The following is a 288358-nucleotide window of genomic DNA, read 5'->3' as shown; positions in this document are numbered from 1 at the left end:
GAACTGGCTGCTTTAATGACTTCTCTGTCTAGTGGATACCACCTCAGAGGGAGCCAGTACTCACAGGGTTCAGCAGGCTTGGGAAGACAAATGGATGGAGTCCAGAACAAGAAATGGGGTGAAGCAGAGCCAGGTTGGGAAAGAGATTGCAGTAGGACTAGGTCAGCAAGGTGGGATGCTGCAGGACCAGGTGAGGGGTAGAGATGGGGCAGAGTTGAGTCAGGAGGGAGATGCAGCAGCATCAGTGCAGGAAGAGAATTGCCATGGGATCGAGCTGGGAAGGTGGATGCAGCAGTACTGGGAGAGGGAAAGCTGTGATGCTGGGTAGGGAAGGGTGATGCAGTGAGCCCAGGCTGGGAAGTGACTTCTGGAGGGCCATGCAGGTACCACCTCAGCAGGTGGGCCACTCTGGGTGGGCAGAGCTGGAGGAGGATGCTGCAGGGGATACCTGGCCACAGGTGAATTTCACAACCAGCTAGATGACAGCTCAGCTGCAGGGAACACCCAGCTGGGGCTGGGCTGGAGGTGGTCACCATCACCCAGCTTGGGGCTTTCAAGACAAAAACGCTTTTGAACTCCTCCAAGTAAGTTTACACAGAAGTCTCACAGTGCCTGTTTAAATAAATGTGTCTGAACAGGAAAATCAAACAGACAGGGAGCGACTTCAGTTTCTTCGCTTATACGATGTTTGAAATGATAAGCAAGGATATATTTTCACATAATTGGGCTGTGTCAAGGTACTGGCCGCTTGATCAGATAGGGGCTCTCTATGTAGTCTCACATCAGAGGGCTAGTAAACTACAAATTAAGGCAGGCTTCAGATTTTGTCTGCGAAGTAGCCAAATAAACTGAATTTTATCCTTAAAGGTCATAAGTGGGAGCAGAGAGGAATACACAAAAAGGGCACAATAATGTACCAGGAAAACTGAACTGGAAAGAGTAAGGGAACAAAAGTGTTGCAAAGGGCTCAATCGCTCTTGAAAAATCCATAAATATTGGAAAGATGCCAATTTATAGCTTTGGATCTGACGGGGGCTTTAAGAGCCCACACTTTCATCATTCCAAAAAAGGTCTGCAGGAAAGGCAGAGCTGGGGGAGCAGGGGAAATGTAATGCACTGTGGCTCCATTGAAGGCTTTTGGTTTGCTTTTGTTTTGTTTGTTGGCAGTTTTTCATTTTATTTGGTATTTGCATACTTGCAACAACACTTTGTGGATAACTGGACACACTGTGACACGTCGCACAGGCTGGTGGGATGAGGGCCAGAGAGATCTGACCAATCCTCTCCATCCCTCCATCCCACCCCATTTGCTCTGCCATTTTGCACCTGGGGACAGGCAACCTGCCCTTCATCCTGCTCCCCAGCTGCCCCCCCCAAAGTGGGAGGAAGCTCCCCTGCCCATCCACCGGCACCAGGGGAGAAGCACCAAAGACCTAGGGGCTGCAAACCCCCTTTCCCCTATGGCTGCTGCCTAAATTTCCTGCAAACCCAAGTCTGGTCCCCTCAGCCTTGTGCTCCAGACAGATTCCCAGGCTCCAGACAAAAAAGCCGGGGGGCTCCAGGGGACCCGGCTGGCTCCCAGCCAGCCCTGCTGAAAGGGGACCACAACAAGCCAGATTTACTTCTAAGAACAAAGTTTCCGATTACTTTCCAAAATTCTCATCGTACTCCTTTCTGGTTTTTTTCCTTTTCCTTCCCTCCCTTATTTTTCAAAATCTCAGCTGGAACAGAGGTGTTCCCTGTCACTGCCAGTGAACTTAGTGCTCCCACGCTTGTCAGCTCTGTGTATGATCCTGTGGCTTTTCTTTTTTTGTCCCTGGTTTTAGACATTGTCAGTATTCAGCTACTTGTGTAAGCAAATGAGGAGGACCTGAATTTGTCTGCGAGGCTGCTGTGTATGTTTTTTCCTGTAAACAGCTAATGCTGAATAAAGCAAATGGTGATCTGTGCCTACCTCCCCAGTCCCCCTTATCCCAGACCCAGTGACCACAGTGTCGGAGTCAGGATGCGAAGTGTAGGAGAGTGTGTGTGTGCGTGAATGTCACCTGCTGCCAGGGCTCACAGCTCCAGTAGTAACTAATGAACGGTGGACTCTTATGGGAGATTTCTGTGTAAAAAAGATGAAATGACTTGCAGAAGGCCACCAGCAAACCTACAAGAGAGAATTCTGTGTCCCGAATGTGCTCCTGCTCTCTCTGCCTGTTGTCAGAGCCTCCTCTTTGTGTCTCTTTGTTATTAATGTGGCACCATTAGCTCATTATCTCTCTCAAGTTATTACAGAAAAAAAGAAAGAGGTATGAGCACTTCGTTGGTATTCTTTAAATTGTCTTAGAAGTAAAAATCAAATCGACCTAAATCCAGCCCAAGTGCAATAGGACTTAACAGCAGGGGACAGACTGACTTCGGTGCCATACCCAATCAGTTGAGTTCACACCTGGTGGCAGGATGGCACCCTGCCCCACTGCTGGTGGGAGAGGAGGTGGGGAGCAGCCTGCACACCCGAACTGAGCAACCTGCAGCCACTCAGTCTGGGCTTACCCCTGCAAGGGATGCTCGGTTGTGTGGAGGATGTCGTACCTTCAAGCCGTGGATTGCAGGGAGAAGTCTGATGCTGTTTGAAGAGGTGAAAGAAGTTCTGCTTTGAGTTACAGAAAAAAAACGAACAAACAACAGCTGTTGAAAAGCAAAGTGACCCAACACCAATAAAAAACCCACACTTGCTACACAACTAATGTCAAAACCATGTATGCAGGGAATAACATGAAAGCAGCTCAAGGCAGACCAATGTCTAGAAATGTTATCTCTTCTGTTCCAAAGCTAATCAGCCCAGCAGTGGGCAAGCCAGGAACATTTTAGATTATGTCGATGCTTGTGGTTGATGGAAAGTCTGATGGGAACATAAGCTTTCTAAAAGGAAAATTCAGTTCCCCTACAAAATACTTGGGATTTTTTTTTCTCTCCTCCTCTGGCAATAAAATAGTTTGGTTACATTGATTTATTAGAATGATGTAACTCCCAGTATCATATCTAGCCATCAGCTGCCACTCAGCAAAAGGATGTGGTGAGATCACATCGCCAAAATAATAAGGCAGTGGAGTTCCTAAGCAGGAGGTTACATATCAACAGGACAGTCTCAAATATTTGCGGATGGCTTTGATAGTTGCAAGAGTGTGATGTTGTTTTGTTTTTCAATAGACAGAGTCTGGAAGATACCTGATGCCAGTTACTCTGCTGTTGAACTGCAGTTTCCTTTGAACAGGAAAGTTAAAATCCTTCTATGTGTGTATGCATGAATATACGTTTTTCTGAGTGGCAGGTTTTTGCTTAAGGCAATCACTTTCAAACTGTCTTAACTGAGGAAGAAAAGAAGTATTTGCCCCAGTCCTGTTCCACATGAGTTCAGAGGGATGGTTTTGGGCCCCAGATTTTATAGATGCAAATCAAAGATGGGAGGAAGGGTAGAAATCCTGCCTTGGGAAGCTGTGTGACACCAGCAGGAAGGTCCAAAAAAGGGTGTTGGAAAGAGGAGGCTTGCCAAGTTCAACCCCAGTGCCCATAGGTTGTGCTGCTGTCCACCAGCAGGGCCGTGGCTCCTAGCCCTCCTCCAGCTGTGCATCTGGTGACAGCAGCTGGAGGGGAAACCCTTCTACACAGACACAGCATTGCCATACATAGGGGTTTGCCCTCCCTTGATTTTTCCTTTGATTTTTTTTTTTTCCTCAAGAACTGACTCCCATGTAGCTGAAAGGTATTTCCTTCTGAAAAGCATTGGTGGTGTTCTTTCCTTTTTCCTTCTCTCTCCTCTCCTCTCCTCTCCTCTCCTCTCCTCTCCTCTCCTCTCCTCTCCTCTCCTCTCCTCTCCTCTCCTCTCCTCTCCTCTCCTCTCCTCTCCTCTCCTCTCCTCTCCTCTCCTCTCCTCTCCTTTATTTTCTTTTCCCTAGTGGCATACACCTCTCTATTGGGAACAGATTTAGATCAAGACTCCTGCAGTTTGCAGAGTTTTTTTCAAAATGTGGTGACATGTGTTTCTTCTGCTCTATATATTTTCTTACCATCCTTTCCATCACATATTTTCCAGCAATTTAGAGAGATGTAAGGAATAGCTTTTACACAATAGGCAAAAAAGCATGGGGATTATTCCAATGGTCTTGCAAGTTTAAAGTATTTCATCTTCTTCAAAAAGGGAGGGGGAGAAAAAAGTGTCCTTGTGAGCAAATGATTAGAAGGAGACCGGGAATACAATAATTACCCCAAATGGAAACCCAGACCACAGTCAAACAATACAGCTTTTGTAAACCAGCAGCGCCTGTAAAAAATCTAGGAAATCTCATAACTAGAGCTGGTGAAATCCTTTTCTTATGCAACGATATGTAAAAGGCTCCTGAGAAACGAGGAGTAAACATGGAAATGCTGTAAAATAACATGATCATGAACTTGCTCTGAGCACTGGAGATCGCCTTGGCAGTACCAGCATGGATTCCTTCAACCACAAAGTATTTTCTCATGTTAAGGAATTTGGGACAAATTACATTTCGTTACATCTCGCCAATAAACAAGAACGTGAAGAGAAATAAAGCGGGACTCGCCATAATCTACCTTGATCGTTGCGGAATTCAAATGGACCAAAGGAATTGGGAGTGAGACAGAGCACGGCTTTGAATGAATGTCCTTTATGTGAGAGTGGAGAGAAGATCATTTATATCCTTCATATTTTATAGTTTTGCCTCTAGGAAAGAAAAGACCAGCGGAGTCCCGACTATCATTTACTCATAATGATCGCATTCAATCTAGTGATTCACAGTGAATCATATAATAAGGTTTCCATTTTGCAAATGGGGAGAAGAAGGAGGGGTGGTTAAACTTTGTTTAGTTCGTATTCATGCCCCCGGCCTCCTGTTTCCCTTGAACTGTCCAGTTCAAATGACTAACCCATGGGGCGACGCATTTTTCGTTGTGGGGTTTTTTTGTTTGTTTGTTTATTTGCCTCACCTCTTCTATTACCCCGCCAGCAATAAAAATCCCTGGAAGGAAAGCTTACAGGTTAATTGTACAGTTACTCATTTTCCTACGGCAGCGCTTTATCCAAACGTAGGTTTGCTTTCGCGGTGTCCCGGGGCCGGGCCGGGCCGGGCCGGGCCGCTCCGGTGGTGGCTCTGCTGCCCCAGCATGGCGGGCGGAGACCCTCGGCCTGTCCGGGCCCCGCCGTCCGGCCCGGTGCGGCCCCTCTGCCCGGGGCACGGCCCGTCTGCGGGCGGGGGAGCAGGAGAAGCAGCCCTGAACGTCGGCTTGCAGCGGCAACGGGAAAGAGAGAAAAGTTGCATTTCTGCATTTTGGCCTAAACCCACACTCACTGGCCCCGGGCACGGGGGGACAGCGCGCTCTGCGCACCTCTTCTGCGGCTTTGGGTCAGGAAGAGGGGATTTCGGCACCTGAGACTCTGCTTCCCTTCCAGATGTTGTTGCAGACACACGGGTAGGCACATAAACAACCTCGCCGGCTCGCTGTTAAAGCGGCCGGCAGTCGGATGCTCTCTTTGCTCTCGGGACTTTTGCCATCTGCAAGCGTTTCAGGTAAAAGACGAGGCGAGGACAGGGTGAAGCTTTCGTGGTTTGGAGGAGGCGGCTGGCTCGGCAGGCATGTCTGCGCCGAGGCTGGAAGCCGCATATCGGCCCCATCAACTACTTCTTCTGCAGAGCCGCCTGAGAAATAGTAGTAAACACCCCAAAACGCGAACGAAAGAAAGGTGCCAAGAGGGGTACAGGCTCGGAAAGCACAGGCATCCCGGAGCGAGCAGGCGAGGAGAAGCTGGCCGGTGCTAGCGGGCACGGGCAGAGGTGATGGCACACAGATACCGGCCACAAATGCGCCTGAAGGAGCGGTTCTCTCCTCCAGGAGAACCGGTGCTCTCCTCTAGGAGAACCGGCACCTTTGCAAGAGGTTTTAAAAACCATATAAAATCAAATAGTCGTGTTGTCACTGAAAGGAAACCACTGCCATAGCCATGGGGTTTTCACCAAGACAGCCAAGTTCCCTTTTGGGCAGAGCAGAGTCTCGAAGTCTGCTTGACATCTTGAAGCTTAAATAACCGTAAGGCATTGTTACTCCCTGGCAGCAAAGTGCCTCGTTACGCCTGATTGAGCTAATTGCTTTGAAATAGGATATATTATCTATAATTATAGAGATCTTGGAGGAGACGGCCAGCCTTTTCTTTCATCTTTTCCAAGTGCATCAAAATGTCGCGATCAAATTAATTTGGGCCACTTGAAATAGTGCCTTCCTTTCAGCCCGGCTCCTCCGACCCTCAAAGAGCCGGGGACGCCTCGGCGGCTGGAGTTGGGCCATCCAAATCACAGCTCTTGGTAACCTCCCGAGGACCAGTCCAGGTGCCTGAAGCCTTAGAAGTCGTCTAGTTCATGTTTGATCTGGGCAGAACGGGAAAGGGGAAAATAAAGGGGGCGGAGGGGGGGCAGAAAAAAAGGACGGAGATCTTTTCTTATTATTCAACGCTTAGTGGAGGAGCAGCGACGGGAGCAGGGAGGGTTGAGACTTCAAGGGCTTTGAGGGCTTGTAAAGCCCGCGGGACATTTTTATCACTTGCGATAGATTTCTTTGCCCCCAAGGGCTGAGCCGCTCGAAGCTGGAGCAAGGCTGTCTGAAAGGAGCGCAGACAGGGCGGAGAGAGCGCGGAAGGGGCGCGCAGATGAAGCCCGGAGCGTCAGAGCTTCCGCGGAGTCACCAGTCCCCAAAGCCTCCTGGTATCCTGTGGGGCTGTCTGGTCTCCTAAGAGCTGCTGTCTCGGGGGAAATAAAATAGAAACACGGGAAACAACAACACCCTTCTCCTTTCTGACTTCTGCCTTTAAGTCAAAGATAACGTTTACAAAAGGCAGACAATGCCCTGAATTGGCTTAGAACTGCCTCCTGTCGTCCCTCCCCATCCCCCATGCACTCCTCCCAGCTCTTGTTGTTGTATTCCCACCGAAATAAAATGCTATGGGTAATGGCTTTGCCTAGCACATTCATTATATTGAAACGGGACTGTTTAGGATGCTAATTGCCCAATATTGTTATCTAGCACAAGTGCCTTCAGGGAAGCGCCACGATTCCAAATAAAAACACTGGACTGGAACAAACATCAATAAAGTCACCTATTCCTTCCTCCTCCCCCCCGCCCTTTCACTTCGGTTTTTCTTACAGCACAGGGAGGAAAATGAGAGACACCTAAAAGAAAGTCAGAGTATCAACACAGTGGAACCAATACAAAAAAAAAAAAAAAAAAAAATCCAAAAGTCCAGTGATGTTTTCGTCACCCAGAACGCGGCGAACAAGGCGAGAAGAGTTGGAATAGCAAATTTTCCCGCTAAACAAATAAAGACATCTTGGGGAAGATTTCGTTTTGTAAATTCGATTTCTCCATTCCTAACTTAGAATTTGTGGGTTTAATTAAGAAAGAAAGGAAAAAAGAAAGAAGGACGCAAGAAACGAAAGAAACTTTACTGGCTTCCCGTTTTCAGCCCAGCATGTGAATTTGAATCAAGTCCTTGCTATGGTACAGTGATTAAAATACCACCGAGTATGACAGAAATGTAAACACAAAGCATTCATTGCTGGGAGATAAATAAAGAGCTAATTATCTCATTCTGTCAACTCTCAATGAGAGCGGGATCTCGCTCTCAGTATGGGATGTACACTCATCTCCTCAAACCTCAAAAACATCGCAATGCTAAAATCATTCTGCAAAAGAAATGTGAGGGAAAAAGCCCCCAGCAGCTCTATTTTTGTTTAGCATATTTCTATCAAAACAATGAGATCGAAAGCAGCCTAGGGGCTGTCCGAACGTCTAATAAACACATCACGCTTTCCTTTGCCAGATTACTTTTCGGATCAGGAAAAAAAAAAAAAAAAAAAAGATCCTACCTGTAGGATCGGGTGGAGGGGACACCGTGAAATACAGTGCATCGATATTTGTGAGTGTTTTCTTGATCGGGGGTGGGGTGGGGTGCATCTTCGCGTCAAGCACCGGGCTTTGGGAAAATGTCGTGTGATTGGTAGAGCAAACTAATTTTGTCAGGCTGAATGTGCCGATGTCCCAGGGCTAAGGCGCCTTGCTCCCTTGATGCGGGTTAACGTCCTCAATAGTCCCCCTCCAGCTGAAGCCTTTGATCAGACCGCTGCTGGCGCCTAAAAACAACATCACTTGTCTGCCTATTAGAGGCACTGACTAATCGTGACAGATTGTTTATTCTCGCAATTAGCAATGCAGCCGCTTCTCCGAGCACCCCCTTCCACACCCCCGCCCCGGCGGGGCCCGGCCCGGCCCCCTGGCCCGACGGGGCGCGGCTGCGGGCAGCGCGGGCAGCAGGGGCAGCCGGGCTGGGCGAGGCGGTGGGACCGCTGCTCTCTGCCTCAGAGTAGCGCTCACCAGGGCGGCACGAATCGGGAGGGGAACTGAATGTATGTACTCGAGCTATAGTTCTGCGAGTAGGTCTGTGCGATGTGTGTTCCTCCTAATATATAGGAGAGCACGGGGGTAGGCTGCAAGTCGCCTACAAATCATCTTCACCTACAGGGACTCTATATGAGCACAGCACAGCGTGTGTGAGGCAGGTACGTGCAGGACAGTACCCACAGCAAGCACACCGCCAGAGTGTATGCCCACGCGCGTGGACAATACGTGTGTGTGTAGCTGCGTGCAGGACAATTCATTTAAATCAGGTCCCGTCGCTTATCAGTTAATAAAATGTCTATTATATCAGTTCATTTCATAATCTATATGCTCCTAATCTCTCACCTTTATTGGGTCCAGTTAAAAGGGAATTCGCTGTCCCTCCCCGTTTAGATAATTACCCTTAAATTACTGCAAGAGGCTCTTGTGTTTCGAGGAGATTAGAGCCCTGCAGCTATCAATAAACTTTTCTCAGCGAGCGGCCAATCACGTTTTTAGAGAGAGGCTCCGTTTTACTGCACATCCGTCCTGCGCGCAGGGATAAGGGTCGTAAAACAAATTTACAAAACAAAATAGCCGGGACTTTAATGGGTCTGAAGCTTAGATGTTCCTTTTTATGTGAATGAACATTTCATTATCTGGAGACACGCACACATCTATCCCATGAAACGTAGCACAATTCGAGTTCATGTATGTATGTATGTATATACGTGCAGACATCCGGAGATACGTTGAAGACGCTACAGGGTCGGCCTTCATTTAAAAAATAAAACAAACACACAACCCCCCCAAAACTAATTTTTTTCAAGGAGCAGCCAGGCTGCGGGACAGGCAGGGGCTCCCTCTGCGAGGTCACACTCAGGACAGCACGACATTTGTTGGTTTTCCAGAAGAACACGGCTCGCGCCCGCTCCCTCGCGCTTCGCCACAAAAACTGGCGTTTTATCCTACATTAATACAGTTTTTCCCCGATCTTTGAGCCTCCGCCCGCCAGACCCGTCCCCACCCCCGCCATGTGTCCCTCCTGCGTCGCACGCTGGGCCGCGGAGCGGGGCTAGGGGGCGCGGAGCGGGACTGGAGGGCCGCGGAGCGGGACCGGAGGGCGCCGGGTGCCTCGACGGCGGGTCCGGCTCCAGCTCCAGCCCCCCCGCCTGCTCGCGGGGCCGCCGCAGCCAATCGGGTGTCGCCGCCCCGCCCTCCTCGCGCTGGTTGGGCGGTGCCTTCCCCCGCGCCGCTTTATCAGGCGGTGCCGCGCGCCGCGGGACGGAGCGCGTGCCGACGGTTGGTCGCGCCCCTTCCCCCCTCCCCCCGACACCCCACCCTCTCCCCAGCGCCACCCCCGGCCCCATGAGCCGCGGCGTCCGCTCTCGCCCGGCGCTGCGGTGGCGACGACGGGCCGACTCTGCATGGCCCCGGCTGTGGATATGACCGCCGCGCCCACCGGGGTTCGCAGCGACGAGCTGCCCGCATCCGCCTTCAGCAAGCCCGGCGGCGGCGGCCTTGCCGTCGCGGCGGCGATGGGCGGGGAGGAGGAGAGCGACAAGCCCAAGGTCTCCCCATCCCTTCTGCCGTTCAGCGTGGAGGCGCTCATGGCCGATCACAGGAAGCCGGGGAGCAGGGAGAGCTCCGAGGGCGCCGGGCCCCCGCCGGGCGCCGGGGTGGCCGCCCGCACCAGCCTCAGCCCCCGCCTGGGCACCCTGACGGCGGAGGCGCCGGCATCCCCGTTGCCCCTCGGCGGCCACTTCTCCGTCGGGGGGCTGGTCAAGCTGCCCGAAGACGTCCTCGTCAAGTCGGAAAGCCCCGAGAAGCAGGAGCGGAGCCCCTGGATGCAAAGTCCGCGGTTCTCGCCACCTCCCCCGAGTAAGTAGGGGCCGGGAGCGGGCGGACTCGGAGTCTCCCCGGGGCCGTCTGCGCCCTTCCCGCGGGGCCGGGCAGTGCGGGGGCAACGCTGCGAGGGTGGCCGGGGATTTTCTCTCGATTTCACTCAGGCCGGCCCCTCCTGGCTTGTTTTTCCCTTGCGGTTTGCGCTCTTTGCCAGACTACTTCGGCCACTTCAAAATATTGAACCGGTTCAAGTGCGTGCGAAGCCGGGGCAGAGTCGGAGGGTGGCCGCGAAGGAAGAGCAGTCGCGCCAGGGCGAGATCTTGTGCCAAACGTTAACCCAAGCGGGGGCAGGGAAAGAAAAAGCAGTTCGGCCTTCCTGTTAGCTTAACCTGGGGCTCGATCGGGCCACGCAACCCTGATTCAGCCTCAGCAGTGTTTTTTTTCCGAAAGTGGCTTAATTTCATAAGGACCCGCACAGACCGGGCTCCCAGGCGAGGTGCCTTCGGGCTTTACCTCACCGGCTGCTATCTCAAGTGTTGCATCTCCAAACTCCGAAGAGCTGCAAATACTGATATTTTCCTGCCTAACTACGGATAAATTTAAATAATGAAAATAGCAGAGGAAGGACTGAGATCAGAAAAGCCCGTTAATCCTCTCCTGCGGTTGTGCTGAGCCTGGGCCGCCTGCCTTCGGCTGAATCCCGCTCTCTCCGCGCCCGGGCTCCCGCGGAAAGGGGCGAGTTTGGGGTGCTCTTAGCAGAGCTGCGAACAGAGCTACTTTCTCTCACCCTTGGAAAAAGTCAGGTTTTCCGAAGTGATTTGTAGGGTATCGCAGTAGTTTGAATTATTTAAATTGCAAAGTAAAAGTTGTTCTTACTAAGTAAACCCGAGGCAGACCGAGATTGTGGACCCTTAGAAACGTTAAATAAGAGGAGAGCGGTGAAGAGAGGTAGATAGAGGTTGAGTGTGAATTCAGACCTCGTAACTAATTACATGCTTGATCCGGTTCCCGGGGGCCTAATGGAGAGGGTGTGAGTCTAAGAAGCCAGCCCATTTTGTTTATTTTTTTTTTTTTTCCCCATAATCCAATAAAAAAAGGACAGGATGTATATTTATTTTGGAGGATCACCTGCTTCACTTAGGTCTCCTCTGTATGAGCCGGGAGCTGTGAAGGCAGTCGGTGGAGGTGGTGTGAGTGTCTGGCTCCTGTCCTATGCCGAGTTTTTCCATGGAATCAAAGAGGTTATTACCTTGAAGCACTGCGAGTAACTTTGGTCCCAGGAGCCTTGGAAAGCCTAATTCCTTAGTAAAGCACCCATTTACTTTACTGGAATGGGAGACCTCGATTTTAAGCATGCCCGGACAGCCTTGGAGTTTTTGGGCCATCTCACTTTGCACGGGACCTTATTTTCCCCCTTTTTTTCCACACCAACTGCTGTAGGATGTGGGCTTTGCAGGGTGTGAGGGTTCAGGCGCTGCTAACTGAGGTGTCTCTCTCCCCCTCTCCTCTGACTGCTCCTGGGTGCAGGGCGGCTGAGTCCGCCAGCCTGCACCCTGCGCAAGCACAAGACGAACAGGAAGCCCCGGACGCCCTTCACCACGGCACAGCTGCTGGCTCTGGAGAGGAAGTTTCGGCAGAAGCAGTACCTGTCCATCGCCGAGCGCGCAGAGTTCTCCAGCTCGCTCAGCCTCACTGAGACCCAGGTGAAGATCTGGTTCCAGAATCGCCGTGCCAAGGCCAAGCGGCTCCAGGAGGCCGAACTGGAGAAGCTGAAGATGGCAGCCAAGCCCATGCTCCCGCCCGCTGCTTTTGGCATCTCCTTCCCGCTGGGTGGCCCGGCTGTGGCCGGTGCCTCTCTATATGGTGCCTCCAGCCCTTTCCAGCGGGCAGGGCTGCCTGTGGCTCCTGTTGGACTGTACACAGCGCACGTGGGATACAGCATGTACCACCTCACATAGAGCTGAGCTCATCCCGCTGCCTGTCCGCTCCCGCTGGCCCTCCACACATTCCCTCCCTGCTCCTCGGCTCCTCACTGTGGACTTCTCCACGTACCCTGTGACAGAGTCTTCTCCGGTCTGGCTCTGCCTGGCCTTTGCTTCCCTCTGTGATGCTGGTTCCCTGGTCCAGCCCTGTTTCACTCTCCTTGACAGTTCTGGAAGCTGTTTTGCTCTCTGGCTGGCAGAAACCTGAGGCATTGCCCCAGCTCCTACCTGGCACAGGGTGATGGGTCAGCCCTGCCCCACTTCCCTGGAACCCACTGGCAGCCTGGGAAGAGCCTCTCACCATGGGGGAAGGAACTGTGGAAGAGAAATGGCAAAAAGGGAGCTGAATGATGGGACATTTCTCTTACTTTCTGCAAGGCGAGGTCAAGAGGCATAAGTGTAGAGTAGCCTCACCCATCCCTGTGTAACAGCACTGTCTGTTACCTGTGTTTGTTCTTCCACCAGCTCCTTTGAAAGGGGCTCTGTGTACTATGTAATATACTGTATATTTGAAATTTTATTATCATTTATATTATAGCTATATTTGTTAAATAAATTAATTTTAAGCTACTGTTCAATGCAGTTTATTTGCTTCTTGCCCTGACAGGGGTGAAAGAGAAAACTAAATTTACGTGTGTATCACGGAACAGGAGAGAGGGACTGGCTGTACCAGCTGCTTGTCCTCCTCTTCAGCAGACTTCAGCCTCAGACAGTGAGGCCTCGGCTGGGTTTGTAGCTTGCTGTTTTATTCTAGAGCTGCCCCATCATCACGGCTGTCTGAGGTTTCCTCCTTTTTCCCCCAGCTGCCCCTCGCTGGCAGATCCCATTGCATCCCCTGACCCAAGGGTGTTGGTGCCCACTGCTGCTCCTCCACAATGTTCTCAGGACCGGCATTTACCTGGCTGGGCTTTCCAGCCCCAGGCAGGAGAAATACTGCTCAGCTGCCAGTCTTTTGCCAGGAAGCTCTTGGTCTCAGCTCCCGATGGCTGCCGGAGGCTTCGGGGATGTGGTAACTTGGCCCCCACCTCAGGGCCAAGCCTAAAAAGAGACCAAGGGCTTGTCCTGCAGCTCCCTTCGGCAGCTTGCATTGCTCAGGGAAAGGGAGCATCGGGGGTTTTGGGGTGGAGGGGAAGGGAGTAGAGGGGGCTACCGCTGTCGGGGTGATGCGGGAGAAGAGGAAAAAGTCACTAAAAGTGGAGCAGAGGCAGCGCTGTCCCCGGAGCCGAGGGGTCGTGTGATGAGGACGTAGATGTTAGGGTACGGGGTGGTGACGATGGGGTGTGAAGGACAAGCGTGTTTGGGGACGGGTGTGGGGCCGCGGCAGGCAGCCGGCGGGACCCGCGGGACTAACGCTCGGGACCGCTCGGCGCCGTCTCCTGCCCAACCCCATGGCTCCGGGCGCCCCGCAGCCCTCAGCGGCCGGCTCCGCTGGAAATCCGTCCTGGTCACCACGGACCCGTGGAAACCGCCGGCGACGGCCGAACACCCCGCGGAGGAGGGCGGCGGGCCGCTCCGCCCCGCGCAACACTGCGCCCGCCGACCCCTCCAGCACCGACGCCGCCGCCTCGTCGCGTATCCCCGCCGGCTGTTCCCCCGAGCCCTCCTTAGTGTGCCGCTACACCCGATTTCGTTTTGTGGGTCGCTCGGGTAAGGAAGAGCGTTGGTTTTCCCTTTTTATTTTATTTTTTTCTTGCTTTATCTTTGCACTTCAGGAAAGGGCGCTGGGAAATTTGGGCTCTATATTTTATTTTGTTTTCGTCTTCACCCCCCCCCCCCCCGCTGCTTTTATTTCCAGCAATTTAAAACATTAAGGCTGAAGCAAAGTTAGAAGGAAAATAATTGCTGTAATGAGGCTAGGCAATCTTCTGCAGGCACTGTGGCTCCAGCGAGACTGTAGCTAGGGGCGAGGCGGGACTTTTATCATCTCCTAAGTATCAATGATGCTTTCAATAACTCAACGAAACAACATACCTGAACCCAGGCACTTTCTCCAGAGCTCGCTACTCTAATCCCCCTCTTCTCACATCTCGCTCCGCCCTGGCCGCCCAGTCCTTTCTGGGCTGGGGTGAGTTTTGGCTTTTTGTGATTGTGATTGTGTTTTCGTTTCTTTTTTTTTTTTTTTTTTTTTAGTATGTGTGTGGTGTTTCTTTATTCCACATCTCTTCCCCCCCCCCCTTTTTTTTTTTCTTTTTTTTTTTTTCTTTTTGGTCTGGCTTTCTTTTCCGATCATTTCTTTTCTCTGTGCAAATGACAGTGTCTGTGATCCTGACCCCAGCGCCTAACGCCGGGCTGGACTGGAAGAGCGCGGTGCCGGCTTTTTCCCACGTTGTGTCTCTAGCAGAAAAAGGCTGGAGATAAACTTAGCCTCTGCGCGATTAGACCACGGGTTTGGGGGGAAGATCTAATCGCGCAGAAGGCCAGGTTTATCCTATAAAGAAGCCCTTAAACAAACAAAAAAACCCAACACAACAGCAAAAAAAGATATTTTAAACAGTGAGAACCTCCTTGAGCTGGCTTCCGCAAGCCTCGCTCCCCTGCGCCGGCACCTTTGGGCGCTGCGGTGCCGGGCTCCGGGCAAGCCGGGACCCTTTCATCTCTCCGCTTTGTCTGGTGTTTTTTTTTTTTTTTTTTTTTTTACATTATGTCAACTCGGGATGGATATTCGAAGCGCAGGATTCCTATTGAACATGTCTTTGCTTTAAGTTTTCCCCCTGACCCTTGGGCTAAAGTCCTTGGTTGCTCAATTAAACCCAGATGAGAACAATTAATAACTAAGTAATGACAATAAGTTGGGAATCACACGGATGAACGCTCCATGTGAATAGGAAAAGCTCACACAAAAGAGCAAAAAGGATTTGTCGGCTCTTTTTAAGGGGGAATTGGCTTTTCTTTTTTCTTGCCTCTGGCTTACCAGCAAATAAAACTCACTTTTGTGTCTTTGTCGCCTTAAGGATCTCAGTGGGCAGTTGGAAGTGAGAATGGCTGTTTTCCTTTCAACTTGAGGGTGCTGGCGCCACGCAGCCCCAAGGATAGAGGGTAGCCAAAGCAAAGTTTCCTAATAACTCCTCTCTCCCCCGCCACCCCTCCCCGATCACGCCGATACCCCCCTTCCCGTCCCCCCCCCATGCATATCTACACACACACTCCTAGAGAGCCTCGGCAGACAGACGAGAGAAAGCAGAGGGGCCCCGAGCACATCCACGTACCGCCACGGACAGGGAGACGGGGCGATCCTGCGCCGTGGGAAAGCGATAGCGCCTCGATACGACGCTTTCTACGGAGGGTAGGAAATAAAGCACACAGTAGCCAGAGCACGGGGAGGGAGCAAATACCCACAGAACCACATACAAAAACCAATGGGAAGCCATTTTTCTACTCGTTTCCATAAGCGAGGGGAATGACTCCGTTATCCGCACACCAACGCAGCCTCCAGGCCGCCTTTGCCCGACACCGGCTCCATGCAGACTCCGAGATTCCCGGCTCGGAACCGGCGCCAGATCGGCCCAACCTCGGCTTCAGCACAGCCCAACTCCGGGCCGGGGCAGAGGGCTTGGCAGCTGCTGTCTTGAAAGTTAAAGAGTAAGCGAAGGCTCTTCTCCAGCTTAGCTCCAGAGAAGGCGGCTATTGGGGAAAACCTGCTGCGCAAATCTTTGGTTAAACCGTGTATTTCTGGTGTTTTCTGGGTTTCCTTCTGAATTCGCTGTGTAACTCGAAAGACGAATTCCTGCCCTGTTGAATGCTTTATCTAACGTTTTCCATAGTGCTCAAGTGAATTAGGAGCCCAAAACCTATTTTCAAAAGTGAGGGCAGGCCAAATTCAGCGAGTTAGGCACAGCAGCAGCAGCCTCCTGCTGCTCAGAATTGTGCCTGAGAACACAACCTTCAGAACCAGAAGCAAAGCAGGGAAGCTGCCTAACTTACCCATTGTGAAGGCCAGGCGGAGGGGAGGGGGTGAGCCTGCATCTCAGTAGTAATCGTGTGCTTAAATTCAGGCTCATCATCTTGTGTGAGTCTCCGGAGTCACATCAGACCTTCTTCCTAAAGATCTGGGAAGTGAATGGTCTGTTGAACAAACTGCCTGGACATCTTCGTGGAGAAACGGCATACTTAGCACTGCCTCGATACTGCCTCATTCCAGGTAAACAGCCGAACTCAGGTATTTTGTAGGCAAAGTGAAAATCCCAATCATCAACTTATTAGAGACTCAGAGATGGTTGTTCTTCATCTCTCCTAATAATGCATTTGATTTTATATTACACACAGACATGACCAGAAAAGCATGGCAAGAAAGAGCAGCGGCCAGAACACTCCTCAGGGTTGTAGTGCTGTTCAAATCAAATCCAGTAGAGTGGTGACTGGCAAGTAAGTGTCCCATTGCTTGGGACATAATATACTGTACCCAGTGAGCTGTTGGATGTAATGAGGTGGTTCTCTCTCCCTAGATTTCCACAAAAACAGGCTGATGTGGCTTAGGCATTTAACTGCAAGACAGTTTGTGGCAGAGACACTTTCTCCTTGCCTATCACAGTGCTGAATCCCACTATACGTATATTAAAATACATATTTTTTTTTTCTAAACCGAGGAGTGTGCAGATTCCTGAAGTTTCCTTTCATTAGTTTTTAACTCTCTCCACACCTTGTGTGAAGCACAGTGGTGTCTGTCCCTGGCCCAAGCAATCTGTTCCGCAGCAGGAAGCCTTAAAATGAGGCATTGCGATAATGGGCATTGCAACACATGGCTCCTTGGGGCTGGCCCGAGGCCCCTCTGCAACACGGACCCATTGTCTGTCCAGCTCTGCGGCAAGAGAAGCTGGAGGCAGAACCAGAAGCAACAGCTCTGACTCATTTAACTGCGAGCAGTAAATTGTAACATGCTGCACAAGAGAAGTTTGGTAGTGATTTGCTTACAACAGTAAATCGTTGACATTAACTCTGCTCCATTGTACCTCTTCATCGCACAGATCTTTTATTCCTCCAGGCTGGATCCGGTTCCCACCCTGCAGTGATTAAAGGAAGAGCGGGAGAGGAACTACCTGGATACAGTCTCCCTCGTGTGACCAGGAATGTGCGATAAATCTACCGTGCAAAACTGTCCTTTTCATCTCGGGCAGTGGTTGCAGCTGAGGACCCTGCGGCAGCACGGAGCAAAACTTCGAGGCGGAGGCGAGTGTCTGCAGCCGACTCTGCGCTGCTGCCCGCTCAGCTCTGGTCCTGCTGCCCCATCACCCCTGCGCTGCAGCCCGCTCACCCCTGCACTGCTGCCCGCTCACCCCTTCACTGCTGTCCGATCACCCCTTCACTGCTGCCCGCTCACCTCTGCACTGCTGCACGGCACCGAGTCCCTGCAACCGACAGCTGATTCTCGTGATTGTGTGAACAACAGTCTTAGCATTTCTTCTTGCTTAGGCCTGTGGAAGGGAAACAAACCTCTTGCATACGGTCCCACAACAATCCAAGCTACTCAATTAAATAGTACAGACTCAGGAGTTGTCAGTGAGCTGTAAGACAAACCATGGGAGGGAGTTTTGTAGGAGCAATGGTAAAAATTTGAGTGATTTTGTGTCTATGGCCCACTCTCATTGAAGTTGGGGCAGACAATGGGACAGTAGGGTCAGGGTGATGTGTGTCGGGCAGGACTGAGATGCAGGGACTTAGGCATAAAAAGATGCAGCCCAAATTAAATGCTCTTTCAGCACAACTAGATGCTTTTGTTGTAGGTGTTTTGTATTGGACACACAGAAATGGGAAGGGCAGGATGTGCATTCAATGTACGTTGGAGAAGGAGGTACCATACAATACAGTGACTAACATATTAAAGACAATCTGACCACCACTGCTACTGCCCAATGTGTGGGTAGGAAGGGTACCCAGGGGAGACACTGCTTAGAGGTTTCAATGTCAGTCAGGCTCTGTTTATACACCAGAGAGAGACCAAGCTGCAGTGGGAAGGGAAGAGGTCTGGTAGCAAAGAGTGACGAAATTATGTTAACTGGAAGACTGCAAGTGGTGTGGGGAAGCTCTTAGGAATGGAGGGAAAGAGATTTCCAAAAGACTAGCTGTCGGGAAGGAACAACTTTCTTTTGATGTAATGTTTTGTGTGCATTGGGCATTATTATGCAAATATCAGCTAAAACAAATACAGAACTAAGGATGGGCTGATTGTTTTACGATGTAAATGCATTTAGATGTAAGCCAATGGACCTGTTCCAATTTACATCAGCAAAGGACTGGAAGAGATTTTTCTGGGGCTCTGAGACCTGCCCTCATATTATGCCAAGCTTGTGCGCCTTAGTCCTTGGGAGCATCTGCTCCTCCCGCTCTACTCAGTAAAAGCCATCAATGCTTTTAAAAACCTCATAATGAGCTTTGGACTTACTGCAAAAGCTGCCTCCGTGGTATACCACAAGAAGAGACAGTGGGATGTCATAGATGTTGTCAGTCTGGCCAAAGGTTTTTCTTTCTGTGGTGTTGTTTATCATCTCTTTGGGTAGGAGGCTACAAAATCAATACACAATAAATTATTTTTCAAAAAAATTTGCAAAATGTATGTTCTTTGGGATTGGAACAGGAACAGAAAGAGTATTCAGTGGTTTTCAAATGCTTCAACACTTTAAGAACTAATCGCCTTGAATTAATTGCCACCTCTGGAAACACTTACCTGACCATGTAGAGACTGTAGGCTACTAAGCAGAGATGTTCCTGGTTGCCTCTTAGCCAGGAGCCTGAACTCGAGTATCCTGCAAGACCCACAGCAGATGAGAGCCTGTAGTGACAGAAGGCAGCATGATGTCTCCACAGCAGCGATTGTATCAGATAACAACTGTATCAATATATATAGTAATTCAAATGCAAACTTTTTTCAGTGATTAGCACAGCTAAAAAACTTCAGCCATATCCTTTTTATAGACAGCCTATGTATTAGCTGTGTATCCAATATCTACATTCAGAAAGTTTAGACATAAGCTTTTAACTCAGAATTTCAATTTAAACATTATTCAGAGGCAGACTGACAGCCTCTTTAGTCAAAAGACTCTTTAAGAATAATTTCTTAAAAAGAAAATGTCTTTAGCTGCATTTCTGTCAGCTATGATATCTGATTTAGGATGAACTTAGCAGCCTTATTAGCTCAGAGTTCAAATGCAGATCCTTAGACAGCTGTCCCTTTAATTCAAGAAGCTTGGTGCAGGCATGTTAACTTTACCTCTAAATAATTGTAACTTTCAAGAACAGACTCAAAATCAATCCAAGTCAAAAAACCTGGAAAGAAAATAGAAAGTTGTACAGGGCATATAATAAAATGAGAAAGCTGAGATGGATGTGTAATCTTAAACTATTCTTACTTTCTAAAACACCAGGCTGAATTTCTTTAAATGTGAATTGTTTTCCCTTCCTCAAAGATGGCTTTAATACCAACCAAGTTTGAAGTTTCTAACGACATTTATTTCTGAGCTTTGTATGTATGTATGAGAATTTTACTTTGGATAGTTGGAGACTGTGATCTTTTTCAGGCTTTCATAATGTTTAACATGACGGAATCAATTTTCAAAACAAAGAAATGTGAAAGCATTGAAAAATCGCCAGAAAAAGAATGGGCACTTCCATTCCATAAGGAATTTGTTTGGAAAAACTTATAGAGAGTTATTGGAATTAGAATCTCAGTTTATTTTCAGTTTGCTGGAAGGGAAAGTTGTATTATATGAGACAATTAACCACTGGCTTTGGGTCTGGTCCAAAGCTCAATAAAGTCAGTGTCATCTTTCAACTGGGTAACTAACAGGCTTTGGGTCTGACTCATAAACTGTAGAGCTCCACAGAAGATAATAGTTGTACACTGCTTATGTGAAAGTTAAATATAGCCTGATGTTTGTAAGTGTGTGCATGTATTATGATTAATTTAAAACCCTGGCTAAGATTAGGTTACAGTTTCTATTTAATTCATATGCATGTGTTTGTATTTGTATGCATGTACACGTAAAGACAGACATCTTTGAATGCATAAGCGCATATACAGCCAATGTCATAGAGATGACTGAATCAAGTACATACACATGATGGAAAATATCAGTGTTTACTACAGTAGATATCGCCACTGCAATATATATACTCTGACAGATCTGAACATATACTTTCAAAACCAGCAGCATCTGTTTACACTGAACTGCAATAAAAACTGAAGGAGGCATCAGTTAGTATTAGAATTTTATCTTTTCAATGTCCAGAAACAGTTTCTGTGCCTTTGATGTAGGCTGTCAAGCACTACTGGAAAATCGCATCTCTCTAATTGCTGTATTCAGAGCAGAGGAAAGGGCATGACTGCCTGGCAGCATTTGTCAGTGGGGACCCTGCAGGGACTAGCTTTTTGGGTACTGATAAGCAAAGTTAGCTCACATTCAAAAAACAGTAAAGCAATCCTTGCTTAAAGGGGAAAAAAAAAAAACAAACCACAACACCAAAACAGAAGGGGCAATATTTTGGGTGATCTGATAGAAAGCAATATGGCTCTTCTCTGTTCCAGCTGTGATTAACCCTTATCTCTACTGCCTGCTCCCTTCAGGCTAAGCTTCCTGCATCCTCTGTGAGAGTTTAAGCTGAATATAAACTCAGTAGCACCACGGCTTACACAGATATGTGCATGTTCAGTCAGGTAACAAGCACCTGATGAAACTGTGATAATAGTTGTATTATGTCTGGTGATGTGGCTTCATATTTTGAATCATTTAGAGGTTGTACTGGCTTATCTGTTCCTAATTATTCCCGTTCCTCATTTCTCCCCTTATGTGATAAAAAGCTCTCTTGGCTGTGTGTCCTAAACCATTTTACAGTATTTTTAAACCTAGATCAGTTGCCTGATGAGATTTAGAGATACAGTCTTGCTAATGGTTGTGGTGGCAAAATGGAGGTTGTAAGGGAGGCGCGGTTAGAAAACCACAGTGGACTGAACTTTGTAAGGTGACAATGCCACCAAGAAAAGAGTGTTACTTGTCCTTTTGTGAAACTCTTCATTGATATTAATAGTGTCATTTGTTTTAAGGGATTGCTAAAGCATGTTCATATTCCTTTCCTCCTGTGTAAACAGAAAGCAAGCATTTGTACACTTTAGGTATTACGTACAGGAACAAAAGACCCAGTCATCAGCAATGTGAATCCTGGATGTGCTCCAGGAAGAAAGGCCTGTCAAAATAATTGCACCTTTTGTAATATTCCTACCACACTGTAGTAGCATCCAGAGTAGAAGTACTTGCAGGAGATGAGCAGGATATATGACAGCCAAGCACAGCCAGAGGAGGAAAAATGCAAAGGAAATATAGCCAGCTAGCGTGCAGTGGATTTGAAGTTAGTATATTGTGGCGATCACAACATCTTCCATGTAGAGACTGCCAAAGCACAGGTCAGGGGAAGGAAGGTGAAGAGAAAGAAACATATCCCTAAAGATGCAGTTTGCACTGACCAGCAGAAAGAACACTGCAGAAGACACTGGGTGCATTGTATTGTGCCTGGCAGCAGCATTTATTTCGTATGGACAAAATAAGTGCAAGAACACAAATATTTGCAAACCACCTACTTTACTGGCAATTCGTAAGGAGAACGTAATGCTTCCACAGCCTGGCCCAGGGGAACTGAGGTGTTCGTGCATGTTTTAATAAGGAGGACGAGCCAAAAAGGGAATTATCAAGTCCCTCCCAGCTGCAGGGCTTCAGCATTGTGGGTATGCTGTTGACCACTTGGATTCTGCTTGTCCTGGAGCACAGGTAAACTGCAGGTGTCTAAATCTCAGAGAACAATTTGGCATGCTCTCTGTCATCTAGAGTCAGCTGCTGCTCTAATGTAGGACTGCACCTCCTAAAAGCCAGAAACTAAGCAGCTACATAACTGACTCCCAAGGAGGCTCATCTCCAAGTGAAGGTGTGGAGGCACTCACTCCTCACTCAGTCCCTGGGAAACTTTGAATTCAAGTATCAGGCAGGTCAGTCAGCACCACTCAAAAAAATATGGCTGGAACAGGGCACAGAAGCTCTGCTGAGAGCAAGCGGGTTCCTGTCCATGGTCTCCTGAAGAGTTCAGACCCAATGTACCCACCTCCCAGAACTATGTCCTCTTCCCCTGCTGAAGTCATTGCCCCCCTTCTCACCACAGGAGCTGTGTCCCTCTTCAGTGTGCAGTACACAGCTGTGGGGATCACAGAGAGAACAAGCGATAGGGGAAACCTGGCTTTGCTTTAACGTTATAGCTAGTGGTCATCTGATATTAAAAGTACAGGTAATTTCAGAGTCCTGAGTGTGGTACAAGGCTATTTTAAACTTAATCTTTAGAGGTGCCTACTTCTCACTTGCTGATCACATCTAAGGATCTACCCTAGGTGCTCTAAAACATTTTGAGAGACCAAAGAAGTGCTCTTTAGACAGTATTAACACCTGCATTCAGTGTCCAAAAGGTGGTAGTTACATGCAACCCCCCACCTTTGTTGTTTTTTTTTTTTTTTTGTTTCCATATTTCCTTTCTATATTTCTTGCATCTAAGAAACAACTCAATTAGAGAGAAACTCAGACATGAAGAGAGTTGCACTGTGTTCATTTCACCTCTCCATTTCCTTCTACCTCTCTATTTATTATCTGTCAATTATAGGTAGACCCTGTGCATCTTCAAGCCCATATTTGTGTTCATGCACTTATTATTTAATATATAGTTGTTAGAATATTCAATAATGTGTAATTGCTTTTTACTATGTATTCATTTGCCTTTTCTTCTAGATGGGAATTTGTATATGTGTTATATTTGGCTCCAGTCCTGCAAACAGTTGTGCCCATGAATAACTTTACCGGCATTAGGAGCTCCACGGATCACAGATTCTCTCTCACCCACTGAATTCTATGAAGTTACTCATGCAGTTAAATTGCCCATAAGCATATGTGTTTGCTGGATCGGGGCCTCTCCGTGTAAGTTTGATCTTTATAATTAATTTAAGATATCAATACATATTTTTTTTAAATAAAGGAAGTAAATCCTTGGAAAGTGGTAATAAATTTTTAAAGCTGCACATATTAGTGCAATAAAATGCGCCTTGGTTTATTGATTAATAACTTTTTTAATTTGGCACTCTAAAACCAAAATAGCATGGACATACTACTAAAGCATTTTATAAAAAATATATTTAATAATTTGATACAATACAGAAACTGATAGGATTTCTTTAAACAGCATAACAAGGTAAGAACATTTTCTTAAATGCTATGTCAGCAGAAGCTGCCATTTTCTGCTAGTCTGTCAGCCAACACATAAATACCTCAGGCTTTGATCCTAAAACCTTTGCCAACTGGACATGGTAGTGCCTGTCCACAACCCTGCTAAGTGTCCTGGAACATAACAAGTGGTTGGTTGGATCCAGGCCTTAAATGCATTAGGCTTAAAAGTCCCGGTTTAAAGTAATTTTCTGTTTTCTTTTCCACTATAATTACCTGCAACTCTCTTTGGACAGGATACTAGTTTAAGCATCCATGATAACCTGTGATTGATATGTGATTTGTTTTCTAGAAGGGAACATGTTATCTGCTCAAAAGAGACCTCAGATTATTTTGTTGTAACTGTTACATCATTTTAATGTTGGGCATGAAAACACAAGCCAAACATTTCTTTACATTTCTAGCTATAAGAAGGGGCATAACTGGCAAGATGTAAGCTGTGGAGTTCGAATGGTTCAGCATCCTCACAGAGACAGATGGATGTGAATCACAGCCCACATCCAGGAAGGTAGGATGTCCCTGGTGATCTACCCACTCATGACCTCAACGTTCATTCACACCTCTCCTCTCCCGATCCTTGTGCCTGATCATGCCCTACCCTGCTCCTATCTGCTTTCTCTCCTGCCTGTCTTGGGCATTACACTTGGCTTGGTGGATGTGTTGGTGTGGTTTGGTTCAGTTCTCCTTGAGTGATTTTACTGTTATGAGTGGCCATGGGTGCTGTATCTGGGTCTGTGTCCTCATCTGCAGCTCAGCCCTGGTGGGGTCTCCAGGGGAACATGGCCATGGCACTTGTCCTGCCACTCCCTCTCTGCTCAAGGCACCTGGATCCAGCTTCTCTGCCCATCTGGTCCATCTTACCATGTTCCCGTGCCATGGACAGCAGTCAGAGCTGCAGCCTTGATGGGGTTGCACTTCCTAAAGCTGGTTCATTCCCTGTTGTTTCTCTCCAGATGTCCCTCTTCTCACAATCTTTCTCCTCTGTTATTGGGATGTGTTCACACGCAGGTGGCATTTGTCTCTGTCAACAGGTGCAAGGGCTGTGGTCATGCTGCAGTGATGTGGCCACTGCAACACCAGGCTTGGCTTTCTGTCTACTCCACCTGTTTACCTTCAGATGGGCAACTGCTCAGTTTTACAGCATCCCTCACCATGCCAGACCAGACCTCCCTTAGCCATTTCAGCCCTAGTAATGCCTGCTCCCACCTCAGCTCCATTTCCACTCTTGACTCCTTAAAAGTGCACTTCTGTCCCCAAAACAGACTAGTTTCTTTTTGCTCAGCTGCAAAACTGGTCCTCCTTTGCTGCCAGCATACTGGTGACACCGGCACCCCACACTCTAACACCTGACATGGTTTTCACTGGGGTCTTTTGTGAATAAAGTGGGCCGAGAAACCCTGCAGGAAAATCAGATGAAAACAAATGTTCACAGCTCTCTAGAAATTGGTGTCAGCTCCCTGATACAGAGAGTTTTACTGCTCTATAAATCAGGCTGAAAATGTAACCAGAAGCCCTGTTAGCTTTCTGTTTCTTTTAGCACATCCGTTTCTTGTAAAATTCCGATTAGAGGGACTGGTCTCTGTAGAAATCATTCACTCTGAACCCAACAGGGCTATAAATCAAAGCACTACAAATCACCACAATTTGCAGATTCTGAGTTTCATCATTTTATTGCTTTTGGAGAGGTTATGCAAATGTTTTTGGAGGATATTGATCTCTAAATCCTCCGTCATATCTGGATAAAAATATCTTTCTGAAAAACAGGTATTCATATATCTGCTACTATACTATTTCTCTAAAGGATAAGGTCAAGAGTGCTTTCTCATATGAAGAATCTCACCAAAATCAGTGAGACTACTCCCATAACTTGGGGCTACAGGAACAATTATTCTCTTATGAAAGCAGCAGAAGAGAGAATAATTTTACAAGGGTCTTTGTGAAAAGGCAAAAATGTGATTCAGTGATGATTGTGCTAATAACGCCATTTATGACTCCTCTTGCCCCAGCCTGGCTTTGGCTGTACAAGATGATGATTATCTGCTCCAGCAGGCAAAGATTTAATCACCTCTCATTATGAATGACAAAACTGTTCCCAACAAATTTTGCCCTCTCAGTGACAGTAAATTCAATCTAGGCTTGCAAACTCCAGATAACCCTGAGCTGAGTCACACCAGCCTGCTCGGCAATGCATCAGACCCTGCGGTGGCCACAGCTGCAATTCAGTAAATGATGTGAAAGGGGAATCGCTGGTGGAGTGTTTTTAGACTGGGCTTAGTCACGAGTCAGGTTCTGTGTAACACTTTGATGGCCTCGAAGCACCTCTCACTTTTACCTACATACTTACTGAAATCCAGTGGCATCAGCAGACTTGTAGCATCTTAATGTAACAGATTTCTGTTCAGCATCCAGTTCACCTTGTTAGTCACAAAGTACTGGGAGTTTCTGCAGGTCCCAGAGATCAGGGAAAAAACAACCATACAAGGAAAAATGGCTTTGGATACAGACTGAAAGGATTAAAATATTTCCTTTAGATTTAGTTTCACAACAGCAGCATATCATTTATCAGGGATAAATTTAATACCTATGGATTTTTAATTGTACTACATTGGTATCTGAGAGCTCCAATGGGGACCAGATGCCCACTGCACAAGATATTATACAACACAGAAGAAAATATGGTCCTTTCCCCTCTGAGCTCTTAAGTCTTTGCATTGCCTTCACCAGAACAACTGTAAGTTTAAATTTCCCATTATTATATGAAGATAACACACACTTCAAGGAGGAAATTTTCAAAGGCACAGTTAAGTGTGAGGCATCTGACTCCTCTGACCCTCAGAGGGATTCTTAACTCTTATTTGTTCATGGTGCCTTTGAAAAGGACTGGTCAGGCATCTAAGTGGTATGATCACATTTTTCAAAAGTTCCTTTAAATACTGGAAAATACTCTCAGAAATGGGACCTCTGTCACTGCTTTTGACACAGTAAACTTTTAAATTCAGCCTAATGTTTAAACAGATCCATCATTTTTATTCTGTAGCCTATAAAGCCAATTAAAGTAATTAAATGGAAATTGGAGAGTATTTTAAAGGCTGGTTTAAGATTCCTCTTTGAGCACTGTAGCTTAGTGTTACAGTAGGACACCATCTGCTGTCCAAGTGCAGTCTGACTGCAGCTGGCTCAACAGCACAGTACAATATCCTAGCTACAAAAACATTGTGACTCATATTATCTCAGTAATGCTTTTACAAACTGAATTCCCTGTCAGATTTGTGAGTTTCTGTTGGTTTTTTTTTTTTTTTTTTTAGGACAGGTGATTGAATTTGCTCTTTTTTTGCCCTTACATTGTAGGAATATGTAAAATGAGGATTTCTTCATGAAGCTGATAATTCCTCTTCTCTCTCCCTCTCCCTCTCCTCTCCCCTCTCCTCTCCTCCTCCTCTCCTCTCCTCTCCTCTCCTCTCCTCTCCTCTCCTCTCCTCTCCTCTCCTCTCCTCTCCTCTCCTCTCCTCTCCTCTCCTCTCCTCTCCTCTCCTCTCCTCTCTCCTCTCCTCTCCTCTCCTCTCCCTCTCCTCCCCTCCCCTCCCCTCTCCTCCTCTCCTCCCCTCCCCTCCCCTCCCCTCCCCTCCCCTCCCCTCCCCTCCCCTCCCCTCCCCTCCTCCCCTCCCCTCCCCTCCCCTCCCCCTCCCCCTCCCCTCAATAAAAATGCCATGCAGGTACTCAGGATGTTGAGAAGTTAATGCTGTAAATGGAAATAAATAGTAATACTTCAAACTTTGTATTTGCAAATAAATTGTGCAGACATTACTGTTTACTTTACTGTAAGATCAGCACAGCACAGCCAGCCAGGTGCAAGCTCTGCATCTGCAACCACACATTCAAGGTGCTCTTCCCATCCATGTCTAGCTCTCAGGGAAGCATCCAAGGCCTTGCTGGTGTAGCTGCCAATTACTTTAAATCATATTTCCCCACTGTGGCCACCTCAAAACTGGAAACCGAGCCGAGACCATCCATTTATCTTGCACAGGTCATTGAACTGATTGCCAGGTGGTAATGACTTTGGGTTATTGTCAACATGGAGCATTTCCGAGGTGACCTCTGTGTGAGAAACTCCATACTCCCTGACAGATCTCCTGCTTGTATTTTATTAGTCTCAGGCTTTGAAGGTGGATTGTCAGGCCCAATTATATTACTTGTTGATAACGTATAGAAAATGTTTCATGGCTTACATAATTGGCACATCTGCATTTCTTCTCTCTATTTCTTCCTAGAAAGAGGGGAATTTTCTTTAAAATAGTTTTTGTTTTCCTTTGTTCCAGAATTGTTTATCTGCTGTGCTGCTCAAAATAACAACGTTACTCTAGAATAAAATTGTTGGATCCTAAATACAATGTAGTACAGATATCAGTTCAACTGGTAAGCTGCAGTTTAAGTCAGCATAGTAAAGTTATGGCCAGGAATTGAAACAAGATATGCAGGAAAAAAGTTGTTGGTATCACTGTAGACTGAGGCCCTCAATAGCATCTTTAGATTATATTCTTTAAATTCCTTTCTTAGGCCTGCATATTTAGAGCTTTGGGTTAGCTGAAGTGACAAAGTTAGGAATAAAATTGCATTTAATTCCTCAATTAAGATAATCGACAACTAGTGAGTGATGTCCATGTTACTCTTTGGAGAAGGGTCCTATATTTCTCTGTTGTCTGTGTACGAAACCTCAGTTTGATGATTCAGTTAGCAGGGATCCATCTAGGTCTCAGTGTGCAGTGTATGTAGCCATATCTGACCTCCCAAGTAGCAACAGCCTGTTTTTGAGAATAATCTAGAGATTTTCTATCGATAAAACACTCTTATGGGGCAAAAGGCTTGGCCAATGGCCTAATCACCTCTTCCCTCTTCCATCTTCATACCTGGCTCTAGCAAGAGTGGCATATACAAAACCACACAGGGAGCAATAGTTTATCAGCACTAAGCATTGCCATCACCAGCCTCTTTAGTCATGGTTCTGGGAAAATACACACAGGACAAATACTTAAGACTTTCCTGTATCATTTCTTCATATATTTGGAGCACTTGTAAGAAGAGTTAAATTAAAGAGGTTGAAATTTCTCAAGAAACTACACTAAAGCATGAACAAAAAGAGTTACAAGTGAGGAAGAGAGAATGGGAGATGCTGTAGATGTTTTGCTGTGTTTGTTTTACAAATGCCTGTTAATAAATTTGGTATAATTAATGTCACTGAGCAATTTCCACATTGTTCAGGGATGAGCTGAGATAGATGAGTAATGATCGTAAGGTTCATTAAAGGAATGCCCAGGTATGCTTTTCAGATCAAAACAGATTCCCTTGGTTCAATGCTTACTGCTATTGAAGATTAAATCAATAAACATATCTGTTGGAAAATATACATTAAAACTTGGGTTAAGAAATTACAGTTCATAAACCACTATTCCACTGACAAGAAACAGAGAAATTCTATGAAGTAGATTAAAGTCAATTCTGTAGCACAGAGTTCAATAAAATTTTTGGATTCTTCTCATTTTACTGTTTGCTCGATTTCACCATTAAAACCGTGGTTCTTAGTACCCAAGTAGTAGGTGGCATTTTGCCTGATGGACTATCCTGATGTTATATCTGTGTTACATTTACAGACTTGGATGTGATGGACAAATACAAAAGCTTTCTGCATAATTCGTTTGCCATCTGCCTGCTGTTCCCAGTCTTGAGGAGAAGAGGCTTCTGAAAGACATCCTAGAGGCCTCAAACACATCAAATCTTCCTCAGCAAGGAAGGGGAAAAGTGCTTCTGTGTCTGCTGTGGGTAAAAGCAGAAATGATGAGCTTAAATTACCCAATTTGTGTGGTATATTGAGAAAAAAAAAGCCTAATAGGAAAGACTAAAGAAAGGCAGAAATAAATAGCTATGGAGACTGCAGTATCTAAATTAGAAATTCCTTAAGGACCGGGATGGAAACATCTATCGTAAGTAGATTTTAATACGATCCTACCTTCAAAAGGAGGAGACAAGAATGAACTAAATAACTTTTTAAGCCCCTTTTCATTTTTGGGGATTCTGCAATTCCCCCCCTTCTACCTCCGCCCTGCAGCTCTGGTTATCGCTGTGATTACTACAGCTTCACCCCTGCTCTGGATCTGTTGCTATTCAAGATGCGTTCACAGCTGGCAGACCCAGGGGACTGCCATCCTTCTGCCAAACAGCATCAACTGGTCCTGACCACTACATTGGCATTACTCGAGATGAGTGGAAGGAGGCGGAGGACATGGTGCAGAGGCTTCCCCTTGCTCCTGCCTTTCCGTGGGCCTCCCCACTGGCTCTCTATGCCTCCCAACCATGAGTGCTCCAGATGGAGCATCAAGTTGAGGGCTTGTCATCACGGGAAAACTTCACCAGTTACTGTTGTATCGCAGCTCCAGTGTAGCTGTATCAGTACAGCGCCATCTGCGGATACGCTTGCTCTGTGATAAGAGTCTGTTTCTTTTGGCTTGCTTTAAATGCATTTAGTTTCCAAAGAGACATCAGGTCCCAGTGTCGGTCTGAACATAGGCAGGGGTTTGTACAGGTACAACCGCTGCTATGGGATTTGACTCCCATCACATCTTGAGGCCATCAGCATTTTGCAGTTATTTGCCTTCTCACTCTTGGGTCAAAGGCACTTTTACCACAAGGCCTTGAATTCTCCCTTCAGTTCACACAGCATAAAATGACAGGGTCTACCATGGAAAAAAGAACCTTTTAAAATAAAATGAAATAATACAGTAAAAGATGACATCAGATAATGGTATGGGTTTGAGCTCCTTCCTCAGCTCACGCTATGTTGCTCTCCCCAGCAGCCAGCCCTTGTGTCAGCTCCCTATTTACCTTCCTCCCAGACCTTGCAGGGGCTCTCCTGGGGATCGGCCAAAAGCCCTTGACCACCCCTGGGATCTCCTCTCCAAGAGGGATCATGCAGGATGGCTGCTGCTGAGCCCTGCCTGGCATGCTGTCACTTTGCCCTGCTCTCTGCTTCCTCTTGCCTCCATTCCCATGGCTTCCCTCCTACATTCCCCAGCCTTCAGCTTATTTTGAAGATTTAACTGGTACTTAGGCAGTACATTGACTTCATATTAATCCTCTACGCAGGGTGGAATTTTGTCCAGGTCAGGTGATGAGTTCAAGTGAATTCTGTTTTTCCAGTGTCAGAGAGCAAGAGACTCCACTGACATGGATCTGACCAACATCCCAGCTACGTTCCTTGATGGTAAATCCTGCGGATGAGAGATATGAGTAATAGACAAAGCAGGAGTGGTCACAGAGTTCAGAAGGGTGATTTTTTCTCAGTCCTCAGCGTGCACATATGACCACACAGTGCCTGAGCACACAGCTATGGCCCCCCACCTGGATTTGTTATTATACAATCAACAAGCTCAGAACCAACGTGCTCATTTTCTGCAGCATCCAGCGTAGGTTATGTGAAATATTAAAATATGTAATTTTAAATGCATGCCCTTTATGGCTTTATAACTAAGAAACCAGATCTTTTCCCACTAACTTTCCAAGCAACTTTTCCCTGTTCTCATATCCCATGTGGCTCTTAAGTGCACATAGGCACCAGTATTAAAGTTTATAAGATATTTATATAAATCAGATGCTTGGTGAGTATTAAATCTGATTTTTCTCAATAACCCGAGGGGGAATATTAAAATATTAAAATTGTTTGAATTTTTAAAACAAATGGGCTTTTGAATAGTTTAGGCCAAAGACTTAATTCTTGTACGCAAATACATTCTGGCTGAGGATGGAGTCCTTGAAGTTTTAATCTTGTTATTTACATCTAGCGAGACAAATGGCAGGCTTAGTAGAAAGCCTGTTCTCAAAAATCACAAACAGACTAATATAGGAAAATGAACTCTATCTTCTGTTTTCAGCATATGATTTACATCTTGAGAATGACACATATCTTGTTCTAAATAACCAATGTCATAATGAAGAAATTACTGTTAAAATAATCTCGTGGCATTGCCACCTTTGGAATCATTTTTGCTTTTGTATTTCAGTAGCTTTAATGCATCTGTGAACTCTGAAACCTTACGTGAATTACCCATTTTGAGAAAAATTCTTTTCAGCCTCTTGATACAGCACTCTCCAGGAATTCCTCCTGGTTTCATTTTCTGTCTTTGCTATTGGTCGTGTTGTCAACACAGCATTTACAGCTGTGGGCTGGAACAGTGCTAGTCTCCCAGTTCTTTCTTTAAACACATGAAGAGCATTTGCCTTCGGGAGGCTGCATTATTGCTTCTGAGTTGTGCAAGGGTGTGCGTAGGATAGTTGGAGGAGAGGGAACTGTGTAGGCAAAAGGAATGTTTGCTTTTTGCTTTAGGCTCTGATTAGGTCAATTCCTATGACAGAGTTATTCCCGCAAGCCCACAATTACTGTTAGGCTGTATTTTCTGGAAAAAGGGATTTATTTGCATACTGTTTGACCATCTTGTTGCATGACTGGTGGGTATATGTACATGTAGGCAAGTAAAGCAAACTACAGTAGGAATGTACTCAGATCCTATAGCACTGTTTTTTTCCATAGATGAGAAATCAACCTCTGGCCCAGAGATATGTGCACAGAAATAGAGATACTACTGTGAGAAAGAAATTTGGGGATCAGAAGAAAAAGGAAACAGTATATTGAGAAAGGTGACATTTTTGTTATAGTTGAATGTTTTAATCTTTGTGTTTCAGGCTTCATTTCATACTTCATATCACAAAATGAAAAACAAACATATTTTGGATGAAAGAAGAGAATTGAGTTCTTTGCCTTTTGAGCTGCTACTCAAATAAGTTCCTATTATAGTTTTTAAGAACTACATTTTAGGGAATGTAATGAATCCTAACAAGTAAACAAATACACTTTAGATCAAATCATTGCAATATTATTCCTGATATTTATAATCTCTTGGCCTTAAAGTTTTTTACTAGAACAGCTGCAGGGCTTTTGGGAGGGATGAGTATCTCTTAATTGAATGGCTGAAAAACTCCCGAGAAGTGATTTGTCTTCTTAGACGACAGATTTTTAAAAATAACCCTAGAGCACATGAAAAAAGGTCTAAATGATATTATGATAAAAGCCACTTAAGCTACTGTAATCATCCTATGTATATTTGCACTCCATTTGTTTACATGAGAAACAGATCTAGACATGCTTCCATTACCTTTTCAGTATATTTCTGAATACTGTTAACATTATGAAAAATGTTATATATGTAAATTACAAAAAATCCTCGTGAGAAGGGTATATCCGTCATCATTATTGTTGGTCCTTGTCAAAAACCCATCTCTTTAAGGTAGATAATTGACTTTTTAAAATTAGGGGTGAAAGAATCCTATTAGATCATTTTGTTCACCATGACAAACTGGGCATTCTGCCATTATATATTTGTCTAGAAGGATATACGAATTCTCTGATTCCTAACAGATACCTGTTCTCAGCCTCAAATGGCATTCTCTTCTATTCAGCAATGCTGATGAGTTCTCAGTCTGATTTGATCACCTGGAAGGCGTTCTCAAGACATATTCTTACCACTAATTATTATAGTTCTACGTAGATTACCTTTTAATCAAGATTCTGTTCTTCACACTGATGAAGAAGGAAGATCTTGTACAGAAGTCATTTGGCTCCCAGAGACTTGGATTTAACGCTAGGTTTGGTTTTCAAAGCTCTCAATGTCACTCTGAAGTGCTCATTGAATTTCCCAGTTCTCTAGTGTCACTAATAAATCTTTACTGAGCTTCTCTGAAGAACCAATGGGATTAATTCAGGTGCAGAAAATCTTCATGGAGGCCCTCAGAGATGCCTCTCTGTTGACTACATAGAGATTTCAAGTACTTACTCTACAAAAGCTGGTAAAACCTGCTTCTTAATCCGCAAGACGAAGACACCTACAATTTAAACGTATCTAAACACAAAGTGACTCCTGTCTTGTCTTATCAGACTTGAACCTGCTTTACAAAATTAAAACCAAAAGAACGAATGTAACCCACTTATGTCCTAAAAAATTCATTATATGAAGTCAGCATATAAGTTAGACCCAGGCTGCCAGGCTTTGTTCTTGTTTGCAGCACTGTAAATCTAGATCATCTTCCCAAAGGAAGTATAAGAGTTTGCTGCCTCACAGTGCTTTTAGAAACTCCTATCTAACGCCTTCAAAATATTGAAGTGATGAGATCTGAACTGCAGAGGGTGGAAGCAATCAAGGCAGTTGTAGCTTACTTGAACATTCCCTAATAGGCAGGCATATTTAGATGATAATGCTCTGTGGAAGATTAGATATTTAATTTTGTATTGAAACAAATACTGACTTTTTTCAGTTCAAAGTGTTTGAAATCATACGCTGCAGCCATTATAGAAGTACTTTTGTAGCATGAAGCTGAGGATATGGGTTGCATTCCCACAGAGTGGCTTGAAGAGTGGTTAGGAGGCAAAGTCTGCTGGGATAGCCCTGAGGAGCATTAGAGATGGAAGGAACCTGGTGTATTTCGTCCATAATACTACTAGGAAGAGCCCTGTCTATCCCTCACACTGTGCCTGAGAAGGCACACAGGCACACCAGGGACCATGTTAACACTTAAGTGACATAGACAACCATAGAATCATAGACGAGACCCACAAGGATCATCGAGTCCAAGTCCTGTCCCTGCATATGACAACCCCACAGTTCACACCACGTGTCTGAGGGTATTGTCCAGTCTCTTCTTGAACGCTGTCAGGCTTGGGGCCATGACACCTCCCTGGGGAGCCTGTTCCAGTGCTTCAGCACCCTCTGGGTGAAGAACCTTTTTCTAATGTCCAACCTAAACCTCCTCTGGCATATCTTTCTACCATTCCCTCAGGTTCTGTTGTTGGTCTCTAAAGAGAACAGTTCAGCACCTGCTCCTTGTCCTCCCCTTGTGAGGAAGCTGGAGACAGCGATGATGTCTCCTCTTACTCTCCTACAAACTAGTGACCTTGTTCTGGACTTTACTCCCTTAGCATTACAGAAGCAACTTTTTCAACCAATCTTTAGTGTTGTGTCCATCTGATGAAGACAATGGCTATGTTCTCCTGTTCTTCGCATTCATTTGTAGGCAAATGTATAGACTATTTTTGGCTGAGGTGTTTGGACAAGAGATAATATATGGAGTCCTAGAGTGTTAAGAGAGGAAATGAAGTGTTGGAAATTACAGTGAATCAGGTAGGCTGAAGTTCATATTTTGTCTCTAAAAACCTAGAAAAAAAGTTGTTATAAAACAATGGTGAGTCTTATGCTCACAAAGATTATGATTCTCATTCTTAAGGAGAGAAAATCCTGTCAATAGCATCTTTACATTTGTAAAGAAACCCACATGTGGGCATGTTCTGCGACATCCTTCAGTCTATGCAGGACATTGGACTGGTCATGATGGTTCATTTATCGCCTCTGTGACAAAGAGGTTCTAATTTCAGCTGGAATTGTCTGTCTGTGCAGTAAAGAACATCAGTGGGTTAAGAAGTCAGTTATACACCTTAGTAATGTCTTCTTCAAAAACCTTATTCCTATAACAGCAAACATGAACTCAGCTTAGTTTATTGTATATTATCAAAGATTAACTTATTGCCACCTTTCCAAGATAGACAAGTTGCTATCATTATGAGCACTAAATAGACTCTGGGCATTAATAACTATGGGGATAATTAAAGATGTACTGATTTTTTTTAATCAATTTTCACTGGTGCTACCAGAATCTTCAGAAACTATTTCTGAATAAGGAAGACTCTGAATCATTTTAGGCTTTTCTGCAATTTGGATTGTTTAAATTTTCATTTATGTCAATGTGGCTCTTGGCTTTACTTGAGTATTCTATATTCAACCTTGTCATCATCATCAGAATAAACAAGTGACCCAATTCGGTTTGGTCTTCACCTTTCACCCATGTAAAATTTCAAAAGGAGACTCATTGTTTTTGCATGTGTTGTAACCCCGTAATTATGAAGAAATTCAGTAGCAAATTACTTCCATGGCTTTTCCCCTCCATTCTCAGCAGTTGAAAGCATTCTTCCAAGAGACATTAAATAGCCTCAATTTCCCTGCTCTTCTGAGAATACCATACTAATGAAAATATACACTAAATATTTTCCTGAGAGAGACAAACTGGTAAAGTCAGTGGAAGTAAATCATTGTCCATTATCAGTTACAACTTGACATGCATTCCTTTTATTGCTCAACATCTCATTAATGTTGGAAAAGTACACACTGGGGAACATCTCACAACTTTGAACAACAGTTTTTCTAGGTTGCTAGAGCTGGATGGTCATAGACTGCTGTCACCATCTAAATATGGGGAAATAGTTGGAAAAATAATGGAAGAAATTGCAGAACGTGTCAACATAGGTCCTGTGAAATAAATGATGTGCTTAAAACATAGCAGCTTGATGCCAACTTTTACTGTATGTTATCAACTACCAGAAGAAATTAACATAAACCTAAATTTATAGATTAGGAAATATGATCACTGAGGATGCCCTTTTGCAAGATGTCTGTTTCTACAATATGTGTAGAAAAGACTGTTGTCCAGTCTCCACAACAGCTAAACCACGAAGTGGACTCATGATATTTCTCATCTAGCTGAGCCTCAAGTAGCTGACTTGTGAATGCATAATCAGTATGACATTTTGGAAGGCTGCTTGTATTTACAACATGTTTTCCTATGCTTGCCAGCTCTGAAGACGAAAGACAACTTGACAGTATTTTAAATAATGAGATCTTTGATCTGACAATGTATAAAATAACCTTTTTTTCCCCAACACGTTTCTGGTGAATTTGTCTGAATACCATAAATTGTGTATCTAAGAAACAGGCTTCAAGCAATTCCTTTGAGTTCTTGCTCTGCTAATAGCAATGTACTTTCATTGACAGAGTAGAAGCAAGTTAGCCAAATACTGGGAAGTTCAAATGACAGCTGATCTTCCTCCTTTCATAAATCCATGATTTCAAGCCATTTTACAGTGGGACAGTCAAAATCTAGAGCCTGACATTGTCAGTGATTTGGTTACACCCAGAAATAAGTGGGCTAGAGACTTCGTATTAGGCTTCTCTGTACAAATCTGACATAACTGCTTTGAAGTCAAAGAAATACCATAACACTAGAAGAGAGTAATTGCAAAAACAATGTCTGTTGCACCTTATTTAATAGAATGTGTATCATATTTTGCTAAAAGTTAATTTTACTCTATTTCCCTGTTCTGGTAGACTTTGCATACCTATGGGTTTTATCAAAGCTAGGCTTTGACTTACCTAACATGGCTGAGGTTTAAGATTCTTGTTCTACTTCTGCCAAAAAAGGACTGTTTAGAGTGAGAGATATTTTAAGTAATTGCTTTGTGATGACATAGAATAGTGGAATTATGGAATATTTGTAACTTGGATTCATGCTGAGTTTATATGTGCTGGCTTATTAAAAACAGTCTAATTAAACTCTATATAAAAACAATAATAGTGGAATTATGTGGGTTAATCTATGTTCTCATATCTCTCATTTATTTGCAACTGACTGTATTGTCTGCACATGCTCATGGGGAAAAAAGAATGTAATTACAAGAATTCCAGCTGACCAGTGGCATACCAAAGGCAGATATTCTTCAGCTTCCCAAAGGCAGTAATGGGTTCTTGTCACACCACTGGCAGTACAGAGATCCTCTATCGGAAGGCGTGCTGTTTTGGAAAGCTGTGGAGAAAAAGAGGATGCAAGGAACCTTTCTTTCCTGAGAAATGCTATGCATAATGCTGATGAAGGAGAAAGAAGAAATAAGTGGGAAATGGGCATAAGAACCAGCCCAAGAGTTTAGCATCCAGAACTCTCTTGCTCTGTAGATCTTTCTTTGTGCTACTTGACTTTGGCTCCTGATCTTCAACATAGCTCCTGATTCAATGACCGTGATCCTACTTATAGTGAGGGATTTACGATGCCTCTGTCCATGACATCTTTTTATACAGTTAATATGATGATCATGTATATTATATTGAAATATCATGCAGTTATGCTCAATCCCTACATGACCTTGAGCTCCAGGAGTTGCTCCCACCCTACTGCATGGCACACTGCTGATCTGAGGAACTCTCACATCTGTGCTTTAGTAGTGAGAGAGACAGCAGCAAACCTACATGCATCTGGGTGGTTTTCCTTCCATATCAGGTGTCCTCACTCTTCTCCATTCACTTTATTTGGCAGTGCTCAGATGCATCAAATTCAAATCAGTCACATGTAGCCTTTTAGTATTATGAAGTTGCCTAAGAGAGATGCTAGAATCCAAAAATACATACTTTGGCAAGGGTTAAAACTTAATCTCAAAAGGTACATGCCAATTCAAAGTGTATTTTGTGTGCAGATTTATCTGAGGGTGGCTTGGCACCAAGGGATTTTCCATTGGCGCTAGAAGAGCCCCTGCATGCCAAGAAAGCAAATATCAAACAGAAATGTGCCAGTATTTCCTGCCAGTCTCACATTTTTGAAACTTTTTCCATCCTCCAGGCCATTGATTTCTGATATGCTCCCAGGCTTCCTAGGGAAAGGCTTTTGAGTGTCACCCCAGGATGCTGAAAGTCTTCTAATTTGAATACTAAAAATGTTAAATTAAAAAGGACTCCCTCCCCCCTCCAACGCCCCCAAGTAAAATCCTTGAATCTTTTCCTGTGAAACGCTGGAAAACTTCAAGGGGTTTTCAGCCATCCAGAATACACAACAGATGGAAAGTGACACTGGCTCAGGATGGCAAACATTTCTTCCAACTTTTGTACAAACAAGTCAGTAAAGCCCCTCCATCTCTTTTCGGAGTCTCTTGTGCCATACACTTCTGATCGTACTTCGATATAGATTCTTGTGTCTCAGTTTCCCACAACTAGCTTTCTTATTTTTTTTCTTACTCATTCTACCCTTGGAGCTTTCTGCCTGCTCCTGCCTGCCAAGTTCCACCCTTGAAACTCTGTCCTTTGAATGCTCTTTCTTTCACAAGTGGCCGCTGCTCCATTGACCACTCAGTCCTGTGGCTGAGCTGCATTTTTTCTGCCTATGTTGCATTCTCTGGGGCTCATACCAGGAGTTCCCTGTTAGGCTCCACTCCTGGAAGCAAACTACGTTGATCAGTCTCTCCATCACTAGATTTCTTGCAGGACAGACCTGAGTTGCAATGGGATCTTGTTTAACAATATGGCATGTACCAAACCAGCAGTAATACAAGTATCCAGATTATGCTTTTTAGCCAATTCATTGGAGGAAAACAGGAAATGGTACAACCCACAATTTACTGTATTTTATAAAGCATAGATTATTTTGTTTCTGTTTCTAGTTTGCTTGCTAGGCATAATAACATTTTCCACTAATGCTTATAATGTGTACAAAACTCCTATATTTCTTAGTAACGTACTTGGCTTGGCTAACCTCAGGTTTCAAACATCTGTCAGGTAGATTCAGTATCTCCTAGATTTTGGACATGGTATAACATGGAAAAATGCAGTGAAAATTAAAAAGGCTAATAAGGATTTTTTAAAAGCATCTTCCTTGAATTTGATGCTACTATCAAGTGGTTTTGCCTCTTAAAAATTATTTGGCTGATAACAATTTTCTTATAACAAGCTGAGCCTAAAGATGAGCTTCTGAAAGCAGTTGTGTCATGGCAGTAGTAATGACTGCTACCATCATTCCTGAGGTCCCTTCTCACCTGACTTTCTTGATACTGCAGGGAACATAATCACAGATAACTCAATTCTCCCATGATGGAGGAAATCTAATTTCGAAGTAGCTTTCATGTAAATAAAAAGAGAGAGCTCCAGCTTCTGAAGGCCTGGAGGTGGGCAACTTGGGAACCTCAATGCAAAACGAGTTTGAACAGTGGCTCTGTGTGTGTGCATGTGTCTGCACAACCACATGAACACACATCTGAATTTACCAAGAGAAAGAGACAAGAAAGCTGTTGTTGAATAAGAGCTGATGAGAATTTTTAAAATGAAAAAAAAAAAATCCCAAAGAAATGAAAATAGTATATGCACAAACAATAAAAATCAGATTTAATATGCTGTTTGCATATATGCTTTATAAATTAAAGACAATATTCTGTTCCTGGATCTGAACTGCAGATCTCGATTGCACACTCTTTGCTGGGGTGAGCTCCCACCATGCCAGGGGAAAGGGTTGCACACAGGGGTGGCAGTGGTGGTGGTGGGGGGAATGTCCTGCTGCGTGTGGGAGCAAAATGTTGCCCTAAATGTGATGTTGCAGAGTTCTCAGGTCATGGCACTGAATGGTTCCAAGACAGGGTCAAGCACAATCCGTGTGCTCCTGGTGCTGAAGGTGTTGCTCACATCAGGCCTTGCTACTTAGAGGGGTACATGGCCAGACGCCATGGTTTGGGGCTGTTTGGGGATGCCAAAGTGCATCACTGGGACTTCTAAAGGGCCACAGTCCTTGGCCTCTTTGAGTGCTGGAACACTTGAAGGCTCTGTGCTCAGCAAAGTCTATGAAAATAAGGCAATAAATAAAATAAAATGAAATAAAATAAAATAAACCCCAGTCCACTATTTTTACAAGCTGCTGGAGTGAGAAATGTGGGAAGTCTTTCCACTACAGCAGTCATATCCTTTTAACTCGTACCCCTGGAAAAGGGCAACCTGAAAGAGTCCTTTTACCCCTGTGTTCCTTGATTACTTTTATTTAAAATTTCACCCCAGATGTTATCCAGGTACAAATTAGTGCTGGTGAATTCATTTTTCTTCCTTGACTGTCTCTGCTGGGGACCTCCACCATTAGAAATCAGGCATCATAAAGCTGCTCTAGTTCAAGTGCTTACTGTAAAATTCAAAACCACTGTAAGGTATGTTTTATGTACAGTGATTGCTTAGTCTTGCCCAGAGCTGAGGCAAAGAGCGTCAGTGAAAGGCCAGGTCTCAATAATGACTTTTTTTTTTTTTTTTAGAATTATGTAGTATGGATTAACAGCATGAAAAAATAAAAAAACAAAAAATTAAAAAATAAAAAAAATTTAAAAAACCATCAAAACACAACCTACGTGCACTCCCTGAAAAGAGCTGTGCAGCAAACTCCCTGGTGCAGACAGGGTGGTGACATTGTATCTTCCCCGTGTGAGGAAGCTCTGGAGCTTTGCTACCAGGAAGCCGTTTTTTTCTCCTGTGGCATGCTGTGTTGTCACTATGGGCTTCAGAATGTAGATGAGCCCAAAATGGCAGCTAGTCCAAGTTACATCAGCTCAGGTTTTGTAGCAATCTACCCACATCGAAAGTTAATGCCGCTGACTGCGTCTGTGAAAAAGCGCTTGTGCAAATCTCTTTCCTAAAGGTAGGTCAGAGGAGAAAGCAAAGACAGCTTAATCAATCTATAAGCAATGTGTTCTTTCTTTCCAGTGTGTACAACACACAGATCAGACACAGATCAGGCTTCTCCTCAACAGGAGACTATGGTAAAGGAAAGAAGAAATGTGTTCTCAAAAACAAGTGATATTCGATATAAAAATTGCAGGAAAACAATTATGCTGGTTTATGTTTCGTTGGAATAATTCACTAGTTGCTACCCAGCTTGTTAGTGTAATTGGGCACACTGCAACTTATGGAAGGTCTTTGCTGCCAACCTCTGTTCTGTAATTCATTAGCATCAAGTTGCTGCCGCAACATACAACTCATTAAAATTAGAGATCTTCATAACTTTAACAGAGAAAAAGTTTTCATGCCTGCAAAAAGTAAAAGCTTTGGAAGCCTTTGTTCAATGGACTGAGATGAAGAGAAAGAAGGAGACAATAGAGCAAGGGGCCCCTCAGTCCAGGAAGTATAGGGAACTGCTTCAGAGAGTCCAGTGCAGAGCCACAAAGATGATGAAGGGAGTGGAGCATCTCCCTTATGAAGAAAGGCTGAGGGAGCTGGGTCTCTTTAACTTGGAGGAGACTGAGGAGTGACCTCATTAATGTTTATAAATATGTAAAGGGTGAGTGTCACAAGGATGGAGCCAGGCTCTTCTCAGTGACAACCAATGATAGGACAAGGGGTAATGGGTACAAACTGGAACACAGGAGGTTCCACTTAAATTTGAGAGGAAACTTCTCAGTGAGGGTGACAGTGGAACAGGCTGCCCAGGGGGGTTGTGGAGTCTCCTTCTCTGAAGACATTCAAAACCCTCCTGGATACATTCCTGTGTAATCTCATCTAAGTGTTCCTGCTCTGGCAGGGGGATTGGACTAGATGTTCCTTTGAGGTCTCTTCCAGTCCTTAGCATTCTGTGATTCTGTGACGGGATGGAGATAGGAAGAGAAACCCCATCTTGCCTTGTTAATAGTCTTGGTTGCTGCATGTGCACCAGTATTTTGGTCCCAGCCAATATCTGGGTTCCAGCAACCGTTCAGGTTTTGGTGCTCAAAAAGCCTCAAGCGGTCATATACCACAGTGCTCTTGGGTGTAAATAATTTTCACATCAGAATGATCTCAGTAATACAAACTGCTATAGGTAGCCTCTGCCATGGTTTTCAGCATTTATGTGAGACTCAGGTTAATCCCCTCTTTCAAGTCAAATGATGAAGGGCAGTGTCTGTCTGGAGCACCAGATTGTGTGTTAGGATGGACCTATGAATAACATCATGGAAAGAGATTTTATTCAGACAGGTGCTGAGGAAAGGATATAGTTAATGAGTGGAGTTGAAGGAGCATGTCTCTTCCAAGGCTTCTTTGAACATGGGGCCACCGGCAGCTGTGCTGGCCCGAACATTTTCAGTCCAGTCCATCACTCTGTGCCAATTACTGCTCATTAGCAGATTTTGGCTCCGCTCTCTTCACTGCATCTGGGGGGGGGAAACATGAGGGACAGTGTGCTGCATGGATAGAGCCCTAACCAGGGGGACCTCAGAGAGGGGCCAGCAGGGTAATTTCCATGCTCAGTGTGTGAGACTTCACAGCTCTGCTTATAGACTGTCTACAAGAAGACTGACCTGGTTAAATACAGATTTTCCCTTATTGCAGGCCTGATTTTTCTCCTTTGGGGTCTTGTAAACCTAGAAGTGCTGTTTCTGTTAAGAAATATTGAAGTCAGACACCTTCTTACCAGCACTGACTTGCTGGGAAAGCTGTAGCTTGAGCTAGAAGGAGAGAGCTATCATCAAAACCTGGAAGAAAATGAGAGGGATGCTGGCAGAATGGAGCTGCTACCTTAGCAAAAGAAAGAGCCATAAACCATCAGAGTCTGGGGTCAGAGGCAGACTTTCTTTGCTAACACATTCTAGCTATGTCTTTGCTATGAAATTCAAAGGGGTAATTTTAAATGGTTCCTTAGCAGTTTCTAGTTAAGTATGAGCTAAGGCACTTTGTTTGCTCTCCTGCTCATTAGGTTACTGTGGAAGGGCTATGAACTTGAGTGTTTGACCTTGTATTAACTGGCACTGTGAACTCTCTCAGCTCTGTCCCTGGTGAGTTCGTTTCCACACACTCAGACTAAGAGGCAGAAAGAGGTTCAGTTCAGCCACTGCTCATACAGCGAGGCTTACATGAGCACATCAGGAAGAAGGAGCCTGTGTCTGCCACTTGTTTTCCTGCAGTAGCTGTTTGAAAGACTATGGGAACTCCTGGGCGCCTGAAATGCTGCTCAGCACAAAGCTCAGTAATGGGACATCAGAAGGAGTTATCAGTACCATAGGAGAAGAAAAAATTCACTCACAAATCCACATCGGCACAAAGTCTAGCAACCATGGAAGTGGTTTATCCTACTAGATTTGCCCTAAAATACTCATAGGTACCTTTACACAGTATTGCTTTGACTCTGTTATGTTGGTGGTAAGAAACAGCTGGGATGATGGCAATGCATCAGTCTGCCTGGTCTTGCTCCGTTATTTTCATGAGTAAGTAGGGAAAGATTTGAGTCTCTACTGATTTTCTTGTATATGCCATTTTATGGGAGCAGCTGCTGAAGTGAGATTCTTCACAAGTCAGAAACCTCAGAAACCTGAGATATCAGAGGGATGTTTCATATGGAATCAAGCAGTTATGGAGTCAGAAATCCATACACAAAGAGTTTAAAGTGCTATCCCTATACTGTAGCTATTGAACAGGAGGGCAAGCAGAAGGAGGATCAAACTGAAATCATGCCTATGCTAAGCCAGGCGCCCATAGGAAGCAGTATAAATTTCTCCTCGAATTTCCATAGCAAAAATGTAGTTTTATATTATAAAATAATTATGTATTAAATTACACCACCTTGTGTGGTCATATGGAATATTATTAGTGTGCCTATTATTTTGTGGGTTGTTTCTGTTTAGGTGTATTTGTATTATGGTGAAGATGGGATCCAACTTGGCATTAGGGTCCTACTGAGCAAGGTGGTGTATCAACAAGCAAAATCTCTGTTCCAACTGGATGCATCTTGTTAGCTGAAACAGTACTTGACACATTATTTGCTAACAACACTGCAATCATGCTATCTAGTTCTACTTTAAGTCACTCAGTGAGGTTAGAACATGTTGAAGTCTGTGGACACAGAATCACAATTTAATGTGATAGAGTGAAAAAAGTTAACAAGTGGAAGTTCATCATGGGAGCTGTTGTAGCTCAGCAGTGTTTGGTCGTGTGCTATACCTTGGTGCATGTTGTCTATATTTTTTCTGTGACTGCATCACTTAACACCTTCCTACAGCATATGTTTAAATTCAAGACAGTCCAAGACAAATGCATCCAATTATGCTTGAAGAGGCAAAGCAAGCCAATGTAAATGTATAGAAATGTATAGTGTGCTATGCGTTATGCTTACTCAGTAACTTGCCAATACCTGGATTTGGCCGCTATATTTGTGGCATGTTTGTAAGCCCATACTCTAATTTAGAAGTGTTGATACCTAAAACAAAAATGTCATTGTAATTCCATTGAAAAAGGAGAATTCTAAACATCTTTAGCTGAATGGGCCGAACACATGGAGCTACAGTGACTTGGACCCTTACGAGGAAGAAAAAAAGATAATATCTGATTAATTTGGCAAAAAAGGAAACAATCTAGTACTTTATATCACATTATACTCAAAAAATTGGTCACAAAACTTCAAATAACTTTAAAATATGTGAAATGATTTATTGTGGAAAAGACAGAATGTATTTAGATGTTTTGGGCACTTTGTGTTTGGTCTTTTCTTCAGTAAAACTTTGTTAGCCTTACCCTGTAGAAAACTTGGAACCCAGTCTGTCTCTGCATAATGATCTGTTACAGAGGGTTGCAGAATGCCAACGCTTCTATTTTAGTATTTAATGCAAAGACTTATTTTCCCAGCTAGAAAAGACCTTTGATTTCCTAATGAATGTGTCAGATGATCTGAGAACTAGTGGGTGTGTTTGTAATCACTCGAGTTTACAAGTGGAACAATTCTGTTAGCCAAACTGGATGAAGGGGAGGTGAAAGACCTCCTTAATCCCCTCACACCTATTACCACCAAGGAAAGAGTGAAAAACTAATTTCCTCATCCTCCCCTTGACCCAGCCCTATGAAAAAAGATGAAGATAAAAAGGAAGAGAAAGATCAAAAGTCTCTCAAAAAATATAAGGTGCTGATGATGCTGAAAGCTTTTAAATACCTGGTTCTATGAGTCACACCAGAAATGCATGACCAGGCAGGTAAATGACCTCTGAATCTGTGGTACCCTCGTAAGCTGTAGCTCATTTTTTTATTCCTTATCTCGTAGTACAGGGCAAACCTTCTCCGTTGTCATTTCTATTCTGGCTTTCTTTCCAAATGTCTCATCTCTCAGCATGTCTTTTTGGTTTAAGAAGTCAAAACAACAGGAAAATCCTGCCCTGCTCATTGTTCCTAAGCACTTCCCTTCTGTTCCCATTTTGCCCCCACACCAAGCAAAACGGTGTGTAGGATTAAATTAAATTCGGCAATAGAGGAGTGAAATCTTATCTTTATGAGTGCTTTTTTTTTTTTTTTAAATTGAATATCTCACATTGATCTCTGTTGGCTTAAGAGAATAATAATGCCTTACACTGTCTCAGATTTAGGGCAGCTATCTGCATCTTCCTCTTTTGGGGTATTTATGCTTGGATTGTTAGAAGCATACAAATACTGCTATGAAAACATAAGTTTATCTGCTGACAATATTAATAAAAATGGAAAAAACCCAACTTTTTACATAAGTGTATTTTTTTTTCAACAAGCAACAACAATAAAAAATGAAGTATCTGAGATGAAAACGGAAATACTTCAGTCCATCTAGGACTGCAATTTATTTCTTCCCTCTTACCCTCTTCTCTATGGAGGAATGCTTTGACTCCACCTTCCATCATGCACCTCAGGGCAAGCGCTTGCAGTTTTGCTGTAGTGACCTTTTCTCACAGAGCATCATGAGACACAAAGACCAGAGATTCTGCCTGGTCCGCAGAGGATGGGCACAGTTTGAGACCCAATGGCCACTCTGGAGAAGCACTGTGCCTGTCTCAGGCTGAATTAATGATGTTTCTGTTCATTTGGTTCTTCAATTAAAAAAAACACAACAAAAACCAATTCTCTGACAAAACAACCTCGTTTAGATTTTTAAAATCTAAATCCTCACTTTCAATGACAAAGGTTTTAGAACAGAATATTTTTGTGCCCTATACATTTCGGAATATGCTTGTGATTGCAAGCCAGCTTTTTGCACTGATGAACACTGGATCTGTCCTCCACTAGGATACCCTCTTGAACCTTTGATTTAGGTTGTAGGTCTGTTTTGTTTCTTTCTTTCTTTGTTTCCTGACAAGGTAGACCATGATAATAAATACTCTATTTTGTGTTCTATCTGGGGTGATAGACAACAGATCTCTGATATAAAGTAAATCTTCACCTTTAGTCAACTTGAGGCTTCTGTGCCCCTGAATGGGAAGTCCTGCCTCCCCTCCAGCCATTTATTCCTTCTCCTTCTTTGCTTTGGTTTCCGAGGGGATCAGCTTGTGATTCAGTAAAGAAGGATTCCTTTTTAATCAGAACAGTGACTCTCCCAACACAAAAACATGTGGCTGAAGATAGACACAAGGGTGAAAATTCTGTGTTAACAGTAGCACTGCCTTAAGTGGGCTAAGGACTGTAGTGCTGCATGGCCAGGGCAATACATGCAGATGATGCCTGATCTTCCCGTATGTGAAACGAAGAAATAAACTTAACGGCAGAGTCAATTATACTGTTAAGCGGCATTCTTTATTTTATCAGCACCGGGGAAACACTGGGGATCATCCTCCATAAGTGCTCCAGCAACTGGATGCTCTTGCGTTGCTTATATTAACATAATCATTACATATGCATTACAATTTTTGAAAATTTTGACGTACAATATATCTATACTGAGAAATAATTGATGATGTTAATTATAATTGTTTAGTTTCTTACTTACAATACATCTATTAATTATTAGTTAAATATAAACTAAGCACTTTGCTTCTAAACAATCTATCATTTAATCTTCTGTCTCCCTCTTGTCATGAAGAAGGATCTAAAACTTGAAAAATATCCCCTCGTTCTGCAGGTGGTCAGAAACCATTTATCTCTTGTTGATCGGTTACATTGATTTGGCAGCTTCTCTTCATATGACACCAATATGTCAGTGTTTTGCACCAGTATGTAGTTTTCATATTGTTCAACTCCTTGTCCAACCTTTTTTTCCCTTTTTGAGACTCTGTCCTGCCAACACATATGTGTAGTTTTAATAGGATGAAGTAGGTTTTAAGGGATTTGAACTGGTCTTCTGTGCTCACCTGACGTATTTCCTGACATGTTTCCAAGCTCAGTTCTACTTTACCCACTGCATAGAAGTCTGAACACAAATCCTACATTTCAAATGGTGTGCTACGTCTGGAAAAGGTGAGATACGGCTGCTACAAAAGTTCAAAAATCCAGACGCTGCTTTTGATACACTTTTAAGATTAGAAGTCCAAGAAGAACACATACAAGATTAGAGAACAGTGAAAAATAAATGTAATTTTTACTTTTCAGATTCTAAAAGTGGTTGTAAAATGTTATTTCTTAAGGAAAGAAAAATCGTTAATCATTTCAATATTATACAGACAGAATGTCCTGCACATCTCTGGAAAAGGCAGAGTTTATGTTAAGCCTTGAGTGGGGAGGAGGACTACATGGGCAAGGCTGGTGCTCAGATACTGGGGTCAGTTCAGGAGCTTCCAGTGGGGCTGATAACAGACCAGCGAAGATCAGAAAAGATGTGCTTATCCAAAGTAATTATATCCTAGCTATGCAAGGTAATTATAATTGCACCAGAAGAAAGGTCTCTGACAAAGCAATAATAACTGTCTGGCTGTTCTCGGCTGCCCATGTCCACAAAACAGAGCAGAAAGTGCAAATACCATTGTCCAGTTCATTTCTCTTTGTACGGCCAGCAGGAGAGCAAGAGGCAGGTCCCCACTGAGGAGGGGACAGAAAACAAAAATGTGTGATGTCCGACTGTAGCAAATCAGCCAATGTTATGTCAAAACTGCTGAGTTTTAGCACATTATAGGAAACAACAGATTTTGAGGCTACAGATTCAGGGGTGTGGAGCACTCATACTGCTTAGATGCTTTTACGCTTTTCTTCAGTCATTAAGAGTAGTCATATACTTTTTAAGGAAGGAAAGTTGAAACTCAAGACCACATATTTGTGTCAAGGTATGTCAAATTCCCAGGCCCTCGGAGGACAGGGGGCCTTGCCTGTGTGTTTTAAAATAAGTCCCCAAAATAGTTCTGATGAAATGTGTTGTCTGTAAAACCTAGAAAGATCTTCCAGGAAGCCTGGCTGAAGAATCCCTGGAACACTGCAGGAATTCCTGGCACACTCCTGCATGCTACAAACATTTCTCCACAAAGTGGTCCTGCAGCTTCATGGTAGTCTAAGAGTCGGAATTCTTCTCTTCTGAACTTACAAGGTCCACAACCCTTCTACCTTGTGCTACTTCACAGCCATTAAACAGGACTTCACTGGCTAAAAGTAAATAAATACATTATAACTTAGAGAAAACACAGTTCTTAGCAGCTGCTCCAGAGCTGACTTGTTTTGTCTCCCAAGGACTGGTTCCACCCTGAGAGCCTCCTTCTGCCTCTTCCCCTTCGAAGTCTGGTTTGGGGTGTGCCCTAAAACTGTATAATAAAAATATGTATTATTGCTGGCAAATTCCCTGTGAACGAACAATAATAACAGTGGAGAATTTTAACCGTGCTTTAGCAATGGGAGCAATTAGCAGAATTCAGTAATTGTTAAACTATTCAGGCTGTTTCACTATGTGCTGACCTCAATACGCGTCTTTCCGGGCAATTAAAATTCTGTTGTAGAAATGTTGACTTTCAAGTACCCCACTTTACTGTGATTTTTATTTGACTCGTCATGTATGTAAAGTATAAATGAAACTAGAAATGAAGTCTTTTTATAGCAGCAGCGTTTGTAAAACTATTAAAAATAAATACTGTATAAGATACACAGCTGAATGAATCTTGCAGAGAAGTTATAATTATTTGGATTCATAATACCACATCAGGTTAGCCTGTTTTGCTCTTTGTTGTTTGTTTTCCACTCATGTTAATAATTTCAGTTTCTGGCAATTTGGCAGAAGTAAAAAAAAAATCTTGAAAATTCTTTTATGAATGGATGTTTCTAAGAAGATCTGCAGTGGAGGCACATGATAAAAATCTCTCTGAAGTCTCTGCTCTTGCATATGGTTGCTTAGACATTAATTTTTCCATATGACTTGAGCGGTGTTTCTGATGCTGATGGTAACAGGTATTTTTTCTAACTTACTAAAAACTAACTGAAGGTGTGCTAGAGCTGCATTGCAGCTTGTAGTTTAGAGTGATGAACTAAACTAAGTGGTTAACTCCTGGTCCTCTTGTTCACCAAGATAAACCTGAAGTTCAAAGACCAGCTAAAAACTCTCCATGTTTTTATCTTAAAATCACAGATTAATCCTATTTTTGCTTGGTCTATGAATATTTGAGTGCTTGAGGCTGACAATACAGCCTAAGTGACCAGTTTCTCACCACAGGTATTGAAGAGGGAGTAGCTGGGGGCACAATCTAAGCTAATAATGGTTTGGAAACAAACCGTGGTTTAAGATACAATTACATCAAGGGTTCTGCATATAGTCGCTGCTGAGCTTGGGAAGCATTTTTTTCCCCCTGAGAAGGAATGTCTCCTAGGGTTTCCCTGGGGCAATGTGGCTCAGTAAGCCCTTGAAGATTAGGGTGGAGAGCCGGGGACAGCAGCACTGACTACCTTTCTTTCCTCTGTGGTTTGAACTTGGTCAGTGACTGGAGCATTTCCTTGTCTTCATAATAACAATGAAAGAAATTGTCCCCTTAGTAATTTCTGAAGAATAGAAGACATTTCTGTCTTTTGCTTGTGCATGGCAATATATACATATATATACTCATTTCTAAATATATTCTAATTTGTATTATTATTTTGATTAATGAGTGACAAATAATGGTAGACACGTACTATGGAGATCAATAACATTATTAATAGTTTTTAGAACAATGATGCTTTCGCATTCAAAATAGTTTATTATGTTAACCTGCCATGTTATGTTTTTTTTCACCATTGCCTTCAGCCTTTCTTTATCTTTTAGTCTTTTTCACAACCTGTGGATTGCCCTTAAGTAAGGCTTTGATCTTGCAGATGTGTGCAGTCTATTTACCTACCATGAGTCATCCTCTTACATGCAACAAGACTTATTGCATGCAGAAATACTTGCCTAAGTATTTGCTGATTCATGTTTTAGGTTCGCCTTGGGGACAGGACAGTGTCTCACTATGTGTTACAACATGACCAGTGCAGTTGGATTCAGTTGCTGATTCTGTGCACTAGCTACGTATGCACAAAGTTGAACTAATAATAGTGTACTAATGATAAAATAATTTACCCATCCATTTAGTATTTATTCTGAAGTACAATTTTTTATTATCTTTAATAGCGGTTTTATGTAATTGTGGAATATGCCTGATGTTTGTGTGAACAGTATTAAGTATTAATGTACATCAAATAAATAGTTAAATTGCTATTATAATCGAAGCTATAGATTCTCCTTAGGGACTTCAGATAGGTCTGATTTATTGTGAGTAAACACCCACAGCAGGTTTTCACCACAATTTTCCTTTCCTAGAGAATGTACAAGGTTCTCTTTGCCTCTTTTTCTAAGGTTCACAATTTCAACTGTTGATTGCTCACCTCTGACATACTGTCCCTGAACTCTAGTTCACAGGTTCCCTTATCTTCCTTTTCTCTTTCCATTGCAACTGGTAACACCAGCAGGGGATGACTATTAGCAGCTAGAAGTCTGAGAACGATGTGTATTTGCTTGATGCATTTATGTTGGCTGCCAGAGGAACTGAAATGATGCATGTCCTTTGATGCTTTATCTTTTCCACAGCTCTGAAGAAGAAAAGGTACTCTTTCTGCTACTTGAAGCTATGTGACATATATCGTGTACTTTGAAGGGCAAACTATCTCTGCACATCTATGTTCTCCCCATGCATAAGGTTGCTCGGCTTCTTTGTACTCACACCAGAGGTTTTATAGGCACAGCAAAAACAGATAATGGGGTCACAACTAATCCATAGATAACTAATAGCAACCGAACTTTGGTGCACAGATCCCCCTTTAGTTCTGTAATTAAATGGAAACCAGTCAATCAATCAATCAGTCAGTCAGTCAACCAAACTTGGAGGTGCCTATGAAGATGTCTAAATTTCTGAAGACAATTTTTTTCAGTTTTGCTGCCCTGTGGACTGGGTTGCAGGAGGGAGGGATAAAAATGATCCCAGACACATTTTCCTTATGTTTATTTTGGGTGAGTGTGCTCAGAGGGTGAGCACAGGTGCTGCAGCTAGTGTCCGCTCAGTCAGATCTGGAAATAACCATTGTTATTTGCTTGACTGATGGCAGTGCCTGGCCCTCCCTGTCATGGATTAGCACTCTGTGTTGGCTGCTGCACAAATACCAAGCGAAGAGATGTTCCTTGCCTCAAGAGCTTATCCTGAAAATAATAACAGATAGGTGTCTGTCATCTCTCTTATGATTGAAAGCAGTTCCATCCTTTGCCAGCTCACTCCAGTTACATATTTGATGGGGCCCTCATGAAACTACATACACTAAATATTTTGAAAACTCTCTAAGCATGCAAAGTGGCTAAATAAGTGAATTTATTTGCAGCCTGCTAATCCCGTCTGCAAAAATCATTTTGAAAACATTCACCAAAGCTGCAGACCAAGTGCCGCAAGCAGATACAGGCGCCCAGTTCATCTTCTCTGGGAGCGATGGGGGTGAGCAGCAGCTCGTGGCACTTCCTGAAGAATTTCAAGGGGGAATATAACAAACAGTCCAAGTATTCATACCAAGAGCTTTGTTTTCAGTTTCACTGCAATAACAATTAGCAGCCAGTTGGCTTTTGGCCATTGAAAATTATATAGCCAACTGGCAAAAAGTATAATTTTTTTCCTGGCTTTATGCTTGCAAGCTGGGTGGCATAAGAGGATTTTGTGAGTGTATATAACACTAACCTCTGCAAAATAAAGCACTAACTAGTCAAAAGTCCTTTCTTCACACAGCCAAAGGCTAATTGCCAACCAGCTTCATTGACCTTCATCAACACTGATCTTTGTTAAACAGTGACATTTGCCAGCACTTAGTCTCTGTCTTTCTCTTTTTGTCTCCTTCTGTCATGTTCACTTACTTTCTCTCTTCTAACATTTTTTCATTCCACATATTTGCACAAAACTCTTATTGGTTTCGGAAAAATGTTGCAGATAGCTACAAACCTCCAGCACGACGGCACATTTTAACAGCTGAGTGGGATCTGTTCATGGTACTCATAGATGGGTGCTACGGGAGATACACAGACAACTCACTGGACTCCACAGCAGCCCTATAGTGACTACCCAGACCTAAAAAGTGCCCACAGCGGGATATTTCCACCCCCATGACTACCAGGTCACCAGAGAAGACACTTCAATTGCAGCTTCCTCGTTTTGTAGTTGTACCCGTTTGCCTAGATTTCTCTGCTCCCCAAGGCAAAGCCTCCTCGTTAGCAAGCTGGCAGGTTTCAATCCATCCTTCTCAGTTCCAGCCTGAAAGCTGAAAACATGTAACAAGCAAATAGTGTTTTACGACATTATAATTGCAAATATTTCTTCTTTGTTTTCATCTCAAGGAAGAGAGGTTTGGAATGAAAGGAGAGCAGAGGCTTGCCAATGTGTGAAGTTTTATGGGCTTATGTCCCAAAATTATAGGATCTAAGTCAGTCAGCTGGGAGCTACATCAGTGCTTTGAATTCTGCTTAAAACCAAAGGAATTTGAAAATAGAAAATAATGGGTTTCTTCCATAAATAACTAATACTAGAATAGATAATATAAAAATTGCTGTAATTAACATCCCTGTAAAATTAAGAAGTGACAACAATGGAAATGATATGCTATCCATACCTTAATAGACATGTGACCGTTTGTGTAAGTCTATAAGTGCAGTCAAAGATTTGTTAAATAAAACATCTGAAAATGAAGAAAGTCAGGTTGCCCATGACCTTGTAAAATTTTCTCTAACTTTTTCTGTTCAATTAGCTATAAAGATAACAGCTCAGAACTAGTTTCAGCAGTCCCTGAGGGAGACTGAGTTGTCACCTCCCCTGCTTTTGTCCCAGTCTTCTTTTTTTTTCCTTTGAATTCCTCAGCTCACATCATCAAGCACTGTGGGAGACCTTCATTTTTCCTTTTTTCCCTACTATTGAATATGGACAAAATTTGGGGAGTTTGAACTCAAAAGTGTTAAGAAAACCTTCGAAATGTCCGAGTTCATTATTTCAAAGCACCTTATTTATAAGGCATTTTTTGCAGGCATAGCTTATACCTTATAAGGATTAATATTGCCTTAAACACTAGGAAATGTAGGTACTAAATCCAAAATAGAAGTGCTGATTTTTCACACTGATTCTTCAGTGTGGTGAGAATTTGTAACTTAATTAATTTATAATTAAACCAGTAAGCTTGTAAAGGAGACCTGAAGCTATGTTTTCATTTTAATGGAATACAGGTTGGTATCTTGATATAGCAAGGCACGTTAAATCTGTTTAATACTGAGACTCTTTTAATACCAAGATATCATGATAGCTAACTGGAGAGCACTAATCTTGCAAAAACAGACGCAATATTTGCAGTGAGTGCACGTATGATAAGGTCAAGATGGGAACTCAAATCCCCTGAGGCACTAAACAAGGCCGCTTGCCATCAATTCAGGCTAAAAATTCTATTCTTTTGTCACCAGCCCATGAGATGAAGCTTTGCAAACTGTCAAGTCAAATCTTTCCAAACAAGCAACAGATTAAGTTGGAGGAACAGGAATGATCTGATACCTTCAATAACCTCAGAATAACTGAGCTTGCATTCTGGGATCACTTTTCTGCAGGGGGCAAAGCTGCAAACAATATAAATTAAAAGTGGTAAAAATATTTATTGGCAACCTAAGTTTTTAGGAGCACAATTTTATATGTCTCTGTTTGCATAGCTTCAGCATAAATAGGGTAATATTAATACCACAAGAAGGTCTGTTTACATGCTGCTCCAAGAATTTTCTTGCAAAGGAAAAAAAACCCTTGCCTATGCCATTCTTCTTTACGACCACAAATCCTGGTTAGATTAAAAAAATTAAGTCTCTTTTCATGTTTATATGATTCTATTTTTTGATCATGGAAAGAAAAGATAATTACTTGGAACATCTGACAAAGCTGTTTGTTAGGATAATCACATTACTCTTTTTTTTTTTGCCGATAAAGCACATCCTAGCTGAGCTTGTTTTGCTTTTTTATCATGTCTTACTGTGCTCACAGTGTAGCTTTAGTGGTCCTCTCAGAGGAAAAGAGATGGGGATGTCTCCCTTTTGGACACAAACATCTATGTCTGCAAGCATTCTGACTAGCAAGAAACAGTCTATTTTGCTACTAAATAAGCTCTAAGACCAAAAGAAGTAATTTCTTTGGGTTTCCAGCAGCCCCGGTTCCTTCACTTACACTACAAGTGTTGTGCGCTCAGTTGTGTTCCTGTACAGTTCTTGCCATGTGCAAAGGCCACCCATCCAGTGATCCTTGTTCCACCACAGACACTCTCTGTCTTGTGTCTTTGTCCCAACATCCAGTTGTCCCCAGTGGAGTTCATGTCTCCAGCCAGCCCCATGGCCCAGCAGAGCACAGCACTCATCGTGCCACTGCCACTTCTTACCAAGTCTAACATAGGAATTGCTTGTGCTGAGGCGGTTTCCCATTCCACCTCTTCAGCAACACATGAGTTCAAAGTAAAATGAAAGCAAGGCAGAATCATCTGCAAAACTTTTAGTGAGAGTTTTCCTTTCTGTGCAGGTCCAGAATACAAAAATATATAACAAAGCAGGGCTGCTGGGTCAGGAAACAGGGTTTTCTTCCTTCTGCTTCAGCATCTGTTCAGAAGTTGAAAGGATGGAAGAAGACAATTTAGTGGCTCTTCTAATAGGCATGCTATTATTGCCTCGCACAACTGCTACCCAGTTGCCCCATATAAGGCTCTCTGTACTTAGATGGAAAATAAAAATGGTTTGATTTTGCAAAGTGCTGAGAACCCACTTCTCTCACTGATTCATCTAAACACATTTATTGCAGAGCTTATAATTGAACATAGGCCTGATACACTGACTGTTTTCAAGCTTTTTCTTTGCCCGTTTCACCGACACTGGGAAAAAATCTTTCTTCATCATACACAATCATGCAACTTGAAGATAAAACTATTGAGTTAAAAGAGGTTAGTGCATATTTAGGATAAAAGGTTGTGACAGACCTAGGAGAGAGAAGACAGAGAGAACAACTGAGGACAGGAAGAAAAAATGGGGTGAATGCAGAAAGGAAGAACAGAAGTTTATGTAGCTGGAGAAAATATGGAGTGGAGAGGATACAATGCCACCAGTCGAGAAACATCAGCTGAGAAAGTCTTTGGAGGAAATGCCTTTGAGATCAGGCTTCTTTTGTGTTCATACAGTGTCTACAGTGGGGTTGTACAGCTTCAGCTAGATTGCAGTATCGCCCTTGTGCGGATAGAGGCAGAGAAGTAAAAGATGAGAAACTGGGACTGTATTGTCAGAGCAGATTTGCCATGAAGTCTCACCCAACCCTAAATCCACCACTCCTTGTCCCCGATGTCTTGTGGTGAGCCAGGGAAGAAACACAAATTGCCTAGATACTTTCTTGGCTTTAAGAGTTTCTGGGTTATTGAAATAAGGACAGGGAAAGGGGCGTTAGTTAAGAAACAAAAAGAAAATATTCAGCTGGCTGGAAGCATGTAGGCAATGCTGCTTTTTGGAGGAGATGACATTTACAAATGGCTGAGGTTTCTGAGGATCCTGGGAGTAATTAAGCCTGTGGGTGGAGGGCTGATGCTTTGCTTATGGTCCTCCTTGGCCGTGTCATGGCCAAGAAGTGGGATGCTTGATTTTTGTGAGCAGTGAGGCCAGCACTGCCCAGGGTCGGGCTGATGGAAACAGAGCAATGGCATTTTCTTCACATGTGCAGATGTCTGGAAGGGGAGGTGGTAGGAAGCTGAAGTCTCTGAATCACAGGATGATGAAAAGCCTTAAGCTACATCTGACCTGGCTGCCAGGACCTGTGCTGATGAGAACAGAGCTCGGGTGTTCAAGAAATCCTGCTGTATATCCATCCAGATATTTATGTGCTATAACAGTCATTTAACTTATTCAGTGTTGAGGTTTTTGGTTGTGAGATTGCACAGCAAAGGGTGGCATATGAAAGATTATAGTTTTGACCCAAATAAACCGTGGTATTTTCTGTTGGTCACAAGAAAAGATTTATCTATGATACAGTTAATTCAGGCTTGTCTTAATGTGAACTGTATGGATTTTTCTTAGCATTTAGGAAGAAAAAGTAAAGCTTTGCTTTGGTCAGGATTAATCAATGGCCTCAAAATTTGGAAACAATATATACTCGACCACACAAACTAATAAGGCACCAGTGTTTTAGCAGACATTATAAAACATAAAATTAGATGGAAAATTGCCTTAAGCCCCTGTAAATCAAAATTGCTCTTTTTACAGAAAAAATGAGCTTTATATAGCAACAAACAATTTTGTGATCTTCATTTAACTAGCCAATTTCATATGGCAAACAGTATTTATTCATCCTGCTCCAGTGACCTAACCAACAATTTACAATGTGATGCCTTGCATATTTTCACAGCATTGTAAAAAAATGAGGTTCTGTACATTTATTTGATCCCCATTGAAAAATTATTTTTTTACCTCCTCCTAACCAGTGTAAACTGGAAATTGTTCTTAATGTAATTCTTTTGCTTACCATCCACTCATTAATCAGCAAACTAATTAGAGCCAGTTTGCTTGCTCTAATTTGAAAAAGTGAAAGTAACATATGTTGACAGTTAATTTGGATTTTTTTTTTTGTTTGTTAACAAGCATGAAAGTTTTTATAATGAAATAATATTTGATACTGATACAGAAGAACATGGACTAATAAATTGCAAAAGGCTGGGAAAATGCGGTATGTTAATCACTATGGGAATAATAACATAGATCATTTAGTACTCTAGCTTTTCTGTTGACGATTTTCCATTTTAGCTATTTTTATACGGTATTACAATGACTTGATTTGGAATTTCTCAAACACACGTCAATACAAGTTTTCAGCATTTTGCGAGTTTGTACAGGCCCAATGCGATTTCTGAGACCAAGTTACAAGAAAACTGTTATGCATCTAGGCTCCATTTCAAAAACTTCTGTTGTCTTGGCTTTTAAAAAATGTCAATATGCATAAAAGGGTGTCAGCTGACAGCCTGCAAGGCTCTCAGTTCAAGCTTGATCTGAAGCCCACCCAGATCATTTGCAGTCTTTGCTCTGAGCTGCTTTGTCACTAGGGCAGATCACTGTAAGTGGCAGCAGGAGCATCCCCATCTGAGCCACTTGTGACCTTTCCCCAGCTGGGTGGCAGTTAGGTTGTGGTATGGGTGTCCCAAGATGTGCAGTCTTCAGTCTAGTAAATGCAAGTGACAACCAAGAAAGCAGCAATCCTTCAGGAGATCTCAAGACCTGAATGACACGCTCCATGCACAGCGCCATGCTGTGCTTTAACTGCACCCAGACAGAAAGCAAACCAATACAGTAGGGAAAGAAACATTTAGCTCTTCAAATTGCCTTTTAGTGTAAACTCTGTGTTCCTTATAGCTCCATTTTGAATCGCTATGTTACAATGCCAAGTGGTAGAGAAAAAGCAGAGACACTCTTGACTGCACCAGCTTATCAGTTGGTCTAATAATAATTTCTACCTTTCCCTAAAAGGTGTTGTTTATATCCTCAGACCACTATAGCTGCACCACTGTGCTGTTTGTTGGTATGATTTATTTTGAAGAAGAAAGTGTAAAGATACAAAATCTCTAAGGTTAACCTCTATTTAGAGAAAACATTAAATTGTATTTTCATTTCAGAAGACTATTTTTTCAATGCAGAGGTTGTTCTAGTTATTTACACTGAAGTTGCTTATTTCTGCTGACCTAATGTGAGGAGAGGTCCCATGCTAGAGGCGGACACTGAGCTGAGCTGTCGCCCTCTGTGCTCACTTGGGTTTGGGAGTAGGGTGAATGGAGGCAGGTCCTGTGGTTTGAAGTGCTTCTCCAAGCTGAGCTGGCCTTTGGACTCCTTTAGTTACATCTGTCTTTCTTACTGCAGAGAGACCCATGGCTGGCATTGCTTCTGCAGAACTAAAGTTCTCCACGTAAGTATTTTCCAAGGAACAAGGGAAGTTGTTATGAACAAAACCGTCCCATCTCCAGGAAGAATGCGAGTCCTTTAAGGCTTTGTTTTTAAATGAATGTATGAACAGAGACATCTCAGACACCCCCACATCAAATGTGGGATGGCTAATGTGTTTGTGGCAGTCTCTTCTGCCTGATTTGATGTGAGGAGTAAGAGGAATAAGGCCATGGAGGGGTGACCGCAGGGGATCTCACGCTGTGGGCCTCACACCCAGTGCTGCCCAGCAGGCAGCTGAAGGGGAGTAGGAAAGTGGGAGGTATAAGAGCCACTTTTGGACTGACTTGAGCAAGAGACTAAGCTGTTCCCAAAGTAATAAGGCAATCTGAGGTTCTCCTTCAGCGAAGCAGCCAAGTTGCTGTTCATACTGAGCCCTTCCAGCCCTATCCAGGAGACCTGAGTGGAGTAACAGGCTGGGAATTGGGACAGATCCTTAAAAAGATGTAACTCCCTCTCATTGTATGTTAAAAAAATGGGGCTGTAACCACCTGATAGACTAGACACGGGATAATACATGAAGTGAAGGTAGCAATGCGTTACTAAATTAATTACGAGATTAATTATTCAGTACAAGTACTGAATAGTGCCAGTGTATTGCCAAGTTAAATTACAAAATCATGGTGTGGTTTACATGTTCAGCTTTCAGAAAATGCTTCTTCAGCAGCAGACCTGGCAGGGTGATGTGCTGCTGCATGAGGGGTCTTGATGTTACTACAGGTTCGGTGAGGTAGCTATCAGGAGGAGAGACAGCTAGGCATTGAGGGTCTGTTGAGAACAGTTCATGAAAATCTTTGAGGATACCTGGATTTCTTGCCACACGGTCTTGGCTAGATTTGATACAGGCTTTTTTTCAGCTTTCAAGATTTGGGGAAGAGAGGAAATGCTGTAACTACAAATATTTGTATGCATATACATATTTTTTTCCCCCCACTTTCACTGATATACATATATTTTTTTCAAAGTTTTAATGGAAAAAAATATTACCACCTCCTTATAAAAAAACTCCTAGGCAAACAAATAATATTCATTCTAGCAGCAAAAATTTTGGTTTTTATTGAAAACTACTTTCCAATTACTCAATTTTATGCAATATTTAGTAAGTTTAAACTGTGTAAGCCAAATTTCTATGGAAAATCCAAATTGTTTTGAATGAAATGGAAGTTATTGCTTAAAAACATGTTTTGCAAAAACTGGAAACCTGCACTTAAAATTTGTTTTATAGCAACTGAAAACATTTGAGTTTATTATTTTGTCTTTGTTGCAGAACTCTTGGATACCATCTGAGAAGGCCTGGAAAAGGAAGAGGAATGCGGAAGGAAAAGGAAAATAGCCGCTTCCTAGAGAACGAGAGGAGTAAAAAATCTCTGAATCTGGACTAAGCGCTTCATGAGATTTTTTTTTTTTCCCCGTGGAGTATTTGAACAACTTTAATTTTGACAAACAGCCGCTAGAGGTCAGCTGTGTTTTTAATTTGACAAAATTATTGCTATGTTCCATTCTATTTTATCCTGGTTTTGTGTCTATTTTTTTAGATCAAAATGAAAGTCACAAATAAAATAAATGCTGGACTTCGCTTTTGGAAATAAATCCAAGATTCTACTATATTGTGGAAGCGATAGCAGGAAAATGTAGTAGTCAAACAAGGTACCTCTACAGAAGTAGTTTTCAACATTATAGATGAAAGTCTTTACAGCTGTATGGTACATTGATGTAACTATGTTATCACCTGCAGATATTAGCATAGATCCATTCAGTTAAATGTCAGTATTTCAAACCATAATGTGCAACACTAGTCTATTATCTGCCAAGGATTTAAGTCCATTTGAGAGCAGTCTGAATCTGATAAACCTTCAAATTTCAAATCTTTACATTCTTACTTTAACTATGTTTTACTTTAGATTTGATGTTTTCAATGGCCAGGGCATGTCTGAATTTTTTAAGGCTTTCAGTTCTAATGAGATAAACTAATCCCCTCTCCTGCATTTCAAAGTTCAAATGATTGTTTAACTGTTCCATGGGAATCCACAAACTGCCCACACTTGCCCCCACCCCCCAAAGGCTCTGTTGCTTTCAAAAAGATTTGCGATTCCTCTCTTCCCGAGTAGGGAAATCAGGTCATTATTGGGATACTGGAGTGGTGTCTAGGTGATTTTTTTTCCATTATTTCTTTTAAAGATTTATCCTTTTAACTATCCAATCTGAAATCATTTGGGCAGAGAAGCAATTTAGGAGTTTCTAATGAGCTGACAGTCTTTTCAGAGGGTAGAAATACTGACTCCTCTCTAAAATTTGGGTTTTTACTTTAGTGCGGTATCAGAGTGACCGCTCACTGTACAGTGTAGCACTACTGTAGCTGACAGTAGAATTTGGGCCAAATCCTGTAACTTTTTTTTTTTTTTTGGTATAATGTACTTTAATCCTGAATTGTTTAGTCTTAACCACAGCAAGACAATGACTCAGTGAGGATTTAATGGCTGGTCCCCCTGGGAAAGGCATCCTAGCAGATACTGATTCATTTATATTGGACACTGCTGTGAAACATCTTGCAGACAAAGCTCAGATGAATTACTGTGCTTCATATGTTTTATGTCATTTATTCGTTGCCCAGATGCATTACTCTGAACCTGCTCCCTGGCAGTTTTCCCAGTTAACTGGCATGGTAGTTAGCAGGGTACAGAAAACCACTTTCCTGCTTTTGTGCCTGCTCCAGCCAGAGGATTACCTGCGACTGCTGCCTTCATCCTCTGCTTCCTTGTGCTGAGTGACAAATCCATGCTTTACCGTGTACTTGCTTAATTTAATGACTTGGAAGGATAAGTGTTCAGCAGGACAAATATCTGTAACAGCACAGCAAATGAAGCAATGGCACCAAACGAACTTTCCGATTCAAATTATTCAAGCATGGAATGCTGTGAAGGTTTTGGTCCTCTCAGCTTGTACTACTCTGTATTTGATCGATGCAGATTTTCAATCCATTCTGCTGTGCCAGTAGACCAGTAGTATTTACAGTTTTGCTTCAGCCTCTCTCTAATGTTTTACCATGTTTTCTACTTTCAGTTCTCATTCCTTAGCTAGGCTGGAAACCCAAGAGCATGTACCATGCATTTATGCAGTGCTAGCTCTGAGTACAGACAAAGCTTGTGGCTGCCTTCAATGGAGCCCACCTGAGGAGAGCTTTCCTGAGCTGGGAATGGAGCAGAGGTGAGGAGCTCTTATCCTGCTCCCATCAGCTGTGTAGGATGGCAGGGCTGGCCAGCCCAGGAGACCAAGTCAGCTCCATAGAATATGTGGAGGCAGAGTCACTGACCTGAGATTTTGGAGCAAAGCAAGCTCTCATCTGCCCTTGTACAGTGAAGCAGGACTCTGTGCATATTCTTTTTAGCAGAAATTACTCCAATAACTCACTTGATTTATAGTCCCTTATTTCTTATCCTAATCAAAACTGTTTTTATTTTATTTATGAAGCCACAAATGCTGGCTCAGGGACTGGGAAAGGGAAAACACCAATACAACAATAATGATCATGAAATGAAGTTCATCAGTAGGAACAATCCTGCACCAGTGTTTTGATCAAAATGTTCAATTTAAGAAGTGCTATTAACAGCACAATTGATTTTATGTCTCAAAATCATGAAGGCAGAACAAAAAGAAGAGGCCTGGGAAAGAAGAGGAAAGAAAAGTAATCATTTGAGTTCCTGCCTTCTCTGTGCTCTTGTGTACAATGCTACATCCAAAGGCAGGATACTAGACCAGATCCAAGATCCTTTAGCTCTTTTATGACAGTATTTTTGTCACACAAATTCAGGCCTGATTCTGTGGTGGTGCTTCAAGTATGTACGTAATGTGCTTTCCAGCCACATCCGTGGGATTTGTACAGAGTCTTAAGAAGAAATGTGATTCTGTTCACCCCAGATGTACAGTGAATTGTATGGTAAAATAACATGGTAAATAGTGTGTTATTGTCATACGGTCTGCAGCAGCACCACCTGATAAAACTCGTGGTCAAGGTTATCTCCAGCCTTGGTTAAAGAATGCCTGATTAAAGGTGGCCCAGGACAATCAGGCCGGAACCACTGCAGCAAAGGCTGGAAAGGTGAAAGCTGGACATAAAAGGAAGATACGGATTTTTTCTTTACCTGATAGATTTGGTAGGATCTACAGCATAATTCATTGTAGCAAATTATTTTTTATCAACTCCTGTCTGACCTTTTCTGCCACTTCTTTTCAGTCTTCCAGTAGCTAAGCTTTCCCATGCCAGAACTGCCTCCTACTCTTGCTGTCCCCGCCACTCTCCTGCTCTGTCCTGACCTGCTTTTACATTTCCATCTGACATGGCTGTGATGCAAAGTGAAGGGTGTGTTGATCTACTTGCCTCCAGAACAATCACTCAGATACTCATTATCAAAACAGATGTTCATCCTAGACCTGAAATGTCTTTCTTTTGCTTAATTATATCTCATGGCAGAGCCAGTATTACACAGCAGTTCGCCTTCAGATGCACATTTTCAGCAGACTGATTAAGACACACTACGTTTCTGAACAATTTTCCTACCCAAGTGTTGAAGCAATGCAAAGAAAAACAGTTTGTTTAATTTCCCAGTGCAGCCTGGATTTCTCTCAGTTCACAGCTCTCCTTCTTTTGTTCATTCATTTTTGCATTTTGTTTTGTTTTGAAGAGATAGTAATGAGAGAATTCAAATACCTGGCACACAAAGAGTGGAGTGAGTTTTGTGGAGAAGTTCGGAGAAACTGAAGACATTGAGAGAGAAACAGTTAAGAGAACAGGATTAGACTCCACAAATTCCATTGTTTGATAGAACTCTTTCCAAGCAAAAATTATATTCTCATCATGTACTACTACACAGTGAGAGAAAGAAGAGCTTGTGCCAAACAATGGTTCATGCAGTATATTTAATATCCAAGAAAAAAGCAGAAGTTTGTATTAAGACAGGTTGCAGGATAATGTCTCACTGATGATTAGTGGTTGTTACAGTAATACAGATCAAGAGTCTGAACTCAGGTTTGAGAAATGACAGTGATCTAATTTTTTGACAGATAATTCAATTTAAGATGTCATTTTTCAGTCTGGAGTACTAACTTAGCTCAATTTATGTCTGGTGCTTTTCAGATTATGTATGTGGGATGAGTTGTCCACAGGCAACTTTATTATTCTTTGCAGTGGAATGGAGATGAGGACCTCTGACTGAATTGCTTCCTGATTACAAACCTTTTTTTTCTCTCTGTCTCTGAGCTAGAGCAAAGAAGGGCTGTTCAGACACTCTTGCTGTTGGTAATGATCAGGCCATGCAGTCACACAATAGAAACCATCTCATGTAACATTAACATTTTTTACTGTGAGGGCGACCAAGCACTGGCACATGTTGCCCAGAGAAGCTGTGGATTCCCCATCCTTGGATGTGTTCAAAAGCCAAGAGATGGTCCTGGGTAAATGACTGCAGGTGACCCTGCTTGAGCAGAGGGATTGAACGTGATGATCTCCAGAGGTTGCTTCAACCTCATCCACTCTTTGATTCTTACCCTGTGACACAGGTGACCCATAGTAGCCACAACTTAATAGGAGGCCACTGCACCTTGAAGGAGCAATACCCAAAAGAAGAGAGGTCTGTAAACCCCTTCGACCTTATAACCTTCTCCACCCTTCCTAAGGAAGTTAATTTATCTCTGCAAATTAGCCTCTCATTTCCTCTTCCTTAATCATATGGGGTTAGACTCTCACACTGGGCGAAAGGAACAGATTTCCTTCATGAATAGTAAAATATACGGTATATAAAGTACACGTTGAAATGGGTCTCTTTTCCTAAATATATTATTCTTACCTGTGCTGGCTATTTAAGGGGAATGAATGTTTATAGGACCACAGATTCTGTTGTCACAGCAGACATGTTTAGTGTACAAACCAGCTGCATCTGGTACGATATTTGGTAGCCTTTCATTCCCACCACCAAACATCTGCAGTTTCACCACTAGATAGCAGTATGTAGCAATGAATGCTATTTCCAAAGGTGGCTTGAAATAGCTGGGTAACTCAATGCTTCACAGTCACCCAGACTCGGGGAGCAGACGGAGGAAAAATGGCAGAAGGAGAAAGCAGAGAAAATATTTTATTATTTTTAAATCTCAGCTGCTCTTCTTCTGTCGCAATTCTTGATTCATGACTGTTGAATTACTTGCACTTGCTGAAAAACCAAGCGCTTTCAAAATCAAACCACAAGACAAAGGTAAAATAAGGAGTCCTTTGTTCTCTGCTACATGAGTGTGCACAGAGGCATAGAAAGACTTCTCAGGGTACCTCAGTGCTTGCCCCAAGGGACACAGGAGAGTTAGCGCTAGACACTGTTTCCTACAACAGCTTAGTGAAGGAACAGGTCGATGCTTGAGGTGGGAGAAACTGCAAATGCTGCTGGTATTAATGTTGGCCCCCCGCAGGCTGTGGCCATTGCCAAAATTGCTACTACTACATCATCATGTCCTTACACCTGCTCTGTCCCTGCTTCGCTGTTTCCTGTATGGTAGTCCATTAAAACTTAGTCCTTAGTGGACGTAACTGAGTTGTTTTTTTAGAGAAATGCAGTGATTTGCAGCAGGTGTGCATCTGTCTTAATTTACTGGTGATTAATTAATCTCACCTTGGCTAGGGACCAGGTTAGATTGATTGGTGAAGTTTATTTGTGTAGTGAAAATTGAGCAGGGATTTGAATTCAAAACTAAGTTGGTCCAGCAAAAGTTGCCAGACAGAGTAACAACTAGTAAACACCAGCACTGGTGAGTTGAAAAGCAGGTCATAAATCTAAGGAGAAGGAAAGAAAGTGTGATGCCTGTAAGGTGATTATATGCCGCTCTTTGCAGAGGAAAAAAATTATATGTTTATTTTATGTAATACTCACAGGAAAAAAAATTCAGAACTGTACATGTTCTTTAAGCCCTCTTCCTGAGGATAACCACATACAATATCTGGTATTTTGTCCCTTGATGTTAACTTTAAAAAAAAGATTGGTAAGGTATTTTTTCTTAAATGCTTTTTTTCTCTTCAAACATTTTATGTTTCTACAGACCTCTCTATCCTTTAGGTAAATGTGTTCAGAGAGGTGTTGAAATTAGGAAGGAACAAAAACCATGTAAGAAGTGGAAAGAAGTCGAGTTACAGCACTTCTTTGCAGGTGTGGTGGCACTTTGCAGTGAACATACTCAGATTTCCTGGGAGGGGGCCTTTTCCTCCCCCTCCCTCCCCTGGAGGACCCCCTGTGCTGTTCCCTTGTCCTTCCAGACCACCCTGTGACTGTGGCACGTTCCTGTTCCTCCCTGTTATTGCAGCTGTCCCTGGCAGCCCATGAAGCGGCACGGCTGGATGTGACACAGACCTTGTGTTACAGTTTTACATCTCCTGCTTGTCTGTCAACGTGTCTTGAGATACTTATCACTGTAAGATACCAGAGTGAATAACCCTGCTCGCTTGCAGCACACATGAGCACACTGGTGGTATTTTTTCCCTTGCCACAATGAGGTCATTATGTCCATCACGTTCAGACTGTACAAATACATTACTCCATTCTTTTTAATAAGGTTTTAAATTATGGCTGCAATAAACATTTTCTGCCTTTATCACCTCTCATTTCAAATGAAAAAGCTTTGATAGAAAAGTTGTATGTTTTAGCACTTCCTGCAGGTACTACAGGGTACTCATTGGGTTTTTGGATTCCAACTGTCTTGCCCACATGGATTATATTCCTAATTTCTCTAAGTACCTGAAAACTTGGCAGTGAATTTAATATTTTTCTCAATGGAGATTTTGCAGATTTTTTGAAGAAGCAGACCATTAGGATGCTCTGAGCTGGACTTAGAACCATATCACAGCTTATGCTCTGTATCTTTTTAAGAACATGTCAAAGCTGTTGCTAGGTGCTGTCTTAAAAGATGGCATTAACTGCCCTGGTCCTGGAAAGATTTTGGCTACATATCATGTAAAAGCCTTCCTTGTTGTTGCTTGCTATTTGCAGGGTGAGGGGAGACAAACAAGCTGCTTCCCAAAAGGCACAGTAAGGGTGACTGGTGAAGACTCCAGGTTGCAGTGGGAGTGAGCAGCATAGGTCCTTCTTGTCTGAAGGCCAGCAAAACTTGTACGCTGCAAAAGGCACCTTCTCTTCAAAGTAAGCAGATGGCAGGAGTTGGAGGGAGAGGATGTAAGTCTCCATAGGTAGGCCAGGCTTGCTCTCCTTGTGCCACAGGTAGCATCGCCCATGGTGGGGAAGACCTGATTAACCCTCCTTTTCTTGCATATGTGCTGGCTGTATCATAGGGAACTAGGAACAGTTCTTAGATATGTCATCCCACGTTATCTGCAAACTGTCATCCCACATTATCTGCAGACTCAAGGAGACATCTTGGTACTGCTTATACTTCTACATTTTTACTGGATACTAAGACCTGAGACTTTGCACCCATGTCTGTATTTAACCTTTAAATACAGTTGTATTGCTGTGTTTTCAACCTCATCACAGACATTTGATCCATTTCTAGCTATCCAAGGATGACAGTGGGTCATATTCTAATATTTGAAATTGGATTGAGGGGAAAGAAAATAGGAGCACTTCAAATTCCTGTAGTGCCCTCAGATCTGTGTCCCTTTGACTTCCCAGTCTCGCCATGGCTTGTTGGAGGTGCTTGTTAGCATGAGGAAAGGGTGGTGGCTGATGAGGCAAAGCAGAAGTCAGGTGAGAGATGATATGGTGACACTAGTGTATTAAAAAAACCCCAGGGAATTTCACTTCTGTGGATACAGAAAACTTGAAATCCTTATGGAAAAAAAGATTCTGTCCTCAAAGAGAAAAGGATAAGAATGCTTTTCTGCTTTCTGCACTAGAGTACGACTTGTAAAACAGAGGTACATCTCACTGGTGTGAATCAAAGTAGTTACAAACTCTCCTCTGTCAGTTTGTTTCTGCAAAAGGCAGGAGAAGGATTGCAGGTGTGACAAAGAGGCTTTAAGAAGAAATATTACTTAAAGATACTTCTGTGAGGTAGATTGCTCTCCTACACCATGGAGAAATGGTGCCCCTTTGCTGCAGGCTGCGCTACTTGCCCTGACTCAGCTATATGTTGAAAATCGAGGATAAAGTGCAGGGAGAGACTCACCCAGTCACTACCAGTGGTCACTCTTCTGCCTGGGCAGGGGATGAATGACAGATCTTCTGCTTAGCATGGCCAGGTTCTTGGTAGCTAGAACTTATTTATTTCACTTTATGTCCCTGCATGAGATACCTTTTAACCTTACGTAGTTTTTGCCTCTCACTTACTGTCAGTTTAGGATAAATCTGAATTGCTGTTCCAAAGGTCATTCAATACCAAAAACATAAAATATACTTGCATTTGGAGACAGTAGGACAACTTCATGAATTCAGGTTGCCTTTTCTCAGGAGCATGTCTTCTCAGATTGCAGCTGCCATGATGCATCAAAGAAGAGGAATTTTCCTAACTGAAGGAAAACTCTTTCATTGCTTTATGTAGAACATTCACTGCTTTCAGCTCTGCTGTAGGAACCTGCTAGCTCTGGGTGCAAGGAAATGTGCAGTTAGACTTCCCCCTAAACTCCTGTGCTTAAAAGCAGCAACAAAATCCTGCAACTTTTAATTTATGTCTTTCATGTTTATTTCTCCTTCTAATTCCCGAATCATCCCTAACAATTACAAGGGATTTGCTGTACCACTGCTCCCGGAGCTTGACAGAAGTACATGGTATTGCTGGTACTCCCCAGCCATGTCCTGGGGTGCAGACAGGCTTGTAAATCGTAGAATCATTTTGGTTGGAAGACACCATCAAGATCATCAAGTCCAACCATTAATCTAACACTGTCATTAAGCCATGTCCCTAAGAACCTCATCTACATGTCTTTTAAAGGCTTCCAGGGATGATGACTCCACCACTTCCCTGGGCAGCCTGTTCCAATGCCTGACAACCCTTTTTGTGGAGAAATTTTTCCTAGTATCCAATCTAAACCTCCTCTGGCACATCTTGAGGCCATTTTCTTTCATCCTATCATTTGTTACTTGGGAGAAGAGAACAACACTGCCCACACTACGACCTCCTTTCAGGTAGTTGCAGTGATAAGGTTTTCCCTCAGCCTCCTTTTCTGAAGGCTGAACAGCCTGCTGGGCATGGGAAGAAGAGGGGACCACTTTGCTGCAATAGCTTAAAAGTCATGGAACTTGCATCCTTTGTGCTTGTGTAGACAGCTGTGATGTTCAAACCAAGATTTGAATATTTGGTCAGCTTTGTAGAGGGAAAAGCCTCTTGAGCCAGACTTTTCCTTCTATAGGTGAAGGGATGAACTTAATCCCCAGCAGCCTTTGTGAGCCCCAACCATCTGTTTTATAAGGCCTGACTTCACGTAGTCCCAAGATGGGAGAAGTTTGTATTATCAAATGCAATGCCATTAATGCCAAAGCAGATAAGGGCTTATAGGCACTGGCTCTAAAGCAACAAAAGCCATTTTTTATCCAAGTGTCTGCCACATTGAAATCAACAGGCATTTAAGTGTCAATGGGAGCAACACCAGAGTGTCTGAGCATAAATTGATTGCTTCTGGGTCACAAATCTCTGGAGGTCCCGTCTATTTACAACATTTTGGATGCCAATTCCTCTGAAGCTCAGGGTAAGAATTATTACCAAGCATGAGAGGCTAGGTCAGATGGACTAAAAGTTAAATTCAGTGTTCTAAACATTTTGGTTGAGGTTTGCTAGGAGCGCTAATAAACAGTAGCTATAACAGTGACTCTGTTTCTTAAGCACCGGACATCAGTGTTTAATTTGGGCCTCAAATATGTATCTGATTTTCTAATAACATATTATCCTCAAGCAAATTTGTAGACTTTCTTTGATGAGGTGAATTCCACTTTTCATTGCTGACAGTATGCATGTACTAGACATGGTAGCAAAGCCAATATGTTGGCTGGAATACTCTTTTAAGCAGTTCCATGGGGTTTTTCTCTTGCTTGGTTTGATGAATGAAGCTATTGAGGAGAAAGGAAGTAAAAACCTTGGGTACAGAAAACAGAAATTTGTTTGCCTGCTTAATAGCTTTCAGCTAGAATATTAATGTGAGTTTACAGTTCAGCTGATATGGAATGGAGGAAATCCTTGGGGAAAAATGTAGTCATTGCTATTGGTGTTCAGATGGGCTTCGTGTAGATATCCCATCCACATCTTCTGTGTCCTTTTAAGGACTGTTTAACCCCAAAGTTATCTAAATTCATACCCATTCTAGCCTGATTACTTTAGCCACTTTTTGGAAAGCTTCTTGCATGGAAAAAAAAAACCTGCTCTCAAAACAAAACTCCACTTATGGAAGAGAAGATCAAAACCAAGGAGTCCTCCTAAAAAAGAGGGGACAGACACCTACAATGCTGAGGAGGCAATGCCTCAGCTACTTAAATTACAGTCACTATTTTCCAGCCATTGGGCTCATTTGAAAGAAGGAGAAATGAGGTTCCAAATGCACAATTGTTGAAAATTCCCATGGAAAAGTACATTTCAAAATTACAGTCAAAAAAGATCGGTTGATTTGTTTCCTAAGGGTTCTTATCCAGTTATTATCAAAGGCTTTTACGTCAAGCCTAAGTTTAAAGCTCTGAAAAGCTGGACTATGGACGGTCTGCTTCATGTACCAGAGCGAGCAACTGCTATCCTCTTGGATGATGCTTTCCATTCCTGTAGAGGCAGGAGGAAGGTGAGTGGTTGGTTACTTATTCCTCAGTCTGATGGATTTCTCAGTACAACCCTGATAGGGTCAGTCTTCAGGTCTCATTTTACTCAGAGGTCCTGTGGCCCTCAGAATCAGTCAGGGCAGAATGAATGTGATATCGGTTTGTGTGCCACACTGTCCTCAGTGGGTGTAGTTTATACACATAGGGCTAAGTCACGATAGTGCTTGAAGAGCACAAGATATGCTGCAGAAAGAAGCTATGCTATGGGTATGTATGTCTGCATCAACTTTAGCAGAAAGCATGAGAGTGCTCTGTCAGAGTGGATACATTTGCCCTGACTGCATGTAAGTCATACATCCCCATTAGCTTGACCTCAGTCAAGCCTCATTCTATCCTACCTGTCATCAGGGCTTGCTGCTTCCTCCTAAGTGCAGCTCCACATCTCCTGAATTGAGGCAGCTTCTAAGAGAGGCAAGAACCTGATTTCCCAGCAGCTGATGTCAATCTAAGCTGGTCTCCTCTCCCCACCAGCTGTGTGATTTTGCCTCCTGCCCTGCTACTAACACACAAGCAATTGTGGGCTGAGGTAGTGCAGGAAAGTTGTCTGAAAATGAGCATCTTTTTTGCAAAGGATGGGGTGAGTATATTGGCCTAGGTGGGGAGCAGGAGTGCAGAAACCCCACTAGATCAGGCAAAACTGCCATGAAGCCTCTCACTTGCCTGAAATAGATGGAGGAGATGGCTGCAGGGCATTGCTGTCTGCTCTGGCATGGATGGAGAAGGAGTTGTGTAAACCAACATGTCTGTCACCCCCGTAGCTAAACCTGGGGTGAGGAAGGTGAGGATCATGTCTCTGGGACAGATGTATGAGGTGAGCCAGATGACTTATGTGAGAGCCTGCTCTTTCAATGCTTGACTTACTGCATCAGTCTCTAAAACGTATGATGGGGAGGGGGAAGTGTCTTAGGGAGCCTGGGAGTTGGCTGGTTGCCTAGAGGAGAGCCCTTGAATGAATACAATATGCTTACATTATAGCTTCAGCTTCTTGTTAAACACTGACCAGATGGTTCTAAGTGCTGGCCTGTAAACCCCTTCCCACAACAAAATCCACTGCACATGTGGGTACTTATTTGTAATTTACAAGTCCTGCAGTGCTCAGCTCCTGGACTGGTGGGAAACATCAGAGCTGGGGTATTAAATCTCAGCTGTGGCAGCATTTCACCCACACTGCTGCTACCACTGAACCACGAGTGAAAGAGTTTGCTCCACCTGGTACCAGCAAGTAACCATCTACTAGTCATATTCACCTCATATACACTTGTATTTTAATTGCATGCATCTGTGCTATCACCTTATTCCACATAGTCTGACAAGGAGTTAAATTACTTCACATTGTAAAATAAGGCAAGGCATCATGTCCAAAGTTAATATGCTGTTCTTTCTTTAAGGTCTTGAGGTGGACTCACATTCCTGGGGAGGGACATACTCCATAAATGCTTCTGGAAAGCTTTTTTCAGCTGTGAGGCTTTGGATCAGACTTAGTCTGAGCTTCCTCTGGATAATTCCCAGAGGGTTGCCTTGCATCTGTACTGATGTTTTTGGGAGTGTGATTTGCCCTACTTCACAAACTGGAGCGGTGTAGACTTGAAGCAATGCCTCCGTCCATTCTATTCAGGAAATCCTAATTCCTGAGTTCCTTATCTGAAAGAACAGACAGCTGAGCTTTGTAAAACTGAAAAGCCAGCTGCCCATGAGAGCATGAAAGAGAGATGAGAATCCAAGAAGATGAGAATCTTCTACCTGAAATGATGTATCCATCCTTTCTGACAGCATTCAATCTCCCTTTGTTCCCCACAAAAGGAGGAATAATGAAACTTTCAGTTGCTAAAGCTTTAACAAGCAGGCCTAGTGAGAAAAGAGGAAGGTTCCAGTGTTATTCTGCAAACACTCCCCTTGCACACCAGAATTTTTTTGCTGGGGCAAAACTCAGCAGACCTCCTTGAGGGAGGGAAAGGAGATAACAGAAAGCAAAATAATAGCTGCTTCACTTGCATCTGCTTGCCTGCACTGCAACAAGTTGGAATAGGTCATTGGGTTCAAAGGAAAATGAAAATGTGGTGATTTTGTTTAAGAATATCAATCTTTTAATGATCTATGCTAATGGATAATGTAAAGGGCTTAAGTCCTAATTCCAAAGGAGGAGTATATGACCTCTTTTAATTCACTGATGCCTAAATACCAAATCAACATTCAAGAATACTGGTGAATTACTTTATTGCGAAGACACTGTCTTCTTTGGATACATTTCAAATAGAGCAGCTATGTAGCACTGATCTCCCTTGAATCCTTTTCCAAAGAAAGAAATTAAGGTAAAGCTTAAGTCCTTCCAATTTCAGATGATTTTCTCAATCAATTTATAATTTAAGGTTTAAGAGGAGTGGGAGAAGTAACAAGAACTGACAACTCTGAGCATCTTTGAAGATGGATTCCATAGTATGTATTCATCAAAATAAAAATAAACAGTGGTATGACTGAGGATGACATAGAATTTTTCATTTTTTATATATAATCTGAAGACATCTTAGCAATTTGATAATGCAGAAAGGACTGGATGTTCTTTGCAAGAGCTGGATTAAACCACAAAACCAGGCTGGCTTGTGAATACAACTAAAGCACCTTCTTTCAGATTTAATAGGATTCATTGCTTGTTTCCACATTTCTTTCTGACCTGAATCCATTTTGAGGAAAAGCAGTCTGAAACTGATGATAACAGGAGGATATAAATCTATTTTAATTAAAAATAGAATCACAATCCCCTAAAGCAAGGCAATAAACTATTCTCTTGCACTGAAAATAAGCTGACCAGATTTCTGGATGACAAATCCAGGGTATTGTGGAGCAGGTGCTGTGATATCTTATCAGAGATTTGAGGAAGAATGCTACATTGACAAGAGAAAAAGTTTTATTATGGCTTTACATACAAGTAAGCAGCAGTATCTGAACACAGAATGGCTGTACAGTAAATAATTATGTATCTCAGATTCTGAAATCTAAGGGCAATGCTAAGAAACTCCAGTTTCCACAGATGTCTATCTGAACAGTTTTAGAGACATAGCTCATTTAGAGATCTAATAATATTAATATACTTGATAAATATACCAAATAAAAATCATTGTGTAAGCCACCCATGGTGTTAGGTGATTTGGTGTACTAGGAATGTTTTGACAATGTCTCTCAAGATAGGATCCCTCTGGTCTTAAAACTTTTAACTACGAAAGGATGTGGCCATTGCCAAGTGTGACTGTGCCCAAACCTGAAATAATAACGTTACTTGGGTATGAATTATCCTTCACACAACTTGAAAGCATACATGTCTGTACAGTGAGGATGTTTCTGTGGGATATACTCCTTTCACAAAAGTATTTGTGGGGGAAATGACAGGGAAAAATTGCCAATTCATGTGTTGAATGTGTGTGTGTGTGTGTGTGTAAATAACTGTTTAACATCCTTCCCTGCCTACTTACTGCTTTCATTCTTGATGTTGCCACAAGAGAACAAAGCCACCCTGTGGTTTTGTTCTCCCGCCCACAAACTCTGCCAATGTGTATTGCAGCCACAGCTGCTCCTTGGCTGTCTTCAGCAGCTCATGGAAGTGGTACTTAATCTGTGACAGGATTGTATCTGTGTTTGTCCTGGATGCAGCAGACATTTGCACATGTGCTGAAGTGTGGCTGGTGGGAAATCCCACCAAAGTCAGTTGGATGTATGTGCCTGAAGTCCACCACATACACCAGTGCTCTTCACTGGGACTGATGCCTACTGATAAATGAAATGCATTGATCCCCTTACTGCTCAATATCAGCATACAGAAGATCGCCTCCTGCCATTCTTGGACAACTTCTTGGATAACTTGGATAACTTCTCTGTATGATGTTGTCATCGTCTCTTAAATCACAGTCTCTTCTGCAGCAGTCTGCATGAGCCGTGCTGCCCAGGGCACTGGTGGGAAGAGGAGAAGCATGGGGAGTGGCATGGGGAGGTGTGGGAGACATTGGTGGCTCACCGGACTACAGGGTACTTTTCCCACTATTCTTGGAAAGAGGTGGAAAAAGGGGCCTGGCAAAGGAATTGCTGGAGTCTGAAATAAACAACAAGGAAAGAGATCTAGCTTTGGGAAAGATGAGGGTAGTGGCAGGAAAAGTAAGGGAAATAGAACTGAAGAAAGTGGAGACAAACAGATGTGAAGGAAAGGATCACTTGATGTGGGCTGGAAGGTGACCTGGCAAGAGAGACCATGACAGGAATGACACTGAAGGGAGGGTGAGACAGAAATGAAGGGGATCTGTGTAAGAATTTTGAAGAGGGGTTCATGCTGACACTGCCTGAGGTTTTCTCCTTGGTGCAGAAGAGAGCAGACCTTTGACTTGAGGGACGAGTCACAGGGAGACAGAGACTGGGTAGGACAGCAAAGCAGAATAACTTGCTTCAAGCCATACAAGAGCTGAGTGACAGCTGAATATCCTGAGTGCTTATAAACATGCATGTCCTGCCTCTCCTCTCTGTAGGGGCAGTGGAAGATTTTGATTCTCTCTATCAATAATACTTTGTTTCCTTGGCAGAAAAGGGATAACTAGAAAGGCAGGGAGCAGATGGAGGGTTTTTGTTTCCACCCTGATGGTTCTGAGCTACTAGGAATTTGTAGCTGGAGGTAAAATCAGCTCCAAGGAAGCTTGGAAGGGAAATACTGTTGTGAGCTGTGTCTGTGTGATTTATTCTTTTTTTTTTTTTTTTTTTTTTTTTTAGATTTCATTTAAAATGGATGAGACAGTGCTTTATGGGACCATGGAATTTTTGTGTCTGTTATTGTGAAGCTTTTGTTTTTGCCTACATCCATGCCAGGTGCTTGAGACTAGGAAGAAGTACTGTACAGAACACAGCAACAGGGAGCAGAGCTGATGTATGTGAGGGAGAGAAGAGGTATGAAAACGGAGTGGGGTGGCATTTGGAGGCAGGAAGATCTGCACAGACATGTTTGCCTGGTCCAAGCAGGAGTGACTCCTCAAAGGCTCTTCAGGATCTGGCTGATGTCCACAAGAAAGTTTATCCACAGATCTTGCAGGCCTGAGCACTCTCAGGCACACGAGGAGGACACTGCTGGTCCCATACGTGGAAATGCCTGTAAGGTCATCTTCTTTCTCCACAAACCACAAAGAGAAGGGTTGCAGACCCTTTTCCACCAGAGCCTGGGAGTTTTCTGAACTTAAGACTGTCTTGTCGGACAGATGATTCTTGGAATTTGTTTCCTTCTCTCCTAAACTTTATTTTTAGATAACCCTTCCCCCTTCCCACTCTATAGTTATATCCAAATCATCCATTGCTTAGCACAAGGATGCTGCTAACACAAGCTGCTCTTCTTTGATTTGCCCAGTATTTGGCACCCTGAGCTGGCTATAAATTATACATATTTTCCTTTTCTGTCAGATCAGTGCATGGGCTTGCAAGTCCTGACAAATTTCCTCCAAATTGCTAAAGCAATAATTTCATAAATCAAGATATACAGCAAATTAAGTCCTTAGTAATGTGTATGATTTCAATAATTCAGGACTGTTGTGTTGCACAGGAGTCTGTGAACTGTAATCACTTCAGCTGTTGCAACTTAACCTTTGCAAAGTTTATCTGTAATAATTACATTTGAAGTAGCTTCTAGTCACTCAGTTTTATGGATTACAGGTCAAGGTTTGTTTTGTTTTGTTTTGTTTTTGAAAAATGGAGCCTTTACTTCTGTCCATCTAAATCACACTCTTGCCAAATCCATTGAGAGTTTGACCTTGTCTTACTTTGGAGCTTTGAACATTGATCATACTCAAATGACACAGTAACACTCCAGGCTATATGGGTATAAGCATGATGCCCACAAAATGGCAGCTCTGAAAAAAACTAAAGCAAGAAGAAGCTGGGATCACCTCCTGGCTTTGACTTTTCATAGTTTGATCTGGGCTGCTGTGATTCTGAATAAAGCATGTGTGTTTTTTGTTTGCTGTGATATGACTTTATTTTTCTCTGTGGCCTCTAACTCTGGGATGCCTGACTCACTGAGGTGACTGGATGTTGTGTTTATAGTTGCAGTAACAGTCTGTAAGTTTGGGGAAAAATACTGCTGCTGTTGTTACTACTACTACTATTATTACTACTACTGCTACTACTACTAGTATATACACATATATATGATACACATATGTGTGTATGTACATATGTTCCTTCCAGAAGTTGGGCATTTATCAGCTCCAGTAGACTGAGAGGAGTGTCTGGCATGGGGAAGAGTAAAAGAGGGAGCTGTTGCGCTTGTGTTGTAACAGCATTGAATTATCCTGTTCTTCTGGATGTGGCCATCCAGAGCTAGAATTTCTAATTTTCAGAAATCAAACCTGTCTCAGAAAGCCCTGAATTGGGAGTCAATCCATCCATTATGTTTTTATTAGATATGCTGTTTAGACCACAAGTTAATTTGATAGGCTCAGTGGGACTCTCATCTCTGTTGGTGATTGTAGAAACCAACGAAATAACAGTTCTGCAAATGTCCTATTTCTTGCCTCACATAATTTTTTTAATGCTAGAACACAAAATATTCTCTAAAACTTGTTAAGCTGTTTCCATTCTATTACAGTGGAAATCATTTTTATTCATGCTTTCTAGATAGTTTCTATCACTTGGATCCAATTTTTGAGATGCATGTGCCCAATCTTCAAGGTATTTGAGTGTTTAACCTTTGGAGAGTTTAGTGCTTAGGCGTACTGGATAACTTTTCTGTTCAGAAAAATTGCTTGAATTCAGAGGGACTAATCAACTGGTGTTTTTTATGCCTACATATCTACAAGGTACGGTTCAGTTGCATGATTCCCCTGATGCATTAGTCTGCAAGGTATTGCTAGTACTCATAAAGGTTAATTTATTAATATGTCCCCATATGATTCAAGTTAGTATTTACACACTTGAAGAAACAAGATTTTGACTTCCCTAGATATAAAAAAGATTCATATCCTTCAGGAGAACACTTTATGTAAGCTTGCTGATGTTATTCTCATACTGGAACAGCATGAACCATCGGTTTTAATATGGGGATTCAGTAAAGTAAGTACACTTTACTTGGGTACATTGCCTGTGAACACATTTCCATACAAAACTGTTCTGGAAGATCCACTTAGGAGCTCATTCTGTGGTGTGTGTTTAAATCCATTGCTACTCAGCATAACATTTAACTATAGACTTAATGAATGCCTATCTGTCTGATTTTTTGAACGAAGTCCACAGTCATTAAACAAGGTGGTGACAGGTGACAATAGTTTGTTTGATGGGCCGTCAAACCCTTGTATTCCCTATGGAACCAGGGAATACTTACTCATCATCAAACTGTTCCTCTTAGTGAGGGAAAAGATCCACTGTAGGTTTTAGGAGCTTCAGAAGGCTTTTTCCATCTCTTCACGTGATCCCACACTGTCAAGAGGTGGTGATAGTTGTACTTTCGATATCTCAAATCTCTTCTTTGCAGAGATTCAATTAGGAATTTAATTCAAAAAGGAGACAAAAGGAAATAGCTTGTCTTCCCTAGAGGAATATTCCTAACACTGAGTGTGTGGTCACAGAACAGAAGAGAAAAGAAAGCAACTGAGCATGGGAAGGCAGCAACTGCTGGAACATCTGCCAGGGTACGGGCTGTTCCATACTATCAAGTGCTACTCAGCTCTGTGCCTTGCACAATAGTTGCGGTTTTTTAATTTGTTTTTCCTTTCTCAAGGAAGATGACTTTTCTCCAAATAAAGATATTATTCAGGCTCTCCCTTCTCCCTTCTGTGACAAAAGCAACTGTTTCTGCTGTTGGAAGCTGGACTTAACGGAAAACTATTTTACAAGTGTAAAAATTACCAAAGAGCTCTTGTAAATGGAAAATCCCAGCTGAGCTGCTTAAAAGATTGTCCCTCCTTACTACTGACACTATTCTTCTGACTAAGTTTGTCTTTGATCCTTCTGTCACAGAAACTAATGTTTGGGAGAAAAAGTTGCAAGAAGAAGAACAACGCTATTAGAGTCTGTTATATAGACTAGCTTTTAATAGAGACCTTTCCCTGCTGAGAACCAAATAAACCTTTCAGATAGCGCTAACCTGTATTCCTTGGTGCTGCTCAATAACAATATGTGCCTGCAAGAACACATGGGTGTAATTTCAGAATTAAAGAAAGGTTCAGACTGGGAGAAAGTCTAGTCCACCCTATATGCGCAAAGCCAAATCAGCTAGAGCAAGTTGCTCAGGACCTTGTTCACTTGCATTTCAAGTGCCTGCAAAAATGGAAACTCTTCAACTTCTCTGGGTAACTTGTTCTGGTGTCTGTCCCCCCTCACAGTGAGAGTGAGTGGGGGAAACAGAAGGGAAAGATCACTTCCCTTGAACTACTGGCAGAACTCTTTCTAATGTAGCCCATGACTACGATTTTGCCATCAGGGCACATTGCTGGTTTATGTTCACTTTGGTGTCCACCCGGTCCTCCAGGTCCTTTTCTGCAAAGCTGCTTTCCAGCCTCTTGGGCTCCAGTGTGTACTGGTGCCTGGAGTTACTCCTTTCCAGGTGCAGAACTTGTACAACAGGCCAAAACTATTGGCCCCAGTATGAACCCTTGAGGTACATCATGGGTGACTGACCTCCATTCTGCTGATCACAATTTTTGACACTGGCATTTCATCTAGTTTTCAGTCCAACTCTCTGTTCACTTCTCTGTTCTGTACTTCAGTTTGTCTTTGATGATATTATGGGAAACAGTGTTGAAATCCTTTCTGAAATAGAGTTAAACAACATCCATTGCTCTCCCATCATCCACTATGCTCATCATCTAGTTGTAGAAGTCTATCAGGCAGGTTAAGCATGATTTTCCCCTTCATAAGTCCATTACCAACCACATCAAATCATCTTCTTGTCCTTCATATGTTTGGAAGTGATTTTCAGGAGGACTCACTCAGGGATGGAGGTGAGGCGGACCAGCCTGCAATTCCGCAAATCCTTCTTACACTATTTGAAGATAGGAGTGATCTTTGCATTCTACTAGTGCTTGGGAACCTCCCATAATCACCATGACCTTTCAAAGATAATTGGGAGTGATGTTGCAATGACAGCACTTGTGGGTGAAACCTCTCAGACCCCATGGACTTGCATATGTCCAGGTTGTTTAAATGGTCCTTAAATGATCCTTGTCCACCCAAGGTAAGTTTTCTTTGCTGCAAGACTTTCCTACTAGTCTCTGGGTCTTGGGATTTCTGAAGGCAGTTCTTATCATTAAAGATGGAGGTGAAAAATACAGTGAGTATCTTTGCTGTATCATTTGTTACCAGCTTCCTTTCCCATTTCAGCAGTGAGTCCATGCTGCTGTGGATTGAAGGTCCTGTACAAGCACCCACAGGTGCTTGCCAGATCCAGCTATAGCTTTGGCTTGCATAGCCCTGTCCCAACATACTCAGACAGTGTCTCTGTATTCCTCCTGGATCTTCTGACCCCTATTCTACCTCATGTGAGCTTTCTTCTTACATTTGTATTTTGTCAGGAGCTCCTTGGTCAGCTGTGCAGGCCTTTTGGTCCTCTTGCTTTAGTGCCAGTAGACATCCTCTTTGAGAGACAGGGAGCACAGGGAATGAAATTTCAGAGGGAATGGATTTACCATCTGCAACTTCCATAACGTAATAGGATATTTATAAATTGTGTTTTAGGGGGTTGATTAGTGGGAAATAACTAAAAGGATAAATGAACACAGTTTTTATTAAGTGTACTGCTTTCTGCATGTTTGGGAGAAATTTATCTCCTAGAGTTCATGCATCTTCTAGCAAATATAAATTAAACCTGGCAATAAACTTCTCATACTCTGGACTTACAGAGAAAAAGCTGGTCCTCTTGCCTTCTTGGATTACAGCAGTCTGCCTCTAATTTATCCAAAACTATCTGCAGCATCAAGTAGCATCAAGATGTGTCTGGCTATTGTTAATAATAAACCCTGAGTCAGCTGTAGAGAGGCAGATTTCAAAATCAATGAAGCTAAGTGGAGTGGAGAAGAGAAAAATAGTCCACACAGCAGGTTTCTGACTTTGCAATCGGACTTGGTGAGTAGAAGTCATAAATTTGTGGACAGATGGAAAGCAAAAATGTTGAAATGCCAATAGCTTGACCGTGAAGCTGTTTGAATCAACCAGCACAAAGTCTCTGAAGGGATAGCCTAAGTTTACAAAAACCCTAAGGCAAAAGGTATGAGTTACTGTTGCCAGCTTCACTATTTTCACTTTAAATGTGTTTATGTTGTACTCATCCAGTTTCAAAAGTTGATAACTGTTTTTCTGCTGTTTTTCTTGTGGTCCAGCTCAATGACTCAGATGCTGAGATACAGTATTTGTTTTCCAGTTTGAAGCAGTGAACAAGGGTTACTTATAGCTTAAAAAATCAACTTGTTTCAAATAGCAATAATAAAAGGCTACCTAGGGTTTGTTTATTTATTTATTTATTTATTTATTCATTCATTCTATGACCTATGCAGACTCCATGTGTAGGTTTTAGCATGCTGCCAGCCCGTGCAAGAGTGCGCATGAGGGGAAGTGCAGGATGTTTGTGGGTGTATCTTCTGCTGTGGGTCTCCTTTTGAGTGTAGAGCCCTGTGAGATGGAATGGCCCCCACCACAGCATCATGCTGTGGCTGTTCAGCTTCTCAATAGATCTGTAGCTGGGTATCTGTGATCACTGGAGTCAAGGAACTGACAAGTTGCAGCACAGGAATGCTCCTGGACAGCAGCATGCCCAAAATTGCCTGCATCTTGACTCTGATCACTTCCTATGGACACTGCAGTTTGGCACGAATGAATGTAGTGGATGATTTAAGGAAATTCTGTACTCTGGCACAGTGCAGGAAAGGGTAGGATTTCACCTCTGCTTTGAGGAAATGAAGAGAACCCAGTGTTTATTTTGTCATATCCATGGCAGCAAAGGAAGAAAGCTGGAAGAAAAATATTGTCCTTGCTCACATCAGATAGGTTTTACAACAGAAGGTAGTAGAAATGAAGCACCAGGAATGTCCAATGAGAACAGGCAATGTAAACTGCATGGCATAAAGGTATTTTACAGCACATGACTAGGTACCCAGCCTGGACCTAGGCTGACACATGGACAGTTCAGTGGGGTTCTATTTCCTTTTTCTTTAGTATGTTTATTTTATGAGAGTTCCCCAAAGAATGCATCCTACAATGCATGCAGTAATTGCACTATGGCAGAATATACCATTAACTGCTCTGCATATTTGTGCAAAATGCTGGTATTGACTATTCTATGTAGTTGCATAAAAGGAAATATTACTGCCTGTTAGAGCTTCCCATATACTAGCATCAATTATTTGATCTGATCTCTACCCTGAACTCTTGACAACAAACCATGACAGTCAGTATGAATCCCACTTAAAATACTGGAGTTTATAACACTACAGTTAACACTTTGTGGAAATATTGTTTCCTTTCCTTTTTGGCACTGTCATCAATTTGCTGATCCTAGGCAAGATGTTTATGCTGCAGTGTTCTTATGTAGATCCTCAAAACTGCATTTAAATAAATAAATATGCAGTCTGATTTGGAAGCATCAATGCCTAAAATAAATAATCTCTTTCTGAGTTGCTGGAGGTATTATGAGATGTAATTAATGTACATAAAACACTTCATGATATTTTCTTTACCTGTCTACATCTTTATCCAGATTTTTATGCCATGCTGATGAATGATTCTAAGTTGAAAGTAATTACTGTATTTATGAAGAGATGACTGAGAAAGCCTGATAGCATAATTACCCTTATCAATAGATTTTCTTGAGAGTGACTCTTTGTTGTCCTCCTTTGATGACAGTGATGATTAGAAATTATTTAGTTTGCATAACTTCTCTTCTGAATAAGATTTTTTGTGAGGACTTCGGTGATAAAATGCCATTAAAGGATACTGGAGCAAGTCTGATGCTTTTGCAGCTGATCGAGGAAAACAGTTTTGCAGAAACTGAACGTCTTTCTTTGAACAAGCAAAGGTTCAGGATGCTCTTGCCTGGCCCTTCTTCCTTCCCATCACCACTCTCTTACCTCGGTTCAGTCAAAGCGACTGAGGAACCTTTAGGATCAGCTAAAAACGTTTTTATGTTAGGCAATCAGATAAGCTCATTTTTTCTTATAAGTACTAAGCAGGGAGTTGGGGGGTGGGAGAGGGTTAAGATGTGGCTCTGACATTCTGCCTGCCCTTTGTGGCCATGGTGGAAGTTCACCGAGCCTTTCCTCTCCTACAAACTCTCATGTTGTGTGATTCTTACTTTTTCCTGTATCACTTCATGACTTTTTTTACCTTTGATACAGAGGATTTCAAGGATGGTGTATGTACCCCAGACTGGCTGTAGACTCTCGACTTGTGTCCATACAAGGCCTGGCAAAGCTCAGGTTGAAGGCTCCTAGGACTCCTCCAAGCTTGCACATTTGGATACTTAATAAAAATGAGATGGTAGTGCTTAAAGAGGATGAAAGTGCTGAGTGAAGAAAGGTGCTATGTAAATGCAACTGTCTGTTGTACCCACCAGCTGTGGCTCAGCCCAGCTCTGAACTGCTCTAGTCAGTCACAGGACAGGCCCAGGCTATACAGCCTGGTGCTGTGTAAAGGATGAACAAAAGATACTCATACTTTAGTCTAGAACTGACTTTGTAGATCTTCTTAAAAAGAAAAAAAAAAAAGTCTTGTTATTAAAATTTTAGAGGAGGACACTAAGGCAAGCAATGCACTTCACAGCAATTAAAAGGCAAGCAGAACTGCTTGGGGGCATAAGATGCAAATAGTTCCCAGATGTATAGTTAGTGACTGGGGTTATAAACACAGAAACAGTTCCTATTCATGAGAAGAGGGAAGCTATAGAACAGCCTGAACGTATTTCTTTGCTTCCTTGACCTGACCTCTGTGTCCTGATCAAGGAAAATTTCTTTATAAACAGCCTGCTTTACAAACTCACATCTTCTGCCTGTCCAGTTGTCTTAAGAAAGCAGTAACAGACAAGCACTTATTTGACCTCAGAGAACTCACATTGGAGAAAAATAACTTAAATTCTGGAACTGCAGAGAAAGCTTCCTCTGTATGAAACAGTGGAAAACAAACAAGTGAAAAAAGTTACAATCTCCAAATAACATTATTTCCCTTTCGAGGTCATTATAAGTGTTTCTGTCTGACCTTGGTTTACCAAAAATTACATTCTTGCTTCCCTTTCTCACTCAATAGTAATAACACCTTTCTGGCTCATTTACCTGGTACTTATCTTATGGGAAAGTCATATAGAAACTGGGCAGGTTTGAGGTCTGCTCCCTGGACTACTTCAGGGTCTGTGTTTTAATTCAGTAATGATGTGAAATGTGTTAACAGTCTGCAAAGCACGTCTTTTCTCCCAGGAGAACAACTGAATCACCACATTCCCGAATCAGTCTTTTATTTATTTGCTCAGTGTTAGGAACATTTCCAGGTATTGAAACATCCCTGGCTATACTTGGAAATTCTTATAACAGTTTTGCGTACAGTGTTGACCTGGGGCAGATGCCACTATTCCAAACAAGTTTTAGATGTAGGTATGGACCGGAGACCATTGCCAAAAGGCAACCTGGCCACAGCCACCCTGGTCAGGAGGGCAAGTGTTTAGTAGTTAGGACATGAACTGTTTCATGTCAGAATGTGCCAGAGAAAGGTACAAAGATATTTAATGTAGGGGTCTAAAAGTAACCTTGTATCCTCAGTCCTGCCACATCTTGACACTGGCAGGATTTGACAGCCTGGGAGCTGGGACAGTGTCCTGGGAAGCAGGAGGTGTGGATCACTTTGTGGAGTCCATATGAATTTAAAAAATGTGATTCTTCATTGCACAGAGTATTCAAAAACTGACACTGACTCCAGTAGGCTTTATAACTACCTGTACAGTGAATGGAGATGCCATTGTACTTCAATTGTATTTCAGTATCTGTTGCTTTGTGTTGTTGGTGTGTTTTTTTTGTTTTGTTTTGTTTCCTCTCAAACATTTTCTTCATTATAGAGTAGTGAGGCCAACTTGTAGTTTAGCTTTCTACATTCATCTTAAAATTTAAATTAAGAAGTCTAACAATGTCTCAAGATTCGTGGAGATGATTTTTTATTTGTAATCCACTATTATCAGGACATTATTGATTAATCTTTCTTTCTACACTACTTGACATTGATAAGACCTTAGGTGGATGTCCATATTTAACTTCGAGCACTGTGCTTCAAAAAGGAACCAAGTGGATTGAGCTAGAAGAAAGGCAACAAGAAGGGTCATGTTTTCTAGACCTCTGATCAATGAAGAAAGATTGAGAGAACTGGATTTGTAGAGTGGGGAGAGAGCCAAAAGTCTTCAAATGTACTAACATCTGCTGCAAAGACAAAAAAGAACAATCTAGTCCCCATTTATTTGCTGAAAGCAATGGGCTTAAATTTTGGGAGGGCAAATTGAGTACCATGTAAAACTTTGTTACAAAAGGAGAGTCTGGAATGGATTGATTTGAACTGCTGTGGGCTTTCTAGCATCAACTTTTTCTTAAAATTTTTCAGGTGAACTGCCATCAGGAATGACCTAGGATAGCCAGGCTAGTCTTGGGCTCACAGGATGTATTAGGAGGTCTTGAATTTCTTTCTTGTTCTATGACTCTAGTTTTTTTTCTTCTGTAAGGTTTGAATATTAATGAAGTAATGTCAATATATTTCAATCTATTGCAGAACACCTTTGGAGAGGTTTCTCTGTCATGCCCATGTCTGTTTGGCTTCAAAATACTCTTACCTGTCTGTACACATCCTCTTTACAGACATGTGAACACAAAATAAGATTTCAGGGTATATACGTATGTATTTATCTGTCTTCCAAAGATAGATATTTTAGTTGTTTTTCTGTTCATTGCTATATTATTTGTCTGAGGATACACACTTACCCTATGCTGAGGAAACAGAAACTGTGAAAAATCTTATCATAATGAGATCATGGCCTTCCTTTGGACATTGTTTCTGAATTTTGAGATAGCTACCAACAGCTCCCTTGTGGACTGTTTTTTTTTTTCACTCCGTTAGGTTAATAGTAAAATCTTGAGTGGCACGGGGTTCCTGACCAGAGAAACACTAAAAGAAAAGTATTAATCTAAAAATTTGCACAAATAAAGTTGGTGGAGCTTATCCATTGTAATTTTCACTTGCATTGCTGTACACTCAGAAATATTTTAATATGGAAAAAATTGCTGGTTTATTTACATTGGTTAAACACTTTAAGGTAACTGGACTGAGTACAGTTTCTTAATTATATGCTTTTAGTAATATTCTCCACTAATTAGGCAAGATGCCAGTTGACAGATTACAACAAATATGTCTTTCTTAATCCCTTCACAGGCTCCCTCTTGGCTGGGGCCCTAATGAGCATAGGCGGTCGTGTTGCAGGAATAAATGCTCGGCTGTGTGGATGGCTCCACTCCTTCCTTAAATACCTGATAGAATGGTAAATTATAAAGTTAGTAAACTTACTGTCTTACTGAAAGAAATGAATGATTTCTTGTCAGACAACATGTGGATTTTATATATATATACGGACTATGGCAACCTGGAAAAAGATGCTGTTCATAAAAAGGGTTCATCTAATCACAAATCTCATTAAGATAGTCTGAGTGACAGCAGGTTACTGTGAACTGAAAGAGTATAGCTTAGTTTTCAGCAGACTTTCCATGAAATGTGACAGACAAGATGTGAAGGCAGTTGCAGCATAAACCACAGGGAATACACTCGGTTTAAAATCGCACCAGTGACCAGACAAATCTGATTCTGGGAATAAAATATGCAGCATCTACAAATGGAGGATAGGCTTTTAAAGTCCATTCAAGCATGTACAGTCCCCAAAGCATCTACTTGCTTTTCTCAGCTTCTACAGGAGTAGGATGTAACAGTACCAAACTGAGCTGTTGGTGAGTAACCATGCTAAGAGTGTATTGCAGACAGTGTGTCCTTGTCAGTCATGAAAAGGCTAAAGTTACTAACTAAAAAAATGCAAATAAAGTAATGATTTGTATTCTATTTCCAATTCCAAAGACATCTTGCAACAAATTTTGTCCCAGAGAAATTAGGCTACATGTAGTCAGCCTACAGCAGGAGAAATATATTTAGAAGGTCGTTGAAAGAATGGGAACTTTATGGGAGAAATCTGGACTTAGGATCATGAGTTCTATCAAAATGGTCTAGGGAAGGCTTGTTTACTTCAACAAAGCAGGAGTTATAAGAAGATCCATGCAAAAATCCTCATAAAAAACTCAATTTCAGAAAATGTGTGCCCATGCATCAAGAAAGAAACAGGGCCAGAAGTGCCATGCACTTCTGCACAGTCTGCACAGACTTTAACCAAAGTCCAGTTGTAGGGATGCAGCTGAGTGGGCTTCTGTGGGAAAGAAAATGCATCTTGCTCTGCAGTTTGCTTGCCAAGTCACAAAACAAACTTTACAATGGGTTTGTGTTTAAAACACATGACACCTGGAGATAGAAAAAAGAGCAAAAAATTAACAGGTTCAGCTGCCAGCTTCCAAGCAGGTTCTGGGTTAGCTCTGCAAATGCCATGACCCGTCATGACCATACCATACTTTCTTTTAAGGTACGTCTACAGTTTTCTTTGTATAAAGGTATGAATAGTAGGGGCTGTGGTGTGGTTTTGGTACTTGTATGGAAGTGTTTAGACCTTGATATCATCCCAGTGCTATATGTTTACCAGGTGGTGGCTGAGCCTCTGGTTAGTGGGAGGAAAAACTTGAATGTAGAGTCTGACAGCAAATGGTTCAACTTCACTTGCATTTCTCCTTGAGCCAGGGAGCTACCAGTGCTTACACACTTCCTGTGTGGTTATCAGGCTCCCTGCCAGCATGCTAGTAGGTGCCCTCATTCCAGAATATAGTTGCTGCTGGAGGAGCTGGCCTTGGGTATGTTCAGGTGATGCAGAAAATATAGTACATTTTTTTCCTTTGAATTAATGTTATGATTCACTTACTTCCATAACGGTTGTCAGTCAGTGTGGTTGATACCTTCAGATATTCACTGGAATGGGAGGGTGATAGAGAAACTGTGATTGTCATTTAATCCCGTGATTATAGAAGATGGGTTTTTTATAAAACATGGTGAGACCACTGAACAAGTCACCAGAATTGGCTGTGCTGCAGATGAACAACCAGTGAATACTGTATAGGAGAGGGAGGAGCAACTTGTACAGAGGGAAGGAAGGGACTTCAGGGTAATAGCAGCTACTTCCAAGGATATGGGGAAGATCCTTTCTTTCTCGGCACCAAAGAGCTGCAAGGTGTGAAAGTCTCATGTCCTGCAGATGCTGAAGGGACCAATGACTCTGCAACTATTTTCTGGAAATTTTGTTAATCTCGATAGCTCAGTGTATGGGCTATTTCTTAGGAACACAATAATCTGTCCAAACATTTAATAGGCTTTCTGAGCCACTGCCTCACAGTTTACATTCTCACACCAAAGAAACGGTATTTTTTTAAAATCCACTAATTTTGTCAAAGAAATTCTCCCAGTAGAAACTTATATATTGTCAAATCATGCACACACACAGCAAAGTTTGCATTGCTACGGAAACAAAGCTAAATATGGTTTCTACGGTGAAAACAATCTGCAAGTGTCTGTGAAAAGTAAGTTTGTAAGAATAACACCTTTTGGGTTGATCTTGAAAGACATGATGTAACACAAGCATTTTGGATAAGAAGGTTGTTTTATTTAGTTTTCCACAGAGACAGGTTACTTTCACCTCTGTTCTTATAAGTCTGACATAAAGAACTATCAGCACACATACATGAGCTATGAAGAGAGACATCTGCCAGTACAGAGTTACACTTCTTTCATCAAACACTTCAAGAAAAACCAATGTGTTTCCTTCCAAGCCCATCTAATTAAAGAATAACTGCTAAGTCAGGATGAAATATCGATCATAATGTATTTTCTTTATATGAATCTAGATAGTCACAAAAGAGTAAAAAAAAAAAAAATCTAATATCTAATGTTTAAACAAAACATACTTCATACATACCTTGCCAAATGAAAAAAATGCTCTCTAACCGTAATTTTCCTAGCAGCTCAGTAGGTATGCAAGGCATGCAGTTCATTTCCTGCCACAGCAGAGAAAAATGAGTAGGTCTGAGATAATATTGCTAGTGTGCTTGAAAAAGATCTTAGTTGTTAACATTGTAGTTGACTGTGGATACATATTTTGACTGTTCGTCTCTTTGAAAATTTTCCAGGTACAACTTTTGGGTTGACTCCATTTTAGCTCTCAATGATGGAGGGCTCAATGGGAGGCAGAACAGGATTTTCCAGAGCACTACAGTCATCAGTGAGGAACACCAAGTCCTGGAGAAACAAAGGAGAAGGCTAACAGTTATAAGGAGGAAAGCAGAAGATAGCACCATGTTGAGAATCTGAGGCCCTGATCCAGTTTCACTCATCAGGAGATAGGGTGGAGACAGAGTGGACTAAAAGCAGAGACTATGTCCCTGTTGGTGCATCTTGACCTACCCTTCTGCAGTAGGAGATCATGATGGTGTACAAGCTCCGGGCTTTTTCCTTCAGCTCACTCACTTCAAGCACTCTCTCACATCTGGGGTAAGCCACAAAATCACGGAGTTTTGCCAACACACAGTAATTCTGCAAAGCATGCGAAAGAGGTAAGTGTAACCCTGCACAAACACAGATTTATGTTTCTCGTCCACCACTTACAAAATTCTTACTGCCTCTGTGGGAACCTTGAATTCCTACTTCTATGCATGTGTAATCTATGTAACCTTCAGTTAGGAAAATTCACCATCAGTACTTCATAACGAAGATATTTGGTCCAAATAAGTGCTTGGAAAAGTGCAGAGACAAGTTTTCATTTGCCAGCTTATTTCTTACATGCTTTAGGAAATAGCAGTGCCAATACAATCAAATCTGTTACTCTAGTTGGTGGAGTTACCTACAAAATAGTTGCACTGTTCCTCTGTTCCTATACAATAGGTAATTCTGTGAACACCAGGCAAATTTTTTTTCAGAGTAATTGTTCTGGAGGGTCCTGACTTGCAAGACTTGATGGTGTAGTTGCCTCTGACAAAATGTGTGAGACATCTCTTGGTTTGCGTGATATTTTCTGCTTTTTAGTTACTCAGTTGAGCACTGGGAACAGAAGCAAAATATGTTGGATATCCCAGGGCAGAACACTATGACCTAAACAATGTGTGCAGGAGGCTATTTCATCTTTGCTGGGAGATAACTACTGCTGTCTTTTCTCAGTATCACACTTCCATATCCTCAGGCATACTCTTCCTTTCTGGATTCGACAAGTGGTTATTTAAAACAGGAAAAACCAGCAAGGTATTCCTGTACTTTGTATTAAAACTGCAGTGCCAGAAGCCACTCATGATATAAAATGAAGTAGAATAATAAGTAAAGAAACTTCCTCCTGCATTTCTGCTTTTAAACTATTATTAAACTCTCATTGTACACATCTAACTTCTGAAAAACCTCTGTCACAATAAATTAAATTGTAATCACTTCAAAATATTGATTTCCTCATTTTTGATTTTTTAAATAAGTAAAATCTCAGAAGATCCATAGGGATTTTATTAAGGCTCAAAATAGGATTTGTATCTCTTTCCATTAGCTGCTTTTACTGTAGAGCAGTAAGAAAGAAGTGTGAAAACTTACATGTATGTCCAAGTACAGGCTGGGCAGCATCTCCACACATGAGTCCTGCAGGAAAGAAGAAAGACCCATTGCAATTTTGTTTAGAGATAAACTTTTGTCAAAAGCAAGCAACTTGCAGCATCTTTGCAGGAGCAGTTTTAGGTAGACTCACCACAGCTTTGGATGTCTGTAACTCCTTAAAGGACTCCGTGATTTCTTTGCTCAGAGACAACACCCTCGAATAACAAGTTGGAGGGGCTGCGTTGGCTATCAGGGCAGCAGAGAGCAGAGCAATCAGGCTCAGCAGCATCTTCATTGTGGGGAACTTGCCAAAAGGAGGAGAAAGGGAGGAAAAAAATCAGTTAGTGGTTAGGCAGCTACTGGTGAGCATCAACGAGTAAGTTTGACAAGTCAGCCCCAAAATAAATAGTCTCCTTCATCAATGGGAAAAAAAAAATAAAGTGTAGGGGTGGTCCGAGCAGCAGCTTGCTGCTGTTTTAAATTTCCTGCCAACCTATGAGGCAGAGCTGCTGGCGCTTTCCTGCCCAGGGCAGGGAAAGGAGGGAGTGAGTGTAACAAAAACAAACGCTGCTGGTCCTTTTCATTCCAGAAGGAAAACTACCTGGTGAGCATCTAAAGCAACAGAAATATGTGTAAGAAACAGCACAGGGTTGTCAGAAGGTCATAGACCTGATCCTGTATCTGTTTTGGCACATATGCCTCTTTCTTGAGAACATAATGCACAGCTGTGGGACTGCATAGACTGCAGACAGAGGGGTGTCCTTCCAGGACTGGTGTCATATGTTGGCAGTATTGATCAGACTTGCTTATCACTCTTAGCAGGTATGAAAGATTACCGCTGTAAAGTAAACCTCCCAGGTCCAGAGTAATTTTCTCTTTTCAACTTATGCAGATGCTCATAATTTCTGAATCAAAACAATAGTGCTTATTATGGCTGCTTGGGGACACCTGTGTTTTTACACATTAATGGTCTCAAACAGAATGCATACATCTCTATATGGCTGTCATAAATGTATAAAAACCATTTTGCTTTCTGAGTTGAATTTATGAGACTCTGTTGTTTTATTAGATACCAGACAGAGCTGAGAAAACCAGCTGCTGGGATGCAGGCATGAGGCTGAACATATGCTGTTCTTACATGTTAATTGTTCTGTGTAATAGAGGTACCCTTGAAGGAAGAACTGGTTATTTCACAAGGTATTCCTTCCCCACCAAAAAACCCCTGCACACCACCTTTCAGATTCAGATTGTAGCTAGGTATTAACCAAAATAATAAAGTATCTGATGATGTACTGCAATGTCCTGGCATTGAAATAGGCCAGGAAGGTTCATCTGAAGGTAGGAGAAGGGGAAATCACTGAACACCTATACAAGAAAGTGGCTTCTCCCCAGCCATTTTAGAGAGAAAATCAGAGTCTTGAAAACTAGCTTTGAGGAAAAGGAAGCATTTATGTGTTGCAGAGGACTCTGACTTAAATCCACCAAAACATCTGGAGAAAACAAGGAAAGAGAGCTTCATACTACTTCATACTACTACTTGGAATACAATTATTTGCTTTCATAAAGAATGATTGGTTTAGTAACATTAAGTGCTCCTGAAGATTAAACTGGTAGATGCTTGGACAGGAAAGAAAAGTTGGCAGTCCTGGCTCTGGGGAATTTAGGACTGGCCTTGCAGAATGGGCTGCTGGGTCTTATCTGCAGGAAAGGGAGTTGCCTAGACAAGTGAATTGAAGAGGAAAGGAAACCTTCTGAGATGGCCCCAAGCAGCTGGATCAAAGGTTTAAACACAGCTACCTACTGGCTGTCCAAGGAAAGGATGCTGTGAGCCTTGCCAGTAAAGAAACAGACTCTTAATCACCATCTCATTACTGTAAAGAGTAGCTGTTGGTAGGAGTGAAATATTATCCTTCTATCACAGTCTTGTTTGGCAAACTGCTAAAATGTGGTTACTTTGTCACAAAAGCAGTCTTCTGAACAGCTTAAATGGTTTCCCAGTACAAGAAGTCAGCAATCCAGCTCCTGCTAAGGATGTCTTCAAAATGAAGCTTCTTTTTTTTTAAAATGCAAGCAACATTCTCTTTTTTTGTGTGTGTTTTACCTATATTAAGCCTACAGTAATTTCAATCTGCAAATACTATGGATCATGTTCTAAAAGATAGTTAGATGTCAAAATGGCTGTGACACATGTGACCTCATGGTGACTCTGACATGAAACACCAGCAAAACAATGTCCTGTGTCCTGGCCATATTCAGGCAGCTGAAAGCTATTTAAAAATCTGTCTTTAGGAGAATGTTGAAGGTGTCAACACTGATTTGGAATGACATTATGAACTTTGGTTGCCTAGGGCCAGAGAAGCATGTGTGAAACTTCCTATGGCCTAATGCAATCCCGTCTCCCAGGCCAGGGTGCAAGCCCCATGACACAGGAACCTCACCTGGTGGCATGTTTCAGAGAACCTGGAATAAGTGCTGAATACCACCTATTGCAGTCACAGCCCTCAGCTCTGAGAAGGCATTCAGAAGAGGAAATGCTCAGCACTTGCATAACACTGAGGGCTTATGATCTTTGCCCCAAAATTGGGAGACCTGGAATTAATTTCTTTCCCAGTTTCTGAAGGTGCAGGGTGCTGGGTTGTGTGGCCATGTTCTGAGGTAGTGACAAAGGGAAGGGGGGAGGAAAGGACTGGCACCCGCTGTTCATGTCTCTGCACTTGAAGTCTGCATGACCCCACACTTATATCCTGCAGAACCATGAGTCTTATCTGAAGAGGTGAGATTTGCTCTGTCCCACAAACTTGCAGAGATGTTTTGCCACTGACAGGCAGGGAAATGATCCACACCTCGGGTTTATTCCACAGAACAGGGAAACGCAATGACTTACTGAGCTGCCAAGCTGTTCGTGACCCAGATGGCAAAGCAAGGCAGGATCCAGGCCTCGCCAAACATTTAAACAAATTTTAAAAAAATGTCTCTCTGCTTTGTGAATGGGCAAAATTGCTGAAGTAAATTGCTCTGAAGTTTTTGCTCAGTTGCAGTATTCCTGCCTTGTGGTTTCTCTCTGATTCCATATAAACCAACTCAAGGAAAGCCACCTGTGATGGATGTCTACTCAAATAGTTAAAAAAATGAGCTACTCTCAGAAATGCTCTGCACTTTTTTTTTTCTTGTTTTGGGAAAAAAAAAAAAAAAGGAAGGACCAGAGTTTCATTTCCTCACCTAAATCTCCTCCCTGGGCCAGATTACATGCATAGTTGACTCTGACCCAGATGAATACTACCTCATCAGCACTTCTTCACATCTCAGCATGCAGAGTATACAACTCAGTTCAAAAAAGACAAATACTTTACTCTCGGTTGTTTTCTGTTTGTAGCTCATCAGCAAGATTAGCCTTGAGCTCTGAACACATTCAATGTATGGTTGTGATATGAGCAAATAACTTCTTTTTCTCTGAGAAGCTCACTGGTGACTTCAGGAGAACTTGCTAGTAACACCAGGCACTCAGAGTCCTTCCAGTCTGCGGCAGCTGGCACAACTCTGAACCAGATGCACAGTTACCAAAGCCCTTGAAACCCCAAACTCTCTTTTCACTGGCTGTTTTTGTCCAATGACTTATGCAAAGCCACTTATTAATTCTGGTGCATACCCTGCCTTGGGCAGAGAAGGTCTTTAACAGGGAGAAACAAGCAGTTCTTCACAAAGGCTAATAGCATCTTAGAGGCAATATTCAAAATGGACATGGAAATAGTCTTTAGAACTGGAGGAATGGAAGGGGCAAAGATCAAATTAGTTAAAGTCAAAAGTCGCCTAAGGATTGCCTCTATGGAGAAGCTGCTATTTACAGCCTTTCCAGACTGTGGGACAATGCTCAGGCTAGCATTAGAAGGGAGCACAGCAGAAGTCAATCAATATTACCATATTTGTGATGATCACTGCAACATGGACATCTCCACCACAGACACATCTTTACCATACTCTGCAATTCAGTGAGAATATGACTGGCTCAGAACACATACTCTGAGTTTTGCATCAAATCTTGAAGCTGATGATGTCACTACTGCCCTAAGTGCTATTTATAGTGCATTTATTTACTCTTTTATAAGGAATATTCCACAGCAAAAGCAGACACATGGGCTGAGAAGAAAATAAGAAGATTATCATGACATAACTGTGTATATATATTTAAAAATATTTTTGAGTTATGTTGTCCTTTTGCTTCTAAGTTACTGAAAATTAAAACAATAATATTTTTCTAAAAGTCAAAGGACTCACTATGCAGGCAGAAATTCCTCCCATGTTTGAACAGTCTACTAGGGCCTCCACCAACTTTTGACAAAAGTCCTTTCAAGTTACTGACTTCCTAATACCAAAATCCACTCGTTTAATGAAAATATTTATTTTAAAGTACTTGGGGGCTGCTATGAGACACCTCATGAAATGAGCTTCTGATTATATTGAAAAATAGGAAAAGTGAAATGCACTTTACAGAGAAAGCCCTGTGTATTTAAGACGCAATTCAGCGTCCTGTGAGTCAGCTGACTGTTGTGGCAAAGGTGCTTCTACTTCCTTCAGATTAGAGCTGAACTGCCCTGCAAGCTTCAATTCCAGCACAAAAGAGGTGTTCACAGGCTTTTTGGAAACCTTGGCTTTTTGGTTAAAGTCTTGTCTGGTTGTTTTTCCACATTCTGCAACAGTGAGTGGACTTCGTTGAGCCTTTTTGTAGATATCAGCACTGAATTTTGGGATAGGGTTTGTACAGTCTCACACATTGCCCTGGGTTTTGGAGGAGCTGGTACACAATGCTGCCAGCTGCCCCAGTACAGAAGGGAAACCAGGTACAGCAGCATGGTGTGCCTGCGTTTTAAGATGGGTTAATCCAACATGTCTCCTCTTTCACACTAGCAATACATTTCTGTTGGTGATCTGCACAGCTTGGCCAAGCCATGGACAATAGACAAGGTAGGCATGACCTGTCACAAGCCTGGTGTTGCAATGCTATGTCCTTGTGAGAGTTAAGGAAGAGTACTCTTTGCTTACTCAGTGGTATGGGCTTCTTTTTTTCTACAATGCTGTTGTTATTTTGAAAGATTTACATATATATTGAGGAAACAGATGTTGCTGCTCAAAAGCCTGTCCTTAGATAAAATGGTTATTGAAGCAACTAAGCCATCTGGGTCAGAAAAATTAATGAGATGTTCTGAAATCTGGAGGTCTTGCCAGCACAAACCTGGCACTGGGCACTTTCCCTGTGGGAAAACATGTGGAAATGGGGAATCCTGTGGTCCAGGACAGAGACAGGACAGCCCAGCATGGCTGAGGAACAAGAATAATTTTCTTGTGCTGCCTCAAATCAGTGACTGAATTGTGGACACTTGCTTTGCTTACCAGCCCTCTCCAGCGGTGATGTGCCCAACCTGCCTTTGCAGTGGGACAGCAGGCTTGGGCAGCAGGCTCCTGAGACCCATGGGGTATGTGGGGCTCAGCATGATGGCAGCGTTCAGGTTGGCTCAGAGATGTCCACACGAGTGTCTGTTATTGTGGTGCAGGCGTACACTGACTTGTCTGTGTCCTGGCTGCTGCCAGTATAATGGGGATAATGGCATTTCCCAGGGACACTGTGGGAACGCAGCCATCAACACCAGGGAGACGGGAGATTACGCGGTTTTAGCCCTGTCAGTGACACTCTTTTCAGTGACTGTAAGGCTTATTGATTCAAGTAATGCAGGATTTAGAGTCTTAAGCCTTCACTACCCTGCTAAGAAAAAGGCAATTTTACCTCAGAGTAACTCACAGACCTCTCCAATGAAATAACAGCGAAGCTTTCAGTCTGAATCCCTGGCTGGGCATGGCCTCAAGCAGAGCTGCCTCCTTTCCTCCCAGTAGCACACAAGTGCTTTGTTTGCCTTATGTCTGGGCTTCAAGACCACTCACGTGCGTGAGTTACCTTAAGGTAATACCATTCTTTATTAACACTGAAATCAGGGCCTCAATAGCAGGGTTTTGGGGACAGAGCCTTGTTCAGGTTTAAAGCAGTGCTCAGCGGTAAAAGCAAATTATTTACGCTTTCCTGCCCTCCTCTTGCCCTCCCTCCCCATCTCTCTCTACATGCCCATGCAAATGTTGCTGATAGCTCTAGGTCTTACTATTGCTGGTCAGATTCCCAACCTCCCTAATTACTCTCACGATGAAAAATGACATCAGACAGCAAGGAATGCATCAGAAGTGATACAAGTAAATAAATTCATCTAATAAATTTGTCCCCGATACAAGCCCACTGTGGAATTCAAGGGCTAAAAAAAACCAAGGACTGAGTTACCTCCTCTCAGAGGCTGTCCCTCCAAGGAGCTTGTGTCTATGCTGTGGTTAATCTTCAAGGAGACAGTGACTTAATTTTCTAGGACTGGTATTCCCACACCTTTCAAAAGCATGATATCAGTAAGAGAAAATAAATGCATGATACTGGAAGTGCAGCTCAGTATAACAACCCATTCCAAGCGAAACATCATGTCTCCACAGTTCTACTTTCTTTTCTGTACACTGTTTTTCATGTTTTATATTTACGCATAATGGAAGAAATCCTCTATCACTGAAATCAGTGACAGAAGATCCACAGATTCACATTCTTACTCCAGGTTAAAACTTGTGTTCAGTTCATTTGCCTTAGTAGCACAAAAGCCCCGAAGCCAAAGCAAGAGTGAATCAGATGCATTATTTCTTGTTTCTCAGAGAGACCATTGTCTTTCTGAGTCCTGTCTGTGGGAGACACAACACAGGTTCAAAGCTGTCTTTGCCAGTGCCCTAAAACCAGACCGTGTGACAAATATGTTGTACCAGGTGTAAGTACTCCTCTACAGATCGAAACTGTATAAAATAGAGTGGAATAGTTGATGATCTGCTCTCTTAGGTAAAATCCAGAATTGATTAAGACAAGTGGAGTTTCGTTCTGTTTAAGAAAATAAATAATCTTAATCATTACAGTTTTCTTCTGTCAACTTGCCTTGAGATAAAGAAAAAATAAATATATCTCAGAAACTGGTGTCAATACCAGACTGTGTTTCAGACATAATTGTCATTCAAACTGGAATTTCATTTTTTATTTCAACTTTTCTGTTTTAAGTCCTTTTGATAAAAATAAAAAGGGAAAAATAATCTCCTTCTGCTTCTGAACCACATGTAATGAATTCCCAGATAACCAAGCATCCTTAAAAGTGTGGGTTTAGTTTGTGTTTGTTTAATTCAGGTGACTAAGAAAGGAATTAGTTGAAGATATGTGAAATGTAGCAGCATATGTGCATGGTATAATTGATGTCTCTCTATGGTAGATGGACCACAGCTTGCATCAGGGTCTTGTCTACACCAGGACGTTGCCCTGCTATCCCAGCAGAGGCAGAGCTGAGGCAGTGTTGCCCTCATCCATCTGGCTAGTTGCAGGCAGCTTTCAACAGGTAGTTTTGAGAAGGTCTGCAAGGATGAGGTGCCAAACAGCCCCTCTCCTGCCTGCACGGCTGGTTCTCAGGTGGCTTCCTGGAGAGCACCCAGTGGTGCATTAACCCAGCCCACCTTGGCATGGGGGGCTCAGGGCAGCTGGTGCAAGGCCAGGGATGGGTATTCATGGTCACTGGCTGGATGAAAGGTGAGACAGACCCAAGGTTGGCTTGGGTGACTTTCTCAGCAAGTATGTCTACTTACTCTCATGGTTTTAGAAAGTTTCATTTTACCCTTGTAGAGAAATAATGATACAAAACTGACATAAGATTACAGTTGAGTAATGTACTGAGGAAAGTGCTGAGAGATGGCATGAAGATAAATATTTTGAGTGAAGAATCACCCCAGTTGCTGTGTTATACCTTTCATGTTTAGAACAAGGCAAGGTCTTTAACGTCTATACTTTTAATTTTGGACCATTAAGCTAATTTCCATTAGAAGACTAATCAATTAACATTTATTTTCCTCCTTTCTATTTGGCTGCAGCTTTTCTTGTTTTGTTTTGTTTGTTTGTTTGTTTGATGTTTTAGAAGTGTTGTGGCTGGGGAGGTGAGAACTTGGCTTGATTTAAAATGCAAATGCAATTCTATCAATCTTCGTCTCTGCTACTCGGCTGCCTGGGCATTTTAAGGGCATATAGTGAAAAGGAAACTCTGACTGCTAAAGAAAAGCCAGCCCCCTGCTGTTCCTGTTCATATTTATTTCACAATCAGCCCATTGAAATGGTGTGATTCACACTCTGATGCTGTCGTTGACTAGCTGGCAAAGTCACTGGTGAATTTAAAGAAGTTTCCCAAGCTGAAAACCAGGCAAACCGCATTTGGGGCAAAAAGCAATCTTATCAGCAATGAGAGCTAGTGAGTCACTGTAGTGATCTCTCTTGCTGAGAGCTGAGGCCATCCTTGCAAATGAGCAGCTCTCCTGAAATAAGAAGCCAGCTTCAAAAAACTGTGAGAAGTGTGTTGCTTTTGAAATGTAAAGTGTCTGACTGATATACGTATACAAAGAGTACACAAGAGTAAAGTCATGCTAAAGTTTGCAGAGGCAATTTAAATGTTCTTTGTTAAAACATTGTTCCTCAAACAAATAGCCTCCAAAGGGTAAAAGCATGTGTGAGTGCAAAGGAGTGAAAGAGGCTACCCAATTCCCCAGTAATCTTGGGTAAATAGTAAAGGAAAAGCCCGTATTTTTAGCTTGAGTTATCTGGAGTTACTATATTCATCACCTACTTTATAATGAAGCAGTTTGTCTTAGTTATATGACTTCCTGGTAACACAAAGATGTATAGGGCCAAAGCATTGTTTTTACTATATTCATCAAGATCTATCTTTGTGAGAAGTATTGTCATATACCTTTCCATTGACACAACTTAAAACCAAAAGTTTAGGAGCTATTATCGACATAGAAGTAAGTCAGAATAGCGTAAATCAATAAGTGAACATCATCAGAGACTGGATTAATGGAAATAATTAAATCCAATAGTATTATGTGTTTGGCTATGAGTTTTGCACAGAATTTCTACTGTAATGAGAGAGCTCATGATATGGCAATGACAGAGGATGCAAAAAAATATGCTAAGTTTATTACTACGTATTTTCTGATTAATCATGAGGCAAATACTAGCCACTAGTCAGAATTGCCATGAAAAAGGTGAGTGTAATGTTAGAATGTGCAGAGGAGTTATAGCTAGCAGGGACAAGGAGATACTGACACTGGGCTAAAAGCAGGGATCTGCTAATCTGCAATATTACATACGCATTTGGCCACTCATGGTTGAGGAGGATGAATTCAGACTGCATGGGGTGCAGAAAGAACAGTGAGAATATTCAGTGATTGGGAGACATGCAACAATGTGGGCATTTTTCTCTTTTACCTCCCTTTACTCATCACCCCAGTTACTTTTCCAACATCTGGGTCCTTCTCCTGCTCTCCTGGCAAAGCCAGCTGTTGGGTCTATGGCTCAGGGCACTCCAGCCCCATCACAGCCTGCCTTATTCACAGTCCATTGTCCCGTAGTTGTCACTGGGAAATTCTGTAATAGGGATGGAAAGGGAGGTGATCCTGTAAACAGTCTCCTGATGCTTGTACATCCCAGTTGCTCGAAATAGAGATCCAGGCACACAAGGATCCAGAACCCAGGCAAACTGGGAACTCTGCTTCTGTGCTGCCCTTTGGAATGGGCACTGCCTTGATTGCTGAGCAGTAGCCATCGCTTTGGCTCATATGAGAACTGAAGCTGAAGAAGCATAGGGCAATGGTCCACAGCTGTCTAGGAGAGAGCCCATAGCTGCCTGAAATAGAGGCTGGAGGCCTCAGTGTACAGCCCAGAGAAGGATATGGTAATACACTGGCCAGAGAAATACAGTTTCTCCACTGGACCCTAGTTTGAATCCAGTATTAAAACTGTGTGTAAGCAGTACTACACAGCTATGTGGTGCTCTCAGAAAGGCTGGGTGTGCTCCTGGGGAATGTGCAAAGCACATGTACAGGCAGCACAGCAACTGCCATGCTATGAACTTCACTCAGAACATCAGACTGTTTTATTCATTAATTGTACAGTAACAAAAAAGGTTGGTATCAACTTTGTTCATGTCAAAAAGACATAGTTTCAATTCTTCCTATTGCATAATTTAGGTACATGAGCTTCTGTAATACAACAATGTGCTGGGCAGAGATGATACCATTGTCTACACCATTCTCCCTCTGACACCAAAGAGAAATGAAACAAATAGAGCCAAAAAAACCTGAAAAACATTCAGGAAAGTATCAAAGTGATCAAAGCAGACTCTCTGATTCTGCTTTACACATACTTTTCAAAGAAGAGTTATATTTCCAAACACAGTGCATCAGTTCTTCATGCCAATAAACCAGCTCTGTTTAGCTTTATACTTTGAGAGGAGTAGGAAAAAAAAATTAGTGAGATATATTTTATAAGCCTTTCTATCAAGTGTTGAACTTGCTAGGAAAAGGCTAAATGTATTTGTTGCTCTCTGAGGATCCTGAGTCCTCACTGAGAGAGAACCAGTGTCAGGTCTGAGCAGCCGTGAAGAGGAATCAGCATTTGCAAGTATAAGGAAGAGCACTGAGATGATATTTTTTTTTTTTTCATCTGTATTTAATACACCTCTTAGTTAACAGAGCAAGCCTCAGGGGAAAAGAGCAACTTACAAAGCATGTGGAACACATTTAAAGAGCAGTTTGGGAAAGGTGCCTGGTCATACTTCTTTTATAGCTAGAAAATATTGATTATTTTCATGTATTTGTCTTCCATTATTTTCGCAAAGAGATAGGCAAGGTTTCAGTGCTCCTGATCTAAATGCACTGGAGTAAAATATTATTTTTTTATGTTATAATTTGACCATTAATGATGTCAAGCATGAAGCTTTTCTTATATCCTGGCAAGATGTACTCTATTTCTCTCTCTGTAAAATCTGATTTTCTTTCTGTGTTGCAGCAACTGTAAAGCACAAGCTGCCCCCAGGGAGGTATTTTGTTTAGCTGTGTGGCCACATTCCTCCAGGAAATACTGAAGCCAAACCACACACACAAATACGCACACACAGGAACTGTGTTAGAAGAATTCAAACCTTGAACAGAAAGCAAAACAGTACTGGCTCTGGAGTCTGAACTTCAGTGCATGATAAATTGTGTTTTTCACATTTTTCTGTGTTTTTACCAGCTGAGGCAGTGAACCAATATAGGCACTTTCCAAAGGCAGAGAACACTGCCCAAGGACAGCTCTATATCCTCTGGCCATGGAAAAGCTAAAACTTGTTTTTCTCACATGCGAGGCAGACATGAGCAGTGGCGATTGTTGCCGTGAGTCAGAATTCACTGCAATGTGAACATCCAGCATGTGAGTCTGGAGGAAAATCACATAAGATGGGAGGTAAGAGAAGACATAGACAGATGTTTACCTTTTTTGTGCATTCTTTTATTTTTGCTTACTGAGGTTGGAGCCATGAAAACAGTCAAGATCTATTTTCTTCTGAGATGGAACCAGATTCTGGCACCTTCTTTGGCACCTAGTATTGGGAACAGGACAAGTGATAGAGTAACGTGATTAAAATTATTGAAGTCTTATCCTTGAGCAGGACTTGGCTTCTGCCCTGAAATGGAGCTGTTGTTACACCAGAGCTGCTCTGAAGTTGAATGACATTCTAGTGCTTTCTTTTTTTAGCTTTCTTTATTTAACACATTTATTTATCTATCTGTCTGTCTGTCTGTCTATCTATCTATCTATCTATCTAATCATCTATCTAATCTACCTACCTACCTACCTACCTACCTACCTACCTACCTACCTACCTACCTACCTATCTTCTTTATTTATTGAGCTTTTATTCATTCAGGTTTTTATTTATGTAACTTTATTTATTTTGTGGGTTCTGACCACAAGAAGGAAAGGCAACAGGGAGTTGTGGGCTGGATGCAAACAGCTCGAATAAGCAAACATGAGGCAAAACCATGAGAGATGCTTTTGCAACCAGCCTCAATGATGGGCATCCCACCTCTGCTGCCCAAGCAAAGTCCCTGAGGATCACAGCCCTTCATGCCAGTGAGCGCAAGCACTGTCCGTTTTGGAGCTCTCCCGTTGCCAACTGTCCCAAGGGGCAGCAGAGCAGAGGAAGAGACAGAAGATGGATGGTATTGTCTTAAGTGGACAAAGAGGCGCAGAGGTGCCAGTATTTGATGGTGGAGTGATAGAGAAAAATGGCTGCACTCAGAGATAAAAGCATCACCAGCATTGCAATGGATTTTGTAGCTCATTTTACTGAAAGGCACTGCTGGGTAGAGATCAAGTTTTTGTAAGTATTTTGGGCAGTGTTGAACATACCATAATTTCTTAGAAAATGATTCTAGTAATTAGAACCCAAACACTTAAAAACTGGAATGAGACAAATATAAATGAGGGTGTTTACTTCCCCTTCAGATTGTTTTGCTGCTTAAGCCAACATTAAACAGTAGGTGTGACAATTATATTCTTGGAATATTTTGAATTAACTTTGGATAAGACTGCTGATGGTGATAGATTCTTCATTTAGAACTGCTGAATAAAAACCTTGAATTTCCAGTGCAATCCATGAAGGAGTTTCAGCTGTTCAGAGATTACCATCTCATGGTGACCTTTTTTATAAAGAAAGCACTTGTTAAAAGGAGAAGATGGTATTCTTCTTGGAGAAAAACCCAAGATCCACATCCAGCAGAACATGTGAATTTAGGCATACCATCGAATTCAGTAAGAGCACTCTTCTATTTGAAACTGTGTGTGCATGTGTGCCTACAGCATACATGGTAAGAAAAATGCCCAGAAAAAATTGTGGACAAATACTTCCATGCAGCTAGCTAGTCCAGTGAGCTGTGCTTTGGTTGACTCTCTGTTGGAGTTTTTACTGCATAATTCAGGATCATCTTTAATAAACCATGTGGCCATAGGTCCTTCTGTCTCACAGTTGCCTTAGGGAGTGTAACTGTTTCTTTTTGTGTGTGTGTGTGTGTTTTGTTGTTGTTGTTTATGCATGTGTTATTGTCTTAATTGCTTTTTTATTTTTTCTTTTGGCTCACAGCCTCCAGCAAGGGAACAGAGTCTACTGTTAATGTAACTTACTGGGGGATGTTTGAAGCACAGAATAAGATGACACTAGATGTGATTATCTACTATGCTGCTGAGAGCTGGAGACTAATTTCTATATGACATATGTTATTATCATTGCTATACAGATTACAGCTTCGGGGGCAAAGTCATAGATCAAGGCTCCCACTGAGCTAGAAGCTGTGCAAACATGTGGTGAAAAGATGATCTCTGGGTCACAGAAGTTTGCTATAATCTCTGCATACTTCTACATTCAATCTACTGCCACTTTTCTGCCAAGATTATTTCCTTACAACCATAAATAACATTGTATTTTCCTTGTCTGGCAATTTCACGCCTTGCTTAGTATTTGTTTCATGAAATCAATAAATGAAAAACATCTGTGTTAATATGGTAGATTCCTTGCTGTTTTGTCTAGTGGCATCAATGAGTCATTCCCACCTGAGACAGCAGATCTAGAAGGTAATGAAATTTCTCTCCAAGACACTCTAACGTTTCTGGTGTTAACCAGTCACACAGGCAGAACACACACATACACCTGGAAAAGCATGTATCTGGTTTGGGTACTGTTGCTGACAGGTTTGGGGTTTTTGCATATATGGGATACTCACACTGGCCAGCTTTTCTTCCAACAGTTCTCTTAGAAGTGCAAATCCTACTTACGGAGTTTATTATATCTAGCAATATTTAGGATGAATAGCACGTTCCCTGTGGCAGTCCTTCTGAACAGTTTGGGTCTAAACTTAAAATTGAATATCTCCTTCTTATTACCACTTTGCTCCCCCGTCCAGAGAAGAGAGAGCTGTCACAGCACCCAAGTGCAGAGCTTGGCTGTCTTGCTCCAGCTCGTGTGTTCAGCTTCAGAAGGCTTCAGCTCAGTTCCTGCAGTGGGTGAGCTGTCATGTTAATGTCCATACTTCTTCAATGGAGGCTCATTTGGTGTTGGACAGACAAGTCTTATGCCAGCCAGTGGACTGTGTGTACCACATGCTTGAGAGATGTTATCTGCTCTGTGGCGGCTTCCATCTTGATGACACTGAGGAATAAAGATGAAATATTGTGAGCTGATGCTTTGCCAAGAGTTAAGCTGAAAAGCCTGAGGACATGGGGAAGCGGGAGAGCATGGAATGAACCAGGGGGGAGCAGTCGTGCTGGTCAATGACCAGCAAGTTGTGCACTGACATGAATAAAGCAAGGAAGAACAAGCTGTATGTTCAATACTGCCTGAAGAAAATATGTTGTCTTTTTGGCAAGAAAGTAAATGATTGCACAAAATGCAGGAAGAGAACACACATCCAGATATGTTTTAAGTATGCACAATGCCACTTCATTAGAATTTATCTATTCAGTAACTGGACATACCACAGCTCTTTCGGTTCAGGTAGTATGTAAATTAAAAAAAAAAAAAGGGGTTAATCATTTCACTATATTTTACTGTGATTTTCGTGATTCTGACAATTTTTTTTTTCCTGTCTAATATTCAATTTCAAAAGCAGTTTTTAAATACCTTTGGTAATTGAGTTATATCCAATGCTTTGGTAACAGGTATCTTGGTGGATACAGTCTTCATACCAGGACGGATATTGCTGGAGACTCAGATTTCACTTGGTCAGTGCAGCATAGGAGAAATATTCTGACTCCTCTGGACATATTACCTTCCAAACAGACTCTGTGGTACCCTTCCTAAGAAAACCAGATGCTTTCTGGTGTATTAATTTTTGGCAGAGAAGTGAAACCAAACTGATTTCGAACTAGTTAAAAAGTCTGATTACCTGCCTTTTTGAAAAAGGGGAGATTTTGAATGCCTTTCTGCTGGATTTCGAGAGATGACATTTTCTAGCATAACCGCTTGTATGGTTGTTGTTGGTGTCTATTTATGTCAGACAAGTGTCCAAGGATCTCAGTGAAGTAGGTACTGTGTAGTTAGTAATCTGAAGAGGAAAAGAAGAGGAACAGAAATGTTGAGCAGAAAGTAAGCGTATTTGTTTGTTCCCAAATTACTGCCATGCCTGTGAGCTATAGTACATCAACATGGGCTGGCATGGTTTGGCCCTTCACACACTTGCTACCACCCTGTTCTCAAGAGGTGACTCAGATGGAAACTGCCAGGACTTCTGCAAAATCCTCCTTTGTGAGCACACTCATAATTACTTTCCTCGCCTGGAACGAGCTCTACTGCCTTACGTGAGAAAAGGTCACTGTTGTGCTTGTAGTAGGAACAGTTTATATAAACAACAAGCTTCACCACCAACATAATTTTACCTTAACATTTTCCCTTCTGTGTTTTTTATCTCCCTCCAAGCGCTGTTGGTCGCTCTATTGAAGATTCCCGTAATTTCAGCAGTAAGCCACAGCAGGCTCCTTTCAATCAACAGCAGCAGCGTCACAGCAAGCAACACCAGTAACACATTTCCCTCTGAGCAAGCACACTCTGACTTCATTCAGGCACACAATTGTGCTCCAAATCCCAAATCACCACCTCCCAGCCCAGCAAGACAAAGGCTGCAAACTGAGTTGAAACAAAACAGATAAGCAAGTTGAAACTTTTTTTTTTTTTTTCCTGCAGGAAAAGAACCCAGTTATTTGTACTTTGCCTACCTGTGGGAACCTTTCCTTTCCATGATCTTGCTGCAGAGTTTCTCCTCTCTGGGCCGAGAGCCCAAGTCCTTTGGGTGGGAAAGATGATCCTTCTTTGACTTGTAGTTGAAAATTTCCTGTGTTTCTCAGGAGATGTGAAGACACTGCAACTTTTGGGAACCTTGGTACCAAATGAAATAGTTTTGAAAAGCTGTCTTCAGTGGTGTTAATCAGATATCTGCTTCAGCGCAACAGAAGCAGGAACCGTGTTTTCTTCAGCTTTATTTATTTAATTTCCAATTCACTATTTGCATCACAACTTTAGCCTCATTTTCCATCTTGAAGGTACAATGGAACTTTTGTTATAGAAAACACACACATAGGCAGAAGAACAGATGCTGCAGGTGGCAGTCACTACTGAGCATTGGCATTTCTTCAGCAATGAGACCATTTGTAAATCACTACTCATAACTGTTTGCTGATAAGCAGAATCATAGAATCATGGAATAGAATCATAGAATACCAGGTTGTAAGGAACCTCAAGGATCATCTGGTCCAACCTTTCCTGATGAAAGCACAGGAGACAATCACCTTTATATGCACCCAAAATGATCCTACCAAAAACTGGTGCCATTTCTAGAGTTTTAGCAGGATTTATAATTGTCTGTGAATGTCACCATTCTCACAAATGAAGTCTAAAGCTATTTTTAAAAATTATCCTTAAAGGGAGGTAAAAATCACAAAATTCATGTAAATATCACACATTACATTGTGTCAGCAGTTGTAGAAAATACTTTCAAACACAGGGGTGTACTATAAGCACAACTGTGAAAGTTACAGTACATCTGAAAAATGTTAAAATCCTGACAATTTTGTCAGCTGTCTCATTTCTGTATCAGAGAAGGTGAAATTGGGCATGAGCCCATTCTGTGTTGGGTGCCTTTGTCCTCTTCTATCCTGGCTGATTCTCTCCTGAGAATTAGAACAACACCAGATACATAAAATGACGAGTCAATACATTTTTATTTATTTAAAAGCTTAATTGTCTTTTAATTATAAAATTATTTTTTAAAATATTTTAAAATGTTAAAATTAAGATGTTAAACAAAAATTATTTAAATGTGAATTTAAACCATTACAGTAGTTTCCTTCCTAAATTAAAATACATCACCACACAGATTTCTCAAAGGAAAACAGTGCTATATTATTTGCATAAAGGAAACAGCAGAATGATGGGGAAATTCTTCCCATAATAAGGACTTAGTTATGGTAGTGTCAAATCAACAGCATTTACAGGGCCGCAAAAACTAGAGATCACAGAAAAACACAGATGTGATGAACAGAACTGATTTTCCACTTCTGCATTGACTAGTCTGTGTGGAAAGAGCTCCTTCCCTTCCTAACCAAGCATGACTATTCTGAACTGGGTGTCCAATTGTACTCTAATAAGAAAAAAATTGCTGCTGTGAATGCATGTTATCCTGCAGGTTTACCTCTGGGAGTCAGGCTCATTTCTCACAGCTGACTGGTTGCTAAGGACAGCTGATGCATATGGCTATAGTCTGCTTATTGTCTGTACTTATGGACTGTATTGAGGACTTCAATAGGATGCTTCTCCTGCTACTTTTATGTATTTTTCTGTTTGAATCATTGCTTGAATGTAGATTGAGATAAGCTGGAGTGTAATTTAGAGCTGAACGCTGAGGTGTTTGTACGTATGGGACTTTTCGTCACCAACTGCTTTTTCCATAACCTATCTTTTGGGATTTTTTTTTTTTCTTCTGAGAAGGAAGAATGAAAGAACAGGTAAATTCTACAATAAACCTAAGGATATGCTGCTTCTTGTCCGTGATACAATGGCAGAATTTTCAGTGGGGGTCAAAAAAAGCATGAGGCTATAGCCTCTTTAGAGGCCAGGCAGTCAGAAGCCTGGAGACATCTCTGCATCTATATTAGCGATTGGTTCAGTGCCATAGGAGCAGATCTGGAATGGGAAAGAGCTGGTGCTGAAGCTGTAAAGTTCACACAACATCTGTTTTGGGGGTTTCGATCAGACTAGCTCTAGTCTGAGCCTATGGGCTGACTGCCCAACAGCAGTCAGGGTGAATTAGGTGCACTCCTACAGAGCACCTTCTACTTTTGATTCATCCCAAAGGAATCCAGATTATGTTCTGAGACTGCTCCATGATGCAAAGCCCAGCACAATAAATTGACTCAGCTGTGAGATTTACTTACAAGTGCTCTCCTATGTCAAACCAAATCAGTAATGCACATGCAGCTGGTGCTGGGAAAAAAAAAACTGATCATCTAGTCACAGTCCTAGGGGCCGTATTTAGGAGTCTTTGCAGTAGTTTCACTCTAGGGAAATCCTAGAGCTGCAAAGATAAACATACCTTCATGGAAAACTGTATCAGTCTCATTTTTTCCTTGAACTAAGGCATGGTCTGGGAGTAAAGGAGCTTAATTTCTTCATGGAAACATAACTCATAGAGATTGGTGATGGTTTTGGCCATGTAACAAGGTTCTGTCAGATAACTAGGCTCTTGCATTAGTTGCATATGATTCCAGTAAATTCAATACCAATGAGCAGCAGAATGCTTTTCCGTGCTTACCGAACATAAATTACAAGGTGCCAGATACATAACTGCTGCTATTTTTCACAAGGTGCAATTACACGTCTTTAACTTTCCAAAGCCATGTGGCTCTCAAGCACCATTAGGCATCACTCACAGAGCACATTTAAACCTATCCTTCCTACTTTGTCTCTTCAACCATCTTATTCCACTGATTGTGCTCTGATATGCATGTAATAAATATATGTGCAGCAAATCTATTTACAAAGGAAAAGAGAGAATTGATTAAAATTGAAGAACAGCAAAACAAACAAACCAGAGGAAAATATACAGTTATTAGACATCTTTCTTTGGGTTGAACTCTAATTCTTGTAGCTTTTCCAAAGTGTTTTCTACACCCTAAGCAATTAAGGTAGTGGAAAAATTGTAAAATTACTAATTTCAAGAACACTTACACGGCAACCTTCAAACTCTGTCTATTGATTCTGTAAATTCGAATGTGAATGTTGCCTCTTGCTACAAACTTGAACAGTTCATGAACACAATTATCAAGGCTTCATTCTGATAGATTTTAGTTCACAGCTGGAATGGGATATTCAGCAAATAATGTTTTTCCTTATTTTGCAGATCCAATTAATTTTGATAATAGTTCCTTTAGGTGCCACTTCTCTGAACAATTGATTTTTTTTCTTTGATTGCTCAGCTACGTGTGTACCAAATCACCATGGCTCCTTGAACAAAGCACAACTCACATGGGCTTAACTTGTGACCTTCAGCAGATGATTTCAGTTTTCAAACCAGGAGCTTATATTTTCTTATCTCTCAGATGAGAATACATTTCTTGAGCAGTTTTAGTGGTTTATGTCCAAATAAAAAAAACAGAAAGAGAAAGTGTAGCTATACTCCTGAGAAGAAAAGAAACAAGAGAGCTGTAAATCATCCCAGCACCCCAATTTAGTGTTTTGTCTTAATAGCCCAAATGCAATAGCTCTAAAAGAGCAGCCTCTTAACTATACTGTGAAGTAGGGCTCTTCATCACTTGAGCTACTTTACGAGTTCTTGAAAGACACTCTGCAGGCTAGGAAAGATTGGGAAGTCTATAATTTTACATCAATCAATACTACTGATAAATTACCAGTCGCAAGAAAGGACGTGACAAAACACAATAGGACAAGCTATTAACAGAGAATCCCCAGAGCTCCAGATACAGCTACATTACATAAAGAAGAGGAGAAAAAAAAAATCATTAAGCAGTAAAGCTTATTAAACAGCTAACATTGAAGGGAACATAAACCACACAGGGCCAGTACAGGCTGTGAAAGAGAACAGCTGGGCTGTTACACTGCAGGGCAATGGTAACACCTCTGAGCAGCAGAGCACCCAGCACAGGCTGCTTGAGGTCACGCAGATCTAGTCTGACCTGCTTTGGAATATCTGCTGTGGGGAGGGGCAGGAGGTATGTTAGGTTACTGACAGGAACTTGTGGCATTTGTGCTGGGCGAAAAAAACCAATGCAGCTGCTCAGGAGACATCCTGGGGCTGTATCTCCCTTGCCTGCTCTTGCTTGGCCTTGCTCTTCTCCAGCAATGCTTACTCAGACAGCCCTGGTGCTGGAACCAGTTTGTCTCTCTAAAGACAGTGAAGCTACATCATAGGTTTTTATTTGTCCCTTCCTGAAGTTGTAAGAACTCTACTCTGAAAAAAAATACTTTGTACATGAAAACACCTGATGGAAAGACAGAGGAGTGTGCAGTGGTCACAGATCATGAGCAGCAGGAGTGGAAGATGAGAATCCCTGATCTCAGCTTCATGCGCAAGGTGAACATTGCCATGCTCAAGTGCATGATCTTGTGGTAAGATGACCACAACAAAGTCCCATGGCCTCTGAAATCTTTTCATCATGTATGTTTTTGATGCCCTCAACTGGTTTAGAGAGATTCCTGTCTGACATCCTAAGTATAAAACTAAAGCCTGTGACCAAAACCTGTACAGATAGAAGTTTACAGCTTCCTATCAACACAGTGAAGAAGTACATATATATATATTTTTTTTTTTTTTTTAACCTTCACATTGCTAATGGCTTGACTCTGCTTCCATCAGAGCAGTTTCACATCAAAGTACTGCCCTTGACATGAAAGACACATGTAATCTTGCAGAGAGCTGACACTGTAACCATAACCACAACCATTCGGTTTTGCTTTCTCATACATTGGACTTCAAAACTTCAGTCATACCACAGAAAGAACTTACAAAAATCTTTCACAAGTTTTCCATATTATTTCTGTGCTGAGAGAAATACACAATGCATGCCACGTTGAATTCCACAGAAACAAGTAAAAGCTACAAAGGAACAAAATGCTCTGTATTTTGAAGTGATTTCTGCTGCCTACTGCAGTGAAAATCGCTTAGGATTTATCAATCTGAGATTTAGTGTAACAGCGTTAAATCACAAGACAGGCATAATGGACCTGATCAGGCTGTGACTGAAGCCAATTGCAAAAACATGACTCGGTAGCAATATGTCCAAACTGGGACCATAAATTGTGCAGTTCTCATCATTGCTGATCTTGGATCCAGGAACTTCAGGGTATTTTTTGCGCTTCTTGAATAAGTAGAGGAAGCTGACTTCATTTCTACAGACAGTCACATTTTGTGAGGGACTCCAGTGAGTTGCAGACTGTTTCTAGAGCCAGTTCTGTCTGGAATGGTGTTTGCTGTGCACATGGGCAATTTAATCTTTTTTGATTACTTGGGTGATATCACAGTTTTGTGCAGATAAACGATATATGATAAATAAGACTGGAACCTAGCTAGAAGCCCAGACCCAAAGCTATGGTAATTTGGACCACAATGTATTCAGTGTAATGCAGAACCATCTCTCTTCTCTTTATCTGTTTAGGGTTCTATTCAAATAGGTAGTTCTAGTTTCTCTCTAATATATTACTTACACAGGCATCCTTGCTCCTCATGCCTTTTATGTCCAATACCTTTTAAAGATGTTGTGGTAAAGGCTTTCTATGACATACTAAGCTTACCTGAGAACAAACACTTTCTTCCTCTCCTGAATGAAGGCTGAGCATGCAGCACGTCTCTGAGTAAATGGCCACAGTTGTGCTGCATTCACACTGATGCAATGCAAGTGAAGCAACTGATTGGCAGTCGGTTGAATGCTATTGGTCTCCCTGTAAAACGGAGGATGGGAAAAGACTCACTCCCAATCTAACTGTAAGGTTTGATTCTGCACAATGTATCTATGAGTCTGTTCCATACTCCATTCACTTTTTTAATAGGGAGGCTACAGACCCTTTTGTCCTCGCACAAATCTATGCCTGGATGATCCATACTGGGATTAGTTCAAAACTGCATTATGCCCTAAGTTGTTTATGCCTTGGGGACTAGAGACAGGACCACTGCAGCAAAAGCAGTTGGGAGAGCAGATTGGGAAGTGAAACTAACCACTGCCTTCCAGCAAGGTCCCAACCCTGGCAAAGTAAATGAAACTTTAATCTATGTTCAGACCAATTCTTGCACCTGTTACTTGCCTGTGTATGCCAGATGATGCCAATTAGAGTCACTACTGCTCACAGTAAACCTCAATGAACGTCCAGGTTCCCAACATTATCTTGATAGAACCTTAGGAGAAACAGTTTTATCCAAATTCATCCAGGGATGAAATAGGACTCAGTCAATTTGCACAAGCTTTGACCTTTCTTGGGAACAGCAACTACTTCTACCTGAGGAGTGGCTAGAAAACTGTGTTTCAGGTTGTTGTGTTTTGCTGGCTTCTTTAGGAAGTGCTTCCAATGCATAAGTTCTCAAAAATACAAATAAAAAAGGACAGAGAGCATGTTCCAACAATGAACTACGGAAAGAAGAAAGTTTTTTTCTGATTTCAGCATCTTCTGCCTTTTATGGCATCTTACTGATCTGAAGATGGTTGGGGAGGGAGATGATGTGATTTGTAGAGTTTCAGCAGATTTACCACTACCTCAGCTGACACAAGGTAAATAGCCATAGTGAACCTACCGTGATCCAGTGCAAAGTGAAAGAATAGAATAGAATAGAATAGAATAGAATAGAATAGAATAGAATAGAATAGAATAGAATAGAATAGAATAGAATCATTCCAGCTGGAAGGCACTTACAACTGTCATCTTGTCTGACTGCCTAATTTGAAGAGTTGTTTTTAACCACAGAGCCCGTTCTCATGCCTGAACTGAGAACTTGACTCCAACCAAAGGTTTCTAACTCATCCTGCTTGACCTTTCTCCTTTTAACAAATCTGACCACATCACCAGTGAGCACTTCTTGGCAAGTCGGAAAAACAGTAAGAATTGTGTTTCTCTCTTACTGGTGCTCCCTTTGAAAATCCCACTGCCTTTTGATGAACATGGTGTGCCCTACCCTTGTTTCTAATGGCAGGAAGAATACACAGCAGCAAACATGGCTCTTCCCAGGAAAGACACAAGCAGAAGTAACCACCTCCGTGTGGGGACCCTATCAGTTTCCAATGAGAGGACTATTTTTAAACCATCATCTTTCCTTTTAAAGTAGTCATAATGGTAAATATAAGAGATACCATTTTAATATCTTGCTTGTTAACTCCGGAATAGTATTCAAACACAAAAATGTCAGTGTAAACACTATGCAATTTACAAAAATTAGCATATCAACAGAGTATGCTTTGAAATCAAGAACCGTAAGGTCACCCTGTAAGTGTCATCAGAAGCATTTTAATACAAAAGCTGTAATCACAGAATTAGTGGCTTTAAACTACTGAATTTCCTAAGGGAAGTTTGATAATGCAAAGGAGTGTAATCATGTTTGATTTTCTTTATTGCTAACTCTGCATGGAGATCTGAAAAAAATCACTATTAATCTAAGTAAGACAACATAGGCCTTAAATGAAAATGTAAAACAATGTCTTAAAATGATGTTCATGCTGATTGCAGCTTCTCCTTTGCAGGGGAAAAAAACTCTACTAAACTGTCCTTTTCCCCTACAGTGATTTCTGCATGGGCTATGCAGTGCTTAACTGTTAAAAATAAAACATGCTTTTAAAGTTAGTACTGGGTTTATCTCAAGCAAAATCTGATCATCTTTTAGAACAGATAAACATGAGAAGTTGGATTTAGTTCTGGTCTTGCAAGAATTACAAACTCTGACTGCTTGTAGCTTACAAATCTCTGTCCCAAAAGAGTAAATATTTAATTGTTCTGAAAATGCTCAGGCTTCAGAAAGCTTCATTGATATGCACAATGTTCTGATACAGAATTTCAGACTTATTTCTGATTTACAAAAGCAATTGGAAAAACACATGACTAATTGTTCCTGAGGAGTAATTGCTAAATTTGGAGCAGATGCAGTGGAATCCACGTTGTTCCAGGTAGTGTTAAAAGAAAAAAAGATACTAAAGTGTTGTGGTTTAACCTCAGCCAGCAAATAAGCACCACACAGGCATTTGCTCACTTTCCCCTGTAGCAGTATGGGGACAAGAGAACTGGAAGAGTAAAAGTAAGAAAACTTGTGAGTTAAGAACAGTTTAATAACTGAAATAAAATAAAATATAACAACAACAACAACAAAATAATAATAATAAATTGTAGTGAAAAGGAAAATAACAAAGAGAGAGAAATAAACCCCAAGAAAGAAAAGTGATTTAAATGAAAACAGTTGCTCACAACTAACCAATCTATGCCCAGCCAGTCCCCAAGCAGTGGTCCCCTTGCCAGTCTTCCCCCTAGATTTATTGCTGAGCATGACATCACGTGGTGTGGAATACTCCTTTGGTCAGCTGGGGTCAGCTGTCCTGGCTGTGTCCCCTCCAAAATCCTTGTGCTTCCCCAGTCTACTCTCTGGTGCAGTGGTGAGAGAAGCCAAAAAGGCCTTGACTCTGTGTAAGAACTGCTCACCAGTAACTAAAACATCCCTGTGTCATCAACACTGTTTCCAGTACAAATCCAAAACATAGCCCCTTACAAGCTACTCTGAAGAAAACAAACTCTACCTTAGTCAAAACCAGCACATGAAGCTATGTGTCTATTCAGTTTTTAGCATATATTCTGGGTTGCAAAGGACAAAGAGGAGTCCAGGACCATGTGAATAAGTAGCCTATATATTCAAGGCTTGATATTGCTCATACTGAAGATAGGGGAAAATTGTCACTGGTTTCCTTGAATTTTGCTGGACCTTGAGACTTTGTTGGACCTTGAGCACATATCTAGCCTCAATGTCCCCTGTTCCATTGGACACCTCTATGAAAACTGCATTTGATCAAACTGCAGAAATGTTGATGCTCTCAGGAAGCTCGTAAGTGTGGTACAAACAATTATTTCTTCAGAGCAAAGGCACTGGAGCAATGAATATATTGTATTGCCTTCAGAACAGCAAAACTGAAAATTCTTGTCAAATAATCATATATAGAAAATGAATGAAGGATAACGTCTGTCACTATTCAAGTGCAGGAATTATAGAGGAATATAATGTTAAAATAAACAAATCATGAATGAATGGCTCATCAATACATTATTAATGTATGCTATTTTTTCACATCTCACATTAACACAGCATGGAGTTTGTCTTAACCTCCTAATTATGTGGATGTTTAAACATGAGCTGGGAGTTTTCCCAAACCAAGGACAAATGACTTGAAAAGCTGTCCATATAGAAGTTAAAAAGACATGTCAGTCTAGTAGGACAGACTAATTAATGAAAAGAGACAGTTCATTGCTCTCTAAATTGTTAGAACTTCTTTGGTTTGCGGTGGGCTTTATCATATGAAATCATGAAAGACATCTTAGAAGACTCAGACTTCTGGTCTACATGGAGGGATTCAGATGTAAAAAAGAAACAGAGTAATTATTTGAGACAGTTTTGAGTGATTTTTTATGAGTTTGTATTTTTTGCATGCAAAGCCATCCCAAACTGCTCCTGCTCATCCAATGTTTCTATGGATGTGTTTCTTGTGTGTAAAACGATCAACCTGGAGGTTTACTGGCAAGCTAATTCTTCTTCCCATTATTTGGAAGGTCACTTTAAAATACTTTCACTTCAGTTGAAGCAATTGCATTAACATGATATAAGCCCTTAGCTCAGATAGAAGGTAACTCTTATCAGCTGAAATGTGTTAAACTGTTAAGTGCAGTCCTCCTTTGCTAACATAAAAGGAAATGGTTTAACATGAAGCATGATGTTGGTCAGTTCACCCAAAAGAGAGCTGAAAGGCTATGATTTCTATATTACTGTTATTTCTGGCTGAAGGAACATAACTTCAGCGACATTATGTTGTTTCTGCTATTTACTGGATGAGTAAATCTTTGAATGGGTGAGTAATAAACAAAAAAACCCACAACAAACAAAGAGCAAGTGATGCTTTCCAGACTACATTTTAGAGAAGTAGTAATTTTGAAAGCTTCCCTATTTTGCACAGGTAAATAGTGGTAACCCAAATAATTTAAGTAAGGGATATCAGTGGGTGATACAATCTGTCCATGTCTACTTATGGAAAAATATCACTGTATCTGAATTTCTCAGCTCTCTGGATTTGTTTGTGCTGCAAACTCTGAGCTCTCAGCCACACAGCACAGGATCTTACCCACTACATTCAATTCTAATTAACCTTTTCCCAAAAGGGTTCAAAGACAGGTGCTGTTAGTAACTAAGGAAGGTAAAAGAAAGTTATCCTACTTTCGCAGAATTTTTTTCTTTAGCTTTTCTAATCAGCTTTACTGAAAGAAGGGTGGTGGATATACAGGAAAATACATATAGCCTGGCTTTGGGCTCCTATTCCTTCTACTTCTTATCCCCTTGTAACAGTGGAGATGCATTGTCTGTTTTCCATTTTGTTTGTTTGTTTGTTTGTTTTTTAAAGCTCCAGGTTTCCCCTAGAGGAACTGCACTGGCTTTGACTTGGATATGATAATAACGTAGATACATTTTTTTGACCTGTTTCTTTCTGAAACTTTCTGAAAGTTTCACAAGTAAATGTTTCCTTTTCACTTCAAAAGTTGCTAATGGCAGCATGTTTGGGAATGGGACAGCTACTTCTGTGTTTAAATAACAATAGCTATTCTAGACAGACCTCACTGCTTGATGTTTAACAGGTGATTTATGTTCAACCTTAACATTTCTGGTCGTTAGCGCTCCCTAACACACTTTTACAGTGGAGTCACTTCAAGATACAGACACTGATATATATCTATTTGTGCATACATATAGGCAGACACGCAGGCACATATGCTATATAGTTACTGAACATCCAGAGAGACCATCCCAAAGCCCTCCCCTCCCTTCCGCCGGGACCCTCCCGGGGCACATCCCCGTGTGGCCGGCAGGTGGCGGTACCGGGCCGGGCTGGGGGCCCCGCCCGCCCCAGCGGCGCCCCCGCGTCCCCCGCCCCGCCGGCCCAGAGCAGCCCCCTGTTCCCCAGCCGCCGAAGGGAGCCTCGCTGGGCCTGTCTCTCCCAGAGCGCCGGGGTTCAGGGGTGAGGGGGAGGAAAAAAAAAAAAGGGAGGGAATTTCTCTCTTTTTCTTCCTTTTCGCTTTCAGAAACTCAGTGAAGTTCGGTCAACTGACCACGACCCTCCGCACTGCTGGGGGTGAAACCCCAGTCGGGCGACAAAAAAAAAATAATATTTCGACTTAAAGCAGCGCTTACCCCTCCCAGCCCATCACCCCCCCCCGGGTCCCGCGAGTCCTCAGCTGCCGGTGCCGGCCAGTTCCCCCGGCCGGCAGGAGCAGGCCCGTCCTCCCCCATCATGCTGGGGTGGAGGGCAGCGCAGGGCGCGGGTGCCGGCCCCGCTGCCGGGGCAGGAGCAGGGGCTTCGCGCTCCCCAGCGGAGGTCTGGAAGGAGAAAAAGCGGAGGGAGGATCCGCGAGGATCCAGGTAGATCCAGCTTTTACCGCTTACCAAAAGCCATCAGCAGCTGGACCTCCGCCTCTTCCCTCCCTCCATCCTTCCCTCCCTCCTCCCCTAACGGCCGCCCTCCCCTGCCCCTCCGCGATGAGAGTCGGGCCAACTCGGTGCGCGCCAGCCAGCAGCGATCTCTGCCAGGGGCAGACGGATCGCTTTCATGTCGCAGGGTGACTGCTAGCTCTGCGGAGGCTCCCCCGGCCGGGCCGGGCTGGGGCTGGGGAGTCGGCGGCGGGCGGGCAGCTGCCCCGGCGCCGGGGTGCCCGCCGGCGCGCCCCGCGGGATGCTGGCGGCGGGGGATGCGGAGCCGGCCGCGGACTAACATGGGGGGCAGCCACTCCCACAGGGCGCCCGTCTTCGACGAGAACGAGGACGGTGAGTGCGGAGCTGTCCACGGTACCGCGCCCCGCGCGTCGCCGTCGTGTCGCACCTCGGGGCCGCGGGCAACACCCTCTGCCCGGGCAGGTGTCGGCGCCACCGCCCCTCCGCGCTCCCTCCGCGGAGCGGTTTGGAATCGGTCCTGCAGCGGGCTGCCTGCTGTGGGGTGAGGTCCCCCGGGGGAAGAGGAGGGGAAATCCCACCTTTGTTCACAGCCATTGCGTGGGTATTTGCTTTCGGGAGGGCTCACCTGAAGGCTAGCACACCCTCGCGTGGGTTTACGCACATGGCACGTAACTCCATACACACGTTTATGAACGGGCATCATTTTGGAGATGAATGCCCGCTTTTTGGTTGTCGTTTATGTTTGACTCTTTGCCCACGTACCCATTTTAAGTGGTGATGTCTCTCTCAGGCAGTATACTTCTTTCCATCAGCTCTACTTTCTGAAACTTTTTTTTTAGCTTCTTCTATTACTCTGAGATTTTTCTCCCTGCCCAGATAATGTATCATAAGACAATGTATCTTGTAAAATTTTTGGAAGGCAATGGAAAAGTTTACATAAAATACAGTGTTTCTTCACTGTTTATGCATTTCCATGTCATTTTCATATGTAGACCATATTTAACTGAAATTCTGTGACTGCATTTCAGTTACAATAATTTTGGCTTTTGAAGCAAAGAGAGCACTGCACTGTTAAGAAGCAGATACTTGTATATTATCACCTGAAGTGTTTTTAATGTTGCTTATGGGATAGAGGATGTTGCCTGTCTGAACAACTGATGCTTAAGTATATTCCTTTCCCAGTAGTTTCCAAGATATTATAATGTGATTGTGTCTCAATAGACCATCACATTGTTTTGGCTTTCTGAGGTTGATAACAAATACAAAACATGTAGGCTCTTCCCTGTGTGTTCAGAACACACAGAGATACTTGTTCTGTTTTGCTAATAGGGAGGAAATGTATTAAATGCATGTAAAGTGCTTAAAAGGGTGAATGCGCATTTACGTGCATTTAAGACACAGTTATCACTCTGTTCCTTGACAAAGCTTGACGAGGTATTTGATGAAGTTTGGTTTACAAGACTCTATTGTCTGTGTGGAGAATGGGACAGATTATTTACTATTTGTGTATTGTGGTGCAATAGCTATGATTTTCTTGTGCTGATACAAAATTTCAGTCATTTACCATAGGTCATGCTTTGCAAATAAGTGAGAAAGATCACTCCCCCCCCACACACACACACCTCCCCCTCTCCCCCCAGTAAAACCTTGATCATGCACAATTAGTCCTGTAAACCTCAAGAAATACCCAAGAGTGAACACATGGTGTTAATTTTGTCTGGACACCCTAAGCTGAAAAATAGCCATGCCTTTGCCTTTGTAAGACTTTTGATTTGGCTCTCTTGAGTTAGCAGTTTCCATGAGTTATTACAATATTTTTTTCCCCATAAGACAAGGCTGTCAATAGTTCAAAAGTAAATTACTGCAGAGAAGACTTCATGCCACTTAGTTCTTTGTCCCTCACAAAAACATTTCTGTAATGCAGTAAATATTAATATATAATAAAAAAATGCACATGAAGTATTTATGGATTTCTATTAGGTCACTATTTATTGTTTGCCTGATTTTGTTTTGTTTTTCTATTTTTTCCCCATTATGAATGCTCCTAACATCATATTTTTTTCCTCTTAAGATACTATGCTTAGCACAACAATCTAGTTCAGAAGAGTCCATTGCTTTTGAAACAATAACATATTTCTTATTCTACTTACAAATTATTACTCAGGATGGAATTTTCCCAAATAATATAGGAAAACATATCCTATTTGAAAACATATTTTACTAGGTTTAATCCAAATTCAAGCTGTATTTCGTATTCCCACTAGCAGCTACAGGAGTCACTATTTTCCACGATATTGGACTCAATATGAAATTAAAAAAAAAAAAAAAGATAAAGTATAGCAAGAGAAACAACATTTTTTTCTTGAGATAGTATGATTCTGCTCAGGAATGACAATGCCTATCAGTTAAAAGATAACTGGAATAAGTGAGTTGTGTATGACTACGCAGGCATAGTGGAAATTAAGCTATTTAGTGTATTGTGTGTAGTGTCACAGCTGCCTCTTAAAATTAGGAAAAAATGAGAGCAGAAAAAAGTATTGTCATTTAATGTTCGTACATGTTAATGATTGATGTAGAATAAAATACAAATTTTGGAATAAAAGGTTTAAAACACGTCATTGTCACTTTTCAAATCACAGAAAAATTTGCTTATTCAGGTTACAATGTAACAAAGAAAGATACAGAGATAGTAACTGAAGAGCACCCAGGTATTGCCTCACTAGCTTAAAGAGGATCTGCTCTAGAGTTACAACTCCTCCTTTCTGTCTAATGAGAATAGGTGTTGATCCATTGAGTGTATCTAAAAGCTATAAGTTGTATGTAGACTCCTCACTGTGCTTAAGATAACTAAAAATGATGCAGGCAGAAGGCTGGACTGAATGCTGTAAATCTCCAGTTATCACAGACAGCAAAACACATCATTATTACAAACTGGTCTTTTTAAAAGCCATAACACATACCATTCCTAAACTAGTTATATTTGTTCTCTATGCTTTATTTTTGTTGGAAAGATCTCCCACAGCTTCACTCTTTGAATGGTTAGAAGCATCTGTTTTCCTGATTAAATAATTCTTAACTTATTTATAAGATTTCTATTTCTTTCAACTTCTTTGTTAGCTTAAACAGCTCTTCACCTACCATGGTTACTCCAGTGCCTTGATAGATAGAAAAAATGTCCCCTCTCACTCATTGTTTTGTAAGAAAACCTCTTCTAGTTTTATCTTATTTCCACTGATTTTTCATCTCCTGTGCCCCCATCTGCATGCGTCTGAATTTGTCTTGGTTGCACAGAGATAACCCAAATTATACACAGAATTGCAGGTGAGTTTTCACCAGGACCTTTTGCTGGAAAGTATATTTCCTGATTTCTACTAGAAATAATTTTCCTGGTACAGCCTATAACTACCTATGCCCTTTTCATGGACATGTCATGTGAATAGTTCAGTCACCTCATGATGCGAGCCCACCAGTGCTCTGTTCAGTAATTTCCACTGAGGAGCTCCAATCTACAGTAGGAATTATGGTGTTCCTATGTGCATGACCATGCATTTTGCATGCATGAATTTCAGTCTGTTTCTATTATTCATATTCTCAAAGATGATCACCCACTTCTTTCCTTGTGATGCTCTGATTTTCCATTATTTTACCAACATATTGTATTATCACCGCTCTCATCAGCTCCATGCTAGTTATCAAGACCACGGAATATTTTGTGTAAACAATCAGCTGCATCATTTCCAGACTACACCTCCTTTGCTGTCAACCCCCATCAGTCTCATAATTCCAATTTCAAAATAACATTTTTTCCTGTGTTACTCACCTTCCATTTTGCCAGTTAATTCTCACCTTGTTCAGCTTTGCTTATACTTTTTTACATATCACTTCACCGAAACTGAGAAAAATGAAATCTAAGTCAACTCTACCATCTACAAATAAGTTTCTCATCAAGTATCTGGTAACTCTTCTGCAAACAACTTCTGGAAAAATTCATGCTATATTTATCTCATTTTTAGTTCTTAGCCTAGATTGAAGCACAAGAGCTAAGAAAATTCACTGAACACAGTCCTTTGCCTACAGTTTACAGTCTGGCTAAAGAAGCTCAATGGAAAACTTGTTTCATTTCTTGATTTGTATTGCTGTATAAGTTGGATAGACAACTAGAGCTGGTGTAGCAGCATCGCTACCTCTAATCGAAGCTAGATACTTTAATGGCTTAGAACTATAACTTTTTTCAGACCTTTAGAAAGTGTTTTCAAGCTACATACTACACTAATTGTGTAGTCAATTTAGCACACAGAAAAAAGAAAAAAGTTTCATTTTGGCTAATACTGCTGAAGCAAAGGAATGTTGACTCTCTTTACCTTGACTGTTTCCTATTCTCACAACAACTATACTCTCCTGAATATGTGTATCGAGTGGTAATTCCAGGAGAGCAAAGGAGTACATCTTTCCTCATGTTTGGCTCTTTAGAAATAATAATAAGTTTATGAGAATGGCAATAGAAGGACGAGAGGAATATTCAGCATTGGTAAACATTGTTTGCAAATTCTCAGCAAATATCATAAGTAACAAATATGTTACTGATAGCCCGGTGACTGTAAAGAGTATCTTTCATGCTGGATTTGCTTGACCATGCTCCCTTAAAAATTCAATTGTATTTAACAAGTGAAAGTGAAATAGTAGAATAGAGTAATTTAGAAAAGAGCTGACTCAGGAGACATATTACTACTACCAAATATTAATAACATATTTGCCTATATTATGGTGGAAGATATGGAGGAAAGGATAAGAAACAGAAGAGTTAGAGGCTAGAAGCTGGTCCTGTGAACTGATATGGCAGTTGTATTTGGTTATTTGGGGCTTAGAAAGTCAGTTTTGCTACAGTTACTTTTAGAAACAAGTGCACTGAACTTTTTAAGAGCTTGGTTTTATTTTTATAGCACATGGTTTTACATTTAAAGCAAACGGATTTCCAAAGAACATTTCACTGAGCATCCTGAAGCTACAGAGCTTCAACACTCCTTTACGAAGTTCAGTGTGACATGCTGTGCTACAGTACCGTGGTCTTGTATGTGGGAAATGAAGCACAGAAATATGCCACTTCTTATTGCTACATGGCCAGCCTCTGACTCACTGTAGTGCTTTTGGATATACTTAACTCTGAGCAAGTGCTGAAGTCCCACTGCTTTCCCTGAGTTGTAAGGCTTCATTCTCTTGTAGTGTCATTACTACAGAGCTCGATGGAAATCTTTCGTACTCCACAATAAAGCATCCATCCTCTGGAGTTAAACTTTAGATTCTAAGTTGTAATTTAAAATTGATTTCAACCTCTTCTGTTTAGAAAAACCTTCAGCTTAAATGAAAGATTTTCAACTGTTGTCAAGTTGCAGAAAAAGTCATTATTAAACAACCTGCTGCTGAAAAGATCATCTTACACTTAAAGCACAAAAATTAAATATAGATCCTAACAAAAATGTCCTGCAATTAATATGGATCCAAGTAGCTAAATTTGGAGCATAATGGTTGAGTTTATATAAAATGCAGTGGAAGCTGAAGAACTGTGAAAGTGATGTGGGGAAAAATGGCACACATGGCTTTCACTTAGAATCAATTTAAAGCAATGGTTAAATGTCAAAATGAGTCAGATTCAGAATAGATCATGCAGTGTCCAGTTATTGTCATCAATATGATGGTGCTCAACAGCCTGCTGCCACGAAGCTCTAAAGGATAGTATCTGAGGCATTCATATAACAACTGCGAAGAGCTCAAATCATGAGGTGAATAACATATTTTTTTCAAACTAATTGTTTCATAAAATATAGCCCTACAGAACAGTTAAATAAAATGTTCAGAATCTAAATACATTTTGTTAGTAAAGGTAACAAACATAGGGTAGAATTAATGTTTCTGCTGGATTTTTGGTTTGTTCATACAATTTCTATGTCAGGTTATGTAGCATTTTACTTGTTCCTTTGCAAAGATGGATATTCCCTTTTAAAACTGGATTGGGTAGTAATATCACATTGTGAGTTAAAAATGCTCTAAGGCAGTTCTGTGTCAAAAATATGGATAAAACACAGCTGTTGAAGGCATTTTTTTAATGCTGGATATCAAGGTTCTAGATAAATAAGATCCAGACTATTGGATTTTATTGTTTCCTGGATGACCATGTTTAATCACACACGACTTTATTTTCCATTTCTTGAACTTTGGACATGAAGTCATCATTATGTGTAGTGCAATACATTTCAGAAACCCTAATGTTGGTGTCTGTACAAACACAGAACACAACAGTGATCACTGTTGATCTTGCAGTTATAGCATGGTATGAGACAATAGGAGAATATGGACAGAAATTAGAAAACAGAGCAATATGATAATTCCAGGCAGTCACAGAGGTTCCAACTGCCAAACTGTTACTTGGTCTGTGGCAAAGGAGATTCAGAAGGAATATTGCAACCACCGTCAACCACAATCTTCCTGACTCAGTCTTCTTAAATCTTTGATACAAGGTACACAAATAATGTGTATGTCTTCAGACACTGTATGATTATAGGTGAAGTTTAATATTAGATCATAGGGACCTGTGAAGAAATGCAAGATGAATCTGGCACTTCCATCTTAGCTTCTTGCTCCTTGTTCCTTCAAATGAACTTCATGTCCAGTCCCCCATTTGATTGTCTTAAAAATTTTGTGCAATATCTGAATTACCCTAAACTTTTAGGATTAGAACCAACACTCTTTCAACAGACAGCCAAAGTATTGACCAATTTTATTTTATTTTACTATCATTCACATTCAACAAAATTTCTGTCAGCAATGGCTTAGAGATGAATCAGATGAATTTTCAAGATCCTTCCTAAACATATTTTCTACAATTCCAAGATTTATTTTTCTGCTTTGGTGGAAATATCCTTTTCAGGACCTCTGATGCAATGGCATCAATTAAGCCTCTGCTGTTGTTTTTGTAGCGTTCCAGAATTTACACAAGTGGTTGGCACAACACCTACCTCTATGTCAAGTAATTTTTCAGTGGCTTGTTATCTAGAAGTCTAAGTGCTCAGGAGAGGTAACATTTTACCCATATTGCCATGTGTACTGTGCCCGGAGATCAAGATAGGCTTTTTGGGTGACTAAGTATAAATAATTAATGACTAACTAAGCATCAAGCAAGATAAGCTTAGAGAATCCCATCCAAGATCAGGGGAAAATCTGAATGTGAAATAAACGGTGAGGAAACAAGATTGTTGTCTAAATATCTATACCATTGCTTTTGTGATCCTTTACAAATTCATAAATTGTCTCTCATTGCTGCCCGTAGATGCTTCTTACAGTGGAATTTCCAAATGGTGGAAGAAGCAGCACATTGGAGAAGTAAATGCTCGGTTTTTCCATGGAAAAATCTTATTTGAATGTACAGATATATTAAACTGGTTTATATATTATTATTGGTTTCACTTCCAGTACAGTTCAGAAGACAAATCTTCCACTTCTGTCAGGAAGATCACAAGGCTGGCTGCACTCACTCATCTCTGACACCTCCCCATAAAGCAAGGGGGAACAGGTCTGCTCCTCCCTTTGGGCTCCAGTGCGACATTCACTGGGTCATTGGTTCCATTTGGCATGAAAGTGAAAGAATTCCTTGATTCACATGCATGGATGTGTGTTACAAAGCCAGCAGTAATGTGGGAATGTTTTGTTGGTGTTTTTTGTTTGTTTGTTTGTTTGTTTGTTTGTTTGTTTTTTGTGAACTTTGAGTAAGGTGCCATCCAATGAATGGAGAAAGTTGAGCCCAGAATGAAATACTGCACCTAACTGAATTAGAAAATGACTGAGAAAGTATTTGAAAGCAAAAATAATGAGGAATTCTTATCTTACTGATGGATGCTCAAATAAACTAGGTCCTATCCCACCAGGGCTGTCTTTATACAGTCTCTTTTGAATGTGGGCTTAAGAACAAAGCAGACAAGGTTTTTGTTGGCCAAGCATGATACTCTTTTCTTTTCTAGCTTCCTCATTAAATAGCAAAGCTGGGAAAGCAGAAGCACAAACCTTCCTGAAACTAAACCCAGTGAGCAGTGACATCTGGGACCAAGAATTGAAGGGCAGAAAAGAGGATAAGATTATCAAATTCATTTTGGAGGTTTCACAGTATTTTGACTTACTGGAGTGAGCTAATGCTGAGGTGGTGAGAAAGGTGTGGAAAAGAAAAAGTTTCTGCTGAGATCAGTCAATATAAAGCAAAAAATTTCTGAGAGGATATTCAAAGGAAAAGGACAACTTCAAGCTCAGCCTGATAGTGGAGCTTCACAGTATCCTGACATGGTAAAACATGTGAGGGGAAAGGATGAAAAGCAGGGAATTACCTACCAAACTTAGCAGGACAGGCAGGGACTTTCTGGAGGGGGAGGAGCAGCAGTACTAAGCAGTGTGCACATCATGTGACCTGATCTCTCTTGAGCACAGTTCTGCTTAATTTCATGAACTAGTTAAACTGATTACCTTAAACTACATGACTTGCTTCCTAATGCAAGCCTATGTTGAGCTGCTGCTGAATTTGCTGCTATGCTTGTGAACTTTGTATATGTGTGTATATGTAAGCTTCCCTATAGCAGGGAAAAGATTATTATTCTGCAAAGATCGAAACCTTGTGCTAGCAATAAATGAGACATGAGTTACTTCGATTCATTCCACAATTAAAGACATTTTCTTTTTAAATTGAAGGAACACTTCTTAGAAAACATTAGTAGAGTCGGTAGCAGCCTGTTACATAGGTTTTTAAGACTTCAATAGTAACTAAACATAGTTGATGAGTCTGAAATTAATTTCCCACATTTTATATCCCCATAAATATTTTCTTTATGATATCATATCATAATATAAAAGTCTGCATTTTATATTTCTTTAATACTTTCCTAACTTCTTCTGTTTTGAAGATGTTTGTTTTGGATAAATTCATCAAATCTACTCTACAGTGTGGTTATCTGACTAACTGAAATATGTGCTTTTTACCTTCCCACTTCTATCTGGTGACATTTTCTTGCCTTTTAATTTATTTCCACATTCCAATTTTCTCTCTCTCTCTTTTTTTTCTTTTTAATTCCAATTCTTTGAAGTTTAGACACTTTTAGATAAGTTCTACAGCTGATGTACTTTTCTGCTCTGCCATTTTTAGTTTGGTTCCATAGTGAAAAAATAAAGCACTGGCTTTGTCATTGTATTGGTAACACTGTTCTGTGTAAGAAAGACTGTGGTATTAAGCAGGATAAATACACTAAGAGGCAATATACTGCAATGGGCAAAAAAGGTTTTCTTTCTTTTTCCTACTTTTGGTGTGATAAGGGAACACCTGCTGTTCCTTTATTTAAGATCTAAAAATGCAAACTGAGTTAATCCTTCCAGTAGTTTTTATTTCCTTATGATTTTGTTCTGCCTCCCTTGCCGAGCAATGAAAACTGCTCTTAGTCACCTTATTAAAACAGAGATGTGATATAATCACAAAATCACCATTAGCCTCTTGAGTGTCCTTCACACATTTCTGAAACTATCCTCTGCTTCCCCTTGGACTGTTCTGACATTATCTTGTGAAGACGTATTTATGCCTTTTGGGGTTAGTTTTAGATAAATCTTTATCCAACCTGTAAAGCCTGCAAACCCTTTTGGGGCAATATCACATCTTAGGCACTGTGATCTGCTACACAGAGCTTGAAGTCAAAGAACAAAAGTTGTTTAAAAGATCATTTCTGAGAAGCAGGAAATGTTATTAAGTCCAGCTTCATATTTGACTGTTTTAGCCTGTGAAAACTACAGAGATGGCTACACACTCTTGTGTGCAGAGAATTGCTATGAAACAAAGTAAGCCTTTTCTGAGTTTGGTTTGGACATAACAGGAGGAAAAGACCAGCCAGAAGTCTTTTGCAGCTTCATGAGATTCTTGTCAGCTCAGCCTTGGCATGTGATTTTTCAGCAACAGGATGCCAATAATGCCATCATTTCCAACTTTTTTCCAGCCCAGTGCATGTCTTTGAGGTCTTTTGCGTAAGTTTTTAAGCTAAAGTGTTAAACTAGATTGTTATATGGTGCAAATAATAATAGCGGATAAAAATACCTTAGAAAGAGAAATATATTTTTAGTGTGAAATTCTCTGCAAATATCTCAGTGTTGAGAGACGTTCTTGCAGGTTTTATTGATCTTTTGCTAAACAAAAATGTCATCACTAAGTACTGTGAGATTTTGCTGGAGAAGTGTCATAGAGTAGAGAATTTTCCTGGTGATCCAAACTTTCAGCAGGGCAATCCTTGTTCTTTTGGAGTTAGGGAGCTCTCTGCTGATGAACAAGAGAAGAGAGCAGCTGGAGAAAGGCTGCCCGGGCAGTTGTAAACAATTGGCTGTGGGAGGCAGGATGTGCAAGCAGAGCTTGTCTGGTGGCTATGTAAATTCTAGCTTTTGCTAGGATAGCGTCTTCTCTCTGAATGGCTTTTCACAACGCTTTTCTGAGAGTGAGGAGAAGTGACATCTGCTGTTTAGAAAAGATTAAGTAATATGCAGCACTGAAAAAATACTGTGTTTTCAGTGGTTTCGAGCACTTATGCTGAGTGCTGCCATGACTTCAGACCTTTCGTTCTCCTAAGCCAGAAGCCATCAGTCTATTTCACAGGTGTCAGAGGGAGCAGAGGCATGGATTTTAAATGTATTAATAGAAAGTGACCCTTTCAGTGTAGTTGCTGTCCCTTACAGAGAAACGGTACTGTTTGTGACAGTCAGTTTGCCCACTGGTCCTAGTGAGATGCAGTGAATTTTGATTGCTTCCCTGAGCATATAAATGCAAATGACTAACTACAGTCTGGGCTCTCAGATTGCTAACCTTCCTCTTGTAGGTAAATCACACACATCTTTTGATCCACAGACATGTGTGGGTTAATGACATCTTGATGTTTCTGGTGATGTGATATCCTGGATGTTGCAAAAAACCTCCTGCGTCAAGGAAAGACTGCTGACTATTATCATAAATACTATGGTTCTTCTACTCTTTAATGATATTAAGCTGATTTCCCATCATTTTTCCCATCTGTATTTACTGATTAACATAACAACAAAAAAAAATAAGGATAGACCTGGTAGTGGAAAATAATTTTTTTCTTGCTATTTTGAATGTTTTTCCATTCTGTACTGTGAAGCAACAAAGGCTGTTTAATATCCTTTTTGGAAACATCCAGAGGAAGCTCATTTTATCCTAATTGAGAAAACATAGTACAGATACACATATATTTTTAGAGCATAGTTCTCTCTCTCTTTCTTTCTCTCTCTAAATACATAGATATTTTTATACGCATTTTACTCTCGTCAAAACAAATCCAGTATATGTGGTAGGGAACTCTAGAACTGAGTCAATGATATTCATTATTTTAATCTAACATCTATAATTAGACTTATTTGAGATTCTATTTCTGTGATCATTCAGAATTGGCATAAGGGCATTTAATACCATCAAATGTTTCAGGCATTAAGACTAACAAACCTTCTGCTACACTGAGCAATTTTATCCCCTGCAGTTCACTGTATATTTATGCCTTGCAGCTAATAAATTCTCTTGTTAAAATTAGAAGTTATTTTCTTTCCATTACTATCCGTCAGCTGCCCACCCTCTACATCAAACTAGTCTTTTTATTTATTCTTGTTGGGTGGTGTTACAAGGTAAATCTTTGTAAGTTAAATCATGGCTGAGAGTCTACTGTTCATGCCAACCCCCAGCCATAACCTGGGAACTGCGGCTGGTCTGTAGCCCTCCTTGTCCCCTCAGTCACCTCTGTGCCAGCCGACGTAAAAGCCTAGGAATGGAAATGAGGTAGATTTGGTTTGCTTTGTGAGTATATCTATGTTTGCTTTAAATGCTTCATGTTTCGCTCCTAATCTTAGTAGTGGATAGATAAGGCAAAGGTCCAGATTTCCTTATTCATATTTACTGTTTTCGGCAATGTGCGGTCCTATCGGCTTTTGTGTAATTGCTTCTGTTATGTAAATAAGCATACTTTTATCAGACTGAAACTCTTTTTACTTGATCACTGGAAGGATTTCCCAGAGGTAAGTAGTGCACTGATCAATGAATATGTTGTCAGCTCCTGGTGAAAAAACTTCTACAGTTAGGTGACCATTGTATGTACAGTAGTCAACCCATCTTTTTTCAGTCTCAATTCCATCATTAAATATTTATCTATAAACCCTGAGATGAAGAAGTTTGAGTTGCACTGACATTCTGCAAGTTCTTTATGAATTAAATGTGGTTGTTACTATCAGGCCTTTTTTTTTTTTTTTTCCCTTTCTATAGGTCCTGAAGGAAAACAGTCACAAAAAGTGAAATATCAAAATAGAAAGGTGTTTTAATGTTAACTAGTCACTTGGGATATTGCTTCGACTGAAGCTGCGAAAAATCGATCATGTTAGATCAACAAAAGCTTTATTTTGAACATATAGATAAAAAAAAACTTTGCGAGACCTGCTTTTATTCCAAAATGGTAGACAAAGTGAACTGATTTTTATGAAAATAAATAATTCACATAGTGAAACAGTAAGAATTCTAGTTAGAATGAAAAAGAAGCCACTTTTTTTCTCCAAATAACTCAAAACATCAGAACTGCAATGCTAGGTTCAGGTCAGTCCCTCCAGAATCTCAGAGGTTTGGATTTGAGGTTCCCTTCCTAAAATAGATTTTATTTTTTTAGAAGTATAACTTAGTTTTAAAAATTTATGAGACTGGTGGGTGAGATACAACTTGAGTACTGAAGTACATAGTGAAAGTAATTTGATTGTGGAGGATGGATGACTATGAGTGGGCTAAAGGATGGGGTTAATGGAAGAGGTCAGCTCTCCTAAAGTAAGTTCTTTTATCTAACCAGTAGATGGAAGTCTGGCTAGCATAAGAGGCATCTAGCTTTTGCTGGACTCTGAGGTTCTTTGTGGCCAGGCAGTAATGGAATACTTGAAATTGTCTTTAGCTATTCTGTACTGGATCACCGGCACTCAAATGTGCTCATTATGTGTGTTGTGAATTTAATTAAATGCTGTCTTTTTCCATAATGAGAGGCAGCTTTTCCTGTTTCCCACCCCCATACTACCCTCAGCTACTGCTTTTCAACCTTACTACCTGCAGCTGCATCCCACTACTGTAGAGCCCAGACTGTAACTCTGTCCCCAAGTCAGGTGAACAGAGCATGTCAGTGACAGTAAATGCAATCAGCCAAGTGTCCTGAGGGTATGGCCAGGCCTACATGTACCTGCAGTCTAGCTTGGTTGAGGACTGAGAATGGCAGGTCCCCACCAGGCTCCTCATGGCTCTTTCTCATTTTGCAGGGGCCTGATCTGCAATGAGGCTCCTGAGCCCATGAGCATGGTTGTAGTGGAGGGGCAGTGGAAGCTGGTCATGGCCAGCAAGGTCAGTTAGTGCCCTTAGAAACCTGACAGACACAGGTTGTTTTTCGAGTTTCTATTTGTGACTTTTTTTTTCAAGGAAGAGCCATGAGACACAAGTACCTGGACATCTTCAGAAATTATGCTCAAATATTCTTGAAATTCTTGCAGTTTCAATACTGTTTTCAAATCCCAAAAGATAAACCAAACCTGGACAGTCACATGTATAACCTGCAGGTTTGCCTACTTCTTTTGAAAAGTTTTTCCTGAGGGAACATTGCTTCTGTCATACTGATGAGATTTAATATTACAATGACAAATGAAAAATAAGTGTATTGCTCTGCACTTCAGGTGCACTTCTACTGCAAGTTAGAACTGGCATCATTCATTTGAAGCCCATGAGGTTGGTTATGTTTAAAAATGCTGTATGGGAGGCAATCCCAATTGAAGCATGAATCTTTCTGACCCTTTCGTGTCATTATTTTCCTGCAGTGATTCATTTGTAGTTGTGGTTAACAATAGAAGAGATAATTCTTTGAGATGCAGTTTTGAAAACAGACTCCTCATCTTTTGGGATTTGGATTTAGCTACGAAAAAGAGAGGTTTCTAACTGCATGAAGAAAATGAACTCATTCTCAGCCAAACCAGCACATAGTCACAGTCTGAGTTCCTTCTCCACTTCGTGTCTGCACTACACTGTAGTTCTACCACTTTCTGAACTTGTTGATGCCTTTTAGTTTAGGTGATATTCTGGGGCAGGAATTATAAATTGAGTTGGCCTTTTGCAATGTTAGCCTTCATTCATGCTTATCACTACTGTATTTTGTCTCTCTCTCTCTTTTTTTTTTGTTAAGATGTCTCAACCACTGCTATTTTAAATCTTCAGTACCTGTCACGGGAGATTCACATTAGTTATTGCCTACTAGTCGTCGTCAGGATTTCTGAAGGCCTTGCATTATCCGCCCAAAAGACAAGTAAAACATGCCATCCTTTGTGCTAATTTTTGCAGCTCACATTGTCTATGGTGATGTTAAATAGATGATAGTAATTCTTTCTTGTTTTATACTACACTGCCCATGAGGACATGGTATCAACTTGGGTTTGATCCCTACTAGATTGTCCAGCTGATTTTTTGCAAAGGCAATACATTTCACATTCCTCCTGTTTTCTGCCTAGCTCTGTCAGGTCTAGTTGACTTTTTTCCCCTTGTTTATTAATAAGAAACAATGCAAAATTCATTATTTTAAATGAGCAACTTTACCTTCAAATAATAGCCGTTGTACTTCAGATTACGTTAGCTTAAATCTTTCTCACATAGGATGTTTGTTATTATTCCCACCTATTTTCAGTAAGCTAATTGGTTGCCTTCTTGGAATTGCCATCTAAGGCAAAAGACTGGCTTAGCAGATCATTTTAAGTTTGTCTTTACCTTTCTTGCCTATGTTCGCATATATTTGAGAAGGAAATAAAAGTATTAGAGTCAGTATATTTTAGTGGGACAGGGATTAGAGTTTGATCTCTATTTCTGTATAAAACAAACCATTTCTGTAAAATACATCAATTCTAAAAACAATACATCAATTCTAAAAAGTATTATAACTCCCCTGGGAAGGTGAATATCTCATTCTACTGCTCTTGAATTTAGACTTCTAACAGAACTAGCCTTATAGGTTATCATAAGGTGTCATGATTGACTTAATCCAATCTAAGGGTCCATATCTTCACCAAAAGGGGCGCTCCTGCTCTCCTTCCTGTTCCTGCTGCCAGCAGTGTGCCAGAGATCATTTCCATGTGATTACCTCATTTTCTTGTCAGGTTTTCAAAGACCAAATCTTTTACTTGGATGATCATATGCTCTTGTCATCGCATCACTTGACAAGGATGATAAAAAATGGATAAACAGTGCCAGTGAGGTAGTCTTAGAGATAAGTTGGTTGTGTGTGTAAGCCCTAAATGCTCCTGATGTTGGGAAATACAAGTATTTTCTACTTCTCATTATTAGACTGTCCAAAAACAGAAGTCTTTCCCATGAAAAGCTAAAAGCAAAATGAAATGTAATATTTATAGAAATGTACTGATTTAACAAACAAACAAACCAATCAGAAATGCACACACTCTATACATGGACACAGATAGACAAGAATATAAAAATTATCGTTAATCAATAGTGAGGGATTTATAATTTCAGCTGAGATCAGTGAAGACCTTTTGATTTTATAATTCTTTCACTTCCTTCTCCAGTGGAAAAGAAGTAAAATGGAAAGAGGGCACAAAGAAAAAGATGAGGAAACCCCAAGTCTAGATAACTTTCTGTTTGCTTTCATTGGAATTGAAGTCAAAATCTTAATCAAAAGATCAGAACTTTCATATTACTTTTTTATCCTTCAGATTAACATTATTTATTTAAAAGAGTAATTTTTTCCTTCTCACTTCTTCCTACATTTGCTCAAGCAAACCACGGCTGGCTAAGATTTGCTTTTCAATTACTCCCTTTTTTATAGCCACCTCAAAGTATCTGTGTATGCCTCTGAAACAGAGTAACCTGCCTGAGGACTGTAAAGGCAGCACACTAAACTCTCAGATTATTAATTTTTATGGTTACATTTTGGACTAGTTTTAAAGAGGCATAAAGCCGCTAAAATTGACTTTATTTTTTAATCTAATGCTCCCAGGAAGGACCGTGGGAGAGATATGCAGTCATAAGAATTTGTCTGATCAGTACAGCTAACCTATGCTGCTAAACACCTATTAGTGCACAATCCTCCAGAAAGGAATAGCTGATTTCATCAAATCAGTGTTAAAATTTGTGTGGAGAAAAGCAACAGCCAAACATTTCCACACCTTCCGCAGAGCAATAAACTTTTGTTTCTCTGCAGGATAACAGTCACAACCACCCCTGCAGTCCCCACAGCTTCTGGTGAAGCCCTTACTGAGGCCACTGCAAGGGCAACCGTTCAGGAAACTTTTGGCAAAAACTAATGACAGTGTCCGTAGATCAAAATCCTACTGCAATTTACAGCTATAAGACTTTTTGTGCTGACTTCAATGTCTTGTCTCTGCTACCTGTAAATCCCTCACAGCGGCTCACAGAAGATGACAACCACATCCCCCAAAGCAGCAGGGTGACTTTTCTTAGTTTTGTTTTGGTGATGTATCTCAAATTTCTCAGAAGAGGTATTGAGATTGTAGGATGGCACTCAGTAGTTTCAGTTTAAACTTCCCTCAAATAAAAGCTGTAGTGATTTGCAGCTTATTCTACTTTCCCAAGCAACAAACTTAGTTTTACAGGTTTCAGCTTGATATCCTTTTCAGAGTAGATGTATTTAATGACGGTATATTTTATTTTGGCTTATTAGAGACGTAAACAGCTCTGGGGAGAAATTTTAATTTAATCTTGGGTTCAAACAGATTCTTGTTTATGAAGGAGTCAGAGTTTCCTCTGTGATTCTGTGAATTCAGGATCACATCTTCATTTTTTTTTTACAGCTTTTATAGAATAGGATTAGAAAATAAATTATGTTTTTGTAAGAATTAAAAGGAAAGCAAAGTTTTGAGAATCACTCCTATTATATTTTTTTTAAACAGTCTGGTAGTTTTCAAATGTTAGTTTTCTTTGGGATTTTGAATTTATTTCTGGTTGTGGCAACACATGCTTCTTTCTCTAACAGTGGAAATCATTAGCTGATTTGCCAAATTATTTTAATCTGTTTTTATAATTGTTAGATTGGAAATTGTTAGATTTTTGTGTGTACTGATTTTAACTAACATATTCAGAAAATTCCTCATCCCTTTAGGAAAAAAACATATTTTAATGATACAATGTGAGGTAGATTTCACTCAATACAGTGTAGAACCCCATGATGTCGGCACTGTTTTTGATGAACAAATTGTGTGTCATCTAAACATTCTGTGAATTTGATGTGTAGTTAAATTGTATGTGAATCATAGAGTCATTAAAAAAAGAGTACTATCTCGTAGGAGGATTAACATAAGGAAATAAGAATTCCTGTACTGTATCACAGCAGATATTATTTAGCTCACTCTTTTACCTATGGTATCACATATTTACTGATAAAGCAATAAGAGAGGTATGAAATGATACTTTTCCAACACCATAGTACTGAGGTTTTCTCCCCATTTCTGGCAATCTAGGAAGAGGTTGCTTTTACTTCATCGTGTTTGAAAGGTGGCATAGATGCAAGATAAGAAGGAACTCTGTATATATATATATGTGTATATATATGTGTGTATATGTGTGTGTATGTATACACACACATATATACACACATATATATATGTGTGTATATATGTGTGTGTATATATATCTATATATATGTATATATATATATACACACATATATACACACATATATATATACACACATATATATATATGCTTTTTTTTTTTTACAGAACATCGTTGTTAATTTCAGTAAATTTTGTTTATTTTTGGAACAGACTTTTCCTCCAAATAGCTTTTTAATGGGTAATGAAACTTTTTGCCAAATCAAAATGCCATTATTTTCCTTTGCAAAAATTAAGCCTTATGCTGTGAAAACCAGGCTTGTTTTGAAAGTTTGAATGGAATTCAAGTTTGCCTTCTCAAACTGATGTTATTTTTGCGTTAGTTCAAAGCTTGACTGCTTTTCTGTGGTATGACACCAAAGTATTGGAATCTGATACTCCTAGTCACTTCTGTAGATCCAAATCTTGTGCTTGTTCACATATCCCATAATCACCACCACCTCAGAGTGAACAAAGTGTGTATCATGTAAGTGCGTTGGGTAAACCTACATAGTAGGAGACATAGTCCAGCCAACGACCTCATCTTGTAGATGGACATAGCCATCATCATAAGGAAGCACAGTGTAGTACTGAACTACTGTGAAGGGAACCACTTTGGATCAATGAAAATGCCTGAAATGAAAGTCTTTTGATGGTGCAGAAATGTTTCACTTTGACTAAGGAAACTGAAGGATGCATTTCCTTTTATAATATGGACATTATTCTGAAATTGTTCTGGAGTAGCAGCAGGGTGGAAGCTGATTATTGTTGTAATCTGCTTGTGGTATTTTAAAATTAAAAAAATGGTATCAGTTCAAAATGAAATACCCTAGTTCAACTGATAAAGTAGGAAAATTACATTTTTTGAAATCAATAGAATCGATAATCACTTTGCTCCATTAAGAACCTTTTTTTTTTTTTTTTTTTTTTTTAGTGTAAACTAATGCTCAAGTATCAGAACTTCCTAAGAGACAGGAAATATATTTTCCATACATCCAGTCTGCAAACATGATCAGACCAAAAGGCATTCTAAAGTTCAAAACAAAACTAGGTGAATTTTAAATAAAACTGGTTTGGCATACACAGATCTTCAGCTATTTCTAATTGCAAATAAACTTTGGATAATGCTAAAAATTATTAACAGAATAATTAGAAACAGTTTATATTGAGATGAAAACACTCAGCTTGAAGAATTGAGGCATTGTGATGTAATTTAAATGCAAAACCCCTAAATACACTGAAAGAAAACACCATGGTACATCATTAATGTGATAAAACCAGCTCTGAAACTGTTTTTTTTTCTTATAATTTAGTTATGTAACTTTCTAATTAGTAGGTTCCCCAATCAACTAATGTATAGGAATGTCCTATTCCATTCAGAAAGCTAACAAAGCTATGCAGATCTTGTATTCTTTGCTCACCTCAACGACAGGCCTGACTTTATCATTCTGTCAACAAAAATTCATTTCATGCTTAATTTGAACAGTATCTTTCTTCTCAAGTGCACTTGAAAAGCATGATGGAATGTGACTGCTTATGACTACTCTAACTTTTTTTTTGCCCCTTAATGTGATTTTTAAGCACTATTCATGTTTGTCCTGTCTATTTCCATTCCAGCTGGTGACTCCATCATGAGTGCTGAATATATATGACTGTGTCTATTCGGTTATTCATCCTCATGTTTTTGTGTGGAAGTACAGTAGCAATTTTAACAAGCATCGATGGCTGCTGAGACATGGTGAAGTTCTGTCAGCATAGCCTCTTGACATTCTCTGGAAAAAGCTGGAGAATCTGAAAAGCAGACGGACATATAAAGAAGACTACAGAAGTAGTTTGAAATCCTAATAGCAGTGCTGTCCAACAGGGTTCAGGTCAGATCATACAGGCCAAATATAGAAGGAAAATCTGATTTAGTTAGTGCTCTGTTTTTATGATTCACACAGAAACAGGAAAGATTAAAACACCCTGAAACAGACCTGCAACATCTAAGACAGTGCTCAGACCTAAATGAAATTCTATTTGCTTGGCTGATGGTCACATCATATTTCATCGTTTCTGTTTTCTGTTGGGATCAGTGAGAACAAAGTTAAATGTTCTGAAATGCTCATTGTGTTAGAAATATGGCTTTACTGTAGACATCCTAGAGTCTCAGTAGTCATGTTCTGGTTTTGGCTACCACTAGACAGTCCAAATTAATTAGTGGGAATCAGCTGGAGAAGGACAATGTCTGGATTTAACTCTGGATGTTTATCAAGATCTTACTTTTGTTTTTCCTGGAAGGGCCCTAATTTCTCTTCTGTGATGCAAAACATGTGTATGTCTGTCTTTTGACCATGTTGTATTGGATATTTTCTCTTGGAGATACTAAGGTTTTTCAGGTAATGGTTATTGACCGTATTTGGACTAATCACTTATATATGCCATAAATATTCATCAGCTGCAGTAAGAACAACAGATGTCAGCTCTATGTAGAATCCACTCCAGATACATATTGCTCTTGAGCAAGATGTAATTTACACTTGGACAAATGATGGGTAACATGAGAATATTTTAGATCAGCAAAACTACAAATGAAAGAGCAGAAATTTTGTGTTCTTGTGTGATGTAATAATTTAAACATGTAATGAACTGCATCGATGTAACAGTTCATTTGGGGGTTTATTTTGATTCAAATCACTGTACCACTCATGAATAATGCAGCAGAAGTGAATGCATGTAGAATACTTTACTGTCTTAACGTATATCATTATGTACATAAAGCTGGTTCATTTGTGTAAAAAATAATAGGCATTTCCACTAAAACTATCCAGTGTTTTTGCAGTATGATTGTAAAAACTCAGTAGTCTGCGGTGTGCGTATTTTTCCCAAAGTATACTTTATCCATGGGGAGCGGTGGAGCAAGAAATGTTTATTTCATCTTTTGCTAGAAAGCTTTATATCAAATGTTTGCTTTGTCAGTGCATATGCGGTTGGAAAGATGTGACTGAGTATACTGAGTATACTGATATATTTAATGAAGTACCTGTAGCGGCTAGGACCACACTTTTGTCTTTTCAAGGCAAGCAGGGTGTAATCTTTCTGTTAGGTTGTGAATCTTATTACCATAATCCAAGCTTTTATTAGTTTGAGATCAAACTACTGGAAAATGCTCTACATGAGACTACTTCAGAGCCATGAAAATAATCAAAATAAGGTATACTTTCACCTCAAGTTATTAACAGAGTCTTGAAGCTGTGCAATGGAGCTCATTTAACATTTATTTGAGCATGACTAAACTGAAAGAAACAAGATACTTTGATTTATATGCATATATAGCTCATTACTGAAATTAACAGGCATCAGTCACTCTAATACCTAATATTCATGCAACAGATGCCATAAATGCTGATCTATTTTCTCCCTTAGTTAGCCAAATATCTCTTTTATTTCATAATCCTTCTCAGTTTTTAGTTAATAATGGCTATTTTTAGGGATGAAGGTAGGAGATTATAATACTTTTTAATTTTTCCAACTTGATGAAAAACAATGAAACTGAAAGGAAACTCCCTCATACTGTTGTTAATCCTCAGTTTCACTCTGTGAATTTGCCTGCATAAAAAATTAGATGAAGACAATATAAACTAGTTTCGATTTCTGAAAAATGTCTGGACTCCAAGATTCAAATTCAGAGCTGATATCTAAGATCTCCAAAGTATGGTGTAGTAGCAAAATGAAAGAAGTGCTTAAAAAGTTGGAAAGTATTTCTTTTTCTTCTTGAGTAATGGATACCAAGAAAGCTATTTTTGAAAAAGTACTAGTCACATTACCATTACTGAAGAAAGTCTCCATTATCTCAGTGGGATCTTTGCACTGGAAAAATGTCATTAGCTACAACACCAGGCTCCACAAAAGTTAGACACATCATGTTTTAGAGGACAAGAATACAATACTTGTGATATTCTCATTGCACAGAGGAAATGGCAGTGGCTGATCTGATACTTTAAATATTGGAAATGCCAGAGGTCATGGTGAGCTGTTATTCTTCTCAGAATAAGTGGTGACCCTGTGGTGCTGAATTTTCACCAGAAGGGAGAAAAAGCATATACAGAACCTAAAAAAATAAGTGTGATGAGCAAAATAAGCCAAAAGTTTTGAGAGTGTGAGATTAAAAACACCCGAGGAAAACACATGACGAGAATGACTAGGTTAATAATAAGGTGTCAGTGAACTGAGCTTGACCGTTCACTGTTTATCAGGGCTCTGGTGCTAATGTGACTTCTTCATGGCTGATCTGTTGTTGAGGGGACTGTTGCCTAAAGCATATTAGTTTGACTGAGCTGAATTTGGTATTGGTCTCAACTGCAAAAGTCTCCCTTTTATTATCCTTTCCAACATCTCAAGGGAGGAACTTACCAGTTTTTGAATCTACAACGCTGTGTGTTTGAACGATCAAAAGAGACCAAGTTATCATCTCATTTTAGTGAATTAACCACAGTGGCTGCAAGCCTAGCTTATTTCAAATGTGTGTTTGCATACTTCCAGAGTCACAATTATCTTTCTTTCTCTCTTGCACAAAATGTGGTGCAATAATTGTCTCTTGATTTAAGAAAAGGCTTGTGGGACAGAAAACTAGAAGGAAAATACTCTTTTTTCTGAAGACCTGAAAGTGTGGCATCCCACTTTCTATTTATGTTAAATATAAACATTCAGAAAATTTGATCAATTATTGTGGCTGAGTGTTTTAAACACCTATTTGACTTACTAATAATCCATCTTAAATTCCATGGCCTAATACCTCATTTAATCATTTCTTTCTTACAGAAGTTCAATTTACAATTAAATCCAATTTAAAAAAAAAAAAAGTTTTAGTCATTCAGAGCAATAATCACCATTAAAGAAGGAAGTAGAGAGAAACAGAAATTCTATGGACAATAAAAGTGTCGCTCTCGTAGCTAAAAATAGATGCTTAATCTTAGTTTTACAAAAACAAAATAATTCATCAAACTGATGTATTTCAAAATCAGGAAGACTTCAGGACAAGAAAATAGTCCAGTCTTACTGAAATGTAGCTTGACTGAAATTTAGAGAATTACAGACTATATCAATAGTTTTCCAGTTATTTTTGGGAACTGGCCTCAGCTGAAGGACTGCAAGGTAAAGAACAAACTCAAACTAAGCTTTCTTCAAGGAACGTGTTTGTTAAAAAATGGTAAAATAAACAGGAAACATCAGGTTTGAAAACTGATGAGTGACATAGACAACACCTGCATGCTAGAGAGAAAAATTGCTGAGTTTTCCCTATCCAAGAAATGAATGAGGTTAAAAGATTGTTTTGAACCTTTTTCAATGCTGTGTTGAATTCCTACTTTGAATTCAACTTTAAAGATCCCAGTCATTAAGCTTTCTAATCCCCAGGAAGATGTACTTGCAAGGGATGACTTGTGGGAACAAGATTTAAGTTGACGTAAGTTTGAGTGGAAGGTGGTTTTGCTAAACTGACCATCTTGTCCACCACATCAGTACTGATCAGCAGGAATTACATGATGATATCCCACATATAAAATCTGTGGGCAGAGACTCCAGCTGCAGATCATTGATGGACAGTCTTGCTTTTCAACCATATGTGTAACCCTAATGTACATGATTCAGCACAAAATTTGTTTTCCAATTTCCAAGTAGCTTATAAATCCGTTGCAAGATTATGTATTTCCATTTTTGTATTCAAATCCTAAAACTGCTGTATTCGGAACTACCATCTTTGTTTGCTAGTGTCTGCTGCTTTCAGCTCTGTCAGCTCTGGATTTGATTTGGTCTCCAGCAATTAGCAGGAAGGTGGTTGCTATAGCTGCACTAATGAAAGGAGCAACCATGTTTCCTTGAAGACAATGTAAGCAAGCATAAATAAACAACTGCTTAAATAAAAGCAGCATTAATAGTTTAAATGAGATATTTCCACAACAAGGAAAAAAAGGATTTTAGCTCTTTTCAGTGTCTTGATATATATCAACCTTACAACTTCCTAGTCAATGCTTAGCTTAAGCTGACACAACTTTTTGACAGATATTTAAAGTGTTCTTAGTGTTATAAGATTTACTTCTTTATCATGTTGTGAGTCACGTTTTTGTTGTATTTGTTCATGTTACCACATTTTTCCAGTGGCAACCTGTCCCTATAATCTTTTGATAACTGTTATGGCAATAACAGGCGAGATAAATAGAGATGCATGACCAAAGGCAGGAACATAAGAAAGTTTAAATTTAAAAAAGTACCAGTTGAGTCTCACTGAACTTTGTCAACTCTGGTTCACTGAGTTTAGCTTTAAGTGTGATTCTTTTCTGACAAGTGACTGTAAAAACTGCATCACACGTTGTCATGTTTGCGTTTCTGTGGCTCTGTATCAATTTTGTTCAGGATGTTGCTGAATTTTTTTTAAACTCTCAGACCTACCAATGAGCCAGAGATTTTAAGGTCATGCTTTGTTCAGTCTCAGGCAACACCAACAATAATGACATTTCTAAGAAATGAAATCTCTCATTCGCCTTCACAGCAAACCACTTCAGTGTCTAGGGCACAATGTACCTTCAGATTTTCATTAAATATGAGGAAATCCATTCTGCTGCCAACTTAAAATGAAATCTCCAAAACCGACTTACGTTACACCTATGAAACAGTCTTACAATATTAGTGTTATGTATTGTATTAAGGTGGGAAAGTTCAGAGGGGCTGATCTTGCTAGCTCATCATTGGATAAGCTTCCATTGCTGTAACAGAATATAGAATTATCCTGCAGAGTGATTACTGTAACAATACTATCCGTATATTATTACATGTCTGTAAGGAGGCGGTGTTACCTGAATTATTCAGTACCCTTTTAATAGATCTTAATATTTCTGGAAAATGCTGAGCAGCTTTTGCTAATGGCTGCATAATGCTAACTTATTGTCTCGTTACTTGTTTAGGACAGAGATATGTTTCTTTTTGGAGATACTGGACACTGGAAACATCAAGGATGGGTTGATGAATAAAATGAATGGAGTGTATTTTAAAGCAAACCTTCTCCTTGCTAGATATTAAATATGTTTGGTGTTTTAAGACAAAAAGTAAATACCGCGTGATAAAATGGCAGTTGGAAATATTACTTATTTGATTTCCAATTCTGACTTAGCACTCTACAAACTATTTTCCTTTTCTTCTCTCCTTTATTTTGCAGTTAACTTTGACCACTTTCAAATATTGCGGGCTATTGGGAAAGGGAGTTTTGGAAAGGTAAGATTCAATTTATTTTTAGCAGTTAAAAATCCAGTAGAGAATTTCTTTGTGTATTTCTGGTGTGACCTGACTAGGGTAAAGGAACATAGGTTTTGTAGCCTTTTGCTTCTTAAAGACATCTGATCATCTGTATGAACTGACTCTGACTGTTCATTAAATAATTTCTATTACAATGCATTCACTAAAATTAATTGAGTAAAAATTATTATAATAATTACTCTCCTTAATGGAGTTTAGCAGAATTTAAAAAACAGTCCCCCAAACAAAAACAAAGAAAAAAGTAGAAACAGGCTACTTTTTTAGGCAGTTTACTAGAATGATCTCGTTCTTAAATCTCTGGATTTATTTGTGTCTTTAAAATAATTGCAGTATTTTAAAGGCATTTTACATAGATTCAATACACTTGGGACTGTATAAACAGACATACACTGTAATTATGATCATTGAGTAAATGTTTGTTCAATTCAACAGGCTTTTGCTGACAGAGAGAAGATTAATGGTTTGTTTACACATGAGTAGATGACCTTTCTTTCCTATAATAAAGACTACAACAAGGTTTTAAATTTTTATATGGATAAATACAAGGCCATGCAGTCAGGGAAAATCGTATTATAAAAAGATAAGAAACCATTGCTCACAGGAATACATTTGATGATGAAATATAACTTCAGTAACTGACCAAGCAATAACTATGTAGATCTTGATTTCAATAATTCTTGAGTATATGCCTGCTGAGTGCTGGTAAGCTACTTCTGTAGTTATGCATTGAGCCCACACACAGGATTTTGATGGCTCTTGGCCTTCCCTGCAGAAAAATGACTTTCTTTTTACAGAGGCCTGAAATACTTCACATAGAACAGCAAGGTCCTTCATGTCGTGGTCCTTATTTGGTTGAGTAGATTCCAAAATAAATCCTCTTTAAGTTCAGTAGGAGAATACGTTGCTAGTACAGAATGGTGCTCAAGAATCCGTCAAAAATCAGGGCATCTAGAGATCTGTGATTTTTATTATCACAATACAACGTGACAATGATGGACTGTCATGTCAAACTAAACGGAGGTCCAGGAGTACAAGTTAGGTATAGGATAAGCAGTTAAAGATATATCCAAATCATGCTGACCACCACACAGATCATCTGCATTCCTTTCTTCAAAGCTTCTCCATTTACACCTCTACTCTCTTTGCCCTTTCAAAGGGGCTCTCACCCTTCCACATAATGCAGAAAAATAAAACAAGCCTACATGCTTTCCAAAGGTTTGTTGAATCCACTCTTCTCCATAGCATTCAGAAAACTGGTGAATGTTTCTATGACATTTCTAGAAACATTTGATTTTCTTGTAAGTTCATATGGCTGCAGTGTTCCTGTGAACCTGCTTTGGAGATCTGTGTGGGTGACAATAGAGTTTCACAGCCCTGAGAGAACATGTTTAATGCAAGACAGGACTCATACATAAGTCCTCTCTAAACTTAAATCCTTATTTTGCAGCTGTCAAATGCAATGGAAGAGTCCTTGGTGTAACAGGCTTATTTTTCCCAGATGAATGCAAACTTCTGACCAATCACCTTGTTCTTCCTTCCACAGACAGAGAAAGAAAGAAACCCATTTTAAAATGACCGATTATACCATAGCCAAAAGCACAACATGGTAAATCAGTCACCATTTCAAGTGTCTTCCTCTGTGAGTCAGTCTTGCTTTTGCCATTCATTTAGAAGCATTGTTGCTAGTGACTTTTCCTATTACTGTCCTTCTGGAAGTACCTGGCAGCAGAAACAGCAACTAATGATGCAAGACCTCTAATCTCTATTGACTTACTGTTTACTGTTTGGGCTCTATTGTGCTCTATCATCCTGCAACATTTAACACCTTGTTCTGTATCACATCTTTCTTAAACTGTGTTGGGTATCACGCTTTCCTTAAACTGCCTTCTTCCTTTATGGCTGCTCTGTGGCCTTTTCTGCTTTCTGAGAGCAGGAGGATGTTTTAAGATGTGCTCTACTTTTTTATTTTATTGCTGCTGGTACAATTGCTCTCTCTCAATATTTCTTAAATTACTGTGGTTGCTACAGCAACCTTAGGCCTCTGCAGGATGTTGCTGCAGGAGGTATCTGATATGGCAGAGACTCCATGCAGCTCAGCTCACTCTTGTGCACAGAGCTCAAGGTGATTCTCAGCACCTTCTCTCTTCCATTGGGGCCAACCTCAGTAGCTATGCTCTGTCCCTCCCAGCTAGCTTCAGAAAGCAGCTCCCTCTGCCTTTTCCTTGGGCGTTTTGAATTCACAGTACCAATATTTGCTGTTAAAGCAATTCCTAGGCCATTTGGTGTTAAATGCTTTTTATCTCATGAGCTTGTCTTTTCTGGGGAGTGGCCACCTGCTTTAAGTCAGTAGACTCTGTTTCTTAGGGCCATGTTGAGAGCAGGTGCGGTCTTTTATGCATTGTAGCATCTTCCCCAGAAAAAGTGCAAATACATCACAGCAGTTGTGAGTAGGGTAGGAAATGAGTATGGAGGGAAGAGAAACAAAGAGCATGCTCTCGTTTCCAGAAACAACCAGGCTTGCTTCTTTTTTCTACCTTCCTTTGCTAGGTAGATGAAGGGAGCACTTTGCTTATGCTTTGGTGCCCTCATATGTGAAAGGAAACAGTGATTTATATTTTTTAAAGACTTTAAAGCTAGTTATGCTTGGCATGGTCCAGGTATTAGTATTTCCAAATACATTTGAAGCAGGTCAGGTCAGTAATTTTGTCCAACAGGTGTTATTCATGTATTAAGTATTTCCCTTCATATGTCAATTCAGAAGCAGACACTTCAAAATACTCAAACGAAAAATGCCCAACACTACTCTAAATATTTATTTATGCCATATGATATCTTAAAAATGCTCTATCATGTTTAATCTGGCTAATTTTTTACATTTAGCTATATGTAGAGCCATCAAACAAAACATTTAAAAAATTATTTCTATGAGGATCACCCTGTAAGTACAAAAATGACTAGGTGAAATACAGGAATTATTATTTTTTACTGCAACAGTAACCATATAATTGCAGACTTACTGGTGCAAAATAATTTGTATTCAGGTACAACAGCTAGTTTTCAGGGATATTATAATACCAATTTTCTTCAAGTTTTCTGTTCATGAGAGTAGGCATATTGAACAATCTGACCTCCTTAGATTAAATTCAAATTATGATTTCAATGTTCAAACACTTTCTCCTATTTGTCTAACATGCTGAGACACAGGACTTAGTTCTGATTAATTTGTTTGTATAAAACAGTGACTTTCTCTGCTGAAGTAATTGAAATTACCCTGGTGCAAACCAGATGGGACCCCAGAACCACATCTGCACTCATTGAGGGTACTTTACTAAATAATATGCAAAGTATTTCAGAAAAAATATACTGCTATCCTAAAAGCAATGTAATGCACAACTGCAGAATATTGATATTGCTTGACAGTATAAACACCTATTTTTTCTTCTTTTTATCTTGAGTTGATATGAAGCTATACTAAACAGATGCTTAATCCCTGCTCCAGCTGTCATGGTTTGCTCATGAGAATCTGGGAGTGAATCCTCATATTTCAAGGAAATTCCCTAGCAGTCTAAAGCTAAACTTATGACATCCATTCTTCAGCTTCTTTGTGTAAATCTCCAAGTCTGCTTGTAGGCTGAGACTATGGACATTAATTTTTCAGAGTACGTGGGGAAGAACAGACAAGGTAGTAGTATTTCAGGTACGTGCTTCATAACAGGTTTGTCAATTCCCACACTGAGTATGAAACATACAGCTGATTTTTGTCTCATAGTCTCCTACGTCTAGGTGAGTATCTCAGCTCATGCAGTGCCACAGATCCTCTGGTGGGCTGTGATTACTCATGGCATCTATAGGTGCCACATATGATCTTCTGACCTGACATACTTGATGCGTAAGATTGTAACACAGGAGCACAGATGAGGTGTGCACTTCAGCTCTCAACTCTTTACCTAACAGTGACCTTGCACAGAGGAGCTTTCCCTGACTGAAGTTTGTATCTTTTCTTTTTTATGACCTGTCATGAAACCATATCATGAGAAGCCTAAGTACTCATCTAGCAAATTCAGACCAAAATGGCTTTATTGAAACTAAGTGCTCCCACTCCCCGCTGTTCTCATTTGACAAAACACATGGCATTTAGAAGTCATCTGAAGTTGGTGGGAAACAGGAGAAATCTATGTTTTGCAGCAAGTCAAACTTTTCAGCCATCCCCATCTTCTGCTCTGGGAAGAGCTTCTCTGAAGCTACCTATGGCTGCTTAGCCAATGTAGCTGTCTGCAGCAAACCTTTAGCAAATTCTGCCCAGTTTTACTCAGTGGAATTCTCTTGCTTCACTTACCTAGCTCTGAAATAGACCACAAGGCACTTTGTCACCCAAAGCACTCTCAGTGTCTGTGTGAGCCATTAATCTGCAGATCAAACTTGATCTGTAGGTGCTCTATTTTCTGCATGTGAAATCAGAAGAAATCCAAGAAGGTGGATCAGAAGTGGACTATAGCATATGTTGCTCCTGAAAAATGAGGTCAATTAAGTCATAATAATAAATGAAGTAATAATCTATTGGTTTTCTTCCCCTCACTCTGAAAGTGACTCCAAGTCACGCTGTGATCAAATTTGTTTTAATCTGATAGTTTTGAAGACATTTCACTGTTACTTTTTCCCAGATACAAAAAAGATAGTAACAGCCAAGACATGTAGAAAACTTCTCTTTAGAAAAGGAATATTTTCACAAGACACTTTAAAAAATAAGAATCATATAACTCCAAAGAAAATTAATGGGGATTCATATTGCCTGCCTATAAACACGCATAGCACAGGTGCCTACATCCAAGCTAGTCCTCTACAGTCTCTTTAGAGGGGTTTAGTTGAGGAACCATCCCTCTACAAATGGTCCCCTGAACCTGTTTAGACCCATATCATAGGTGGAAATGCATGTGCCTGTCCCTCCCTGCTCGTTGTGAAGCTGGATAGCTGTTGAGTTTGTGACACATATTTGATTTGAAGCATCACCTATAGAGACTGCTGAAGCAGTGATATCAGTATAAGCAGGGCACTGTCTGGGCTTTGGTAAATTATAATCACAGAAAAATTGAAAGAGGATGTTTCAGTAATATGTGCGGGACAGGCGTCCATACTGATATGTGTAAATAAGGCAATTCTGTACAGACTTCCACACTGATGAGTCATCACAGAATTTGTTTGTTGAGTGCCAGAGCACCTGCGTGTTCCTGTTTAAAAATGACTCTTTTGGAAAGAATTTACACCATGAACAACAACAACAACAACAAATTTAACATTTCCCATTAAGACTGCACATGTGAGAAAAGCTTGAGGGCTTTTTCTTTCTTTCTTGCAGTAGTGGAAAAGTTCAGCCCATTCATGTACTGCTCCAAAGCAGAGCGAAAGCCAGCAGCAAAAATGTTGGGAGGATCTTCACTACTATTCAGCACTGCCATAGCAATGTCAGGTGCTTTTCACAATAATATCCATATGGATGCAGCTTGCATTTCCTGATTTTTAGTAGGGAGTAGCTTTAGTATGTTCATTAAAATCCTATTGATTCCGAAACCATGGTAAGAGATGTGCATAGTTACACATTGCTAGAATATGTTTACTATCATTCTGTTCTAAAGCTGTGTGCCAGGCAAGCTTCTACTAGCAACAGAAGGCCTGTTTTGGCTGTGCTGGGTACCCTTGTCTTTACTGGCAGAAGGAGAACTGAGTGCCTTCTGGAGTCACAGCAGTGTTTTAAAACCTTTTTACATTACATGTTTAGGTGCTGCATGTGATCGTAGTTTGCTCCATTGTTCAAATCTGTAATCCTTAGCAGAGTAAAACCACATTGTCTCACCAGTCCCACTAGCCAACAGTTCAATAGAGAGGCTTTTCATGTAATGGAATAGGAGACTGTTCAAACACCTCAGTCTCGGCCAAGATTCATATGAAAATCATGTTGCAAATTCATGTAAGTGAATGAACTTCTGGATTCAGTTTCTGAGCCATAATTAATAAACATACTTTATAATGTGAATCACTAAATTGAAGTGTCCATGTAATCTCAGACAGGATGTGAGGGATTGCCCCTGCAAATTCTGCTTATACTATTGAAGTACATGTGGAAGCTTGAACAATTAATTCCCATCCCTTCATTTCAGTTCAAACCCAGCTGCTCCTCTTCTTCCCCCAAAAGGCCAGCCCCAGTTCCCCATTGTTCAATAGCCTGGGTCCTTTCCATATGAGTTTGAACCTTTAGTTATCTTAAGGGCATCACAACATTCAGACTTTCTGTAAGAGCTCAAGGAGATAGACAAATTATCAGAACTTCAGTGCTCGCCATTATGCAACATTGATGGATTCAAACCAAAACATTGACATCCATATTTTTCTTAATTAGCAGAACATCTCCTGATTTTAAGAAAGGTAATTAGAAACTCTGCTTAATCACACCTTATCCTTATATGTTAAAAGTACTCTATTAACTCCTATCTTTTAAGCAGATTTGAGCTCAAGGACAAACTTCATGGAAGTAGAGTTGCAGAGAAATAAACGTGGCTTGGTTTCCCTGGCCCAGTTCCTCTTAAAGGGACTGGAAAAAGTTAGGGGAATTAAAATATGCTGATGGTACACGCCAGGAGTCTTTCCTCTACAGCTGAGAAATAAGTGACCACACAGTGGATCTTCCTAGGATCCTTACCCTGGTGCTGGTCATTCATGACCAGGTCCAGAATCCAGATGACACCTTGTTAAAGTCAGAGGTTTCAGCTGTGGGAAGTTCCTTAGTTTCTTCAGACTATTTCTGAATTTTGAGCATGCAAGTTCCTCAAAATATGACTAAAAATGTACGGATTTATTTTCAGTTGGCACCATGCTCTAATCTGATCCCTGAGTATATATGTGTATATACTGTTAAATGGGAGTGTGTCTGTTTGTCCATGTATGTGTGCACAACTATACATATAAAATAATAGTGCCCACATCAACTGAATCCTTCAGAATACCCTTTTTTCAGAACATTCCTTTTTTTCAAAGGCACAATTGAAGGGTACTACAGAGTTTTGATATCTAAACCAGATGCTTCCAGTACATAGTCTGTATATATCCCGATGATGAAAGATTCTAATCGGAGCCTATGGCTGTATCAGTAATACAAATGTTGCACCAAAATATTTCCAGCTAGTATTCTCCTGGCTGTGAAGACACACAGACTGTCACTCTAAAAATTAACAGGAAAAACCCTTCAGAACAAAAGTCTGCTGGAGTTATAGTTTTGCTCTATGTGAGGAGGTAGGGCTGTTACAAGGATGAGATTTACACCACCTTTGGAGATGAGTTGTGGAACAATCTTATATTTCAGTGTTACTAGAAATCATATTTAAAATGATGTTTCTCGGATGTGGTGCTAGTGACACTCTCCAACTTCATTCGCAAGTCAAACTACCATAGGCAAAAACTATTCAAGCCTTACACGGGAGTTCTCTTGACTAAGATTTTCTTCCTGCACTTACAAAATTATTTGATGTTTATAAAAAAAAAAAGTTAAAGAAGTTTACTGCCAGAGACTAAATCATTGTAATGGTCTCTTGTGACTTCAAAAGTATTATGATGAATCTCTGTACAAAAATTCATTTTCTTTTCAACAATAATTAAGGGAGCATAATTCTGATATTCAGATGAAATACTGAGCCTTGTGAATGTAGACTATGTTTATGAGGCAGTAATCAAGATGTCTCTATTGACTTGAGGGAATAAGGACAATGATTGTGCATTTTCCTAGGCTGGAGGCAGTACTTTCTGTGACTAATGAGATAGTCTGCGACTTGAGCCATTTGAGTGTGTTCCTCCCAGCTTTACCATGGAACTTCTGATAGTTATGCCACTTTTCTGGGTGCCCATTTCTTCTTACGCAGGAATGGCATGTTCTTTTGTAGATTTGTTCATTACAATCTATTACAAAGAACCCTGCAGAGCTGTAAGGTGAACTTTCTAGAGGTGTTCCTAGGTTGTGGCATTCAGATCTGGATTATTGAAATATTGTAAAAGGTTCCCTTTTTTCAAAGGCACAACTGAATTTCCTTTCCATATGTGTCACACTTCTTGTTTTCCTTTGCTGTCAATTAGGTGTGCATTGTACAGAAGAGAGACACCAAGAAAATGTATGCCATGAAATACATGAATAAACAGAAGTGCATTGAGAGAGATGAAGTTCGAAATGTTTTCCGGGAGCTACAGATAATGCAAGGCCTTGAGCATCCCTTTCTAGTCAATCTATGGTAAGCAAACCTTTAAAATTCTATCGAGGATCTCTTGCTTCCCTCCTTATTGCTGAATCAGTTCAGGCTGTGGAAGGCTGAAGAGCACAAATAAATTTGGTGAACTCTTTTTTTTTTTAAGGTATTTACATTTTTCAGAGGGCTTTATTTTTCATGAATATTTTAAAGGTACCCTTTTGCATCAGAATATTTAAACATCACATTCGTCTTTTCATTTCTGGTTTGGTTTCTCTCCAGATTGTTACAATGGTGTGTGGAAACATGTTGTTCTTTCCAGCTTTATCATTTGTTTTTGACAATACCTGGACTAAACGTCTGCTATAAGGCTGTGGAATATCAAACCCAACAATTTTGTTATTTTTTTTTTTCCTTTACTCAGAGGAAATTCAAAACTCAATTACTCTTAAAAAATCGCTGACATGGAACAGCAGAAAAGTATCCTTCTGTCACCTGGAATTTCACTTATTTTCCCTGTGCTAACCACTGCATGCTTTGGTCACATAGGACTGTGAGAAAATGTTGGTCAAGTAATGACTAGATTCAGCTACACCACCAACTTAAAATATTTGCCGACTTTTATGTAGTGATAGTAGCAATGGGATGCAGACTTTTTCTCCTCTATCTAAAAATGACCTATATAGCCCAAAAAAGGGGACATAAACCATTACGATAAGAAAATTATTTGGTTCATGAGCAGCTGGTTTTCTGTGGATGGCCACAGTGCAAATAGACCTTCTGTTTTTTGAGTTTTAGCTGTCCTACTAGAGGCCAATGCCTAACCTACAGTATTTTACCCATCCTTAAACTCACTCTTGACCTGTACAGGTGAAAAATTTCTTGCTGCCTGTTTAGCACCTTTCATGAATTAAAAGCCAAATTATATTCTGCCTTGAGTGAACACAGCTTTAGGATAATTGCACTCACTTAAACCAGCAAAGGATTTGATACCAAAATTACTTCAAAAAGGACCTAGGATGATCAAACTTGAGCTACCCTAATATCCTCTTGGAGGTTTAAAGAAAAATATACAAACACTGTGACTGTAATACAAAACTCTTCCAGTATATTTTTCCAGCAACCTGTACTCTTGGGATTTTTTCACCAAAGATGTGGTATATCTGTGCTTAAGAGCTTGTAGATTTTTCTTTCCTGCATTTACCTAGTCTCTTTTGAACTCAGACAAACATTTGTTCTTTAACAAGAAGTAGTGAAGATTTCCACTGTGTAACTAAACATTGTGCAGAAACAGTCATAGCTTAACATGATTTACAAGATACTTCAGTAAACATAACAATGTTGAAGGATGAAAGATCAAATATTTATTGTAAAACAAAATTATGCTAAATTCCAATAACTGAATTTTGACCAGCTAGTAAATATTCTTTCTTGTTTTCTTTTTTCAGGTCAAAAATTAAATTCAAAATAAGCAATACCTTAAAGTGTGTTGTGTGTGATGACAATTCTCATTGTAAATAATTAATTTATTCATCTTGTGCTTCTGAAATACTCTCACAAGGTCTTAAGACTAAAATGTCATACTATATGTGTGTATGAGAAATGTAGAAAATGAAAGAGAAATGTAGTATTCTGCAAAACATTTCAGGCAAAAAGGACACTATTTGAAATGTGCCAGTGCACTAACAATGTTCTGTATGCAATGCCTCTAGTGATGCTTATAGTTCATCAGTCTATCTTATTAGAGTAGATGACAAGATTTTTCTTTGAAGAGAAGGCACAGGGGGAGCCTACCCACCCATTAGATCACGTAGTAAATGGCAGGTCATCTCCAATTGATGACACCTGAAATTTCTTGCTTGCATTAAATCTTGTGACCCAGCTCAGCAGACAAGAGTCCTGTCTCCCTGTCACCAAGGTTAGTTTTCAGGTCTATGGTATGAGACAGAAGAACATGGAATAATCTGAACACATATATGGATGTAAAATCAGTGTCCACAGAGATAGTCCTGCAAACACATGCAGTTTGCTTATGCAACCATTCAGCCCCTGGTGCCTTAACACCTTAGTACTTTGCAGTCTGAAACGTTCGTGTATACAACATACTTTACTTCTCCTTAGGGCCAAAACATGAATGTGTGAAGGTAAAACTAGTAGGTAAAAGAGCATCCAGGAACATTCTCGGGTGCTGCCTGATGCAGCTGGACTGGCCCTTGGCACACACCTGTCCCGTCTGAGCCAGCCCCTTCCCAAACAGCTCCTGGGATAGTTCCAGAGTCAGTGTCCCACAGATCAATGTGGTGTGGCCAGCAGCCTTCAGCTGCAAGAACTTTGTTAGGGAACAGACAGACTTCCCAGAAGAGGCATAAGCTGCTCCTTGCCAGCTGGCCTGAATGCTTGGAAATGCTCCCCAGCGTGTTTCATCTACTACGGGAACCGTAGTGGCTAACTGGGAGTAGGACATCCTACTCTAGGGACCTTCATCCTTCCTGTTGAAGGTAGGCAACTACGTAGTCAAACCCCACGTATATGAGACTCTACTGAGATTCAGTGACTTGGACACACACAGCTGAACTGTAGAAAATTTTCCAAAAATAATTTCATTGAAACTTAGTATTTTCAGCTGAAGTCTTCACCTCAAATGTTACACATTCAGATGTCTGGTGATTTGAAGCCCTAATTCCAGATTGAGCTACTGAACTACTGGAGTATCTATATTTCAACCTGGCCTAGCACAGCAAAGTCTTGAACTCAAGCCTGCCCAAAATTAATCTAGACTACCCCAAATAACCTGTTCTTTGTAGCCAGCTCATAATATGTTTCTATAATTAGCCCTGCAGAATCCTAAATGAATTTGAAATAATTTCAGATGTATTTCTGCAGTGTCTATACTTGCAGACTGCACTAGTGTGTTCCAGACTTTTGCATGAATTTCAAGGTGTTGTACACATAGTGTTCAAATAATGACTTCTGTTATTGAACTACAACAAGGGCAAACCAAAAAAACCACAAGTGACTCTTACATAGTGCTCATTTGTTCTATTAACACTAAGGCATATAAAGCTCCTAAACATATTATGTACATGTATTTATTTAATAATTGAAACTACATTTTATTTGTTTAATTACTACCATGAAAAAGGAACACTGCAAGTACAAATGCAATATTCCTTAAACATGTTTTATGTGTTGCCAGCAACAATCCCTTAGAATAACACATTTTCATTGATTGTTGGTGAATTAGCAATCTGTTTAATGTATTTTTACTTGCCATTATATACAATAATAATTTGCATCAAATACATTTGTATTGTAGCTGTAACTCACATTAGATTATTAGCAGAAATCCATGAGATTTCCTCTTATGAGTCAACTCCTGGCATAGTAATGGAAGGGAACAGTTGGAGTTCCATTTCTTCCATAGTAATTACAGCTCGATTTGTGTTTCATTTTTCTGACTTAGTTTTCTTTTCTGTTCATTTCGTTAATCATATTGTAAGTGCACAAATGAGCTGTAACAGGAACTCTACCTTGCTTCAAAAACTGGAATATTATTTAGACAAGAAATAGTTATGTCATGGTGTATGGGCAATAACACAGCTGTAGCTTGTGTAAATGTTGAGGGTTTTTTGGTTTGGTTGTTTTGGACTGATCTGTCTTTCTAGGCTCTATCACACTCCCTAAGGGTGTATATCAGTTTTCAGAAATCCTGCCTAAGGAAAGATTTTGGTGACTAAAACTCAGAAATCCCGTTAGCTTGCTAATTTTAATTGGCATTTTCCTACTTAGCTGGGGTATGTAACTTTGATTTCCCAAGGATATTCAGCAGTAATTATTCTGAGAAGGTAAGTACCAATCTGCCATGTCATTCTCTGCTGCAGCCCCCATGTTGGTAGCCAGACACTGACATTCTGTTCACTTAACTAAAAAATCACTAACCCCTCTAGAGAAAGTCAGAAATTCACTTATAGGCAGGACCCAAACCAAGGTAAATAGCAGTGCACAGGTTTTCCAGAATTGTTTAATTGTCGTGTATGTGTATTTTACATTGGATTGTGATTGGATAAAAACTGAAAACAAACTTTGGATGAGGAACTGTAGTAAAGCATGTTTGCACAAAACACTGTGTGGGGTTGTGGTTAAACAGTTATGTAGTCTGGGAAAAATTGACGATATGGCTGCCCACACTAAGGGAAGCCTAGAGCTCGTGCCTCCTGCATTCCAGATGAGCTGACTCCTAGTTTTTTGCACAAAACATGATGACAGTGCCAACAGTTTTGTTGATACAAATTAATCTGTCTTATTTGCACCTTGCAATCTCAGTGAAAAGTAATTATCTGGCTGGACCAGTCTGGATGACATTTCAAAACTCTTCAGAAAAACCTGCATTTCTCCATTGATTTGAAAGCAAAATTAGGTACTTCTTTTGGTTGCATTGTCCCTTCCCCTAGATTCCTCCCTCACCTAATCCCCAGTTGTAAGAAACAAGATTTAAGCTTAGGAAGGCAGTCTGGATCTGATCCGCTGTACTTTTGTCTGGAAGGGATAAGCACAATGAAAAAGTTAGGGAATTTTATAAGTAAAATACTTGCGTTTTTTTACAAAGTACCATCTTATATAAAAATAACTTAGGTGTTATCAATTTTTTTTGGCTTTTCAATTAAACAAAATATTATGTCTTTTAATTCAATATATTAAATCCCAAATCCATATTGAAAAACATATTTGGAAGAAATTCTACTCATTACAACCTTTTCATGAGTTTGTGAAACTATCCCTGGCCAGAAGTGCTGATTTTCAAATGTTAATTATCTGGACCTTCAAGATATATAAAAAATTAATATAGTGGTAAATCTCCCAACAGTTCCTTGAACCCAAAGGAATACTAACCAAGCACATTAATCTTTCTTTGAGGAATTACATCATGAAAGAGAAAAGTTGGCAACTCAAAAAACAAACATAAGGACTAGAAAGCCCTTTTGTTATACATGATAACTTCACAAAGAAGAAATGAGGTATAGGTAAGCCATCTGTCATCAGTTAAATTCCTGTGGAAAGAAAGAGAAGAGAAAAGAAAGTAAACCTTCTGTAGTGGATAATTCGGCTGTTCTCCATCAGTAACGCTAGCATACACAAGAATACAGAACAGCTAATATAAAACAAGGGTAGCATCTCAACTCCAAAAGATCTATATTAAAAAGCCTTTTGAGGTTCATGCATCTTCTCTGAGCTTTATTAAATTTAGCTTCACAATCTCAACTTATAAATCATATTATTTGAAGTATGAACTGTCTCTCATAACATCTCACAGAAAAGAATCATTCTTCTGTAAATGCTCATAATAGCTTGGAGGATAACAGCATTTTTCAGGAAGGGCTTGGAGTTGATTTATAACCTTCATTTTAGAAATGAAATTGAATAAATGCTTAAAGATATGTGAGCCTTGTAGCCAGTTTTATCACCGTTACAGGCATTTCTGATAATAGCAATTCCTTCTTAAAATGAAAAGCAGTCCTTTTTTTATCAGACCTTTGTATGTCATGTGTCTTTCAAACACAGATGAATGAGCTGTAGAAATGTCAGCTTCTAACATGGTCCCACCTTGAGACTACAACGTGCACCTCTAAGATTCAGCATCCTTGCCCAAATATCTGGGCATCCTCTGGGCAAGAGGAGTAGTGTTCCTGAAAGAATTCAGATTTTAAATATCTTTCTCACAACACACATTAGGGCTGAGCCAAGAGCGATGTTACACCCTATCTACCAGTGTGGCTAGACTTTTCATTACGTGACTTGTCTTCAAATATGAGTAAATCTACTGGCTTCTCTGAAAATAACACAGCTTACCACAGAAGACAGAAGTTTTTGGAAAAAAAAAAAAAATATATATATATATATATAGATATGTGTATATATATATATATATGGAAATGGTTTTCCTGTTGATGTGGAACAGAAAAATCTGAAAAATAATTTGGACCATTCCTCAAAGCTTTTGGAACACTGAAGTGATCTTATTTTTAATAGCCTTGCTTAAAGCTGTTATACCCCTTCCAAATTGTCAGAACAATTTCAAAGGCAACAGAGGGAGAAGGATGAAGATTTACTTTTGTCAGTTTATACGTAATTTTTCTAGTATAGACAGAACTATATGTTTGATATATTTAACAACCCATAAAGAAGTGTTAGCTGCATTCTCGGTGTGGCTTTATATTTTGATGTATTTTTCTTTCTACTCATCAGTCTTTAGAAACTATGTATTTCATAAGACAGACCTACAAAAGTACATTATTGCTACCAACTAGAGTAAGACTAAGTTTCAAATCCAGTGAAAACTGGAACAAGTGAAGAACACACATTGTAGCAAAAATGTTCATGCATTTCTGAATCCACCTAACACCCCAAACTGTCTTCAGGTGGAAGGCCTTGTAAAAAAGAGAATAAACAATGCTGGAGTGAATAAATCATTTGTTCGGTCTCAAGCGTTGGATGGATTGTGTAATGTACACACAGAGAACTGGAAACTATCACTTCTCTGTGAAGCTGCCCTTTCTAGAATAGGCTGGGAGTAACATCACTTTGAACTGCCCCACAGCACAGCTCTGCTCCTCAGACTGGCGTCAGAGATGTGCAGAAACCTACAAACTCAGGGAAGCAAGCACACCTGGCCAAGTGTTGTGCTGCTGAGTGGAGCTGAAAATAACCAGTCGTGGAACATTAATTACTCATCAGAGATACCAAGTGGAGGCAGTTCAGGTTGCTCTTAGGTGAGTTTGCTTAGTGGCTGTGGTGTTGTGACTGTGTAACTCACCTTGACACAGTAGACCTAATCTGGAGTGAAAAATATTTCATAGGGGATGGAAAATTTCTTTTCTGATAGATCATATGACCAGCTTTCTGAGCTTCATGACACTCCGTGCTAAAGGCTGATCTAACAAAAAAATTGCATTATATTTTTGGAAGGGAGCAGAGGACTTGTGGTGCTTCCTGTTAGGACGCAGGTTAGGTGTTTGCCATTAGCCTGACTGCCTCTTCAACAGTAAGGTGTCCTTCCAAAAAGGAAAGTCAGGCTGTAATAATCTTTATTTTAATAGTATGTGGTGGATCCCCAAAAGGTCATGAAACAACAGATCCTGACAAATATTCAGTTTTCCTGGAGAGTGATAAAGAAGCTCAACGTTCTTAGCTCTCTTTGGTTATACCTAGCTGATCTAAGCCTGGCTTATGGGAAGCAAGACTATGATGTTACTCTTTTTGGCTATGTCTATGCTAGTAATTTAAAACTGGATTTTCTTCCTGAACTCTCAAACCCAATCTTTGATGCTGCTAAACATTTTTAGACCTACTGCTAGCCTAGCTGTGGGCTGGGGCATGAGCACCATCCCAGAGAAACTCCAGGAGCAGCCCAATTGCTCTCAGTAGGCAGCTTGCATGCCGTCACCCTGTTTTGAAGCCGACGGTTTAGAAGTCCAGGCATAGACTTTTCTGTGCCATTTGGTCTTGGTGCTTGAGAACAGCTGCTGCTTATTAATAAAATTATCATTTCTTACTTATTTTGTGGATCTAACTGGGGTTGTGAACCCCAGACCATGTAATCCTGGGTCATCCTAGATATCTATTGGGCTCTAAGATTCCTTTCCAGGCAAGAAGAGACACTAAATCGAGGGAGAAAGATATATTTACTGTATATTGAACAGAGCAACTCTTTTTGCTATAGAGGGAGCAAAGGTGGGTACTTTCCTCAAATAGCTAGATCAATTCATCACTGCATTAATGTAAATTTGGAACTGGTAGAGATATAAAAGCTTTATATCTAAGACTGAAACAGACGTCTGTTCTCCTGAGCCTTAGGAGAGATAATGATAGAGGAAAAAGGGCAAGAAAAGGTGATGAGAAAGCAGAAAGGGCAAGACAATTGGAAAAAGAGAATATAGGAAAGATTTGTCTTGAGTTGTAAATATTCAGGATATTATTTCTGAAATTACATTGGACTCAACATTGCCAGTTGGTAACCTCTGGATGCTTGTGCTAAAGGAGTGTTAACTGTAACATCTTCACTGACTGATGAATGCATGATCCAAGAGTTCTTTATTTTTGTGCTGATTTTAATACCTTAAGATACTATTTGCCAGCATTGGAACACAGTCTCAAGTCTGCAGATATTGGATTTTTTTCTGGTGACTAATTGTCTTCTGTGAGAAATTGCTGTCACCTTGAAATATATATCTTTGGACTTTAATGCTTTCTCCATAAAAGCAGAAATTGGCCTTTGGCATAGTTTAAGTTTTGATCTTTTTTGCATTAAAAACTGCTGCAATAGATATTTTACCTCACATATGTCTCATTGCATCTTGGGACCTTAGCAGCCTGTCTTCCACATCATTCTTACTGAAACAGAAACTTTATTTGCTGACCCATAATATACTTTTTTCATACAAAGCTTTCACTGCAGAAGGAATTTTATTATAAACACCAATAAATATCGAACTATTGGGAAAAATAGTCCCTTTTGTTTCGAGAATGTGCAGTTTCAGTCAAGTTCCCCAGGATTGTTGCCTCATTCTGCAGTCACAGGGGGATAGCTGCTATCCAAAGCAGACCAAAATGATCTTGGGGTGAACCTCAGCCATGTCTCAGGCCTGTGGTGTAGTCATAACAATCCTCTGCACATTTGAGGCAGGGATAAGTATTGTTACTTTTAGGACAGAAGCAGAACTCCAATTCTGTGGCAGGGATATGCTCAGGAGAGCTTGCAGGGGAGCAGGGTTTCAGTGCTCTCAGCCCAGTGAGATGGGAAAGAACAAAGAAAAGCCCTTAAACATTGTTTCAGAGTCCTCAATTGCCAATTTAGGCAAGCAGTGGGGTTTTTTTCCTTCTCTTTTTAGTGTTTTTTTTTTTCCCTTTTTCAGCTTTAAAGGTTATGAATGCCAAACATGATAGCTGGAGTGCGTAATTAAACTGATAACCAAGGTCCTGTAGGTAAAGTGGTTCTCAGAATCCATGACAGAGTAATGAGTTCATCATGCAAATCTACTGTTTTCAGGCAGGCATGAGCGATTCTTACCTATGCTATGGAAACTGGGACTGTAATTAGCCTGCACTAAAAGTTCTGCTAAAGGTAAACTATACAAGATGCAGCTCAGCGCTGCCTTAACAAAGCTCAACAACTGTGGGAGAGCCATCAGATTGTAAAACTGCCTTGGATATACTTGTAAAATCATCCATAGACATTCAGACAGTGAATGTAAAGTAGGTGATAATTACAGAATAAAAATAAGTGCTTAAAACTTTCACTGCAAAACTTTGATACTGAACAGATCCTACAAATCTACACCTGGTCCAAAAATGTTAAAGGTATTCTTGGAGACTATTGGTAGTGTAATATGGCTTGGCAATTATTCCTGGTTTTGTATTGTAAGAATTGTATCAAATAGAGTGGATTTAAAATGGCAAATAGTGGGACTGAACCAAAGCAGGAAGTTCTGTAATGCATTATTGTTTTAATATTGCCTGCTTAGGGGACCCTTTGCCTTGGTTCATTAAAATTTATTAAACCTTTTATTATTTTAAAAGTCGACTACAGATTTTTACAGCGTAGGTGTACACTTAATTCCATTTTATTGAACTAAAATGATATTTATTGTATTTGTAAAGTGCAGTGAGAAGCCGATACTAAGACTTCCAAAAATGATTAATGGTATCTTGTTTCTAAATTCATGATGTTTTTGCAGTGTGAAGGTCTAATTAGAAGAGACTAGCTCTCATGTTTCATAAGTACACACCATGCAAAGGAGGATTTAAGGTTCCTTTTCTACTGATGTTGTACTTTTTACCAACTGTGTCCTTACCGAGGGAAGTTCACAGGCTATGAAGAAGACTATTTAAATTCCTCTCCACCCAGTTCAATGCTGAAGAAAACACTGAACTTTTCCATTGAGACTGCTCTGCCATTCAGTTTGTATTTAATTTTCCCTTGAGCCCTTAAATGACTCCAAACTGCACCTATCTCCATTCCTGATCAATCATATTAAGCTGTTTTTTTTGGTCAGCAAGGTCTGTCACTCACTTGTGACATACAGAGAAATGCTTCCTCAGGTGCAGTCTCCTGGGTTTCCTCTCCTGTTCCTCTCAGTCCCATTCATCTCTGGAGTCATCTGACTGGAAATCCATTTTGTTGTATGAAGGCTGTTGATGTCTGTTGAACTCTTTAAAATGGTTTAATTTTGTTTCCTGAAATATGACTGGATAAACTAAGACATTTTTTGATGTCGCTCTCTTTTTTGCCTTTTTTTTTTCTTTCCTTTTTATTTTTTTCTTTCTGTCAATAATTCAAATGTATCTTACAACCTTTCTAACAGTGTTTTGATATACCAGCTTCAGGATGCCCCATCAATAGATACTGAGTTTCCTGTGGCTCCTTCTATTGCTGTCTATTTAGTACAACCAATGCCACATGTACATTAACTGCAAAATTAGTGAGAATGGCTGATACTCCAATTCAGATTAAGCAATATCTTTAATTACTGTTATCAAGTATAGCCTGCTTTCATGACATCCTATATTCATTATTCTGCAACTGTTCTAATGAACATTTCCACTTCACAGTCTAGAAAGTCTTTTTTTGTTTGCTTTTATCTCTCTTACTCAGGAGATATCTGAAGGCTCTTGTACTCTCCTGAGTTGTCTGTGCTCTTTCTGAGTGACAGAAGAAAAATGGGACCCTTAAAATGGTTGTCCAGCCTCTGTTCAGGCAGGGAACCCTGGCTGTACAACACCTCTGGGTACTGTCAGGAGCTTCAGAATAATGGAGCTGCCAAGCATCATCGCACCGGGGAGCAGTGCTGTGCACAGTGTTTTCCAGCCCCATGCACAGATAAGGGCAGGAGTCATGGCCGAGGCTCCTGACCAGACTGAGGGCACAGGGCAGCTGCACTGGGATCTCATCACAACCAGTTTGGTGGTGCATCAGCAGAAATTGATACACTCCCTGCTTAAATGTTTTTTTCCCCCTGTTTAATCAGTTATGTGTGAAGTGATTCAGTTTAACCTTGGGAAGATGCTTTGCTTTATTCATTCATAACTCCCAGAAGTGGAGGATGTATAGTTATATTGAAATTAAATGACAGTGTCCAATAAACATCTCCTTCACTGAAATGTTTTGGGTTTTTTTGCACTCTAGAATTAGTGGGAGAAACAAAATCCTATAAGCATCCATTGATTAACCTTGGAAAAACAGTATTACTTTTAATCTTCTGTTTTACTTACTTGCAGAACTAGATAGATCATAAAAAGAAACATACCGATTAAACTTACAAGACTTTTACCCATTATATCCTCTACCCTCTTCCACATTCTCCATGGATACTGAATTCTTAACGTGAAGCTGCAGCAGGAGCATAAAAACATCATGTGTACCATCGTGCCTTCAGAGTCTTCTTTTAAGGACTAGTCTAGAAAAATAAGGTATGGTGGTTCCTACCTTTTCAAACACCGAGTCTTTGAGGAAAAAGCAGATTTGGAAGTAAAGTACAGAGATATCAGAATACACAGATGAATTAAAGAAGGCAGGTGACAAAGTAGTGTTTAATGATGAGAGATCCTTCTTTTTCAACTATTTCTTTAACATCCCCACATCACTATCTTGGTGTTTCCCCCATCTATCAGTGCTGACACCCCGACATCTCCTCTCAAGGCAAACTGACAGACTTTTGCTTCTAATCCAGGTTGGTTCTTGCTCTTATGGAGAAACTGCCAGGCTTCAAGGACTAAATGAAAGGGCAGTTCAAAATGGCCTTATCTCCTTTAAATCTACCCCTCAAGATATGTGAGCCTGGGGGAAGGGAGAAGAGAGGGAGCCTCTTCTATCCATCTTGTACTTCTGACTTCTTTCTCTTCATACATATTTATAATTTTATATGAATACAATTTTTGTTTTAAGCAGCAATAATTTACCTATACATTTGTAAAGTGTGTTGCAGGTGGTACCAAAATGTAACAAATAACCACACAATACTTCTGCTGTACAGAAGATGCATGGGACATTAATTAGGTTCCATTGTTTCTTTGCCTTTAATTTAATGTAGGTTTCCATGACAGCAAAGAGAGACAAATCAGTCAAAGCCAATAGTTAAAACTGACAATTTGCATTCTGGTCACTAAAAATGTGATGTACATTTAAATAATTAGATTGTCTGTGTTTTTGGTCACGTTACACCACTGTCTCTTCATTTACAGGAGTCTTTTGTAAAAATGTAAAGTATTATGGGATGCAGTTCTGCAATTCTGACTCTTTTCTATTTGCAGAGTAGTCTATTCAAATCAAATAATGGTTTTTATCCTAACTAATTCAGTAACAGTAGTAATAAAAGCAGAGTGGGAGCTGTTATGCTGTAACCTAACAACATATTTATATGGAAGTTGCATATAGAGATGGTCAAAAGTAGTTTTAACAGAATATTTAACAGAAGATGGCATATTGACTAAAATCTCAATTTTGTCTTTCTTCTAAATGTCTTCTACTAGAAAAAATCAGAATATCCAGAAACGTATTGATTCTCTAGCGTTGGTCTCAATCCTGCAAATTATAGTCTGATGTGTTTGCTCACTGTTTCATTCAAGAAGCAGAGATGAGAGGAGTTTAGGCAAACCCAACAACCTAGTTTACATATTTACATACTTTTTTTTAGAGAAAACTTGTTGCTTGCTACAATAAATGCTTTTTTAAAAACATATTTAAATGCATGATTTACATTGCTGTTCTTAATCATTCATGCTGGCCTGTAGCATGGGTATTTAAGATAGTTGTAAGCTTTGCCATGTAAGACTGTAAAGAGGGGAAATAAGAAGTCATTGTAAATTTTCCTAAATGCTGGCAGAGGAGAAATTTGGTTTGAATACTCTCTTGCTCTCAAATGGATCTGTTCTACAAAATATGGTAGCCTTCTCCAAAATGGTCAGCTGACTTTGTACAAACAATGTCTCCCACTTTAAAATACTATTTAAGTTTAGTGTGATGGAAAGCACTGACGTATATTGTTGAAACGCACACGCAGAATACCTCCTCCTATTTTCAGGTACCTTTCTGGAGCATCAGGTCTGTGAGTATATCTCTGAAAATAGCTCCAAATGTATTTAAACATGAGGTGTTGCATCTGTGCCTCATTGGCACAAGCCAGAGAAGTTCCTGTTTTTCCTAAGATAAATTTGAAGCAGCAGAACCTTCAAAATACGAAATCACATTTTATGAAAAACTGGGCAAAAGTGACTAATTCAACTATTCAGCATGCTCAGTTGAAAAATACATGGCAGCAAATGGGGAGAGCTGACTGAATGGTCATTCTTGGTGGTATGCAGAAGTTGATCAGATACTGAAATTTGTGTGCTCCCCTTCCTGCATAAAAGAGAGATCACATTGCAAATGGTAGAAAACTCTGCACACCTTAAAAAAAGCCACTGAACAGCACAAGGATATATATTCCGGAGGGAGCTTAAGTGGTGAAAGGAGGGCTTGCTTGTTTCCTTTGGGCTTTTTAAGGAAAGCGAACACAGGAAACAACTATGATGGAAGACAAGCTCATATCCAGGTCTCTTGAGACAAATGGTCTTGCTGAAAGGTTTAATTGGCATGCATGTTATAAACTTCTACTTAATAAGGAAGAGTGGACTGGAGTAAGTGTCTGTTATTATTACTTGCCTTTAAGGAAAAATGCTGGACAAAAATGCTTTCTTTGAATTCTGCCTTTGACAATTGAAAGGCTCACTTTGTACAATAAAGGTTTGCTTTGGCAAATCTGTTACTTCTGTTAACATTTTACGAAAGCAAAGCATTGGCTGCTGCAGAAAACAAGGCACTTTTAAAGTCTAAGGATGGATGTATGGGTGAGATAGATATGTGAAAAACAAAAACTCCGAAAATGAGTTTGATATGTAAGGATGTGATGAGAGTAAAAAGAACCACAAATGAAAGCCCAGACTTTAACCTACTGATACATGATGTATTGGAGAATTAGGTCATTACAAAAATGGCTGGGTTGAATAGGAGTCTGATTATAGTGGTGACAGCCTACATTTAAACAGAAGGAATTACAGGAAAGTGTTAGAGACTGGTCAACCCTCCCCTTTGGCTTAGTTTATTTTAGAGTCATTCTGCCTCTCCCTCTAATCTGTGTCAAAGAGAAATTTAAAGCAGAAATCATGACAATTAGAATGGTAATGAGGCTTTCTGGAAATAAGTAAGTCTTGGAGATGAAAGATGGATTAACTTTTTGGTTATAAAGGTGTATGGAAAGAGTGTCTGGAACCCTGTTCTGCTGGATCCAGGAGACTTATCTCACAGCAAATATGCTTAAAGGCTCTACAAGATGTGGTAGTCTGGTAAATCTATTGAACTACCACAGAGCACACAAGCCCCTGTAGTCCAACCACTAACTTTCCACAAAATCACAGAATGGTTGCATTTGAAAGGGACCTTTGGAGATCATCTAGTCCATCCCATCTGCTAAAGCAGGTTCACTTAGAGTAGATTGCATAGAAATGTGTCCAGGTTGATTTTGACTGTCCCCAGAGATGGAGACTCCGCAACATCCCTGGGCAGCCTGTTCTAGTGCTCTGTTACTCTCAGAGAAGTTTCTCCTCATATTTAGGTGGAACCTCCTGTGCTTCATTGTGTACCTGTTGCCCCTCATCCTATTGCTGGGCATTACTGAAAGGAGTCTGGTCCATCCTCTTGACACCCACCCTCGAGATACTTATAAACATTGATGAGATCCCCTCTCAGCCTTCTCCAGGCTGAACAAACCCAGCTCTCTCGGTCTTTCCTCATAAGAAAGGTGCTCCAGACTCCTAATCACCTTTGTAGCCCACTGCTGGACTTCCCCCAGTAATTCTTTGTCGTTGTTAAACTGGGGAGCCCAGAACTGGACACAGTACTCCAGATGCAGCCTCACCAGGGCAGAGTAGAGGGGGAGGATAATTTCCCTCCACCTGCTGGTCACTCTTCCTAATGCACCCTAGGATACTGTTGGCCTTCTTGACCAGAAGGGGACATTGTTGACGTATGGTCAACCTATTGTCCATCAGGACTCTCAGGTTGTTCTCTGTAGTGCTGCTTTCCAGCAGATCAACCCCTAACAAAGGAACAAAACCAATGAAAAGGTACAATGGCACAGAAGCTTTTGTGAATAACTAAATACAATTCTAACAACTTTCAAGGCAGACAAATATAGCAGAGACCAAATGGGAGTGCTTCATATTAAAGACAGGAGCGTATTTACTATGAATAGTAAATATGATACAGAAGGAAAAAACACATGCCCAAACAGTTGGGAAGCAGCAGATACTTAACTACTCTGCAAAAGAAGCCCTTTGCCCCTGAAATAGCTGAAGTTTTATGGTAACTTGAGAACAGGAACAATCATAATTCCAATAAGTGGTACCTTCCACTGCAGTAATGCTGTTTTGGCCTTTTGACATAAACTAGTGCAAATATCTCTTAAAGTCTATTTTGTTTCTACTCCCTTCTTGTTTGCCAAAAAGAAGGGAGAAAATAGGACAGCATAAAATGCTATGTGAAATGTACCTAAACCCATAACTTCAATAGCTCCTAATCTTTGCAGAGGCTGCTGGCAAAGAGCACTTCTGCAATCCCCCAGTAACTCCCCCTGTAGTGGAGCAGGCAGCAGATAGGAGAGTTGAGAGAAGAGCTCTTCTGGGGGAAGAAAGAAGTTTCTGGATTAAGCTGATGAGGAGGGAAAGTTGTGTGATAAGGTGAGAAGGGTGTAGCCGAAGTCTAACTCTTTGCTTTCTAAGGTATGTAGACCACCTCAACTTGTATGTCCCTCCTGAGATCTGCCTATCAAAGCACCTCACTAATTCACAGGAAAAGCCGCCTTAGAAAACTGGGCTGGGTTTCAGTTGGGGTAAAATATAGAGAGGACTCCTATTTTAGGTGTAGTGGGTTTTTCGTGTAGTTTTTGGTTTTGTTTGTTTGTTTGTGTTTGTTTTGGATTTGTTTGTTTGTTTGTTTTTCCTGAGAGTTGTTGGGGTTTTTTTGTTTGACGGGAATTTTGTAAAGGTATTTTTGCAAGGCAAAAGATCCTGTTAAGTTACCTTTTCTAGTCTTCTGAATTCTTAGTTTAATAAATACATTATATTCTGCACTCTGGAAAGCAAAGCATTCTACCCAGATTGGCAATGCAAATATCCTTCTGCAGTCATGTAATCATAAATTTCTTTCATGACCCTGAAAAAAACTTAGGTAGCTAGAGTTCTTTCTTCTCTTTTTAGTTTGAAGTTGTCCTCCCATCTGAGTTGCAGTGGATTGTTTTGCATGATCGGCTTTTTTTGAACTGAGAATTGAACTGAAACTATCATCTCTTCCCTAGGAAACTGTGAAGGGAAAAAGTTTCCAGTCCTTGAAACTGCTGGAATAGCATATTTTTAGTACAGAGGCCAAAGATTCAAGGTTTTGGTTTCCTTTAGCTCAGTTAGTCTCCCAGAAATCACGGGCTCGTTAGTTCAGATCAGTTTTGTTGGAGAATGAACTGAAATGACCCAAACTGGAATGTTTTGGTCCTTATTACAGAAATGTAAAGTGTTCATGAACAGTGGGTAAAAAGTAAATGAACTTGTCCATAGCACAGGAAGTAAATGCCAGCCGTTTTCAGAGAAAAAGGAAAAAACTGAGCAACCAACAGCCAATAACAAAGAGACAGCTAAAACATGTGACTGCATTTTGTTAAGTTCTCTAAGCCTTTGCCTTTATTAGCAAGGAGCACACTGCTTACCCTCTAGGAATGTGTTTCTAGAGTAATGCCGTTGCTGAGGTTTAAGATCCATGCAATGTTCGTTTCAGGGTGCTTTGCTTCAGACTAAACCTAGTTTGGGCCTGTGAGCTCAGCCCCTGGTGGTTGCACTAGGTACATCTCTAAAGCCCATCTTCCAGTTCCTTCCAAAATTCATTGGCTTTGAGACTGCTCTGGAAAGCGTATTGGACCAGAGTAACTGGGGCTGTGTGGAAAATTGCTGCAGAAGTATGCTAGAGAGTTAATTTAGACATATTTTGTGATATCTACTGAACATCAGTAGTTCTCAATACAATTACTGAACTTCAGGCTTATGCCACCTAGGAGGCACTCAAAAGCACGTATGTAACACCTTGCTTAGACACTGAAATCAACAGCCTATCATAAGAAATGGAAATAGCAGAGGTCTTCCAGATGACAGTTCAATATCCAAAGGAACACCAATATGTTGCACAAAAAGTTGATATAGACTTGTAGGCACAAAGCTTTGCTAGCAGGGTCCATAACTGAAGCCATACATTGACTTCAAATTTACTGGAGAGAGCAGGGGTGTGAGAGGTGAGAGCGTGGAAAGAAAAAGGAGAAGAAAAATAGGGAAAGGGGAAAAAACTCAGTAGCGGTCAACAAGGAGAAGTTATAGGACTCCTCATGAGCACATTTACCAGTTCAGAGATGTTTCCCAACACTGTTCTGTGGGAATTTCATAGCTTTTGTCAGGACTTCCTCAAACTCCCTGTCAGTTGCTCTTGTTTACAATGGCGTAAGCACCCATTGCAGCACACTTCTTCAGGTGCATGCCTTGTGTGCTGACTGGCTGCTAAGCTCTGTACATCCATACTGTTAGTTAATATTTTGGGGTATGTAAATTATGTACTGTGTTGTCTCTGGGGATGTAAAGTTAAGAAATAGAAGCTGCAAGGGGAATGTAGAGGTTACAGACTAAAAGCTATAAGACCAATCCACAAACACAGAGCTATAAAACCTGGCAATGCAGTTCCATGAAGGCAAAGGCACTGGGGATGATTTCCCTTGGGGTGAGGGCACTGCCACAGTGCCTTGGGGGTGTGAAAGTGAAAGGTTGTAAGTGAAGAGTGGGCAGCATAACTAGAAATGAAAGGTCCTTCCTCAGTAATACAGTAGTTAAAACACCTAATGCACGCTGTAACAAATATTTTGGAATCAGTCTCCAAGGAACTGGTTCAGAGCAGTGAAAACCTTTAACCCTCATTAAATAAGCACCCTACAGTTCATACCATAAATAACTCTATCTTTGTCCTTTCAGACATACACTACAGATGTAAATGTCATTATGTTCAGAAAAATCTCCTGCTAATTGCTAGTCTTAAACATCTGCATTATACTACTGTGTGTAAAATTATTTGATCAATATTTTATGGTGGTGGCTTCTTTAGAGGCAGAACCATTGATTCTAATAGCTTGAATCAAAGATAGAGGACTGTCATAATTCAACAACAATAATTACCTCATTATAACAAGAGTTAGGTGCTTAGTAATAAGAAATAATGGTAGAATACAAAAGTGATAACTGGAGGCTTTTATAATTAAAATTACTAATGATGAGTCACAAACAGCAGCTGAAAGGGAAGAAATGAAAGAAGTGTCCATGTGGCGCTTTCAACAGCCAGACCTGTTTCTGCTACAACAGGAAGCAGTCAGGTTATCAGAACAGTGTCTACATTTCATAGAAATAAGAAGCCAGAGAATGTAGAATGAACTGGTACATGTCCTTCCTCCAGTGAAACGTGTCTATCTGATGAAGCCGACTGTGCTTTCCATTCACTTAAGTTCTTACCATAGAAGAAAAGAGAAGATAGATCTGTAATGCCAAAATCATTTATCCCTGGTGTAAATAAAAGATCAGGAGCTGACTGTGAAGAAAATAACTTTTACTTGCCCTTCTTCTAGACTTTCCCCTATCCTTGAATTTCTTGAGTTTCAGGAGTCCATAGGCAAGTGCTATCACATGCACTGTCTGTGCATCAGGGGTGTTTGCCTTTCTTCTAGATATATCCTCTTTGCTGGGAACATCACACTTTTCCCCAGCCTTCTGAAGAGTATTCCAAGGAAAGCATACCCTAAGGGTTATTTAGTCTCAGTTCCCACAACACCAAAAGTTACACATATATGCAACAAATATGAAAATTTCTACCACTTCAGGAAGAGCTTCTTGAGATCCCATTAATCTAGTACTAGCTGTTTAGTGACTGTAATTTTTGTCTTGTACTTAAAGTTGTGAAGAGTACAGAATTAATTAAATATGACAGACTTTTTTTGGCCGAAGTCTCTGCTGTTTCAAGTTTCATGTACATTTCCATAGAGGATGGACGTGAAATGCTTTCATTCAGTTGTGATAGCACTTCTGCAGTAATTAGCAACATTCTTGCCTTCTTTGCGCTGAAGGAAAAGATCATAGTGAGTTAAAGGCAAGTAAGTGCCAGACATAGCTTCTATACATTTTGGTTTTTTGTTTTGTGTTCTACTTTTATGGATGAGAAGATTTTGATTGAGTCTGAGTTGTATCACCAGATTTATACCACTGTAATTTTCTGAGTTAATAAGGCTACTCCAATTTTGCTCTTAGTTCAAAATATTCTTTCCAATCTCTCTTTCCTCAAAATCTGGAAGTACAACTTGCCCCAGAGATACGATTTTCTATGTGTTTTAAGGCCTGCTCTTTCCTTATACTCGTTGTGGTTTTTTGTTTGTTTAGGTTTGTTTGTTTTTCCCTCCTAAGGTTTGACTCAGACAGACATTGGTAGCTGTCACTACCCAGCCCTTCTCTATTTTCAAGTGGTCCCAAGAGTTTTTGGCTAGGAATATATAAAGTTAGAAGTCACAAAAAGTACAAACCTCTCTTGTGTGCCATTACTTGGAGCAGTCTTCAGAGGAGTCTCAGGTCTTCCAAATGTAACTATTGTGCACCGGGACTGACAACTTTCTACCTTCCTCCTTCTCATCCATTTTCTGTCCTCTTCCTGCCTACTCCTGCCTTCTAATTTCTTTGCTGATCTTAATTTTTTTCAGTTTCAGCTGTTTGTTCATATTATTCTCCCTTTTTGGTAAAACTTTTTCTACTTATTGACATCAACTGGTCAAATGGTCTTCTGAGGCAAATGAAAGCAGCACAGATAATACCCTCCATTCTTGCATCTATTTGTAGTTATTAATGAAATATTTTATAGAATACAGGAAATATGACCAAATGCCGCAAATGTCTTGCCACCCACGTATCAGCCTGTCGTGCATACTTCCTAAATATAGCTATCTGACAGTTCTATTAATATCACTAGCAAAGAATCTATTGAATGTAGGCACAAGGAAAGACATTGAATATCTGAGAGATCATTATATCTATTTTTAAGGATTCATTACTGTTATTCTGTCATAGTGGTTGTTTCAGCCTAGTTTTAATATGGTTGACTCCAAGGTACTGTGCATGTGTGTGGACCATTGTTTCTGACTGTCCTTGCCTTGTAGTCAACACATAGTCTCTGATAGCTACACATCTGTGGGGATTTTTGTCCATTTGCAGCTGATTTACAACCTTAGAGCCCTTATTGATAGAAATATTCAGTACTATAAGCAAAAGTGAGTACTATAAACAAAGCTTCACAGAAATTAATGTCTTTAATACAGACAGGTTTTATTATGGCTAAAATTTTCTGAAGATCTTTTTTTTTTTTTCACATAGGCCAGAGCTGTGGCTCTCAGGCCCATAAGTGGAAAATGTAAGGATCCTTTGCTATTTAAATAGAAAACAACAACTGAAATTTGAGCAAAATTGAGCAAAACAATGAATAAACTGACAAAATTAATTTTCTCAGATTTGAGATTTAGATATTCCACTGTATGTGTGAAGGCTTTAAGGGAAGAGCTTCTGGGAATAAAATTTGGTCCTTTGAGTTGTGCTGTCTGTAACACAGATTATGGTAAATGCGTGCAAGTTATTGAAATGTCCAAATGTTTTCCCTCTAGCAGACTGCACACAGACTTGGATTTTAAAACTGATGCATCATTGTTATTACCTAAGTTTCATTCTGGAGTAGGATAGGATTAAAATGCCCACTAAAATCTTCAGATCAATGACTAGTTGGCAGTGAAGTTTTAGATAATCTTTTTATGAGAAGAATTCATTGAAAAACCTTCTGATAATAAAGTGTTAGGTCAAAGATAATTTGAATGTTGCATACTGAGATGTCATTCTCTCCTTGCATCAACACTGCACAGAGAACACAGCATGGCATTAAAGCAGCCTAATAATACAGAGTTGCATCCAAAGTGTCAGTAGTGCTCTCCTGTGATTCATTAGATTTCTGTTTCCTGAGGGCTATTGCAACGATACTTTTCATTTTCCTCTAGTAAGATCATGCTGGCTTTGGGACACTGTCATTTCTTCTTGTACAATCAAATCCCTGATTCTGAAGAATTCTTTGTTATGCAACTGTTTTGGGTTTTTTTTGTACTTTTCAATAAATCTAGTTTTTATTTAGTAATTATTTCTCTAGGTCTCTTGAACTCCACTAGAAATTGTAAACCAGTATCACTTAAGAAAACTTGCTGTTAATGTTATTACTATACTATAACGGAATACATAATAACATAATATATAGTGTTCTATATCATACATATCTATATAATAGCATATATAGTATTCTGAAATATGATATATATTCAGTGAAGAAAATGTTTCTATTTTGAATTTTTTTTAATATATAAGGATAAATATCTGTGTGTATATTTAGTTGTCTTTGTAAAAACAAACAAACAAACAAAAACACCAAACAAAACCAAAAGCAAAAGAAAACAAAACAGTGAGAAAAAATGAACATGAAATATAGATGTTTCATCAGATTTTTTCTAGTTTATAATATATACAAGTTATAAAGAACTTCAATAATTTTAAAATGTTGTACTAACTGTTGAAATGATTGATTTTATTTGCTTCTCAAAGCATTTAACAAAATTCAGAGATGTCAACCTTTTCCTCAGATTTTCAAATAAGAGAATACTTTAACATTTTAATATTATATATTATATGGAAAGCCCATCTTTCAGAAGTTATACTGCTCATTTATTCCTCAGAGCACATTTATGTCTTCTATATTTAAAATTGTATCCTGACACCATTGATTTTAAAATACACTTCCATCCAAAAAACCCCCAGCTTGTGTCCAAGACTGTTCTAATGCAATACGTGGTCCTGAACCAAACTAAAAGGGTAATGTAATCATACCCTCTGCTAGGAGCTTTTTCATTTGCCAGTCATTTAAATACAAAAATAAAGCACGTGGGAGTGAAAGTCCCTTTATATGTATTTTAATTATAATTCTAGCTAAATACTGTGACAGGTTTACTTTTCAGAAATGAAAAGCTAATGACCCATGTAATGAATAAATTAAATGGTTTTATTCACTTCGCACATGTTTTCTTACAAAATGAATCAGAAATACAGAAGCTTGTTTAATTATGGTATGTCTCATTGAAGCAGATATTATCAGTCTCCCAAATGTAATATTTGCTGTCAAAGCTTCCATGCAAAATGTTTGTATATTTGGCTTTTAAAGGAAAGAGTTGTAACTAAGCAGCCCCTTAATTAGTAGTTTGTCCCCTTTCTTCTCAGGCAATGTTTTTCTGAAACTGTGTTACTGCTATGCAGAGTATGAGAGTCTCACAGTTAATATTTTTTAAGAAAGACTGGGAATGTCATATTTTCATTGGGGAAATACATTCTCTACAGATCACCACTCTTGCGAAGGAGCAAGCAGTGGTTTGAAAGATGTTTACCATTGATATTTCCTTTGTTTAACAACTACTTTTGTAAGAGTTGAGAGACTTTACTCTGATATTAGGCTTAAAAACTAGTTGGACAGTGTTACCAACTCCTGCTGTTACTGTCATTTCCATTTTTTCACTTTCCATTTTCTGAAGATTTGTGTTATTTGGAGCAGCAGGAGGAAGAGAAGGGTAAAGTGAAACCTTACAGATAATTCCATCAATGTCTGTTTAGCCTTCAAAAGTTGAGGGGTTGATCAGATCATCCAAGCTTGGACCTTTGGCATATGGAAGTGATATAGTTACTTGGCCTGATGCAATGCAGTCTGATGCATGCACTTTTTATTGCAGTGAAAGTCAGTGGGTTTCTCAATGTTGCTGGTCAGTTACTCAATTATAGACTTAGGACATCCATTTTTAGAACTCAGATTTGGTCAGATTGGTTTAAATTTCCTGATGAAAAGCAGTTTCAGTGGTGGATTTGGAGAGAAAATTTAACTTTACATAATAACTTCACATAATTCTCTGTTGATGTTGTTTGCTATACATGCCTAAATTCAGGGAAGACCAATTTGGCTGGAAAAATATTTGCTTTTTATCTTCTTTTTATAAAATACATATTGATCTGAAAGTATCACATAATATAAACTATGATTTCATTCCATATTGAGCGGGGGTTTTTTTCTGAGATCTTCAAAACTACAAATTCCAGGTGGGTAGAGAACAACGTATTAAAAATTATCTATTCTTTCACTCTGGCAGCCAGCACACAAGAATAAACATTAGTGTGGTCCTTTTAGCTTGAGGTTATCTTGATTAAGTTTTTATTTATTTGTAATAGGTCCATGTTTTTGTGAAAAAAGCTATGAGCCTTTTCAAGGCAGGATGAACTCCACTGTATTAAGTTTTCACATCGTGTAGCAGAGATGTGATACCACTTATAGTCCAGGAGGGAGGGGTTTTTGAGAAACAAAATGAAACAGGATGCTTCTAATTATTAAGTAAATATCATAAACTCCTTGCAAGAACTTCCATTTTAATTATTATAAGCTTGTTTGTATGTACCGGAGAACTTTCTGCATTTTTTCATTAATATCATCTAACAAGTGGGCCCAATTTGTTTAAATGCTTGGAAGCTAGTTTATATAGTCAAATACATATATTAGGCTCAGTATACGAAAGCTTGAATAAAATTCTTCTGACCTGTGTTGTGCGATAGGCTAGAAGAGATAACCCACTGGTTATTTCTAAGTTTAAGATATATGCATAGTACGAAAAGAATACAGTATATACATAATGAATTATGGCAACGGTATTGAAGAAAGTAAGTAGTTAGGCATTTAGGATGTTCTGTTTTCTTCTTGCACAGTTCTTTTAATTGCAATGAATCTGGAAAACGATTGCTCGTGGTCAGAATCAATTTAATTCTGAGATTTAATCCCCAAGATATTGTGAGAATGCATTTGTATAGGAAGTCTGACCATTTTTCTTGACTAGGGGCTTTAGGATGTAGGGAAACCTTTTGTCTTGGAGACAAACTGAAATGCTTTAATGTCTTGCCCACAAAATTAAAAAATACTCTCACAAACGTAATGTGGCATGCAGGAGTACCACAAATAGTTATTGTGTTGTGTTCTCCTGATTGAATCTGTCCTGTAAATGTGAAAAAGTAGAATTTCAACCCTGCTTTAAATGCAGATCACAGCACAGCAAGACATTCACTACTGACTGTGCCTCACTTGATAACGCATGTGTTACTGGAGGGAAAATCTATAGCAAAGTAGCAACTGTGTCTGTTCCCTGAGTGGTTGTGGGTCTAAGACACAGAATCAGTGCTGGCTGTAGGTGCAGTACATATATTCTGCTGGTAAAGAGGATTTAGTTCATATAAGCTTTTCAGTCAGAAAGTTCTGGGTTTTTCTCACTGTTACATTATTTAGGAACTTAAGAACTTCTAGTAAATTGCTGGTATCTCTGGTTGTGTCTCAGTCTGTGTTTTTCACAGGATCACAGAACGTTAGGGATTGGAAGTGACCTCGAAACATCATCTAGTCCAATCCCCCTGCTGGAGCAGGAACACCTCGATGAGGTTACACAGGAATGCGTCCAGACCAGTTTTGAATGTCTCCAGAGAAGGAGACTCCACAACGTCCCTGGGCAGCCTGTTCCAGTGTTCTGTTACCCTCACTGCGAAGAAATTTCTTTTCATGTTTAAGTGGAACCCCTTGTCATATCATTGGTCTTATCATTTTTGGTTCTTTGCAGAGAAATGGGGGCCCTCTGGGGCCCAGTGAATCTGTCATTGGTAAGGCACTTGGTTGTACTGGTGTTGGCTTTTCCCCTGTTGGAGATTCATGGCTAGGGCTTCCTGGACACGGCGGGACAGACTGACTGTTACTTTGCCCATGCAGATTGTCTAGAGCTGGTGTCCCAGGGGCTGGCTGAGCCCTCCTGAGCACACAGCAGCCACTGAAAAACAGCTCAGGTATGGGGCAGTCCTGGTGTCCATGGTTTGGGAAAATCCTTGTGGAGCTGAGGACTTGGTCACCTGTTCAGTGAAATCAGAATGGCTGGTTTCAGCACTTTTTTTTACTTGGCAGGGGTTGAGTGAGCATATGGTTTTGCATTATTAGGATTTAAAGAAAATATTCAAATGACAGGTCTTCTCATCAGCAGAAAACTGTGTTTTTTATCTACCCCCTAGTAATGATACCACCTAGCTGCAAAGGAGGCTGCAATCTTAGGTATGGCTCACATGTATAGTAAAGCATGGTCTTTGTACCAAGCAAGTAAGACAAAAGTCTCTCCTAGAGGCCAGGAGAAACAAAATGTTTTTCCAGTTGTATCACATGTTCAGATGCAGAAATAAAACCTGGTTTTCAAATTCCCCCTCAAGTACTTGACTTCTCAAGTTGACAGCTTGATTTCCAACGCTTGTTTTCCTTGATCTGCCCCAAGAATCCAGAGTGTTGTCAATGCATTTATAAGATCAATACTCAGTACTTCACTTTTTTATTAATCTGATGCTAAGGCTACTCACATCATTTCCAGTCATGTGAGCTGCCAGTTTTCAGCTGGTGGTAATAATAACATTTCTTCCATTTTCACAAAACAGATCTCTTTCTTATAAGTTTACCACCAAAATTATATGAACTGTTGTCTTGGTATCTGTCTGTGGCTGCCTTGTTTATAGTTTCTCATGGGTCCACCTGAGTAGTTAATTTAGCCTCAGGGACTTTCCATGAGAGTGACCAAAGAGCAAGGAAGACAAGGGGAAGCAAAATCGCTGCAGCCATCAAGTGACTAATGCAGTTCCATTGCTTCATGGTCAGTTTGTTGGCTCAATGATTAGGTCTGTAACAGGCTTTCCTGAGATGCAGCCTAGTAAGGTCTTTCGTAATTAGGGATCTCTGTTAGTTTAGAGGTATCCTGGTTAATCTTTGTACAGTTCAACAGATGCTAGAGTAATTTAGAGCAGATGAAGTGTCTCATGGAAATAAGAGATCATTGTTCATCTTCTTGGCACTTTGTGAAGGTAATAACAGGAGTGTCCTCTGCGAAATTAAAGATTAAATAAACCAGTAGGTTTTGTTTCTAGTTGTAGGGTGTTTTACATGCGTGTTGGACTAGGTTGTCTTATTTATTTTATTTTATTTTATTTTATTTTATTTTATTTTATTTTATTTTATTTTATTTTATTTTATTTATTTTATTTTATTTATTCTTATTTATTCTTATTTCTTCTTATTTTATTCTGAGCAAATGAGTGTTGTGGGGTCTAATCTTCAAACTGAACTTTGTACAAGCTTTTGTAGTTTTTATTCTGAATGCTTTGGACTCATGGGAAGAGCCTCACTATCGTACATCATTACCAGACAAATACTGTCAGAAGTAGATGCACTTGGAACAGGGAGAGGCAGAGAAAGGAACAGTTTTAGACTCAAGGGAGAGGTATCCCTCCTGCTAGGACTGCTTTGGCAAAAAGTCCACTCCCTCCTTATGGAGACCCTGTGCACCCTGAGCAAGAAGGATGCAATAACCTGATCTCAGACTTGGATCTTCTGTCCAGCATCTACTGCTGTGCAAAGGCAGAACCTTGTTTAGTGATCACTTGTAACATTCACCAATTGCTTTGAACGCATAACACTTCATCCAATCAACAATGAAAAAAATGCAATGAACAAGGGAAAAATGTATTTGGAAATTATTTATTAAAAGCAACAATTCACAATTAATAAAATGGGCTACTCACACCATAACCATCTCTGTTAGCAGAACACATGTAAGAATACTAATGTGTGCTAAAGTCTGGAAAGTAACAGTTAAATCATAGCATAGAATCACAGAATCATTAAGGTTGGAAAAGACCTGTAAGATTACCAAGTCCAACTGTTACCTAGCACTGCCAAGTCCACCACTAAACGCTGTCCCAAGCAACACATCTACATGTCTTTTAAACACCTCCAGGGATGGCGACTCAACCACTTTCCTGGGCAGCCTGTTCCAGTGCTTGACAACCCTTTCCGTGATGTTACAGCCCCAGGATCACATTTAAAAGGGTGTCACTGTGTATTGACTAGATTCAGAAGAATGGCTGGGCATGAAGATTCTATCAGGATGATGCTACATGCCAGGGGGATTGACGGAAAGTCATGTGTACATGGGTGGAATATGGATGAAGCTTATGACTGTATAAGGCACCAGTACAGAAACGGTCTTTTGGCATGGTACAGTAGTGAGGGCTTGTTTCTCTCCTAAAGAAAAAGTCAGCACCTGCTCTTCTAACCACTAGTGTAGAACAGCTGCTCTCTACCAGCTGTATACAGTTGCCTGCGTGTTGAAATCCTCCTTGAACTCAATGGACCAAACCCTCATGTCTTGCCCTTTGTTTGTATAGAATCGTAGAATCATTTCAGTTGGAAGAGACTCTCAGGATCACTGAGTCCAGCCATAACATAACTCTAGCACTAAACCATGTCCCTAAGAACCTCATCTAAATGCCTTTTAAACACCTCCAGGGATGGTGACTCCACCACTTTTCTGGGCAGACTGTTCCAATGCCTGACAAGCCTTCCCATGAATAAATTTTCCCTAATACCCAGTCTAAACCTCCCCTGGTACAACCTGAGGCATTTCCTCTTAGAATCATAGAATCAATGTTCTGAGTCGAAAGGGACCCGTAAGGATCACTGAGTCCAACTCCAGTCCCTCCATATGACAACCCCACAGTTCATACCATGTATCTGATGGCATTGTCCAGTCTCTTATTGAACACTGTCAGGCTTGAGGCCGTGACACCTCCCTGGGGAGCCTGTTCCAGCACTCCAGCACCCTCTGGGTGAAGAACATTTTCCTAATGTCCAACCTAAATCTCCCCTGGCACATCTTCCTGCCATTCCCTCAGGTTCTGTCATTGGTCACTAAAGATAAGAGTTTGGCACTTGCCCCTCCTCCTCCCCTTGTGAGGAAGCTGTAGCTGCCATGAGGTGTCCCCTTAGTCTTCTCCGCTCCAAACTGAACAAATGAAGTGACTTTAGTCGCTCCTCATACGGCTTCCTCTCCAAACCCTTCACCAACTTCGTAGCCTCTTCTGGACACTCTTCAGTAGTTTAATATCTTTTTTATCCTGTGATGCCCAGACCTGCACACAGTGCTCCAGGTGAGGCTGCACCAGTGCAGAGCAGAGCAGGACAATTACCTCCCTCACCCGGCTGGCCATGCTGTGCTGGATGCACCCAGGACATGGTTTACCTCTTGGTTGCCAGGACACACTGTTGGCTCGTGTTCAACTTGCCGTCGATCAGAACTCCCAGATCCTTCTCCATGGAGCTGTTTTCCAGCGTCTTTTCCCCCAGTCAGTATGTACAGCCAGGGTTGCTGTGTCCCAGATGCAAAATCCAGCACTTGCTCTTGTTGAACTTCATGTGGTTGGTGATGGCCCTGTTCTCCAATTTGTTCAGATCCCTCTGCAGGGCCTCTCTGCCCTCGAGAGTGTCAACAGCTCCCCTCAATTTTGTGTTATCAGCAAACATACTAAGTAATCCCTTAAGTCCTAAGTCTAAGTCATTTATAAAGACATTGAAGAGTGCTGGCCCTAAGATGGATCCCTGTGGAACCCCACTAGTGACTGATCACCAGCCTGACATAACCCCATTAACTAGAACCCTTTGATCCTGACTCGTCAGCCAATTGCTCACCCGCTGCACTGTGTGTTTACCCAGCTGCATGCTGCACATCTTGTCCAGGAGGATTCTGTGAGAGACAGTATCAAAGGCTTTACTGAAATCCAGAAAGACCATGTCAGCAGGCTCCACTTAGCTGACTAGGTGGGTAACCTTCTCATAGAATGAAATTAAGCTGGTCAGGCAAGACTTTCCCCTCATGAATCCGTGCTAGCTGGGACCCATGACTGTGCTGTCATTCAGATGTTTTTCAATAACTCCCAGAACAATCTTCTTTTGTCCTATCCCTTGCTACTTGGGAGACGTCAGCTCTTACAGAAAGGTCAAATACCGCAGTAACACCATGAGCAGATGGGTGCTTTTTTAGGGTGAGGTGTTGTGGTATTTTAGTTTGTTTTCTTTGGGTTTTGTTTGTTTTGTCATTTGGTTTGGTTTTTGCTGGGTTTTTTTTTGTTTGTTTTTGGTTGTGTTTTGCGTTTTTTTTTTTTTTTTTTTTTTTGAGAAAGATGGGGGTGGGATTTCTCTTTTCCTCCATTTTCAGGAAAGAAATCCTGCTTAAAATTCTTTGCCTGTGGCTCCATGTTAGCCAGGACCTTCTTGAAACATCAGAAGGTTCAGAGCAGGCTTTGAGTAAACCTCGAAAGTCTCATAAGTGTCACCTTCCTCTTTTAAGCACTGAGTAGCCTACTAAGAGGATAATCTTTTTCGAGAGGAGAATCTTCTTAATCTCTTCAAGAGAATCTGTAAGAGTTTGGTATATTGGGCATGTCTGAAAGCATCAAAGGAGCAATTTTTCTGAGTTGAGGAGGAAATCCTAGTGTGTACTTGCAGTGTAAGACCCACAGTCTCACTGCTTGAGATGTGGGATGTAAGCACTGTTTACTGAAGATCAGCTCAGATGTGCTCTGTGTCTACCAGAGGCTTCTCAAGCTGTTTTATATCTTATGTATAAACTGAAGCATTAGAAGTTCATTTAAACAGGTAGATTATGGCTGGTTCAACAATCTTGTGGTATTGTTCTTCCAAAAACTTTCTTCTTGTGCTTCATTCTTCATTTGGAAACATCTTCCAATTGTTAAGAAATAGTTGACTTGTTTTGTGTGGCACTGTCTGACTAGTTTTGACAAATGACTGAAGAATTCCCTGCAGATACAGTGTTGGCCCTCATTGCTCTCCCTTTATGCATTTTCATGTGTTGTTTTTCTCTTCCAAGTACTCTTCTAATATATAAATTAAAGTAATCTTGCTTGGTAGGTTTTGTTTTCCAATCTTCCATAAGAATTGAAAATTTTATAAATTAACTTCTCTTTTCTTGTGTACTTCAATTCTATTGCAGATTATTAGCTGCTACTTTGCCTTTCTCTTCATGCAAAGATAACACAGACAGCCATAATTCAAACCCCAGAGTTGAGTTTGAATCACATTCCACCTCCTGCTATAATTCTCTTTCATTCCATTAGGTACATAGTCAAGTAGAAAAGTTCAGAAATAATAGTACAACTATAACTCTGCTACTCTGAAATTAAGTATGAAACTCTGGGGTATATTCTTTCTTTGATTTATGTGTATATGTCCTCCAAATTAAGGGCTTAGATGTTCAGATCAAAGTCAGAATAAGCAGTACTTTGTGATGCATTTTTCACATTAAGCGGAAGCTGGGTTTCAGGAATCAGTGGCTAGTAAAATTTTCATCTTGACTGCAAAAACTGCAACCATAAAATCAGCAACCGCTTCAGTCAAATATGGTTCAGGAATATTTCTGATGCTCTTTAAATAAAACAATAGTGTCCAGATGCATTTATTGGCTAAACTGTGTTTGGACAACTTTTTCACCAAAGGGTATAAATTGTTAACCTGCATGGATCTTTCAGAAGCAGTTCTAAATGATCAGAGTGTTCGTAAGAAAGGAAATTAAATATTATGGAATAAGGCAGACTGAAGCCTGCTGAAGGATTTGAGTAAATTTGAAAGATGGTGTTTATTTTTTCCATGTGTTGTTTTTATTTACTTATAAGTTCCTGGAGCTGAGGAACTGCTGCAAACTGATTCGTATCTGAAGTACATCACTTAGTGTGTGACTATCATGTAGCTGTGAGGAGCTCAAATATTGTTTCCAAAAAATGGAAGAAAATGAAAAACTTGAAGATGTTTATTATTTAAATCACAATGTTTTCATTCAAATATCATGTCTCAGGAGAACATGTCTCTGATTTATCAATATTGTCAGTATTACCTACTGCCCGAATCCTACTGTATCCCCTGTTGGCTTAACAGAGAAAAATTCTGTTGATTAATGAATAAAATGAACTTTGAAAAAGTGTTTTTACTAAATTTTATTCCAGTAGTTAAATTCCCTTAGCAGTTTAAAACAGCTTAGTTCTGAGAGAGAGAGAGAGAGAGTGAAGACTGAACAGGGCACCATCAACTATACCTTCCTAAATGCAAAAATGGATTTTGGAATAATTTCTAACACAGGAAAGTTCAGCTAATTGATTACTTTCCATCCCCTCCTTCTCCCCTCCAAAAGTATGCAAAATACTTTTGCCTTTGTTGGGCTGAAGAGATTAGATGTGTATTTGTGTATAAAACGGGTGGCTTATATCACTTGAAATATTTGTTCTTTTAGTTCATAGTCTACAGGCAAACAGATGGTTCATTTCTGTGACAGACACAGACCCTTGCACACCTCAACTGGCTTGTACTGACTTGAGATAATTTTCCTAAGTAAATTCCTCTTTTTTTGACAACACTCATGTTTTCAGTGCTATGAAATCACTTACACATGAGTTGAGTGGTAAGAAATAACACAAAGTGTTTGTTCAACTGAAGGCAAGTGCCAATCTTAGTTAACCACTCATGATTCCCATAGGGAATTATATTTGCAGATGCAATAACCCATTCTGGCAGAACAATACTTACATTCCTATGAGCAGTAGAGGACAATTATCGATTCTACCGATTAAAATATCTGGTAATTCAGCTAAGGAAGCAGCACATTTTTTCCATTGTTAAGTCTAACAAATCTCTGATACACTTTCAAAATCATTTGTCTCCCATACTGCTTCTTTCAGTGGGGAATTCCAGATGTCCTGGCTCTTACATTTCATCAGTCTTTTAGAAATTTGCCTTAATATGCACATTATAAGACCAGGGTATTACAGCACTGATTCAGATAGTCTCTCTGAAGAAAGTATCACAGTCTGAGGTTTTGGTAATTAAATTTTACCCCTTTTCTGTTGAATCACCTGAAATACCAATATCCCAATTTTCTGCCAGAGTTTTTAAGAAAGAACTGTGCTTATGACATACTAATGAGCTGGTCCCTAATTAAAACCAACCATTAGAGAGAAGTGCAATTACATTCACTGAGTATTTTACATAATCAAGTGATACACATCAAGACACTGAACTGCATTTTATTTCATTTGATGCTGGAGCTGAGCTGAAGTCTTATGGCAGAGTGTGCCTACTGATAGGAATTGGAGGTGAATAGTTCTCAGCAAGTTTAGGTTTTCTTGTTGTTTTGAAATGTATGGATAGAATGGAGACGTGTTACCCACATAATACACAGGGATGCTATGGACACATTTGAAAGTGACTAATCAGCATTGCACTTGAGACTTATTAATTCTTTAATACATATCAATGTGATATTCTTTCTCTTTAATGACACTGAAGATTTCTCCCTTTCCTATGTAAAGATGACTGAAAGAGACTTGTCTTTGCAAGGAGCTCATATATTTTCTTTTGAAAACCTCAGTGTGTTTGTGCTGTAGCTCATGACTCCTGAGGTACAGGAAGGAACTTCTCTACACAGAAAAAGAAGGACAAGGCAATCACAGGCAACTTTTCTTCCGACATCAAGTTGAGCCCTGAAAAAACTGGCATCTCTGATGATATTGTATGAATAAACTGCTCACACACCACCACAGGTTACCACAACGATGGTTTAATAGACAAGATTAGGGCTAATGCATTGTGAGCACTTCAGTTTTATTTTAACCAAGGGATTCACTTCCTGAGTCAGCACAAACCCTGAGGCTGTGTGTTCTCAAGAGGAGCGGAAGGTGGTTGGAAAATTCATGTACTTTAAAGTTTGGAACTAAACTAAAAGTAACCAGTGTGGTGATTTAGCAAAACCAGTTTATTATTACTTTAATATGTCATTTAAAAAATGGTATTTCATACTAATTTGACTTCAGGAAACTACAATTCAGCTAATATTAGCCATTTTTCTTTTGTTTCTTACTATGCTTCATTTTGGCACTTGTAGGAGTAGCAACTGACATGACCATGAAAAAGGGAAGAAATGGTGGCTGCTAGAAAGTTTTATCATTCAGAGTTCTCTGGAGTTACAAAACTCACTTGCGTCAACAATGTACGCCTGTGGCCAAGAAGGCAACGGTATCCTGGGATGCATTAAAAAGAGTGTGACCAGCAGGCTGAGGGAGCTTCTCCTCCCCTCTACTCTGCCCTGGTGAGGCTGCATCTGGAGTACTGTGTCCGGTTCTCGGCTCCCCGGTTTAAGAAGGACAAGAAATTACTGGAGGGAGTCCAGCAGTGGGCTACAAAGATGATTAGGGTCCTAAAGCATCTTTCTTTTACAGAGAGACTGAGAGTGCTGCGTCTGTTTAGCCTGGAGAAGAGAAGGCTGAGAGGGGATCTCATCGATGTTTATAAATATATCAAGGGTGGATGTCAAGAGGATGGGACCAGACTCCTTTCAGTGGTGCCCAATGATAGGATAAGGGGCAACGGTCACAGACTGAAGCACAGGAGGTTCCATCTAAATATGAGGAGAAACTACTTTGGGGGTGACAGAACACTGGAACAGGCTGCCCAGGGAGTTTGTGGAGTCTCCTTCTCTGGAGATATTCAAGACCTGCCTGGACACATTCCTGTGCAATACTCTAGGTGTACCTGCTTTAGCAGGTGGGTTGGACTAGAGGATCTCCAGAGCTCCCTTCCAACCCCAGCCATTCTGTGATTCTGTGATTTTGACCCACTATGTTGAAATGCAAGAACAGACTAAAACCAATCAATGGCTTTCTGTGAACAACTGGCCAAATACACACAAAGAAGGATCATTCTGGGAATCAAACAAATAAATACCAGTATAGTGTAATTGTAGATAGGCAAAATCATAAAAAGAAGAATTGGATACTTATAACTTGTCTAAACGTGTTTTTGTAACTTTTTTTTTGTTACACAGCACAAATGCCAAAAAAAAAAAAAAAGAGACTAATCCACTAATAAGGGAGGTCAAATTGCTGTTTAAAACATTACTTTATTCCTCCACAAATCCTAAGTGTGGATAACTAGAAAAATAAGAAACAGGCTTACTATAGATGGGGAAAATACATTTCTCATCATATTTGAAAAATTCAGATGTACCTATGTCAGCAGGTTTGAGAAATGTCTGAGCAGACCATCAATGCAAAGAATTTGCTACACAGAATTCAGTCATGCCACTGAGTTGGAAAATGGCTGGGGACCTGTAGAAAGTAAAGAAAATCTAACTTTCCCAGCTGTCAAACTGTTGATCTGGAAACATGAGGTAGAGATGTCCACTGGCCTTTTTGTGTGCTCTCTGATGCAACCCTGGTGCTTCAAAGGGCTTCCTTCCTTCCTTCCTTCCTTCATATCTTTTAAATATTAATTTCATACAAAATTTATGCCATTGACATGTAGACCAAACTTCAGTACTGCTGATACCTTGAGGACCTCCAGCTGCCATCAACTGATTATGCAGTTTTTACCCTTTTAACATTTCACTAATTGCTGATGTTCCTATTTCCTTACCCATTCCCAACACATCATCTTTTTGAGAACTGCTACATCAGGGGTGCCAATGACAAAGCAAGCTAGTTATAACAGTAGCAAAGAAAGGAACAAATGGTTCATGATTCCTCACAGGTCTTTAAAAAGATCTTTTAAAATCAGGGTTTTTTTCTTTTGTAGTAATTGCTGTCATTGTTTTTATCAAGTTCTATGGAGTTTTGTGCAGTGGGTGGGAAGGCAATGCATATTTTTATAATTAATTATTTTTCTTCCATATTGTGACATAAGCCTTGAAGCTGTGAGATAAGGCGATTTACAGTCTGGCATTTGGGAAAATAATTGTATTAGCTCTACTTTTCTACTCAATATTGCTCCCTTGATGATTCATTTGAGGTGAATTTTTTATCTCATGCTCTGCCCTTATCTTCCTGAGCACAGACCATCATTGCATATGCTTCATTATAAATATTACATTGCAGATGTGATCACTGTTGAGCTTTTCTGATTAAATAGTGATTTTCTTTCTCCATTTTATAAGTAACAAAATCCCAGTCAGTTATACTCAAAAAGTATTTGGTTTCTTTTTGAAAGACCTGCCTACCAGCAGGTGAGAAGGCTTACTGTAACGATCTGCTTTTCTATACCAACTAATGCAAATAGTCAAGTCACTGTTCAGTGATTAAGTCAGAGATGGTTCATAGGAAAGTAATTTGGGTAGATGTGATCTGATGCAGAGCCAAAATGGGAGATGCTATAGTACAAAATAACTTGATGTAAATCTCTACAGGCAGAACTCTGGGGTGGGTATCTTGTGACCTGTGTTAATGCCAGCAGGGACAGGGAGGAGATGATTTGGACTCTGCAGGTGGGTGTGTAAGACTCAGCCAGGCAGTGTCACAGGTCAGACTCCTCACCTGCCTGTTGGCAACTGGATTATTTTTTTCAGGAGTGAAACAGGGATCACCTGGTCTTTTTTAGCGATGGTGGTGCAAAAGTGACACTCATCCTCCCCCTGCTATGTAATAAGCTGGTTGGTAAACCCAAGGAAATTTCAGATTGGTTTCCTCATAAATACCCATTTGAAACAGACCTCTATCACAAACCAGTGTTGACTGATTGCTCCTCCGCTGGGAAGCTAGACTGCAAAAATCTCTGATGCAGAGATCTGCTCCTGCATAGCAGAAGAGTTGCACTTGTATTGAAATGAGATGTTGTTGACAAAAAAGACAGCAGTGACAGGGATTGGACTAGATGATCTTTTGAGGTCCCTTCCAATCCCAAACATACTGTGATACTGTGATTTGCCTTGCCCATGGTTACAAAGCTGCCTCTTCCTTTCTTCCTTTTCATTTCTGTTTTGCAGAGCAGCCACACCTACAGCCTGCACTAAAATTTACTTTCCTGAGGCACAACCAGAAACCAGAATGGTAGGCTTATAGTCTCAATAAGATGTACAGGATGCTCTGCCCTCATCATTCCCTCACGACAAGTCTGTGAGGCTGCCCAATATTGTCATTATTATGGAGAGAGGAGAGATGACAGAGAGATTTATCCCACTAATCTAATGCTCAGGGTTGTATATAGATGACTGCATGTTTCCACACAAATGAATGAATCTATAGACATAAACAACTTCCTGATTGTTTAGATACCTATTTAAAGATGTGGCCTAAGAATTACAGAAGAATATGAGATTAAGAAAGAAATTAAGATTTTGTTCTAGCCAGTCTTGTATTTAGGTGGTTACCCAGCTTCATTCTCAGAATTTCAGCTTTCTTGATTGCTTTCACTGTATTTCTGAACCTGCTCTCAAGAAAATAGTTAACACTTGCATTCACAAAAGTTGATTTCTGCAACTACTTGCATCCTTCTGTCAAAGGATCAATTTATAGCTTCAGCCTACATACTTGTATGATAAAACTATCTTTCCATTCTCCTTTGCCACAGCATGTAAATTGCTGTAAGCCTCTGTTAGATGTTTCGGTTAATGTGTACAACAAGCGGTGTTTCTTTTTTGGTCCCAGTTCCAATCCAAAATGTTTTTCAGCCTCACACTAGCTTATTAAAGGAATGTATTGTTTCCATTTTCCTGTCCAATTTAGCTACAGCTGCCAGCCTTAGCACCAAGAGTCAAATCCACTGCAATTATTACTTCAAATAAAGACAAATACAACTTGGGCGGACAGCTTATAATGATTTTCTCTTAATGTGCAGTAAGATAAATTTGATGGTTTTTGAGTTGGATTAAATTTTTCCAGGGGAACTGTTTCCTCAATTAAAGTGAATCAAATGTTCTGAAGACGTATGTCAATTAAGACAAAATTTTGTTAGAAAACTGTCCCCTTCTCATCTTGCCTGGAGGACTAATAGACAGCCAGACTCTAGACTCCTTTGCTAGTGGATTATGAAAAAGAAAGGGTTCCCAGGCTGACTTTCTGCCTCTTTCCCCCTTATGAAGACTTCTGGTTTGCCTGAGCCAGAAGATCTACACCTCCCTCAGTGTTCAGACTACCCAGTTCTGATGCTGCAATATCAGCAGGCTGTTGCCTCTCCTACACTATGTGAGAACAAGCTCCATAGCAGTATGGAAGCTCAGAAGCTCCAGCTCCAAGTTTTCTTCAGGAAATATCCAAAGGAAATATTTTGGTTGCTATATCCCCTCCCCAGAAACCCTTTCCATTTTTCCCCTTGTGCCATGAGTTGTTTTTTGTGTTGGTTTGGCTTTTGTTTGTCTGGGTTTTTTTGTGTGTGTTTTTTGTTTGTTTGTTTGTTTGGGTTTGTTTGTTGTTGTGTGCATTGTGGGGTTTTTTTCTTTTTAAGTGACAAAACTCTTATACTCTGGCGGTGGTAGTATTTTTACTAGTATTTATAGTGGTTAAGCATGAGGATAAAAGGGAAAAATATACAAACTTGGAATTTCCAAGGATGTTTTGAGCATCAGTGAACCAGATTTCAAAGCACTGTTGCTTAAATTTCCTTCCCTGTCCTATTTTCTTTATAAAGAAACAGATTGAGAGACCTTCATGGCAAGATCAGGCCATACATGTGCCAAGGCAGGACAGGTCAGGAAAGGAAGCAGCACTAGATCCCATCCTACTGAGACACTGGAAAAAGCAACTTTTCAGCCATCAGCTCAGCAATATAGACAAAGTCCTGTAGCTCTTCAGCTGTAGATTTGAGCATTCACAACAACTGCATTCAACTTAGTCCTCGTCTCATCTTCTTGACCAATAACACAACCTATGTCTGGCAGGAGGCCTGTAGTGGTGCAGAGCATGCAGCCAGAGAAATCCTCCTGAAAGACACCAGGAAGATCATTGATAGCTACTGTATATGATATTTTGTTGTATTCTTAACACATAAACAGTGAGTCAGAAAGCCCTACATTTGGAAGCTGGGAAATAGTGCATGAGAGGGAAGTATGTGTGCTTTCAGTATTACTCCTTCACATCTGCTCCAGTTTGCATCAGGAGACAAGATGCCTGATGACATAGGATCTGAGTGCAGACCTGAAGTTAATGATCCATCCTTAGTGCAATGTTGTTTTCGAAGGTGATCTTTGCTGCCATTGGGGTTTCTCCCTTGCTCCTGACAGTTTGACATACTCCTTCTCCCTGCACCTCCATTAAGCTAAGCACTATTACCACAAATAACATCACTCTGCAATATTAAAATTAAAAGAAGAAGAGTAAACATTGAAGACTTGACAGACAATTTTGCAGAATAAATGTAAATGTCTGGGGTGACATAGAACAACAGTAGCTGACAACTGAAGCTCCCTCTTTGCACTTTCTCTAAATCAACTTGATAAACTCAACTGTAAACTAAAAAGGCAGGAGTTATCTCAGTTTTATTACAAATCTTAACATTTATTGTGACTAAAATTTGAACTAGGAAAACAAGATGCTGAATCTAAGAGTGACAAGAAGGTCTGATTACTCATATCCTGCAATAAAATTCTGCCATGACAAAAATATTGCTCTTTGATGGTAGTTGCAATGAATAAAGAACAGTGAATCATTGACAGTAGTTCCCAGAAAATTTAAACAAGGAGAAAACTGACAGAATTAGACTTTGTCATTGTTTTCATGTGATGAGATCATAAAGTCCCATTTTTGCGACTCAAGGCCCAAGAAGCACATCTTCCCTTGACAGGCATATTTGCGCCAGGTGCTCTGCCTGGAGGATGGGGTGAGGAAGACCTAACCTATCAGTGGCTTCTCTCCTAAAAGCTGGACTGCCATACAGTGCACTGACTTACTCAGAGCTCTGGTTAATTCATGGCACTGACCTTGGACAAAGAAATGCAGTAAAAGGGTTTTTTCCCCTTTTTTCTTTAGGGACATAGCCTTTCCCAGGATCTGGGATTTGTATCAAACCTCTTCTCTTTCTGCTGATATCATGGGAGAACTTTTCTAACGTTGTGCTCACAATGCTGTGCATTTCGGAAAACAAAAAGATCCAAAAGCTCTCCTAAGGGAAGATGCTCCGCTTGACATGCTAAGAAAAGGAGGGGACATTAACACATGACACGAAGACAAAACACCAATGAAAGCCGCTCAGTCCGTGTGGTGATGAGTGTGGCACAAAAACTGCCATGAAACAGAACATTAAGAATCTTCAGTTTTGGTTAGCTGACTGCTTGTATTTAAATTAATTCAGTTTAAAAAACTGCCAGCTTAGAATTAGCTGTAGGTATGTCCTAGCCCGCATCCTTACGGTGATGTGAGCCAATGCAGGTTACATGGTGACCAGCTGTGTGTCTCATCACTGCAGTATGAGTACCGACAGAATTGTTTACCAATATATGAGAGTAAGATCTGTTGAACGGAAGAGATTTTCGAGCAGCCTTTTTTCCTTTAGGTTTCACTGATATGCTCATATTAACTTAGAGACAGCAATAAAAAAAAGATTTAAAAAAATGCACAGGGAAAGTTCTTATGGTTATTTAATTTTACCTAATCCTATATTTATAACTGCCTTGAAGAATCTTCTTACTTCAGGGTCCGTAACCTAAAGGGTTCCTCCCTCTTTCCATGCCTTCTTGCAGTAAATCTTGTTCTTGTTAAAGGAGAATGTGTCATTTACATGAAACTGAACATTAACCAAAAGTTTCTTCAGAAGGGGTTGAGGAAGAGAAGCAGAAATTTAGGGAAGTTTTCATTGTTTGCCTTTTTCCTGGGTTATGCATTATAACATATTGCATTTGCAACTTAATACCTTTCCTCTCTTTTTAATGTGAATAGATGAAGGTCTGTTTTCCTGGAGCTAAATGTAAAATCAATTAAGTGATCAGAAGCAAGATATGCACCACAGTTACAGGAAGGAACTCAGCACTTTTAAGACCAGTATAAGTCAGAAATGTTATTGAATATTTGCGTTGGCTGATTGAACAGAAACGTTCACTGTCAGTCATATTTATCAATCCTTCTGTAGCAGTCAAAATTTACATGTGAATGTGATGCTCTGGTCATATTAGCAACTTCCTGAAACAGAAAAGGCAAGCTCTAGAGGACTTGAATTCTTCCCAGCTGACATGAGACATCAGCCGTGTCCCCTCGGGCTACCTCTGTAATCAATGGGAAAAAGAGAGAATCTCTAGAGTGGTTTGCACACCTATGATTAGGACTGTCTATTTACTACACAGTGATCCTACAAAAAATACTCTTCTAACTCAAAGCACTTTAATAACACACCTGAAGGTAGTCAGGGCAAAACTAGGGCTACGAATCTCACTACTAGTAAGTTGTTGAGTTCTTGTCCAGTTGGGTTTATGAATAATCCTCTAGAAAGCAACCCAAACATTCTTCATTTCTATGTTTTCCAAGGTTTCTCTTAGATTTGGTGTACAAGTGAGAAACAACAGTAAAAATAAAAGGTTGTTTCATGTATGTTCATGCTGCTTGAAGAATCACTTAAATAACACTCCTATCTTATGTTCCTTATGGAGTATTACATTCAGCTCTGAGGCCCCAACATCAGAATGGCACAGACTTGTTGGAGTGAGTCCAGAGGAGGGCCATGAAGAAGATCAGAGGGCTGGAACAGCTCTCCTATGAAGACAGGCTGAGAAAGTTGGGGTTGTTCAGCCTGGAGAAGGCTCTGGGAGATCTTATAGCAGCCTTACAGTATCTAAAGGGACCTACAAGAAAGCTGGAGAAAGCTTCTTACAAGAGCATGTAGTGATAGGACAAGGCATAATGACTTTAAACAGAAAGAAGGTAGATATATATTAGATACAAGGAAGAAATTATTCACCATGCGGTTGGTGGGACCGTGGAACCAGTTGCTCAGAGAAGCTTGAGGTGCCCCCTCCCTGAAGTGTTCAAGGCCGGGCTGGATGGGGCTTTGGGCAACCTGATCTAGTGCAACGTGTCTCTAGACAACCTTCTCATAGCAGGAATGTTGGAAGTAGATTATCTTTAAGGTCTCTTTCAACCCAAACCATTCTATTATTTTATGGAAATCTATTATTATATGGAAATTTTTGTGAGGAAAAAATGAGCTTTAAGTTGAAACTGAAGGCAGCTTTCTATCCTCAGTTAAAATGACAGTGAGACAATAAATGTGATTTGCTCTGCACTATGTTTCTCATATTAGTACTCAGATTTTTTTTCCATCTTTTATGCCTGAAAAGCTTGCAAAATAACTTGTATGCCAATTAAGAAGGTAAGCCTGAAATGAGCTGGTAAAGATTCACAGAGTGAGAAGGGTTTTGGTTCAGCTTGTTTAATTTACATTTTAGAAATGTTCACAAAAAATGGTTTCACTCAAAATGTTAGTAGGCAACTATATGTGATTGAAAGATTTATGCAGTTTTAAATTAACTAATTAATTTACAGAAAATAGGAGGACCTGAAACCTTTTGAGTGGCTGCTTTTGTTCACCAGGAACAGTATCAGAGTGGTTGACATTCTGTAGAAAACTGGCTGAAAAGTGTTTGGGTATTTCTAACAAAAACTAAGGAGATGGACCATTCATTGCAGTTAGCAGAGGGGTTTTAGTCTACAGCAAAATCAGACAGAGGGAAGGGTGTAATTTGAAATCTGTGAAATTCCAGCAAGACAATTAGCTGTAGAAGGTGCATGTGTGCAAGGTAAGCTTGACCTGCTTTTTCTAGGTCACATACAAGGAAAAATGAAGGTTTTCATGTAGTTTAAAGGAAAACGATTCAAAACTTCTCTAAATAAATAACAAAGAAAAGCACTATTTTAAGCCTCTCAACCCATTCAGAGCACCTCACACACAGATACATGTACACAATCACTGCAGGTTATATTCACCAAAGACTTATTCTTAATTCCAAAATGTGTTCATTTGTTTTTCATTCAGAAAAGATTTTTATGTGTTGAAGGTTAAATTTTGTTATGCTTGAGGCTTAATGGTGAGTGCTGCAGCTTTGATGTTTCTTTGCTTCATAAACCTGAAAAAAGCCTCTTATAAAGTTGTGTCTAAAACAGAACATTGTTTGAAGTCAAAAATAGAAGGGATTTGGAGATAATTTGTTGTAATCTGTAACAAGTTTGCTGAGTTTTGTGTTCCACCAAAGTGTGAGTCCAGACCTACAACAGCCTTTTTCCAATAGCTGCTATTGCCCCAGAAAAACCTTACAGTTAAATACTATCTAATTTTAGTTTATTTGGTCAGACTGAAATTATCATTTAGTAATTAGTGCTTATCTCTATTTAGAAAGGTTGGTAATTTTTTTTTTTTTCATCTTACACTAAATGAATTATTGTGAACCTCAAATACTGAGGTTGTGAGAAAGAGTGAAAGGAAACAGAGGAATGTCTCCATGAAACAAATATCTGTTCAAAATTTGGTTTTCATCACTCTTTTATTGTACATAACACCAGTTCAGAGTACCAATCAATTAGCTGCTGTAATGGAAAGAACACAGAATCACAGAACTGTTTAGTTTTTAAGTGACTTCTTCAGTTCATCTCATCCAAACCCCCAGCTCAAGCAAAGTCACCTAAAGCAGGTTGCCCAATTGGGATTTTACTGTCTCCCCAAATGAAGATTCCACAGCTTCTTCGAGCAACCTGTTCCAATGTTTGACAACCCTCACAGTGCAGAAGTATTTCCTTGTGTTCAGATGGAATTCATGTATTTTAATTTGTTCCCATTGCCTCTTGTCCTGTCACTGGGCGCCACTGAGAAGAGTCTGTGTCCCTCTTCTTCAATCCTGCCCATCAGGTATTTATACACATAGATAAGAGTCCCCCTGAGACTTCTCTTCTAAGACTGAACAGTCCCAGCTCTCCCAGCCTCTTCTCATATGAAAAATCCTCTAGTCTTTTATTCATCTTTGTGGTCCTACACTGGACTAATTCTTGTTACTGGGAAGCCCAAAACTGGATGCAGTACTCCAGATGAGGACTCACCAGTGCTGAGAAGAGAGGAAGAATCACCTCACTTGGGCTGCTGGCAACGCTACTCCTAATGCAGCTCAGGATGCAGTTGGTGTACTTTGCTGCAGGGGCACATTGCTGGCTTATAGTCAAACTGATGTTCATCAGGAACTCCTGATCCTTTTCTGCAAAGCTACTTTCCAGTCAGCCGACCCAAGCATGTACTGGTGCATGGGTTTGTTCCTCCTCAGGTTCAAATTTCACCTTGTGGAACTTCAGGAGATTCCCCCTTTGTATGTCTGTGCTAACTACTCCCAGTTACGTTCTTGTTCTTCATGTGTTTGGAAATGATTTCTGAGATTAGTTGCTTCCTCACCTTCCTGGGGATTGAGGTGAGGCTGACCAGCCTGTGGTTCCCCAGATCTTCCTTCTTGCCCTTCTTGAGGATAGGAGGGACATTTGCCTTTCTCCAGTCTTCAGCCACCTGCCATAGACTTCCAAAGATGTTTGGCAGCAGCCTTGAAATGAAATCAGCCAACTCCCACAACATTGATGGCTGCAATCTATGTATTTATATATGTATTTATATATGTCCGGTTTGTTAAAGTGCTCCCTAACCCAGTCCTCCTCCACACAGTCTTTGTTGCTCCAAGTGGTCATTCTGGGGCCTGGAATTCCTAAAGTCTGGTCTTACCGGTGGACACTGAGGTGAAGAAGGCACTGAACACCTTGGACTTTTCCTGTCAGCAGTTCTGCCCCATTCAGCAATGGGTTCATATTTTCCCTACTCTTCCTTTTGCTGACTTGTTGAATCCTTTCTTGTTGCTCTGTACATCCTTTGCCAGACTCAACTCCAGGTCAGTCCTGACTTTCCTAACCCTATCCCTGCAAGACTGGATAGCAACTCTGTGTTCCTCCTGGGTCACTTGTCCCCACTTCCACCTCTTGTACACTTCTTTATTCTCTTTGAGTTCAGTCAGGTTCTCCTTGCTCATCCATGCCATCTTCCTGCTGCTTTTGCTTGATTTTCTAATCATTGTGATAGACCATAAGTTACAAATATGCCAGGCTTTGCAAGTTGAAGGCTGAGTTGTGGACTTGCATCTCAAATTTAGTCCATATTTTCACTCCACTTTTTCCAATGAACTTCTTTTTTTTTTTTTGGTCCACATCTTTCCCAAGATACTACCTTTCTTGGTGAACTGTTTCCTGTATTGGTAGCATGGCACTTGTTTGTGTGAGTGGTTTCCCTGAGTTCTTCACCTACACTGTCTATTTCTTTGTTTAGATGTGTTTGAGACAAGCAGGGGACAAGGGAGACTAGTTGGCACTACACAGATAATTGCTACTGCTATAGTGTCACATGCATATGAAGTGACATAAATTGGCAATAATGATAGCACAAAATGATAATGCAGAATTTGGTGAACATTTGACAAGTACAAGTATAGCCAATCACAGCATGTCTCCAACACATCTGAATGGATTTTAGACACTGTATTCAGATGAGAATATCAGCAAATCCCATGTGCCTTCTATATATGTTCTTATTCAGTCAACCAGGATGGACCTCTCGCTTCATTGTGGTGTACCTACTGTAAAGAAGGCTATACACACAACAGGAGACAGTAGAGACTTTTCTGCAAACCCCTCAACAAAACATATATGAAAGATAAAACACTTGGGAAAAAAATGATGAAGAATGAAGCTGACTTTGAACTCACAGATTGAAACTGAGTGAACTTGGTGAAAGCTGTTGTACTTTTTGTGATAATGGAACAATTAAAATGAGCTTTGATGATATTGCACCCAAGCCTGCTAAAGAATCCTGAACAAATAGACTGAGACATGAGCATATTTTGCATTCATTTGCAAATCTTATTTTATCATTGGTTTAATAATATTTGAGAAAACACAGACTCCATCATGAGACTGTGCCATTAAGTCTGCAAGTATATGAGCAAATGAGCCAGAAAAGTAATTAATTTTCTCCTGAAAAACAAATCATCAAAAATAACTTTTAGAGATGGACCACTTGGAAAAATAGATCACTTAATATAGGGGAATAAAAATGTTTTTCTACATTCAGTCATTCATAGTGGACCAAAAATTCATCTTATTTGTCTGAAATTTTCTAGACCTCACACAAATGTTTGTGAAGGTTTCAACTAATGTCACCCACTGTCTCAAAAGTTGCCTCCTGCAGTGATCTTTCTTCGAATAAGTTCATCAAACCTTTGTGTACAAGACTATTAAGTTTTGGAGAAGTATGCTTGTTCCTGGTTTAGAGAGCAGAGTTGGGACATGACGCTGTTGAGCTCAGGAAGGGAACTAATCACAGTCTTCCACTACCCAAGGGTGTGGTGGTGATGACATAAAGATGGCAATATCTGTGGATGGTGAAAAACTCTTTTGAGAGATATGCACTGAGAAAATGAGTGACAAGAGTGACATGGTGCAGGAAGAGAAATCCCAACCGGATTTAAGGAAAAATCTCTTCAAAACTCAAAGAGTGGTTGAAACAGGCTTCTTGGAGACACTGTGGAATTTCCATCCTTGGAGATTTTCAAAAGTGACCTGGACAAGACCCTGAGCAACCAGACCTAAGTTTGAAATTAGCCCTGCTTCAAGGAGGAGGTGGGACTTGCTGACCTACAGAGGGCCATCCCACCTTAATTTGCTCTATGAAAGTCTTAATGTTCAGTGAACACTACTCAATGACAAAGTGAAAGACGTGTATTTCACATGACTGTGGGCCGTATATAAACCCTGGCTCTAAGCTCTTCACTCCTAGTCTAGAGGAATGGAAAATGGACTGAACAGTAAGAACTCTTTTTAATTCAGTAGATAACCACCAACATTTAACCACATGGTATCTCTACCATACCAGGAAGGCACCATGAAGACACCAACAAAATATCCAAAGTTATTGCCTTAATCCACATCTCAAATGACCTTAGTCTCCACTAGAATATGTGAAATCAAAGGCAGAAATAAAGAAGCTACCTTTAGAGGGAGCAAAGCATTGATTAGAGCTAGACGAAGAAGTAAAAGAGAAACTAAGGCAAACTATCTCAAATGATCAGGACTCACAAATAACTTGTATACAGCATATAGACATGTAAAATACATTAGCAAAGTTTATTTCATGGGGTGAAAACAAAGTGAATAGTAAAACAACAAACAGCAATTATTTGTTTTGCATTTTGCTTTTATGTGTTTATTTCATTACTGATCTTTGCTGTCTGTCTGTTGCATGGCTGTGTAGCTCATGATGAGCTGAGTCAAATGCTGTGGTAGCGTACATGGAAATAAAGAGCAGCTGTATTTCAGATCAGAGAGGGTTTGTGGCCTTCTCTCCTCAACCTCCTGGAGGAAGAGAAAGACTTTTCTTCCATATGTGGATGAATACTAAACTGTCTCTAATTGACTAGCCTTAGCTGCTTGGGATCTAATATTAATGAGTGTTGGTAATATGAATATATGTGAATATATATGTCTGTAACATATCTTTTATTATCTTTCTTGAGAGAGAAATTCTTGACATCTTTCAAATTAATTTCAAGCTATTTTTTATTTAGTAATTATTCTTAGCTCTCCTTTGTCCTTTGTTCACACCAGAGCTAAATAGAATTTGAGAAGTTATTTCAAATAAGCATAAATAACTTAATTCTTTGTAGGGGAGTTTTCCTCTTTTTATATATTTATACAGAAATAAAGGAATTAAGCATCCTCTGTTCTTAACAGCATTTGGAGAAATGGCTCTCATCTTTCTACATTCAGTAATACATGTATTTCCATTTCTTTGCAACACTAGACTTCTACTAAATATTTGCAGGCACAAATTGCAAATCCCAATGACTAATGCTTATCAATTTTTTAAAAGGACAAGAGAAGTCTATAGATATGTAAGCCAAACAGACATCACAAGGGAGTATTTCCAATATTCCTTCATAACACTTGCATACTTGTATTTACAAAGTTCATAAATCCTGGGGGTTGGTCTCTGGAGGCTTTTCCTTGACTGGGAGAACACACAGACTTGACATTACTTTGATTAGCTTGAACATCTCATGTTATAAAATACGTAATTCAAAGATAAATATTTGCTGTTCCCAGTCACAGTGGGTGTAATTGTTTTCAGTGTACCTTTTCAGCACAGGACAGTTTGTAACAACTTGATGTAGGAATGAATTTGCTATTTTTAGTTACTATACTATACTATACTATACTATACTATACTATACTATACTATACTATACTATACTATACTGTACTGTACTGTACTGTACTGTACTGTACTGTACTATACTGTACTATACTGTACTGTACTATACTATACTATACTATACTATACTATACTATACTATACTATACTATACTATACTATACTATACTATATATACTATACTATACTGTACTGTACTGTGCTATACTATACCCTATACCTACACAAATCTATACTATGCATATATTTTATTCTACCATACCTATTCCAGGGAGTTTTGAATGTATATTTTTGTTCTCTACCTAGCTGTTCAGTGTAAATTTCTTTGGCAAATGCCAAATTATCCAAGCCTTTAAGTGATACGTTCTTTTTCAATACAACAAGTCTTAGGTGACCTTGTTGCTGCTTTACAGAGGATGAGTATTCTGCAACATAATTACACAAGTTGGACTACTAAAAAACCAAAGCAAGGCAAGTATATCAAGAAATAGTGATATCAGGATCAGTAACTACGTACACAGGGATTTTATTGCAGAATCTTCTTAATTACAGGATATGCCTTACCTGTACATGATGATGATGGAAGTTACCTATTACCTCATAAATTCATTAGTAATATCTTTGAATTTTAAGTACTGTACACCATGTTATATTTTAGTGGCATTAATAATTTTGTTAGCTTTTAATGTACTTTTTTACTAATTCCAAGCACAAAATTCCTTAGATTTAGAGGCTAAAGCAGTGAATTTTTACTGATTCTGCAATTGCTTTTTCACTATCTATTCAAGAAAGTCCTGCTTGTATTTCTCTGATACCTAATACATACAGCTTGTCATAAGTTATGTACAGACTACCAACTGATCTTTTTTTTTTTTCTGTTCAGTTGTTTGTTTCTTTCAGGTAAATAAATGCAATAAGGCTGTGTGTTATACTTTTACAGTATGTTTTACTTTGTAAGGAAAAGATGAAATACTGATGTTCTATCTCAGCAAAATATAAACCCCTTTGTATGTAAACTGCTGGTACACATTACAAGACAGCTAGATGTGGGATCCTAGGTTTTTGGAACATTAATCTGAGTAAATTTTATTATATTATCAGCACTTAGGTACCTGGTGACTTCTTTATGCTATATGTCATGCAGACGGTACAAAAGTGTTTTCCCTGCTCACAAGATCTTTGAGTACAAGCAGAAGAATTAGGAAAGTTCCCGGAGCAGTGCTTGCATTGGGAGGTTGGGAGGGCAGTGCAGCTGGGCAGCCACATCCCCATCTTACCCTGCCACACCTGCAGGTGCATTTGATGTGCCGTGTCTAGTCTTGGAGTCTGCTGCCCTGATCATTTCACCGCATATTTCCTAGAGAGACTCTAATAGCAATTTCCATTGTTCTCTTTCCACATGCAGTTTTGATGTATTCTTATTCTATGCAAGCCTTAAGAGCTCTGCAGAAACTAATCTTGCCTTTGTATGCTCATGACATTCACTGGGCATCTTTATTATGCAAATACAGCTGCAGCATTGATTTCCTTTGTTTAGTAACGCAGCAAGATGACTCCTTCAAATTAGGAGTCATGTATAACTATACCTAATGTAAAACCAGAGTAAGTCAGTACATATTTTGCTGGTAAAAAGTTATTTCATTTATATGAAAGTCAAGTAGAATCAGCTATGGTAACACAATATTTCACATTGGTTTTCCAGCATAAATCAGGTCTTCCTTCAAAAGCTTGTTGTTAAGTAAAGGTCCTAGTTTTCACCTTTGCTGCATGTTCCAAAAAGGGTCCCTCAACTTTTGGGTTTCACACCTTACTGGCATAATTTTGTAGAAAATTACTGTAGGATTGACAATCTACTGCTTTTGGAAATTTTGTTGTGAGACAAAGACTTTAGAAGATCTGGAGATCCCTGGAAATGTCAGAGCTTCAAGCCATGAGAGCCTGGTTTGGGGTAAGGACTCTGGCATTTTCACTGCTTTGTGAAGTTTTAAGTCTACTTTTGAACAATGTTTCCTACAGAGAGGAAATTCTCATTGACCAACAGGGTTAGTGTTAACACGATTAATTTGAACCCTGTCTGAACATTCAGGACTGCAGCACTAGTGAAGAACCATAAATGGGGCTTCTCTTCTTGAGAAACCAGTACATTCACACAACACTGCTCAAGGGTTCTAGCTCGGGTTCAGGAAGCCAGACTACCCTAACCGGACCAGCCTCACACTACCAGAGGCAATAAAATCTGCTTTCACAAAATGGGCAACATCGCAGTGCCACAACCAACCTTCGACCTAGGTGAGATGGTTTTCTTGGACTTAGTTCAGACACCTCCCTGAGATTGCATTAGGCAGTCCAGATGCAGCCATAGGATTTCTTCGAAGGACACCAGTCAGACCAGTTAAAGAGGGCCAGACCATTACCTGCCTACTCTCTCTTGAACAAGCTGAATTTGCTTGTGGAAGTTTTCCCTGTTGGGATCTGTCGGTGTTTGAAAAGTTCCTCAAAGCGTTGCTCATTCAGGCCAGTGCTGAGCAGCTCTTCAACAAGAGTTGACAAGGGATCCCAGCGGGAACCCACAAAGCGCTGAGGCAGAAGGCCAGTTCTTCCCAAGCCCTTGCCATTCCTTGTTTTGACTGCAAATGTAAGAACCAATGCACTGCTACAGTTCTCTGTTCTGGGACATCTACACTGAAAAAATCTACTCTCAATAGTGGCTTCATGTCACTGCAGAAATTACTTCCTCCCTTTAATGCTACCAGAGGAAAACTGGAAAAAAGAACCTTATTTAATTTCATAATTAGGAGCTACCAAGTCTTAATAATTTATCGTATTCAGTAGAGAGCAGAGATGTTATCTGAATGCCCAAACTGTGTGTATCTTGCTTTAACTGCTTACCTCAGATTTATGAAGGTCAGTCTGGGCCTAATGATGAAAATTTTGTAGTGTGTTTTTACTCTTAAAGTCATATATAAAATATGCACCATGATGTCCTTTCCCCCAGGTAATACATACGAAACAAAAACTTTGGATAGTGACTGCCTCACCTGGCAGGATTTCAACAAAAAATAACCCTGGTTAACTAAGATGAAGGAATGCAAAGGGGAAAAAAATATCTTTAAATCCATCTGTAACTGCTTTTGTGAAGAGACAGAGATACAAATAATAAATAAAAATACAATAAAAATACAAACAAAAATATATTGTTGAAAAATATACAGTTATAAATATGGAAATAGACTATAACATATTCAGAAAGTCCTTTGTTTAATTTTGTTTCCATGGGGGATTTTGTTCGATGGTAGTTTATCTTCCAGTCTGAAGATAAAAAAAATCCAATTCATTGTTACTAGAGGCATGATTATTTTATCTTAATTTGGAGAAAGCTGATTCTAATGCATTAAAACCTTTCTTCAAGCAAGAGAAAGCAGAGACTAGCTCTGTAATTAGAACAGTTTTCCTACAACTGGTTCACGACACTATTAAAAAACCCAACAAACAAAAGAAACACAAAATTGATTTCAAGGGATCTACTCTTTCATTTCAAGGAAGATTAAAATTTTATCTTTACAGTAACTTAGTAATGTATTATTAGTATTCAATATCAGTCACAATGCTATGATAAATTCAACAGATATTTCTCAGTTACCTGGTTAACATAAAAATCCCAAACAACTTCTGATTTTACTTCAAAAACCAATCAGTTCTTTTGTATGTCATTTGCCTTTGAGCTGATAAGAAGATTACAAAAGTGAAATTACAATGCTTATTCAAAAAACTAATCTCCACTGAGCTGATTTACCACCACCCCCTCCCCAACCCAGAACAATATTTCATTTTTCATGTGGCAAATATTTCACTTGCTGTCAATTTTAATTCTTAGACCAATAAATCAAACCCACTTATTTCTTAAAATATTGAAAAAACAAGAAGCTGAAAGGGAATACTTGATTTCTTGTGTAAAGAAATAATACTGGATTTGTATGAGGGAGAGAGACAGAGGACACAACTGCTTGTGACCACGACAAACGACACAGGTCAGGAGCTGATGCACCAGATCCTGTGAGTTCTTAACATAGAAAAGGAGCAACAACATTTGGTACAAAGATGCACAGCAGGACTTGCAGCAAGTCCTGCTCTGCATTCAGTAGCTTAAAAAATTGTAGCTGCAGGAGCTGCTTAGTGGAACGACCATCAGCTTCAGAGATTTGCTATTTGCCATGTCCAAGCTCCCCTCTAGGTCGTAGGCATATAATTTCACCGGGATAAACTCATTAACTCTCCAGAAAAATCTCATGGAATGGTTTTGTTTACAGCACCTTTGATAACACTGTAGTCTGATCCCGATAGTTGGAGAAATGCCATCCACACAGGTTTGACCCAACTGGTTTGACTGTGCAGGGAAAACACCATTGTCCATGGCTATATGTCTATGATTAGCATAAAGATATGTGTCAGGTGCATTATAATTTAGAGGGGGTGAAAAACTCTGCTGATATACTGAACAAACCAATGCACAGCATCTATTATTTCAAACTGTACCTATACAGCTCATATCTTAACTACACCAGTATACACACCACTTCTGACATGATCAACAGAGTTAGAACTGATGTATATCAATAGAAACAAAAGAAAAATATGACTCCAAGTGAAAGAGGAGAACATTATAGAAGTTATACAGACCTCTTCAAGAGTTGTGTTTCAGTGTGCATCATTTTAGCTTCAATGTCTGAAAAAAACTGGCCTATGCCCCACTCACAGGTCATGACAGATTCAGCAAGGCAAACATTAGCCATACTTCTGAATGTCTGTAGGTTTGACAGTTTTTTTGTCTGTTTGGGTTCAAAACATTTTATTCTAGGGGTAGAGTCATCCCTGAAAGGTTTGGACTTCCATCTGTAGGGATTGCACTTACCTTAATTTGTTTATCTTAGAGGCAAGGTAGTAGCAGGAGACCAATCATTCACTAATAGGTGTGACAGGTCCCAGGATAAAATCCATCTTGCATCATCCCAGCCTGGATTCCCAGAGATGACAAATGGAGTCCTAGAAAGTCCTGGAGCAGTGAATGGGTGGAGGTCAGTTGAGTCCTGAAGGAAAGGTTTATATACCTCCATACTGTTCTTTGCTCCTCCCTGTCTGCTCTGTGGTGAGTTCCAAGCTAGATAGATGTCTAGTCTGACCTAGTGCGGTTGCTCTTATGTTGTTACAGTGTGTGAGCAAAAATAACGTGCAACCCTCCCTACCTGACTGTAGACATGCACTTCTATGCAAAAAGTATTATTTCTTGAGATAATTTAATGATATAGAGCGCCAGCTCTTTCCAGCTCGACTTCTTGATATTTCTTTTAAATATCCATGATTCACAGTTGCACCAAAAGTTTGCTCACAAGAACAAGAAACCTGACATCAGCAGAACAGATACACTCTTGGGGTAAAAACCTAGTTCCATCAAATGTAATCATTCGCCTGGATGTGGACAAGTTTTCACATTTATTTCTAAATTGTTCTGATGGCTCTTTTATGTAGACTAAACAGTCATGTGTACGCTTTGAAACACTCATTAGTTTCCCAGAAACGGGAATAGTCATTGAATTGAAAAGCCAGGTCACAGCAGTCACTCTACCCTGTCTTTACCCTCTGCCTCATGGTGGCTGAATCACTGAAGAAATGACTCATTTTCCTTCTCAAGACCAGAGTTGCATCAGAACCATTTTTATTGACATGCAATCGTAAGATTACATATGAGGCCTTTAGTCCCAGATTAGACACAAAATTTCACTTATAGACCTAAGTAGAGTTTTTGATCTGTAACTTTTCATTTTGGATTTTTTTTTAATATAAAAAGAAACCAGACAAAATTCTGTAGTTTGTTTCAGCAGTAACTAAAGGAAAAATTAACATCTCTCATTACATCTGCTCAATACTATAACTACTTCATTTAAAATAACAACAGTGGCAAAAAAGAAAAGAAAATATCTTAAACATAGCTAAGTGTTTAAGTTTTCCTTTTGGAATTGCTCCAGGCTCAGTAAAGCAAAACATTCAGAGTAATTTAAATATAATTGAAGCCTTCTCTTTTTTAACGTGTGAATTATAAAATTCTGAATCTCTGGAGGTGTGCAGATACCATGTGCCACCTATTATACTATTTTTGCTTCAGAGATTTGACTTATTGAGAAGTAAGCTTAATGCAAATAAAATGGCTTTCCCCTCCTGGCATTTGGCAGGCATACAGAAATGCAACAGAAGAGCAGAGTACCTAGAGACACTCGCTTCTCAGAACTGCGTTTGGAAAGAATAGAAAGCATTTAAATTCAAAACGAACTGTCTGTGACAAGCCCTGAGCAGTGCCTCATTTCAGAAAGTTCAAACCTGGGAATGAAAGTGAAACTCTACATAACTGTCAATTAAAATAATCTAATATAGACTTTTCTGCCTTTGGGGGAAGGGTGAGCACAGATTTTCTGGAAACCCATTCTATTTCATGTCTTTAGCATGTATTTTACTGTTCAGGAGCATTGAATCACATCTGCAGCCACTGTATATTACACACCTCATGGGAGAAAAAGTGATGGAAGAGGCACTATCATTGCAGATGACCTCTCAGTGGTTCATATCCACAACTGGTATAAGCTAATAAAACTTCACATCAAAATTAATTTTAAAACAATTTCTAAGAGAAGAGTGACTTCATATTAGAAATAAGGTATTCACCATTCCCCATCTGGGAATTCTAAAATACTGTATCTTAGATAGTCGCATATAGAAATTAAAAACAGAGTTTCTGTCAGTTTATTCAGATCAGAAAAAAACAGAGCAATGGTAGCATAGCCAAGTTAAGTAGAAACACATGGAAATTCCTGCTTGCCCAAGCACAGTATACATTGGCTGGCTACACCTTTGGATTTACAGGATTTAAATCAGAGCAGAGTTTGGTCCTCAGAGTATTCAACAGGCAGTTCTGGGAAAGAATCCAGAAGAATTCAGTCAGTAACTGTGAAAACTATAGTTTATAAGATATAAGTTGGAGGCTGAAAAAATATGTATTGTTAGGCAGTAAAATTACAGTTTTATTTCTTATTGAATTTGGAGCTACACTGCAAGCTATAGAGAATGCTCAGCTAATAGAACATTGCACTTATTTACTGAATCTGGAAAATATCCCCAGGAAAGAAGCTCTCGATCCTTCCAAGATACTTTCCATAGGCACCGAGCTACAGTTGTATGTGTGTGAACAAAAAGTGTGTTTCAAAGTCTTCCATTTTATCACTGCTATTTAGCAAGCCACTTTGTCAACTAAACAAATGTATGGATATTTAAAAATGCAAAAACATGAAAGCTGTTTTAAATCCTATTTTAGCAGCGTTCAGGTGTTAAACTACAGTTAAAAGAACCACAATAGTAGCATAGCAATAGTTCAAGCTCTGCTTGCCTTGAACATGCAGGGAGTCCCACAACAGTCAAAGTCTGGTCTTGGGACTGACCACAGCAGTGTATTCCTTTTGAGCAAATCACGGGGTTGCTATGAACACATCTGCTTACAGAAAGTGACCCCAGGGCACGGCTGTGGCTGTGTCACCAACCCTGCAATCTCATCTGTAACTCTTTCTTCCAGGTATTCCTTTCAAGATGAAGAAGACATGTTCATGGTGGTTGATCTCTTACTCGGAGGTGATCTGCGTTACCATTTGCAGCAGAATGTCCACTTTAATGAAGGAACTGTTAAGCTGTACATTTGTGAGCTGGCACTTTCCCTGGATTATTTGCAGAGATACCACATCATTCACAGGTGAGTGAATTCCATTTGAAGGAAGGGCTGCTTTCTTTTGGCAGAGTAATTTTATCATTACATGGTTCTGTTTATTCAAAACCTCTGAAAATTCTAAGGGTGGAATTTAACTCTGAAAATGTTTTTGGTTTTGTTTTTTTCAAATGTTTTCTTTCTGCCCTCGGCCATTCAGTAACCTCATATCCTTCTCATACTACCCTTTTCTTGTTTTTCTCTCATACTACGACGTAGCTTTTTACTATGGTCTTTAGACGCTAAATGCAACCTATAACAGCATCCTGGCTGCTTTTAATTTATTTTTAGTTCTCCAGAGCCCCAATGTTCCTGAACACAAAAATGTTGTAATCCAGCACCACTTCACACAACATCAAGGAAAAGTCATAAAACCAAAGGCTGAGAATAAATAATAATTTGTTTACTTGCAGAATATGCATGAAGGTCAAAAGGAGGAAGAGAGGTGAGGAAATAAAAGAAGAAGTAGAATTAAATTGGAACAGTGACAGTTAGTGCCTCGTTTTTGCGGTTCTTATATTTCAACAATGGGAATTTTTACTGCCTTACAGCTGGCAATCATAGTATTAACATTCTGTGATTCTGTGATTCATGTCAAAGGAGGTGTCAAGCATCAAGGTCTGTTTGTTTTCCTCAAACAATCTGGCATTTAACTGAAGCAGCAGGGTAACTTATCTTTTTATGTTGACACAGCAACTGTGAAATTATAAAATTATGGACTTGAGCCTCTATTTTACTTTTTTTAGGATTCAGGATACTCCTCTGTGATTTACAGTTGTCTGAATAGAAAAATTAGTTTTCTGTTTTAATGAAGCTGGTTGCAAGATTCAGAGACAAAACTAAATTAAGCCGTGCCATAGCTGTTCTAGTGTCTGGTATAAACAAATTTCCCCAAATATTTTAATTGAGAGTTTTCATCCCATCCACCTACCAGAGCTGCCTTGTGATTTTGCAATAAAGAGTACAAATTGACTTTCTGAAGAGGGAGAGTCTATACAAAATCTTTCTGATCTGAGATGTGGTGGTAGATGAATGATCTGTACAAGACAAAATTCAACCAAACATTGCAAAAGTTGTTTTGCTGGAAATTAAAACTCCCACAAATGTTGCAAGCAATTTCTGAAAATTTGTATCTGCAGCACACCGCGATTATTTTAGTATATTTCCATGTATTTTGCATACCTTTTCCTTTCTCAGCGAATATTTTAAAAACAGAACTCAGAATTCTGGCTGACCTTTGTTTCTATGCCTTAAGGAATGTTCTCAGTGAAAAACAAATTGATGAGCATTTTTCTCTCCCTCATTTTAATAATGAGACATTTTATGCAAATAGGTTGTCAAAACATTCACGAGAGAATCAAGTTCATAATCAAAACTTGTATTTTGCTTGAAGCCCGTGACTTAAAAATGTTCACAGAAAAACCTGTGAAAGGTGGCAGATGTCTGGAGAGAATGAAGGACTGGATTGAAGTAAATGTGGTTGTTTATAGTTTTTTGTGACAGTGTCTGCATTGCCATGGTCCAACTGTGAAACTGGGCAAGACACTTTGTTCTCTTCTGTATTACTTGACCAGGACTAGTAAGCACTTGATTTTGATTTTGCTTAATTTTCCTGTTTGCACTGATTGTAGTACAGAGAAATGCCAATGGCTTAAACACTTGTTGATTTGCACCAAGACAGGAGAAGGTGTGGGCATCTGTAGCTGGTTGTTGACTCTATTTAGGAGCAAGTTCTGGGGTTTGCTTTTTGCTTTCTTACAGCACCAAAAGTTTTCACAAAATGAAATTTGTCAAAATACCTGTTATTTAGCATGTGTGGGGGGTGTCACTGGCTGGTTAACTAGGATTGTTGTTTCGTATATAAAGGATCTGTTTCAGGACTCTGCAGTGTTATAGAAGAGATGTTTATTTTGAAGCTGCTTACTGCCCAAATCACCCAACTGTCACACAAGGAACCTTTCGTCTCTCATCTTGCCACTGTAAAATCCCAAATGATCCATGTCCCTGTGAGCATTTTATTTAGACAGGAGAGTCTCAGCACATTCTGCCTTCTGCCTCCCCACCACCTGGAACAGCACTCTGCAGTGCAGGCCTTCAGCTGCTGTAAATCTCTCTAGCAGGACTGGCATCAAAAGCACAATGCCAATTTAAATTGGCTCAGGAGTTGAGCCGGCAGTGATGCTCAGTGAGGAGACTTGTAGCCATTGCTTTATATTGCAAACACACCATCTCAGTCAGAGATGAAAACCATCAGCTGGTTGATGTTTATATCTTGTGGTAGCAGACCTCAGCAAAACCACTGTGACTGAGTGCTTCCAGTTAGTGTTCACCTGATAACCTAAAAACCTGTATTAGATCTTCCGCTTTTAAATGAGTGCATTGGCAGCAAAAGGGAAATAAAAAGGTTAGTGAGTCACAGAGTCATTGAGAGGGCCCCCTGCTAAATTTTGTCTTTGCTACAAAGAAAGTATAGTTGAATGATTCATCAGACTAAGTAGGTGTATTTTCAAATTGCAGTATTATATATGATGTGTGAGTCAGGAACTTAACTCCTTCTCAGTATTTACAGATGTGTATGAAATGTGTTCAGGTTTTCATTACTATTACATCCAGTGACATGACAGAATGTTTTTTTCAAGATTACTCTGCAGCCCCAGGAGTTTGCTATAAAAGGAAGTGGTAATGAAGCAGACAAGAATTATCAGGCATGTATGAATGGATGTACAAGTGTCGAGATCAATGCTATGCCAGTTCCCCTTGGTGATGCCATACAATGCTCTGCATTTTCTGCTGTGGTTAGTGTTGTGTATGTATTCTGAATGTGGCAATCATTTCAGCAATAGAAGTATTGTTTCTGCCGGGACAAAAAACCACTACTGTTCTGGTATGTTTGTGAAACTTGTCATTTTTATTAACCACATCCATGTGTATAAATCCATATTTATTATGCACAATCCTGAAATAGTGGATTTATTTATTACGGCACAATAATGAGTGCTGTACAGTGTGTCTCATACCTCTATTGTACATGTGCGTATTTACATAGATGTCCAGCCAGAATTATAAAAAAAAAATAAATAAATTTAAAAAATCTCTTAGTTTCAAGCTATGGATCTGAAGACTATTCTGGGCAAATTTTTCATGCAAATTACACAACAGTTAATGATACTGCTAAATTGTTGGTCACAGGTAATGGCTACATCAGAAAAAAAGATTTCCCCATGGCCCTGATATAATAATATTTTATTCACATTTCTTAAACAAAAAAATAATTCTTTCAAGGTTGGATGAGAGGTGTTTGTTATAGACCCTTGGATCCAGTACACACAAAAATGCTTTTAACTATTCACATGATCTCATTCATTCTCAAATGTTGGATTGAATCTGGCATTCTGCATTAGCCGATGTCAAGTTTCAAGACATTATGACTAAACACATTCTTTCCAGTTCTGCTTGTATAATACCAATGATTAACCAGTTGGACAAAAGCTTTCCTATCAAAGGCTGAATAAACTTATTTCAGCCATGAGTAACTCAACCCCCTCTTTTCACAAATGTTGCCGTTCATATGTTTCAATAAAACCACCTGCTTCCTCACCAAAGCAGGCTGCCCATTTTCATTCATCTCGTTCTTCCAGAAGTAGCTTCAGTGCTGTCTCTCCCAGGATGCTCTTGCAGGTAGAGTTTTGGCTTGGAGCAGCACAGGCCCTGGGGTGCTGCGGCTGCTGCCCAAGTAACACTCATACTGATAAAATCACATATTCTCTTTTGAAGGGGGCTAGTGTTAACTGCATTGCCCTTACAACTTTTCATTGTTTGGCGCCATTGGTTTTCATCTGCTCGGGCAGGAGGCTGGATGTGGCAGATGTCTGGAAAGGAAATTGCAGTAACCTTCAAGCACAGTTTTAGGATACTGGACTAGTTGTTTCATCTACATACGCAGGGCTTTTTATTTCAGTGGGTATTTTAATGCAAAAACATTTGTGTGTGTATGTGTACATATATAAACACACATATAAACCTCTGGCTGAAGCACAATATGACTGGAAGCAATCTGGCTTGGTGGGTCTGTACTGTGTGGCTACTGTGATCATCACTGTTTTCCATTCCTGCAAGTTCTGCTTCTAAGAGAGAGTAGCTCCAGCAGCTATTCCAGCTCTGAACAGCTACTAAGCAGCAGTTCAGGGTGGGCAAAAGCTAATGAAATTGGTGACAAATTACGCATTATATTTTCCTCTACCAGCCAATCCACTGCAGAGTGAGGGTTTCTTGCTGCAACAAGCTAGATAAGATGCACTCATCCTTCAGCACTGCTGGGCTGGGCTATGTTGTAGGAGATTCCTGTTTATTCATTACTGTTGAGCCTTTCAAGGTGTCCAGCAGTCTGGTGAAACCAGATAATATGTCTAAATGATTAGACTCTTCTTTAAAATGGAGATTCCCAGTCTCACTTATAACATCATACACCAAATGAATAAACTCTAATTTTAAATGTTCCCTTCATAACATTGTCCATTTAGAATGTAAGCAGTAAATAGGTTTGGAAATTATTTGAAAATGGAGAATTTGCCCTTCGTTATTTTTCTCACAGGTATCACAGGCAGAATAGTGCCAGCCTGAGCTTTACCAGGACATACTAAAAGGACACAGTTCCTTATGGATTTGAGCAAATATCAGTAGTCTTTTTCTTGCTGGCAAACATGTGCTGATGAAGAAGAAAATGTAGTAGAGCCTGAAGTAGATGAAATGGGAAAAAAACCCCATAATTTGACCACTATTCATAAGCACTACCAATGATCATGACAGGTCAAGAGGCCTGTCCATTGAATTTTCTTAAATTGTCTTCCCATGTCTCTTCGATGTCTTTGTAGTATGTTCTTTAAGCAAGTGCAAACCCACATTATTTCAAAGGAAAAATTGCAGAAACTGAGCAATGACTTATGTAAGAGAAGTAAATTGGAAAGCACATAAAAAGAAGACAAAAAAAAGAAATACCATGCAAACCATAAAACATGGAAAACCTGCTGAATGTTTATGAACCAGCACTGATCAAAAAGAAAATGATTGACAAATTCTAGGCACAAAAGGTATTTAAATTTCAGTTGTATCCTAAAAAAAAAAAAAGGATACAAATATGCAGACAACAAGCCTTTCAAATTTTGAACAGAGCTCTATATCTACATGAACAAGTTGATTTTACTTCTGTTTGGCAACAGTAAAAGAAAGAGTTATTTAATATACCAGATGACATACTGCAAATGAGTTGGTTTGGAAACACACTGAGATTTCAATAACCAGAGACTAGATTACTAATCAAGTAAAACTACCTGTACTGGGGAAGAGACACAGGGAACACCCTGAGATGTGTGATGCTCCATTGGGTGTTCCAATCCTGCCACTGGCACTGATAAAATCTTTTATTGTGGGCATACTGCACTCTCCTTTCATCATTCAGGTGAAATACCAGAAGACACCCACGACATCCTCACTCCTTTTGTATGTACCCCATGGCTGAAGGATTCTCACGAGTCATCAGGGAATTGCTTGGTTCCTCACAATTTTCAAGTGAGCAGATGAAGTCAATCCTTGGTCCTTTCTTTTATCCTCATTCTTCTCATTATTGCAAAGTTGTAAAGAATGTACTTACATGAAATATTTTTTCTTTAAACAAGGAAAACTCATCTCACAAGCTCTACATCATTTAAAATTTAGATGTCTGGTCAACATTGGGAGAGGGAAGATCTGAACTGTTTTGTAGATTGAGGCTGGCGAACTATTTTGCATCAGGTGACACCCCCAATGGCCAAAGATAATCTAAATTGACCCCATCCTAGGTATTTGTGCTGTATAGATCTCTATAGAACAAGTGTCCTTCACTAAAAATTAAGTTCTGTGATTGTAATTGGTTATCTTATTGCTTGCTTATTTGTTTAAAAACAGACACCGAAACTAGTGTAGATATCATCTAGACAGAAGAGTTTACAACATGCATCTAGAAGAAAAAGTTATGTATTAATTCTTACTGATTCTTCTATAACACAATTAGAAAGAATTTCTAACAATTTTATCTGAATTCTAGTTTTTACATACTGATTTAAAGGTTTTCCTGAATCCTTTCTCACCTCACTGTCATTTAGCTGCAACCAGCAAACTAAACATGAAAAATTGTTTTCTCTAAAAGTCTAAAATCAAAATACCACTAGGGATCAGAGTCACTGGGAATTGTGGGCTTATATGTGTCTGACTTGCTCCTACTAGTTGTAGCTTCATACTCCTCACTACCTGCTCGGTTGGATCAAGATCAAGGATTTCCATAGAAGGGAATCAGCACTTCATGCTCTTCACAGCTAAGTGTGCAGGACCAGGAAACAGTGTAGAGAAACTGAGAATCAGGCAAATTCTCACTCTGCCACATCAGGATGTACAAATCTTTTCAAAAGTGGGCAACAAAAAGCCACTGTGCAATCACCTGGCCTAAAGCTCATTGCTGCAGTGAGTGTGACAACCAGCATCCTGGGGATGCCAGAAGGTCCACTGATGCTCGGGCTCACCATACTGTTTTCTGTGAAGTGTGCTCAAAGGGAACAATATAAAGTCCATGTAGATATTATACATCACTTTGCCAGTTCCATGCTCTGCATTTCCCACTTTCCAATCACTCTAGCAAGGAGCATAGCATTGTTTTGGCTTTTTCATCTACATCTGTCTTCCAGAGGGCTTTCTTAAAGACCATCCTTACGTTTGTTTTGAGGTTACAATGACTTGCTTCTATGAATTGCTTCTAGATTCTACAGAGTGCATCCTCACCTAAATGAGTTGTCATCACCTGTGTTACAGTTTTTCCTCTTCTTCTGGTTTCTTTAATAATACTTTTATATTAACTTACCTTTTAGGAAAAGGTCCTATACAAGCAGTCTACAAGGCACATCATATGTTTTAAAATCCTCCCATCTCCCACTCCTCAGTATTGGAATTTTGATCATGAATCATTTTCAGAGATTCAGACACTGAAGCTGAAGATGCTGATGGAATAGAAGCTGAGCTCTATGTTCAAGATTATCTCAGGTCTCCATCCACAAAACTGATTCAGTTTGTGCTAGTTTTCTGCTTTAGTGTATTGATAGTTTATTTGTGGTGAATGCAGTGAGTCTGTTATCAGAGACATCTTTTCTTTCATATAAATCCATTACAAATTTCTTGGTGTTGCTTTAAATCTTCAAGTTATTTTACTGTACACATCTGCTCCCAACTCATGTACACTAGCAAAGACCACAGTGTTATTAGCATGTTGATATTATAATACAATAATCAAGAGCATTAAGAACTACATTTAAATAATTTTGAATAAGTAATTGAAATGATTAGGCACTCCTTCCAGAGAGGCATAACAGTATCCACAGTAATGATTGCCTGGCTCATACATCAATGCCTGCTTCACCCTTGTTTTGTGGTCCTCCGCCTGCCATCTCAGGGTGGTGCTGCTGCCCCGACCTCCCAATGCCAGCTGGGAGCAAAGGAGAGGCTGAACAAAAGCTTCTTTCACAAGCAAGATCAAATTAGCAAAGACGTCTTATTCAACAGGAGAGAGAACAAGAGCTGACACCCTCTGATACAACACTGTTCCTTTTTTCCAGAGCTTTGGTGTTAATGTTATATTAAGAATATTCTGATATGTTTGCATCTTAGAAATTTCACAAAATCATGAGTATATGCAAGCATATTCTCTGCCAAAATGGCAGATTTGCATGAAATGTGCTTGAGTCATTTTTTTTTGTTTGTAGTCGGGGAAGAAACCTAAAATCTTTGATTAAAATATGTAGATGACGAAACAGAATTTGGAAAAAGACTCAGGCTGAGCAAAGTATAAACCAATAGCAGCATATGGAAAATTGCTTCATTCTCCTGTTTCTGCTTTAATAGCTGCAACTCTTTCTCAGCTTGGATGAGCAATGCATGCATAGAGTATTCTATCATTGCCTTGGAGATTTCCTTAGAACAAAAGTTTTGTTTTAATATATGGAAAAATAACAGACAAGGCAAAAAATGCACATTTACATTATTTCCTCATGAATGCAATAATCTTCTGTATCTCAGGGACTGAGCAGATTGCCCATGGTGTGATAGAAGGCATTTCATTAAAGGATATTGCAATTTAAGCTTCCTTCTTGCCTTAGAAATGCATTCAGCAGCTTTCAGTACAGCTTGAATATTTCAGGTAAGATGTGGGTTTTTTTGTACAATATTTATAGCACTGGTCATCTGATGGAGCTTCATCTTTCAAAACTAATCATCTAGTGAGCAGGGACTGTAATTAAGATACAGATCGCCATGACATTTCTTCTGCTGAAGTTGCCTTCTGGTCTTGTTTTGTTTTGTATTTATACTCTATATCCTTTTTTTGGGAGCTATTCAGGGCATTTCCTCAAGATTATTTTCAAACTTTTCTATATCCTCTGTGTGTCCCAACTCCCCTGGATGGGTTTTACTGAAGAGAAAGCACAGTAGCTCAAATCTTTGATGCTATATGACAGTCAGTCCTACTGATGAGCCTCAGCTTCTTCCCACCGGTGTGTACAGCTTACTCTCGTCCCTCTGGGCATTTCCTACTGACCCAGTGGGGATAAATGCACTTTTTGCAGCAGAGAAGGCAAGGCAAGCCTGAGAGTCAACAATTGTGGTGCCCTTGCACATGCAGAACTGCTGTCAGCAGGGGAAGACCTTAAAATATCCTGACAAACTGGGACCTTGCAAAATAGGAACAGCACCTGGTAGACAATACACGTTTAGGGAACCAAAACTTATTAAATTGGTGAATTCACTCATTCTTTACACTGATGATCAAAATCATCTTTACAGTCAAACTAACAGAAGTGAGAAATAATCTCTCACCAGTGGCTACCAGTTTTTATTTAGCCATTTATCTGTTCATCTTGTTATACACATGAAAATTTGATGCTGTTCTGAATGCAGACGAGTTGCTTTCTAGTCTAATGATAAAAAAATGAAAGGTTGGAGTATTTTTTTTTTCACCATGACTGTTCTGTGTCTAATCATGTTATAGTCTCACAGTTTATTTCAGTGATATTCTTATTGCACATTTCACACTTCTTTTTTTTTTTTTTTTTAAGTTGGGGGGTTTAATTATGAGCACAAATACTTTAGAATGTAGATATGAGTTTCTTATGATAAAACTGTTGCCTGTCTTTCTGCACACAGAGACTGCCTCTACCCTGCTGTCAGGTTTAGTTCAGATTGTAAGCATTTTGAGATTCAAACTGTATTTTGATCCAGCTTTATTCAGCCCTCAAACTTTGTTAGTTTTTATTAAAAACCAACACTGCTTAAAGTCTCATCTGTCTCTGTAGTTGTTATCATTCAACATCAAATGATGTGTGATGGAACTGGAATAATAAAAGACTTCATGGATGATCAAAAACACCACCAAAAAAATAACAGCACAGAAAGTATCCATTTTTTAACAGTGTCATGAAAACAAACTGGTCGGACACTGAGCTCTGAATGTCTGGCCCATGAGTTCACAGTTTGAACCTTCAGTGAACGTGGCTGATTTTTCAGCCAGCTGAGCAGCTACACTTTAGAGAGCCAGTAGCAAGAATAAAAGGAATTAGTGGTAAGATAGATGGAGCTGAGGCTACCAAGAAGAGAAAGGACATCATGTCCTTGCACAAAGTGCGGATGAGTTGCCCAGAAGGGTGCTGGGAGGGCTAAAGAAGAGATCGGGGATTGAAGAGTGTGGGGTGGGGTGTGGGCAAAGGAAACCTGCTGTGGAGAGGACCAGATTCTGAAAACCAAAATCTGGAGTGAGCAGAGAGGGTGGAGAACATGGGAGAGAGGTACCATGGAGTGTTGGGGATGCACTAACAGGGGGAAGTGGGGGTCAATGCCAGTGTATGAATTCTGGGTGAGAGGGCTACGGCTAACTGAAGGCTGAGTGGTTTTGAGTACGTCTCTCTTGGTCATTGTTGGGGTCAAACAACTTTATTCATTAATTGTGAAAAACCTTGCTCTGAGTTCTGCAGATAAATAGGAATTAATACACCAGCATTAAAATGAATCTCTCTGTATGTTCCTAGAAAAGGAGCTGATGTGGGGAATTGCAGTCTTACTTTTGTTATGTTGCTCTCTCAATTTACTACAAAATTTAAGACATGGTCCTCTTTAAAAATATCAGAAAAGCAGGTCTACTCAACAAGTGTTAAAGGTCTATTTTGAATGCAAGCCAATAAGCAATGACTTATTGTCAATAATCAATAATAATTTCTAAAAAACTCATTTAGCAAGAGTTGCTGAGTGGAAACTCGATTGCCAGAATACTGCATTTCTCAGCTTTTATGCTAATTACATGTATTAGTTATCTAGGGTTCTGCCTTTAGAATCTATAGAGACTCACAGCTTGCCTCTTGAGATGCTGCAGAATTTTCTCCTGATGGTGATCCTTCAGCTCTCTTCTGGAAACCTACTCACCCACAGAAATGCTTCACAGATGGACTCCAATGCAGGCATGTGCACTTACATATGTATAGAGAATTGAACACTAATTAAAGTACCAGCTTATTTCCCTGAGTCCCAGAGTACCTCTGCTGCTGAAAATAAGAATTATGAACATATAGGCAAGAATGTCCATTTTCAGCCAAAAGTATTTTATCCTATCATTATTGTTTAATGTTTGATTTCGGAAGATACAGTCTCAAAAAGGAACAGCACATGAGATCTAAAGCTAAGAAATTGGATTATTAAGCCTTAGTTGTCTAGACTTTTGAGCATAAACATCAAACGGGTGTAACTCTTTAGTTAATGGGAAGAATGGTGGTGCTTATTGCCTGCTCTTTCCTCCTAAGAAATACTTGATAACCAGTTTCCTTACATAAGAGAGGATTTTAGGTCCCTGAGACTGGATGTGGCTCCAGTTGTGCAAAAGCAGCTCTGTGTGGCAGTGCCAGGTTCCCTGGATGCCCCGGACAGCTGGGCTTGTGATGGACGCCTGTCTGAGGTGGAGCAAGGAACCCCTGGGCTCCTTTTGCAGGCGTCCTTCTCTGAACCTCACCCAGTTAGAATACCATGCAGAGCCTCAGAGGATTTGATGCCACAAATGAGGAGGATGTTTTATTTGATGGTATCAAGAAAATTCTTAAGACTGCATGGTATTTTAACTACAGCACAATTTATCACGTATGAAAGATTGCGCCCTTCATGCTGTGAGATGACGTCAAAAAAGATAATGAGCACCAGAAGCGTGACTCCTGCAAGAGGCTTAAATACCTGCCTGTGCTTCAGTGATAACACAATAATTTGACTCAAGAACATCCCCAGTTGCTTTCATAATTTCACACAGCATGCAAGATGTCTCTTATGTTTTAAAAAACTTATTCTACAGCTCATCAAGACCTAAATGCAGAAGTCTGTATTTGTTTTAGTTGTCTGTCCAAGGAAGGGGATACTTTGTCAACACAACCAATAGAATCTAAAATGATATTCAGCTCATCCAAAAATAGACATTTGGTCCTCTGAATGGCTCCTTGCAGTCCAATGACTTTGTTGCTTATTGAATGGGAATATAGAGACATAATTTACAAATGAACCTAATTCAAGTATCTTAATCTGAGAGATTAACCCCATATCTATTTTCAGTTGAATAAGTAGCAAGATTAATCCTTATAATAATTTCAGTTCAAGTTGTTATTGTAACAGCAGTTTCTCTGCACAGTCTAGTTTAAACACACCTTTCCCTGTACTACATTCTTGCCAAGTGAGCTTAACAAGGATGTTGCTGCTACAGTCTGTGGACTCAATTAACATTGCCAGTCTTTCGTTCCTTACCCAGATTCATAAGAGGAGTTGGAATACCTGGCTTTTTGGTTCCAAGCAATATGTTGTTGACACCTCTTAGAGTAGGAAGACTTCTTAAAAAGGTGGAATATGAGTTGTAGTTTGGGTTAAATGTATTTTGTCACATCTCATCTATATTAAACAGCAATCTCCAGGAATACAAGAATGTATTGATCTGGGAGTTTCTTTGTAAATGTTCTTCTTAAAAGCATTCAAAGTTATTCTTAGAAGTAATCTATTACATTCCTTCCCAGGATAGGTGAGGCTAGAGGTAGAAAATTGTTATGATCTTTCTGTTCAAAACATTAAAGATTGGTTGGAGGGAGCCAATGCAGCATAAAATCAGATATTTACCCCTCTATTTCGTAGAATTAATCCATCTGTTGGTGGATTTTGTAAGACCTGCCAACTGTTACTGACATTTCAGGTAGTACAACGTCAGGTTTTTTAATAATCTACCGTTTTCTTGTAAGGCATAGACTTTGCAACTCCCAGCCTGGTCTACTGCAGCTCACTTTTACATATATTAAATCTATAAAACCACCCAGAAGGGGAAGGATATGCAGGACATCAAAGCCCATTTGCCTGTGGAACATATTCAGCTTCCTCTCTGTCCTGGTTGTGTATAGCATAGGGCCTGAGGTGGTCAATTTGAGGAATAAAGGCCTAATAATTATACCTATGGTTCTCATGACGTAGGTATAATCCAGCAGGAGATGATGGCAGTGGTAAGGGTGATGGGGAATCTGACATTCATGCTAGCATGGGGGGTTTCAGCTCAGAGTGAACAAGAAAGCATGGCATGCTTGTTTTCTGCTTGCTGGTCTACGGCACTTCTCACCGCTACACTGCACTGCTGAAACTGGGATCAGCAGAAAATGTGCTTAATGGGAAACTCCAGTGCTGCATTGGAGGGATGACTGCCCAGGCACTTGCTGAAAACCTGAAACCTTCAGAAGTTGCTGTCATCTTCCTTGGCCTGCACATGAAATCCGTCACGCTGTACTGTACTTTAATTGCCAGCTCTGTCAGCTGTAATTAATTGTGCTGTGATATGGATGAAGGAAACAGTTGTTAAACATTATCATTCTGTATACTGCTGTTTTGACAAGTGTCTGATGAACTTTTATGTCTAGAAGTTGCTAGGGCCTTTAAGGCAAATTTTAGGCATATTTTACAGTAATTCTAGACTATGAACAGTGGCTGACTTAGGCACATGTGTGTTTGGAGTTCTGTATATTTTCTTTTTGAGTTGATAAACTGAGTAAACTCTTGGAGAGATGATACATCTGAATGGATCTATTCTGTATTTCCTGCCATGAAAAACAAAGCAGCAGTGATATGAATTTCAGCCATTGCAAAACACACTTTCGATGCTAGCTTTTTACAACAGATAAATCCAAACCTGCTTATCAATAACAACACTCTCCTGATTTGTCTTTAGGCAGAGGACAAATGTCATTAATTTCTCTCATTTAGTTTCACGCATGGATTTCTGCCTGTGTAAATTGGAAGAGGCCCTGTGCCTTTTACTGTGAGAAGACTGATACTCATGCAATTGCTGGCAGTGCACACACACAGTACATTCTTCCCCTTACTCCCAGTCAAAAGCTCTCACATGGTATCTCTGAGGAAAGAAGCATCACCATTGCACTGCGTATGCTTTCCTGCTGGAGCATCTAATGAGTCGTGCACTTCCTGTGGTTATCAGAGATATCACCCATTCTTGAAAGCTGATGCACATGTAGCAGTATGATCCTTGTACTCATACGCACAGAAGGTCTCAGCAATACTTGACACTGCATCACAGAAAAGATTAGAGTCAATGGCTGTGAGATTATCAACAAATTGCTGCTATGTGGTGATTCTGCATGACTCCTCCACGTGCTCTGGAGACGAATTTTTCTTTGAAATGTGATGATGTTTTGGCATCATCACAGCGTTGGCAGTTGTTCAAGGTTCCCCCTCAGAGCTACCCGAAAGTACAACAGCTGTAGTCATGTCTAGCATTAGCTCTAGAAAGAAATTCTAGCAAAGGGAGTGGCATGTTTGTCATTACTTTGAGTCCTCCAGGCAAGATGAAAACCAGCTGTCAGATTGGCTGCAAGTCACCTTTACTGGTTAATGCTCACTTGGAAAAGAACCTCTGTGTCCATAAGAGGAATCCTGGATTACATAGTCTGGGCTTTGTTATGCAAAAGCATATTTTATATGGTCATAGTGGTACTTTCTAATCCCACTCTCTGAGATGTTATACAATATCACACAGAGGAGACAAAGCACAGGTTCACGTTCTCCTTTGGACAATCCTTCTAGCTTTTATAGTATATAAGAATCTTCACCTATTTTTCTTGCTAGTGCAGTATATAATTACCTCTGTGATAAAGTCATATTGGATCTTCAGGAAGAACAATATAGTAAAATATTCTGCGTTTAATATTTTTGTTTTACTTCAGCACCTATGCAACTTCAGGACCTGAACCTAGACAAGACTATTAGCTGGCTACATATACCCAGAAATATGAAAGGCTCAGTACAGGATTCCTGTTTTTAAAAAGGTCATTTCTCTCAGCCTGGGATAATATCTACTACAATTATTTCTCTAAGCTAAAGTTGACAGTGTTTCCAAAGACAACGGGCCATTCAGACAAATGTAGATATCATTACTGCCACCTATTGTTACAAGTAGAGAACTGAAGATATTTTCATCATTGTGTTTTTCCAAATTGAGATAACATTGGAAAACAACAAGCTTGTTCCAGTTGAAGTATTAGTAAATAAACATATTTTCGTATTTGCTTTTACAGCTTTATTTTCAGAGCTATATAAAATTGGCTAGTACAAGTGCTAAGAAAATCCAAGATCTTCATGGACATCTAGTAAAAAATAGTACTAAACTAAATAGGAACCACAGGAAAGGAACTAAAAAGGAACCATAATGCTCAGCATATTTTTATATATCTAGGTGTTATTATATAATCCCAAGCTGTGAGTCAGGTGTCCAGACACTCTTTAGAGGTAGATAGGAAGAGGTAGGGTCTTCAGAGGCTTTTGTTAGTGAGAGCTTTTTCACTTGACATAATTATTACAGCAGTTATGTCTTGCATAGATACTAGAAAATGGTCTTGTTACCACACAGAAGGAGAAAGTTCCAAAGTGGGATAATGGGCCGGGTGATAGGATTCTGATCAGTATGATATGAATGAATGGTACCAGATAATTAGTTGGAAGTTATGAATTTTTTGTTTCTACATTAAAGTCCAGGAGTGGCAATTGCAGAGAAAACAAAAGATTTCAAATAAAAGAGAAGATTTTGAATAGGAAGACCCAATAAAAACAGTTATGTGTTTGCAGATTGTGGGTTTGGGTGTTTTCTTGGGTGTTGTGTTTGGCTGGTTTGTTGTTTTTATTTCTTTGTGTGTGTGGGGTAGAGGGGGTTGGTTGTTTTATTTTTTTTGGGGGGGGTTAGTTTGGTTGGTTTTTTGTTTTCCTTGTTTGTTTGTTTGTTTTTGTTTGTTTGTTTTTTTCCAAGGGCTACTGACCTGTTGAGTACCTCAGGTTCATGAATAATGCAGCACAGATGGTATAATAACAAAATTATATATTTCTGGCTGGTGATAAATATATTGTTTGTGATTGCATGTTTATGGAATGATTTTCAAATCCTGAAACCTTTATTCATTTTTTTTTACACAGAATTCTGTGGAATTCTATTAATTTCTAGATATAGAAGTTGCCCTAATGAGTACTGTGAGATTTTAACATATAATTAAAGTATCATTAAACTATTAAAACACTGTGATATTATAAAACCAGATTATCTTTCAAGGTGTGATGTTTGCTAGTCTGACCCTTTCTTGAAGGAAAGTTAATTTTTTAAAGACATCTGATATCTATGCACATACATATACTTATTTGAAAAAATCTACTGCAAATTGATTACTCTGAAACTGTATCTGGTAAATCACTGTGAAATTACAAATTTGGTTCCATGCCTTATTTGCAGTTTGAAATGCAGATTTTTTTTTTCTGGATGGAGATGGAGCTGACTAAGTAATTTCTGCTAGATGGAACTTAGACCAATTAATATTTTAGGCTTTTTGACATTTCAGACTACAGCAGGACACTGGAAGTGATGCCCTTTGACATTGCAAGTCCTTGGTGTATAACAAGCTCCAGAAAGTGCAAACGGAAATGTCTGAGTTGATTGAATTAATAATTGTACCCTTTGCTTCTCAGAAGATAAATTCATGCATGGACATTCTAATACAAAATAGCAGTTGATTCTGTTTTCAAGCAGAATTAGTGTATCTCAGCTCTCCTGGATTTTTCTCCTTACTCAAGAGAGAAATGGCTATAAAAGATGCATTCCTTTTAAATTATTCCTATAGATAGCTTAGCAAAAGCTATGCAACAATATATTACCTTTGTAACTTGTCTCTGGTTTTCAGTGAATTAGCCCAGTTTAAATATGTGAAGATCAGGACCAGTACTTTGATTTTTCATCATCTCAATCACTTGTTTCTGCATTTGCTGGCCACACCTATGACCACAGGGTTTTATTAAGAGATGCTGTTTCTTCATTCGTGTTTTAGTCAGACTGTGAAAGTCTATTTCTGAACTTAATTATTCTGGTGGCTTAAGTGTCACATGTGATGCCTTGTGGAAACACAGCTGGATTCATATAAACAAGCATCCACAAGATGTTTTTTTTCTTTACAGATCTCCCATAATCTAATACCGCATCTTCTCAGCTAATTTCCAATTTTACTGAAGCCTTGCAATTTCAAAATTACAGTGATTCACCAGGTCATGTCATGGCATTCTTTAGAGCAGGAACAGAAGGCTCTGACGGTCTTTTTATGAAACGACAGTAAGTGGCAGCAACTACTGGTGAGATCTAGGTGAGGGCTGTGTGAACTGGTGATCAGAGGTCTGGAGTAGTTAGAAGTCTTTCATTCCCATTCATCTGGTATGAAAAAACAGTAAAGAACTCTGAGATTCTTACTGTGATTTTGTTTTAATACCATTGAACATTTCATGAAAGTAGGAAGGATGTTGATCAGGAACAAGAAACTAAAAAGATAAATTAGTGATGAGGTGCTGATGAAGAGGATGCATCAAACTAAGGCTATTTCTTGAGCAAGTGTTCTTGGTAGGTACTCAGCACAGTTCAGCTCTGGGGGATACATCATTTCTGTGCTGCCCTTATAGAAGCTAAATCCCTCTGATCAAATTAATCTGTTTGTACAGTGGCCAGTATACATTGATTTGTCCTTCATCCAAATCTTCAACAAATGTCCCATAAAAAAACCTTACTGTGTGTGTACTCTCTTTATGAACTGCATGCCTTGGACCTGTATTATTCATGAATATAAATACAAAATAGGAAGGAAATAAGGTCCTTATCTGTGAAAATCAGAATTTGTTCACATTTCTGTTGAAAACTGGAAGAAATTCCTTTATGATGTGTGATATGGTTCACTTCAGTGCTCTGATATAGTGATAAATCTCATGTGAACTCGCATAATCCATAGCTGAAACTTATATTTCCCAACTCATTGCCATTTTTATGGCTGTTAAAAACTGTGATACAGCTAATATTAATCTTAATGGAAATGGTCCAGAATTATGCATGTCATGTTAGTTTATTATTTTGTGGCAGGTAGATGTTTGTGATTTAATGTGAAATATTGGTGTGACTAACTAGACCTAAAAAAACCCACCAATAAAAGGCTCTAGTCAGGTATATTCTGTACTATATAAATGGGTTATGAGCAAATAATTGAGAATAATTTAATAATTGAGAGAATCAGGTACTCAGTAAACTGAGGTTATTTGAATTATCCCTGCATGATTTCAAGTTGTTAGCCAGAAGCTGTTGCTTTTTGCTGTGCTTTTTTAAATGGTAGCAGCTGTCTTCTAGACTTTAACACTTGCATCTAATGGTCAATGAAGACTCCTAGTCTCTGTATAGCATGACCTAAATCCAAGAATATAACCATTGCTCACTTTCAGTCATAACTGTTTGGACTATTTTGTCAAAGAGAAGGCAAACAGGATCATGAAGGTCGTTGTAGGTTAAAACTAGTCAGTGTGACTTTCTGTGATCTCAACAGAAGTTTTTTTCCCAGTGAAAACAGTAATTTCAAATGCCTATTTCTGCATGAGGAAAAAAAACCCAAAACACACAAACAAGCAAACAAAACCAACAAAAAAAAACCCGAACAAGAAACAAGCTTCATGATTAAGAAAAAAGTCTTTAAGCTCAGTATTTCAAGGTTTATCTTACACAACATACAGTTAGGTCATCAGTACTAAACAGAAAAGAGTATGAAAAAAACTTTATTAAAGCTGAGACAATATCTGCAGGAGCCAATGTAATCCCTCCACCGAAGTCAAGGCCTTTGTCTGGATCTTGTTTCTTCTGCATCCTTATGAGAACGCTGAATTAATCTAACTTAATTTCTGTGTTGGATATTTTGAAACGATCTCTGAGAGAACTGAAACAAAACAAAACATCTTTAGCATTCTGCAAGGCAATAGTCTGCCTTAACTGTAACCCAATTAATTTTAGTGATACACATGTAAATATGGGCTGACCACATCCAGACTGAGACAAGCATATCTTGTCACCCATGGAGTTTGTTTGCCAACAGGGTCTAGGCATTACCATGGCCCTAGAGGAGGTTTGTTATGGCTGTAGTGCCAAGTGTGGTTTAGAGGAAGCTACTCATTTGCTGCTCCTGACCTGAATGGCGGAGAAAACCTTCTTTGCTCCCTGAGGAACTTGCCTACACATAAAAAACATGGGAAAAATTCATATTAGAAGGGACCTCAGGAGGTCTCTAGTCCAACCTTCTGCTTAAAGCAGACCAGGCTTCCCAGGGATTTATGTAGTCATATCTTGAAAAATTCCAGGGACGGTGACCACAAATCCCCTCTGGGCCACCTGTTCCACTGCTTGTCTGTCCTCACAGTGGAAGTTTTCCTTTATACTCAGACTAAACCTCTCTTGTTTGAGCTTACACCTGCTGTTCATATGATAGAGTCTGTGTTTTGGATGAAATTGAGTACGTGTCTTCTGTCTATTCAAATAAAATCAGTTAAGAGCTGCTTTTAAAAATGTAAAACTTCAGGAGTTTGTACAGAACTGAGTTTACTCTGTAAGTTACCTTTGGTTAACGAAGAGTTGGAACCTCAACCATCCTCATTCAGAGAAAAAGAATAATCATTAAAAAATGGAAATATGCCTAATAAGTCATGCTGATAAAACTGCTGTCAACTGAAATTCTCATAGATGTTACTGTGGGATTTTAGAAACTCAAGAGAAGGGAAATGGGATAACACATTAAATCCTGCTCTCAGTCATCGAGGCAAAGAGTGAAATTCATCAGACATAAAGTTGAAAGAATGTACTTTGGATTTTTTCTGATACCAAATAAAGATTTAGGGATTATTACACATGTGAAATCAGAGTCATCCAGAACTGTTATAACAAATATATTTCCTTTAAGTAATATTAAAAAGCAGCTTGGACTGGCAAAGAACAGCGGTCCTTGTGTTGGAAACACATGAAAACTTTCGATGAAATAAGGAGACAATACAGGTAAAAGCAAAAAATCACAGACTTAAACATGATAGAAACCAAGTCTGTGTTGTTTGTTTGCTGAAAAATATGGAAGAAGAATAGAATAGATGGGCAGTGTTAGTTTTTCAGTTCTCACAGGTTTGAGGAAAAGCATGGATCTTCTGTTTGACATTATTATTTATGTTATTTGAAAAGGCAAAGGGAAGACAGCATCCATACTTGCTGTTGAAGTACTTTCCTAAATCAATGAGATTAATCTTAGCTGGAGAAACTCCTGTTAGTAGTTCTGTTGTTCGTATCAATGCCTAAATCTTAGTTTAAGCCTCTGAAACATTTTTACACAATTATGTCTTGTAATAATCAATGTGAGTTTATTTTGTAGTCAAAATAAAACCCTGTTTGTGTAGTTCACTTCATTTTTATGAAATATAAACTTGATTTCCTGTTCCAAAAGCAAATAGAAAAGTTCTATTGACCATCTAGATACTATTTATTATTTGATATGCCTGTCATATCACATCTTGTAGATCTCTTCTGTTAACTAAACAACCCCAATCTATTTGTTCTTTACTCGCTGGGAATTTTTTTGTTCAGCCTTTCCCAGATATTTTCTTTTTTGACTGTTTTCTTTCAGGTGCTATGAAATCAGGTAAGGCAAAGCATCTACTTTTGTTTTAAATTACAGTATAATACCTTTTTTCCAATATTTTTCCACAACCTACTTAGAATTAGTTGTTGTTAATGTGAAGTGGTAGGCAATGAACCAGCCATTGCTTTTTTGACGTGAGAAAACTGGATAATTCATGGTTGACCTCACCAACAACACAGCTTTCATTTCTAGATTAATGTTTCAAGTCCAGTTGATATCAACAGAGATCAAAAGTTACAATGTCTTGGTTGCTGATTTGTAGCAGCACACATGAAACTTTTTTGGAGATTGTTCTGGATTTCAAGCCTTAGAGCAAATGGCATCATCACATGCTTTTCAATATTCCTCTCTGTGACTCTTTGACCTATATATAGGACACAAAAGTGTGAGCTCTGGAAGCTTATTAATATTTATGAATCCTGAAAAGTAATTCAGATTTTCCCCTTCTAATGTACATATTTAATTTTTGTCTATTCTTCATTTTACCTCATACTGGCAATATAATCACCTAGTTTTGCTCACTCTTACTGAGATTTCTCGAAGTCCTCTTTAGGTGAAATAATCTTCTATCTTTTACCATTCCACATAGCTCATAAATATTGTGTTACACCTCTCCAGTACTGAACTGCAGAGCATTTCAATTTTAATCTCCTTTCATGCTGAAGATAGGCTATTTATTCCTTCTATTTTCTTGTGAGCATTCAAGCCCCATGACAGAATTTAACATGTGAAAGCTCTGACTAGCTTCCGACTGCAACGGATGGTACCAAAGACTCACTAAATTCCACATATACAGTCTCTCCCAGGTCTCTCAATCTTGCATGAACTTCCTTGCATCCAAAAGGAGGGGAAATAAAAATGACAGACTTTGAACTTCCGTACATTATTTTTCATAGACTGACAGTCCCTAGGATGGAAGGGACATCCAGAGGCCTCTAGTCTAATGTTCTACCCAAAGTAGGGTTAGCCTTAAGATCAGACCAGGTTGCTTGGGGTTTTTCCAATCAGGTCTTGGATGTCCACTCAGCCTAGATATTATAGAAGATACAAACAGATCATTAATCATTCTTTCTTATTTGAAAATTGTATGCAGCACCTTCTTACTGTACTTTCATCCTTCAGGCAGCTTTAGTTTGACATTTGTAGCTCAGGTGACTGAAGAAAGCTAGAAGTGATTTCACAGGTAACTGTGAATCAACTGCCATCAACACGTGGCAGTTAAACTGTGATTTTTTCCAATTTTTTTCTCCTTTGTCTGTACCTCTGAGTTTCTTGGGCCTGTTGTTATATTAGTTATGCCTGGTCCTATCACTGAGCAAAAGCTTTGAAGGTTTCTCCAGTCCCCTTTCTATGTTGCTCTGATTTTTCTGTGTGTAAAAATAGGTGGAGTAGCAATGTTAAACACTGATAAAGTTGTGTCTATGAAATCAGTGCCAAGAACACTGTCACAGCTTTGCTGGTCCTTGCTTGGTGAATGGCTAGAGGGCAGCCCAGGGCTCTTCTGAATCCAAACTGTGAGTTTGCTCCTTGTAAAATTCCTTCAATTTCTCCTATGAGCTGTTTTGAGATACTTATATTACGAAATAGGTGTTTTAACTAATCCTCATAGCTAGGGATATGCATAATAGGAAAACCCTGAAGTTAAGGTGCTGAATTTCACACCCTTTTGTTTGAACATGCCTGCTAAGTGGAAAACTGTTTTCTGAAAAATTGATGTGTAGTGAAAACAGAATTTCACTTACTTAACAAGTTTGAATTTAAACTGCTTCAGGGCAGAGCAGTGGCCTCTTTCCTCCATCGTCCGTGGAGCTTTCAAGAAGCTGCCTCTAGAGAGGAGAGCTTCTAGTGCCATGATGTAAGCTGGGGATAACCACATTACAGAGCGCTGCTGGAAGGCATGTTCCTCACAGTGACTCCCTACTTTGCTTTCTCACCGGCCATCTGAACCTATGCATCGTGCACACCTCCAGGCATGTGATCCCAAAACAGCACCATCTTACTTAAAAACTTGTTCACCGTCTGGCTTAAGTTGGCCCATGCCTTTTACTTCCTGCGAAAACAGTTTAAAAGAGCCTGTTTTGAAATTTGAGGCTCGGTTGTGAGTCTATCACATTGCTTCAGGGATGGAGGAGTTGGGCTGCTCTGTGCATGGCCGATACACCCTGTTGTACCTGCCCCCAGCTATAGTCCTGCCTCTGAGCTGAATGAGCAAGGTTGTCAGAACCCACGATAAGGAAGATCCCTTGCGTAGGAAAGGCTTTATGGTCTGTGTGCATCTGCATCAAGTGTCAGCCACAGCCTGAATTAGTCATAGAAAGATAAGCACAGATCTAATTTTACCACTCAAGTTTCTGAACATTACAGATGCAACTGCACAAAGAATATATTTGATGATACATACAGCTGTCAAGTGAATTTGTCAATGTCTTTTCTGGTGGTAATAAAAACATACAGTATATTTAATGGTGCAATACCATAGCAGATATTTAAATTGTTTAAACTCATCTTCTTAAAAAAAAATTATATTAAATAAATAAATAAATATATATATATATATATAAAGACACAGTCTTATAATGAGCAATCCCTGGGTGCTGCATTGTTGTACATATAGCAGTAGTTCATAAAGCTGAACTTCTGATTCTGATCAGTTTTATTCTCAGTGAAGTACCAGTGATTGTACCATTCCAATTCTCAATTTTTCTTTTCTTAAACTGGGGAAAGCAGTTTGGAGTGACATTGAATGTATCACAGAAAGGCCCTAATGTACTTGGGTGTGAACCCCATCTTTTTACCCACTTAAGAAGTGCATAGTCAGAATGTGCTTGTTAAACTCTGTGAACAAGTTAAAATATTGGATTCAACAGTCAAAACTATGGTGTGCCTATTTTCATTGAAATATGTTGCTGCATTTTTGAGTAATGGATCAATCACAAGACTATTCAATGTGAAATCACAATTCCAACTCTTTTCAGAAAACAGTTATCAAAACCAAGAGATTATTTTGTTACTAGTAAATATGTTTGATACCAGCTGAATAGTAGCTCTTCCAAAAAGTCTCATCAATTGAGAGATTACATGTAACATTACATATAAAAATTATAGAATTTCCTATGGTATTTCAACCAAAGAGACATTTTATAATATAAGCAAAGATACTGAATCCTACAGTTCACCTGTAGCTCACAACTTCATTCACATGAAGTCAGGGGAAGGAATGTTTTTGATATGCTAGATGATATGACAGGTGACTATAGGGGAGAGGAAAGAGAGAAGTCAGAGTTTGGAGGTTTGCAGATGACATGGGCTCCAGGAGAGGTTTCCCCATTTATTACATATGTAACTAGAACTGCTGCTGAATCAGGCAATCATAAATAGCCTGTAAGTTGTGCAGAAGAAATAGAGTATTTCACACTGAAATGCTGGTATAATTTTAAATTTCCATTCCAGACAGTAATTCACAGTGAGATACTTTTCCACATACAGACACATCCTAAATTATTTCTAAATGTGCAGGGAATGATTCAAAGTAATTTCTTATTTATCCTACGTTTCTCCAGCTGCTGCTGCACAAATCGTAAACACAATCTTAGTATACTCCTTAATTTCATATGATTCTCAGGAAAGGCCAGAAAGTGTGGAATTCAGATTGCTAAGCTATAAACTTCCTGCTTTTGTCAGTAAGGGTATGGAGTTTGGGTGATGACTAAACTCATACTACACGAACAATATACATATTATAATTGCTATTGCGATCTTATTCCTGTATGATGTTTGTTTCCTTTAGAAGTCATTCTGTAATTAAAAAAAAAAAAAAATATATATATACATAAAAATTAAAATTAAAAAAAAAATTATATTTTTTTTTAAAAAAAAAGGTGCTCTAGTGTAATACCTTTTCCTTTTGCAACATTTAACTTTTTTTGTTATTTTATTTATGGGCACACCAGAAAAATCTTGTTAGTGAAATCTAAGTCTGTATTAACACATATTTCAGTCAGGATAAAATTTTCTGAGAAATATTTAAATTGCAACAACCAAGCTAAAAAAATTATGGAGTTGGAAGTTCTTTGGAGTTCAGACTCATCCAACAGCTTATTTTGACATCAGTGGAAAATTCAGCCCAAGGGGCAAATGTTTTGTTCAAAGTGGACTGATGCATCTCCCACTCCAGCAATGCCAATCAACAACATGGCTTCAAAAATTGCACGAAGCACAATCTGGCAGTGAAAAGGCAGTGCCACCTAACACTGCTGCATCACACTCACTGAGGTGCAAGGGAAGCCAAACCAGGGACTGATCCAGGCTGGCAAAGGGAAAAGATGAGTTTCTTCCAGGACAGATCCGCACCATGAGTAATGAGTCTGGACCAAGAAAAAGTGTGGGAATGCCCAACAATGGTGGGGAAAAGCTGTCTCCATTTGTCCTGACAGCAACCTGAGTGTAGGTCGACATAGAATGATATTGAAAGTGCAGGTCTCTGGGACATTGTTCCCCTGTGCTAAGGACAGTAGAGTTGAGCTCATGCTTCAGCACATCATAATCTCCAGCCTTCTTTATCCCTGCTCCTTTCTCCAGCATGCAACATGCTGATACAGAGGGCCAAAGCGGGGTTAGGGGCTAAAAGGAGAGCTGCCAGGCTTGCCTTGTTAATGTAGGATAGATAGCAGAATGACAACGTATGAGTGATCATGCATGTGAGCATGGCAAATCAGTGGGGTCTGGCAGAAAGGGTAGATCACCAATGTTTCCAATTAAATGATGTATTTGGTCTGTCAAATGCTGAGTCCCTGCGGCAGTCAGGCACCTCCTAGATGCAAATGTTCCATCTCATTGTTCCTGTGACTATAAAGAATAAAGTACATAATCTTGAAAACCAAATCCATGTCAGTGCTAACCATATGAAAATAAAACCACATGAAATGGAAACCTAGAGAATGTCTTTATGCATGTTTTCTCAGGGCAGTAAAAAGATGTAGATAAAAATCATTTACCTTTGTGTATGATATAGTTTTCTTTGGGTTTGTAATGATCTAAGTGACTTGGACCTCACACACAGATGAGGAAAACAGGTGGCAGGTTTTCTTTGGTTATGGAATGTAAAGCATGCCTTTCCTTGTTTTACAGGGACATCAAACCTGACAACATACTACTCGATGAGCATGGTAAGTGAATATTGACCGCTTTTTCATCAGATGTCTCTAATTCTTCAGCTCTCAGTGACATGCTCATACCATGCTTTGTAAATCAGCCTCAGATATCAGATTCCTACCTAAATCTGGAGTTTCTCTTCGAAATGTCTCTGTCTACCTTATGGATTTTGTGAATTCTCCAGAGATCACCAGGGGTACCTGATATAATCAAATTAATATTTTATTAGCAGCATTACTGTGAATCATCATAATCCATTTTTAGGGACCTATCAGTGGAACAGTATACCGAGCACTTACTTTCTCTCCTAAAATTTCTGAAGGGCTAAGAAATGTCATATAGCAAATTATTTCTCATGTAGGTATCTGAAATCACTTTTGTAAATTTAGGTATGGAATTTGGAAATTTTTCTCTAAGTATGCAAAATTTAAATGGCTCTACATGTAATTCTGGCTCAAATGACTTAAAAAGACTAGACAACATGATCAGCTTTGAACTTTCAGTACTAATTCCATGATCTCAAACAAAAAAGGTGTGCTCTGAAAAAGAAAAAAAAAAAAAAAGCTAATTTCTTTAAATGTAAATTTTACACATATACTCTGTTTAGAAAGTATTTTACTAAAACCTCATGCATCTTTTTACAACTCTTAATATTAAAAATGTGAGAAAATACAGGTAAGAGATAACATTAATCTTATATCAGAACAAAAATATGTACAGGAGGAAAAATAAGTGGAAAAAAGAAACGTGTGTTTGCTGCTGTGCGAAAATCATCTTGTGCTTTGTTGATCTCAGAAACTGATTGCAAGCAGTTAACCTTTGAGAAAATATAAGACAGAAATTATGCCAAAGTTACCATTATTTTTCAAAATCCATTGCAGAGCTGCTAGATATTCTAGTTAAAGTTGATTAAAGAGGTATCGTTGCAAACAGCTAGAGTTTGTCTCTAGGAATACAGAAACCAACAAAGCTAAGTAATGTCGGAGTTTTAAACTACCTAAAACTTCAGGAATTTAATGTTTCAGACCTGCAAGTATTAATGTTCCCTAGACACTAATATCAGCAAATAGACATGAAATGGAAGTCTCTTGTCTTTAAGTCCTGGGTGAATTAAAGATGTCAAAGCAACATGAATTGACTATGAATGTACTAAATCTCTGATTGACAGCCTTTGAATTATGGTTGCCCTTATCTCTCCATGCCCCTCGTCAAGGTTAATTACTGCACAAAATCAGCCTCTTACAAGAGGTTTCCTATGGGGGCTCAAGTATTGCGGAGAAGTTACACCAGAGTGAGCAATATGCTGCAAAATGAAATTTTTTTGGTGATTAATAAGCAGTTCAGTAAGAAAGTTATCTATGGCCAGCTTCCAAATTTTGGGATGGATAGCCCGTTTCCTGCACAGTAGCAGAATACTACTCCCTCCACAGCTAACTGACAGACATAAAGATGTTTTAGACTGTCTGATCTATTTTGGATGTCTACACTATACATCAGCATCTGCTTCTCTTTGGTGACTGATACCTAGAAGTTTTGAGTAAAGATAGAGATATCCACCTTATAGATTTTTTTTTTTTTGCCAGATTAATGCTATCCTTGAAGTCCATAAAAGCTTTGATTAAGCCACGACACAGTATCAATAACTTCATCTTTACAGAATCATCAGATTTCACTTACTGGAAAAATGTGCTGAATATGTGCACCATATGCTGTAGAAGAAGCAAAACAAATTCACCTAATATAAGTCTAACTAGGTACACAGGAAGGAACTTTATTTTAGCCTGTGGCCCTAAGATGGCACAACAGTGTCCTATAAGCTTGACTTTAGCCCTGGATCTTTCCTATAGTTCATTAAACAAACTGTGTTTACACAAAGTGCTATGGAATTGGAAATGCACAGTATGTAGGTCAGAGAGTTTGTCTCAGTGAGTTAGATTTCTTTTACCTCACTGAAGAAACTTACTTTGGCTGAAGTCAAAGTATAGTGTTAACACCACTCAGATTGCCTTACATCTTCAAACAGTTAAACTGATTGACTTCCATAACATATACAAAGACTGTAGATATTTCTGCTCATTAAAACTAGTTTCACTGCAATTTATCTGTATGCTTTAGGGAACATAAGTCAGGAATACACAAGTAGTGAAAATAGGAGATTTTTCTTAAACCATAAAAATGATCAATCTAATTTACAAAGAAAAAAACACGTAAATGTATACAACATATTCAAAATCATTCTAGTAAAGGAAGCCTCATTTTTCTCTTATACTTTCAGCAAAGCTACATCTCAATGCTGCTGAGCACAGGTTCTGATGCATCAGTGGAAATAAATGTTTCATGATCATGAGAAGCATAATGCTACATGAGAATGGGGTAAACAGCTGCTTAAAATAGTGTTTAGCCGCTACCAGAGGATGATTTCCTGGTCTCCTGGAAAGACTCTCCATCCCATGGAAGAGTCTCCTCTGAAGAGACAAAGCAGGAATGGTTTCAGGTTTCACTCTCCAAACCAGAATAAGATGTCTCTAAGATAATGAATGCTGTCTATAAAGCTCTCTTGTTATCTTTCCTTCTCAAATTTCTCAGAAAGCTCTTCCTCTTATGACTAACGTTAATCTCCAAATTTAGTAGTAGTGATCAGTTCTGCCAACATGCATCTTGAAACAGGATTATTCCAGTGATAGCCGACAGGGCTACCTGATCATTCAGGGGAGCTATTGTTATTGTATTATACAGAGAAAGCATTATAGAATTATCTTAATAACGGTATTTTGCTTCCTCTACTATTCCTTTCATTTTAATGGTTTAGAACAATATAGCTAAAGTGACAGAGTTTGGAATGGAAACCTGGCAAGTCTGGTCCATGTTGTATTTTTTTCTGAAATAACAAAGAAATTAAGTATGTCTTTAAATCTTTCCATGATCTATTAGCTGTGATGGCTAAGGAGATGTGAAATGCTTGAAATGCAGAAAAAGAAACAAACAGATTAGTACATTGCCCTTTTTTTTTCAGAGATTATAACATTATTTCTATAGCTATCTGGTAGCTTCTTGGTATTAACATTTCTGGTCATTCTACAGAAATTATAAGGCTCTACTTCAGCACCCAGGCTTTGCATTGTGCAGAAAATTTGCAGGGGTTTGATTTCCTCTCAGGCAAGCTTTTAATAGGACCCAGCAAGGTCCCTGCTTTTTTTACCAAGGAAGACCTCCCTGCTGCGTCAGACCTTCAGCTGGTATTTTGTCACAACCAGTAGCAAGAGGAGACATTATTCTGGAGTGTGCTCTTGGCCACTTGGTCATCAAATACCTCAGTGCTTCCTAGCACCCACAATTCTTGTATTAGGGTATTAGATTATCTCTGTATATTCCCTTTAGAATCTGGATGAATCTTTGTTCATGAGTTTGTCCACTGCCTCATTGAAGCTGAAGCTGATATTGGCCTCTACAACCTCCTGGAGCAACAACTTTTAGTTTACCATCCTTCATGAGAGAAAGGTGTTTTATGTGTTTTTAAACATTTTTCTTTTAAAAAAACCCATCTTCTACTTCCAGAACTGAAGAATTTGGTGAATAATAGCTTAAAGTCACAATCTTCATGATATTCAAAACCTCCTTCAGCATTCTCCTGTCAGCTGAAGAGCCTCAACCTTTTACATTTCTCCTTATAAGTCACTGCTGTCCATTCGCCCCTCCCCCTTGCCATAGTATTACAGATACGCAGGCTTCCAGTTTAAGAGCAGAGGAGCAACCACATTGGATCAAAGACCCATCTAGTTGAGTTTCTTGTCTCTGAGAGTCTCCAGAAAGTCAATGACAGAGAAGCATATAAAACAAGTTTTTGTGGTACTTCCCTTACATACTCACCCAGCCTCCAGCCTTTTGTGACTGAGGCATTTCACAGTATCACAGTATCACAGTATGTTTGGGATTGGAAGGGACCTCAAAAGATCATCTAGTCCAATCCCCCTGCTGGAGCAGGAACGCCTAGGTGAGGTCGCACAGGAATTTGTCCAGGCGGGCTTTGAATGTCTCCAGGGAAGGAGACTCCACAACCTCCCTGGGTAGCCTGTTCCAGTGCTCTGTTACCCTCACTGAGAAGAAGTTCTTTCTCAAATTTAAGTGGAACTTCTTGTGTTCCAGCTTGATCCCATTGCCCCTTGTCCTATCATTGTTTGCTACTGAGAAGAGCCTGACTCCATCCTCGTGGCACTCACCCTTTATATATTTATAAACATTAATAAGGTCACCCCTCAGTCTCGTCTTCTCCAAACTAAAGAGCCCCAGCTCCCTCAGCCTTTCTTCATAAGGGCGATGCTCCACTCCCTTAATCATCTTTGTTGCCCTACGCTGGATCCTCTCCAGCAGTTCCCTGTCCTTCTTGAACTGAGGGGCCCAGAACTGGACACAATATTCCAGATGGGGTCTCACCAGGGTGGAGTAGAGGGGAAGGAGGACCTCTCTCGATCTACTGACCACCCCCCTTGTAATACACCCAAGGATGCCATTGGCCTTCCTGGCCACAAGGGCACAGTGCTGGCTCATGGTCATCCTGTTGTCCACCAGGACCCCCAGGTCCCTTTCCCCTACACTGCTCTCTAATAGGTCATGCCCCAACCTATACTGGAACTTGGGATTGTTCCTGCCCGGATGCAGGACTCTACACTTTCCCTTGTTAAATTCCATCAGGTTATCCCCCGCCCAACTCTCCAGCCTGTCCAGGTCCTGCTGGATGGCAGCACAGCCTTCTGGCGTGTCAGCCACTCCTCCCAGCTTAGTGTCATCAGCAAACTTGCCGATAGTACACTCAATTCCCTCGTCTAAATCATTAATGAATATATTGAATAATATTGGCCCCAGTACTGACCCCTGAGGCACTCCACTAGATACTGGCCTCCAACTGGACTCTGCACCATTGACCACCACTCTCTGGCTTCTCTCTTTAAGCCAGTTTGCAACCCACCTCACTACTCTATTGTCGAGACCACACCTCCTCAATTTAGCTGTGAGGATGCTGTGAGGGACTGTGTCAAAGGCTTTACTGAAGTCAAGGTAGACCACATCCACCGCTCTGCCATCATCCATCCAGCTTGTTACATTCTCATAAAAGGCTATGAGGTTGGTCAAGCATGACTTACCCTTAGTAAAGCCATGCTGACTGCCCCTAATGACCCTCTTATCCCTGATGTGCCTTGAGATGACACCAAGGATAAGCTGTTCCATTACTTTCCCAGGGACAGAGGTGAGGCTGACCGGTCTATAATTACCTGGGTCCTCCTTCTTGGCCTTTTTAAATACTGGAGTGACATTTGCTTTCCTCCAATCCTCGGGCACCTCTCCCGTTTCCCAAGACTTGGCAAAAATGATGGATAGCGGTCTAGCAATGACTTCAGCCAGCTCCCTCAGCACCCGCGGATGCATCCCATCTGGACCCATGGATTTATGGACGTCCAGACTACTTAATTGTTCCCTAACCCAGTCCTCATCGACTAAAGCAAACTCCTCCATTAACCTGGCTTCATCCGGGGTCTCAGGGGTACAGGGTTCCCCAGGACAGCCTCCAGCGGAGTAGACAGAGACAAAGAAGGCATTCAGCAATTCTGCCTTCTCTGTGTCTTCTGCCACCAGGGCACCCACCCCATTCATCAGTGGGCCTACATTGCCTCTGGTATTAGTTTTATCTGCTATGTATTTGAAAAAGTTCTTCTTGCTGTCCTTGACCCCTCTCGCCAGCTGTAATTCTAAGGAGGCCTTGGCTACCCTAGCTGCCTTCCTGCATCCTCTAACAGCAGCCTTATATTCCTCCCAGGTGGCCAGTCCCTGCTTCCATGACCTGTAAACTCGCCTCTTCTGCTTGAGCATACCCAACAGATCCCTATTCAACCACGCAGGCCTTCTGGCTCCCTTCCTCGACTTCCTACGTGTGGGGATGCTCTGATCCTGAGCATGGAAGAAGCAATCTCTGAATGCAATCCAGCTCTCTTGGGCCCCTTTTCCTTCAAGCAGTCTTGCCCATGGGATTTCCCCCAGCAATTGCTTGAAAAGGCCGAAGTTAGCCCTGCCAAAGTCCAGGGTTGCAATTCTACTTGCTATTCTGTTCCTGCCACACGAGATGCTGAACTCCACCATCTCGTGGTCACTGCAACCCAGGCAGCCCTCGACCTTTACTGCTTCGACCAGACCCTCTTTGTTAGTGAGGATGAGATCCAGCAGTGCACCTCTCCTGGTGGGCTCCTCCACCATCTGCATGAGGAAGTTATCATCAATGCACTGGAGGAACCTCCTGGACTGCGGCTGGCTGGCTGAATGGTCCTTCCAGCAAACATCAGGGAAGTTAAAATCACCCACAACAACCAGGGCCTGTGACTGTGAGGCCACTCTCAGCTGCGCATAGAAGGCCTCATCAACTTCCTCAGTCTGATCTGGTGGCCTGTAATAGACACCTACAACAGTATCACCCCTGCCAGCCTGTCCCTTGATCCTGACCCATACACTCTCAACTCGTTCCTCATCCGCTCCTGGGCAGAATTTAGTACATTGCAGTTGCTCTCTCACATAGAGAGCAACTCCACCACCACGCCTGGCTGGCCTGTCTTTCCTGAAAAGGGCGTAGCCATCCATGACCACATTCCAGTCATGTGAACTGTCCCACCACGTTTCTGTAATTGCCACCAGATCATAATCTCCCGACCGAACATAGGATTCTAACTCCTCCTGCTTATTCCCCATGCTGCGCGCATTGGTGTACAGGCATTTCAGGGAGCGAGCAGAGCACACCAATTTCTCCCTAGAGGCACAGGAGGCCACCCGGTCCTCATCTGTTTTAGAATGCTGCCCCACTGGGGCAAGCCCAACTACAACCCCATCCCCCTTCGAGCCTAGTTTAAAGCTCTCCAAATGAGCCCAGCTAATTCCTGCCCCAGCATCCTTTTGCCTCTGCGAGATAAGCCTTTCCTGCATAACACTGTCCGGACTGGAGTCTTATAAAACCAGCCATTATCAAAAAAACCAAAGCCCTGCCTGTAGCACCAGTCTTGGAGCCAACCATTTAGAGATTGAATTTTCCCATTCCACCCCACATCGTCACTTGAAGAGGGAAGGAGTGAAGAGAAGATCACTTGAGCCCCTGAATCTTTCACCATCCTTCCCAAGACCTTGAAGTCATTCTTCATTCCCCTCAGACTACGGGAAGCAACTTCCTCCCCATCCGTCTGGAAGACCAGCAGCGGGTAGTAGTCTGTCGGGTGCACCAGTCTGGGGAGCGCTCTAGCAATATCCTTGATCCGGGCTCCAGGTAGACTACAGACTTCCCTAAGATGAGGGTCAACCCTGCATATTGGGCCCTCTGTTCCTTTCAGAACGGAATTTCCTATTACAATCACCCTTCTAACTTTCTTATCAGAGGTAGTCTTCAGTTGTGTAGTCAACCGCCTCTTCCTATGTGATCTTGTAGGCAGGCTTGGCACCACCTCCTCACCTACCTCTTCTTCAAGATCCAGGGCCTCAAACCTATTATGGAGGGGCACCTGGGGAGGCAAATCAGGCAGGGAGGGGGGCTGCCTGTGATGCCGAACTGGAATAAGCTTCCAACCCTCATCTTCTTTTAGGTCATTTACCTCTGCCCGACAGCGACAAGGGTGGGGCTGTCTCAGGACCTCCGCCTCTGTCCGGGAAGGCAGGAGGTCCATCTCCTTTTCGGGGGTACCTCCCTGGGGCCTTTCCGACCGGCACGTAAGGGTGTTACTCCACCAGTCGATCTCCCTTTTGCACTCCCTGATGAACCTCAGCGTCTCAACCTCCTCCTTAAGCTTCACAACCATGTCGAGCAGATCTTGTACCTGCTCACACCTCACACAAGTAGAGTGCTGGCCTCCCTCCTCCGGCAGCAGCAGGCTCTGGCACTCCTTGCAGCCGGAGACCTGAACAGCCACCGTTTGGGACAGAACTTCAGTCTGCATTGCCACAGTCTTTTTGAGACATGCTCTCCTTCTGGAGGCGACCATGGTCATCAGCGGTCTGGGACGCTGGCAATAAGTCGGTGGGAATGACAAACAACAACATTTCCTGAGCTGGATATGTTTTCTTCACATTTCATAACTTTCAGTGGTCTTTTCCATGATCTTTTCTGGTACTTTCTTGAGTGGAAGGAACTTTCAGCATCCTTAACATCTTGTGGCAAAGCAGTCTTTATCTTAAACACAGATTATGTGAAGACTCACTACCTGTTTGTTCATTCTGAAGGAGTTACCTTCTAACAGTACTGAATGCCTCCTGCTTCTAGTCTTCAAACTGTTTCATGGTGGTTTCCTACACTGAAATCACAAACCTTGTATTTCACTCTTAGACTTCACATGACTAGCTAAATTTTATTAGGTTTGGGATTTATTTTTTTTTAAACTGGATTTTTGCTTCTGTTAGTGGCACTTTTACTCAGTAATTATTTCTCTTACAAGAGAACAAGGCAGATCTAAGTTGGCATGCATAAGTGTCTTATTATATATTATTATATTGGTTTATGATCATAAAAGTTATCCCTAGCTTATATGAGAATCTCAGTTCTCATTTGAAAGCTAACAGCAAAACTGAAAGAGCCAGCCTATGAGCAATCTTCATCTTAAAAACAAAAATAGGATGACAAAACCCACACACAAATTCAATATTTTGAACTCTGATATTAACTTCCAAACAACAGAACTGTCAACATTATTACTGTATAGTGATGTCTTGGAGATATGAAGTCTCCGCTAAAGATGTAGCTGGTGTGTCTGCACTAGGGTTGGTCCTTATCATACCCACAGACAATTTTCTGGGACTGTGTCTCATTTAACCCTCTGACATGGATTAACAACATGACTGTTCCCATACCATTCATCCACCTGAAGTTATCCACATTTTGCATATAAATTTGCAATAAGCAGCCTACCCTTTTGAAATGCGCAGCCTTGCTGAACCCATCTATCACAGTAGAATAGGGTTTCTAACAATCATCTCTCTGATGATAAGTGGCAGACTGCTAGGTCATGCCAGTTCCATGTGAATGCGAGCTTACGTTCTTGTACATAGCACAGATGAACCCAGAGAGACACTTTTGAAGTTGTTCATAGGGTTTGACCTTATGAGGGCAAACCAGATCCGAATTTCCTCCAGAATGCTGCTGTGTTGAGATTTCCTGTCAGCTCTCATGCATGCTGAGTTGGTGGCATTAACTCCAGTTTGGTATTTCTTTTCTCTGCCCTCGCTTTCATCCCTATGGATTCAGACTCTGAGAAATTCAATGAGGTTTGAGGTCATGTATATTTTGCTCTGATAAATGTTAGTCAGCCAGCCTCAGCTGCCTTTCCGGACTTTTTAAATTTTCATTACGATTTGTTAAAAAATTAAATATTAGTCCAAAGAAATATCATTTGTTGTTTACCTCAGATACTGGGATTTCAGGCCGTATATGAAACTGAGGCATAAAAGCCATACAGCACTTCTGAAGTGCATGCATAAAGCTTCTCAAAGTCATATACTGTACTGTAGGTATTAATTTTAAAAATTCCCTGTTGAAGCTTTAACTAGAAGCTGACTGGAGGAATGCAATTTTTCAAACAATGTCCACTGAAATACTTTCTACTTGCAATGTACGAGTTGGCATACGTGAAATCTGTGCAGTTTGGGATGATTCAAAAAAGCACTCTGCAAGAGAGCCTAGTCTCCACCATCCTTTTATTATCATAGGGGGTCATGCACCCATGGGGTTAAGCAATGGGATCTTTCCCTGTGATACTTGAATTTATTTAGGCACTGCTGAATCCATTGTGTGCTGGTCTGCTTCATAGCTCTTAAAAGCTAAACCTGAATGGCACTGCTCAATATTGTACCTGATACCTTAGAAGGGAGACAGGGTACACACTTGGTTTTGACTTTTAGTTGTTCATGATAAAATCTAGAAATGGAGATAAAGTACAAGGTGTGAAGCTCAGCCAGAAAAAAAGTCCCCATTAATTGAAATTTTGGAAACAGTGTGAAGTAGCTAGTATACCAACATATTTACTGCAGTAATAGCAACCTTTCCTTTTTCTATATGCAGCAGTTGTGGTAAAAAGATGTCTTAGAGGATGATTAGAAAGAAACTTGTAGAAAGTTTGGGTCTAACCCACACTATGAATGAAAAACTTAAAAAAAGTCACTAGGCTTAGAAGAGTTGAAACCAGAGCACAGACAAGCAGAGATCTGCCTTGATATTCCTCCTGCCCTTCTACACTGCCGACAGGCACAAAAGGTTCACCCCTGTTGCCTCCTGCTTGAACTTAAGCCCAGACACAGCCTCTCCCCACACCCCCAGCTCCCACCAAGCACTGTGTGGGGTCCTGTGGCAGCACAGCTGTCCCACCTATGGGACACCTGGCTTTCCCTCCCTGGCCCATTAGCAGCACTCTATACAACAGGCAGAAGAAGAGGTGTTTTTCCAGTGGTACAGGCACGGCTCTGCTGTGTCCTGCTGCATGTACAGGAGCTGCCTGTTGCTGTATTTTCCCAGTCCATCCCTTACCTTGCAGAAAGGCATTTTTAAGGAAAACCATCAATCAGCAAATACAACATTTCATGTATGCTATTTTTGTTTTGTTAAATGAAATCTAATAAAAGGCGGGTAAAACAATGCACTTTAGGAGAGGCAATTTTCATTGCAAATCAACTATTTGGATCAGTCTGAATGACAATATACGATAGGTGTTTTGCAACAGGCTATCATGCTGGTATTCTAATAGAGAGCATCACTTACAATGTTGTCATTTAAATGACAGAACTTTATATTTATTTGTCAAAAAAAGAAAAAGTATTAGTCTGCCAAGATGCTTGCAGCTTTTCAATCTACAGAATATATGGAATTGCTTGAAACTACTGCCATGAGGTGACTGTATGTGGTTCAATTTTCATTTTAAAGGAGCCTTCTGCCATTTTAGTTTGTTATTGCAAAGATAAACTGTGAACATGCTATGGTCCGGCCACCAGGAAGGAGGAATATCACCTTGAAATCAGATGGTGGGCTGGGCTGTGAACATTAATGCTTATTGCAGCAGCCTGACACCTTCCAACCTTATAAAGTGATCGCTTTCATTTGCTCACAGTTTTTGTCTGCCACATGCAGATACCTTTCTGGTCTGAATGTCTTAGGAGGAAAATGTCACTAAAATGCAAGCAGGGTTGTGGGTTTTTGTGGTTTTTTTTTTTGAGAAAACTGCACCAAGCAGGCAAGCCATTTCATTGAAAACTTCTACTGTGTCTTGAATTTGGAGAAATAGCTTTAAGTCCAGCAGTGGGATGCGCCTTCTTCCTTTTGCCCCTCAAAAACAACTCACATCTGGACAAATCTGGGGACACTCAGAATTTCAGTTGACACATGCATGGCTGCAGGCTTGTTAGAGGTTGACAGATACATTTCCTGGGGACTTTGAGCAGGATCTAGGTTAGACTGAAGTTGAGAGTGCTGTTTCTCCTTCAGGCACTACAGCAACTTTCAGCATCAGTCATTTGTTACATTCTTTTCATCCTTGGCAGCAAACATGATAACAACCTCCCTCGCTTAATAACTGCATCATGCCCAAAGCCTGCTCCCTTCTGCAGACTGAATGAGGTTGAGATCTTGATTTTAAAAAAAAACAACAACAACAACAAAATAATCACAGGAACCTGTCATTCGAGACTCTAGTTCAACACATGGTATACGAATCCTGATCTGAGTGCAGGCTAAGCCATGGAAAGGGGTACTTTTTCCTTTTTCCTGTAGTCTCTCTTCCACATTGGCATTGCCAGGTGTAACCACAAAGAGCATAATACCTGCATCACTCTATAATAAAAAACTAGTCCTTAAGCAGACATACAAAATCTAACAGTACACTTATTGAATTAAAGATCTGCAGATTTTCAGGCTGGATTTGCATTCAGTTTACCTGCATACAGCAAACCAGGATTAACAACTATTGCTATGCCGTGGTAGTGCAATTTAGCCTATGCTTGTTGTAAACTACCACACAAAAAGGTAATGACAGCAGGTTTGGGCCATCTGGCCTGATTAGTTCAGTTAAAATCAGCTGTCTGACTAGCCAGGCAGTAAATCCACTGGCTGACTTGTGTCACTTACCTTTCATCTTGCAACCTGCTGTCAAATGAGTGATTGTTTGGAACTTCCTGTCATTACATACACACTCTTCTGCTAACATAGAATTAATTTTATAGTTTTTGTGTGACAAAAGTACCCTTTTTCTTCTCTGCTCCCTTTTTACCCTGAGCAGACCGATAAAAGGCCAGGCTGATAGTAACCTAAAGGGGATGTGATAGCAGGCAGGTGTCATGAGCACCTGAGTGTGCAAGGTGTGGCTCTAGTTGCAGATAAGGAGAGGTAGATTTCACACAGCTTCACAAAAATTCACCATTGTCCCTGTTATTATTCAGTTACTATCTCTAACATTCACATCAGGAGGAGGTTCAGGGGTGTCTAGCAAAAAAGGTTCAGTACTGCAGGCAGATAGCAGACGCAACCATACAGGAAAAGTATTCCATCATTTTGCTGCCAATATGATTTTTCTAGTTATGAGGACATTTAATAGTAGGTTTCCATTAATTGTTACTAATAGTTCCAATTTACTTTTCTTTCCATTATCACTTAAATATTAAACAAAGGAAAGAGTATTTTTATGATATGCTATTTTAACTTCTGTTTTTACTTTGTGTAATTGCAGGACATGTTCACATCACTGACTTTAACATAGCAACCATAGTGAAAGGCTCAGAAAAAGCTTCTTCTATGGCTGGCACAAAACCTTATATGGGTAAGTTTTCAAGACCATTTCAAAATGTAAGAAAACTCACATTAGAGTTGACTAATGGTATATTTAAATGATTTTAAGTTGTTAAAGAATACAGTAAAGGTGATCAACTTCTTGTTCTTGAAAGTGTATATGTGTTAGCAATGGCAAACATTGGAGATGGGGGGACTGGGCAGGAGCTTGGTCTCCACACTGTTTCTAGTTGGGTTCTGTTTGGTTTTGTGTAATAAATTCAGAAGAGTTTCAACTGTGTTACTTGCTGCGAACCCCCACATCTGGAGACAGGAATATACTATCATATTTGCAGCACTGTGTCTATGATGTAGCACAGAACATGCAATGTCAGTTTAAAAGTGTCCAGGCACATCCTTAATTGCTTTGTTATGCTGATTTCCGCAAAAATGTGTCTGTTAGAGTCCTATGTAACTAATGCCTTACATGGCTTGTCTATGGCTTTTAGGGGCACTTTGTGTGTTTTAATTGTGTAATTTAAATGCATAGTTAAACTGAAGGCTGGGTGAGTAAAATTCAGTTCACCTCTCCTCATTTGTCTAAAAGCTAAGCATCTTGGCTAAATTAATAATTCAAACTTCACCTAGAGTTGAAGGACAGAAGGCAACCCCTGAAGGTCATTTGTCCCACTAAAGTTAGGCAAACTTCCATGACTAGGAATAGATGTGATTTGTCCTATTTATGGCTTCCTGCACAGCTACTGTCTTAATTCTCTCTGTATATGGAATTGTCATTGCCTGAGGAGATGACTAGCTTAAGACTAAACATACTTGGTTTCTGGAAACTATACTAACAGATATTTGTGTCTCCAAGAGACTTTCTCCAGCAGAAATGCTCAGAACACAACGGACATCCATGCAGTAGTATAATATTTGTAAACAATCACATTCTGCAAATGTCATTGGGTGAACCAAAGCCCACTGTTTTACTACATTTCTGTATATTAGCATAAGATTAAAGGCATTTTCCCAAGAAATAGGAATTATTACTTATGTTTTTCGTGACACAAAGATCACCATATCGAGCTGTACAAGCAGCAGGCACGTGTCTCCAGGGTGCCTCCATACCAACTGAGAGACTGTCAGAGCAGTCCCAGGCACTAGAGCAGAGTTGTATTTTCAGATATGATGTGATATGGAGCTGGTTAGCTTACCCTTATAAATGTACTCAGACCAAGAAACATTTTATGTGGTCCAGACTCAAGCATTTAAGTTACACAGATGAATGAGGTTTTAGATTAAAATTTTCTCAGCATTTCACGTTGGTCAACTTTAACTGAGTGTCTAGTTCACTGTCTCTAGTTAGGTGATATGACTAACACTGCACAGGTGTGGGATACACAGCGTTAGGAGGTAAGTAAGTCTGGGTACTGAGCTTCCCCTCAGTGTTAGATATTGTACCACAGGTTCCCTATCCATTGTCATGAAGAGAGGGAAAGGGATGCTGCAACCTCACTTACAACAGCAGCTTTCATTTAAAAAGAGTTTGCTTGAGCATTTTTGCCAATATGTAGTTGATTTATTTATGAAAATAGAACAAAACAACCAGAATCAGGAAAATGGCATTTTTTGTCTACGAGCAATTTGACCTCCCCCCAACACATATAGACAAGTAGCTGTACAACTGACATGTGAAATAATTACATTCACAGAAGCAACTTGCAGACCTGATGACTGAAATGTTAAAAGATTCTAGCATTTTTGATATGTTGGTTTTGCATTCCTGTGAAAAGCTTATTTTTCAGAGCTCACACATTTTGCTTAAAAAGCTGCCAAGAATCTTCTAGAAGCCATTGTCATTAGCTGTGCAAATTCTTATTACATGAGTTATTCAAAAATATCCTTGAAGAGCAGCCGTTTTACAGGATCTGAAACAAGTTCAGAACAGACATTTTCCATATTTAATTGTGATGATGACAGTAGATATAACAATAGAGTCTTTTCTGAGATTTAATTAGGTAGTTTTGACTGTTTTGATGGCCTTACATTTTTAGTCTTGAAGCAGTTGCACAGTTCTACATTAGAAAGGATAATTATTACAAAAGCAGAAAAAAGCAAAGTACTTGCTTAGGGGTTAGTTAGCATTTTACCATCTGTCATAGTCTGAATGTATGTAATGAAGAGATTGTCTGACAACTAATGATCAGAGGCAGATTAGTTAAAACAACTGTACAAAAATGTGAATATTCTTCAAATATTTTTCTGAGATTTAACAGGAAACTCAGCATCCTTTGGAGCATATTTCAGCCCATCCACACATCAGTGGACCACCACCTTCTTAGCTGGTCAGTTCTCTGTTGGCAGGCTTTTCTCACAAGAAAAAAACCTAGCTTTTAACAACAGAAAGCACAAAAATCTGTAACAAGTGCTAAGTACCATGATTTTGTATTTGAAGGATAAAATTCTGAAAAATGGTTCTGTCCTTTTGATTTTCCTACCCTTCAGCCCCACCCTAAGGAGGAGGAGTAACTTGTTCTTTGTGTAGGTGATGTTTGCCAGCAGATAGTACAAAGAAGGGAAATGCTGAGATCCATCTTAGAAAACCTGCCTATTTAATGCAGAGACACTTAAGTCCAGTCCATTCTGCCTAACCTCTGCTTGTGTCCCTTTCCACGGTGTTTTCTACTTGCTAGGAATTTCTGGAGTCCTTGTACCCAGTAGGAAAATAACTAATTCCTGGGACAGATGAATCCTTATAACTGTGTTGTTTTGTAATTGCTCTTCAGCTTAACTTCATGGCAAATAGTTTCTCTGACCTAAGTCTGGAGTGCCATAGACAGCTGAGCCTCCTTGCCTTCCCAGGGAGCTAAACCAGATCCTGGAGGGTTCCTGTGGAAGTCCAAGCTGACCCAAGAAAGGAGGTAAACTATAGATGTGAAGTGAAGGAAACACAGCAGATGGGAAAAAGATTTTAACTTTGCACATCAGAAAACTATTGTCCTGGTTCACCTTGCAGAGCTGTTCTGCCTCTGAACCCTTCTCCCTGCACATCATGTCTCCCCCATACCCAACAATCTCACAACAAGAAGGAACAAGACAAGAAAACTGCTCTTTTTCCTCTATGAAGAGACTATGGCACTATCCCCCAGCTCACTTTCCAGCATGCTTTCCCCACCTCTTGGAAATGAAAAACCACTGCAAAAGCCATACATTCAGTCTTTGCTACTCAGAGTCGGAAGACTCATCCCTGCATTTATTTGGAGCTGTAAGAAGATAGGAAAGCTTTTAGAGCTATAAAAATCCTCTGTTTCGAGTGAAAACTGTGGCACAGTCTGGGCATCAAAGCTTTAGCAAACCTCAAATAGTAAGTTTGACAGATATGGCCATACATGCATTGTTGGTGCTTGTTCCTCTAAGTGTATTGATTTCTCTTCCTTATCTCTTTCAGTTTACAGCTTTAATTTTGTGAAGGATCATATCTTTAAAGAAATGCTACACAGACTTTCAGTTGCAGTCCTCATGTTAATAAAGTTTTGGGTTAATTTCTGGTAGTTCTTTAAGTCTGGCTTTAAGGCTGCATCATAGACTTTCTATGTGGCTCCACCTAAGACATTTAGACAACGACCGAAACAGAAGAAAGACTTGAGGAGTTTGGCTCTGTGTTTGGTAGTAAGCTTTCATTACCAGGAATTTAGGCCACATTTTAATCTTGATGTAACAAGACAAAATTGCCTGCAAGCAAGTCCCTTGCTGAGCACCAGAACCAAGGAAAATTTTTTCCTATAGGGCATGCCTTGTGCAATGCTCATTTTCATTATGATGAAGGTATGCAATGTAATGAAAGCTGTTTCCACCTCTGGGACATTTATAAAAGTTCACTCCCATGTGGATCCTGTAATGTTTAATCAGATATGAGGACACTCTGCAGCCTTTCCCTTAGTAGAGGCACTTAGAGGATTTCTCACTTCTTCCTATGGCCAAATTATGGAAATATACAGAAGCAATGTTATCTCTAAAGCCTCAATCTCTATTTGAAATCTGATTGAAATAGGGTGAGAAATTGCTAGGGAGCAATTTGCTCACGTGCAGCAGGACTGCATAAAACTGATAGCCAGGAAAAAACAGAGCAAATTGATATTATGTTGTAAAAATGCACTAGCTGTTCTGATTAAGATACCTATCTTGTAATGCTAAGCATGACATGAGTCAGCTCCTGCAGCCTTTGCTTAATCCCACTTTATATTAGCTTTTTTGCCTCTCAATCTTTCTCAGCCTGAAATTTTCCTTGCCTATTTTCGTAATTCTTAAATGGCTACACAGAATGAAATGTACTAGAGCCTCAACGTTTCTCCAGAAACCCTGGTAATTTTTCTATATTCGCCCTTCCCAGCTGATTCATTCAGACAAGTAAAATACCTGTCACACATGGGCAACAAAGACATGGACAATGGTGAATCTGAAAGGAACGAGACCAACAGCCTGGCAGAACAAGCTACTTCCAGCTGCTTCTGCAGTTTTACTTCTCAAAGCCACTGACCTGAAATGATGAAGTGAAATCAGCTTCTTAGTGTTCATGGGTCTTCAGAATTTCCATCTCATACTGCTCAGATGGCTGCAGCTGTGAAATACAATGTGTGCCTTAAGCTGGTTTAAGAAACTTGTGTGTGTCATGCATGCCTGATTTTATCATTACAAATTCACCGCCAAAACCATCTACAACTCCTGTGATTGAGGGTATTGTCAAAGGTTTTATTGTATGAACACCCTTTTGAAAGGCCATAGGCTTTCAGGCTGCCATCCTAGACTGGCAAGCGATGCAAAGTGTCCTTTCAGACCTAGCTGACTTTTGGCAGGTATGCCTGCTACCAACAAATAAACACAGGCGTGTTTGTTTAAAGAAAGTCTGCATTTGCCTGGCTGGAAGCACCTGTGTGTTTGCCATTTTCAATACTGCTTCATGTTTATGAGTGGGGGCAAAACAAACAATATTTCTTATACTGGTCCCTCATGCATGCTGCAAGAAATATTCTTGTGTCTTGGAGAATGTGCTCTGAGCTGGGCACCCATTTGCAGTAAAGGCTCTTTTCCCTGCAACAGGCTGGTCAGCTGCAAAACAGAATGTTAAACACTAAAATACATCTAGAAAACATTACAGATATTGCCTTTTTAAATTCTTCACTCTTGCATAATTTAGATGTATTTAAATCCTGTAGTACATGCTTTTTACTCACTGAAATGTCTCCCTTTTGAATGATGGAACTTTCATGTATCTGTATATTATTTGCGAGTGTTGCAAAATCTTTCCATTCACAGGTTACAAATTTTGGGGTTTTAGGGTTTGTTTGGGTTTGTTTTCTTCTTCTGACAGTAGGATTTTTAGCAGATTTAGGTAGAGGCTTTGTGTTTTTTTTCAACAGAGGCTAAAGTTATCCAAAGAATGCACTTGGCTTTACTTCAAATCAAACCAATAAAATATGTTTTATGATATAAATACACCTGACAAAAATCCAAAGCCAAAAAAATCAGAGTAAACTACGTGAAAATTTTCAGCTCCCCCTTCCTATCCTACAGGCTTGTTATCTCAGATTTTCACAGCTTCTTTCATAGCTTGCTGTCACGGTGAATAACGGCTGTACGCCTGAGATTACCAGACAAGTGTGGATTTACACAGGCACACTGAACTTGTAAAATGTACGAATCATCCATATTTATTGTTAATACTGTGGGGGAGTACTATTGGAGTTAGAGGAAAGCTAGCAGATGTCCCAATATCAGCCTTACAGGTAAAGTAAAAATACCCTGTAGGCCTAAATTTGTTCCTGAGGTAGGTACAGTATAGCAGGGACAAATTTGGAATTGGGTTTTCAAAGGTGTTCGAACTTGGTCTTCCTTGCACTCATACTAAACAGTGCTCTGAAATCAATTAGTGTTTTGCAGCTCATTGCTTTTTGAGTGCAGTTAAGGCACTGTTTAGGTTTTTCAAAATCCCACCCTTTTCCTACCAAGGGTTTGACTGCCTATCTACATGTTTCACTGGATATCTTTACCTGCCCTTTTGATCCCAGGGAAATATCACGATGGTAGCATCAGCTGGAAGGCTTCTGTTTGTTCTGATGAGCAAGAACCGAGAGCGTATGTGTGAGGCTTTGAGGTGCTGACATAAATACTTGCTGTACTGATGGAGTTTTCAGCTTGCAGTGGGAGCACTATGGATAAGGGGATTAAGCACTGAGATGCAAGAGGGTGTTCAAGTTTTGGCTCTGCTCTGACTTTAACAAGTAGGCACCCAGGCAGCTGAAAACCCTCAGAAGATCAGGAAAGAAGTTACTATCTCCAGTTGCTTTCCGCCTCTCTGCTCTTCAACTTTCTGCCATTGTTTGAGATCTTCCAGCAAAACTGCCAATATAATAATTTCTTTTACTATTTCAGTCACAAAACCCCACACCGAGTTCAAGTGGTAGTTTTGGGTTGGGCTTCTTTTCTTTTTTTTTTTTTTAAATTATTATTAACCTGCCCAAAACAGCCTGATACAATGTGGAGCTCTGCAGGCAGATCTGAGGAGAAAGAAACCTCCCACAGAGGTGGCACACATGGCAACGAGTGCAGACTTCCAGCAGCCCAATGGGGTATTTCTGCCCCCAAAATAAATCTTGTCCTTTGGTTAGGCCACACTACACCCTCAGGTTTTTGTGTGCATAAACTGATGCAAAGACATTTCACAGGATCACAGAGAATCACAGAATGATTGGGGTTGGAAGGAAACTCTGGAAATCATCTAGTCCAACCCACCTGTTAAAGCAGGTACACCCAGAATAGATTACATGGGAATGTGTCCAGGCGCGTTTTGAATGTCTCCAGAGAAGGAGACTCCACAACCTCTCTGGGCAGCCTGTTCCAGGGCTCTGGCACCTTTGAAGTAAAGAAGTTTCTTTGCATATTCAAATGGAAACTCCTGTGCTTCAACCTGTGCCTGTTGCCCCACATCCTCTCGTTGAGCACCATGGAAAAGAGTCTGGTCCCATCCTCTTGACATCACCCTTGAGATATTAATAAGAATAAATAAGATCCCCTCTCAGCCTTCTCTAGGCTGAACAGACTCAACTCAGTCTTTCCTCGTAAGAAAGATGTTCCAAATGACTGCTAATGTTGTTAGAAATATGTGATGCAGGTGAACTCTATAGTCCTTTGGATGTTTGAGGTGCACAGTCTGTCCTGTGAATCCCCAGTTATCCAGACCAGTTCATTTCAGTACTGGGGCAGAACTGCTGCTCTGTACACTGGGCTGATCTTCCAAATAGCAAATCGATATTTTTGGACACAATCCCTTCAACAAGGTGCTAGAAAAAGTGGTACTGCAGCCACTGTGAGCTATTGGATGGCGTAAGGAAGGTCTTTCTCTAAAATTTCAAATTCAGTAGTAGGAGACCATGTCATGTCCACTGCTGCTGGGCTTTCTTTCAATGGGGTTAGCAACTTGGGTCTATTTCTCTGAGGTTGATCTGGATGTTCAACCAGTAAGGGCTTTTCTGTGCAAACGCAAGGGCAAGAAGTGGTTTCTGTTCAGTGTTTGAGTAATGCAGAGAGTTTTATGAGGACAGCACAGTGTAAGGGCAGGAAAGGTTGTAAAGCCACATGGCAAACTAATAAGGCATTCTAAATGCAGTGTATGTATTCAGGTAATGGTATCTAAAATATTTACTTTGATTGAATAATAGCATTAAATATGAGTATTAAAACTATTGAGGTGTATTATGTGAATAATGGTACAGAATCAGTTACATTGCTGTAACGAGTCTAGACCTCATAGTAGAAAATTGTGTGCCCAGCATGGTCAGGCTTTAAGCAGCACTTTGCCTTATACAATATCTGTTGGCAGCTGACTAATCTAAAGCTCCGAGTCAGAAAGCTGTCCATTATAATTTAGATTCTTTTAGCACATGAGAAAGTAAACACTAGGAGGTAAATTGATAGTTTACCAATTCTACATTTATATTCAGGGAGAGAGAAGTTGTTTTCTTTCATTTTGCTCTTAAAACAGCTTCTCCTCTATATAGAAAATCACTTGTCGTCACTGTAGTTTGATTTCTGTTTTCTATTTAAACCGTGACCTGAAAGAATTACTGACCTCTGAATTTACTTTTCAGAGAAAAGTGAAAATTACTATTTTCTCATCACAGTGCTGAGAAAGTAGTTAATATTTCACTGAACATTCTCAGTCCAAGATTCTTGGAATATTATTTCAAAAATCAAGTTCGTTTTTTATTCAGCTCAGTCTGTCATCCATTAAGCCTGTTTCACCAAGGTAAAACTATGAATGTGTTATATACATCGGGTGATTCACATATTTAAAATTTGGAAAGGTCCAGCTTTTAACAGTTTATCCTGTTCTAGTGAATCAAAATATTGTTTGTACTGTGTGCATCATATATGTGTGTGTATATCCATTTATATATATGTGTGTGTGTGTGTTTTCTTTTTGTTTGTTTTGCTTTTTTTTTCCAAGATCAGGGACTAATATGAGAAAGGAGAATGATCATGCTGAACCTCGGTTAACGACACTGAAATCTATTTTCCTATCTGAGGTGCACTTTGCTACACAACAGGCAGAGTGTGTCTCTTTGCAACCCCTGCTGTACACCACAAACCTCTGATTCCCCTTACTGATGTGCAGGGTCTCTGCTGAGATCCAGATGAACTACAGAGAGCTCTAGCTAGCCAAATGGATGATTAATGTCGGGGTTTTCATTCTTGAGATATGTTTTGGACATGGCCACGTGAACTTGGTAATAAAAACAAAAAATTGAGGCTAAGTCACTATGGTTTTACTTTTTATTTTATTCACAGTTTATAATATTAATAATACTGGTATAGGGCATTTTCTCTCATTGGCAACATTTAGCTACACATGGACAATCAGTTCCTTACAGCTAATTGATCTTGCAAGACTCGTTCGCAAGTTATTCCTTAAATATACTGATTTATTAGTATGTAGTAAAGGCCATTTGAAGATGGGTCTAATGCATTGATCTCACTACACTTTCCCTCTCACCAATTTTGCAAAGTTTCAAAGCAGCCTATGGAACTCAGTAATGCTTCAAAGTAAGGAATAGCTCTGTAAGGTGCTTAATCAACACTCAGCAGTCGCCCAGGTAGTGGTAGGCAAGTACACCAGGCACTCTTTGATTAGCTTCTTGCTAAGGAAGTGAAAGCTAAATCAGTTCATCAAAAAAGAAATGCCACATTGTGTTATTGGGGATTCGTATCAGAGCCACTCCAATCTCCGCATTTTATGATTTAGTCTGATGAATTATCTTTATGATTAAACCAGTATGCTTCATCGAATATAATAAGACTATTCTTTGTGCCAACCATTCCAAGTGATAGGCCTCAAATTGACTATTTTATCATGGACAGCCATTTCAAACTCACCATTGGGCACCGAATTAAAATGGCCTGAATTTCAGAGACCTGGAGCACTTATAGTTTAACTAGAGTTAAGCAATACCTATGAATACTCAGCAGATTTTCAGGAACCCTGCTTAGAAGCATTTTATCATATGTAAAAAATGTCCTTTTACAACAGCAAAAAACAGTGAAAATTAAGTTCTTTGTTATTTGCACGTACATTGATTTTCTCTTTTGTTTTAAGCTCACAAATCATATTGTTAGATACTGATAATATTGCACAAATAGAGTTCAGAATTACCAACTGGATAAGTAAGTTTTAAACTTCATTTTTTAACAGATATTTAGGAAAATATGCATACAATGTGAGATGCATCCTCTACATCATTTACAATGTTGATCATCTGACTACTGTGCCAATTGCAGCGGGTAGCTATACATACGAATCAATTTGTTAAAAATTACTCTCTATTTCACAAAATTACTTGGAGCTCCAAGTGTGGCTAAACCCACTGAATGGAAGTATGGATATTCCAGGAAGCCACTGTGTCTGAGATGGATGACGCTCCAGATTTGCTTTCACGTTCAGTTTTTTCTAGCTGTTTAAGATAAAAACACACGTAGACAAAAACCTACCCCTGCATTTATACAGTCCTAAAATTACATTCAGCCCTTTGAAGGTAACTGTGAGGCTGATGTATCCCCCAGTGAAAAAGAGTTTGACACCCCTGATTTAAAAGCTGTGCAAAATTCTACTGTCTTCACTCTGACTCAATGTGAGAGTACCTACAGCCCTCAACCAAAAGAATCTGCAGGGTCAGACCCTGTATATTTTCCTGAAAAGCCTTTGTTCAGTAGAATTCTCTTGAGGGAAAAAAATCTGCAACTCCTGTTCTTACATGCACTTTCTCACTTTTGTTCATGTGAATGAACTTTTCCAGGCAAAATCATTGCATTTATGTAGACACATGGGGGTAAAAAATGTAAGTATTCATCTCATCCTAAAGCTTTTATAATAAAGGAGAGTGTTTGCAGAAAGGGTGCATGCAGCAGAGTTGTTGACCTTACTCCAAGGTGGCAAGCTCAAATCCTATTATCTTTTGAAAAATCCTACTCATAGGAGTCTGCAGAATGGCTGTCCAAGCTGAACCTGAGATCAAATTCAGATTTTAAAGATTACAGATAGTCTATGTCAATAACAACCCTAAAGAAAATCAATGTAGAATTTTAACTTTCCTTTCGGACTTTTAATTTGCTTCTATCCTAGGCAGGTTGCATTCATATCGTTCTCCTGATATAATTATTTTTTACAACAAAAGATAATGTTATGTTCTGTATTTCACAGCTCTAGTTCTTCAGAGCTGGGCTAACCCCATCACTTGGAAGGTCTGCTGTCTTTCTGTAAAATGATGCTATGTTTCTGAATGAGTGAGCAAACTCCAGAAGTCTGCTGTACAGGCTGGAGGCTTTCGTTTGCACCTAATGTCTCCGTTCAAGAAGGTTTTTAGACACATTAAGTATAAGTTTCGTGTGAGATTGGTATTTAATAGCCTTGCCAAACTGCGGAAAGGTCTTTTGGCTTCATCAGGTTTGAGATTTTTCTCTGAGAAAAAACCTGTACGTAGGATACTGTAAATCATATTGCAACTTCTGTCAGTCCCTCCTCATCTTGCGAAGTGGGTGCTTTCAGCTGCTTCACTGGAGCTGGCTGAAGGCAGAGAGGCAGTTCAGCTGGACTGCAAATCATACTGCTAAAGCAGGAGGAAAGGGGCTATCTGCATTAAAAATCAGGAGGCTAACTCTCCATTTTCTGATCTCAGGATGCCTTCAGCTTAAGGTGAGAAAACAGAGCTTCAAAAACCAGGGCCAGTGGGCAAAAGAAAACATTTTCTGCTGATTTACTTACTGGGGGATGAGTTGACCTTGAAGCAAATAAAATAAAAGTGGATAACTCAGTCACTGAATTAGCAAAACAGCTGCACCATTCTGGTAATGTTGTAGGTTTTATCAATAATGTATTTTCATCTTTACCTCACAGAAATCACATAGTGGTCCACTGCATCATTACCATGTTAAAACTATAGAAGAAAGAGTGAAACCAATATTATATAGCTCATTAAAAAGTCAACACTGGCTATTTTCTGTAATGAGATACTCTACATCATCGAGGTACAGTGGGCAAAACCCATAACGAGTGTGGTTAAATAAAGCAAATCTTCACTACAAGGTGCTTATGGTGATATTCAAAATATGACTTCAGTGCCTGGTGTGCAGTTTGAGTGCATTGATCCACTAAAGTTACACAAAAAAACATGCCTACCCTTTTAGCATCTATCTATATGATAGACCACAAACATGTAAGTTGTGCCTACACAGATCCCCAGCACCATGCAAAAAAGATCTGAAGTACATATGAAGATATAGCATTCCAAGTGAGGCCATATTATCTGGAGGTGAGACAGAGCTAACTCAGTCTGATGAATTTTATGCTGTTGTTGATTCATGCCGTATTGAATAACAGCACAAGTTTATCTATGCCAGACATCCACTGGTCAGCTACTCTCCAAACTCACATATTCTGGCAAAAATGTTTCTTTAGCTGCCTGCAGTTCTCCTACCAGAATTATTTAGACATGGTCCTGCTGGGTAAAGAGTATAGGACCACTTTAATTTATTGCTTTTTATTCTACAGATTAGGATTTTGCCGTATCTAACTCATGGATTAAAATAATCCTCTATTAGGTTTGGCCCTTCAGAACTTTCTGAAGTCAGGTCTGGAGCTGTAAATTGTTAGCTCGCCATCCATAATGCAAGGGCTGCAAGAACTCCTCTGAAATGAATGCCTTAAAGGTGCTTCTCTAAATGCCACACATAGTCAAATCCCAAATTGTGAGTCAGTAGTAAGTGTGACCAGATTACATTATTCATTGCAGCATGCCCATTAACAAGCGGTGCAATGGTAATCGGGTGGTAATGTGGTGCATTAGACTCAGTATGGGGGCCAGAGAGGCTCACATGACAATTGCAATCTAGCATGATGTTACAGTTGGTGATAGTGTTGTTTAGAAAATCCCCAGGGAAAGTGTTGTTTTGACAAAGTGTACTGAGATTCTACTGTGAAATAATTAGAAAAGCATGACTGACTTTTCATACCGTCTCTCGTTTGTAAATGGGTTTCTGAAGAAAGTACAGTGGCATTATTTACTATGTTTTTCTTGCTGAAATTAGCCAACCCGATCCTTGTTTTGAAAAGATTTTTTTTTTTTCCCATGAAATTCACTACTTTATTGACAGTGTGTTTATTTCCATTCATGACAGAGTTTCTTATAGCATACAATCAGTGTCAGCATTTGTATTTAATTACCATTTTCCTATATTGAATACCTTTAAAACCCATCTGACTAATTCTATCCAAATGTAGAACAAGGATCAGATTTAACATATTCAACACCCGTATCAATTAAAGTTACACTTCAGTTCAGGAATTCCTCTCCTATTATTTATTTTTATTTACATAAGATATAAGGAACAAATTGTTCACCATGGAGGTGGTGAGGTCCTGGAACAGGCTGCCCAGAGAAGTTGTGATGCCCCTTCCCTGAAAGTGTTCAAGGCCAGGTTGGACGGGGCTTTGAGCAACCTGGTCTAGTGGAAGGTGTCCCTTCCCATGGCAAGGGATTTAGAATATGATCTTGAAGGTCCCTTCCAGCCCAAACTGTTCTGTGATTCTATGAATCTATGAAAACTTAAATGGACCAGGTAAGAATTAAGGTATAAAATAACTGACTTGTGAAGAAAATCTGACCAGTAAAGGCCACTTGTGACCAGCAAATCAAAGCACTGAAACTGCATCCTGAAAATTCTGTGCTTACAAATGTATTTCATTCCAGTTTATTGCATCCTTAGTCATTTTTCAACTGTAAACATTAATGATGCATCATCTAACCTTGGTATAATGCTTTTTGTTTGATTTTATTGATTTTTTTTTTTTAGCTCCGGAGGTGTTCCAGGCATTTATGGATGGAGGTCCAGGATACTCATACCCAGTAGACTGGTGGTCATTAGGAATTACAGCATACGAATTACTGAGAGGCTGGGTAAGAATCATGAGGTTTTTTTTGTTATTTAATGAATTGACTGACGAAAGTGCCAAACTTTGCAGTGCCCCTGAGTGCACCATTCATGATAAAATTTGAGTGGACAAGGCTGTGGTTCATGTTAGGAATGCTGTCCTGGGTCTTTCCCAAATGGAAATGCTTTTTGGGAAATTTTCATCCCATTCTCAAATATATTATGAAAGTTTTCCTAAGTTTGTCTAAGGAAAGGCATACTGGTTTAATGTCTTCTCCACACTGCTGAATTGGAAACAATGGTAATTTTTTCCAAATAGAAGTTATTTCAGGCCTTATTTTATCTTTTATTCTTTTGGCTAATACCTTAGAAGTCTTAATGTAATATCCTAAGATGCTTGGCCTAACTTCAGAAAATGCTTATCTGCCAGTGCACTTATTACTTATCTAATCAATTATGTGAATAAGCTTAATGAAAAATCTTCCTGAACATGGTCAAATGTCTCAGAAGATAATGGAAAATTCTTTTCCATTTTGGTTCAAGGGATTGAAATTAGTTGCTTGAATATTTGCTATTCCCTATGGAAAACAACAATTTAGATACTATTTCAGGATAATGATGTAGCTAAAGTAGCTGGTTGCTGCTGTTTTGTTTTGCTTTGATTTTTTATTCTTCTTTTGGAAAGAGGAATTTTATTGCATTGCAGTATGCTGGTTTTAAGGAGAAAATATTTGTTTTCCTATGACACTAACACAGTACCACTACACTGTCCTGCTAGGCACCTGATAATGTGAGACAATCCATCTCACAAAGACATCACAGTTTCATGTAGGATGGCAGACATAGGAAACTAGGAAAAAAATAACAATTATTATTCCCATTTTTAGATTGAAAACTACATTTCAGAGTGTCTGCACATTGTTATTTCAGAAGCTACATTTTTCAAAGGCCTAAAACTTGACCAATCTATTTTTTATTTCCAGAGAAATGGCAAAAGTCATGCTCCAGTACAAAGATCTCTCCCATGCCAAATCTCAATCCTTGCTCTCAAATTCTTTAAAAAAACAGAAAAAACAAACAAACAAACACACAAACAAACAAACAAACAAAAAACCCAACAATTTTTCTCTACCATCATTCTCAAAAATTACTGAGTTTTTAAGCTGATGTTCTTTTCAGGATGAAAAATTTAAACCTGAATGGTTAAGATCTGGCAGTGATAAGCATATTACATTCTCAACAGTAGTCATAGACGGTGGTATTAGCTGTATATATAAAAAATTAAAATAACATCCTGCTGGTTTTGTATCAATCATTTTACCAATGAGTGTCTCCAAGAAAGCAGCAGAACGAAGGAAAGTTGAACCCCCAAGAAAATCACAAAAGACACCTAGTCATTTTCATAAACGAAAAATTGTATAGAGTGGTATCTGTTTGCCAAGATCCATAGTCTTTTCTAAATAAGTCTATCTGGCTACAGACAAACCAAAGCTGAGACAGAATCAAATTTTCTTTTAGATGAAAACATTGCCATCTGTCCATGCTCCAGTCAACCAAGCCAGGTGCCTGTTCTGTGCTGAAGAGCAGCTCTTGCCTTCTGAGCAAGCCAGAGGGTGGCTTGGCAGCCCATGGCTTCGTACGGACTGAGAAAAGTTATATCGTTTTCCTGAATTGTATCCTTAAATTTTTCTAGTCTAGACAAGGCCTAAACTGGCAGGAGTGATGACAAGAAAAGTAGTGGTGGGTTGAGAAAACATATTTAACCTGAGGCGTGTAGCTGTCTGCAACAGCCGTGAGCTTTGAAGCTCCATCTGCTGCTGCAATCCTGTGCAGATGGCTGCAAATCAGCAGCTTGTGCCTACAAGGCTGCAAGCTAAGCCTGCAGGCAGGCAGCCCCTTGCTCCTCCATGCTCCCACAAAGCTTTGTTCCATGGTGAGAAGAGAGCCCCACTGTCTCGGAGCAGAGAGGCGGGTGCTTGGTGCAGCCCAGCGCTCCTCCTGCAGCAGCCCTGGGGAAAGAGGTGAATTTTGCACTGGGCAGAGCGTGCCAGAGATGTGACTTTCTGCAGTTGGAGCATGGTGCATGGTCATGCATGGCAGTGCATGGAGAAGGCAGGAGGCAAGGAAGGAAGGAACAATAAAAATGAAGAGCGTTAGAAATTTCCATCACTTTCCATGTCTGAGCTGTGCATAGCGTTGCGGCACTGCCTGCCTGAATTCAAGAGGAGCTAAGTGAAAATGAGTTGCTTTTTGTTTAGCTGAAATTTTGTTTTTATTTGCCTCTACTGTTATCAGATGGAAGAGTCCTCAGAGGAGGCTCAGGGTGCTCAAGGCATTGCAGCCGTTCTCATGCCTTGCTCTCTACAGCCAAGGCGCTGTTAGAAACAGGGCTGGAGCTACACGAGCAGGTTGCATCCAGTACAGAGCTGTATGGATCACCTTTTCATTATGCACAGTAGTGCTAGCATTTCCCACTATGTTGCTGGCACTTTTCTCTCCCCAGCCAGTTGCTAATAAAGGACCTAACAACCAAAAAAAGTGAATTTATGAAGCACTGCATCAAACACTGATCTTTTCCCCAAGTCCATGAAATTAAACTGTATGATGCAAACCATAACATGTCATTCTGTTCCTAGGCTACACACAATTGCTAAAATGTTCTAATAACTGCATATATAATCCCCTTAACAGAGATAAGGTGAATGAATGAGGTAGTATGTGGGAAACCTGGACTCTGACTTTCACTGTGATATGAACAGTTTACAACAAATTTTGGTAAAACGTCATGAATAAAAGCAAAACAGATTTTTTTTTTCCTTTCTCACAAAATAAAACAGATGGGATCTCACCATCAAGTGGATTGACTAGCTGAAAACACATGGGAGAAATTAGTGTGAAGGACCTCAGAAGACCAAGCTTATAATTTCTTTGATATTTACAGTTAAGAATAACTAAGTACAATATTAAAAATCTCTGCAAATCTCAATTTAAACAAACAAACCAACCTGTAGAACGTTAATAAACCTTAAAATAAAGTAAGGAGTTTTTTTAAGGATTTTTCCAGTGAGGAAAAAGCCATGTGCAGGAGCATCTTTAACAGCAAAACTTTCTTATTTTCATTCTAATTTTTTACTTCTCTTAAAGATCCATTATTCCTTAAAGTTGCTGTTTTTAGAGCTAAATCACATTTTCCAACAGTTGGTGTAAATTCTGGCTCGATGATCATGTTGGTCACATTATTATATCATGTCTAAATCAGCAGCAGGTTACTTTGTGACAACAGACAAAATGTTAACCTTTCATTTTTAATAGCTGTTTTATGGCAGCATTACCACAGGTAGGGAAAAGCATAAAGCAGACTATTTCAAATGACAGTTTTGAACCTGATTCAAGAAAATTATGGATTCAGAGCTTACATTTAGGTCCTGTTCAATTCATACAGACATCATAATTAAATTACAATAGACTAAGCAAATGTGAATCAAAGCAAAAAGATTTAAGCAATCCTTGGATTTCTTTTTAGAGCATCCCATTGCCTTGGAATGGACTTGATTTCATATACATGCTCAAAGTTAAACATGTACATCAATCTTCTTAAAATAAGGATATTTTCTAGACTTTTATCAAAAGCGGCTGGAATTTACTGTCAGATTAGATAGTAACACTCAGAAATATTCTTAGATTATGATCTTGTACCAGTACACAGTAGCAGGAGTTAAGGGATGAGTCAGTTCCTACTGAAGGCAACATGTGTGTGCCCTTTGCTGTTGAGGATATTGGATTAGAAGGTAAATCTGTATTGTGAGTGAATTATATGCATCAGTTTTCACAGTGCTGCTATGATGGCACTTGGCTGCAGATCTCACACCACGTATCACAAATCTGTCACCTGCTGTGTACAATTTACTTCACAAGCACTCCTCACTCTATTCTTGTCAAAAATACACCAACATAGAGTTTCATTCTCACAACTTACTTCACAAATACAAGTCTTTAAAAATATGTGCACAATAATTAATAAGAATATAAATGTGTAAATTTTAGATTTCAAAAAGGGCAAAGGAGAAGGTTTGGGATTTGGAGTCTACTTTTTACTGTGCTTCTTAAACAGATTTCTTGTAAGCATTTTTTAATTTCTATGTCTACTACTCAGTAAAATCAGGATGACAAAGCTCCTTTCAACCTCTACTTTTCCATTTTGTCAGTTTACATCACAAGAACATTCTAGTACTAGAAGTAAAAAATAGTAAGTAATTCACATTTCACATAGAATGCCCTAGAAATAAAATTATTTAGACTTCTCATTTGAACTGATATTTCTTTTCATAAGAGAAAAATTTGCAGTGGAAACACATCTGTGACTAATTACATTAATTGTAACCAAAGAAAAGCACACGCAGAAAGAAGGATTAGCCTCAAAATTGTTATGTTTTGGTGGGTTTGATTTTTCTATCCAAAATACTGAGCTCAGGAAAATGTGAATTGCCTACACTGTTTTATCTATCCTTGCTGACTTGATATTGATTTAATTTTATCGCAGAGGCCCTATGAAATTCATTCAGCCACTCCCATTGATGAGATACTCAACATGTTCAAGATAGAAAGAGTTCACTACTCATCTACATGGTGCAAGGGCATGACAGCATTACTGAAAAAGGTAAGAAATTACAGACACCTTCTGTCCTCACTTTTCTCCTCTTCCAGGAGCCACTCCAACAACAGAGAGGCATCAGGCAAGCACACAATTAGCTAGTCAAAATTTCAAGAATAAGAATGCAGTGCTTATTCTTACGCTTTTCTGAATGGGAGCAGTGCAGTATTTTCTCTTCAGAAGCTGGATAATCTTTAGTCTTAGACTCAGATTTTTTGTGGCCTCAAAGAAACAGAAATCTAGTATTTTTCTTTATTTTAAAACTGATTCACTAGTGATACCAAAATTTTGTGGATCAGTAGTCCCCATTTAGTGCCCTGGTCCCATTCTCTCCAGCCCTGGTCGTGCGTGTGGGAGAGAAAAGGAAGGATCACTCTGCCCTCTGAATTTCTGCTGCAGTTTCCAGCCAGGGAGCTTAGAAATGAAAAGCTCTGTATCTCTGCCTGTCCCACGTTGCTATAGCTGCAACAATAGAAGTCGAGCCACTTTGCTGTAAATGTCACTAAGCTACAAGACAGAGTCCTTTCTGAATACATCATGACCCTAGAACTCTCCTTCCTAAAATCCCAGTTATTTGTTCGGTTTCATTTTCTGGTCATGCTGCAAGCATCATATACCTCTTTTAGGTATTTCAGATCCCCAGTACTGATATTTGAGCAGGAAATGTGTGTGAACATGTGACTAGAGCAACAGAAGATCAATTTCCTTTGGAGCAATGAGTAACCTATTTTTGATAGATGGAGCAATGAGGTGGTTAATTTTAATTGCTGCCAGGATATTTCCAATAAATTAAAGACAAAATACAAATTGTTGGGTGGCATTGAGCTGTGATGTTCCATGTCATTTGGACTTTTGTGCATTTGTAAACAGACTTTTGTTATTAATATAATACATGAACTAATACAGTTCATGTCTGCAACAGCCATTTGGTGACAATTAAATTATAGTCATATTCTATGAGTTATTACTTGTATTTTTTTTTAGATTGGGACTTCTAGGAGTTGTTAGAGGGTTCCCTAGGCATTTTCTTATTCTAAATTGTGTATCATACAATTTATGCATGTGATATGTGTACTCTTTTATATGGCACCTGATCCCTTAGAAAATGCCTTGTGCTTGATCACAGCTTCTCACTAAGGACCCAGAGTGCCGACTTTCAAGCCTTACAGACATCCAAAGCTCTCCATACCTAGCTGATGTCAACTGGGATGCTGTTCTAGAGAAAACTGTGACCCCAGGCTTTGTTCCTAACGTAAGTCGATATGCCAGGTGAATTGTGTTTGCAAATTCTGACTTTAATTATCACTGGCATTTTACTTGTTTATGCTTGCATTTGTTGCTCTTCACTGATTTATTTTTCACAGGAGTTTTACTTTGGATTCTGCTTTTATTTACTCAGTCACAGCTAAGAGAAAATTTGGCCCATTTCATTAGATCACAACAAAAACTAATTAACTTTGGTTCGCTTTCTGTTCCCTTTCAAATGAAAAACATTTTCCAGACTTTGCATTTCAGCTATTAGAGCAAATGATTGTCAGAGTTAATTCCAAGCCAAAGAATACCAAGATTGTTGCTGCTCTGAAAGTTAGGCATCTGAATAACATTTGCAAGACTCTTTAACATCCCAGTGTGCTGTTCGTTTTTCATTTTGAAAATACCTTTTCAAAAGATTGACCTATTTCCTTTGTGATAGTTTCCTACACTAAAACATTCAGATTATGTGAGGGAATCTGGTGGGGTTTTATTTCGTGTTTTTTTTGTTTTGTTTTGGTTTGGTTTTTTGTGTGTGGTTCCATTTTGTTGTTATTTGTGGGGTATTTCTGTTTTGATCATTTTTAAGTTGAACTGATTCGAGAGCCATGCATAAAAAGCAATTACTCTGGTATTAACATGTTTCTCTACTTCGTTCAGTCATACCGCGCCAAACAATACATTTGTAGGATACTAAGGATTGTTTATATACTTTAACCCTATTGCGAATAAAGATGAGGAAGGGGGAATAACCAGACCCTGTCCTCATCTATGTGCACATTAGAGTTCTTGCTGAATCTGATGGAGACGGGATCCAGCCCTGCAGAAGGGGAGGAAGGGAAGGCATTGCCTAATGGAGCAAAGGCAGCCAGATGGGTTGCCAAGACAGTGCTGGCAGTATTTGCTGTGCTTCTTGGCACCTAACCAGAGCCTTTCCTGGAAGCAACATCCCACAGGAGAAGAAAGCTGTGTGTAAGCAGGCTGGAGTTCCCTCAGGGAGCTTGTGGAAAGACCAGGAATGCAGCAGGTAACCAGCACAACAGGTGAAGAAAAAGCACCTCTTGGGCACTTCACAGCAATGTTCACCAGGAATGAAATGCCTTCTTTGCACGTTTTAACTTAACGTTGGTGCAAGCTGGAAGCATCTACCAAACTGAGGCCAGTACTCCTTCCCTCTTATATACCCAACTAATGTGATGTGTGCCACTCTAGTAGCCCTGTCTCCTGAGCAGTGAGGTATAGTAGTCTGGCTATAGTAACATGACTGAATAATGGGACTACAAGTTTTCCACCTCCTGCTGGCTTATACCCAGCCTTTCTAGAGCTGGGGCATAAGAGTGTGATGGTCTGCATTAGGCCATAGACCAGTATAACCTAGTTCTTATGTGGCTGTTTGATTCTTTCCACCTGGACTTAAATTGATTTGAGGGAATCTTACTCCTCAGAGAATGTAGGTAAATTTCCTGACTTCTTAAGGACAGAGAAGAAAGTAATTTTAAATGTAATTTCAAAAGCCGTTTGAAACCTATGTGCCTTGTACCAGCTCTGCTAGCCAAGTGGCCTGTGTCTGTGGCTGATGTTGACAACAGTGAAAGTAATGGAAAGTATGAAAAGGGGAAGTTCTCCTGAAATACTTTGAACTGTCTACCATTAAACATGTGTCCAAAGACAGCTATTCTTGTCACATTTGGTTTCACCTCATTCATATTTTGGAGGAAATATATTTTTAGGAGGCTTTACAGAAATATGACTGAAGAGAGTTAATTTGCTCAAACAAAATTGTGGTGTTAAACACATGGAAAAGGATTCAAACCATAAGACATCTTGATATCCTAATTTTCCTCATTTTACAACTGAAGAAGGATAATGAGAGGGAAAACCAGTAAAAGCTAACAGCCAAAAGAGTAGAGAAATTCAAAAATTATTATTTGGGTTGGAAGGGTCTGTTTCCCACTTGTTGCTGGGAAAATAATATTCTAGGTTTAAAAGAAAATAGGAGTAAAAAGTTCATTTTTTTTCTACTTGGATGTGGAAGTCCCATTACAAGTTCTACATTTCAGGGCAGAAGCCTACACTGCAGGGTTTGTTCCACCAGGTCGATCAAGCACGTTAGGAAAAACAGTGACAAGGTGAGAGGCAAAGCACCTTTTCTAGCACAACAGTTCTCTATATAATAGACCTTGATGTTCCATGACACCAGGTTTGGCCAGACAAAGAACTTTTCTCTCTGTTGACCATAGAAAAACTTTCACTTACTAACTTCCTGGATTTCAGGCTTTGGGTGAGAGGCTGAGTTGAGAACAACGTGCACTGTCATCTGGGGAGAGTTTTATAACTACGGAGTTTTATAACCTTCCTGACTTGTGCAGGCAAGAGGGCACAAGAGAGGGCTGTGCTAGGAAGGTCCATTTGTTTAATTTCTCACTGTGTATTTTGATTCCATAAACATCATTTTTACTTAGCTAGTACATGTGTTTCTTTATGGCTTAGCTAGTTTCTTTATATTCATCTTGAAGTCATAAATGGTTAGCTGTTTTTTTTGTACTGTTAAATATTTGATAAAGAAAGCAAGAAATTAATTAAAATAATTTGATTTCATTTTTATAGCCTCAGAATTAAATTGATGTATTTTTAAGTGCTCAAACAAATCTTAAAATTCTACATGCTCAAGAAAGGAACTGATATTGATCAAACATAAAGAATTCTTTATTTATAAATAAACAATAAACCTCCATTAATAAAAAAACAAATTTTACTGAAACTGTCTGGAATGCAGGAAAAGGTATCAGAGAGCTTATTATTATACTTAGAGTATACAGACCTTTCTGGGAATAAAAATGATAGAGTGATCTCTAAATCTAATGTTTATTTTTAGGACACTGTAAGTTATACAAGTGGTTTCTGATGTGGCTTTACTGTTTAGTGTCTTTGGTTACTAAATAATATCTGCCATTTGTATATGACTTCATCTTAGTACTTTCACCTTGATGGTGATAATAGTGTGATCAAACCCTCAGAAGTTCCAGAGGAAAACAGGATGCTTTTAAGATCTTCCACCACACAATTCAAATTGTTTGCAATTTTTTTAAAATACTTTGGGAGAATGAGAAGGAGAAAGGAATTAATGCTATTCTGACTACAGGAGCAGTAAAACGGTCATCCAGTAATTAGGATGCCAAGTAGTGACTTTTTAAAGATGTATTCAGTGCAACTGAACCATAGATTTTCTGGTGATGCTCTTACTCTTAGCCCTAAATAGGAGAGGAACAGTTCATCCTAAATGTTGTCATTAAATGTTTTTACTGCACTAATGAATATAATTAAAGAAAAAAAAGATCTCAAGGCATAAAGTATGTTTCTGTAAACTTTTATGCTGAAAAGATCTGAAAGAATCAAGAACCTGTAAAGAATTAAGGAAGAATCTGAAAAGAATCAAGGAAGGAAATGACCATATTGAACTGGTGTTTCCAATCATCCCACTTAAAAAGAACTTCCTGAAACAACAAAGAATCTTAAGGTTTGGCTCAAGCATCACAAATTGAAATAAAAATGGAGAATCCAGAATATTTAAGTAACATGAGTAATGGGTAAGAAAGAGGTATAATAGAACCATTTTTTTTATATAAACCCTGCTAATCAAAAAAGGCCTGCTCCTTCCTTTGTTATCCTAGGTAACTGAACCCACCTGTGACTCTTCAGAAAATCAGATTTTAACAAGTAAGATCTTAGAGCTATTTCCCATCCCTCCTGCCCTGTTCCACTTACCACTTAGGTTTCACAGCACTAACCAATATTCTGATAAAGTCCCTAGGCTGGATTAATCTCTCTCATTGGGTCACTCTAGGAATACATATGTATATAAGTAGGAAGAGGATCTATCTCTTTTCATAATATGAATTTTATCTCACCACTCTTATTTAAACTTCAAGCATCACTCCTGGCCTAAAAAGGCATTTTTGGTTTTACAGATGTGGTTGGGAAGCTGCATCATTATTAATGCTATTAACACTTGCCAGGCAAACTAAAAAACCACAACAATGCTTCAAAGTGTAACTTTGAATCCTTTTGTACCAGAAAGGAAGACTGAACTGTGACCCAACATTTGAACTTGAAGAAATGATTTTAGAGTCCAAGCCCCTCCATAAAAAGAAAAAGCGACTTGCCAAAAACAAATCCAAAGATGGAGCTAAGGAAACCTGCCCACTGGTAAGTTGGGGACTATGGCTGAAGTCAGTGACACTTCATTTACACTCTTTAATAGAAAAACTCAGTTAAGTTCAGTTTTATCATTTCTGAAAAGAGATTTGACCTGTACATCTGTCATTTTACATATAGCAGAAACCATTTCCAAAACAAGATGAAAAGATTTATTTCAGTCAAATAATAACGGCATGTTTAAGTTGTAGTCATTTTTAAGATTCTTGCAGATGCTCATTTAAAGTATAAAAAAGTGTTGTCACTTGGCAAATACGCTTCCTACACATGGGCAGACAGCTATAAGGAGTATTTATCTGCTGCTATTACCAAAAATGAAAAGTATGCAGTGAAAAGCTTATCTTTTATAAATGTTTTAAAGTTGTCTCTTGCAATCTTGACTAATGTGTCCCACTTAGAAAGACACATTGTTTAAACAGTCTAAACTTCTGAGAAGATTAAGAAATACTCATTTTCCAGACTTGAATTTTCATTTCAGTGAGGTTTTATAAACTTTGCTGCTACTCATAATTATTTTGAATACTTATGCAAAATTTTTTCTTAGAGCTATCAGATGTAAAAATCCTCAGGAATTCTTTGTGGGTGAGTTCTTCCAAAAAGAAAAGATTAATTGTGCTATCATAACCCACTTTTGAAGAGTTTTCAAAACGCTTTTTGATAGTATTCATTCATATTCCTTTTTGTTCAGTATCGTTCCTGTTGTTGTGATTGTTGTCTATGATTTTCCATCTTTTTTTAATCAACCTATTCATGCTGTTTTTCAAAGAACGTACACCTGCAGCAGTGCTTGGAAACCGTTAGGAAAGAATTCATCATATTCAACAGAGAGAAGTAAGTGCATTTCTTAATGTCTGTTTAGCATTTACTACTGAAATTAATTTGAGAACTGTGTTTTTTTCTTTCCTCCCACTGTAAGGAAAAGTGATTAATGATCATAGCAGCAGGGTCTAAAACGCTGGATTTCCATTGATTTCTCTCCCCCTTGCAGTCTCTGGTGTGATGGTTTTGTAGTTCTTCCACCTCTGAAAGCAAACAGAATTGCTTGTGGTGAAAGTATGTTAGAGAGATAGGGTAAATGTCACCACCACTCTCCAGAGAAATTGTTAGCAATTAAGCAAAGCGAATACAATAAAAGGGGCTGCTTTTTCACAATTCAAACAAAACCAAGAGAAGCGGTAACTTATGAAATTGTAATGGTATGAACTAAAGTGTTCTGACTTGGAAGCTCTGTTCATACTTAACTGCCATAAAAGAGTTTATTTCAACAATAGTTATTTTAACAAAGCTAAATATTGAGACTATTATCAGACATGAAGCAAGTGCTTCATAGTCTAAGCCTCTGTCAAATTCCTTAGAAACACAAGTCTGAATCCCAAAGATGTCAATAATCTTCCTGGTACAATTAACACAATGCATTCTGCATAGTTTACAGTGTGGGAGTTGCAGCCACTATGGGCTCATTAGTATTAATAGATATATCTCATAATGGGGAAGCTTTTTTTTGTCTTTGGTCAAATTATTGCATTTCATCAAGTATATTCAGTGGTTTTATTTGACCTAATTATAGCTGTAAGCCTTTCTAATGGAGTTGTGAAATGTTAGAAAATAATTAAAAAGTTGTGACTGTCTTAATGCTTACAATGCAGGTAATTATTTTCTTCTGTAATTAAAATTGGGAAAGGGATTATCAAGTTTGCACAGCTGACATGATGTCATGAAGGAAACAATGCCATGGATAACCCCATTTGCCTGTTACAATCTGTGGGATATGTCTATGCCCCATGCCAACTGCTCATAGAAACTACAATGAGGACTTAAAAAGAAGAAAAGAAAGGTTCTACAGATTTTTCATGTCATTTTGCACGATCTCTAGCAGAAGAGAGACATATTTATATAAGAGCCATAAACAAGAAAAGCCAGACCAGATCAGCTTATAAAAGGTTTTTAGAAGGGCTTGGTGGACTTCACTGAATCAGTTCTAGTATCAGTGAACTAAAAACCCCTAAATTTTATAAGTGTTTTATTAAACCACAAAAATCAAAATTATTAAGATTGTAATAACAAGCTTAGAAAAATATTACGTTGATAAATCAATATAATGTATTTCCAACAAGTAGTTCATACCACTAGTGACTTTCCAGATATGACCCTCTCATCTACTCCAGAATCATGTGTCAAGGAAACCCAATATAAAGCAATTTTTGAAAGATAAAATATACTATCAGATTTAGTTAAAATACCTTCAAAATCCCATTATATGTGGTCACCAGCATAGAACAGTTTCTTTTGACATGATTTTACTGTGTTATTCTCAAATCTTTTTTAGCAGTGCATAGGAAGTTTTTTCATTTTATTTTCATATTGTACAGCTACAGTGACAACACAAGCTATAAAGAGTTCTGAGAGGCTGATCAAGGAGAAGTTTAAACAGCATATAAAGAAAACTGAAGCAAAAGATAAAACACATGCAAATCATTCAGAACAGCATGTGTTTTTGTCACTGCTTAATTGGCTTCAACAAGGTAAAGAAAAAATATTTAGTATAGACTTACAATAGATCCTGCATTATCTAAAGCCAGATCACAATCATTTCTTGTTTAAATTGTATTGGAGTGGAAGAACATGGAAAGCCTTCTGCAATGCTTTTTCAAGGACAAAAAAAGTTTAATAAGGGGGGGAGCAGAGGTCAAATTTTTGAAGCGAAATGTGAATTCAAGTTAGTGGGAACAAAAGAGCAATGACAGTCACAGATTTCCAAAGCCACTTGGCCGATCAAGCTCATAGAAACAGCTGCAAATGCTGAAGGACACGAACTGTCCTATGGACACAATATCCAATAACATGTGATTGTATCACTGGGTGAAGAGTCAGTCTCAAGCAGGGCTTTAAAGCAGTCTCAGATTAATGCAGCCAGATGTTTTGATGTTCCTCTACATTCAGCAGAATTGCTTATGCAGTCTCGCTGTCCAAAAATATCTGCATACTTCCATAGATATTCATTACTTCAAGCTACAAAATGCTGCATTTTATTGTGATTTAAGCCTTCTGCTGAGTTTACTTAAGTCACACAGAACACTATAAAAATCCTAAGAAGGTGTGAATCAGAACACGTAGCCCATCTTTCAAGGGGAAAGATGGGAATCCCCAAACTAAAAGGATCCTAGGTAAAATTACGTATGTTTTTAATTGAGCAACAGAAAATCAAGTAGTAATGTGTAGTTAGTGCAATGTTAACTGCACCAGTTCCACAACACCTTGCAATCCAATACAGAATCTGTTTTGACTGAATGTTTTGCTGGTACTTCCAGGCTGTGTGTCTCTTTCATTACGTATCTTCCTTCCTGCAACAAAGACTACAAATCTTGAAATATGGCATATTTATTTTCTTTCCAAGAATCTCAGGAGACCATCAGAAACTCTTAGCCTGCAGTTAAGGGAGGGATCAGGGACAAGTGGGTGGGATAGAGAAAAGGCTTACCAGGCTAATTATAAAATAATTCAAATGACTGAATGAAGTAACTTAATAGCATAAGTTAATGCTGTCAAAGACAGAATGTGCACGTTTTCACTTTTCTATTACTTTCTACAGTTAAGTAATTGGCAACTGCTATTTATAGGAAGGTTTTAAGCAAGATGAGTGCATGACAAAGAGCCCGTTTTAGCTAATCCAATCTTTCAAACAAGTAGGCTCAGTTAAAAAGGCTGATGTTTTTCCATACTTTTTCAGTAAGTCTGAATGTATTTTATTTTGTTGGACCATAGTTTAACTATGTTGTTGATAGCTATGGGTTGAACTATAACTATGAGATAGGATGGAAGATCTGAAGAATTAAAAAGTGCTTCAGATAGCAGAGTGGCTGATGTGTCGTTGGATGGAAAGCTTTATTCTTACTTACACCAATATTGCAGTGGATGCAAGCTACAAATTAAAATACATGTGTCTTTTGACGTGATACAGGTGGACGTCATCTGCCCACATCGACATTATCTTGCAGTACCTTTAAGAGAGGGGTTACACGCTGTCCTGATCTGATGTAAAATAAAATAGAAAAGTTCTTTTACAATCCAAGTTTGAATGTGGTGCAGGAAAAGTTTTGTGTTCTTCTTAAGAGTGTCAGTAAAATCTATTACTTTTCAACACACAAACTAAATAAACTGTGATCTTAAAATGGTCTATGTACTGGGTCTTACCTGAAAAATATGATCTGAAGTTGATTTTGGGGACTTGTTTGGCTCCATTTGCTGAAAAAATGATTTTCTGATTTTAAATCTATTTCTATGGATAGATGCTTTTCTATATCCAGAAATGCAGCACCAAATGTTCTGTGGTATCTGAATGTGACTTCCTATAGACTTGACAGCAATTTTTCAACAATCTAATCTTATTTAGAAGATGTAAGCTGTATTTTCTATTTCTTGGGGTGGGGGGGAGGGGGGCAGGAAGGGGAAGAAAGATTGTACAGTTAAAGCCACAATGTTTGTTTATAGTTTTATTTAAAAGCTGGGCACAGATTATTTTGCTATTTTTTGTGCCATTATCACTAAATGAATCTTCAGATCCATCTACATCTGTTTATGAATGTCAAAAACCTGAAACAGCCAAAAAATGAAGAAATAAGATTCAGTATTTGCTTGTAGTGGAATCACATTTCTTACCCTTTGTGGTTCCTCAGCTTCTTCCTCTCCCGGAAAGATGTCTTTAAGATTAAAGATATGACCCAACAAAGAACAAAGGGGAGAACACAGGAAATATCTGCTCCTCAGGCAGAATAATGCTTCAGTTAGATGCTTCACAAACTTGTCATAACAATTGTCAGCCTACTAATAAAAGTAAAATAATACAGCCACATTTTACTGAGCAGAATGTGTATTTAATATATACAATGTATCTGAAAATGGGTTAGAATTCTGCAGAGCTAGTTTAATAAATGAGATTGAGGGATGAAGAAAACATCAATATTTTTTAACATTCTAATAGAAACTTTAAAAATCTTACCAATGATTTTGAAGTTGGAGGTTTTTTTTTTACTTAATACTAGTATCCTGTAATAGCATTGCTATGATATTCAGCTGTCTAGTCCCCACTGATCTGGACAGGCTTACTCCTTTCCTAAGCTACTGGTACACCTTATTTCTCAGTATTTGTTCAATGCAACCAAACTAAAGTATTCTTCCACAAAATAAAGCAGTCAGGTAGATGCTGCGCATTTCCATCTCTTTTCCTAGTAAAATTCAGACTGTTTGGCCACATTTGACACCTCACGGTGAACAGACAGCTCTCTGTTCCCAGAATAAACAGCAAAATTTGAGGGAGCATCTTGTAAACATGTTGTCTAATTTTGTCCATATCATAGGTGAAAAGCTTACTTAATATTCCCTGCATTTTTTGTAAGATCAAATTTATTATCTTTTCCTTTGTAGTTCCTTTTCTTCGCTTGTCTTTTCAGATTCACATTCAGAGTCCCTGAGTGTTCTCTCTCATTTCAGTTTGATTGGAATTGAATATTCATAATGATGTGCAGTATACCTCATTGAATGTACTTTTCTTAATAGGTATTTTATGTCACTTAGTGTCTCTAGAGATATTTATGTTCTCATAATCCCCATAATATCTGAATGCTTTTCGGATGAGGTTATAGCACAACTTTTCTTGCCACTTTTGCTGACTTTAATTCACTTTAAATCCAACTTTTTTGGAGCATTTCAAGTGATTGTACTGCTCTTCACTGATCTCTTTCTTATCCCTTTTGTAATGGATATGATTGCTTTTGGAGATTGCTCCTTCAATCTCTCTTAATCAGAAAGATGCCTTTCTGAATATAATGGAACCCAGCTTGGTTTTGGGCACTAATAACTGCTGCTTGGTCATACAAGCCCTTTCACTTCTACCTTTGATTTCTGTTCATTACTACTGACTCAGAATTACCAGTCCAAATGTGACTCTCAGTGACTCCAGTTGACTAAAGGTTTGAGTATAGCAGGTCCAAGCTGGTCATTTTTCTGCAAGCATATCTTCAAATGAACTTTTTTTTTTTTTTTGAGAAAGTAGTGGTCATACAAAAGCCATGGTTTCAATAATGTGTTCCCTTCGCAGCTTCATGAAAAGAAAAAAAGACTAATGAGTATCTAGAATGTTATTTTTCAAAGCCTTCCAGGAAAAATGGTCTGAGTTTTCACAAGCAAGCAACCATATCATTGTAGTGACTACACTTCACCAAATGAACATATAAATTCAAGAATGAAAGTTTGTGTGGGGATGCATATACCAGAGCATTCGCTGTGCTGAAATGTGACCCCGGAAGGATTAGGGTAACAGATGCAGATCCTCAGTACCTCAGATCAGCAATCTTTTTCCATTTACAGAAAGCTAAACACAAATACACCTTCTGAAAGCTATTCAAAAGTCGATTCATAGGCAGAGAAAAGAAAGATATATCTCTGTGCATCTCAGAATTTGAGGAGGAACCAAAACTGTATCATTCTAGGACCATATAAGATTTCTTTTTAATAGGTTACCTGGGACAAATGAGATCTGCTATAAATGAAGACTGCGTAACAGGTCCTGACTGTTCAATAACCATAAGGGATTACCTTCATGATTTCTCTTCATCTCTCTTCATATCCTAAACTAGCATAAATTCTCACTTGTTAGGAGTTTCCATGAATGAAGAACAAGTCACGAAGACTGAACTTCTTGCCTTGTTTTAGGTAACTGTTTTTGGGCCATTTCCTGAAGCAATGAAGAAACAAGCCAGAAACAACACTATGGCCAGTCATTCTGATACTTTGTGTATCTGTTGAATGTATTAATAAATGAGTTGGAAAGGGAAATGAATGGTGATGTGAAAAAGTCCACTTCTGATACCAGAGTAGTCAAAACTCAATCTGACTGCAAAGACCTGCAGTAGCTTATGGTAGTTACGGTGTTGTGTTGCAAGGTATTAAAAGAAATGGCAGCTGAAATTCAGTAGTGATAAAAGCAAACGTGGGGCAGAAAATAGTCTAAACTTTATCTTTGGGACAACAGGCTCTAAATTAGCTTCAGTTATGAGGGACAGAGAGATTTTGAAATGCCTGTGGACAGCGCAATGTTTAGTAGACAACTAAAAGATGTTAATATGCTCAAAATTGCAAAGAAAGCTATACAGAAATGAACATCAGGATGTTAGTGTGTATATAAATACTTATATCCATCCATATATATATATACACCGGCATCTTCCACTCAGTGTACAATTCTGCTTCCTTATCACAAAAAAAAAAAAACCAAAAAAACAAAAAAACACACACACAAAAAAACCCCAAAACAACAGAGGATTTAGGATGGTTACAAAAAGAAAACCAGGACTGACCAGAGGTGTGGCATGGCTCACATTGAAGGATTTCATAGACTTGAACTAGTTTGAACTCGGAGGCAACTGAAAAAGCAGAAACAGGTTAAAAAAAAATATTTCATTTGGACTTGACCCATAGAGTCAATTTACCTTGAAACTTGCACCAGAAGAATAAAGGAAGGGAATATTTCAAAGCAAATCCTATGATCTATCCATCTGCTGACAGCTGAACGAAAGGGTGAGACTGCATTCTTCAGCATACACACTCAAGGGGCTAGGAAATGTGTCTTTCTTGGGAATGAGTTTTGGTCCAAACTGCTGAGAAATATGGTTATTCATGGGCAAATGCCTGTAATTTATAAGCTGGATTCTGGCTAACTAGAAAGAGAATTTTCTCTCTGTGGTTCCACAAAGTCTAAAAAAGTACATTATGGGGAAATTCCATAGTTTCTTTCTTGTTCCTTGTACATGTAGATCTACAGATGTATCTAAACTAGAAAAACTAGTTCACATTTTAAGATGTGGCTGAACAAGACAGATGTTGTTTAGGATGCATCTGATCTTGGATGGACGATAACCCACTTCTAAGTGACACCTGTTTCACTAGTTTGAACGTGGCTTTAATGTTAGTGTTCATTTGTTGGTTTAGTCTCATTTTCTTAAGTGGCTGTACATTATTTGGTGTTTTAATTTATTTATTTCATCTCTTTACTCTTATTTTGCTTTATCAATTCCCAGGGTAAACCTGAGATCTCTAGACATTGCAGGTCAACATGCTACACCATCCAGTAAAATTAGTCACTTGATTTCCACATACTGGTATTTCACATGTCACTCACACCGCATGTGCACCTGAACCCATTATGCTTGATTATAAATTGCTGGTTGGTAGAAAATTATATTCACAGGCATTTACCGAACGTAATTACTCAGCAGGATCCATCAACCTGAATCAATTACCCATGGTGTAAGCATATTTCCCCAAGGTTTTTTGGAAAGGGTAGGAGTAAATGTCATGAGTATCAATGGCATGAGAAGACATCTGTGCTACATGAGGATACTTACTCAAAAATTTTACTTTCCACATTCAGCTGAAATAGAGCATATCTTTTAGTCTGTGCCTCAGTCATTTAAATTTAAATGGAGTTAAAACAGAGTTATTTGAATGATTACATAGTAATCTACTGAGCTATCAAAACACATACGTCACAGCATATTAGGAAAACAGACCTGAGATTATGACTGTTTCTATCAAAGCAATCAGTATCAAGAGTACATGTTTGGGGTCAAAGACAGACTGAGTTAAATATTAGTTAGATGCAGAACATTTCCTATCCCAAAGGGTGTACACAAGATTTCCAAAGGTATCAGAAATAAATGGGAATTAGATGACAAAGTATTTTTCAAGATACAATCCAAGTCATGCAAAAAAGCCATTGCTGGCAGGCCCAGAGCATGAGTATGTCACAGGCACAACCGCATGGAAGAACAGGCAATCACACCCCTCTGCTCCTTGGTGACTTCATTACCCTCTCTTGGCAATGTTTGTCGATCTGTGCTGTGTACCAGGCTGATGGGACTGTTCAATTTCTGCACGCCTGAACAATGTAGGTGTAAATTAGCTCTAATCCAGAAGCAAATTGGCTCTGCTAAGCAGTGCAGTGTGTGGTGAGCTTACACAGCTGCTAGAAAGGGAGGGCCTGGAATCTGGTTCAGAGAGGAAAGGTATCTCTATTTTTCTAGAGATGCACCAAAACTATATGCCTTTAAACTAATCAATTTAGAAATAATTTATTATTTTAAGCTCCTTTAGTAGTCAGTGACAAGAGACTTGTATCTCCCAAGGTTGGTCTGTGACACTTAAATTAGATAACTTAGACTGGAACTAATTAATCTATGTTAGTGCCTCTGTTTATCCTGTAGAGAGAACCTGAACTAATCTTTCTGTTGTCTACAGTTAGCTGGCATAAAATCCATCCCACAGTTGTTGGCTCAGTTAATTTCTGCAAAACTGAACACTTAACTGCCAGTCCAACCGGCACAGCTCATCTGTGATCTGCTGTTGTGTCTGCCTGTGCTCTCTGAGTGTCACATAATCAAAGGCATCTCATGGGGCACCAAGCACCACTTGTGGGGCAACTGCATTTGAGCCATATGTACTTCCTGTGGGAAGCAGGCCAAGAGCAAGCAAGTTTTAAGTGTGAAAATTATCAAGGAAGAGCTGAAGACTCGTGACATTCACTCTTGCTAGTGATTTGATGAGGTTACTAGTTGGACCCAGGTCTCCCAAAATACATACCTGCTATTACACAAACACACAGTAGCATTACATTTCATTTAAAGCTGCTCGGCATGTGTTGGTTCTCTAGGCAAAGTCTAGAGTGTAAAGCAATTATCTGAGCCTACAGATGCTAATTTTCAGTTTGGAGTTGTGTGACCCAGCACTGATATGTTGCTGAGTGATGAGTGTTGACTCTGCTCCAGTCGGTTGTTAAGCACATCCTGGTCTGGCCCAAGCCTCCTCTGGCACAGAGCAAGGTTGTGCCTTCCTTGTTTGTTTGAAAATGTTTAACATATTCATACACTTATCAGTGTTTTCCGTTTTCCTAAAAACACTACTAAGATCACTGTGCACGAGCTAAAGAAAAGCCGACTATTAAGTCTGCCATGGTTACTGCTCCTCCATCACGTGTAAAGACCTTTTTTTAATAAAAAATAACATTAGCTATATACAGCTGCCTTTTGAGATAGTTTTATTAGCTATATAATTAGTTAGTTTAATTAATTATACCTCTACGGTTTGGATTCTTTTGAATCCTTCCTAACTTTTCAGGTGTTTAACTCTTCTTCCATTTGTACTCTTTTTTTTTTTTTTTTTCCCTCTTATCCTGCATTTTCCACCTTCATTGTTGTTTATTGCCTGTTTTTTAAAGACAGAATACAGGCAGTCTTTCATAGTGCTCCGTTGTTAGCATGGTCCCTGGCATAATTTTTCCCAAGCCAAAATCACTGTCTGAAGCAATTCCCTTCATGCTTCAGAGGTTAACAGAGACCAAAGGCTGCCTAACAGGCAGCTGGAACGCAACAGCCCTGGTTTGAAGATTAGATAGTTTAGCCATAAGGATGCAAGCCAGCCTGTGCCACTTAGTTTCAGGCATCAATCTCTGCACCATTTTATCTTCTGGTGCAAATGTAACTGATGCCTAAAATACAGAAATTACATTCCCAAGCAAAACTCTGTTTGCTGCCTGTCATGAGAGCCCTCCTGTGTATTGCTGGTGAATTGGAAGTGGATGAATACTTTAGCAGAAGTTCAGCTTACCAGGTAACTTAATCTTATGCAGGATTGTTATACCAATTAATTCTGATATATGTTGCTATGAAATCAGAGCACTTCTTTTCAAATTGGGGAATTTTGCAGAATTTGGCCAGAGATTGACCCCTGTCCACGTGTCCTAACTGTGTGCCAACTCCTCACCCTGCACCCTGGTTTCCTTGGAAAGCAAAACTGAGCATGAAAGGGCAAGACAGGATCGTATTTGTTCTTTTTGCTAGCATGGTTCCTTAAGATTTACACTGAACAAAGGTTAGTGTTTTCTTTTTTATATATAAACAAATCTCCTGAACTTCGGATCAACTCATTGGCTTATTTTTGTTAACTTTTTAAAGAATAAAGCAAACGCAAAAATTTTCGCTCCTCTTTGATATATTTGGTGGCTATTTTGTTTTGAAAAGTAAAAATACTGTTCCCAGATATGTTTATTCAGTTAAAAATAACCTGATCAGGATGCTTTGCTCACTTCTTTCTTCTTTTTTTTATTTTAACTTTTCACTGAAAAATGTAGTTGAATGAAAACCTGGCAGATGAGAACCAGTAAGCAGAATAACGGAGATATAAGAGCAACACTCAATTACAGCTGTAAAATGCTGCCAGCTTCTTCAATTTTTACAAAAATAGAACACAGCAAGAACCAATTTATAAGAGAAACCTTTGAAAATGCAGGAAGAAAATTATTAAGTGTCCATGTATCAAACTCAATTCTTATTCCCCACAGTGGCAGCCAGGTGACATGCCAAGCTGCTTGTTGTCTCAGAAATCATTCTCAGTTATCAATACCTCTACAGTCTTTGCCTACAATTGATGTTAAAATGATGGCAGAAAAATAATGGGTGAAGTTTTCAAAGAGGAGTTTAAGACGCACATGCATATAACTCATTATTTTTGAGAAGTCATGTGCACACTGCAGGACCTACATATTATTGCCAAAAAATTGGCCCGATTTTGTAGTGTGTGCACTTTTACTAATGTGCACAAGCTCCTATGAAGTTTAAATAAGGGATTTTATGAAAGATAAAGTTTTACATGAGCTTGGGGAAGTGACTTTTTCTGGCTAAAACATGAAAGATTGTGGGTGCCACGACCATTTTTAGTTGATATCAAACCAAGGCAACAGAGTCTTTTTGGGGCTGCTGGGAGAGCTGATGCAGAAAACAAACTGATATGACCAATATTGTTAGTTTTCACTTGTCTACCACCTACTTACCACTGAACACTCATTATTTAGATTGGAGAGGTAAACCAAAACATGCCTTCTCATGATGGTTATGCAGATATGTAAAGTTCGAGCCACCCAGCAGCTTTCTGTTTATACTTTCTATCAGATTCCAGGTTGCCAATACCAGGGGTGATGCTGGACTTTCAGGTGACAGTATGAGTCCTTTTGGGTCTTCACAGTCCAAATCCTTCTGTTATTTCTTACAGTAAGTTTCTCTGAATAAGCCACTCCAAAATGTGAGGAACACAAGGACGTACTCTGCACTTCTTCTATAGGGAGGAAAGAAGAAAGTCTTATTGCCACAGTTAGACTTCAAAGTCCCATGAAGTCTGTCTTTTATACACCTTTTGACTGGAAATAAATGCTCTATGGTGCCGCAAATTTACCAGAATGTTTAAGTTGAAAGTTTCATCTTTGTAACTAAGCAGGGAATCCAGTTCTGGTGAGGAATACAACCGGCCACTAATCATCTCCATCTCTTTAGAAAGCAAATTCTGGGCCATTTGGTAAAACAGTGCTTAGTTGTCATCAATGTGGATTAGATGTCATCAGTTACAGGCAGTGGAGGTGTGGGAACTGTCAAAGCACCACCACCAGCACCATGAAGAAGCAATTGTGATGACCACATCTGATTTGTTCACCCAGGTGTTTTTTGCTTGTGTTCATATACAAATTTTGGTGCATCATTACCACACTGAAGAAAAACTAAAATTATAAACAAGCAGTGGGCAATAGCAATGGGCACCAAATTGACACCTTGCCTGCCCTCAATGCCAGGATGTTGTGAGACATCCAGCCTGGGCTATTTACAACTAGCCACTGTCTTGGCTGGACATGTTGGGTATTCCCAGCTCTGCAAGTATCCCTGTGAGACATTGCTAGAGTAGGGCTCCTCATGCTTTATTGAGCTCACCTTTATGGCCTTATGACACTCTGCAAATCTTATTTTCCATTTGACTGGAATTTTTACAACATCAGCGTATCTAGCAATTTTAGTTATATGTCATAACTTCCACATTTTTATTTTCTATGACCAGGATATAATCAAACAATGCCTGTGTCTGTCAATTTCTGGCTTCTTCTAACTCCTTTACAAAGTTTCATTGCTAGGTCTTTTCTACTGAGAATGAAAAGTCTTTAGTGCAGTATTTTGAGAGAATACTATCTTTCAAAGAGTCCATGTTTATCAACCGATACTCTAAAAATATGGTATCTGGACATAAGGTTCTTTAGTGTTTTTCTGAAATCCCTTTTCTGAAATCTCTTTTCTAACTTCTGTTTCTGTGCCCCAGTAGACAAACCACAGTGACATGCACAGAGATATGTAGCTGAAATAGTTAATTTCTGAGCACAGTCATTCCTCATGATAGATTAGGGGTTTTTTTCCTCCTGATTCAGATGTGTTCGTAATTACCCTTCTAGCAAGGCCATCTGGACAAGACATCAGCATTACTTATGTATAGCTGCTAAATCATAGAACTGAAGTGGGTTTCTAACTATTTAGCAAGCTGTCCCCCAGGATTCATGAATCTGAAAAGCTAGCATAGACATGCTTGGTCTGTTCTGACCTCAGACCCCCTTCTTTGTGAAGAATTACTGGGATAAATGTTGCACAGATTTATCTGCTCCTTGAGGCTTCTTTCAAGGGATGCAAAAGTTTCCATTAATAAAACTTATTTTTCTTCAATAAAACTGCTGTTTCTAGAGCTCATCTTATTATGCCAAGCTTTTCCCCAAGCAAGAGCACCTGTTTTCTGCAGCAAAGTATTTGAAATATCAATAGGCCAAGGTAAAATGCTAAATCTAGAATGGGAAAGTAAATTCTACTGCCCTTTAGACTACTTTATTTCCTCCACATTCAGGACAGTGAGTTTGCGACACTGGCAAACTCACTTGCAGAATTTCTGTGATAAAAAGAGCGTCTTGTAGGACCTGGTACATGTGGCAATCTCAGAAGAGTGGTAGTTCTGCCCAGATTGAATTCTCTTTTTGCCAGTATAAGCTCTGTCCTAAGCGGTTGCCAAGTGTGTGCCCATTGCTTGAAACATCTCCCATTTCTGAGGCTTCAGTTTCACACTGACAGCCTGGCAAGACCCATTGGTGAGTACATCATCTGCACAAAGGTGTTATCATGCACAGAGGTATTGTTCGGCAAAAACAAACAGACAAGAGTGACAGGCAATGTAGCAGCCTCCATACAGCTCTCAGAGTAACTACATTATGTAAACCTGACACCACTGCTCTGTATTACTTCAGGTTTTTTTGGACTGACAATTTTTCCTTCCTTTGAATGCCCTTCCACTGAGCAATATCTGATTCAAGATCCAGCATTGGAAATCAATACTGCAGGAACTCTGCTATAATGTCAGAGTATCATGATAATAAGAATCTTTCCACAGCTCACGCAGACACTTTCTCTTTCCCAGAAATGCTGCTGAAGCCCAAGGCTTCACTGAAGGTTCAGTTACTTTTCTTGATGCATTCCTGTAGTGGTTGGTACAGCCTCTTTCTTCCTTGCTGCTGGAGAGGAGGTTGTTCAACACTCAGTATCATGCACTGTCAATATTGCATGGATCAATGGTGAAGGGAAGCAAACTCAGCTTATCTCTTTGTTGGTTCAGCAGAACCACTCTTAATTCCCAGTATAACTGCCTCAGGGACTATTTATGTATTTGTACAGAATTGTCATGGAATAAATGTAATAGAGACTGTTTAAACTTATTTTCATCTTCTTTTCCCTTCAGGATATATTTTTTCCATGTGACTGCCCACTAGAACCACTTGTTCACTTTTTTCATCTGCAGTTGGCCATTTTACCACTTACTCTCAGCCAATAGCATTCAGCAAAGGAGCAGCTACCTGGTTCAGATCCACGGCTAAGTTGTCTTATAAGCCATTCATTCTCCCTGGGCCTTTATCAAGTTATCAGAGCCTGTAGCTACATCAGCTTAAAGGCAAGATAACTCATTCACTGGAAAGCAGTTTTCTACAAATGATTTATTCCACTAGTGCCATTTTTAAACAGAATGTTCCAGACTGCATTTATTTCGTCATGGTTACAAGAAGCATGTTGAGGTACTCATGTTTTTGAAAAGCTGAGGACATGTGATGGAAAAGCTCTGGCACCAAGGAATCAAGATTTTATGAACATGAGATAAATTTCACTTCTGTAACTCCCTTACATTTTAACTGAAGAGACTGCTTGTTCACAGATGCTGTGGTGAGATTTGTTTAGGTCTTGACCCAAGCTGATTTGCAGTTTGGAGCTAGATTGAAATACAGACCAATTGCTGTATTTTATTTTTTGCTGAAATTGCAGTGGTTTGGGGGGAGGCCTTAGTCTCTTAGCAAATCTGAAATTTTGACAGTCACGTTGAATCTGCAACTTTTCATCCTTTTCATTGAACTTATCCTACTAAGCAGCCTAATGACAAACTTCCAATACTTTTCTTCATCTAGTGAAAACAGCTAAGCTGTAAGCTCTGCCCTGGTGGTCCCAAAGTTTGCTACTGGGTTTCATTAGATGTTTGTGATTCTCACTCTGGCCTGCCATAGTTGTAGCAGCCTTTTTTCCTTTTTTTTTTTTTCTGCAGTATTGTATTTAGCCAGTCTACTCTCTTTACTTTTGTATTTTTATATATTCAATAATGCATATATGCATAATTACATATGCAGTATAATTACATTTTGCTTGATCACATATGCCACCTTCCTTTTTCAATCATCCCAGACACCAGACTCTAATTCCATGTTTCATTCAGGCCTGTGAGGCAGTGAGCATTACTTAGAGGCACAAAGCTCTCCGTTTCCATCATTCTCAGCAGCAGCTGCCTCGACAGCTGATGTGCAACTACAAGTGAAGTCCCACGTTGCTTGGCATGTTCCTGCTCTTTGCATCCTTTGCCTAACTGAGAGTGGCAAGCACAAGTCTGTAACATGCTGTGTCACCATTTTATCCAGAAAAACCTCCTGAGGGCATGGATTTGATAAGAACACAAGTTTTCATCAGTCCAGCCATGGCTTCAATGTCCTTTTTGTTTCTATTTCTCAGCCACAACTTATCCAGCTCAGATTTATGACTAGCTCCAAGCCACATGAGATTTTTGACAAGTGTAATTCCCCCTCAGCTTCAACTCTCCCCATTATCTTCCCTTGTCAAGAAAGAAGCTGAGGCACAGAAAAGGGCCCAAAGGGTGACAGGAGTAGAAACAGAATCAGCATCTCCTGATTCTTAGTCCATTTCCCCAGTCCCCAGGAAGCATTGGTAAGTAGGTGTCAGCATGCCCATTTAAACTCCCTATAACGAAGTCTTTAACATAATTTTAATCACTGGATAAAGTGATTGATAAATTATTAAACATTTAAATAACACTTAAATTTTTACTACATATCAGGTTACTAACCTATTTTTTATTGGTATCGTTTATAAACATGGGTAGTGAATCTACATATGGAACTGTCTGAAAAGAGAATACAATGTAGAAATGCTAAAACAATGTATTTCTTTAGCACTTCCAAACCCCCATAAAATAACTATGGTTAAATAATAGACCTGAGGAGTATGGGCAGGATAAAAGAAAATGAATGAAAATCAACAATATAAACCATTGCTGTAGAGAGTGAGAAGTTCGCCTCTGGTCAGTGGTACCTTTTGAACTCAGCATGGGCTTCATTTCTGTTTTTTCCTACTGTCCTCCTCACATGCTGCCTTTGTGCCAGTTTGAGTGGTTTGAAAAGAAAAATAATTGATGTTTTCCTGTTTTATGTTGTTTTCAAGAGACTTCTTATTTCTCCATTAATTTAGCAGTACAGTAAATGTCTTCTTTTTCAGCATTTTATAAACCAAATAAACATTAAACAAATTCAGGGAGAAAAACACTTGGTTTAGACCAGTGCAATGATTCCTCAGATCTCCATAGAGTGAAAATTTGTCTCACTCCACTATTTAGCAGTTTGCAACCCCAAGTTTATGACATGAGTTTCCAAGCACTGTAGCTTGTATTGTAGCCTTGTGAGGGCCAGTAGCTCTATCATAAGGCGACTCAAGATTTTGTATCTTTCAATTACTCTCCTGGTAGTCCCTGAATCTCTTTTGAAACCTCTGTTAAAAGGACTGTGCAGAAATGATGTATTTCCATTTTCTTAGAATCCTTGGGTGAAAATTCATTGTCTTGTTGCTTTGTCAAGATTCATTTGAACGACTGGTTCTAAAGCTGATGGTTTGACTGGCATGAGGGACCAGTTTCTCATAGTGAAAGAAATGTCCCTAAGCTTGTTTGTCATGAACATTGGTGAAGATAATTCATTGGCTTTTCAGCAAGGGACTCTAATATCTTGGTCATCCATCAGTCTATAGACTCACTGGTAGCCATTGCATTTCTGGTGCACTTGAAAAAAATCACTTTTAGGGTAAATGTTTTATAGCAATTTGTTCCTCTAATCTGTTTTTTTGTTGTTTTGTTTGTTTGGTGGTTTGGTTTGGGTTTGGGTTTTTTTTTTTTTTTTTGCTATTGTTGGGGTCTTTTGGGGTTTTTTGGGGTTTGTTTGGTTTTGTGTTTTTTGGATTTTTTTTGTTGTTGTTGTTTTGCTTTGTTTTTTCCACTATGCCTTGTAGTTTTTTATTTAATATGTCAGTGTTTGTGCTCTTTCAAACCTAATTTATTTGGATAGTGTTTTCATTGTTTTTATTTTTAGAAGTGTCCTTTATTTCTCTCTTTAGCTACAACAGAATTTTCAGTCCTTTCACATTTTATGAGTCTTCAGTATGATATCTCTATAGACTTCATGACACCTGGAAGCATTTCACCTTTAAACTGACCCTTTGAATTTAATTTTTGCATGCTTTTTCATTATTGAATATTTTCTATGTATTCAATGTTACTTGCAAAGGTTTTTTTGGGAGTGTATCATATATACCACTATTACAAACAGTTTCTTCCATAGTGTCTCTGGTGCCAACTCTCGGTGCCTTTTTTGGGACTACATCAACAGCTGTTTCTCATTTTGAGAAAACAAACAGTCAGGGAAAAATTCGTCCAAAACAGCAGCTGTTCATGTTTTCAGAAAAATTGGTCTCTACCTCATTGCTTCTCCATGAATCTTTACATCCTTCTTGAAAGTACTTACATTGTGTCTGTGTTTGGAGGAAAACACTGAATATCACATGAATCACGGTAAAATCATAGATGTTGATACTATTGTTGAACAGAAATGCAGAGAAGCTTGATGTTAAAATGATTGTTGGGGACTGCAGGTACTACTACGGTTCCTGCTGTTGTCTAGGCAATTATTTCAAAATAAGATAACTTTAGAGTTTTTAAAACAGTGCAGAATTTTTTTGTTGTTGTTCTTGTTCCTTGAAACCACCCAGGAGGCTTTGACAACATACTAAGTAATAACAAGAATAGTTAATATAATTTAATCTCATGGGGTTTTTTCTGTTGTACTAATGGAGGTTACTGATATTTTTGTAGGACAGCAGGGAGGAGCAGCTGCTTACTGCTGTTATGTACCCAGTCAGCTACTCTCATCAGGCTTGACCTACCTGGAGATTTTTTCCAAGGCACAATCTGAGCAGAGGTGCTAAAGCCAGAGAAAGCACCCTCCTCTGCTGGCTGTGTATGATAAGCTTTAATGGAAGAGGTGTTGGACCAAGACCCAATGGCACATGTTTAGGAGGAAGCTATGATCAGTGTTTAAAAGAAATGACAGCTATAAAGCTCAAGGAGTTAATAGAGATTGAATGGTACAGAAATCGGTTTTGCACGCAAGTGTATGTGGCTACCCACAGGGCAGGTGATGGCTGTCATTCTGATGATACACTTATCTGCACACAATAGCTATATCAATATTTTTAACCTCCGGCAGATTAAGAAGACAGCAGGATCAAAGTGGACAGACTTCCAGCCTGAGCAGCAGAGCAGCCCTTCAGAGCCATGAGAAACTCCAAGACGGACGTAACAACAATTTACTGGGACATGGCTGCACACGAGGCTGCAGCAGCTAGTGAGGGACGGCCCCGCAGACGCTGTCACCCTGGCAGGGTGAGGAAAGGTCCTCTCTGCACATGCCTTCACCTTCACCCCTTGCATCCCAGGACATCTGACTTCTCCAAAAGCAGCATCCCCAGCCCAGTACAAACCCACAGAGCACACCAGCTGAGACTTTCCACGTACAACCCCTCTCTTCTTTGGATTCTGCCGCTAGAAAAATGACCATCAGCAACAAAATACTATTCTGTAAGTAAGTGTGACTACCCTTTTCAAAATCCTGGAAGAAAACTTGAAACAATTCTTTAGGCAGTCTCTCAAAGATTGCTACGTTTCTGGCTACTTGCAAGAGACAACGTCAGGTTGGGGTCAGGTTTATATTGAAAGGTTTATGTTACCCTCTCTGTCTCCATTAATTAAAGCGGTCCAGTTTGGAATTTTATGAAACTGCCAGACACAGCTGTCTCTGAGCACCTGCTGTTGAGTTTATTAGAGATGTATATAATGTAAATACATGAATGTGGTGTCAAACAGGCCAAAACACCGAATAATTTCATTTAAATACCTGAAGCCCATTGGAAAAGTTACAGCATGAATGTATTCACATTGTTCTTTAACTTCATGCGTTCTGCTTTGTAGTAAAAGATGTGACCCTGGCCAAGTTAAAGTTTTGATAGTGACTTTAGTGGATGCAGGATCAGAGATATCAGTAGTCTGTGATAATCACAACAAAGAAAGATCTTTGTAACAATAGGCTGATTGAAGCAGAGTTGAAAAACAGCTTAGTAAGGAGAGGTAAGATAATTAGGAATTTGCTCGGATTCATAGTTAGATGTTGTAAAATGTGAAGAAGTTACATGTGTCTCTTTTTTCATGGATCTATTCTGGATGACAACCATTTTGAATAGAAAGAAACATGCTTTATCCAAAGTATTGCTAACATGAAAGCCTTTTTTATTTTTTAAATTTTCTTAAGTAGCATCCACAATTCCAGACATATATGGTATTTTACAACTTGTACATCCACATTTTGATAATAAATGCATGTTTGTTCTGTGCTATTGTGCTTTTATTTTTAAGGGTTACCATCCGTATGCAAATTTCATTTCAACTTTTTAAAACCAGTCAGTTAGGCTTTTGGAAGTGGAAAACATTTTATTTGTAACAATCTATTTTTACTGTATTGTTTCCATTCTATCTTCTACTAAACAAAATTCTTTGTAATTGAATCTATTTTTAAATTTGGTTTCACATTATATGTAATTTTTGTCACAAATTTTTCATAAAATACAGATTTTTATTGCTCCATGAAATGATATGGTGTTCCTATCAACAACAGATCAGTTTACACATGTAGTAAGGTAAAGATTTTACATGTCTAATGAGCATGATGTTGATCTACTTGCTTAATTTGGACATTCTAATTCAGGCTGGGAAGGCACTTTTGAAGTTAAGGTCTCCACTTTACAGTCCTACTGCATTTTGGTTCATATTGTAGCACCCAGATTCTTTTTGGATGACACAAAACCGGAAAATGTGCTCCAAGAGGGCACTTAATGTCATCTTCCCAGCTTTGGGGCTGTAGAGCACAGGAACAGGTTGTAGCAAACATGAAATTAAACATCCCAAAATGTGCCTCAGGTGGATGTCAGGTCCGCATCACTGAGCGTTCTCCTTCGCAGAACCCCCTGTCGGGCTGCACTGCCTGCTAATGCATACAGAACCATGAAGAAGCCTGGGTTTGTGGAATGAAGAGTCCTAATCCACGGCCTTTAGAGTACAGTTTCATCAATGACTGCATTAAAAATTCGGGGAGTTTCTTGCAGGCAGAATTTAATTAGCAGTAGGATTCTACCAATATTTGCAGTCTGATCTGGCAGGATGCTGGGTGTCTTTTCCAATGCTCTACTGAGTTGTTTTTGAGCAAAGCCTGGTTATTTGATAGATGACATCTACTCAAATGTTTGCACAGAGTATTGTGAGTGAATGTAAGCTCACTCAGACACTTTAATTTCACGCTTGTTGCCACACAATCATTTCTCAAACAACTCTATGGATTTCAAAAAGAAAAAGAAATCATGGTACCAGTCAGCTTAACCCAGAGTCCATGGCACTTCCACTGAATGCAAGTTGAACCTTGTGCTGCATCTTTGTCTACTTATTACACAGGTCAAAGAATACCCTCAGCTATGCTGTGGAGAGCAAATGTAGTCTCAGTTCATCTTTCCTGTTGAGCAATATAGCTGTAAGGAACTGGCCTGTCATGGGAGGCCCTCAAAATGGTGCAGAAGAAGAGAAGTCGTTCTCTATACTACATACTTTGTGAGGACAGAACAAATACTACGAGAGAAGTTACACAGTCTGGGAATGAGCCTGAGAAATGCTTGGCTGGGACTTGTCCCCCCTAGCTTCAACCATAAGAAAAATATATGTCTGCAGCCGAGTTAGTCAGATTTAGGCTTAAAAATAAAGAGGGGATGGGGAGAGAGGCAGGGAAGAGGCACTTACTCTGTCTTGATTGTCTCTTTTAAGAGATGGTTCTCCCTTAGCTCTGCCTTCATGGAGTATAAAGTCAGTGTACACAGCTCAGATGTGGACGTGCACATTTTGCACTGACATTTGGATGAATTTTGTTTATGATGGAACAGACAATTTGTGGAGATGCAGTCTAATCCTTATGAAAAAACTTCTGATTGTTTCAACAGGAGTAAGAGCTGTTTAAACAGTTTTTATTTTACATGCAGAAGTTGTACTAGAAGGATGAGAAATTACACAAAATCAGACTCGTGCACTGAATA

General features: G+C 39.8%; 3 protein-coding genes across 5 annotated transcripts; 2 read left to right on the top strand and 1 right to left on the bottom strand.

Annotated features, from left to right (window-relative positions):
• Nucleotides 1-9757: 9757 nt before the first annotated feature.
• On the top strand, nucleotides 9758-12822 carry MSX1 (msh homeobox 1). Its single transcript, XM_065837495.2, has 2 exons — nucleotides 9758-10305; nucleotides 11797-12822. Exons 1-2 carry the CDS (start codon nucleotides 9852-9854, stop codon nucleotides 12225-12227), a joined length of 885 nt encoding a protein of 294 aa, XP_065693567.1. The 5' UTR covers nucleotides 9758-9851; the 3' UTR covers nucleotides 12228-12822.
• A 75009-nt stretch (nucleotides 12823-87831) lies between these two features.
• On the bottom strand, nucleotides 87832-90336 carry CYTL1 (cytokine like 1). The gene is made up of 4 exons (XM_065837629.2): nucleotides 89966-90336; nucleotides 89815-89859; nucleotides 88651-88779; nucleotides 87832-88485 (listed from the first exon to the last, which is right to left on the bottom strand). Exons 1-4 carry the CDS (start codon nucleotides 90107-90109, stop codon nucleotides 88402-88404), a joined length of 402 nt encoding a protein of 133 aa, XP_065693701.1. The 5' UTR covers nucleotides 90110-90336; the 3' UTR covers nucleotides 87832-88401.
• On the top strand, nucleotides 88648-286619 carry STK32B (serine/threonine kinase 32B). 3 transcript variants are annotated; one of them, XM_071808572.1, is made up of 12 exons: nucleotides 88648-88799; nucleotides 141833-141888; nucleotides 150046-150197; nucleotides 204905-205078; nucleotides 230305-230342; nucleotides 243051-243140; nucleotides 256487-256590; nucleotides 261105-261221; nucleotides 262342-262467; nucleotides 266541-266672; nucleotides 267448-267512; nucleotides 285439-286619. In XM_071808572.1, the coding sequence occupies exons 3-12, from the start codon at nucleotides 150079-150081 to the stop codon at nucleotides 285575-285577; spliced, it is 1104 nt and encodes a 367-aa protein (XP_071664673.1). In that variant the 5' UTR covers nucleotides 88648-88799; nucleotides 141833-141888; nucleotides 150046-150078; the 3' UTR covers nucleotides 285578-286619. The 3 variants fall into 3 exon arrangements, with proteins under 3 accessions (XP_071664673.1, XP_071664672.1, XP_065693042.1); XM_071808571.1 differs by lacking the exon at nucleotides 88648-88799 and adding an exon at nucleotides 101019-101188; XM_065836970.2 differs by lacking the exon at nucleotides 88648-88799 and adding an exon at nucleotides 117055-117327.
• The last annotated feature ends 1739 nt before the right edge of the window (nucleotides 286620-288358 follow it).

This window comes from Patagioenas fasciata, chromosome 4, assembly GCF_037038585.1.
Source record: "Patagioenas fasciata isolate bPatFas1 chromosome 4, bPatFas1.hap1, whole genome shotgun sequence".
Lineage (NCBI taxonomy): Eukaryota > Metazoa > Chordata > Aves > Columbiformes > Columbidae > Patagioenas > Patagioenas fasciata.
This window is presented reverse-complemented; position numbering and strand designations above follow the sequence as displayed.

Bases quoted from the DNA above. Each gene is read 5' to 3' on its own strand.
- MSX1 (XM_065837495.2), top strand. From the start codon at position 9,852: ATGGCCCCGGCTGTGGATATGACCGCCGCGCCCACCGGGGTTCGCAGC. The intron at 10,306-11,796 runs GTAAGTAGGGGC...TCCTGGGTGCAG, and splicing joins GTTCTCGCCACCTCCCCCGA to GGCGGCTGAGTCCGCCAGCC.
- CYTL1 (XM_065837629.2), bottom strand. From the start codon at position 90,109: ATGAAGATGCTGCTGAGCCTGATTGCTCTGCTCTCTGCTGCCCTGATA. The intron at 88,780-89,814 runs GTAAGTTTTCAC...CATGCTTTGCAG, and splicing joins GCCTGTACTTGGACATACAT to AATTACTGTGTGTTGGCAAA. The intron at 88,486-88,650 runs GTAGGTCAAGAT...TTGTTTCTCCAG, and splicing joins TGATCTCCTACTGCAGAAGG to GACTTGGTGTTCCTCACTGA.
- STK32B (XM_065836970.2), top strand. From the start codon at position 117,252: ATGCGGAGCCGGCCGCGGACTAACATGGGGGGCAGCCACTCCCACAGG. The intron at 256,591-261,104 runs GTAAGAATCATG...ATTTTATCGCAG, and splicing joins ACGAATTACTGAGAGGCTGG to AGGCCCTATGAAATTCATTC. The intron at 267,513-285,438 runs GTAAGTGCATTT...AACCTCCGGCAG, and splicing joins ATCATATTCAACAGAGAGAA to ATTAAGAAGACAGCAGGATC.